Source organism: Oncorhynchus mykiss, chromosome 22, assembly GCF_013265735.2.
Source record: "Oncorhynchus mykiss isolate Arlee chromosome 22, USDA_OmykA_1.1, whole genome shotgun sequence".
NCBI classification, from domain to species: Eukaryota; Metazoa; Chordata; class Actinopteri; order Salmoniformes; family Salmonidae; genus Oncorhynchus; species Oncorhynchus mykiss.
The window spans coordinates 8,545,001-8,825,386 of NC_048586.1; the positions used below are offsets into that span (position 1 = coordinate 8,545,001).

At 42.7% G+C, this 280,386-nt stretch overlaps 9 protein-coding genes and 1 pseudogene across 24 annotated transcripts; 5 read left to right on the top strand and 5 right to left on the bottom strand.

Moving 5' to 3' along the window:
- Positions 1 to 50,155: 50,155 nt before the first annotated feature.
- On the top strand, positions 50,156 to 84,992 carry LOC110501324 (parapinopsin). Its single transcript, XM_021578803.2, has 4 exons — positions 50,156 to 51,373; positions 69,675 to 70,000; positions 73,816 to 74,049; positions 84,672 to 84,992. The coding sequence occupies exons 1-4, from the start codon at positions 51,007 to 51,009 to the stop codon at positions 84,879 to 84,881; spliced, it is 1,137 nt and encodes a 378-aa protein (XP_021434478.1). The 5' UTR covers positions 50,156 to 51,006; the 3' UTR covers positions 84,882 to 84,992.
- LOC110501323 (beta-galactoside alpha-2,6-sialyltransferase 2) lies at positions 79,815 to 139,792 on the bottom strand. 2 transcript variants are annotated; one of them, XM_021578802.2, is made up of 7 exons: positions 139,315 to 139,785; positions 97,312 to 97,368; positions 96,036 to 97,186; positions 88,994 to 89,091; positions 88,293 to 88,394; positions 86,677 to 86,851; positions 79,815 to 80,619 (listed from the first exon to the last, which is right to left on the bottom strand). In XM_021578802.2, exons 3-7 carry the CDS (start codon positions 97,099 to 97,101, stop codon positions 80,372 to 80,374), a joined length of 1,689 nt encoding a protein of 562 aa, XP_021434477.2. In that variant the 5' UTR covers positions 97,102 to 97,186; positions 97,312 to 97,368; positions 139,315 to 139,785; the 3' UTR covers positions 79,815 to 80,371. The 2 variants fall into 2 exon arrangements, with proteins under 2 accessions (XP_021434477.2, XP_036814514.1); XM_036958619.1 differs by lacking the exon at positions 79,815 to 80,619 and adding an exon at positions 86,221 to 86,361 and having other exon boundaries at positions 139,315 to 139,792.
- A 52,382-nt stretch (positions 139,793 to 192,174) lies between these two features.
- On the bottom strand, positions 192,175 to 197,339 carry LOC110501325 (junctional adhesion molecule B). The gene is made up of 10 exons (XM_021578804.2): positions 197,084 to 197,339; positions 194,594 to 194,659; positions 194,368 to 194,478; positions 193,995 to 194,144; positions 193,698 to 193,885; positions 193,464 to 193,572; positions 193,120 to 193,230; positions 193,010 to 193,028; positions 192,845 to 192,884; positions 192,175 to 192,662 (listed from the first exon to the last, which is right to left on the bottom strand). Exons 1-10 carry the CDS (start codon positions 197,130 to 197,132, stop codon positions 192,624 to 192,626), a joined length of 882 nt encoding a protein of 293 aa, XP_021434479.1. The 5' UTR covers positions 197,133 to 197,339; the 3' UTR covers positions 192,175 to 192,623.
- Positions 197,340 to 214,714: 17,375 nt separating this feature from the next.
- Positions 214,715 to 217,105, top strand: zgc:172067 (S-adenosylmethionine-dependent methyltransferase domain-containing protein). 2 transcript variants are annotated; one of them, XM_021578805.2, is made up of 5 exons: positions 214,715 to 214,756; positions 215,128 to 215,320; positions 215,689 to 215,852; positions 216,025 to 216,142; positions 216,287 to 217,105. In XM_021578805.2, the coding sequence occupies exons 2-5, from the start codon at positions 215,203 to 215,205 to the stop codon at positions 216,682 to 216,684; spliced, it is 798 nt and encodes a 265-aa protein (XP_021434480.2). In that variant the 5' UTR covers positions 214,715 to 214,756; positions 215,128 to 215,202; the 3' UTR covers positions 216,685 to 217,105. The 2 variants fall into 2 exon arrangements, with proteins under 2 accessions (XP_021434480.2, XP_021434481.2); XM_021578806.2 differs by lacking the exon at positions 214,715 to 214,756 and having other exon boundaries at positions 214,881 to 215,320.
- Positions 217,106 to 219,023: 1,918 nt separating this feature from the next.
- On the bottom strand, positions 219,024 to 222,825 carry LOC110502107 (annotated as a pseudogene).
- A 2,342-nt stretch (positions 222,826 to 225,167) lies between these two features.
- LOC110501327 (transcription factor Dp-1) lies at positions 225,168 to 238,060 on the bottom strand. 6 transcript variants are annotated; one of them, XM_021578807.2, is made up of 13 exons: positions 237,997 to 238,060; positions 237,061 to 237,137; positions 235,994 to 236,072; positions 235,792 to 235,858; positions 235,294 to 235,397; positions 231,527 to 231,648; positions 231,279 to 231,444; positions 230,517 to 230,663; positions 228,621 to 228,689; positions 227,277 to 227,428; positions 226,691 to 226,857; positions 226,398 to 226,479; positions 225,891 to 226,297 (listed from the first exon to the last, which is right to left on the bottom strand). In XM_021578807.2, the coding sequence occupies exons 2-13, from the start codon at positions 237,105 to 237,107 to the stop codon at positions 226,159 to 226,161; spliced, it is 1,341 nt and encodes a 446-aa protein (XP_021434482.2). In that variant the 5' UTR covers positions 237,108 to 237,137; positions 237,997 to 238,060; the 3' UTR covers positions 225,891 to 226,158. The 6 variants fall into 6 exon arrangements, with proteins under 6 accessions (XP_036814515.1, XP_021434482.2, XP_021434483.2 ...); XM_021578808.2 differs by having other exon boundaries at positions 237,956 to 238,019; XM_036958620.1 differs by lacking the exon at positions 237,997 to 238,060 and having other exon boundaries at positions 225,168 to 226,297; positions 237,061 to 237,990.
- Positions 238,061 to 239,781: 1,721 nt separating this feature from the next.
- On the top strand, positions 239,782 to 245,324 carry dcun1d2a (DCN1, defective in cullin neddylation 1, domain containing 2a). Of its 9 annotated transcripts, none has more exons than XM_036958624.1 (7): positions 239,782 to 239,920; positions 241,750 to 241,966; positions 242,166 to 242,334; positions 242,802 to 242,932; positions 243,114 to 243,196; positions 243,330 to 243,426; positions 243,850 to 245,324. In XM_036958624.1, exons 2-7 carry the CDS (start codon positions 241,792 to 241,794, stop codon positions 243,930 to 243,932), a joined length of 738 nt encoding a protein of 245 aa, XP_036814519.1. In that variant the 5' UTR covers positions 239,782 to 239,920; positions 241,750 to 241,791; the 3' UTR covers positions 243,933 to 245,324. The 9 variants fall into 9 exon arrangements, with proteins under 9 accessions (XP_036814519.1, XP_021434494.1, XP_021434495.1 ...); XM_021578819.2 differs by lacking the exon at positions 239,782 to 239,920 and adding an exon at positions 240,340 to 240,495; XM_021578820.2 differs by lacking the exon at positions 239,782 to 239,920 and adding an exon at positions 240,431 to 240,499.
- Positions 245,325 to 245,900: 576 nt separating this feature from the next.
- On the top strand, positions 245,901 to 253,707 carry LOC110501330 (growth hormone-regulated TBC protein 1-A). The gene is made up of 8 exons (XM_021578813.2): positions 245,901 to 246,605; positions 247,279 to 247,424; positions 249,310 to 249,474; positions 250,531 to 250,655; positions 250,941 to 251,037; positions 251,357 to 251,529; positions 251,630 to 251,815; positions 252,960 to 253,707. The coding sequence occupies exons 1-8, from the start codon at positions 246,529 to 246,531 to the stop codon at positions 253,062 to 253,064; spliced, it is 1,074 nt and encodes a 357-aa protein (XP_021434488.2). The 5' UTR covers positions 245,901 to 246,528; the 3' UTR covers positions 253,065 to 253,707.
- A 37-nt stretch (positions 253,708 to 253,744) lies between these two features.
- On the bottom strand, positions 253,745 to 262,833 carry LOC110501332 (lysosome-associated membrane glycoprotein 1). Its single transcript, XM_036958625.1, has 6 exons — positions 262,479 to 262,833; positions 257,292 to 257,494; positions 257,075 to 257,200; positions 256,437 to 256,503; positions 255,982 to 256,149; positions 253,745 to 255,796 (listed from the first exon to the last, which is right to left on the bottom strand). The coding sequence occupies exons 1-6, from the start codon at positions 262,531 to 262,533 to the stop codon at positions 255,657 to 255,659; spliced, it is 759 nt and encodes a 252-aa protein (XP_036814520.1). The 5' UTR covers positions 262,534 to 262,833; the 3' UTR covers positions 253,745 to 255,656.
- A 3,631-nt stretch (positions 262,834 to 266,464) lies between these two features.
- LOC110501333 (high affinity immunoglobulin epsilon receptor subunit gamma) lies at positions 266,465 to 276,345 on the top strand. Its single transcript, XM_036958626.1, has 7 exons — positions 266,465 to 267,429; positions 272,562 to 272,656; positions 272,857 to 272,901; positions 274,417 to 274,488; positions 274,590 to 274,625; positions 274,795 to 274,854; positions 275,185 to 276,345. The coding sequence occupies exons 1-7, from the start codon at positions 267,372 to 267,374 to the stop codon at positions 275,281 to 275,283; spliced, it is 465 nt and encodes a 154-aa protein (XP_036814521.1). The 5' UTR covers positions 266,465 to 267,371; the 3' UTR covers positions 275,284 to 276,345.
- The last annotated feature ends 4,041 nt before the right edge of the window (positions 276,346 to 280,386 follow it).

The following is a 280,386-nucleotide window of genomic DNA, read 5'->3' on the forward strand; positions in this document are numbered from 1 at the left end:
TTTCAGTTACTTGCCCTAGCTTGTAGGCTACTCTCACGATACAATACAATATACTTTATCGTCCATTTACATGGCAATTCATTTTGTGAAGTCAGCATACAAATACACAAAAAATACAGTAAGATACAAGATACACTGGTTTTCTCCCTCATCAATCTACACACAATACCCTATAACGACAAAGCAAAACCACTTTTTTAGACATTTTTGCCTTGTCCATATCATAGAGGTCCTGAAGCCCCGCAGAGCTTGGATCCCATGTTTACAGTCCTCCTTGGCTCTTGACAGCCCACCATAGAAAATCAGAATACTCTCTATATGACAGGTGTAGTAATTGGAGAGTATCTGGGTATTGCCATTCAGTTGTCTCAGTCTGCGCAGTGGGTAGATTCGTTGTTGGCATTTTCTATTGTCGTTTTGAGCCCTTTACATTTTAGTCATTTAGCATACGCTCTTATCCAGAGTGACTTAGAGTAGTGAGTGCATACATTTTCATTCGTACTGGGCCCCCGTGGGAATCGAACCCACAACCCTAGCGTTGCAAGCCACAAATAACCATTAAAAGAGAATGTGCTGCCCTTGATGGTTCCCAGATACTTATAACTCCCCAGTCGCTCTGTTCACCACACAGGACTGAGTGTCTTACTGGGTCGGCCTTTCCTCTGGAAATCAATAGGCAGGTTTCCATTGACCCAGGTGTATTCTACAAAAGCAATGTCGCAAAAAATCATTGCAACATGTGTAATGGAAACGGCAGATGTAGGAGACATTTTATAAAGATCGAAATCATTTTTATCCGTTCGCCAGGGGTGGATTTTTCTTTTTCAAATGTTCTTTATTGCAACAAAGGTTGATGTAAACAGTGTTTTTCAAATACATTATGATTGCCAGATGGTACACAGGGTTTCAGGGTGCATGTTACTCCAAGGAACGGGTCGTGGTGATAAGCGGTGGTGTAAAGTACTTAAGTAAAAATAGTTGATAGTACTTCTTAAGTAGTTTTTTGGGGTATCTGTACTTTACATTACTATTTATATTTTTGACAATTTTTACTTCACTACATTCATAAAGTAATGTACTTTTTACTCCATACATTTCCCTGATGCTAAAAGTACTTATTACGTTTTGAATGCTTAGCAGGACAGGAAAATGGTCTAATTCTCACACTTATCAAGAGAACATCACTTGAACCACAGGTGAGATCTGATCATAGCGCTCACATCCCATCAACCTATAGCCGGGATCGTGCTGTGATCACATCACTAGACCTGGTTATCTGGCTGCATGGTGACAGTTTTGTTTGGGTCATCCCTACTGCCTCTGATCTGGCGGACTCACTAAATATGTGCTTCGTTTGTAAATGATGTCTGACTATCTGTAAATTTAAAAAACAAGAAAAAGACAATATACCTAGTACTAGTACCTTTAAACAACATGAACCAATAAATATTCACGTGAGTGTGGTCTGGCATATAAATCAGTCAAGGATATTCGTATTGTAACAAACTTTGTACAGTGGTTGCAACCACTGTCAAGACTCAACATATGCAAGAACATTCATATTGGCCACACGGTGGCGCTATAACGGGCATGTTTATATTTCTTTGTCTGTTTGACTCAATTTGGCACATGCTCAGGGATACTGTATCAGTCTAGCTAACCCACTTGGGTGAATGATGCGTCTTGCCATAGAGATCCGCCATTTACAAAATTGTGGGGGACGACATGCTTACTGTTGCCTTGTTTAGTGTTGTTTCGTGCATGGTGGCCGCTGTTTAAAATGAGCCATTACTGGTGGTGATGTGAATGAGTGATCCCTGTGGCAAGCAATTCAGCTGTAACACTCTGGGTCAGTTAAACTGACCATCAAAAGAAAAAGTGCTAGCTATGAAGTCAATAAAACATTGAATAGATCTTCAGCCAAACAGAATGAGATTTCAAGAGTTTTCTGAATATCACTACTACACAGAGGGCAGTCATGTGTTACGCAAGACTCTCATATTTACAGAATAACACTTGATAATTGAGACGTAGCTGAATGAGGAGCGGGTTGGTTAGAATAGTTCAGAAGATTAATAATTCAAACCTATCCATGACTAACGTCATCCAATCTTCTAAATTAATAGACGCTCTCATTTCATTCTATATTTTCATATTTTAAACTTGACTCATGATGAGAAGAGCCACTCAGATGGATGGTTGTACATTGCTGTCATTGTTTTTGTTTTAACTTCCTATTATAATTTTGTTCAGTCATGTTTATTCACTAAATAGCTTCAGTGTTTCCCTTATATGCATTTAGCCATGGCTGCCACTGAATTTGTTTTAAATAATACTACTAATAATTGTTATTTAATGCAGGAAGAAGCCCCTCACCCCACCCCACACACACTCCATTCACTCCAAGTAAACAAATAGATGAACAACTTATTTGTTTTTCAAAGAGGTGAATTTGAGGAGGAAATCTGAAGGAACAGATTGAGAGGGATTGGCCACACCCTTTGAAAACCCCCCTCCAACATCACCAAGCAAGCTCTATCCTGGAACCCTTTAAGGTAATCGGAAACACCTTAAGCCCACGAAACACCTGGAGGCAGGAGCTTAAGGCAGACACCAAAAGATCTGGCATGGGGTGGAATGAGATTGATAAGACTGGTCAGAACAGACTCTGATGGAGAGGAGTCGTCGAGTCCCTGGGGAGCTAGTGGCCTTCATAAGTAAGTAAATACATTTGAACTTTCACTGAGGCTTTTGAATTATGACAGTTATGCTTCGACAAGAGACCAGATTCTTGAGTTCTCCAGGGGTCCTCAGTATGCCCCTAATTACCTCTGTCTGTCAAATTACTACTAGACTTCCTCTCTGATACATTTTGGGGATTCTGGCTACCATAGAGGCTAACCAGATGAAAATGGAGGTGGTGTAATAAGGGTGTTTGCTAGACCAGATACTCCTTGGCCTACATTGGGTCCACTTTTGATATGCTGTATACCCCACAGAGATCCTATATATATTCTATGATGTGCCAACTTTTTAAGATATTTATATACCAGCTGGGTTACCCACTTTTTGACCCAGGTTCTGGTTATAATGATGTCATTGCAACCAGTTTTGCCTGCTGGGTAGACCTCCTGCTGTGTAGATATTTGGGCTGCTTTCCTTGGCCTTTAAAGGCAGGACAGCTGTTCAGGATCTCACGCGAAGCTGGCACAGGTGTAGCAGCACCACAATCAGAAGATATTGGAGATGAGTCACTTTCACTGTATGACCTTGTGGGGACAAACAAAATGTCCCCAGTTGGTCAAATTTTTGTTAGTTTGCTATTCTTGTGGGGTCTTCTGGTTAACTGTATAACTGCTGCCCTCCCTACACAGTGTATACCAAAAGTGAATTTTCAAATCTGAGCCAATGATAAACCTCTGATGTTTGATGTGTGGCACATGGTAAATTGATTTCAGCCATATGGCTGAGGACGTTTCATATCCCCATCACTAAGAACAGTCCAGTGATTTGACAGAACTGGCAGGTGATAGCTGAGTTAAAATTGATGCTGACATGGTGGAATAAGTGAAGGAACTGCAGTGTGGAAATGAGTCTGACTGTTTCAATCAGTAGCGTGGGAGATCAGTGTTATAGCATGATTTAAATGTAACGGCAATTTCACCGGTTCTACAATACAGATCTTCGGCGCTACGGATTGAATACAGGGGCTAAGGTTGTATTGATAAGCAGCCTACCTGGGAAAGCTGTCTTTGAGCCTCTATGGCTGTGTTTGCACAGGCAGCCCAATTCTGATATTTTTTTCAGCACTTTTGGCAATAATTGGGCAAAAGATCAGTATAGGGCTGCATATGTAAACGTAGCCAGAGAGAGAGGATATGATTGAACGAGGGTCAGTGGTGGAAAAAGCACCCAATTTTCATACTTGAATAAAAGTGAAGAATCCTTAAATACGTCCACCGAGACACACACACACACACACCACACACACCTGTCTGTCCGATCCTATACTTCTCAGTTCAGCACCATTAATTAAAACAGATATTAGTTGTCAACATGTGGGTCTGAAAGGCAGTGAAAGGCTCATCGCTGGGTAAATCAGGCAGCAGACAGAGAGAGAGAGAGAGATATGTAAATAATGGAAAGGGAATGTAATGAGCCTTACAGGCTGCAGTGCTGTAAAGGCTATGCATTATAGCAGCCTCCATAGCCTCTGTCTGTCTGTATTTCTGCAGCTTAACCACCCAGCTACAGTACCTCAGATCTACAAGATGTCATTTATCACCTTGGTCACATATTATTATGAAGAAAAACTAGCCTGTCAGCCATGCATTCATTGTCAAAATCAGCGCCTGTTGTTTGCTATTGTTTTCAATAATTTGTACAAATTGAGCATGATGCTATTTTGATTGCGGGACAATGGGGTATTCTTTGAGCCAACAATAAAATACTTTTTTAAAGGCATTCACACATCTCTGCCAGTTCTGGCCACCTTTTGCGGAGAGACTTTTTTGAAGCAAATCAGAAATACATATATAATAGATATACACTGAGTGTACAAAACATTAAGAACACCTGCTCTTTCCATGTCATAGACTGACCAGTTGAATCCAGGTGAAAGCTATGATCCCTTATTGATGTCACTTGTTAAATCAACTTCAATCAGTGTAGATGAAGGGGAGGATATTTTTAATGCTTGAGACAGTTGAGACATGGATTGTCTGTGTGTGTCGTTCAGAGGGTGAATGGGCAAGACAAAATATTTAAGTGCCTTTGAACAGGGTATGGTAGTAGGTGCCAGGCACACCGTTTTGTGTCAAGAACTGCAACGCTGCTGGGTTTTCCATGCTCAATAGTTTCCTGTGTGTATCAAGAATGGTCCACTTCCCAAAGGACATCCAGCCAACTTGACACAACTGTGGGAAGTATTGGAGTCAACATGGGCCAGCATCCCTGTAGAACGCTTTCAAAACCTTGCAGAGTCCATTCCCCTACAAATTGAGGCTGTTCTAAGGGTGCAACTCAATATTAGGAAAGTGTTCCCTTATGTTTGGTATACTCAGTGTACACAACCCAGCTAGCACATTTGGTTCCTTGGAAGTTGTGGGAACGTACGTTTTTGGTTACAGGAAGGTTTTATTAGCTTTTTGAGAATGGGAATTATAGGTTATTTTGATTTTTTTTAATAACTTCCTTAAAACTTTCACTGAATGTTTCAATAAGACTTTTAAAAACACCATTAGATTAGTTTGGGTTAACTTGTTTGAACTCCAAGCACAGATAGGACACATAGAAAATGTATTTGCTTCGGCATTAATCATGAAAACAATTTTCTGTGATCCTCTGTTTTTATCCATGGAATTAGTCCACTGCGCCACCAGGATTGAGCTAGAATGCCATGTTTTTTTTAACATACAAAGCTGTTAATTTTTATGTATTAAAATGTACCCCATTTCAAAGGAAAAAAAGCACTCATTAAGATCAGGTGTGGTCAATTAGTAGAAAAGGCCAACACACCTGAACACACTTAACAAGATAAGAGGATAGAGAGTTTTGTTGACACTGAGAATGGACTGTTTTTTTTTGTTTTTCAATAACATTCTTAGAACATTCTTTGGACATTACACATTTTTTGTGTGTTTTTTATGGAAGGTTTTCTTAATGTTCTGAGAACATGACTTTACAGTTTTTCCCAATTGTTTACACACTAAAAATGGAACTTGAAACGCAATCACCGAAACCTGAAACTCATGTACCAAATCCCTAAACCGAGTCTGCAAAATTGCAAGCACAATTCCTGCTTTACATTCAGTTTCCAATTATATATCACACTTTTTGCAAAACACTACACCACAGTTGTCTACATTAGGCACAACATTGAAAATTACAATCTCTTTAGTCCTTTTGGAAAGGAACACCAATCACAATTCCAAGCGCTATACACCAATTGGTAACACCCACTCCTCACAGGTGCAAACACTAGTTGCTGAATTGTTCACTTAGAAATCAGAGCTTTAGAACTATAAAAGGCCACAGATGAGCTCTCCTGTTTTGGAGGAAAATGAAAGTCAATGGTGATGCAAGAGCTAGAGGAGGAGGAAGAGGAGGAAGAGGAGGAGGAGGAGGAGGAGGCGGAGGAGGAGGAGGAGGAGGCGGAGGAGGGCGGAGGCGGAGGAGGAGGGCGGCGGAGGAGGGCGGAAGAGGAGGAGGGCGGCGGAGGAGGGCGGCGGAGGGCGGCGGAGGGCGGAGGAGGAGGAGGAGGAGGAGGGCGGAGGAGGAGGGCGGAAGAGGAGGAGGAGGGCGGAGGAGGAGGGCGGCGGAGGAGGGCGGAGGAGGAGGAGGAGGGCGGCGGAGGAGGGCGGCGGAGGAGGAGGGCGGAGGAGGAGGAGGAGGAGGAGGGCGGAAGAGGAGGAGGAGGGCGGAGGAGGAGGGCGGAAGAGGAGGAGGAGGGCGGAGGAGGAGGGCGGAGGAGGAGGAGGGCGGCGGCGACGACGGATAGTTGTCTCAGATGAGATTAGGGCCACATTGGTTGACCATGTGCTCAACCATGGATTGAATATGAGGAAGGCTGGGCAGACTTCAGCCCAACCTGTGCCGCTACATGTTGCATCTATCATTCGTACATTCAGAAATGAAAACCGGTAAGTTACCTACCATCTACACTATGCTCTTTATGTATGTATACTGCAGTCCAACATATCAGTAGGCCTCTGTTACTCAGTGATTGTTGGCCAATGTTACAGTAATGTCATTTCATATTGAAAGAAAATAGATTATCTTAGCTTAGTGTACCCAATCATATTTGTGGATCTTCTGCAGAACTGAGAGAAGGCCAGGCCATGGTAGAAGACACGGGCTGTTCACTCCAGAAAATGAGATCGCTGTTGTGAACATGGTGGTGGCAAACAATACCATTAGACTATGAGAAACATATAATTGCAGACAACACAATATTCAATAACATTCACCAGGTAGGCTTGTCTACATTGGCATGTTGAAGTTCGAACATTTCAGATTAAACCTGCCTTATTCTGTTCTCCCCGTCGACAATCATTGGTGATTAGGCAAGAGGTGAGGCTGGAAGTAAGGTTTTTGCCAGCGCCCCATTGATGTGCATGGCAGTATAGATCAGCTCCTGGCCCCTCATCATAGATACTGGTCGGTCACACACACACACACACACACACACACACACACACACACACAGCAATGTTTACATTATCAATAGTGGTTATGGTGGAACCAACCTGATCGCTGCGTTCACATTTCTATTTCACTTCATGATATGTGAAGTGAAATAGAATGATAAATGCGGCAATCAGACTAGTTCAACCAGGTTAAGTTATGAAGGTGAATTGGGAGAAAACTCTAAACTGTTTTGACCTTTGACCAGGTCAAATGTCACCAACCTGAAGAGTCCTCCCTGTTCCATTTGTAGGCATGTTCACAGCGAGGGCATGTCTGCATGATGCTGAGGGGCCCCTTGATGGTATTCTCTATGCTCAGCTACAAACTGGACATCTCTCAAACATCTACAGGAGGCAATCCTCATACACAATGTAGTTCACTGTTTGAGTCAGACATAAATTAGCTACCACCATAGCTGCATCCATTATTTAGTTTTGCCCAAGACAATACAGAATACAAACAAACTTGCAAATCTGACTACCTCGCTAGCATTATCAAATGATAACGTTACATAACTAGCGGCATCTGGACGATACACAATAAAATTGCACGAGCTACGACCTAACTAAGTTGTAATGAGGTAGCTAGCTATCTTCATAGTTATCTAGCTAGGTAGTTGGCTAGCTATGCTAATGTTAGCAACATTTTTATCAAATGTCGTTAGCTAAGTTATACCAGTGAGGTCCTTCTATTCCAGTATCTCTGGTTATGATTACCACCACCGGTTATTGCACACCAAGCTAGCGTTACTGGTGCAGACTTTGGTACCGACAACCACCTATTCCACATACTAGGGTCCTTCTGCAGGGCATACAAACCCTAGTCGGCTGTGCATCCTGCTGGAAGCATGCATTGTCGAACCAGAGCCAGAGGCATGGTCAATTCCTATAATTAAATATAAAGCGAGACCTTCAAGCATTAAACGAACGTGATTCTGTGAAGCGCAGAAGCAATTTGTATGAACATCTTCATGTAATTCTGTCTGAAAACAAGGATGAAGAGATGTAAATGTGCATTCATTATGGTTATGAGTTCTACTCTGATTTAATTAGCCCTTCAGAAGATTAGGGGAATGTGTAGACTGCAGAATTGTTGGATTGTAATTTGAGATTTGGTCAAGTACACGCTTGAACACAGCTATGTTCTCCAGTGATTGCATAACTGAATTAAATTTAAATTAAACCTAACTTCATGCATTTCACGTGTGACTTTACATATAATTGAAAGAGAAAAACAAGAGTAAGTGGTGTAAAATTAAATACACAACCTTAGAACCTGTTATTTGTACATTAGCAAACATAAATGGCACTATGAGTCATACAGGAATGACACTTTACATAGTGGCATTTCTGTTAACACCAAACGCAGATGACTCCTTAAGGACATAGGACTCTTGGATCAAAGGGTTTTCAATCTGCCCCTTCCTTCCAGGAACATCATCTACCTCCAACCTCTTGACCCGTTTCAGCTTTCAGAATGGAGAGAGTGTTCTTTGAAGGACCTTTGTAATAGGTGAGGTGAGGGCGAGGAAAGGGGAGGGCCATCGACAAAATGATCTAGACGTCCAACGCTGTTTCCTGAAAGGCCAGAGACAGAAATAGATGAGAGACAGAGTGTGGTGGAAACTGCGCTGCACTACCTAACCTCGTGCCAAATGTATGGCCATATTAGTGACACATATTTCCCTCAGATCACACAGACCCACAAAGAATTCAAAAAACAAACCCAATTTTGATAAACTGCCGTATCGATTGGGTGAAATACCACAGTGTGCCATCACAGCATCAAGATTTGTGACCTGTTGCCACGAGAAAAGGGCAACCAAGTGAAGAATAAACACCATTGTAAATACAACCCATATTTATGTTAATTTATTTTCCCTTTTTGTACTTTTTGCACATAGTAGGATGTTTCAAATGTCTTTATTATTTTGGAACTTCGTGAGTGTAATGTTTACTGTTCATTGTTTATTGTTTATTATCTATTTCACTTGCTTTGGCAATGTAAACATATGTTTCCCATGCAGAGAGAGAAAGAGAGAGAAAGAGAGAGAGTGAGAGAGCGCGCCTGTTCATCAAATGAGCACAGATTTTTACTGGAAAATAGCGGATCCTGTGTGTTAGATGTTTCAGAGGGATTTTCTGCAGTTGGATAACCTCTTCCAGGGATTGTATTTAGTGCCGGGTAACATCCCCCCCATCCCATCTCACTAACCAAACATTCTGAAAATCCAACTCTCTTAGTCACTCAAGGGTCAGATTTTTTCTGTTGGATTATATTTACATCTTAATTGTTTAACAGGTGCTCTTATCCAGAGAAATTTACAGTAGAGAGTGCATCCATTTTTTTTTGTACTGGTTACCTTTGGGAATTGAATCCACAAACCTGGCATTGCAAGCTCCGTTCTCTACCAACTGAGCCACATGGGATCATTCTACTTACAGCATTAGGTAGGAGTTTCAGAGTTTGGAACACAAGTACTAGCGTCATACACACATTTTACATTCCTGTCTCTATTAGTCATTGTTCAGTACTTTAAAACACCCAAAAGGCCACCATGGTCTAAAGGCCACCTGTTCCTACTTATAACAGCTGCCAAATGTGCAGAGGAAGCAGAAATGATTTGGGACTTGTGTAGCATATATCTAGCATCTAACACATCCACACAAACACACACATGTATCTCAAATGACACTCCAACATTTGTTATGCATGTACATTTTAATACAAAATCCATGCTGAAACAACAATGAATTGACATGATGTAATCTATCTCTAATTATGTCTAATCTGAACAATCAAATTGCTGCAGGGATTACAGCATAATCCCAATCCACAGCATCCTGATAAACCACAGGCCTAGTGGTGTTAGGAGCTGTTCCATTTGTCTGAGTTATCCTTGTTGGTCCAGTGATAATTATGGTGATTGAACTCAGTGTCCGCATCACTGTCAAGCTGCGGCTGGCTAGAGCTCCGCTAACTTTGTTGATTCAGCTGCGTTCAAGCTTCCACAGGCACATCTGCCCAGAGAGGATGCTCACACACTGAATACACACACCAATTTGTCAAAAGCAGAGTTCTAGGTTTCCGTGACAACCACAGAGACAGGTAATTACAATCAACATGGACTTTGAGCGGTTCTGGACCGGTTCCGACATACATTTTGCTGTACAAAGCTCTCTGTGAACGTCACAGGGGTTCAGTGCCGTATATTGCCAAAAAGCCTAATCTGTCTGCTCTCCGCTACCACTCTGTCAGTGGAGCTGACGGGTGCATACTTTGAAAGAGTATGGTCTATGAATTGTGAATTGAGGAAGCGACTTAAAAAACCTCTTAGATGTAAAGTCCCCTGTTTATGGTTCCATCCGACATTTTCAATATAAATAGATCTGTGGACACAGTAGATCGAAATGGCTTGCATTGAGCGATAACCTTTGGTTCCTATAGACACAGTAGTATATTTGAGCCTGTGTGACTTAACATTTGACATCTGAAACCACTTGAAGTTGGGATGTCCCTCCAACCATTTAATTCACTCTTCTGAGGGTTCAGCCAGGAGTTGATGGACACTATGTCACTGCCACTGACAAAGCACATCCCTGCAATTCGTACATCGTAGCGCAGCAGGAACGAGTGGTTTAATCACTGTAGCCCATTCAGAGATCAATTTATAGCCATTAATCTAAAATAATTCATAGATTTTAAACATAAAACAATTTCTGTTTGTCATAGACGGACAAGAGTAATATCAAAACAAATGTTACTTGTCAGATGCCCCGAATACAACAAGTGTAGATCTTACTGTGAAATGCTTACTTACAAGCCCTTAACCAACAATGCAGTTCAAGAAATAGAGTTAAGAAAATATTTACTAACTGACAGTGAGTCAGCTTTAACCTTTATTTAACCAGGAAGGGCTCATTGAGATTAAAATCTATTTTTCAAGAGTGCCCTGGCCAAGATAGGCAGCACCAAGTCATTAGTCAAATCAAATCAAACTGATTTATATAGCCCTTCGTACATCAGCTGATATCTCAAAGTGCTGTAAAGCCCAGCCTAAAACCCCAAACAGCAAGCAATGCAGGTGTAGTAGCACGGTGGCTAGGAAAACTCCCTAGAAAGGCCAAAACCTATTAAATAAACGTATACCAGTGACTGAGCCTACGAGTGACTGGAGAAGGCCAGCCAACCCTGGTATACAAAGTGCAGTGGTGCGTAAGGGTTTTGCAGTTTAAAATAAACTCAAAGTGCCATGGTAAAGAGTGTCAATTGATCTCAAAGACTGAGCGGAAGCGTTCATATATAAAATATCCCCATAGTCTAGTAAAGGCATAAATGTAGCTGACACTAGCCTCCTTCTGGCTTCAAAAGAAAAACAGGCCTTATTCCTAAAATAAAATCCCAATTTCAGCTTCAAAAGTTGTTGAATATGCAATTTAAAAGAGAGGCCGTCGTCAATTAAAATGTCAATATATTTATATGAGGTTACAACCTCAATCTCCTTGCCCTGACAGGTGAAAGGTTCAGAGGTCTATCTCTTGCATTAGAAAACACCATTAGTTTAGTTTTGTCAGTATTGAGGATAAGCTTCAATTGACACAAGGTACGTTGAACAGTATAAAAAGCAGTTTGCATGTCCTGGAAAGCTTTTGTAAGAGACGAGGCACGACAGTAAATAACAGTATCATCAGCATAAAAATGAAGTTGTGCATTTTGGACATTTTTGTCTAAATAATTTATATAAATAGTGAATAAGAGAGGGTCAAGTACAGAGCCTTGGGGCACACCATTCAAGACCGACAATTTAACAGACATAAGCCCATCAAATTGAGTGCACTGAGTTCTATCACACAGATAGTTAGCAAATCATGCAACTGCAAGCTCCGAAAGACCTACACTCGACAATCTCTGCCTTAGTATAGCATAATCAACTGTATCAAAAGCCTTAGAGAGATCAATAAAAAGTGAGACACAGTGCTGTTTTTTGTCAATGGCTTCAGTGATATCATTTAAAACCTTCATGTCCTGAAGCCCGATTGGTACATTGATAAAATAGAGTTAGTAAATAAAAACTCTTTTAGCTGTTCACTTACAAGGGTTTCAAGTATTTTCACCTGGGGTGACAGCTTTGAGATTGGCCTATAATTATTTAGAAGAGTTGGATCTCCCCCTTTTAAAGTGGTAGAACAAATGCTGATTTCCAGATCTTTGGAATTTCATTACATTCCAGGGTTAGATTGAACATAGATGTAAGTGGTTCAGCTATGAAATCAGCTGCCAGATTTAAAAAGCAGGGATCCAAAAGATCAGGACCTGCAGGCTTTCTCTGATCTAAGGGTTTCAGGGCTTCATGTACCACCTGCACTGAGAATGGCAAAAAGCTACAAGTTTGACCAGATCTCACTGGTTCATCCACACAGGGTTGTACAGAGACAGAGGACACTGAATCAAACAGCCCAGCAGATGATACAAAGTGCTCATTGAAACAATTCAGCACTTCAGTTTTGTCATATATAGCAACAGAGTCCTTCAAAACACAGGACGGTAATTCATTAACATTACTGTTACCAGACATAGACTTAATAGCCTTCCAAAACTTTCTAGGGTCATTCAGGTTATCAGTGGGAACAGACATAAAATATTCAGACTTGGCCTTCCTGAGAAGAAAATAACACTTGTTTCGTAACTGCCTAAAAATAAGCCAATCAGCATCAGAACATGATTTCCTTGCTTTAGCCCAGGCTAGATTACGGTCGTGAATAATACAAGACAGCTCCGAAGAAAACCATGGATTATCCCGCCCTTTAACCCTTGTCCATAAGTGTCCATAGCATGTTCTCCATGTACCATGCACTCACAGAAACAGTCTAATGGTGAATTAAATGAAGTTTGCAGTCCGTAGGCACCAAACAAACTTTGGTTAAGTTACACATTGCATGCTTACTTGTAATAAGCATATTATACCTTGTAATAACATAGGGAAAAGTAAATAAAATCACAAACTTTACACTAATCCCAACACCAGCTGGCCGGTGTGTTTACGGACATATTCAATCAATCCCTATACCAGTCTGCTGTTCCCACATGCTTCAAGAGGGCCACCATTGTTCCTGTTCCCATGAAAGCTAAGGTAACTGAGCTAAACGACTACCGCCCCGTAGCACTCACTTCCGTCATCATGAAGTGCTTTGAGAGACTAGTCAAGGACCATATCACCTCCACCCTACCTGACACCCTAGACCCACTCCAATTTGCTTACCGCCCAAATAGGTCCACAGACGATGCAATCTCAACCACACTGCACACTGCCCTAACCCATCTGGACAAGAGGAATACCTATGTGAGAATGCTGTTCATCGACTACAGCTCGGCATTCAACACCATATTACCCTCCAAACTCATCATCAAGCTCTGTGCAACTCTGTGCACCCCGCCCTGTGCAACTGGGTACTGGACTTCCTGACGGGCCGCCCCCAGGTGGTGAGGGTAGGCAACAACATCTCCTCCCCGCTGATCCTCAACACTGGGGCCCCACAAGGGTGCGTTCTGAGCCCTCTCCTGTACTCCCTGTTCACCCACGACTGCGTGGCCACGCACGCCTCCAACTCAATCATCAAGTTTGCGGACGACACAACAGTGGTAGGCTTGATTACCAACAACGACGAGACGGCCTACAGGGAGGAGGTGAGGGCCCTCGGAGTGTGGTGTCAGGAAAATAACCTCACACTCAACGTCAACAAAACTAAGGAGATGATTGTGGACTTCAGGAAACAGCAAAGGGAACACCCCCCTATCCACATCGATGGAACAGTAGTGGAGAGGGTAGCAAGTTTTAAGTTCCTCGGCATACACATCACAGACAAACTGAATTGGTCCACTCACACAGACAGCATCGTGAAGAAGGCGCAGCAGCGCCTCTTCAACCTCAGGAGGCTGAAGAAATTCGGCTTGTCACCAAAAGCACTCACAAACTTCTACAGATGCACAATCGAGAGCATCCTGGCGGGCTGTATCACCGCCTGGTACGGCAACTGCTCCGCCCACAACCGTAAGGCTCTCCAGAGGGTAGTGAGGTCTGCACAACGCATCACCGGGGGCAAACTACCTGCCCTCCAGGACACCTACACCACCCGATGTTACAGGAAGGCCATAAATAAAGATAATCAAGGACAACAACCACCCGAGCCACTGCCTGTTCACCCCGCAATCATCCAGAAGGCAAGGTCAGTACAGGTGCATCAAAGCTGGGACCGAGAGACTGAAAAACAGCTTCTATCTCAAGGCCATCAGACTGTTAAACAGCCACCACTAACATTGAGTGGCTGCTGCCAACACACTGACTCAACTCCAGCCACTTTAATAATGGGAATTGATGGGAAATGATGTAAAATATATCACTAGCCACTTTAAACAATGCTACCTAATATAATGTTTACATACCCTACATTATTCATCTCATATGTATACGTATATACTGTACTCTATATCATCGACTGCATCCTTATGTAATACATGTATCACTAGCCACTTTAAACTATGCCACTTTGTTTACATGCTCATCTCATATGTATATACTGTACTCGATACCATCTACTGTATCTTGCCTATGTTGCTCTGTACCATCACTCATCCATATATCTTTATGTACATATTCTTTATCCCCTTACACTGTGTATAAGACAGTAGTTTTGGAATTGTTAGTTAGATTACTTGTAGGTTATTACTGCATTGTCGGAACTAGAAGCACAAGCATTTCGCTACACTCGCATTAACATCTGCTAACCATGTGCACGTGACAAATAAAATTTGATTTTTTGATTTGATTTGAACATTTGATGAGTCCTTCATGTTTGATGTGCTTTAAGAAAAGGCCTATTTTCTTAGAAGAAGGCTTTACATACACTTAGGTTGGAGTCATTAAAACTATTTTTTCAACCACTCCGCCAATTTATTGTTAACAAACAAGTCGGTTAGAACATCTACCTTGTGCATGACACATGTCATTTTTCCAACAATTGTTTACAGACAGCTTATTTAACTTATAATTCACTGTATCACAATTCCAGTGGGTCAGAAGTTGACTGTGCCCTTAAACAGCTTGGAAAATTCCAGACAATTGTCATGCCTTTAGAAGCTTCTGATAAGGCTAATTGACATAATTTGAGTCAATTGGAGATGTATCTGTGGATGAATTTCAAGGCCTACCTTCACAGTAAAATTATTTCTATATCGACATAACCTGAAAGGCCGATCAGCAAGGAAGAAGCCACTGCTCCAAAACCGCCATTAAAAAAAGCCAGATTACAGTTTCCAACTGCACATGGGGACAAAGATCATACCTTTTTGAGAAATGTCCTCTGGTCTGATGAAACAAAAATAGAACTGTTTGGCCATAATGACCATCGTTATGTTTGGAGGAAAAAGGGGGAGGCTTGCAAGCCGAAGAACACCATCCCGACCGTGAAGCACGGGGGTGGCAGCATCATGTTGTGGGGGTGCTTTGCTGCAGGAGAGACTGGTGCACTTCACAAAATAGATGTCATCATGAGGACAGAAAATGACGTGGATATATTAAAGCAACATCTCTAATTGAGTGTATGTAAACACATTCCCAGTGGGTCAGAAGTTTACATACACTCAATTAGTATTTGGTAGCATTGCCTTTAAATTGTTTAACTTGGGTCAAACTTTTCGGGAAGCCTTCCACAAGCTTCCAACCATAAGTTGGGTGAGTTTTGGCCCATTCCTCCTGACAGAGCTGGTGTAACTATGTAAATTTCTGACCCACTGGAAAAGTGATGAAAGAAATGAAAGCTGAAAAAAAATCATTCTCTCTATTATTATTCTGACATTTCACATTCTTAAATAAAGTGGTGATCCTAACTGACCTAAAACAGGGAATTTTTACTTGAAGTACTTGTCAGGAATTGTGAAAAACTGTGTTTAAATTGATTTGGCTAAAGTGTATACAAACTTCCGACTTCAACTGTATACAGTGATAGAGTGGGGATTGGAACCAGGTGTGTGGAATGATGACGAGAGAAGTCCGGGGTTGATGAGTGTTTGCCAGCAGCAGGTTAGGCAGCAGCTAGAAGGCCGGCGATGCCGAACATCTGAGCTGGACAGGTTGGGGAACCAAAGCGATGGTTGGTGTGACATGGGTTGATAGGCCCCTGTCCAGAAAAAAGGTGGTTCTTCCGATGTCATTGTTGCTCAGAGGAGGTTTGGCAGGAGGCTTCAGTTTTATGAAATGGGGTCAAATTTGTAGTCACTAAATATGATCCTATTTATTTCAGTTATATGAAAGGTTTAATCTTATATTAAGTCTATTATAATATGATTGTTAGTATATTTAGAAATAATTTCAGTAATTTCAAGCCCTGTTCCCCCACTTTTGTTGACTATAAAGCAGAAAATATTTCCACATTTTCATAAAACATAAAACTTTTTTACCAGAAAAGTAAGTTCCAGAGCTTTCTAGAATTATGCAGCATTACTAGTTATTGTTCATAGTCATCTCCTGAAAAATAATTAATTTTGGGTATGTCTATTTAGGTGGAAATCTAACATTCATTCCACCCAATCAAAAGATCAGAGAATGGGATATCCTTGTCTCATCGCGCACCAGCGACTCCTGTGGCGGGCCGGGCGCAGTGAGCGCTAACCAAGGTTGCCAGGTGCACGATGTTTCCTCCGACACATTGGTGCGGGCGGCTGGCTTCCGGATTGGAGGCGCACTGTGTTAAGAAGCAGTGCGGCTTGGTTGGGTTGACGCATGACTTTCAACCTTCGTCTCTCCCAAGCTCGTACGGGAGTTGTAGCGATGAGACAAGATAGTAGCTACTAACAATTGGATACCACGAAATTGGGGAGAAAAAGGGGGTAATTTTTTTTTTTTTTAAATCAGCCATTTCCTGCTACAGTAGTCATTTGCAACATTAACAATGTCGACACTGTATTTCTGATCAATTATGTTATTTTAATGGACAAAAATGTTTGCTTTTCTTTCGAAAACAAGGACATTTCTAAGTGACCCCAAACTTTTGAACAGTAGTGTATGTCTTTACATCAGCTGCTGAATGGACAGTACATGCCCCATCTCCAGCATTCATCACAGGACATTGATTCTGCTCTTTCCTTATTTTGAAGGCTTCTGAATACTAGTGAGTAAGGGACTGCTACTGTTCTGTTCTTAGACTGTTCTTAGAGACCCACACCCATTCAGACCAAGGTCTCTTGCATGGGAGCCCTGCATATCAACAATTACACAATCAGCAGCATACTGTAGGAGCACAGGAAATACAGTATACCCCCCAAAAATACAAAATACAAAACACGATCATGAAAAGCAATCACATAAAGAAGTCCTCAACCAACAATATGAATCGCCCAAAGTGTACTATACTATTGTTCCTACTATAAACAACTGACAAATGTGCAGTAGAAGGGAAAATAATGTGGGGCTCTGAAAAGAGCTTGATGATGAGAACAATACCGCAGCTCAGAAAGCAGACGTACAGTACCATCACCGAAAATATGAAATGAGCATCTAGTCCATCACACAGAAACACAAACAAACAGATGCACACACCCACACACACACACATTATCACACAACACACGTCGTGTTTTCACATCAGCTGTTCATTTGGACAGTACATGCGGCATTCATAACCCATCACCGGCATTCATCATAGGACATTGATTTTGCTCTTCTCTTATTTTCAGTGAAGACTTTGTGCCCCCTGCACACCCACACTCACGAGTGTGCACCTAATTAGAGACACACACACCTTTTCACCCCTACACTTCAGTACAGTATTTGATTAGGATCTGGGGAGTGCATGACAACACCCATTGTATGTGTCTCGCACTCTCTCCTAACCCTTGAGGAACGGAATTAATTTACACAGTACATTTTCCTCACACTCAATGGAAAGACATATGGTGAAAACAGAAAAGAGCTCTCAACACTTTTCAGCCACACGTGTTAGGTTCTGTAGTCTTCTACTGGGGATAGGTCATAAATAGACCTTCAGGGTCCAAGGACAAACATTCATGCTGTGCACACACTCACCTCTGCATTGTGGGAACATAATTGCAGCAACATGTTATAATTTTTTATTCATTTAACTAGGCAAGTAAGTTAAGGACAAACTCTTATTTTCAAGGACGGCCTAGGAACAGTAGGTTAACTGCCTGTTCAGGGGCAGAACGACAGATTTGTACCTTGTCAGCTCAGGGACTTGAAGTTGCAATCTTCCGGTTACTAGTCCAACACTCTAACCACTAGGCTACCCTGCCTAGGATTATTAACACAAACTTCTCCAAAAGCACTCAGGCTGGGATTTTTTTTTTACGCACATACATATGGAATGTTTGATGGGCTGTCTTCACCATCACTTAATTAATGTTGTGAAATGCTCAAATAAAAGTATATAATCAACAGCTCTATTCATGCCATTTCTATCTGCAAGGTTGCAGCCTCCTCAACACAACCAAGGATAAAACAAAAATAGCTACAAATTGAAATTGACTATATATGTGTGTGTGTGTGTGTGTGTGTGTGTGTATTTAACTACAAGAAAAAAAATTTTTTTTTGACCAACTGGGGATATTTTGTTAGTCCCCACGAGATCAAATGCTATTTCTAGGGGATTTATGGTTAAGGTTAGAATTTGTGTTTTAGGTTTAGAATTACGTTAATGGTTAGGGTTAGGAGCTAGGTTTAGGGTTAGGGCTAATGTTAGGTTTTTGGGTTAGGCTTAGGGTTAGGGTTAGGGAAAATAATATTTTGAATGGGGCTGAATTGTGTGTGCCCACAAGGTTAGCTGTTCAAGACTGTGCGTGTGCGTGTGCGTATTTGTTTATGTGATTTTTTTGGCGTGCAAGAAGGATAGATAGAGTAATCTGTGCTTGTGTGTGTGTTTAGGTAAGCGTCACCTGTTCCACCACCGGTGTTAATCAATTTGTATGCATGGTCAGGCCAGCAGACTTCTGACAGCAAAGCAATCAGCAGAGATAATCACTGTGAACAACTGAATGTCAAATGAAGCCCGTATCCCAATCTCACAGAGCAGGTATAGGGTACTGAGGGAGGCCGAGAGGGAAACAGGAGTGTTTGCCCTCCCTGCCCTGGCCTGAGGACAGAGATGTGGGGCAAGAGACGATTTTGAAATGACTTGGAAATTAAACAGGAAATAGCTCCCTGATCTGCCCACTCATCATTTCCACCTGCCAGACCTCCCTTCAGGTCACTTCAAAGCCTGGCAGCACAATCGGCTGTGGAAGCCAACTCTGTGATGAAACACACACTCAACTCAAACACTAAACTCCACTTCAACAAACTCTCCTCGAGCTAGGATTAGGGCTGTGACGGTCATGAAGTTTTGTCAGCCGGTTATTATCATGTAAAATTCTGCCTGTCTCACTGTAATTGACCGTTCGTTAACATAAACAAGTTTAGCATTTCCAGGCATACAAGACGCATTCAAGCCCTAGGAACATCTACATTTAAAAAAGTCTCATAAATCAATTGAATATACACCATCACAACATATTCATTATTCATTTTAGTCTAAATAAACATCACGACATTAAGAAAATGTATTTCGGAAGAAAAGAATATGAGTACAGCATGTTATCTGGCTATGCTCCATGCCATAGGCTGTAGGCTTGTACATTTAGCAGACAAAATATGCTTAAAAGTCCCGTGCCATTATTTATAGTAAGAAGAATATAATTGAACAACTTGAATAAAATAGAATGGATATTTTTCTCATTCCAGAGCAAGAGTGCGCATATGAAGTGGCTATGTTGACAGTAAAAGTGATCATTTGAAATGGGTCCTGTATGCTAGATTTAGAGTTATTTTGGAAACTTTAATTGTGAATGATACAACCCTTAGAATGCCTTAGGAATCAAAAGATATATGGGCTGCATGCTGCGACTATAGGCTATTGATGATTTGTTTCTAAAAAAGCTTGCGCTCTGTTCCTTGCCTCAGGCTGCACATGCTGTTCTCTCATGAAGTGATCATATTTTCACCCATCAAACTATTCTCAATGTATTCTTGTCTTTACTAATATATACAATTAGTTTTGATTTAGAATGGCCCAGTATCAAACGGGCAGGAACAAGGGCACTAAAATAGGGGGGCCACATTCCCACCGGTACTTTATTTTGCTGCAAAACGTGATATTCCGCCCAAACTCTGTATGCAATGGGCTCTCCAACCCTGTTCTTGCAGCTATCCAGTGCTTCATTTGGGAAACCAGGTGAAATCTGTTTGGGAACAGTGACATGATAGTAACATGTTTTCACAACAAAACATATTTAATTAAACGGTTGACAGCCCCTCTCTCTGCGTATGCATAAGCTGTAATATACATATGGGTGTTTTGAATTAATCATCACCTTAGAAAGCGCTGTCCGTTTCGTTGTTGAACTTCTCTTTAAATTGATCAATCACAGTGATGTGATTTTTGTTGTTGTTGTGTATTTTACCCCTCTTTATCTCCCCAATGTCATGATATCCAATTGCGATCCAGTTACAATCTTGTCTCATCGCAGCAACACCCCAACGGGCTCAGGAGAGGCAAAGGTCGAGTCATGCGTCCTACGAAACATGACCCGCCAACCCCACTTCTTAACACCCGCTTAACCCGGAAGCCAGCTGCACCAATGTGTCAGAGGAAACGCCGTTCAACTGACGACTGAAGTCAGCCTGCAGGCGCCCGGCTCGCCACAAGGAGTCGCTAGAGCGTGATGTGCCAAGTAAAGCCCCCCTGGCTAAACCCTCCCCTTACCCGAATGATGCTGGACCAAATGTGTGTCACCCTATGGGACTCCCGGTCACAGCCTGGGATCGAACCCGGTTCTGTAGTGATGTCTCAAGTACTGCGATGCAGTGCCTTAGACCACTGCGCCTCTCTGGAGGCCCTAGCTAGGATTCACGATTGGGGTGACCCGCTCTTCAAATAGGCTCTTTAGATTGACTGAGTGGACTGGTTATGATGGTGATTGGGGCCATGATATAAGTTAAGGGCTTGGGGCAGAATCTGACAGAGGAGAAACAGGACTCCTATATTTACCTTCATCACGTAGCCCAGCCTCAATCACAGTCCGTTAGGTTAAAGATGTTTGTCATTAAAGGGTTATGTCTGCATCACCACACCCATCTCAACACAGAGTACCACAGTAGATCACAGGACAGAAGTGAACTAAATGTCAGACTGAGGGAGGGGGAAAAGCATACATACACACACTCCAAAGTACTGTACTGTACATCCAAAGACGAGGACGTTTGAAGGAAAGAATAATACAACAGTCTCTCCATCGCTCTCCCCTGTTGGGATGTCTTTCTAGGGTGATACCATTAGCTCTGGAGGGAGGGGTCATTAATCATATTGGTTAATTCTGTAATGGCCCATCTGTTGGTTGGTGCGTTTGGTAATGAACCAGGTAATAGCTGCTAATGGTGGAAGAACACCAAAATGAAAAGATGGCACTGCAGTGGAAAGCGGGCATTTTACGGGCTCCCTACCAATTCTGTTACTTTGTGTTTTGTTATACTGATCTTTACTTTTTTTGTTCATAATATCTCTTCCATCATTTCCTATGACCGAAAACAGTTTCTGAACATCAGTTCTGATGAAACTACGTTGGCGTGCAAATAAACCTCACCTACCTTCCATTATTTTGGTGAATGTATAGTCACTGGGCAACAAACTGAACAAGCTTTGTTCGAGACTGTACAATCAACGGGACCTGAAGAACTATAATATCCTTGTCACGCCCTGACCTTAGAGATCCTTTTTATGTCTCTATTTTGGTTTGGTCAGGGCATGAGTTGGGGTGGGCATTCTATGTTTTTGTGTTCTATGTTTTCTAATTCTGTGTGTTTGGCTGTGTGTGGTTCTCAATCAGAGGCAGCTGTCTATTGTTGTCTCTGATTGAGAACCATACTTAAGTAGCCTTTTCCCCACTTGTGTCTTGTGGGTAGTTGTTTTCTGTTTTTGTGTCTGCACCTGACAGAGATGTTTCGTTCATGCTCTTTGTTATTTCAGTGTTCAGTTAAATAAAATCATGAACACGTACCACGCTGCACCTTGGTCCACACCTTCTTCATGCAACGATGACCGTTACAATCCCATGTTTTCTCGGAGTCGTGGCTGAACAAGGACATGGATAACAAACATCTTACTGGTTTTTCTATGCATCGTCAAGACCGTACAGCAGCGGTAGGTAAGGTTGGGGGAGGGGTGTGTCTCTTTGTTAACAACATTTTTATCAGCATGTCACCTGTGCAAGCAGAGGAGACAACTCTAGACCACCTTTAATCCACACACAGAAACGCATACAAAGTTCTCCCCCGCCCTCCATTTGGCAAATATGACGATAACTCTCCTGATTCATGCTTATCAAAAAAACTCAAACAGGAAGTACCAGTGACGCACTTAATACGGAAGTGGTCCGATGAAGCGGATGCTGAGCTACAGGACTGTTTTGCCAGCACAGACTGGAAGATGTTCTGGGATACATCTGAATAAAATGGAGGAGTTTACCATATTAATTACCAGTTTCATTAATAAGTGCCTCGATGACGTCATCCCCACAGTGACCCTACGTACATATCCCAACCAGAAGCCTTGGATTACAAGCAACATTTGCACTGAGCTAAAGACTAGAGCTGCCACTTTCAAAGAGAAAGGCATTAATCTGGATGTTTATAAGAAATCCCACTACGACCTCCGACGAGCCATCAAACATGCAAAGCCTCAATACGGGATTAAGATCAAACCCTACTACGGCGGCTCGGATGCTATATCACGGGTTACAAAGGGAAACATAGCCGCGAGCTGCCCAGTGACACAAGCCTACCAGACAAGCTTTGGAGCAAGCAACACTGAACCATGCATGAGTACCAGCTGTTCCGGACGACTGTGTGATCTCGCTATCCTTAGCCAATGTGAACAAGTCTTTAAACAGGTTAACATTCACAAGACAGATTACCAGAATGCATTCTCAGAGCATGGGCTGACCAGCAGGCACTTACATTTTCAACCTCTCCCTTACCCAGTCTGTAATACCTACATGTTTCAAGCAGACCACCATAGTCCCTGTGCCTAAGAATGCCAAGGTAACCTGTCTAAATGACTCACACCATACCACTCACATCTGTAGTCATGAAATGCATTGAAAGTCTGGTCATGGCTCACATCAACACCATCATCCCAGACACCCTGGGCCCACTCTAGTTTGCATACCATTCAAGCTCTTCGGTCCTCATCACTAAGGAATTATCATGGTCCACACACACCAACACAGTCATGAAGAAGGCATGACAACGCTTCTTCAAATCAAATCAGATGGTATTTGTCACATGCGCCAAATACAACAGGCTTTACCGTGAAGTGCTTCCTTACAAGCCCTTAACTTCTTGGTGACAGGGGGGGTGAATAAGGTGGGAATGAATAAGGTTCCCAGAGTAAACTGCCTGCTACTCTGTCCCAGATGCTAATGCATGCATATTATTATTAGTATTGGATAGAAAACACTCTGACGTTTCGAAAACTGTTTGAATGATGTCTGTGAGTATAACAGAACTCGTATGGCAGGCGAAAACCTGAGACAAATCCAACCAGGAAGTGGGAAATCTGAAGTTTGTAGTTTCATTTAAGTGTTTGCCTATCCAATATGCTGTGTCTATGGGGCCAGATTGCACTTCCCAAGGCTTCCAGCAGATGTCAACAGTCTTTAGAAAGTTGTTTGAGGTTTCTATTGTGGAAGGGTGTCGAATAAGAGCTGTTTCAACAAGTGGACTGGGCTGAGGCCAATCAGTTGTTTACTGCGCGGTCACGCAGGCACGCCGTTCCTTCTTTTTCCTCTTTAATGAATACGCTATTGTCCGGTTGGAATATCATTGAAGATTTATTATAAAAAGACCCTAAGGATTGATTGTAAACATCATTTGACATGTTTCTACAAACAGTAATGGAACTCTTTTGACTTTTCGTCTGGATTTTGCACTCTCGCATTGTGCCTTTGGAATAGTGAACTAAATGTGTGAACAAAACTGAGGTATTTGGACGTAATCGAACAAAACAAACATTTCTTGTGGGAGTCCTTGGAGTGCATTCCGACGAAGATCAGCAAAGGTAAGTGAAGATTTATAATGCTATTTATGACTTTTGTTGACTCCACAATTTGGCGGGTAACTGTATAGCTTGCTTATGTGGCTGAACACTGTTCTCAGATTATTGAATATTGTGCTTTTGCCATAAAGCTCTTTTGAAATCTGACACCGGTTGCATTAAGAACAAGTTTATCTTTAATTCTATGTAAAACGTATCTTTCATCAGTTTATGATGAGTATTTCTGTTGACGTGGCTCTCTGCAATTTCTCCAGATGTTTTGGAGGCATTTCTGAACATGGCGCCAATGTACACTGAGATTTTTGGATATAAATATGAACTTGATCGAACAAAACATCCATGTATTGTGTTACATTGAGTCCTGGGAGTGTCATCTGATGAAGATCGTCAAAGGTTAGTGATTCATTTTATCCATATCTGCTTTTTGTGACACCTCTCTTTGGTTGAAAAATGGCTGAATGCTTTCTGTGACTAGTTGCTGACCTAACAATGATATATTCTGCTTTTGCCGAAAAGCCTTTTTGAAATTGGACACTGGTTGGATTAACGAGAAGTGTATCTTTAAAATGGTGTAAAATACTTGTATGGTTGAGTAATTTTAATTAAGAGATTTCTGTTTTGAATTTGGCCCCCTGCAATTTCACTGGCTTTTGGTGAGGTGGGATGCTCACGTCCCAAACCATCCCAGAGAGGTTAATTAACCAACAATAAAGTTAAGAAAATAGAGTTGAGAAAATATTTACTAAGTAAACTAAAGTAAGAAACACAATCAAATAACAATAACGAGGCTATCTACAGTGTGTACTGGTACAGAGTCAATATTGGGGGTACAGGTTAGTCAAGGTAATCAAGGTCATTTGTACACGTAGATAGGGGTAAAGTGACTATGCATAGATAATAAACAGTGAGTAGTAGCAGCAGGGGGGGCGTCAATTGTTCAGCAGTCTTATGGCTTGGGGGTAGAAGCTGTGAAGGAGCATTTTGGACCTAGACTTGGTGCTCCGGTACTGCTTACCATGCGGTAGTAGAGAGAACAGTTTATAACTTGGGTGACTGGAGTCTTTGACAATTTTTTGGGGGCCTTCTTCTGACACAGCCTGGTATAGAGGTCCTGGATAGAGCCTTACTGTTGGATGCCGAGCAGTTGCCATACCAAGCGGCGACGCAACCGATCAGGATGCTTGTCGGATGTGGCAGTGCTTGCAAGTTATTACGAACTACAAAGGGAAAGCCATCCGCGAGCTGCCCTTGTGACACGAGCCTACCAGATGGGCTAAATGCCTTTTATGCTAGCATCGAGGGAAGCAACACTGAAGCATGCATGAGAGCACCAGCTGTTCCGGACGACTGTGGAGCTGATCGGGGACTACAAGAAAAGGAGGGTTGAACAGGCCCCCAGTCACATCGACGAGGCTGTAGTGGAGTGGGTTCGAGAGCTTCAAGTTCCTTGGTGTCCACATCACCAACAAACTATCATGGTCCAAGCACACCAAAACAGTCATGAAGAGGGCACAACAACGCCTATTCCCACTCAGGAGACTGAAAAGATTTGTCATGGGTCCACCGATCCTCAAAAGGTTCTACAGCTGCACTATTGAGAGAATCTTGACTGGCTGCATCACCTCTTGGTATGGCAACTGCTTGGTATCCAACTGCAAGGCGTTACAGAGGGTGCTGCAGACGACCCACTACATCACTGGGGCCGAACTCCATGCCATCCAGGACCTCTATACCATGCGGTGTCAGAGGAAGGCCGGAAATTATCAAGGCCCCTGCCACCCAAACCATAGACTGTTCACTCTGCTACCGCACGACAAGCGGTACAAGAGCGCCAAGTCTGGGACCAAAAGGCTCCTGAACAACTTCTAACCCCAAAGGCACAAGACTGCTGAACTAACAAAATGGCTACCTGGACTTTTACATTTACCCTTTTTTTCACACATACTTACACTGTGTGTGTACACTGACTGTACACACACACTACATACGTTTACACACACAAAACACACACATGCATATTGATGCCACACACACTTTCACACTCTTCACATACGCTGCAGCTACTCTGTTTATTATCTATCCTGTTGCTTAGACAATTTTACCCCTAACTATATTTACATGTTACCTTAAATAACTACACCTGCACATTGACTCGGTACCGGTACTCTTTGTATATTGTCTCGTTATTGGTATTGTGTTACTATTTTCTTTTTCTGCTTTCCTTACTTTTAACTCTACATTATTGGGAAAGGGCTCGTAAGTGTTTCATGGTAAAGTCTACACCTGTTGTATTGCATGTGAGAAATAAAATTTGATTTGCAGCTGATGCTCCCTCCCTGCCTCAACCCAGTGCAGGGTGATCCAGGCTGGGCTTCGACGGGCACGGCTGTCCCTTCTCTCTCCATCTCCCCATAGCTGGCCTGTAACAGGATGGAGCATCAGTTCTGCTCTCTGAACAACGGCCCAGCCATACCCACGCCATCCACGATGTCGGGCACTGGGACAACTAGCATGGTCACTCGAGACCGCCTGCCCACCACATCTGAAGGAAAACGAGCTGATTGGGGCACAATGGGGATGGGCCTGGTTAATGTGATCAAGGACGACGGAGACTGCCCAGTTTAAATCTGCTTAGGTGCCGGATGGGGTAGACACTCATTAAAACCCACTGCTAAAATTAATTGGAGGAGAAGGCAGAGGGAAAAATGTCCATTCAAAATGCATTTTTTTTATTATGTTGCAGTGTTTACACACAAACATGAGGGTTTGGATTAAATGCGGAAGACACATTTCAATTGAATGCATTCAGTTGTACAACTGACTAGGTATCCACCTTTCCCTTTTCCCTTACAAGCACAATCTTTATAGTTAGACATTCTTTCACTTTCCCTCGTTGTTTTTTCCCTTCATACTGCCAAGTAGACAAGGAGTCTCTTGATCATTGTTAATCATATTTTTTTCTGTTCCCTGCAGAATAGATGGAATGGAAAATTTCGACAACCTGATACATGACTGTCTGCTGTGACCCACGCAACGGATAAGAGGAAGGGAAGAGAGGTAGGAAAGGAGAGAATGAGAGAGGACTGGCTGACAGTTTTCATACCTCTTCTCTCCTGACAAACTAACATGTTGCTCTTATTCCTCTATGTAACTGGGCACCCTATGGAGGATCACAAGCAAACTCTAATTTATACTTGTCTAATTATAGAGTGGGGCAGGCTTAAATGGATACTTTGGGATTTTGGAAATCAGGCCCTTTTATCTACTTCCCCAGAGTCAGATGAACTAGAGGATATAATTTGTATGTCTCTGTGTCCAGTATGAAGGAAGTTTGAGCTAGTTCTGCGAACCAATGCTAACTAGCATTAGCATTAATGGAAGTCTATGGGTGTCTGCTAGCATGCTTGTTAGTATTTGAGCTAGCGCTAGTTAGTAACTTCTTTCAAACCACAAACAGAGACGTACAAATGCTATCCTCTAGTTCATCTGACTCTGGGGAGGTGGATAAAGGGCCTCATTGCCAAAATCCATAAATATTTGTATTATTTATTTCACCTATTTAACCAGGTAGGCTAGTTGAGAACAAGTTCTCATTTGCAACTGCGACCTGGCCAAGATAAAGCATAGCAGTGTGAACAGACAACAGAGTTACACATGGAGTAAACAATTAACAAGTCAATAACACAGTAGAAAAAAAAGAGTCTATATACATTGTGTGCAAAAGGCATGAGGAGGTAGGTGAATAATTACAATTTTGCAGATTAACACTGGAGTGATAAATGATCAGATGGTCATGTACAGGTAGAGATATTGATGTGCAAAAGAGCAGAAAAGTAAATAAATATAAACAGTTTGGGGATGAGGTAGGTAAAATTGGGTGGGCTATTTACCGATAGACTATGTACAGCTGCAGCGATCGGTTAGCTGCTCAGATAGCAGATGTTTGAAGTTGGTGAGGGAGATAAAAGTCTCCAACTTCAGTGATTTTTGCAATTCGTTCCAGTCACAGGCAGCGAAGAACTGGAACGAAAGGCGGCCAAATGAGGTGTTGGCTTTAGGGATGATCAGTGAGATAGACCTGCTGGAGCGCGTGCTACGGGTGGGTGTTGCCATCGTGACCAGTGAACTGAGATAAGGCGGAGCTTTACCTAGCATGGACTTGTAGATGATCTGGAGCCAGTGGGTCTGGCGACGACAGATAAAACATAAACAAACAGAATGGAGTACCGTGATTAATGGACAGTCCAGCAGGCATCAGCTATGTAGCCAAGTGATCACAGTGTCCAGGGGGCAGCGGTGGATGGGACAGGGAAGCTAGACTGGCGAGTATTATCCAGGCAAAAAAAAAACTGGCTGGCTGTGCAGAAGTTAAAAGCCACAAGCAGTGGCTAACAATGACTAAATAGCTTGTAGCTATAATAATAGCGATTCCGTATCACATTGGGTGAGGCAGGTTACCGGAAGGTATAATCGAATAAAAATCGAAAAGAGATTGAAAGTAAATATGGGTCCAGTGAGTGTTTGGGCTGGCTGGGGACGCGGCGATTCAGACAGTTAGCAGCCCTGTGCTAACAAGCTAACAGTTAGTAGGCCAGGGCTAAACAAGCTAGCAGTTAGCAGACCAGGGCTAAACAAGCTGGCAGTTAGCAGGCCGAATTAGCAAGCAAGCAGATAGCAAGGGCTAGAAAGTTAGCCTTTGGGGGACGTCGCGATGGGGTTAAGTCTGTTTATGCCTCTTCATGCGGTGACATCGATAGATCGGTCGTGGGTCCGGATGTAGCCCAGGAGTATGCTTCGGTGGTAGCACAGGAGCTCTGGCCGGGCTAGCTTCAAGCTAAGTGGCTGGAAACACTACCCAGGAGTAGTCATCCGGGGTTGCGGTTAGCTAGTTAGCTAGTTGTGAAGATCCAGATGAAAATGTTCCGTTTGCGGTGGGAATCCGGGGATAAAAATAATAGGTCCGTTATGCTCTGGTTAGAGTCGCGTTGTTCGAACTGTATCCCTTTAAGGTATCACCACACTCCAGAAGTGTAGCTTCTTTCCTTCTCTAAGGAAAGAGGGGCGCAAAGAGAAACAGAGACAATCCCTCTCCAGGGCCAAAATCTATATTGGGTATAGCATGTAGCCTTCTATAAGCGCCATTTCCCAGAAAATGTCCAAAGGTATGCCTTAAGTGAGAAAGTCAGTGGTATTTTTCCTCTATGTGAAAGTTGTCAATTTCTCTCTTTCTGTCACCTCGCTCTACAGTTTTTTTATTTAAACGTTTTGGTCGATAACTTTCAGACCTGAGGACCAAAGAGCATGAGATAAAAACTACTGGGAGATGGAGGAGAAATGTAAAAGATTGATCAGATCACACAACTGTAAATAGCTGTCTCTATTACTCATTTTCCATCACTCTCTCTCTCTTTCTCTTGCTCTATTTCCCCACTAGTGTCTTTTTCTGTTTCTCACTCCTGTTTCTTTTACTCTTTCATCTCTCTCTCTCTCTGTGTTTCTCTTTCTGTAATCCTAAAAAACAGATCTGCCATTCAGTTTTGTGTGTCTGTTTATGGGATCACCCTTCAATTGTCAATTAACCATCTGTGCGCGTCAGTGGATGAGAAATAATCTATTCTATACTTCACTCCGTGATCTGTTCCCATGCTATGTTCCGGAATAGCCCCGTTGTGTGGCGTGACCGCCACCATTAGGCCAAAGATCAAGTGATTGATTGTAAATTTGGTCGGACGTTTCATGGGGCTGTTGTGTAAGTCTTTGCTGGATCATATTATTGTAAGTCTTGCATTGATGTCAATGGGAGATTTGTATGAAAATTCAAGTTAGGATTCTGCTCTGGGTGTGCAATGTTTCCATAACACACCATTATTTTAGAAGATGGTGGCATACTGAAACAGCTTCATAGTCATTGCTGTCATTGCGCTAATACCATCTCTTCATAAGATCTGAAAGCTGATCACATGAACTAGTACAATTACTGTAGCATTCATCATCACAGAATAACTATTATAGTCTCAATAACCCAAGCTATTGTCATGATGTTGGCCTCTTTGGGTATAGCAAGCCCTGCCTCCCCCTTTCAACTAGGCTGCTGTGGTCAGATGTCGTAAATTCCTGAGGATCTCCTCATGGACACACAGTATAGAGAGAGTACATTTTCATAGAGAACAAAGCAATTCCTTCCACCTCAAAGCACTTGAGGTACGAACAAATTTCATGTTCCAGAGAAAGTATAAAAGATGGGTGAAGAATCCAGCTACGAACTTGTCCGTTTGTCACAACTTGGGGAAGCTCATGGGAGACGGTGTGGCCACATTACCATAACGCTGTTTATATAGCCTCAGACATGAGGTTTACATCTAATTGTTGTATAAGATGAATGAGTGAGTATGATACTGTTAAATTGTGTAATGTGATTTTGGACTGTTTAATGATGGAACACTCAAAAAGGGGATTGGAGTTGAACTAAATCAGAGGACCGCCCCTGAGCCCAGTTCGGGTCAGACATCCTGGGACAGCCCTTTTCTGCCATTCCGAATAAAACCCAACTTTGAGAAATTATCACCAGACCATGTTTTTCTCCATTAGGAGAGTACAAAGGTTGTAGACCATTGCTGAATTTTTTAACCATACCACGTGGTTAAACTCTTAGATTATTGATACCGACAGAATAAGAACAAGTCTTTGATATTAATTACTAGTCTGCAGCTAGGAATTCGGTATCATTGAAAGCGAAGAACAACAACCGCCGAAACATCCATTCTATAACGGAACGAATAAATGTCACTGAACCAGCCCCTCTAACCACAACCGAGAGAGCGAGAAGGAGAGAGACAGACAATTCTACAAAATAAACTAACTTTTCACCAGCGATCAAGATGACACACTGAGCGTAAATATATATATTGATTGCAATTGTTCCCGAATGAGTGAGCGTTCGTGTGCAAAGGATTAGCATTTCAATTGTTATAATTATCACTCTGTAGTGACTTCTTAGTCGACCCCCCCCACCATAATTTGCAAATAAATTCATAAAAAATCCTACAATGTGATTTTTTGATTTTTTTCTTCTCATTTTGTCTGTCATATTTAAAGTGTACCTATGATGAAGATTACAGGCCTCTCTCATCTTTTTAAGTGGGAGAACTTGCACAATTGGTGGCTGACTAAATACTTTTTTGCCCCACTGTATGTAGGATCTTAAATTGATCCTGCAGCAACAGGAAATGTTAATTATTATATGGATTATAATTAATGGTAATTTTTTTGTAAGAGCAAATCAAGCCTGACATTTTACAGTGGACATTACATACTTCAGAAGCCTTTTAATACTTTGAATACACTACAAGTTTGCCGTTTCTGCTGTACAGAAAAATTCACAGCAACAAAAGAGTGATCAAATTAAGATCCTGAAGATTGGTGCACTCACAAAGCAAGTACCCCAATGCAGTATGCCCTGTTACTGTAGATGATAATGAGGGCAGGCTGATGAGGTTTCCATGGGAAGAAAGAGACTCAATCCACTGAGGATAAACGAATGAACAGCCACAGCTGGTTGGTTCACACACCGTTTACAAGCAACTCAAAACACACACTATGAGGACATCAATAATATGTATGTCTATTACCTCTCACTATCTCTGAGCTAATGGGGAGAGATAAAGAGACACAGAGAGCAGTGCGAGAGGGGGGGGATAGAGAGCAAGAGAGAGCCCGAGAGAGCGATAAAGAATGAAAGAGAGAAAGAGAGAAAGAATGAAAGCGAGAGAGAGCGAAAGAATGAAAGCGAGAGAGAGGGGGAATGAGAGAGTGAGAGAGAGAGAAAGATTGTTAGACATAAATAGAGAGCAAGAGAGAGAATGAAATCGAGAGAGAAAGATTGTTGGACATAAATAGAGAGAGCAAGAGAGAGAGGGAGGGATAGAGAGACGGAGGGAGAGCGAGAAAGAATGAAAGCGAGAGAGAAAGAGAGATGGAGAATGAAAGCAACAGAGAGAGACAGACAGAGACAGAGAGAGAGAGGGAGAAAGAATGAAAGCAACAGAGAGAGAGAGAGAGAGACAGAGACAGACAGAGAGACAGAGAGAGAGACAGAGAGAGACAGAAAGAGAGAGAGAGAGAGAGAGAGAGAGAGAGAGAGAGCTTGTTGGACATACAGTGCCTTGCGAAAGTATTCGGACCCCCTTGAACTTTGCGACCTTTTGACACATTTCAGGCTTCAAACATGAAGATATAAAACTGTATTTTTTTGTGAAGAATCAACAACAAGTGGGACACAATCATGAAGTGGAACGACATTTATTGGATATTTCAAACTTTTTTAACAAATCAAAAACTGAAAAATTGGGCGTGCAAAATTATTCAGCCCCCTTAAGTTAATACTTTGTAGCGCCACCTTTTGCTGCGATTACAGCTGTAAGTCGCTTGGGGTATGTCTCTATCAGTTTTGCACATCGAGAGACTGATTTTTTTTCCCATTCCTCCTTGCAAAACAGCTCGAGCTCAGTGAGGTTGGATGGAGAGCATTTGTGAACAGCAGTTTTCAGTTCTTTCCACAGATTCTCGATTGGATTCAGGTCTGGACTTTGACTTGGCCATTCTAACACCTGGATATGTTTATTTTTGAACCATTCCATTGTAGATTTTGCTTTATGTTTTGGATCATTGTCTTGTTGGAAGACAAATCTCCGTCCCAGTCTCAGGTCTTTTGCAGACTCCATCAGGTTTTCTTCCAGAATGGTCCTGTATTTGGCTCCATCCATCTTCCCATCAATTTTAACCATCTTCCCTGTCCCTGCTGAAGAAAATCAGGCCCAAACCATGATGCTGCCACCACCATGTTTGACAGTGGGGATGGTGTGTTCAGCTGTGTTGCTTTTACGCCAAACATAATGTTTTGCATTGTTGCCAAAAAGTTCAATTTTGGTTTCATCTGACCAGAGCACCTTCTTCCACATGTTTGGTGTGTCTCCCAGGTGGCTTGTGGCAAACTTTAAACAACACTTTTTATGGATATCTTTAAGAAATGGCTTTCTTCTTGCCACTCTTCCATAAAGGCCAGATTTGTGCAATATACAACTGATTGTTGTCCTATGGACAGAGTCTCCCACCTCAGCTGTAGATCTCTGCAGTTCATCCAGAGTGATCATGGGCCTCTTGGCTGCATCTCTGATCAGTCTTCTCCATGTATGAGCTGAAAGTTTAGATGGACGGCCAGGTCTTGGTAGATTTGCAGTGGTCTGATACTCCTTCCATTTCAATATTATCGCTTGCACAGTGCTCCTTGGGATGTTTAAAGCTTGGGAAATCTTTTTGTATCCAAATCCAGCTTTAAACTTCTTCACAACAGTATCTCGGACCTGCCTGGTGTGTTCCTTGTTCTTTATGATGCTCTCTGCGCTTTTAACGGACCTCTGAGACTATCACAGTGCAGGTGCATTTATACGGAGACTTGATTACACACAGGTGGATTGTATTTATCATCATTAGTCATTTAGGTCAACATTGGATCATTCAGAGATCCTCACTGAACTTCTGGAGAGAGTTTGCTGCACTGAAAGTAAAGGGGCTGAATAATTTTGCACGCCCAATTTTTCAGTTTTTGATTTGTTAAAAAAGTTTGAAATATCCAATAAATGTCGTTCCACTTCATGATTGTGTCCCACTTGTTGTTGATTCTTCACAAAAAAATACAGTTTTATATCTTCATGTTTGAAGCCTGAAATGTGGCAAAAGGTCGCAAAGTTCAAGGGGGCTGAATAGTTTCGCAAGGCACTGTAAATAGAAGGAATAAAGAGAAAGACGTCTTAAAAGAGAGAGGTCTTGAAAAAGAGGTCTTGAAAAAGAGAGGGAAAAAGAGAGCGTAAGCGTGAATCATTGCATATAATATCTTGCACTTAATGTACCATTCTATCTTGCACTAAATATACCCATCTAATTTGACAGCTACGTGGTCCTTTGTGTACCGTCACCATACTGTCACGTCTGATGACACAGCCTATCATCCGTGTCATCAGAGCATGGCTCTTGTCAATGTTTCTACACCTGGTCCCCAAACACATCGCCCCTTGCCTGGGCAGGTATGGGGCCCTGACCTCTCACATAACCACTTGGCTTACTTATTACTGTTACGTAACTTTTGTCTGGTGTCTTGACTCTGTTTTGACAGAATCTATTGTTAGGGCTAGATTCAATCCGGGGCCACGGAAGATCCACATTACAGAGTGATTTACATTGAAAGGTCATTTCCGATTGAGCCGACATATGTAGAGTTTAGCGTGAATGCCGTCTCCGCAATTGCGGGAACATTGCCTTTAAATGTCAATCGCACTATAAAGCGTATCTTCTGCGGTCCAGATTGAATCTAGGCCTTAAGGTCGTTGATGGCGCCGACAGACACGGCCACCCTGTTTCTAGCTCCTAGCCAACTGCAGTATTATTTTGTCGTTTTTGGTTATTTCTTTATTTTTTTGCTCAGAATGTTTATGGTATAATTATAGATAGAACGGAGATCACTCACCTCAAATTTGACTTAAATAACTCTCTGGGAAAAGCAACAGTGGATGGGTATGTTTCATGGTTAATAACTGATGGTGTGATTGTAACAACGTTCAAAAGCTGAAGACCTTTTGCTCTCCTGATCTGGAATACCTCACCCACAAATGCCGACCACGCTACCTCCTAAGAAAATTCACATCGGTTACTGTCACGGCCGTTTATATCCCCCCTCAAGCCAACACCATGGCTGCACTCAAGGAACTTCACTGTACTATCTATCAAAGAGGCATAAATACATTACAGGGACAAAGTGGAGTCACAATTCAATAGCTCAGACACGAGACACATGTGGCAGAGATATCAAACCATCACAGATTATAAAGGGAAAACCAGACACCTAGTGGTCACCAATGCCTCACTCCCAGACGAGCCCCTATCTCTCTGGGTCTTCCTTTCCTGTGGCGGTCCTCATGAGAGCCAGTTTCATCATAGCGCTTGATGGTTTTGGTCGGCTGCACTTGAAGAAACTTTCAAAATTCTTGACATTTTACGGATTGACTGACCTTCATGTCTTAAAGTAATGATGGACTGTTCTTGCCATAGAAAGGACTTGGTCTTTTACCAAATATGGCTATATTCTGTATACCACCACTACCTTGTCATAACACAACTGATTGGCTCGCATTAAGAAGGAAAGAAATCCAACTATTTAACTTTTAACAAGGCACACCTGTTAATTGAAATGTATTCCAGGTGACTACCTCATGAAGCTGGTAGAGAGAATGCCAAGAGTGTGCAAAGCTGTCATCAGGGCAAAAGGTGGCTATTTGAAGGAAACTTGGTTTAACACCTTTTCGGTTACTACATGATTCCATATGTGTTATTCATAGGTTATGTCTTCACTATTATTTTACAATGTAGAAAATAGTGCAAATTTAAAAATAAAAAAACTTGAATGAGTATGTGTGACAAACTTTTGACTGATTCTGTATACCTCACATGCAACCCATAATGAGACTAATCAATTAAGGGACAAAGTCTATTAAAAGTATATCTGACTCCATTTAACATTATAGTAAAACCATGTGCAATCAGGTATTATGCATTTAGCTGGCTAAGATCAAGGAATGGTCATGAGAAGTGAATATCAAAGCAAGTATTATTTAATAACTTGTCAAATGAAGGGATTCACATACAAGGCATAAAGCTTAAGTTATAAGGCAATACTGATATCAACAAAGCATAATTCTAGGCATATACTGTAGATCCTAAGGTTAACTTAGAAGACAAAGCATGGACAAAGAGATGCCAACTAGGCCGGAGGCCTGGAAGCCAAGGAAATTAGAAAATATCATACAAAATGTGTCCAATGGACAGGAAATAGCATAATAGAGAGAACAACAGACTTTCATTTAATTTCTAACATCTGAATGTGTAAAACCAACCAACATTGACCAATCAAACGATACCAAGTAACCTAATCACCCAGGCCCAATCTCCATGGGGTGTCACAGCATCTACAGGCTTGTCTGAGGGATGAGACCAATGTAAATAAGACAGAATTCATGAGAGGACAATAAAACCCCTTTGCAATGAGTTGTTTCAAGTTCACCCTGTACAGATACACGTTACCACAGAGATCATACATCCATATAGATGGCATCAGAGTTCTACTCAGAGGACAAGTTACAGATAGATACCTAACATGGATAATATAGCATTGTTCTATCACACATTCAATAGTCAGTCCTCTGGATACTGTCGAGAGAGATACATTTTGGCCCCTCGGAGGGAGAAGGGCGTACTGACCCTTACTGGCCATTTGCCATGCGGCCAGAGGTGACAGAGAGCAGAAAAATGAGGGGTGAGCCAACATTATCTCCAGGCCATCAGACTGTTGAACAGCCATCGCATCCTGTAGTAAGAGACAAAGATGCGTACATGCTGTATCTGTGTGGAGTCTGCAGTCGCTAGGGCAACGGGCCTGCCTGCTCTGTCTGTGTGGAATCTGGAGTCACTAGGGCAACAGGCCTGCCTGCTCTGCTCCTCAAAGAGAGGGGAGGAGCAGACTGAGGGTCAGAGAATGGAGAGGAGAAAAAACCCAAGGAAACCAAGATAGCAGTGCCAGCTGTACAGATAACTCATCCAAAGTTCTTTGACTTTTCAAACACTGCAGAATGCTAAAACTATATGATGCACCGTCTCCTTATTAATTCAGCCACTGAGCTAACTAGCAAGTTAAACCAAATACTCACCTGGACTCACCAGCTCCCACTTTCTCCCATTGTGCTATTTACAAAAAAAACACATAACTTACTCAACTGTTCTGGGGAACTACGATAAACTTCATAATGTAACATAATGTTACAAGGTGAAATGAAGAACGCAATCTGCGTGATCTCCTAACATATTGCACAAGTTGACTGCAGGTATTTATACTGAACAAAAATATAAACGCAACATGTAAAGTGTTGGTACCAGAATTCTTCCATATGCTCAAAACGCTTATTTCTCAACAACAACAAAAAATGCACACATTTCTTTTCTTTAGGTGTGGCATATCAAGAAGCTGATTAAACAGCAGGATCATTACACAGGTACACCTTGTGGTGGGGCCAATTAAAGGCCACTAAAATGTGCAGTTTTGTCAGATAACACAATGCCACAGATGTCTCAAGTTTTGAGGGAGTATGCAATTGGCATGCTGACTGCAGGAATGTCCACCAGAGGTGTTGCCAGAGAATTTAATGTTCAGTTCTCTACCATAAGCCGCCTCCAACGTCGTTTTAGAGAATTTGGCAGTACGTCCAACCGGCCTCACAACCGCAGACCACGTGTAACCATGCTAGCCCAGGACCTCCACATCCGGCTTCTTCACCTGTGGGATGATATATACACTTGAGACCAGCCACACGGAACACAGACAGCTGATGAAACTGAGGAGTGTTTCTGTCTGTAATAAAGCCCTTTTGTGGGGAAACACTCATTCTGATTGGCTGGGCCTGGCTGCCAAATGGGTGGGCCTATGACCCATGTAAAATCCATAGATTAGGGCCTAATAAATTGATTTAAATTTATTTATTTCCTTATATGAAATTTAAGTCAGTAAAATCATTGAAATTGTTGCACGTTGCGTTTATATTTTTTGGATTAGGTCTGGAATTCGTGATTTCTTGTTTCTTGTTTTTGTTTATTATTTGTGTACTTGTTTGACATTTTTGCATAATTGTTCAGAACTAGTAAGACAAGCAGTTTGCTGCACCCGCTATAACATATGCTAAATTGTGTACATGACCACTAAACTTTGATTTGGTTTGATAATTAGCCTGTCTAAAGTTACCTGGCAGATAAGCCAGTCATGACATGGTGTGAGATGTTCAGTCAGGTGTTATCATAGAAATAGAATATTAGTACAGACTGAGATCAGTTTATGATGCCCATAAAGGTGTCCTGCATTTGGGTGTCATAAAATGATCTAATGTGATGGATCATGACACTGTCCTGTCATTATATGAGCACATGAAGGCGACTTCATGATAAGTTTTATATTGTACAATACAGATGCGAACACTGAGCTACTTTTATAACATTACAACTCCCACGTGGAACAACCCATTCAAAATCATCTCAATCACAACAGCACACCACAGGCTTTGGGCTTACATCCCACACTGTCAATTCCCCATTGCCGCATTGTAACTCATTGTAATGCAATGTCCAATTCAAATTCATTTTAAAGGAGCAGGCCTAATGAGCACTAACAAGCAAGCAGCTGAGCTTTGAAGAAAATGGTTGTGAAAACTGGACAAAACATTACTCACAGATATTCTAATGCGGAAGGCATTAAGATACACTACATGACCAAAAATATGTGGCCACTAGGGCTGTTACGGTGACAGTATTACCGCCACACCTGCAGTCACGAGCCATGACAGCAGTCAAATTCTACGTGACTGTTTAGTCACGGTAATTAGTCTTCTCTGAGCATCTCCGATGCTGCTGAGGGTCATTAATATCCTACCAAACTTTCTAACTGCCTGGTACGTTGCACTCTATCGTCCCTCTAATCACTCTGACATCAATGCAAATGTGATCAAAAATCTAATCAAACACTTAATGAGAGCCCATGAGCTCATGTTGCAGCAACATTTCTATAGGCTATGCAATTGCATGAGAAAACAATGATGGCCTCTATTAAAAAGAGGAGGATCTTCTAAGCTTTATATAGGCTAGGCCTACTATATTTATTTATCAACTTTCCTAATATGAAGCACATTGCTTCTCTTTACAACATGAGGATAGCCTACTTGGCTGGCATGAAAATGAGCCACGTGAAAAGTTCCAATCTCCATTCGCTATTTAAGTGCATAGATGACATGTATTTTTTCCCACTGCCCCTGTTTTTAATCATAGTTGCAAACCTCATGTATCCTAGCCCATGGGCCTGTATGTTTTGATAAGGTTTGTTTCACAACTGGCCAAATAAAATAAAGCACATTAATCTGCTTTACAAGGGGTGTAGAGGCTAACTGGAATACATAAGCAGCGAGTCCAGTTTGGGGAAGTTAATTTTCACCATAGAAATGCACCTTTATAATAAAAGCATTACATGCATAATCGCATTTGTGGTCACTTTTGAGAATGTTGTTTTCCTGCTAATGGAACATTAGCGCTCATAGCCTTGTCCGCCATGTGCGCATTGCTGCGCTTATAATGTGAAGAAATAGCATAATAGTTTATCAACATTTTAAGCTAAACGTTCGTTGAACATCTTATTCCAAAATCATGGCCATTAAAATGGAGTTGGTCCCCCCTTTGTTGCTATAACAGCCTCCACTCTTCTGGGAAGGCTTCCCACTAGATGTTGGAACATTGTTGCGGGGACTTGCTTCCATTCAGCCACAAGAGCATTAGTGAGGTTGGCCGATTAGGCCTGGCTCGCATTCGGCATTCCAATTAATCCCAAAGGTATTCAATGGGGTTGAGGTCAGGGCTCTGTGCAGTCCAGTCAAGTTCTTCCACACCAATCTCAACAAACAATTTCTATATTGACCTGATAAAATAATGTATAGGTTGAAAGATAATGATAAAATAATTCCACTCTGAAGTCTTATAACGGTATGAAATTGATTAGAATCATAAAATTATAATCTGATGATGTGTGTAGTTTTAGTCGGAATTAGGTTAAACAATGTATCTGTATAGTGGAAAAACACAGACTGTCTGAGCAAGGCGTAGCTTAGGATTTGAACTTGGATGTGGGTGCCTAGGAAAATACCGAAGAACAATTAAAACTGTGTTTGGACCGACCTGGCTAGGCCTCTGGGGAACCTATGATAGCATAGGGAGTATTTCTCAAGGTTTCCCTAATCTCGGGGGAATGGAAGTGTCGGCTAGGCAGTGATCCACAGTGGTGAGAACTATAGAGATAAAACTCACCTACTATTTGTGTGGAAGTATGTGGGTAGGATATCTACTGTTTGTGTGGATGTATGTGCGTAGGATATCTACTGTTTGTGTGGATGTATGTGCGTAGGATATCTACTGTTTGTGGAAGTATGTGCGTAGGATATCTACTGTTTGTGTGGAAGTATGTGCGTATGATATCTACTGTTTGTGTGGAAGTATGTGCGTATGATATCTACTGTTTGTGTGGAAGTATGTGCGTATGATATCTACTGTTTGTGTGGAAGTATGTGCGTATGATATCTACTGTTTGTGTGGAAGTATGTGCGTATGATATCTACTGTTTGTGTGGATGTATGTGTGCCGCTATAAAATGGATGTCTTTGTATAATGGACTTCAGAACGTTCTCTGAATAAACTGTACTAACCTTTTGCATAAGCTGAGTCTTTGACTAATTATTATTAAACCCATGGTCTTACAGATCTCGGGGACTGGTCAGAGCTATTGATTGTCAGTTATTATCATTGGGATTAAAAATTCTCCTGACAGGACCTCGCTTTGTGCACAGGGGCATTGTCATGATGAAACAGGAAAGGGCCTTCCCCAAACGGTTGCCACAAAGTTGGAAGCACAGAATCGTCTAGAATGTTATTGTATGCTGTAGCATTAAGATTTCCCTTCACTGGAACTAAGGGGCCTAGCCCGAACCATGAAAACAGCCACAGACCATTATTCCTTCTCCGCCATACTTTAAAGTTCACACTATGCATTGGAGCAGGTAGTGTTCTCCTGGCATCCACCAAACCCAAATTTGTCCGTCGGACTACCAGATAGTGAGGTGTGATTCATCATGCAAGAGAACGAGTTTCCACTGCTCCAGAGTCCAATGGAGGCGAGCTTTACACCACTCTAGCCGACACTTGGCATTGTGCATGGTGATCATAGGCTGTGTGCGGCTGCTCGGCCATGGAAACCCAGTTCCTGAAGCTCCTGACGAACAGTTATTGTGCTAACGTTGCTTCCAGAAGCAATTTGGAACTCAGAAGTGAGTGTTGCAACCGAGGACAGACTATTTTTACACGCTTCAGCACTCAGCGGTCCCGTTCTGTGAGCTTGTTTGGCCTACCACTTCGCGGCTTAGTCATTGTTGCTTCTAGAGGTATCCACTTTACAATAACAGCACTTACAGTTGACTGGGGCGGTTCTAGCAGAAATTTGACAAACTGCCTTGTTGGAAAGGTGGCATCCTATGACGGTGCCACGTTCAAAGTCACTGAGCTCTTCAATGTGGTCATTCTACTGCCAATGTTTGTCTATGGAGATTGCATGGCTGTGTGCTCGATTTGATATACCTGTCAGCAACAGGTATGGCTGAAAAAGCCGAATCCACTAATTTGAAGGGTTGTTCACATACTTTGGATATATAGTGTATTTCCATTTGTAGACATTACATTTTTGTTGTATTTCTAAACGCATGCAGAGCGGTGTGATTGGGGGAGAAAGGGTACCTTAGAGTACGATATTAGGTTGAGGGAGTGTTGATTCGTTTTTGTACGAGTCGTCTTTTATTATGTTGATTATGTATTTCTTATTTTGTCAGCTGTTGTTATTTCTGTTGTTTCTTATTTCTGTTATTTCTTTACAGCCATGTTCAGCCAAATTGAATTTGGAACAAATAAAGTTGATTGAATTGAACAGTATTTAAATGTGTGTGTCAGGGAGTGGTCTGGCCCTGTGGGACGATGTGGTTGTCATAGGGTAAACTGCCACAGTGCCACGGCTCTGATCCCTGCTGTGTGTCCCTGTCAGCAATGGTTATTCTGTATTATGATTATTAAGATTATAATCCACGTGGGACCTGCTCTACTGAAACGGACATTCTGGTGCTTGCACTGTAGATACAGTACACACTCATGGACAAACACATGAATACACATGGTCAGACAGATAGACAGACACAAACCCAGCTAGACAAACACAGGCAGGTGTTTGGTTTAGATGAACATGCATTTGTGCGTGGGTACATTGAGATGTAAGCGGTTTGGGTCAGTGTGTAATGTGTGTAGGTTGAGTGGTTTACTGTAACAAATGTGTCATGTAACTGTTGTGCGAACATTGATGTGGTAAATCGATCCTGCATTGTTGTATTTACGAAATAGCTCTTTTCCCCAAAGTCAAATAAAATGATAAAAATCCACTACTACCAGGTAGCCTCTGGTCACAGATAGATGTTTCCAGTTTTCAGAGTAAGAAGTGTGTGTTGTTTCAGGACACTGTCACACCCTGATCTGTTTCACCTGTCTTTGTGCTAGTCTCCACCCCCCTCCAGGTGTCGCCCAACTTCCCAATTATCCCAATTATCCCCGGTGTATTACCTGTGTTCTCTGTTTGTCTGTTGCCAGTTTGTTTTGTCCGTCAAGCCTACCAACGTTTTTCCCTTTGCCCCTGTCTTTTTCTATAGTTCCTGTTTTCTAGTTTGCCCGGTTTTGACCATTCTGCCTACCCTTACCCTAAGACTGCCTGCCGTTCTGTACCGTTTGACTCTGATCGGGATTACTGACCTCTGCCTGCCCTTGACCTGTTGCACCTGTTCTAGTAATGAACTTTTGTTACTTTGACACTGTCTGCATCTGGGTCTTCCCTAAAACGTGATAGTACGAACTGGCCATGACTGACCCAGCAGACTCGGACCAGCCCCGCAACGACATCTCCTCCCAAGGAGCCACCATCGGCTGGCACGAGGAGAAGCTTCATGGTCTTATGGAATGGTTCCAGACCTTGGCCGAACACCATGACTGAGCGTTGAACACATTGCAATTCCGCATAAACATTACAGGTTTGATTGAACTGTAGTCAAACTAAGCCTGAACCCCTATACCTCTAAGTTTTTCCTATACTTACCTTGCAGGTAAGACCTGGCAGAACAGGATAGACAGAGGTAAGAAACATAGTGGAGACTCCACTCAGCCTGCCACAGGGCTAGATTGAGTCGTTACCTATCCAGGCCTTTCATATCCTGGAGTGTGAGTCAAGATGTGCCTTGTGGGGGGGGGGGGGGGGCAAAGGGTTGATTTGATATTGGGCCAATGATACGGTACAATGTCTCCTCTCTCTCCCTCTTGCTTGTATCACTTCTTTAATTAAAGCTTACGTGTCGGCCTCGTAGCTTTCATTAGTGCCTTTGTCAAAGGCCTTCCGATTGGCTGACATGTAAGCTTTTTTTTTAAATGATACGAGCAAGAGCAGTGTGCACATTTATTTCTTATTTGAAATCCCTCTTGACCTCTACTTGACTTTTTGATGCATACTGGAGCACAATGATGTATTGAGCGTCATTCCTCCTTGTTCTCAAAGCCACCCCTCTCTCTCTCTAAAGCTTACAGCTGGGAATGGAATTCACAGCATAGCAGCATCAACACTGGCACCAAAGCCTCTGGCAAGACCAGCTCCCTGTCTTCTCACATCTGAGAGCTCACACACTGAGAACTGTGAAACCAGCAAGATGGCCTGAAGGCTTCCAAGCCAAAATGTGTCCTCAGAACATACCCAGCTAACATACCAAGCTAACACATTTGGTTCTTTGGAAGTTGTGGGAACGTTAGTTTTTGTTTTTCCATTGGTTTTGGGAACGAATGGAACGAATGGTTTCCTGACCAGTAAAACTTAACGTTTTTTAAACATTCTGAGAATGGAAGTGAAAATGTTGCCTGTTCTGGGAACATAAATGTTTTTGATTGCAGGGAGGTTCTGAGAACGTTTTACTATGGTTCCCTGAAAGTTTTCCTGGGGGGTTTTATTAACCTTCTGAGAACATGACTTTGAATAGAACCATGAGGATATCAAGCCAGTGTCAAACCAGTTTGAGGGCGGCAGGTAGTCTGGCGGGTAGGAGTGTTGGGCCAGTAACCGAAAGGTTGCTGGATCGAATCCCCAAGCCGACAAGGTAGAAATCTGTCATTCTGAGAAAGGCAGTTCCCCGGGTGTTGATTAAGGCAGCCCCCCACACCTCTCTGATTCAGGGGTTGGGTTAAATGAGGAAGACACTTTTCAGTTGAATGCATTCAGTTGTACAACAGACTAGATATCCCCTTTCCCTAGAACAGCGGTTTCCAATCTTTTTATAGTCCCGTACCCCTTCAAACATTCAACCTCCAGCTGCGTACCCCCTCTAGCACCAGGGTCAGCGCACTCTCAAATGTTGTTTTCTGCCATCATTGTAAGCTTGCCACACACACACTATACGATACTTATTAAACATAAGTAAACATTTAAATAAATATTAAACATATGTATTAAACATAAGAGTGAGTTTATGTCACAACCCGGCACGTAGGAAGTGACAAAGAGCTCTTATAGGACAAGGGTGTCATGTATTGTCATGTTGTGTCTTGTTTCTGTCCTTTCCCTTCACCCTGTCTCCCTCTGCTGGTCGTTATTAGGTTACCTTTTCTCCCCCTCTTTCCCCCAGCTGTTCCTTGTCTCCTCCTAACTACCTCGTCACCCCTTTTCCCACCTGTTCCCTTTTTCCCTCTGATTAGTCCTCTATATCTCTCTCTGTTTTTGTTCCTGTCTTTGTCGGATTCTTGTTTGTGTTTTTCATGCCTGAACCAGACTATCGTCATGTTTGCTGCAACCTTGTCCTGTCCTGTCAGAATCTGCCGGTCCATCTGAGCCTACCTATGTTTTGTTATTAAAGAAGTTCTGTTTACGTTAATTCGCTTTTGGGTCCTCATTCACGCACCGTAACAGAAGAATCCGACCAAGAATGGACCCAGCGACTTCGGATCCCCTCCACTCAGCCGTCGAGATCCAGGGAGCGATGCTAGGCAGACACGAGCAGGAATTGTCTGCTGCTCGACACGCCGTTGAGACCCTGGCCACCCAAGTCTCCAACCTCACAGAACAGGTTCACCATCTCCGCCTCGATCCACCGGCCACTTCCAGGGCTTTCGAATCTCCGGAGCCCAGAATCAATAACCCGCCGTGTTACTCTGGGGAGCCCACTGAATGCCGCTCGTTCCTCACCCAGTGTGATATTGTGTTTTCTCTCCAGCCCAACACTTACTCCAGGAGCACTGCTCGTGTCGCCTACGTCATATCTCTCCTTACTGGACGGGCTCGTGAGTGGGGCACGGCAATCTGGGAGGCAAGGGCTGAGTGTACTAACCAGTATCAGGACTTTAAGGAGGAGATGATACGGGTTTTTGATCGATCTGTTTTTGGGGAGGAGGCTTCCAGGGCCCTGTCTTCCCTATGTCAAGGTAATCGATCCACAACAGACTACTCTATTGAGTTTCGCACTCTTGCTGCCTCCAGTGGCTGGAACGAGCCGGCTTTGCTCGCTCGTTTTCTGGAGGGTCTCCGCGCAGAGGTAAAGGATGAGATTCTCTCCCGGGAGGTTCCTTCCAGCGTGGATTCCTTGATTGAACTCGCTATTCGCATTGAGCGACGGGTTGATCTTCGTCACCGAGCTCGTGGAAAGGAGCTCGCGTTCTCCGTTGCCCCCCTCTCCGCATCACTACCATCTTCCTCTGCCGGCTCGGGTGCTGAGCCTATGCAGCTGGGAGGTATCCGCATCTCGACTAAGGAGAGGGAACGGAGAATCACCAACCGCCTCTGTCTCTATTGCGGTTCTGCTGGTCATTTTGTCACTTCATGTCCAGTAAAAGCCAGAGCTCATCAGTAAGCGGAGGGCTACTGGTGAGCGCTACTACTCCTGTCTCTCCTTCAAGATCCTGCACTACCTTGTCGGTCCATCTACGCTGGACCGGTTCGTCAGCTTCCTGCAGTGCCTTAATAGACTCTGGGGCGGAGGGCTGTTTTATGGACGAGACCTGGGCTCGGGAACATGACATTCCTCTCAGACAGTTAAGGGAGTCCACGGCCTTGTTCGCCCTGGATGGTAGTCCTCTCCCCAGGATTCAGCGTGAGACGCTACCTTTAACCCTCACTGTTTCTGGTAATCATAGCGAAACCATTTATTTTTTCATTTTTCGTTCACCTTTTACACCTGTTGTTTTGGGCCATCCCTGGCTAGTTTGTCATAATCCTTCCATTAATTGGTCTAGTAATTCTATCCTCTCCTGGAACGTCTCTTGTCATGTGAAATGTTTAATGTCTGCTATCCCTCCTGTTTCCTCTGTCTCTTCTTCACAGGAGGAGCCTGGTGATTTGACAGGGGTGCCGGAGGAATATCACGATCTGCGCACGGTGTTCAGTCGGTCCAGGGCCACCTCTCTTCCCCCACACCGGTCGTATGATTGTAGTATTGATCTCCTTCCGGGAACCACTCTCGTGCGCATCAGGGAGGGGGACGAGTGGAAGACGGCGTTTAACACTCCGTTAGGGCACTTTGAATACCGGGTTCTTCCTTTCGGCCTCGCTAACGCTCCAGCTGTCTTTCAGGCATTAGTCAATGATGTCCTGAGAGACATGCTGAACATCTTTGTTTTCGTTTACCTTGACGATATCCTGATTTTTTCACCGTCACTCCAGATTCATGTTCAGCACGTTCGACGTGTCCTCCAGCGCCTTTTAGAGAATTGTCTTTTTGTGAAGGCTGAGAAGTGCTCTTTTCATGCCTCCTCCGTCACATTTCTCGGTTCTGTTATTTCCGCTGAAGGCATTAAGATGGATCCCGCTAAGGTCCAAGCTGTCATTGATTGGCCCGTCCCTAAGTCACGCGTCGAGCTGCAGCGCTTTCTCGGCTTCGCGAACTTCTATCGTCGTTTCATCCGTAATTTCGGTCAGGTGGCAGCTCCTCTCACAGCCCTTACTTCTGTCAAGACGTGCTTTAAGTGGTCCGTTTCCGCCCAGGGAGCTTTTGATCTCCTCAAGAATCGTTTTACATCCGCACCTATCCTTGTTACACCTGACGTCACTAGACAGTTCGTTGTCGAGGTTGACGCGTCAGAGGTGGGCGTGGGAGCCATTCTTTCTCAGCGCTCCCTCTCTGACGACAAGGTCCACCCTTGCGCGTATTTTTCTCATCGCCTGTCGCCGTCGGAGCGTAACTATGATGTGGGAAACCGCGAACTGCTCGCCATCCGCTTAGCCCTAGGCGAATGGCGACAGTGGTTGGAGGGGGCGACCGTTCCTTTTGTCGTTTGGACTGACCATAGGAACCTTGAGTACATCCGTTCTGCCAAACGACTTAATGCGCGTCAGGCGCGCTGGGCGCTGTTTTTCGCTCGTTTCGAGTTCGTGATTTCTTATCGTCCGGGCTCTAAGAACACCAAGCCTGATGCTTTATCTCGTCTCTTCAGTTCTTCAGTAGCCTCCACTGACCCCGAGGGGATTCTCCCTGAGGGGCGTGTTGTCGGGTTGACTGTCTGGGGAATTGAGAGGCAGGTAAAGCAAGCGCTCACTCACACTCCGTCGCCGCGCGCTTGTCCTAGGAACCTTCTTTTCGTTCCCGTTCCTACTCGTCTGGCCGTTCTTCAGTGGGCTCACTCTGCCAAGTTAGCCGGCCATCCTGGCGTTCGGGGTACGCTTGCTTCCATTCGCCAGCGTTTTTGGTGGCCCACCCGGGAGCATGACACGCGTCGCTTCGTGGCTGCTTGTTCGGTCTGCGCGCAGACTAAGTCCGGTAACTCCCCTCCTGCCGGCCGTCTCAGGCCGCTTCCCATTCCCTCTCGACCGTGGTCTCACATCGCCTTAGATTTTGTCACCGGACTGCCTTCGTCAGCGGGGAAGACTGTTATTCTTACGGTTGTCGACAGGTTCTCTAAGGCGGCTCATTTTATTCCCCTTGCTAAGCTTCCTTCTGCTAAAGAGACGGCACAAATCATCATCGAGAATGTTTTCAGAATTCATGGCCTTCCGTCAGACGTCGTTTCGGACAGAGGTCCGCAATTCACGTCTCAATTTTGGAGGGAGTTTTGCTGTTTGATTGGGGCTTCCGTCAGTCTCTCTTCCGGCTTTCACCCCCAGTCTAACGGTCAAGCAGAACGGGCCAATCAGACTATTGGTCGCATCTTACGCAGTCTTTCTTTTCGCAACCCTGCGTCTTGGTCAGAACAGCTCCCCTGGGCAGAATACGCCCACAACTCGCTTCCTTCGTCTGCGACCGGGCTATCTCCTTTTCAGAGTAGCCTCAGGTACCAGCCTCCGCTGTTCTCATCTCAGTTCGCCGAGTCCAGCGTCCCCTCCGCTCAGGCTTTTGTCCAACGTTGCGAGCGCACCTGGAAGAGGGTCAGGTCTGCACTTTGCCGTTATAGGGCGCAGACTGTGAGAGCTGCTAATAAGCGTAGAACTAAGAGTCCTAGATATTGTCGCGGTCAGAGAGTTTGGCTCTCCACTCAGAACCTTCCCCTTAAGACCGCTTCTCGCAAGCTGACCCCGCGGTTCATTGGTCCGTTCCGTATTTCTCGGATCATTAATCCTGTCGCAGTGCGACTTCTTCTTCCGCGATATCTTCGTCGCGTCCACCCGGTCTTCCATGTCTCCTGTGTCAAGCCCGTTCTTCGCGCCCCCGCTCGTCTTCCCCCCCCCCCCCATCCTTGTCGAGGGCGCACCCATCTACAGGGTCCGTAGGATTTTGGACATGCGTCCTCGGGGCCGTGGTCATCAGTACCTAGTAGATTGGGAGGGGTACGGTCCTGAGGAGAGGAGTTGGGTTCCCTCTCGGGACGTGCTGGACCGTGCGCTGATCGATGATTTCCTCCGTTGCCGCCAGGTTTCCTCCTCGAGTGCGCCAGGAGGCGCTCGGTGAGTGGGGGGGTACTGTCATGTATTGTCATGTTGTGTCTTGTTTCTGTCCTTTCCCTTCACCCTGTCTCCCTCTGCTGGTCGTTATTAGGTTACCTTTTCTCCCCCTCTTTCCCCCAGCTGTTCCTTGTCTCCTCCTAACTACCTCGTCACCCCTTTTCCCACCTGTTCCCTTTTTCCCTCTGATTAGTCCTCTATATCTCTCTCTGTTTTTGTTCCTGTCTTTGTCGGATTCTTGTTTGTGTTTTTCATGCCTGAACCAGACTATCGTCATGTTTGCTGCAACCTTGTCCTGTCCTGTCAGAATCTGCCGGTCCATCTGAGCCTACCTATGTTTTGTTATTAAAGAAGTTCTGTTTACGTTAATTCGCTTTTGGGTCCTCATTCACGCACCGTAACAAAGGGCACAATAATAATAAATCATTTGGCTCTTTATTTAAACATCTTACATATAAAACCATGTTTTTTCGTCGAAAATGTAGAATAACTCACCACAGGTTAATGAGAAGGGTGTGCTTGAAAGGATGCACATAACTCTGCAATGTTGGGTTGTGTTGGAGAAAGTCTCAGTCTTAAATAATTTTCTACACACAGTCTGTGCCTGTATTCATGCTAATGAGGGCCGAGAATCCACTCTCAAACTCTCTTAATATGATTAGTTATTTATTTGACTAGGCTACCTGTATTTGACACCAAATGTAATACCCAGTAGGAAAATATAAATGGCCTGTTTGAAAATGTGAAGAAAAACAATGTTTAAAAATATATATATTTTTTTAATGTCAATCACATTTTTATTTGGCTACCCCTGACGGCATTGCGTGTACCCCTTCATTATGTTAATGAGGAACATTCCCCTTTCCTTCAGAATTACAATAATTTTATGAAAAACCTACTGTAGAATGTAACACAATGAAAAACAAAGGAATAATGGAATGGAGGGTTTTTATTAAAATAAATAAATTCGTTGCATGTCCGGAAGTGTATCCGAACACAGAATTCAAAATGTAAAAGCCACGCTCAGACTTACAAATATAGCAAATGAGAGTGCGCAAACTGGGTTTGTTTCTTGAACTAACCACTCTCTCTCAGTCTCTCTCTCTCTCACACACACACACACACACACACACACACACACACACACACACAGATCTGGCTATAATAAGCTGCACCGAACTAGCCCAAGGAACAGAGGACTCCCAGGCTCGCGCGCAGTGACTGATCATTAAATTCAACAGTAGCAAAGGAGCACCGAACACAATAACTGACGCTTGGATTTAGATCACAAAGGCAGGCACATTTTAGAGTCGCCTGACCATTGAAGCAAAACAATTCCATTATATACTCTCTTGAACAAAACATAATACTCTAGGCAAAATAGATAATATATACACGATTGCACTCTTAGTGTATGTGGGTATGCAATAATATGATGAGCAATAATCAATAATAATGTATTTTTTAAATGTCCTAGCAAGTGGGTAAAGTGTGCACGACACGTTAAGCACCATTCGAGACTTGTGAATGAACTCCAAAGACTGCGCGTAACCGCGATGGACACCCTGGACCAGCCTCGCTGCGCACGCTGGGATTGCCTTGCGACATTGCCACGCAGTTGATATATCATATCCTCCAACCTTCACTAGACGTGTGGGACAGAATATCATCACGTATTTTGTGAGTTTGCACTTGTAACAACGTTATATAAAATAGGTTTACTCTTTTTAACGCAACTGATGCTAAAAGCTGCTCAAAACTACACTAGTACTGGAAATATATTTTTTTTTACCGTAAAAGAATATTCAACAAATGGAAAATAAGAGTGATATTGCACAGTGATTAACGGCGTAGATTAAGCAACCAGCTGTACTTGTAGGCCTTAATGGAGGCCTGGACATTCCTGTGGAGCGCTGACGCTGGTGGCGAGATAGGGAGGGACATGGCCAGGTAATGATGGCGTGAGCTCCGTGCGCACTGCCTGCCGCAATTTAGCCAAATTTCCCCCCAGCCAGAGTAATATGAAACTAGCCTTCGTGAACAGCAACCAGGATGATTTATGATCTGGCTGACCTCAACTATAGCTACAACGTGAGCGACGACCCGTTCAGCTTACTGGACAGGGAATGGAGCGACACTCCGAAAGAGACCCTCTCCAGGACTGGCTTCATCGTGCTCTCCGTGTTTCTGGGCTTGATCATGACCTTCGGCTTCCTCAACAACTTCGTGGTACTGCTCCTCTTCTGCAAGTTCAAAAAGCTGCGTACCCCGGTCAACATGCTCCTGCTCAACATCAGCGTGAGCGACATGCTGGTGTGCATGTTCGGGACCACGCTGAGTTTTACCTCCAGTATCAAGGGAAAGTGGCTCCTGGGCCGCCACGGCTGCTTGTGGTACGGTTTCATCAACTCCTGCTTCGGTGAGTCGGTCGGATGCCTTCTCGCCTATAAAGGCTCATTGCATGCGCTGTGAGTGATACGGTAGGGCTGCTGTATATTGTAGATTTATCCAATGAATGGAACTTTAAACTTGTATCTTCGTTAAATCGTTCAAGTGTAATTTCATAGTCGTAAAACAACTTTCATGGATGGTGTAGCCTACCCTATTCATAGTTTATTTGACTGACCGCGCTGTAAGAATTTGAATATCTCCGGCAACTAAATCACTGGGTAGCAGCTGCTCATCCTCGAATTAAGTTTTAAGAAAATTATTCTAATTGCCTTCAAATAAGTTATTTTCACATAAATTAATAGCTAACCAAAATGTTGTTTCCTAAATTTGTCCCCAACTTGTCACAATGTCTCAACGGAGCATTTCGAGTTTTATTTCGGGAGAGTTTGGCTCTGCATCGATGTCAATATGCGTAATGTGTGTAATAGTAACGGTACCCCACTAAGATACAAGTTGTTTCTGACGGTGAGACGTGGGTGTAGTGGTTTGAAACGCACTAACGCAGAGCAGTACTGTGTAGTGAACACAAAGCCATAGCATACAATGGCATAACGCACTGTATACCATGTGTAATACGAACATAGAAGGCAAAGGCTTTACACTAAAGATAAGAAGAAGAAGAGGCCTAATTGATTGGATTTATATATACATATTAACAAACATTTTAATATATATATTTTTATTATTCTCATTCAGCAGAGCAAAGGTTACTGTCCTCAGTAGGCCTATTGTCCCAGCGATCACAACAACACAAAAGTTCCTTGTGGACTATAGTTAGAGCTCTGACAAGCACTTAAGACTTTAGAGTTATTGTAGAGTAACTCTAAAGAGGAGGAGGGGGTGTTAGTGGTCAAGGATGGTTGAGAGGATATTGTGTTGTGTTGTGTCTAAGCCAGTGTAAGGGTGATTTCTGAGATCTGATTGGCCCAGACATTGTGACTGACGGCTCATGCTGTTTCTGGCAACCAGGTCACCCATGTATGATACAAGTCAGTATTCGAATTCAATCCATGTCTGAGGATGTCGGGAGGTGACTTGGAAACCGGCCATTAGGGGCAACAGTGAGCACTGTTACCTTCAAATAGGTTTGGGTTTTGTTAGGGTGTTGGGGTTGGCAGATAGGCATTGGCATTTGTCTCTGGTGCTGAAGGTTGCATGTTCAAGTCCAGCGATAGAAAGTTGTGTGTGTAAGCAAGCTGCTGCTAGAAACCAACTCACAGGTTCATATCGGAATTAGATGTTCCTCAATATCAAAGTGTTTCCATTTAGTTATTAACTCTGAATGGTTAAGGTTTGGGATAGGCTTAAAACAAAAATCTCAAAAACAACTTTCTTTCGCTGTATTCGAACATGCAAATTGGTAGTAAAAAAAATGTGGAATTAATACATAAACTTAACCATAAACACTTTGACGTTTGGAACAACTTCGAGACTTGACATTTGAGAAACATGGATGAATGTCTAATTCTGACCTGTGACTGAGACCTAGTCGGTTTCTGGCATAAACACATGTGCGTGCACACACACACCTGCACTGTAAAAAGAAAACAAAAGGGAAACGTTCTGGCAACAATATCCATTATTTTATGGAACTTATATCTGTATAAACATATTATTTTGAGAAGATCAGGGAGTGTTGCGACGAAGAGGTTATGGACATCACATGCCTTGCACCAAAGTCAAAGGTAGGACAGAAACAGGCTCTCCGAATATAGATTCCCTTGTTCATGTGTGGTTCGGACGGACCAGTCATCAGCACTATCTGCAGTGCCTCTATTCAAATGACTCTCTCCTTACACCCATCTAATATTTAATATTCTAATATTTATAAAAATATTTTTATCTGGACACTTTCAGTTTACCTGGAATTTTTCCTTATTCTAGGCTACTACTTTTACCACTTTTAGTCTTAATCTTTACTACACTCACTGTTTAACACATGACCTCACATGTGAATCCTTAAAGAGATGGGTGGGGCTGGCTTAAGAGGGTGTGAACAATGCTGAATGGGCCAAGACAAAGGAGAGCTCTCCAGTAGGTACCAAAACATTCAAAGGCCATTTTCTCAAAAGTGAGTTTACAAGTTTATCAACTTTCAAAGCAGAATTACTTTCCCATTGTTCCTCAAAAATGCAGTGTATGATATAACATTTTGTAGCTCTGTGTCTCTACTTTTATTCAATGTAAAAAACACTATTTTAAATTTTGCTACATGAGACCGATTTGAGCCAGTCGGTCACATATATCTGTTATAACTTTTTTTTCTCCCTTCTTTTTACGGACCTTCCCTGTAATATATTGAAGGGAATGTACATTTAAAAAAGTAAAACGTTTTTTAACAGATTTACACAGATTTATATCCGCTATATCAGCTTTAATGGACAGTCAGAAGGCAGGTTTCCATTGACTCAGGTTTATCAGACAAAATCAATGTCATATTATTATATACAGATCTCTGGACAGATACAGTTTTACGTCAGCTATGTTAGGTTAGATACAGACATACCGCAAAGACCGCATGAGAGAGGAAGCTACACAACACAACAACAAGGGACAGAGACAGTTCATGAAAGTATACCTCATCTACTTTGAAGAACTGCTAAAATTATTTTGTCAGACAGCTGTGCAGCATAGGCTACTTAGGCAGGCTAGCTAAATAGGTTGACTAAAGACAGTACAGTATTAGGAACACATGGATTACGTTAGGTCTGGCTGGCAGACTGCTTCTGCCCGAGCAAAGATGAGATGATGACTTAAAAAAGGAATTAGGAATGACAAATAATATGTCATCAAAAAAAGTAAGTAATATAGACAACTGAAATATTGTATTATATCATAGTAATTTCCTATTTTTCTACTGATGTGTAACCAATGTGGACCTGACAGAGACTATGGAATATGTTGAATGTTTTGGCAATTGAATTCTCATTATTTTGGGCTTTGGAATTTCTATTTAAAAAAAAAAACATTTAATGTATAAAAAAATGATCGAAAACCAAAATAAAAAAAAAACGTGATTTAAAAAAATAATCGAACCGAAACCGAACAGACCTCAATAAGCACTAATAGCTCAGCACTAAAAGATTTACACTAAGCAGTGTATTAATTTAACACTGAAAAGTATGGACCCGTATAGGCACTGTACCAGTGTTAAATTTAACACTTTCAGTAGATTATGAGGAGCCTCCTGTGTGCAGTTGTCACGTCCTGACCATAGAGAGTCCTTATTTTCTATGGTAGAGTAGGTCAAGGCGTGACTGGGTGGTTAGTCTAGTTTATTATTTCTATTTGGGGTTCTATGTTTGTTTTTCTATGTTGGTGATTGTTTATGATTCCCAATTAGAGGCAGCTGGTAATCGTTGTCTCTAATTGGGGATCATTTTTGCTCATTTTTGCTGAAGCCAATGTAGTGCTGCCTAGGTAGTGCAGTGTTACACAGTATGACAGAGTGCTCTGTATTTATATGCAATGCTGCATGCAGTTTTGTGAAGTATTTATTAGTATTACGTACTTTCCTGCAGTGTGACACCATATTATGTAGTTTTATGTAGTAGTATTACGCAGTATTACACACAGACTAATGATTCATCTTTTATAGAGACTCACATTCTCTGCGGTTTCCTGCATCATATCGTATGGAAATATTTTATCTTTATTTGTTTACTTTTATTCATTCATTTTCTAATCATATATAACCACTTCTTAGGTTTTGAAACCTTAGCCGATCCTCCACCACCCCCAACAGCCCTTTTTCTGAACATGGTTATCATGCAACATCCTGCATTCAAGGATAAAGGGAGCAGGATAAGCAGGATGAAAACTGGATTGTTTTGGCAAAAATCTCTACTCAAATCAAATCAAATGTTATTTGTCACATGCGCCGAAAACAACAGGTGTAGTAGACCTTACTGTGAAATTGCTTACAAGCCCTTAACCAACAATGCAGTTCAAGAAATAGAGTTAAGAAAACTAAAGTAAAACTTAAAAAAAAAGTAACATAAGAAAATGACATAACAATAACAAACCTGTATAAAAGAGGTACTGGTACTGAGTCAATGCGTGGGGTCTATATTGTCCATGTCGTCGTTCAGCCACGTCTCGGTAAAACATAAGATATTACAGTTTTTAATGTTCCCTTGGTAGGATAGTCTTAATCATAGATTGTCCAGTTTATTTTACAATAATTGCACGTTGGTCAATAGTACGGATGGTGGTGGAGGTTTACTCACTCGCCTACGAATACTCACAAGGCACCCCTCCCTCCCCCTTTTTCTACGTTTCTTTTCTTCACGTGGATGACGGGGATTTGTGCCTTTTCTTGGAAAGCAGTATATCCTTCGCGTCAGACTCATTAAAGAAAAATCTTTGTCCAGTTCGAGGTGAGTAATCGCTGTTCTGATATCCAGAAGCTCGTTTCGGTCATAAGAGACGGTAGCAGCAACATTATGTACAAAATGAGTTACAAACAATGTGAAAAAACGAACAAAATAGCAAAGTAGTTAGGAGCCCGTAAAACGGCAGACATCCCCTCTGGTGCCATTATTACATTCTACTCACTCATAGAATGTAAGAATGTGCCTGTCTGAGGCCCCCTTTTAGAATGTAGGCATTGTGGTAATGATGATGATGATGATGACGATGATGCATCTATCGGCACCTTAAATGACATTTTGGGAAAAAAAAGGCTAACTCAGCTCCATCATTCATTGAATCAGATGGCTCATTCATCACAAAACCGACTGCTATTGCCAACTACTTTAATGATTTTTTAATTGGCAAGGTTATCAAACTTAGGGATGACATGCCAGCAACAAACGCTGACTCTACACATCCAAGCATATCTGACTAAATTTTGAAATACAAGCATTGTAATTTTGAATTCCGTAAAGTGAGTATGGAAGAGGTGAAAAAATATTGTCTATCAGCAATGACAAGCCCCCGGGATCTGACAACTTGGATGGAGAATTACTGATGATAATAGCAGACGATATTGCCACTCCTATTTGCCATATTTTCAATTTAAGCCGACTATAAATAGTGTGCCCTCAGGCCTGGAGGGAAGCAAAAGTAATTCTGCTACCTAAGAATAGTAAAGCCCCCTTTACTGGCTCAAATAGCCGACCAATCAGACTGTTACCAACCCTTAGTAAAATGTTGTAAAAATCTGTGTTTGACCAGATACGGTGCTATTTTACAGTAAACAAATAGACTTTCAACACATTTATAGGGAAGGAAATTCAACAAGCACAGCACTTACACAAATGACTGATGATTGGTTGAGAGAAATTTATGATAAAAAGATTGTGGGAAGTGTTTTAGACTTCAGTGCGGCTTTTGACATTGTCGATCATAGTCTTCTGCTGGAAAAACGTATGTGTTACGGGTTTACACCCCCTGGTATATAGTGGATAAAGAGTTACCTGTCTAACAGAACACAGAGGATGTTCTTTAATGGAAGCCTCTCCAACATAATCCAGGTAGAATCAGAAATTCGCCAGGGCAGCTGTCTGGGCCCTGGCCTTTACTAACGACATGCCACTGGCTGTGAGTAAAGCCAGTGTGTCTATGTATTCGGATGACTCAACACTATACACATCAGTTACTACAGCGACTGAAATGACTGCAACACTTAAAAAAGAGCCGCGGTTAGTTTCAGAGTGGGTGGCAAGGAATAAGTTAGTCTGAAATATTTCTAAAACTAAAAGCATTGTATTTGGGACACATCATTCACTAAATCTTAAACCTCAACTAAATCTTGTAATAAATAATGTGGAAATTGAGCAAGTTGAGGTGATGAAACTGCTTGGAGTAACCCTGGATTATAAACTGTCTTGGTCCAAACATATTGATACAACAGTAGCTAAGATCGGGAAAAGTCTGTCCAGAATAAAGCTCTGCTCTACCCTCTTAACAACACTATCAACAAGGCAGGTCCTACAGGCCCTAGTTTCGTCGTACCTGGACTACTGTTCAGTCGTGTGGTCTGGTGCCACAAAAAGGGACTTAAAAAATTGCAATTGGCTCAGAACCTGGCAGCACAGCTGGCCCTTGGATGTACTTAGAGAGCTAACATTAATAATATGCATGTCAATTAATCCTGGCTCAAAGTGGAGGTGAGATTGACTTCATCACTACTTGTATTTATGGTGCGTTACAGTTGCCGTACCAGGCGGTGATACAGCCCGACAGTTGTGCCTCTGTAAATGTTTATGAGGGTTTTAGGTGCCAAGCCAAATTTCTTCAGCCTCCTGCGGTTGAAGAGGCGCTATTGAGTCTTCTTCACCACACTGTCTGTGTGGGTGGACCATTTCAGTTTGTCAGTGATGTGTATGTCGAGGAACTTGAAGCTTTCCACCTTCTCCACTGCGGTCCCGTCACTGTGGATAGAGTGGTGCTCCCTCGGCTGTTTCCTGAAGTCCACGATCAGCTCCTTTATTTTGTTGATGTTGAGTGAGAGGTTATTTTCCTGGCACCACACTCCCATGGCCCACACCTCCTCCCTTTAGGCTGTCTCATCATTGTTGGTAATCAGGCCTACTACTGTTGTGTCGTCTGCAAACTTGATGATTGAGCTGGAGGCGTGCGTGGCCACGCAGTCATGGGTGAACAGGGAGTACAGGAGAAGGCTGAGTACTTACACTTATGGGGCCCCGGTGTTGAGTATCAGTGAAGTGGAGGTGTTGTTTCTTACCTTCACCACCTGGGAATGGCCCATCAGGAAGCCAAATACCCAGGAAGCGGGGTTCAGTCCCAGGGCCTCGAGCTTAATGATGAGCTTGGAGGGTACTATGGTATTGAATTCTGAGCTGTAGTCAATGAACAGCATTCTTATATAGGTATTCCTCTTGTCCAGATGGGAAAGGGCAGTGTGCACTGCGATGGCGATTGCATCGTCTGTGGATCTATTGGGGCGGTAAACAAATTGAAGTGGGTCTAGGGTGTCAGGTAAAGTAGAAGTGATATGATCCTTGATCAGTCTATCAAGGCACTTCATGATGACAGAAGTGAGTGCTACGGGGCGATAGTAATTTAGTTCAGTAGCCTTTGCTTTCTTGGGTACAGGAACAATGGTGGCCATCTTGAAGCATGTGGGGACAGCAGACTGGGATAGGGGAGATTGAATATATCTGTAAATATTCCAGCCAGCTGGTCTGCGCATGCTCTGAGGACACGGCTATGGATGCCGTCTGGCCCGCAGCCTTGTGAGGGTTAACATGCCTAACTGTCTTACTCACGACGGCCACATAGAGGGAGAGCCCACAGTCTTTGGTAGTGGGCAACGTCAGTGGCACTGAAGCAGTTTAGCAAGATGTCGGTGTTTTGGCTGGTGGCTGGTTTTCCCATTGTAGTCCGTGATTGTCTATAGACCCTGCCACACACGTCTTGTGTCTGAGCCATTGAATTGCGACTCCACTTTGTCTCTATCCTGATGTTTTGACTGTTTGATTGCCTTACGGAGGGAATAACTACACTGTTTGTATTCGGGCATATTCCCATTCACCTTGCCATGGTTAAATGCGGTAGTTCGCACTTTCAGTTTGGCGCGAATGCTGCCATCTATCCACGGTTGCTGGTTAGTGTAGGTTTTAATAGTCACAGTGAGTACAACATCTTCCTGATAAATTCAGTCACGGTATCAGTGTATTCGTCAATGTTATTGTCAGAGGCTACCCGGAACATATCCCGGTCCGTGTGATCAAAACAATCTTGAAGCATGGATTCCGATTGGTCAGACCAGCGTTGAATAGTCCTTAGCATGGGTACCTCCTGTTTGAGTTTCTGCCTATAGGAAAGGAGGAGAAAAATGGGGTCGTGATCATATTTGCAGAAGGGAGGGTGGGGGAGGGCCTTGTCGTCATCCCGGAAGTTGGAGTAGTAGGGTTGAGTACTACAATCAATAGATAGAACAGTTGATAGAACTTTGGTTGTGTTTTCCTCAAATGTCCTTTGTTAAAATCACCATCTACAATAAATGTGGCCTCAGGATATGTGGTTTCCAGTTTGCAAAAAGTCCAGTGAAGTTCTTTGAGGGTTGTTGTGGTATCGGCTTGAGGGGGAATATACACGGCTGTGACTATAACCAAAGATAATTCTCTTGGGAGGTCATTTGGCATTTGATTGTGAGGTATTCTCGGCCGGGTGAACAAAGGACATGAGTTCATGTATGTTATCACAATCACACCATGAGTAGTTAATCATGAAATATACACCACTGCCCTTCTTCCCGGAGAGATATTTTTTCCTGTCTGTGAGATGAACTGAGAACCCGACTGGCTGTACGGACTCAGACAGTATATCCCGAGAGAGCCATATTTCCGTGAAACAGTATGTTACAATCATTTGTGATATGTAATATCACCAAAAAAAATCTGGGCTAACAATGTGAGAAGTAACACATAAAAAACGAAATACTGCAAAGTTGCCTACGAGCTAGAAGCACAGCTGCCCTATCTAATCGGCGCCATTTTCATCTGTTCTGTTGTATTGTCATTACATGTTAACCTGTCTACGATACTGGTTCCCAATTGGGAATCAACCCTCCCACGTTCAGCTGAAACGGTGGCGCATGGAACGCAAAAATATTCTTAAAAATATTTAACCTCCACACATTAACAAGTCCAATAGCTCAAATGAAAGATAAACACCTTGTTCATCTAGCCAGCAAGTCAGATTTCTAAAATGTTTTACGGCAAAAACATAGCACATATATATGTAAAACCACCACCAGACACAGCTCATTTGAATAGCCAAAACATGCAATCAACAAACGCAGGATTAAAAAATAAATCGCTCACTAACCTTTTGAAAATCTTCATCAGATGACAGTAATATGACATGTTACACAGTACATATTTTTTTTTTCAATAATATGCCATTTATATCCATAAATGTCCATTTACAGTGAGTTCACGTTCAGAAATTACTCAAAAATGCCCGCAGGAAATCTATGTAGCGCGGCAAGATAACGTAAATAGACATCATAAACTTTGACTAAATATACATGTTCTACATATAGTTAGAAAGATACACTGCTTCTTTATGCAACCGCTGTGTTAGATTTATTTTTAACGTTACAGAAATCGCACACTATTCCATATGCTGAGACAGCGCTCAGTTCCAAGCTACATTTCTACGTAATGTTGGAGTCAACAGAAACACAGATTTAAGCATAAATATTCCCTTACCTTCGATGGTCTTCGTTCAGAATGTTCTGGAAGGCTTCATACTTACCCAATACATCGTTTGGTTTCAAGTCTTGCGTCTTTGTATTAGCTACTGCTAATAACATCAGCTGAAATGCACCCAAAACGTCCTCTGGTCCGGAAAAGTTGCGCATCAAAACTTCAAAATTACATATTATATGTTGACTAAACAGGTCAAACTAAGTGCAGAAGCAAGCTTTATGATGTTTTAGACACGCAAAACAAACTTCAATTCAATCGGCCATCGTCTGCCCTTCTCCTGAGTGCTGGAACAAAGGAATGGCTGGGACCAATTCGTGCCCATACGCACAGCCTATTCTCTCGTGGCACGCACTAATTTCACTCCCATAGGGTCAATTCTCGCGCGATTTGAACGATTCAAAGCTCTACTGAAAGAGGACATCTAGCGGAAGAGATATAAAGTGTCCCCAGAATCATAACTGGTTGGGAAGGGTGGGGGCCATGACGTCAAAGTTGCTCCAACTTTCATGGCCACAAAAACTAGTTTGGAAGAATGCCTGCCCTGTGAGTTCTGCTATACTTACAGACATAATTCCAACGGTTTTAGAGTCTTTAGAGTGTTTTCTATCCAATAATACTTTTTATAATAATAATAATTTTTTATTTGCATATATTAGCAATTTTTGACAGATTTTTTTTCCAGTTTACTAGGGGTACCCAATATCTCCAAAGGGGGCGTATGTCTGCCATATCCTTTTTAAGTTGAACACTGACAGCTTTGTAACTTCAATGAGGCTGACTGAGTTGTATAAGTTCCTCAAGAGCCTATGTAAATCCCAAAGTTGGTTTAGTTACCACTTTATTACTATGTATGTACTATCTATGTAATCAGCAGTATTATTATTATTATTATGTAGGTTATATGTGAAGTGAACAAACTTAACATGATGAACAGGAGTTACATTTACACTAACAGTTGGCCAAAAATAACTATCTGTAAACCATGTCTCTAATAAGCCACACCTCCAATCTGATAGGCTGCCGTCTTGACAATATATTGAGCCCCTCCAATCACAAAAAAGGTTCCGAAATTAACCTTTACACAGGGATTCCTCAAATACCATTTTCAGAGGGGTTTCTTTTTGAACTGGAAAGGTTCTGCCAGTGTGGCAACACACAAGGTTCTTCCAGGCACCTTTACTTTTAAGAGTTTAGCATATAGGACATGAGTAATAAAGAGGAGAGACTGCCTGGAATACATGAGGCTAAATCTGCTCATCAGGATGTAGAGCCACTACTCCTGCTACCACTCTGTCTCTTCATGTCTCTTTGTTTTACCAGGCGTCCCAGCGGTTCTAAGCGGCTCGTCTGTGTTCAGAGTTATAATGAGCTTTTAGCAGACTACCTAGCGAACTATAACACCTCCTGGGATGAGTCTGAAGTCTCAACATCACATCTGTCAAAATAAATTACGGGAAGCTTTCACTTAAAATTCAGATGTTTTTTTAGATGGAGGACTGTGTGCAGTGGTGGAAAAAGTACCCACTTATCATACTTGCAAAAAAGTAAAGATATGTTAATAGAAAATGACTCAAATAAAATTGAAAGTCACCCAGTAAAATATTACTTGAGTAAAAGTATAAAAGTATTTGGTTTTAAATATTTTAAAGTATCAAAAGTAAATGTAATTGCTTAAATTTACTTAAGTATCAAAAGTAAAAGTATAAAGCATATTAAATTCCTTATATTAAGCAAACCAGACAGCACCATTTTCTTGTTTTTTTATTCACGGATAGCCAGGGGCATGCTCTGACACTCAGACATCTGTCACGACTTCTACCAAAGTCGGTCCCTCTCCTTGTTCGGGCGGCGTCGGCGGTCGACATCACCGGCCTTCTAGCCATCGGCGATCCACTTTTCATTTTCCATTTGTTTTGTCTTTGTTTTACACACCTGGTTTCAATCCCCCAATTACTTGTTCATAATTTAACCCTCTGTTCCCCCATGGTTTTTGTGAGTGATTGTTTGTATGTATACAGTCTGTTATTGTGGGCTAGTTTATTGTGTTGTATATATTTGTATTCTTGAGTAAAGAACGTTAATTACTCATATCTGCTGTCCTGCGCCTGACTCCTCCACACCAGCTACACACAGGCCGATTACAACATCATTTACAAACAAAGCATGTGTGTTGAATGAATCCTCCAGATCAGAGGCAGTAGGGATGACCAGGGATGTTCTCTTGCTAAATGTGAGAATTTGACAATTCTCCTGTCCTGCTAAGCATTCAAAATGTACTTTTGGGTGTCATGGAAAATGTACAGAGTAAAAAGTACATTATTTTCTTTAGGAATGTAGTGAAGTAAAGTCAAAGTTGTGTGTTCATTGCAAAGTCCTCTGAATTCTGTCTCAGATGGTTTGGATTACTCAATCGGACCGTTTGTGTAGGTTCCCAGAGTTGATGAAGCCTTATACATTCACCGGCCAGTTTATTAGGTAAAACCATCTAGTCCCGGGTCAGAACCCCCTTTCCCTCCAGAACAACCAGAATTCTTCTGGAAATTCTACAAGGTGTCGGAAACGGTCCACAGGGATGTTGATCCATGCTAACGCAATGGCATCATGAAGTTGCTGCAGATTGGACGGCGGTACATTCATGCTGGGAACAGCCCGTTCCATTTCATCCCAAAGATGCTCTATTGGGTTGAGGTCTGGGGACTGACCAGGCCACTCAAGTAGACTGAACTCACCTTCATGTTCCAGGCAATGTTTTTCCACTCCTCAGTTGTCCAGTGTTAGTGATGGCGTGCCCACTGAAGCCGCTTCTTCTTGTTTTTAGCTGATAGAAGTGGAACCCCATGTGGTCGTCTGCTGCAGTAGCCCATCCGTGACAATGATCGACGAGTTGTGAGTTCCGAGGTGCCGTTCTGCACACCACTGTTGTACTGCGCCATTATTTGTCTGTTTGTGGCCCGCCTATTAGCTTGCACGAATTCTTGCCATTCTCCTACGACTTCTCTCATCAACTAACTGTTTTCGCCCCCAGGACTGCCGCTGGATGTTTTTTGTTTGTCTTGGGAAACCTTAGAAACTGTTGTGCGTGAAAAGCCCAGGAGGTCGGACCTTTCTGAAATACTGGATCCGGCACCAACGATCATACCACACTCAAAGTTGGTTAGGTCACTTGTTTTGCCTATTCTAACTTTCAATCAAACAGTAACTGAATGCCTCGATGTCTGTCTGCCTGCTTTATAGAGCAAGCCACGGCCACGTGACTTACTGTCTGTAGGAGTGATCAATTTTCGTGAACGGGGTGGTGTACCTAATAAACTGTGTATTTGCAATGGGAAGTAAAAGCTGCTTTGTTAATTTCATATTGTAAATTAAATGGTTATGCTTTTGTATTGGTATGATTACATAGGGCCTGCTGGAGTGAATGGGCTGCTTATTCTTTAACAATATTTTATGCTGTGTGTGACTTGCTGTCGGCTGTCTATCAGCCATGTCTATGCGTTTGACCAAAACGGTCTCTCCTTCATCACCATGGAGTGCACATGTATGTCCTTTCAGTACCACGAGCCTGTCACCTTTGATGTGTGCCGGTTCTGTCTCTGTGTGTGCGGTAGCCCGAGGCACGGCCAGGCCTATTTTCATTCATGCATAATGTCAGCAAAAAGCATTGTTCCTTCTTCACTAGAACTAGAATGGTCTGACTACAGAATATATCATGTCAGGTGCATTAAGTGATGCTGTGTTTTATGTTATTTTCTTGATTTTTGAGTTTGCTAGAACATAGTGGAACATTTCTGGTACCTCTGAATGTCTACGTTGTCATGCCTACTCCCGCCCCCTGCACGACGTCACCGGTCGACTCACCACCAGCCCTGGCAACCATCAAATCAAATCCAACATTATTTGTCACATGCGCCGAATACAAGTGCAGACCTTACAGTGAAATGTTTACTTTACAAGCCCTTAACCAACAGTGCAGTTCAAGAAAGAGTTAAGAAAATATTTACAAAATAACGTTTTTTTTTAAAGTAACGAGGGTATATACAAAGGGGTACCGGTACCGAGTCAATGTGCAGGGATACAGGTTAGTCGAGGTAATTTGTACATATAGGTAGGGGTGAAGTGACTATGCATAGATAATAAACAGAGAGTAGCATCAGTGTACGAAACAAATGGAGGGGTATCAATGTAAATAGTCCGGTGGCCATTTGATACATTTTTCAGCAGTCTTATGATTTAGGGGTAGAAGCTGTTAAGGAGCCCTTTGGTCCTAGACTTGGTGCTCCGGTACCGCTTGCCGTGACTTGGGTGACGGGTGTCTCTGACAATTTGTTGGGCTTTCCTCTGACACCGCCTAGTAAATAGGTCCTGGATGGCAGGAAGCTTGGCCCCAGTGATGTACTGGGCCGTACGCACTACCCTCTGTAACGCCTTGCGGTCAGGTGCCCGAGCAGTTGCCATACCAGGCGGTGATGCTCTCGATGGTGCAGCTGTAGAACTTTTTGAGGATCTGGGGACCCATGTCAAATCTTTTCAGTCTCTTGAGGGGAAAAGGTGTTGTCGTGCCCTCTTAACGACTGTCTTGGTGTGTTTGGACCATGATAGTTCGTTGGTGATGTGGACACCAAGGAACTTGAAACTCTCGACCCGCTCCACTACTGCCCCGTCGATGTTAATGGGGGCCTGTTCGGCCTGCCTTTTCCTGTAGTACATGGTCAGCTCCTTTGTCTTGCTCACATTGAGGAAGAGATTGTTGTCCTGGCACCACACTGCCAGGTCTCTGACCTCCTCCCTATAGGCTGTCTCATCGTTGATCAGGCCTACCACTGTTGTGTCATCAGCAAACTTAATGATGGTGTTAGAGTTGTGTTAGGCCATGCAGTCGTAGGTGAACAGGGAGTATAGGTGGGGGCTAAGTACACACTCCTGAGGGGCCCCTGTGTTGAGGATCAGCGTGGCAGACGTGTTGTTGCCTACCCTTACCACCTGGGGGCGGCCCGTCAGGAAGTCCAGGATCCAGTTGCTGAGGGAGGTGTTTAGTCCCAGGGTCCTTAGCTTAGTGATGAGCTTCGTGGGCACTATGATGTTGAACACTGAGCAGAAGTCAATGAACAGCATTCTCATATAGGTGTTCCTTTTGTCCAGGTGAGAAAGGACAGTGTGGAGTGCGATTGAGATTGCGTTAGCTGTGGATCTGTTGGGGCGTTATGCGAATTGGAGTGGGTCTAGGGTATCTGAGATGATGCTGTTGATGTGAGATTACCAGCCTTTCAAAGCACTTCATGGCTACCAACGTAAGTGCTATAGGGCGGTAATCATTTAGGCAGGTTACCTTCTCTTCCTTGGGCACAGCGACTATGGTGGTCTGCTTGAAACATGTAGGGATTACAGACTCGGTCAGGGGGAGGTTGAAAATGTCAGTGAAGACAGTGCTGGGAAAACATCTGGCCCCGAGGCTTTGTGAACGTTGACTTGTTTAAAGGTCTTGCTCACATCTGCTACCAAGAGCGTTAACACACAGTCGTCCAGAACAGCTGGTGCTCTCATGCATGCTTCAGTGTTGCTTCAGTGTTGCTTGCCTCGAAGCGAGCATGACGCACACCTTGATTACTCTCCCTTTATTTAGCCCTCAGTAGCCATCAGTCATTAGGTAGTATTGTTTTGATTCATGTTCTGTACGCTTCTCTTATTTTGTTTATGAGTTGAGTTTATTAGATTTTTTCAGGGACAGTGCACATTAATCAACGTTTCAGTAAAAGTTCCGGTTTTATCCAGCCGCTAATTTTCATCCGCAGTCCCTGGGCAGGTTATTGAAAACAATTACAATATAGACAATCATTGAGCAGTGAGCACACGCAGAGCAACATAGGACAAGCAAGACGTAGCATACAGACAGAACAACATAGAACAAACAGCAGCAAGACAAAATTCATAAATTCAACAAAGTGTTTCCACACCTCACAAGCTACAGACAACATGGAAAGTGGCAATACACAGCTAGGGATTATGTTCACAAATCTGATTGACCTTTAGCCATGTCATCATGCATTTTGTGAAAATGTGATGTGGTGCAGTTATGTGTGTCTGATGGCAGTGTATTCCAGATGGGAAGCTGTCACAGAGAAAGCGGATTTACTAAAGGTGCTTTTCCTTAATTACGGGAACTATACAGTCACCTCTCATGGCGGACCTTGTGGATCTTCTGCCATATGTTTGGGTTTTCTGTTTAACAAAATTACTGAGTGGAGGGGGAGCCAGGCCATTTAGGATCTTGAATACAAGACATGCATCGGTGTATTGCACAAGATTTTCCCAACTCAGGAGCTCATGCTTTCTGAGGATGTAACAGTGATGATGGCTATTGGGCTTCCTATCAAGCACTTTGAGAGCCTGTTTGTAGACAGACTGAATAGGTTGTAAAGTTGTACAGCAAGCTTGGGCCCATCTAGTCAAGCAGTATGTTAAGTGGGGGAGTATCATAGATTTGAAGTACAGTTTTGCTACTTCTGTTGTCAAACAATTTCGTATAAATCGGAAATTAGCTAGGTTGAATTTGGTTATTTGAATGACCTTTTTCACATGCTTTTTAAAAGAGAGGTTGGAATCAAGTATGATGCCAAGGTACTTAAAATCAGATACCACCTGGAGCTTCTCCCATGACACATAGACATCTGGCTCAGTAGCATCTGTTGCCCTCTTTGTGAAGAACATGCAAACAGTTTTTTTTCACATTGAGATGCAAACACGAGTCACTGAGCCACTTTGTAACCTGGACCATTACAGTAGTGAGTTATTGTGCAGCTTGTTGTTTGCTTTTTGCATGCACATATATCACTGTATCATCTGCATACATTTGAACTTCAGACCCAGTACAGACAAGGCAGATCATTAATGTACAGGCCGAACAGGAGGGGCTCCAGTATTGACCCTGCCAGGCGCAACTGGGTATGGCTATGGAGGAGGTCCTCCCCATTCTCCACCGTCTCGACACCACCAGAGAAGTTCTTCATACCACTATCAGAGGGCCTCCTACCACGGCTTATCACAGTGAGCCAATCTCCAGCCTGCCCAGCATTCCGCCCAGGTCAGTGATGCCTGACTCTCCCTTCCGGAGAAGTGTGACGGTACTCCATCGTAATGCCGTGGCTTCCTACTCCAGTTCTCCCTCTATTTCGCCCATCAGACGGGAGCCCCCACCACGAGAGGTCTAAGGTTGCCACAGTAATTTCCCTGCTGACCAGACCGCTTTGGAGTGGGCTACGGCAGTCTGGGAGAGAGGAGAGGACGAGCTGAGTTCCTATGAGCGGTTCAGATACAGCCTGGATTCGAAACAGAGACTGTAGTGACACCTCTTGCACTGAGATGCAGTGCCTTAGACCACAGCACCATTCGGGAGCCCTCGAGAGACCATTAAGGACTGGCAGTGAACAGTTTTTTCCTCAACAAAGAAGCTTGCCACGAGGGGGTTCGAACCCATGGTTTAAGCACACTATCAATGTCAAAGTCATCCGCTTTAGCAATGTGTGCCTCCCAGAAGCAATGCCATTTGGCAATAATGGTACATCACTGCTATTTGACAAGTCCATAAGGTTCTTTTTTTTATGACAATGTACGATAGACTTACATGTTGTAAGGACATAATTTATATTTTTTTACATAAAAGCACATGGACGTGTGTGAAACAGATAAGCAAAATGTGGGATTTGGTCTTATATGCCATTTTTTTGTCTAATACTAGTACTAGTAGCCTAGTCAAGGACGTATCAATGCAATATTGACACACAACATTTAGTTTCAGACCAACAGAACAAAAGTTAACCTCATATTTGTAGGTTTAAATTATCCCTCTGGCGGCCAGGGTTGACCTATTTTAAGAAATACCATTGGTTGGTGGATATACTGCCTAAGATCTTTGATAGGCTGATGAGGAATTTGTTACGGGAAATAATCACTGTCAGCTGCTGAGGTTAGGGCTAACATGTAGCCTTCCAGGTCATGTGATGGGACCAACCACCATGCGAGTGGTTGAAAAAGTACCCCATTTTCATACTTGAGTAAAAGTAAAGATACCTTCGTAGAAAGTGATTCAAGTAAAAGTTACCCGGTAAAATACTACTCGAGTAAAAGTTTAAAAGTATTTGGTTGTAAATATACTTAAGCGTCAAAAGTAAATGTAATTCTAAAAATATACCTAAGCATATTAAGCAAACCAGACAGCACAATTTATGTTTGTTTTTTAAATTTACAGATAGCCAGGGGCACACTCCAACTCTCAGACTGTCACGCCCTGACCTTAGAGATCCTTTTCATGTCTCTATTTTGGTTTGGTCAGGGTGTGAGTTGGGGTGGGCATTCTATGTTTTGTGTTTTATGTTTTCTATTTCTTTGGTGTTTGGCCGGATATGGTTCTCAATTAGGGACAGCTGTCTATCGTTGTCTCTGATTGGGAACCATACTTAGGTGCCCTTTTTTCCCCACCTGTGTTTGTGGGAGGGTGACTTTGTTTAGGGCGCTTAGCCTTTGAGCGTCACGGTTTGGTTTTGTAGTGTTTATTGTTTTTGTTCGGCGTCATTTTGATCATGTACGCTCACCACGCTGCACCTTGGTCCTCTCCTTTCATCAACCGTGACAGACATAATTTACAAAAAAGCATGTGTGTTCTCTTGATAAGTGTGTGATTTGGACAATTTTCCAGTCCTGCTAAGCATTCAAAATATAAGTACTTTTGGGTGTCAGGGAAAATGTATGGAGTAAACAAAGTGAAAGTAGTCAAAAATTGAAGTAGTAAAGTAAAGTACAGATATCCCCAAAAATTACTTAAGTAAAAATACTTTAAAGTACTACTTAAGTACCTTACACCACGGTACAATGTAGCATTCTATCACGTGTAAGTAAATTTAGGATTTTAAATGGCTTTTGGATTTTAAATGCCAGTGTCTTGACATCATCATACAGTAAACTCTCCTTAGCATCATTTATGACGTCATCAACGAAGCGTTTCACATAATGATAGACTGAAACATTTCCACATGGCATGCAAATAACAGAAAGGTTAGATGTTGTAATTGTAATAATATGCCTGCCCCTCCCCAGGTATTGTGTCGTTGATCTCCCTGGTGGTCCTGTCCTACGACCGCTACAGCACCCTGACCCTGTACAACAAGCGTGGTCCTGACTACCGCAAGCCCCTGCTGGCTGTGGGGGGCTCTTGGCTCTACTCCATATTCTGGACGGTGCCCCCCCTGCTGGGCTGGAGTAGCTACGACCTGGAGGGCGCCGGCACCAGCTGCTCTGTGTCATGGACCCTGAGGACGGCTCAGTCCCATGCCTACATCATCTGTCTGTTCATCTTCTGCCTGGGTCTGCCCATCGTCATCATGGTCTACTGCTACTGTCGGCTGCTGTGGGCCGTCAAACAGGTGTGGGTGGTAGAGGGGAGTGGTGGGGGCGGTAGAGGGGAGTGGTGGGGGCGGTAGGGTTGGGTAGAGGGGAGTATGTGTGTGTGTACATGTTGGGGAGACCTTCAAATTGAATTGAATCTGGCTCCCTAGACTAGAGATCAATATCAGCACTCTGATCAAAACCCTTATTGTGTTTTAATCAAGATGTACTCCATGCATCTGCACATGCATGTTGTTTGGGGTGGTGAATTAACTCCAAGATCAGCCCTCTAGAAAACCCAGTGAGTCTGGACGAGGTGGTTTCAACCTTGTCATTTTATCCACCATTTCTTTGTGTTTATATATTTACAATCAAAATAGCAGTTTGTCTTGAGTTCACGACCCTCCAAGAACAAACCTGAGGGGTTTCATGCTGCCAAAACACATTTTCAAGTGAAGCTGCTACGGTGTGTAAGCGACGTGTGATGGTTTGTTTAGGACCTTTCTCAGTCCACTACTTTGAGGTAGTTAAATGTCTCTTCACCCTAAGTGTCTACTCCAAAAAGTGTTCACCCCTCAGATGTATAAATCAAAAGAGGACCATTGCACCCCCCCAAAAGTCTGGTTGGTGCATAAAACATGAATCCAGATAAGCAATAAAGTGTTATGGGTCCGCACTCAAAAAGATGTTGCATAAAGCTCACTTCATCAGGGAGTGAGCCCCCCCCCTTCTAATTTGTCTCTCTTTTATGTGCTTTTGTTATAATTGAACTCTGCCTTGTTGAGGAAGAGCTTGTAAGTCAGCGTTTCACTGTATGGGTTACACTTTGATATGATTTAAGCCGAAACATCTGTCTATGACCCATCACACTTTATTCCCCTTTAGATAGAATCAGGACCAGGAGGGAATGAATGAGTGTGTTAGCTGAGTGCTTGCTGGATTACCCAATGCAAATCTGTTTCGTGGGATTTCACTCCGAGTCCTGGACTCGGAGTGAAACATTCAGCAGCTTTCACAAAGCCCTAAAACACTCCGAGTGAGTGCAGGGGAATGTCCTGAGAAACATGTGAGCATGTATATGCATATATGCACACTATACAGTGGGGCAAAAAAGTATTTAGTCTGCCACCAATTGTGCAAGTTCTCCCACTTAAAAAGATGAGGCCTGTAATTTAGTGAATTTATTTGCAAATTATGGTGGAAAATAAGTATTTGGTCACCTACAAACAAGCAAGATTTCTGGCGCTCACAGACCTGTAACTTCTTCTTTAAGATGCTCCTCTGTCCTCCACTCGTTACCTGTATTAATGGCACCTGTTTGAACTTGTTATCAGTATAAAAGACCTGTCCACAACCTCAAACAGTCACACTCCAAACTCCACTACGGCCAAGACCAAAAAGCTGTCAAGGACACCAGAAACAAAATTGTAGACCTGCACCAGGCTGGGAAGACTGAATCTGCAATAGGTAAGCAGCTTGGTTTGAAGAAATCAACTGTGGGAGCAATTATTAGGAAATGGAAGACATACAAGAACACTGATAATCTCCCTCGATCTGGGGCTCCACGCAAGATCTCACCCCGTGGGGTCAAAATGATCACAAGAACGGTGAACAAAAATCCCAGAACCACACGGGGGGGCCTAGTGAATGACCTGCAGAGAGCTGGGACCAAAGTAACAAAGCCTACCATCAGTAACACACTACGCCGCCAGGGACTCAAATCCTGCAGTGCCAGACGTGTCCACCTGCTTAAGCCAGTACATGTCCAGGCCCGTCTGAAGTTTGCTAGAGAGCATTTGGATGATCCAGAAGAAGATTGGGAGAATGTCATATGGTCAGATGAAACCAAAATATAACTTTTTGGTAAAACCTCAACTCGTTGTGTTTGGAAGACAAAGAATGCTGAGTTGCATCCAAAGAACACCATACCTACTGTGAAGCATGGGGGTGGAAACATCATGCTTTGGGGCTGTTTTTCTGCAAAGGGACCAGGACGACTGATCCGTGTAAAGGAAAGAATGAATGGGGCCATGTATCGTGAGATTTTGAGTGAAAACCTCCTTCCATCAGCAAGGGCATTGAAGATGAAACGTGGCTGGGTCTTTCAGCATGACAATGATCCCAAACACACCGCCCGGGCAACGAAGGAGTGGCTTCGTAAGAAGCATTTCAAGGTCCTGGAGTGGCCTAGCCAGTCTCCAGATCTCAACCCCATAGAAAATCTTTGGGGGGAGTTGAAAGTCCGTTTTGCCCAGCATCAGCCCCAAAACATCACTGCTCTAGAGGAAATCTGCATGGAGGAATGGGACAAAATACCAGCAACAGTGTGTGAAAACCTTGAAGACTTACAGAAAACGTTTGACCTCTATCATTGCCAACAAACAATACAAAGTATTGAGATAAACTTTTGTTATTGACCAAATACTTATTTTCCACCATAATTTGCAAATAAATTCATAAAAAATCCTACAATGTGATTTTCTGGATTTTTTTTTCTCATTTTGCCTGTCATAGTTAAAGTGTACCTATGATAAATTACAGGCCTCTCATATTTTTAAGTGGGAGAACTTAAACTTTTTTCCCCCACTGTATATGCACACTTACACATACAGATTATGGGGTTATTTTGTTGTGTGTGTTAGCTACTGACGCCTCTCTAATCCCAAATCTAAATAATCCCTTTCTTCTGTTCGGACTCCCCTGATAAGGGTAAGCAGCTTTCACTAAATGTGTCTTGCAGCATCCCCATGAAGCGCCAGAGTCAGTTGCAGTGCACGGTGTCAATAACTGACCAATCAACAATGAATACAGCCCGCCACTCTTTTGCTATTAGAGCTGAAATTACGTTGCCTGACAACTCATCATACATTTAATTATGCTGCCCTGTCGATCGCTCCATACATTAGTTTGAACCTGTCATCTTTTAAGTTGTTTGTGCTTACGTCAAAATGACGTGACTCATGATTCGCATTGGCCCAACCCATCGGTTTCTGGGACCATTTAGAATGTCAGAATGTGTTCACTCTCCGGGAGGAGAGGAAATCCAGACTCATCGTGGAGAAGAAACGTTAGTGGGTGTGGTATTTGACCTGAGCGATGTGGACCGGTAGCCAGGCAAGTTTTTACGACCGAATTGGGACAGACTTATGAAGACAACCCCAGCGCCCAACCCCTCAGATCCCCACAGTAATTCAGCAATTCAGACAAGTAGGATTAGTGAGTGGTCCCGATAGCGCACTTCCATTTAAGCGTGCTAGAAGGTCCAGGTCAGGGCAACGAGAAATTCAAATTCAGCAGATGAATCTGCAAAAATGGCATGCAACTCAAGGCACAGATACATGTGATAATTAAACCTTGCCTGGGAGACCAAAATGCCTTAGGCATTAGCTCGAAAGGTTAACACACAGAGTTCAAGTGTTGGCGCAACAGGATGGAGAGAGAGGGTCAGTGCCTTAGTCCTCTAGAATGGAGGGAGGAGTATGGACTCCTTCTCCGCTGTCCCCCGATAGGGCGGGTGGGGGAGATGAATGGTGCGTCAGTTGTCTCATGGCTGAAATGGCCCAAAATGGATGGACTGATTACCACTGGCTCTCTGTGGGTTTGGAGAGAAGCCCTCAGGCAGAACAATGAACCTACACTGCAGGGATGTGAGTGAGAGAGAGACTATTCGTTCTCGAATATAAGCATTCATCAAACATCCAGAGTGTGTGTGTGATGTCCAGGGGTTTGAGAATATAAATGCAGCAAACAGGTGCATTTCTGTTTGGACAAAAGGACTATTATATTCTCTCCCCGGGGTGACGAAACACTGTCACCTCCCCTCACTCTCTCCTGTCATCTCACCTGTCTCTAGGTGGGTAAGATACGTAGGACAGCGGCACGGCGGAGAGAGTACCACATTCTGTTCATGGTGCTGACTACAGTGGTGTGCTACATCTTGTGCTGGATGCCGTACGGCGTGGTGGCCATGATGGCGACGTTTGGCCGGCCCGGCATCATCACCCCCGTGGCTGCGGTGGTGCCCTCACTCCTGGCCAAGAGCAGCACTGTCATCAACCCTCTCATCTACATCCTCATGAACAAACAGGTTAGTCGGGGGGGGGTAGTATTTTTGTGTTGGGGGTGCGTGGTAGTGTGGGTTTCTTGTTAGTAATCTGAGGTTGAGATGTCAACAATATGACTTTGAAAGGCAAATGTTCCCAATTGCATTCTTATCGCTGCACATGTCGGTTCAATCGGAAATTACCAATAAATGGTGCATTGCCGACAGCACCCCACAGATTGAATCCCGACCTAAGTATTGATTACTCTGGAGAGATCTTTTGTACACACGTACAATGCTTTTATTTACATGGTAAAAATAGAACAATAAATTAACAATTTCATTGTGTACAAACAGTCAACTTAAATACCTATTCAAATTTAATAAAGAAACCTGCAATGACAAATCAAAAGGAAAAACATAGTTCTAAAAAAACAATTGTGACAGAAGAAGAGAGTACAGAGCGACTGGAGGAGGGATCAAGTTAAGCAGTGATCTCCAAAACTACTTTCTCTGTGTTGAACACAATGCACCTGGCGTGTCCATCCTTACCACAGAGAATGATAAGAGGACTCTAGTTCCCAAAAGCCTATTTTAGCATGGGCAACACCATTGAAAAATGCCCTCGTTTTGAAGTAGTTAACTAGGTGGTTAAGGAGGATCACATACTTCCATCCAGGTCATCAGGAGGCAATCAGCCAATGAATTATACTTGTGAGCAAACATTCCATAAATGCAGGTGGATGTAAAATCGGCAACCTTGGCTTTATATCTGTTCAAACAACACACTTTAGGTGGCAGTTTGCATACCAACTCAAATGGATATGGCCTCAATGATGCCGCCCGTGTGCTCAGACACCATAATGAGATAGATACAAAGAAGCGTCCTCTATCATTCTCTATGGTCCATACAGATACGTTGGTCATCTTTATCCTATAACACCCCCCTGAAGGGAACATATAGCACCTTAAAAATACCTGCTATAAGAAACATATCCACCCACAAATTACATTTGGCACAGTATCAAGATTTCAATGCTGTTGCCAAAGGCATTGCATTTGATCAAGAAGTGCTTCTACGGAACTAATAATTGCTGCTCTCGTTTCCAGCTGGATACAATTTCCCTACGCACACAATATACACTTGCACAACGCAGGTAGAAAAATCTTATATCTTGGATGCTGTTTTTTTGTACAGGAAAGTACAGAGTAAAGCACAGTACAGACAACGTTTTAGTTGTATTGTTTGTATTCTTTTTTGTTGTACTGTTTGTCTATCATCGTTGTAATTAAAATGTGTGACTGTCCTTGTCTATTAGTGTTTTGTTACTTGTCGTGTTTTGTGGACCCCAGGAAGAGTAGCTGCTGCTTCTGCAAACGCTAATTGGGATCCAGACAAGTACACATACATGGACAGTTTAAGACTCTTATCCTTGCTCCGGATAGATTTGACTGTTCTGTGCATTGGAATAGAAACAAAGTTATTGTATCTTTTTTTTTATTTTAATTTTTTAACACTGTCAATGTGTTAATCACAAACATAACAATTATATTAAATGATTTGAACACTTCAATAATGATGCATGGGCATGAATCAGAGACGATACTTATGATAGTGGTGTGAGTCGAGACCATTCCAGACAGTTTCATCAAAGCCCCCCCTCTGTTTCCCTTTGTTAGATCTCTCAGTGAGAGGTGGGAAATCATTTGACGCAGCGGTGTGTCTGGCTCCTTCAAGCCATGTGTTAATGAGATAGCAGATGTGGCTCAAAATATTTCGCTTGCCTGGCGTGCCGGTGCAACAGTTCTTCCGAACCATGCCTGTGTGCCGAGTAACCTTGCCTAAAACCTAAAAGACCTGCGTTGGCTCCCCAAGCTAATGGTCTGTCACACCGGTTGGGAAGGGTTTGCACTGTTATTAACACTGTCATTGATCCTAGGTAGCTAAATCATATTTAAAATGCCTCCAACTCTAAATGGTATTCCTGTTCAGTCTCTCTTCACTTGATTACAACAACAATCTCTTCAGCAGACGCCTCTATATTCCAAGCAGCGTTTGACTGCCATGTTTACGACCGGATCGATTTGTTTCCTCAACCCTGGTTAAGCACTGTTCCTGGAGCAAGGGCACAGCAACACTTTCCTGAATATCACAACGCAAAACTAAACAAACAAAACACACACAAATCTCTTCTTTGAATTATGTCACTATGGCTGCCAATGTCAACCCCTCCCAGTTGTCCCTACCCAGGGAATGGTCACCATCTGGCCATTACAGAAAGGACTACAGTGGCCGTAATGGCATATCTGATTGACAACAAGTGCATGATCTGTTTGGTCTTATAGGAGACTCAGCTTGGGATAAAGGTGAAGCTTAGTAGTTGTAAGCGGATTTGTGGTTGGAAAGAACAGCCCCCGCTGTCCATTCTAGCATGGCCAGATAGTGATCCCATAGAATATAGAGCAATATAGGATGATCTATAGGATCTCTGAGTTATCCTCCTCTCCTACACACACACACACACGACAGCTAGCTGAAACGCACTGCAGGCAGGTCTGGCACAGAGTCAGTGTAAACAAGGAAGACATTAAAGCCAGACAAAGAATGAGTCTGGAGATGTTACTGCTTCAAATCCCTGCCATAATAAGAAAAGGTCTCTGGCAGCGCACCGTGGCAGCCTGCTGCAAGCCCAGGCAAAAGAGTACTTTCAGAAAGATATTGGAGGATTCAGTCAAAATGAGAACGGTAAAGACATAGGGAATGGTAGGCTTCAGTTACTAGACCATGCTCTGTTGAAGGCCTCAAACCATATTAGCATGACGTGCCTGGGAGGCAGTCCAGCTACCGAACCCTGCGGACTGAATCCCTTGACCATCTATGGCACATATCTAGGATCTTAATTTGATCACCCTGTTGAAGGAGAACTGGTCTTGAAATGCAGGACATTTAAAACTCGTAGCGTATTTGAGGTTTAAAAAAAAGCTTCTGAAGTTTGTAGTTTTCACTTTGACATGTCAACCCCTACAAAAAGTCAATTTATTATAATCCACATAATAAATTCACATTTCCCATTGTGCAGGATTATTTTCCTGCTGTAGCAAACTGGATCAAATTAAGATCCTACATCTGTAGTGTGCTCGTAGATATAACTGTCCCAGGGAGAGGTTTGGCTTTGACAGTGGGAGGTGTGGTGCGATTACATTCATTTAAAGAGGCAGGTCAATCATCGTAGTAATTACAGCTGCTTTTAAAGAGACGTCAGAGAGAGGGTGTTGGTTCAATTCCCTTTTGGCATGGGGTGGACACTGGAAAGTAAGGGAGTTTGACTAGTGACCTCTCCTACCCCAGCCCGCCACTAACAGAACACTGGACGGTTAGAGCAACACTATCAGGTGACTAACAACTTTCTGTAAATCTTAACTATTAAAACAATTAAATCAGCAATAAAAACCACAGCAATGACACTGCAGTTACATGGATAGCATACAGTATGTGTAAGATCAGTCTTTGGGTGTTTTGAAAGGCAACCCAGTGTCCGGTTGGCTACTAGGCACAGGGTTACAGCTGTTGAAAGAATGCTTTGCGAGTCCTCTCTTACCCCCTAACTCCTATCCGCTAGCCTAGCCCTGCATCCTTTGGTGTTCACAAATCTTAAAAAGGACATCGTTGTACTGGATTAGGCCAAAGAACGGGCAACCAAAGGGTTTTCCTGGGTTTGGTACCTAACTATCTGCCAGACACAGAACTGTGCATGCCCTTGAAGTGGCAACCAGCCAGCCAGTCTTAAAGACCTAAGTGGGAGTATGACAACCTCTTTATGAGTTGGCAAGTGGTCCGGTACAGCTTGGGAGATGAGAAAAGAAGAGCAAAGAGTGATTGGGCATAAAGCACAGCAGCAGCATCAACAGCAATCAAAACCCCGATGACAACAACACCATCAAATAAGACTTTGAAATAAGACTAGAGGACATTTAAGGAATGTTGAACACAGAAAAATGTGTGACTGTTGTAGATTTTTTTTTAAAACACAATGTACCATCTTGATTAGGTAATACTGAGGTGGTGAGTGTTTGGTGTAGTTCCAGCATGTCTGTATTGAGATACATGTACCTGTATGTATGAGCATGTGTATTGTCATTGAAGTGGTACTGAGGTACATTTTGAAGTAAAGTTCAAGTTTTTGTTACGGGTTGTCAGGGGTGTGTGCCGAGTTTGTACATGTTCAGAAGTGTGTGTTTGGTATGGACGTGTTTTCAGACATTCAGTGCAGACCATTGCTCATTTTCTCAAAGATTAATTTACCACCCCATGAGAGCCATTAAAAAAAAAAAAACATCCACCATTAAACTGTGGACTGTCCTTTAAGTCATTTTAAGGAAGAAGAGCAACCAGAACTCTAGAAAGACAACACTTCACAACAGCAAAACACGTTAAGTTATACAGTACCAGTAAAATGTTTGGACACACCTACTCATTCAAGGGTTTTTCTTTATAATAACCATTTTCTACATTGTAGAATAATAGTGAAAACATCAAAACTACAAAATAACACATATGGAATCATGTAGTAACCAAAAAAAGTGTTAAACAAATCAAAATATATTTTATATTTGAGAGTCAAAGTAGCCACCCTTTGTCTTAATGTCAGCTTTGCACACTGTCGGTATTCTCTCAACCAGCTTCATGGGGTAGTCACCTGGAAGTAGTAGTAGTCTTGAAGGAATTCCCATATATGCTGAGCTCTTGTTGGCTGCTTTTTCTTCACTCTGCGGTCCAATTCATCCCAAACCATCTCAATTGGGTTGAGGTCAGGTGATTGTGGAGGCCAGGTCATCTGATGCAGCACTCCATCACTCCCCTTCTTGGTCAAATAGCCCTGACACAGCCTGGAGGTGAGTTGGGTCATTGTCCTGTTGAAAAACAAATGATTAGTCCCACTAAGTGCAAGTCAGATGGGATGGTGTATTGCTGCAGAATGCTGTGGTAGCCATGCTGGTTAAGTGTGCCTAGAATTCTAAATAAATCACAGACAGTGTCACCAGCAAAGCACCCCCACACCATCACACCTCCTCCTCCATGCTTCACGGTGGGACCCACACATGCGGAGATCATCAGTTTACCTACTCCGCGTCTCACAAAGACAGTGGTTGGAACCAAAAATCTCAAATTTGGACTCCTCAAACCAAATGACAGATTTCCACCAGTCTAATGTCCATTGCTCGTGTTTCTTGGCCCAAGCAAGTCTCTTCTTATTGGTGTCCTTTAGTAGTGGTTTCTTCATCCATGAAGACCTGATTCACACAGTCTCCTCTGAACATTTGATGTGGAGATGTGTCTGTTACTTGAACTCTGAAGCTCCAATTTCTGAGGCAGGTAACTCTAATGAACTTATCCTCTGCAGCAGATGTAACTCTGGGTCTTCCTTTCCTGTGGCGGTCCTCATGAGAGCCAGTTTCATCATAGCTCTTAATGGTTTTTGCGACTGCACTTGAAGAAACTTTCAAAGTTCTTGAAATTTTACGGATTGACTGACCTTCATGTCTTAAAGTATTAATGGACTGTCGTTTCTCCTTGCTTATTTGAGCTGTTCTTGCCATAATATGGACTTGGTATTTTACCAAATAGGGCTATCTTCTGTATACCAACCCTACCTTTTCACAACACATTAAGGAGGAAAGAAATTCCACTAATTAACTTTTAACAAGGCACTCCTGTTAATTGAAATGCATTCCAGGTGACTACCTCATGATGCTGGTTGAGAGAATGACAAGAGTGTGCAAAGCTGTCATCAAGGCAAAGGGTGGCTACTTTTAAGAATCTCAAATATAAAATATACACTTTTTTGGTTACTACATGATTCCGTGTGTTATTTCATAGTTTTGATGTCTTCACTATTATTATACAATGTGGAAAATAGTAAAAATAAAGAAAACTACTCATTACAGGGGTTGAGTCCAACTTTTGACTGGTACTGTATATAAAAAAAAATAATCTAATAACACTAATCTACTGCTACACTATACAGCTCTCCTCTCTTCCGGCTCAGCAATGGCAGAGATCGGGAGATACAGTCACTTCAGGCCGTCTTGGGTCCATTATCCTCTAAGGAAGGCTGGGTTTCACCCCGTCTGGGTTCTGTTCAAAATTCCTGACATAAATGTAGTTACACTAGACCTTCACCCTCCGGTTTGATCCCATCCCACACAGAGGGGCTATGGCTTGGGTTCTCCACTGTTCTATGTGGTTCCCTCCGGGTTCCCCCAGAGGTCAGAGGGTTATTATTGCACCATTTCCCCCTTGTCCTGTGGGGTTGTGGTGGTTCCACATGTGGCTTCTTTTAAGGGTCAGAGTTCATAAGTTGATAGTTCAGAGGTCACAGTTGACGGTGCTGAAGCCAGGGAGGGTGACGCGCCCCTTCCTCTTCAGGTCTCGCTCGGGGCCTGTGTTGATGCGCTGCACCAGGCTCTTCTCGTAAAGCAGTGGGTGGTACGCCCCCAGGGTGCAGGCTGCGTCGTAGTAGCCCTCGTGGTAGTGGCACAGGTCTGTCTGTCGCAGCGAGGGGATGTACTCGTACACGTGGACCTCTTCGCACAGCGCCATCATCAGAAGGATGCCTGTCATTACAACAACAAGGTAGAGAAAAAGGGGTTAGATAGTCTAGCGTAGTGGTTCTCAACTGGTTTTTCCTCGGGACCCAAATTGAAGCGGGTTGTTTCAGTTGCAACCCAATATTCGCATCGCATTTTTTTGGGGGGCTGAAATGCAATCTGAAAACTATTTTGAATTCTCTATTGACAGTAAATGTAGCAATTATATTAAATAAGGGAACAACATTCCCACCTTTTCCCATTTTCAATAATTCCATATTGCTCATATTCCTGATGAAGAATGTTGGCAAGCTCGCTTGTTTGAGACTACAAAATCTGCCAAATAGCGCTGCTAATAGCTCGATATTGAAAATACTGTGATTAAAAGGACAATTCCACAACCATCAACAAATCATCTTTAGGTGTTTCATTTATCCATTGTTGATAATAGTCCCACAATGTTTTGCATGTCAGTAATCAAGTTAAAGAAACAGAACTACACATGATGCAAGATACTGTGGCATTTCTTTTCCTTATTATTCCTACACACTTTCTCCCGGTTAGTTGTTTACATTCAGACACTGTTTCTCATATTAAAATAAGATCTACACTGAGTGTACACAACATTATGAACACCTGTTCTTTCCATGACAGACTGACCAGGTGAAGGCTATGATCCCTTATTGATGTCACTTGTTAAATCCACTTCAAAGTGTAGATGAAGGGGAGGAGACGAGTTAAAAAGTGATTTTTAATGCTTGAGACAGTTGAGACATGGATTGTCTGTGTGTGTCGTTCAGAGGGTGTTTGGGAAAGACAAAATATTTAAGTGCCTTTGAACGCGGTATGGTAGTAGGTGCCATTCGCACCGGGTTGAGTGTGTCATGAACTGCAACATTGCTGGGTTTTCACACAACAGTTTCCCATGTGTATCAAGAATGGTCCACCACCCAAAGGACACCCAGCCAACTTGACACAACGGTGGGAAGCATTGGAGTCAACATGGGCCAGCATCGCTTTCAACACCTTGTAAAGTCCATGCCTGACGATTTGAGGCTGTTCTGAGAGAAAAAGGGGTGCAACTAAATATTAGGAACGTGTTCTTAATGTTTTGTACACTCATATACAGTGCCTTGCAAAAGTATTCGGCCCCCTTCAACTTTGCGACCTTTTGCCACATTTCAGGCTTCAAACATAAAGATATAAAACTGTATTTTTTTGTGAAGAATCAACAACAAGTGGGACACAATCATGAAGTGGAACGACATTTATTGGATATTTCAAACTTTTTTAACAAATCAAAAACTGAAAAATTGGGCGTGCAAAATTATTCAGCCCCTTTACTTTCGGTGCAGCAAACTCTCTCCAGAAGTTCAGTGAGGATCTCTGAATGATCCAATGTTGACCTAAATGACTAATGATGATAAATACAATCCACCTGTGTGTAATCAAGTCTCCGTATAAATGCACCTGCCCTGTGATAGTCTCAGAGGTCCGTTAAAAGCGCAGAGAGCATCATGAAGAACAAGGAACACACCAGGCAGGTCCGAGATACTGTTGTGAAGAAGTTTAAAGCCGGATTTGGATACAAAAAGATTTCCCAAGCTTTAAACATCCCAAGGAGCACTGTGCAAGCGATAATATTGAAATGGAAGGAGTATCAGACCACTGCAAATCTACCAAGACCTGGCCGTCCCTCTAAACTTTCAGCTCATACAAAGAGAAGACTGATCAGAGATGCAGCCAAGAGGCCCATGATCACTCTGGATGAACTTCAGAGATCTACAGCTGAGGTGGGAGACTCTGTCCATAGGACAACAATCAGTCGTATATTGCACAAATCTGGCCTTTATGGAAGAGTGGCAAGAAGAAAGCAATTTCTTAAAGATATCCATAAAAAGTGTTGTTTAAAGTTTGCCACAAGCCACCTGGGAGACACACCAAACATGTGGAAGAAGGTGCTCTGGTCAGATGAAACCAAAATTGAACCTTTTGGCAACAATGCAAAACGTTATGTTTGGCGTAAAAGCAACACAGCTGAACACACCATCCCCACTGTCAAACATGGTGGTGGCAGCATCATGGTTTGGGCCTGATTTTCTTCAGCAGGGACAGGGAAGATGGTTAAAATTGATGGGAAGATGGATGGAGCCAAATACAGGACCATTCTGGAAGAAAACCTGATGGAGTCTGCAAAAGACCTGAGACTGGGACAGAGATGTGTCTTCCAACAAGACAATGATCCAAATCATTAAGCAAAATATACAATGGAATGGTTCAAAAATAAACATATCCAGGTGTTAGAATGGCCAAGTCAAAGTCCAGACCTGAATCCAATTGAGAATCTGTGGAAAGAACTGAAAACTGCTGTTCACAAATGCTCTCCATCCAACCTCACTGAGCTCGAGCTGTTTTGCAAGGAGGAATGGGAAAAAATGTCAGTCTCTCGATGTGCAAAACTGATAGAGACATACCCCAAGCGACTTACAGCTGTAATCGCAGCAAAAGGTGGCGCTACAAAGTATTAACTTAAGGGGGCTGAATAATTTTGCACGCCAATTTTTCAGTTTTTGATTTGTTAAAAAAGTTTGAAATATCCAATAAATGTCGTTCCACTTCATGATTGTGCCCCACTTGTTGTTGATTCTTCACAAAAAAAATACAGTTTTATATCTTTATGTTTGAAGCCTGAAATGTGGCAAAAGGTCGAAAAGTTCAAGAGGGCCGAATACTTTCGCAAGGCACTGTATATATATATATTCAAAACCTCCCGTGACAAAAATTGAGAACCACTGGTCTAGTATATACATACACTCACACATTCTGCAAAACACGCAATCCTTACATTGAATTATGTGATTATGAAGTTGCCTGGTATCCAAGCTCTGTTGCACTATTGTTTCTCTTAACTATAGTAAAACAGAACATACATTCAGTTAGGATACCAACCAATTATGAACCACCCAGTACACAATGTTTACATAAATACACATCCAAACACACCTACAACATACAGAGACTAACCATGTGCCTCTCACACATAAACACCCTAAATTCACCCCCAAATCCATTCTTGTTCACACACACACACCCTGCAAAAACATCTGTTTAGTCCTGGCTGGCACAGCACAGAGAGGGTATAAACAGACAGAGCAAGTAGCAGCTTCTTTTCCCACTCTACCGCCCCTCCAAAATAATGTACAGTTATTTGGAAATGTTTCAACCACAAAAGGTTCTTCATCAAAGTTTAGAGTAAACATTGCTAAAGGAACTACAGGATCATCTAAACAGTGTACGGGTACTCCCTGATGTACACTATGTTATCTCTCAGAGGGTCAGTCAACCATGAGAAATAGGAATCCAGGAAGAGAGAGCTGAGTTGACAATGTGCATGGCTCTGGGGGCAGCTGTGTTAGTGTGATGTACTACTGTATGAAGCATGTTTAATGACCTGTGAGGTCACACTAAACATGGCAAAACCAGTTCATCAGCAGAGTAGCGTGAAGTCCTTACAGGGCCATTCCCTCTCTACCACCTCACTTCCTGTTTACCTTTGTGACATCAGAGAGAAATGTGACAGGTCAAACTCAGGGAACGGAAACATTTGTCCAACCTCTCAAAGGAGACTGAACACGAGTGTGCGTGTTGTTGTTGTTATAGACAATCAAGCGAGATGGCCACCAAATAATAAGTGCAGTTGAAGTGTTAAAACGTTATTGACCAAGAATGGAATTGACGTCATATTAGCACTCCTGAATGACCCTGTTCATACAACCCAGAGATAGCAGGCTAGAGCCTATAGAATCATCAGTTACCATGGTAACATGGAACAATACCGGCAGATAAATACATTTATGAATGCTAGTTTGCGCATGCGACCAATTAGCAAAAAGAGGACATGGATAATGATGTTTTCGCTCGTCTTTGCTGTAGCAACACCTTCCACATGCAGGTTTTTTGCTACCACCAAGCAATACTTAGACTTTTCCTCCACCTCTTCCATTCCTCACCCCATTCTTCAATTTCTGCCCTGCCATGTTTCTCCCATGTAATCTCTCCCTCCTCCTCCCTCCCTTCAGTTCTACAGGTGTTTCCTCATCCTGATCCGGTGTGAACGGCCCTCCGCGGAGAACGGCCAATCCTCCATGCCCTCCAAGACCACCGCCATCCAGCTTAGCCGCCGCGTGTACAGCAACACGGTGGCGTGCACCGCTCGGATCTCCACGGGTATCCAGAACCATGGCTGCAGCACCGAGCACACCAACCCACCCGAGGTCACTCTCTCATGAGCGGGCACGCCGGGAAGGCCTGGTGGATGTTGATGCATGGCTCAGCTAGCTAGCTACTGTACTGTGCCGACCAATAAGCTCCAAGGCCCATGCGTTCGTCTACTCCAGCCCCTTCCATTTGTTTACCGACTGCTGTGTTTATCTTTATGTAGGAGTGAAATTGTACATGCTGTGTGTGCAAGAGAAAGAAAATGTCTGTATATGTATACATGAGGAGGGGGGGGCTGTAGAGTGAGCATGTGTGCTGCATTCAAAAGGGGAGAGAAGGTGTGTGTGGTTATGAACTATGTGTACTATTTGATCTCACTCGGCCTGTTCTCTCTGGCTTGTCTCTGTGTAGGTGTAAAAAACATTGCTCGATACACTTGCTTCTTTTTTTAAACAGTTCGACTGCCCAAGTGAAAAGGAGTATCTCTGTCACATTTCACCCCCTCAACACACACACACACACACACACACACACACACACCCCCAGCCAGTGGTTACGCTACTCCCAGCCTCTGTGTTGTCCTGACTGTGAAGACAGATTAGAAGGTCTGTGGCTGTATCTCAAATCGCACCCTATTCCCCAACGTAGTGCACTACATAGGGCACGGGAAAGAAGGGTAATAGGGTGCGATGTGAGGTGCATCCACTGACTGGTGCAATAAGCTATGGGATGTCCAGTAACGAGCTGATAAAGACTATAAAAGTTCATCAAGAGAACAAATACTGAGCAGTACAGCTCTGAAGGACACTGGTACACTGGTGACTGATCTCGGACTGAAGCTCTGATCTCGGACTGAAGCTCTGATCTCGGACTGAAGCTCTGATCTTGGACTGAAGCTCTGATCTTGGACTGAAGCTCTGATCTCGGACTGAAGCTCTAATCTCGGACTGAAGCTCTGATCTCGGACTGAAGCTCTGATCTTGGACTGAAGCTCTGATCTCGGACTGAAGCTCTGATCTTGGACTTTTCTATTGTGGAACTACATGGATCTCACAGATTGAGAATGGGACTTTTGCCAGACCTGCCAGCATTTTGTTTGGGGAGAAGTGGCTTTGAACTCATGTGTGATGTTTGGGGTACCTACCACTCCCCTCCCAAACTTATTCCCCCCTGACCTCTCCCCCTTCATCAGAACCTGTATAAAGAAAGCGCTGAATTCAGTCTGACATGTCTGTGTGTTTGTGTGATTTTTAATTTCACCGGTCTACTGAGCAATTGAAATGTACTTATAATATTATAATTACGCAAACAATTTGTAATATCGCACTGCAATACACCACCACACTTTATTATTAGGGACAAGGATATTCCTTCAATAAAATATCTGTGAGACATCGTTCTCCCCAAACTGGACATATGGGGGTCTGACTCAACAAATACCTAAACACCCCAAATCCTACCGCAACACAGCCTTGTACTACTTGATGCATGACCCAGGAAGAGGTCTAGAGAAGGGGAGGATGCCAACGGCAACCCGGCGTTGAAGGTGACCTGAAGAAGAGGTGGGTTATAATAAGAATGACACTGTTCTGTTGATGACCTAGGCTAGGCTTTAATAGCCCAGTGAGTGTTGCTATAGGTCCTGTAGTGCTGTTATATTATAATAATACAATAACATGACGCAGATGCTGAGCCCAAGCACTGTAGTACACAACATGTAGGGGTCGACTGGCTGCATATCAGACTCTCTGATCTTAACATAACCACAGAGCCTGCTTTACAAAACACTTGAGTAAATGCGTGTGTGTGTGCGCTTGTACGTGTGTGTATACACATGTATGCATATGTGGGTATACACAGTCTCACCTATGAACCCTGAGGAGGGTGGGTTGGGCTGGATGGTCTCCTGGGTGTTGCCCTGGATGACGTCCCAGAGCTGCCACACATATTTGGGGTGGAGGACGTAGAAGGGCTGGGTGGGGTGGAGCCTCCGGTGCTCCACGTATGGACTGAACAGGTTATAGTCTGGACTGGCATACCACTGTCAGAGACAGAGAGAGAGAGAGAGAGAGAGAGAGAGAAGGGGGCAAGCGAGAGAAAGGGGGTTTAAGAGAGAGAGCGATAGAGGGGGTTTAAGAGAGAGAGCGATAGAGGGGGTTTAAGAGAGAGAGCGATAGAGGGGGAGGGGTAATAGTTATAGTCTACTCTAGACTGGCATACCACAGAAAAACAGTTAAACAAAGAGACAGATTGAAGGAAGTTGATTCCTGTAGTTATTCCTAGAATATATTAAGACATTTTGCAACCTGTTCCTGGACCAACTACATTGCATCATATTCTCCTATCACAGTGGTAATCACAGCTTCGTCTTTTTCCCCTGGACTTGTTACTGAGCATGCACCTCTACTCAGAGAGAGAGAGGGTGAGCGTGAGAAAGAGAGAGCGCACGCCTGCGAGAGAGAGAGTGAGCGCGAGAAAGAGAGAGCGCGAGAGAGCACGCCTGCGAGAGAGAGAGTGAGGGAGAGAGGGCGCGCGCAAGCAAAAGAGAGAGGACGGTGATAAAGTGGAACCCAGGTGAGATTAAGGACACAAAATATAAATAAAGGAAGTGGAGAGAACAGGTAGGAAGACAAGAGGGAAGAAGAGGAGAGAACAGGGAGGAAGGCCAGAGGGAAGAAGAGAGAACAGGGAGGAAGGCCAGAGGGAAGAGGGCCAGAGGGAAGAAGAGGAGAGAACAGGGAGGAAGGCCAGAGGGAAGAGGGAGGAAGAGGAGAGAACAGGAGGAAGGCCAGAGGGAAGAGGAGAGAACAGGGAGGAAGGCCAGAGGGAAAAAGAGGAGAAAAATATGTAAGTGAAGATAAAGGAAGAGATGAATAAGAAGCAGGAGAAAAAGAGGATAAGAAGTAAAACAGAATGGATAAGAAGTGGAGGTGATGAAGGAGAGAGTGTCAGAGGACTGGATAGAGAAGAAAGGAGGAGTGCAGGGTATATAAAGCTGGTATGTAATAAATCTGCGTTGATGCCGTCAGTGTGTTGGTGTATATGATGTAGCACCCTGTCCCTGAGGGCCGTGAGTTAAACAGACAAGCGAGGCTAACTTTTCCACACGGGGCCTTCCACTACGCAGGTCCTCATTAGCATTGCTAGCATAACCATGGCAACCATAGCCCATCTTCCACCAATTCAACAGGAGCCATGGGCTCTGGTGAGCAACTCTTTAAATATCCCCATTTAGGTGCCATTACTGGACCTCTCAAAGAGAGTGGGCAAGGTTTGAGTAGAGTGCAGTGTTTCCTCTATATGTGCAGTGGCACATGGTAAAACCTTTTCAGTGTAAACTTAAACGACTAAAACAAGATATAAAGTATGTAAAAAAAACTATGGAGCAATATATATTTAAATAAGATTGTTATTTTAGAACTATCACCAAAATAAAAACTAGACAGTCAAGGAGAATCTAAAATTCACACACTCCCACACACCTTGTGCAAATTGACAGCGTACGGAGCAGGGTCCCAGGCCACCAGAGTCACCTTCTTATACAGGGAGCTGGTGTTGAAGTGGTTCTTGGGATTGGCCAGGATCTGTAAAGTGGAGGGGTCAAAGGTTACACATGAAACTAGATGCAGCACTGCGGTGCCCACACGCATGAAAACAAACATACTCGCTCTCTCCCCATGGGAGCTGTGGGACCACAGTAGAATGAGCTCTGCGGTTGCTTTGACTGTTAGTGTGACAGTAGTAGAATGCGCTAGTGTGCGTGTGTCTTTACTGCATGTTGTTCTCTGTGCTGAGTGGGAGAAGATGACTTCTTCACTGGGAGAAGATGACTGAACTGGAGCTGTGGTGAAGACCCACTTACGCAAAATGGGTAAGGATAATCACTCACTGTCTACCTAGTACTGGAGGACAGCTGGTACACACACACACACACACACACACACACACACACACACACACGCGCTTTGAATGAATCACATTCTTATTTATATGCAAATCAGGCTCATGTGTTTGGATGCATGTTGTTTGTTTGAATGAGTGATGGTCTATTCAAAATGCTGAATCACTTACTCGGCCATGGCACTTGATTGCAGGCACATATTGATGCGGAGTCGTGAAGCTTGTTGTAGTGACTCTTAGCTTGTGACAGAGGACTGGAGAGAGTTAGCCTTATGACACACACCTGTGAGTTGATGATGCGAATGGTGGTCTTGTTCCCCACATCTCTCACGTAGCCCTCTGTAGGCGCAGCGTTGAACCGCAGAACTGCATCATGGGAATCTGGGGGGCGGGACAGAAAGAAAACACGTCAGAAATAGTCAGTCAAAGTGTCATTCGATGAAAAAATGTAAATGTCACTCTACGTCAATCAGCTGTTACTTAGCTAAGACAATCAAGTTGTCAGCCAAATATCAAAAGGCCACCTCAGAAACAGAAAATCAATCTCATAAACAACAAGTCCCTAGATGACATCCAATAGTCTGTCTTTTGGGCAGTGTTCACTTGGTCCAGCCACCGAGTCTGCCTACCTGCCTCTTCTTAACCTCTAGTGATACCCTGAGAGTCTGGTAGTGAAGTTCTTCACTTTTAAGTCTCCTTGACCTTTTCCACTTCACCCTGACTGCCCTCGTTCAGCCATAGTCCAAACACTTGACCTGGATGACCAATCACCGTGAATGGCCATTTGACATGGACAATCTGGTAAATGAGCAACCTAGTGCAGGATTCAGCTCTGTGCTTTGATGCAATAGTACATGAAATTATCACTACTCATAGAGAGAGAGTATTCTCTAGTGGTCAACGTGTGTAACTGAAGGGAGTTTCACAGGCACCTGCTCTACTCGGGGCGGCAGGGTAGCCTAGTGGTTAGAGCATTGGGCTAGTAACCGGAAGGTTGCAAGTTCAAATCCCCGAGCTGACAAGGTACAAATCTGTCGTTCTGCCCCTGAACAAGGCAGTTAACCCACTGTTCCTAGGCCGTCATTGAAAATAAGAATTTGTTCTTAACTGACTTGCCTAGTTAAATAAAGGTAAAATAAAATAAATAACATTTGTTCTATGATCATTATCAAACATCACCAGGAAGCCTTCAAACTGACATAAGACACAGGCAGTGTGTCCTTCTGCTGGCCTTCACACACAAAGTGTACATACACTGAGTGTACAAAACATTAGGAACACCTTAATATTAAGTTGCACCTATTTTGCCCTCAGAACAGCCTCAAATCGTCAAGGCATGGAGTCTATACACGGTGTCGAAAGCATCCAACAGGGATGTCCATCAGGGATGTCCAACAGGGATGTCCAACAGGGATGTCCATCAGGGATGTCCAACAGGGATGTTGACTCCAATGCCTCCCGCCGTTCTGTCAAGTTGGCTGGGTGTCTTTTGGCTGGTGGACCATTCTTGATACACACAGGAAACTGTTGAGTGTGAAAAACCCAGCAGTGTTGGAGTTCTTGACACACTCAAACCGGTGTGACTGGCACCTACTACCATACCCCGTTCAAAGGCACCTAAATCTTTGTCTTGTCCATTCACCCTCTGAATGGCCCACATACACAATCCATGTCTCAAGGCTTAAAAATCACTTTAACCTGTCTCCTCCCCTCTATATACACTGATTGAAGTGGATTTAACAAGTCAAAAAGGGATCCATGCTTTCACCTGGATTCACCTGGTCAGTTTGTCATGGAAAGAACATGTTCCTGATGTTTTGTACACTCAGGTGTACATGGTCTCACACACAATCTTATGATTAATGGTCTCAATCATGGACACTCTTACTGACAATTGTGGCTGCTTTGTGTGATGTATTGTTGTCTCTACCTTCTTACCCTTTGTGCTGTTGTCAGTAACCATTAATGTTTGTACCATGTTTTGTGCTGCTACCATGTTGTGTTGCTACAATGTTGCAGTCATGTGTTGCTATCATGCAATGTTGTTGTCTTAGGTCTCTTTGTGTAGTGTTGTCTCTTGTTGTGATGCGTGTTTTGTCCTATATTTTAATTTTACTCCCAGCACCTGTTCCCGCAGGAGGCCTTTTTCCTTTTGGTTGGCCGTCATTGTAAATAAGAATGTGTTCTTAACTGACTTGCCTAGTTAAATAAAAGGTTAAATAAAAAATAAAACCATTTTAAGATGGTCATGGTTAAGCTCAGACACTTAAAAATCAGTCCCTCTCCACTGGTCGATCAGTCATTTAGACTTCAGCAGGGCTACAAGACACACGGATGTATGATCCTCTATGGTTGATCTGACACTTCCACAGCTAAGCTACCCGACACGTCATCAATGACACCAGTCAACCATCAGTTTGTGTATTGGCATTCAATAGATCAACACACCGAGTTCTCACTGACATTGAAATGGTAGGTTTTTGTCCTCTTGCCACTAGCTAGTATGGCTCATGTGCAGGACCATTTATTCCTCAGATCACCAATATTGTTGAAGTACTATTACTGGATCCACAGGCAGCCCCCCCCACCCCCATCTCATTTCCCAGGTCAAAATTAACAGTCAAGTACAAGCAATATGGGCATTTCCATGAAAAGGCCACATGAGCACTAATGTGAAGTTCATAGGGACACATTACATTTGGTGACAAATGAAAGCTAACAATATGGAAGAAAGTTAAATGTACAGTGGCTTGCGAAAGTATTCACCCTCTTGGCATTTTTCCTATTTTGTTGCCTTACAACCTGGAATTAAAATATTTTTTTTTGGGGGGGGGGGGGGGTTGTCTCATTTGAGTTACACAACATGCACTACCACTTTGAGGATGCAATATATTTTTAATTCTGAAACAAACAGGAATAATACAATAATACAAAAAAATCTTTACTAAGTAAAAGCATAACTATTCACCCGCCCAAAGTCAATACTTTGTAGAGTCACCTTTTGTAGCAATTACAGCTGCAAGTCTCTTGGGGGTATGTCTCTATAGGCTTGGCACATCTAGCCACTGGGATTTTTGCCCATTATTCAAGGCAAAACTGTTCCAGCTCCTTCAAGTTGGATGGGTTCCACTGGTATACAGCAATCATTAAGTCATCCCACAGATTCTCAATTGGATTGAGGTCTGGGCTTTGACCAGGCCATTCCAAGACATTTAAATGTTTCCCCTTAAACCACTCAAGTGTTGCTTTAGCAGTATGCTTATGGTCATTATGCTGCTGGAAGGTGAATCCCCCTCCTCAGTCTCAAATCTCTGGAAGACAAACAGGTTTCCCTCAAGAATGTCCCTGTATTTAGCGCAATCCATCATTCCTTCAATTCTGACCAGTTTCCCAGTCCCTGCCGATGAAAAACATCCCCACAGCATGATGCTGCCACCACCATGCTTCACTGTGGGGATGGTGTTCTCAGTGATATGTGTTGGGTTTGCCCGACATAGGGTTTTCCTTGATGGCCAAAAAGCTACATTTTAGTCTCATCTGACCAGAGTACCTTCTTCCATATGTTTGAGGAGTCTCCCACATGCCTTTTGGCGAACACTAAACATGTTTGCTTACTTTTTCTGGCCACTCTTCCGTAAAGCCAAGCTCTGTGGAATGTAAGGCTTAAAAAGTGGTCCTATGGACAGATACTTCAATCTCCGTGGGGAGCTTTGCAGCTCCATCAGGGTTATCTTTAGTCTCGTTGTTGCCTCTCTGATTAATGCCCTCCTTGCCTGGTCCGTGAGTTTTGGTGGGCAGCCCTCTCTTGGCAGGTTAGTTGTGGTGCCATATTCTTAAAATTGTTTAATAATGGATTTAAAATGGTGCTCCGTGGGATGTTAAACATTTCTGATATTTTTTTATAACCCAACCCTGGTCTGAACTTCTCCACAACTTTGTCCCGGACCTGTTTGGAGAGCTCCTTGGTCTTCATAGTGCCGCTTGTTTAGTGGTGTTGCAGACTCTGGGGCCTTTCAGAACAGGTGTATATATACACACAGATCATGTGCCACTTAAAGTCCACCTGTGTGCAATCTATTTAACTAATTATGTGACTTCTGAAGGTAAATTGGTTACACCCGATCTTATTGAAGGGCTTCATAGCAAAAGGGGCACGCACCACTTTTCCGTTTTAAATTCTTTTGAAACAAGTCATTTTTTCATTTCACTTCACCAATTTGGACTATTGTGTATATATGTCCATTACATGAAATCCAAATAAAAATCAATTTAAATGACAGGTTATAATGCAACAAAATAGGAAAAATGCCAAGGGGGGTGAATACTTTTGCAAGGCACTGTATTCTACAAGAACCAATATCACTGACTAAAAACACAACCTTAGGGAACAATCCTAGGATAGCTTTTCAGAATAAACTTAATCCAGTCTAAACTAATGTATAGAATGTATTATATAAAAGACAAAATTCACAAATTCTACAGCAGAGTCGTGTCTTAAAAACTAATACTGACTCAATAATCCATGCTTATGTGCGGAGCTAGAAAGTTGGCTATCAGAACTATTACAATGTAAAATGTTCTTTTCATCCGTCTTTCTGCACATTTCAAGACATATGGGGGTGTAGTGAGATACCCAATGGGCTGGACAATTCTCTTCTCATCCCTCATCAAGAAAAAAATGTATACTAAAAACTTAGAAATCAATTTTCACAATGGAAACATGTATATTTTATTATTGACATGGCACGGGTGACCGAGAAAAACTAATTGGTTCAATTTAAGGCCAAGTGGCAAACAATAACGCAGGCACTAGGGATGGGGTATGCACATACGGGTCTGGTCAGATGAGATGGAGTCTGTTTGTGTGTCTGTAAGTTGTTATTTGTATGTATAAGTTTGTATCTAGACTTTAAAAAAATAAGAAATAAAAAAACTGAATAAAAATTAAAAGAAAGCTGAGCCTATATTTTTGAGAACTTAAGGCATATTTCTATATTTTTTTTTTTTCAACCATTTTCCACCCTAAAAATGAGGAATAACCAAATGCTTTGATTTCAGGTCAAACAGATGGAAAAGGGGTTTTAGAAAATGTTTAGCTGAAAAAGTCTTAAAAATACCAACTAATTTCAATATTTATATTTAGGTTTTGCCAAATCATTGACAGAATTACCACAAAATCTAACAATGTTTGCATTTACTGTCACCAACCTCCTCACCCACTGAGCACTGACCAACACAGGAAGTCCATGGATGTGGAAAAGTAGTTAACATTTCAGCAGTCCAAATATTAGGGCCCTATAAAATCCATGATGCGGGGAATGTGGACGGAATCCAGACATTAAAACGGAATTCAACAATTTTCAAAAATGTATTGAACATAGTAGGAAATCTACTAAATCTATTGAACTTATTAGAAAATGTATTCATTTTGCTCAATATTATTATAAAGACATAAACAAAATGCATCAGTGATTCGTATTTTCCTTTAACTTTATAAGGAGACACGGGAATACCCGGTCTGTGTGTGTGTCTCTACCACTTTGTCTAGTGGTTAGCGATTATCCAAACTTGTGAAACATAAGTCTATGATTGGTACAGATTTGGTCAGGTCCGGACCAACCAAATGTGGTCTTGTTTGGGGCGAGCTCATTAGAATAATAGCCAGTGTGTAGAATAAACAGCCAAACATGAAAAGGAGGATATTAGTGTGTACTTATTCAGGACCTACCACCATGAAGAGAATCAGGGACCCGTGATGTCATTCTGATACCAGCATTCTGTTACTGGGTGTTAATCCACTTCACTTACTGTAGTTCAATGACCAAAATATACTTTTTCTTCCAGCAGACATCTTTGAATCTTAATTTCAGAGTAGATATTTAAACAGAGTTTAACTGTCATTCTGTAACCCAACTTTACATCTACTCTGTTCAAGTAAATGTCTTTCTGTTAAAATGTCAGTAGAAACCGTTAAATGGTGCATAGAGTTGTACCATTTGTTTAACTTTGCAATCAATGGTTTTTGTCTGGCATACATTTTCAAGTGAAAATCGAAATCTCAGCATCATGCGGTTACCGTGGAAATGCCCATGTGGTAATAACGCCATCTTGTGCTCTGGTTAGGAAAAGGTGTAATTTTCACCATTTGGATACACCTATCAGATACCATCTTGGAGACACCTTTCTGATCTACACAAAGGCCTAAGCTAAGGTATAGCTGAGGGGTGGGGGTCTATTTGGAATTCAGAAGGAGAGTGTATGGATAGGGGGGGTGGATGTGGAGAGATATGGCGGGAGAGAGCAGTGAGACGATGAGAGGACTAAACCATAGAAGGCCGTTGAGGATGTTATTCAGCCAATTCACCACACGGTGGCAGCGAAACATTAGCCTGGTACAGATGTCCAACGACAGATTCACAAACCTCTCATCTTATTGACTAATGTCAAACATACATTCACATGCTTGTACACACACTTTGACATGAAGGAAAGGATGGGAAGACAGGAAGGTATTTCCAGAAACACCTCAGCATTGGACAGATGAGGAGTATCTAAGTGAGATCAATATGGTTTGATTTCCTGCTAATCTATACAATTAAACAAGTGAGCCATCTGTCCCCGAGTTCACACTCTCCCCATGCCCACAGAGCCGCCAACGCAGAGAACAGAAAACACACACACAAAGACAAGCTGCAATGCAGTCAACCAAAGTATTCTAGAGATACAGTATATAGAAGATCTCCAAATTAACTGCTCAAGACCCTTCGGGAAATATGACATGCCAATTCCCTTTCAACCAATCATAGAAATTGTTACTACTGGGTGATAGATGTTTCCTACTTGGTGTGTGAGACAGTTTAGAGCCCAAGACCAAATGTCACGTCACTGTGCTACAGTAAGCTAACACTAGGCTGTGGGGCGAATTGGGAAGTCGATAGCGTTACACGACAAATTTACTTCCCAATCAATACTGTGGATGTCACTTCGTAAAGAGACACATTCTCCCCTCACATAAACAGACTGGGTTGTCACGGAGAAATCTGCTCAGGATCAATGCTGTATTTCACACTCTGACTGACACACAGTCACATATAGGCAAAACCAGGGTCCTATTTATCAGGGCATTAGGTAAAACAGAAAACAAAGTTGTTTTTTTTCAATTTACTGTACCAATAAAAGCGTCAAGTTTCAGCCATCGTATCCCAGCTCTCCTTCAATCCCTTCATCCCATTTAACCTGCATACCTCCCTCCCTCCATCTCCTTTTCTTCCTTCCCTCTCCCTCCCCTGTCCACTCCCCTCTCTACCCCTCTAGCCTTCACTCACCGATCTCCTTCCCCAGGCCTGAGTGCAGAATAGCCCCAGCAGAGGTCACCACAGCACAGCTCCTGAAGCCCCTCTGGCCCCCCTGTCTGTAGAGCTGCTCCAGGGCCAGGCGTGGCACCAGATGGGCCCAGCCCAGCGAGGAGAAGGGCTGCTCGGACCCGTCCAGTGTTCTCAGCCTGGCCTGATCCTTCAGCTCACACAGCAGTCCCCTGGAGCTCTGGGCAGCCCATCTGCGTCCTTCATAGGTCACGTGGTGTTTGTTGGCACTCAGGTAGTCACGCATAGCGCGCTGCAGCCGCGGGGACAGCATTCCAGAGGAAACACTTCCCCGCCAAAGTCGCTGCACCACCGAGGCCGACTTGGAGAAGTAGTACTCCTCTAAATCCTCCTCTTTTCCCCACCCATCTCTCTTCCCCCTACGCCCCCACACTGTGGTCCTCCTCCTGTGGCTGTTATTCGTCTGAACCCCCTCCTCCTCCCCCTCTTCATCCTCACGTGAGGATCTGCGCTTGGTTCGGTTGGGCCCCCACTCAGCATCAGAGGGGGTCCAGGCGGTTCTCTCACGGCTGCGGGTCACCACCTGGTCAGAGTGGGAACCCACGTTCTCCGTGCCAAAAGAGGACCACGCAGCCAGGGTCTGGGGGTCCAGGTAGTCCTGCTGCTGTCGGCTGCCCCCCACCCCCTCCTGGCTGGTCCCGTAGGGACCGCTGTCTGAGCTCTGGCTCAGCTCCAGGCCAGGCTCTGAGGTGGTGGAAGTGGGGCTAGGCTCTGCTTCGGAGTCTGGGTAATGGTTAGAGTTAGGGTCTGGGTAGATGGTGGTAAAGGTGGTGTAGGCGGGTTCGGGTCGGGAGCCCATGACGGAGTGGTGCTGCTGGTGGGAGGCGGCTTGGATGGAGGACAAGCGCCGCGTGTCGGGATGCTGGGAGAGCGAGGAGCCGGCGGAGGTCAGGGCCTCGTTGTCCACGCGGGCATCTAGGAAGTAGGATAGCAGAACCAGGAAGAGGAGGGCCCATGCCAACATCCCCACAAACACCAGCCTCCGCCACTGACGCATACTGGACTTCATCTCCTCACACACAAACACACCTATACGAACACCAGGCCGGCTCCAATCAGCAGTCAGGTCTCAGCTGAGAGGACAGCCAGAGGGCCTGCAGGGGTGAGAGGTCAAAGGTGACAGTCTTAACCTAAAGTGGACCTGAGGGTTTTGATTTTGGTTAAAAGGATACATCCCGTCTTTTCAAAAGGTTTTTGTATTGTCTTTTCCAAGACTTACCTCGCCTGGTGCCCCTATTTCTTTTAGTCCATGTGTCTTCTAGGATAGAACGGAACCCTGGGAAATAAAAAAGGTACAAATTAGGTAGGACAACACACACACACACACACACACACACACACACAGCAAGATTAAATTAACTTGCCTGACACCTCAATGACACGGTTCTAGCAACCCTGTATTGCCTGTATTGTTGGAACAAATCTCTAAAGATGGGTGGGGGGCTCCGAGCCGAGGAGGAGCGGTCTCAGGGGAGTCCCTGTGGTTGTCCTGACCTCCAGACGTCCCACACTGGGAAGCCAAGATAAACCACTGGGCTAAACAGAGTCAGGAAAGGGGGTCAGGCTGGGTTGTGGCCCAAGGGAGGACAGAGAGAGGAAAAGGTACATGCACACCCTGGAATATGAAATCCAAGGGAAAGGATATAACACAGAGGGAGAGAAGAAACACATCCAAATCAAAAACTACTCAAAGAGCGGAAACCTATGCAAATGGCATCTTATCACAAGCTTGGGGCAGTATATGTGATAAAATTTCATTTGCATACGTTTTGATTTTGAGTGGGAATGTGTGTCTTCCCTCCCACTCTCTGAGGGTTTACAACCCTGCCCACAAGAGCTGTGAGTGCTGTGAGTCTCTGTGGTGCAGCTTAGACCTTTCAGGTTAGAGGCCAACCTGTGTAAATGTGCCATCTGACCTCCGGGGCAGTAACAACAGTGAGAAGCAGCCTTCATTGAGACTCACCAGCCAGACAAAAACAAAAAGGTTCCTCATGGCAAAGTCATCCTGTGTGCTCCACTGGGGCCCGATGTGTGGGAGTGATAAACATGAACAAATCCCTGTGTGTTTGTGTGTGTGTGTTGAAGGGGGAGCATTTCACATGGCAGCAATCAGGATCTGTGAATCAGTAACTTCAGTCAAACAACACAAATGTGTACCACAGATTGAAAGACAGGAGGGCAAGGGAAATAGAGAGACAAAGTGAATGATATAATTGTATACCGTAAAGATGGAAAAGAGAGAAATAAAAATGTATGAAGCAGATGACAGAGACAGAGAGGAAGTGAAGGGGAGAGAGGGAAACCGTGATGCATAGAAATGTAGAGAGTGAGTAAGAGACGGAGACAGGAGGCAGGGAGAGAATGAGTGGTCTTTGTCATCTTGTGGTGGAGAAGAGTAGGACTGATTGGTAAAGGAGGAGAGAGAGGAGTTGGAGGAGAAAGTGGGGGAAGAGCAGGAGGAAAAGGACAACGAGGAGACTGAGTTAAGCGTTAGCAGGCCGTTACCCCTAGGAGGTTCATTACGTGGTCGTGGTTTTACATGGCAGAGAAAACCACACACAGCGAGAGAGAGCTGTGCTAGTTATATTGTACAATGTGCCCTCTAGATACAGAGAGCTTTTGAACAATGGAAGAGGGGATGAAAAAGGAGGAATGTCAATGTGGTTTTGATTGGATTGTTGCCGGGAAGGTTGTTTATGACAATTTGCAAAGGAAGACAGAATTAATCTACCTGTTGGAGACCGATGGCTTAAACATTCACACTCAATACAATGTATACTGAACAAAAATCTAAAAACGCAAAATGCAACAATTTCAAAGATTTTACTGAGTTACAGTTCATATAAGTAAATTAGCAAATTGAAATAAATGAATTAGGCTTTGATCTATGGATTGCACATGACTGGACAGGGGTGCAGCCATGGTGGTCCTTGGAGGGCATATGCCCACCCACTGGGGAGCCAGGCCCATCCAATCAGAATGAGTTTTTCCCCCACAAAGGGCTTTATTACAGACAGAAATACTCCTCGGTTTCATCAGCTGTCTGGGTGGCTGGTCTCAGACGATCCCGCAGGTGATGAAGCTGCATGGGGAGGTCCTGAACTGGTCTGCAGATGTGAGGCCGGTTGGACATACTGCCAAATTCTCTAAAATTATGTTGGAGGCGGCTTATGGTCGAGAATTTAACTATAAATTCCCTGGCAACAGCTCTGTTGGACATTCCTGCAGTCAGCATGCCAATTGCACGCTCCCTCAAAACTTGAGACATCTGTGGCATTGTGTTGTGTGACAAAACTGCACATTTTACACTGGCCTTTTATTGTCCCTAGCACAAGATGCACCTGTGTAATGATCATACTGTTTAATCAGCTTCTTGATATGCCACACCTGTCAGGTGGATGGATTATCTTGGCAAAGGAGAAAAGATCACTAACGGGGATATAAACAAATATGCCAACAAAATTTGAGCGAAATAAACTTTTTGTGCATTTTTATTTCAGCTCATGAGGCACGGGACCAACACTTAAGATGTTGTGTTTATCTTTTTGTTCAGTATATATGCATGATATACTGTATTAGCCTATAAATTATTTCTGTATATAAACATCAATACAAGCCTCATAAAAAAGGTTGTAATTTGTTTGAAGTGGGTCCCAAATGTTGTATGCAGAAAATATTTCAAAAAGTTTAACTCGGGGCTCAAAACTGCAACCAAAACACTCATTTTTGCGACCCTTAGACTTGGCAGTGCGACACTTATTTTTCAATAAAGTCATCAGGCTTTCCAAAAAAACCTTTAAACCAATTAAACTGTTGAGTGCAAAGTAAGCCTACCTGGCAGAATATCATGATGATTTGCATCAATCGCGAGGGTATTTGTCTTGCAAAACTCTGCCATCACATGTAGTTTACACAGCACATTGTACAGTACAGGGCTAGCCAAACACAGTCTCTTGCTAGGCACGCAATTTCAATAAATTAAAAGGGTGATTTTGAGAGTGAAACCCTGAAAAAAAAAAAAAAAACTGAATTCACCAAAATATAAAACTGACTTTTAGATCCCTACAATTGTAGAGTGAATGTTAAAAATTGCTAACAATAACACCCTTTTTGAGAATCCGCAAACATCTCCCCCCCCGAAACAATCAATGTAAATAAGATAGTCAAGTTCAAATGCATTTGTGAATTAACGGTAGGCTATATGCTACTTGCACAGCCCGCAAATGAAAAATAACATTTAAGGTGAGGCACCATAGGCTGAAATTACATTTTTTCATCAATTTATCTATTGAGATTTTGGGGTATATTGTCCTCTTAATAGTAGTACAAATAAGGGGCAAAAACTGAATTTTGACCACATTCAAATGGACATAAATCCATCATTTCAAAGCTCACTACATGTAAATCATACATCATTTAAAAGCCCACAGTGGGGCAAAAAAAGTATTTAGTCAGCCACCAATTGTGCAAGTTCTCCCACGTAAAAAGATGAGAAGCCTGTAATTTTCACTTCAACTATGACAGACAAAATGAGAAAAAAAATCCAGAAAATCACATTGTAGGATTTTTAATGAATTTATTTGCAAATTATGGTGGAATATAAGTATTTGGTCACCTACAAACAAGCAAGATTTCTGGCTCTCACAGACCTTCTTTAAGAGGCTCCTCTGTCCTCCACTCGTTACCTGTATTAATGGCACCTGTTTGAACTTGATATCAATATAAAAAGACACCTGTCCACAACCTCAAACAGTCACACTCCAAACTCCACTACAGCCAAGACCAAAGAGCTGTCCAAGGACACCAGAAACAAAATTGTAGACCTGTACCAGGCTGGGAAGACTGAATCTGCAATAGGTAAGCAGCTTGGTTTGAAGAAATCAACTGTGGGAGTAATTATTAGGAAATGGAAGACATACAAGAACACTGATAATCTCCCTCGATCTGAGGCTCCACGCAAGATCTCACCCCGTGGGGTCAAAATGATCACAAGAACGGTGAGCAAAAGTCCCAGAACCACACGGGGGGACCTAGTGAATGACCTGCAGAGAGCTGGGACCAAAGTAACAAAGCCTACCATCAGTAACACACTACGTTGCCAGGGACTCAAATCCTGCAGTGCCAGACGTGTCCCCCTGCTTAAGCCAGTACATGTCCAGGCTCGTCTGAAGTTTGCTAGAGAGCATTTGGATGATCCAGAAGAAGATTGGGAGAACGTCATATGGTCAGATGAAACCAAAATATAACTTTTTGGTAAAAACTCAGCTCGTCGTGTTTGGAGGACAAAGAATGCTGAGTTGCATCCAAAGTACACTATACCTACTGTGAAGCATGGGGGTGGAAACGTCATGCTTTGAAGCTGTTTTTCTGCAAAGGGACCAGGACGACTGATCCGTGTAAAGGAAAGAATGAATGGGGCCATGTATCGTGAGATTTTGAGTGAAAACCTCCTTCCATCAGCAAGGGCATTGAAGATGAAACGTGGCTGGGTCTATCAGCATGACAATGATCCCAAATACACCGCCCGGGCAATGAAGGAGTGGCTTCGTAAGAAGCATTTCAAGGTCCTGGAGTGGCCTAGTCAGTCTCCAGATCTCAACCCCATAGAAAATCTTTGGAGGGAGTTGAAAGTCCGTGTTGCCCAGCAACAGCCTCAAAACATCACTGCTCTAGAGGAGATCTGCATGGAGTAATGGGCCAAAATACCAGCAACAGTGTGTGAAAACCTTGCGAAGACTTACAGAAAACATTTGACCTCTGTCATTGCCAAAAGGGTATATAACAAAGTATTGCGATAAACTTTTGTTATTGACCAAATACTTATTTTATTTTTCACCATAATTTGCAAATAAATTCATAAAAAATCCTACAATGTGATTTTCTAGATTTTTTTTCCCATTTTGTCTGTCATAGTTGAAGTGTACCTATGATGAAAATTACAGGCATCTCTCATCTTTTTTAAGTAGGAGAACTTGCACAATTGGTGGCTGACTTTTTGCCCCACTGTATATCCTCCAGACTTACAGTGCCTTGCGAAAGTATTCGGCCCCCTTGAACTTTGCGACCTTTTGCCACATTTCAGGCTTCAAACATAAAGATATAAAACTGTATTTTTTTGTGAAGAATCAACAACAAGTGGGACAAAATCATGAAGTGGAACGACATTTATTGGATATTTAACTTTTTTAACAAATCAAAAACTGAAAAATTGGGCGTGCAAAATTATTCAGCCCCTTTACTTTCAGTGCAGAAAACTCTCTCCAGAAGTTCAGTGAGGATCTCTGAATGATCCAATGTTGACCTAAATGACTAATGATGATAAATACAATCCACCTGTGTGTAATCAAGTCTCCGTATAAATGCACCTGCACTGTGATAGTCTCAGAGGTCTGTTAAAAGCGCAGAGAGCATCATGAAGAACAAGGAACACACCAGGCAGGTCCGAGATACTGTTGTGAAGAAGTTTAAAGCCGGATTTGGATACAAAAATATTTCCCAAGCTTTAAACATCCCAAGGAGCACTGTGCAAGAGATAATATTGAAATGGAAGGAGTATCAGGCCACTGCAAATCTACCAAGACCTGGCCGTCCCTCTAAACTTTCAGCTCATACAAGGAGAAGACTGATCAGAGATGCAGCCAAGAGGCCCATGATCACTCTGGATGAACTGCAGAGATCTACAGCTGAGGTGGGAGACTCTGTCCATAGGACAACAATCAGTCGTATATTGCACAAATCTGGCCTTTATGGAAGAGTGGCAAGAAGAAAGCCATTTCTTAAAGATATCCATCAAAAGTGTTGTTTAAAGTTTGCCACAAGCCACCTGGGAGACACACCAAACATGTGGAAGAAGGTGCTCTGGTCAGATGAAACCAAAATTGAACTTTTTGACAACAATGCAAAACGTTATGTTTGGCGTAAAAGCAACACAGCTCATCACCCTGAACACACCATGCCCACTGTCAAACATGGTGGTGGCAGCATCATGGTTTGGGCCTGCTTTTCTTCAGCAGGGACAGGGAAGATGGTTAAAATTGATGGGAAGATGGATGGAGCCAAATACAGGACCATTCTGGAAGAAAACCTGATGGAGTCTGCAAAAGACCTGAGACTGGGACGGAGATTTGTCTTCCAACAAGACAATGATCCAAAACATAAAGCAAAATATACAATGGAATGGTTCAAAAATAAACATATCCAGGTGTTAGAATGGCCAAGTCAAAGTCCAGACCTGAATCCAATCGAGAATCTGTGGAAAGAACTGAAAACTGCTGTTCACAAATGCTCTCCATCCAACCTCACTGAGCTCGAGCTGTTTTGCAAGGAGGAATGGGACAAAATTTCAGTCTCTCGATGTGCAAAACTGATAGAGACATACCCCAAGCGACTTACAGCTGTAATCGCAGCAAAAGGTGGCGCTACAAAGTATTAACTTAAGGGGGCTGAATAATTTTGCACGCCCAATTTTTCAGTTTTTGATTTGTTAAAAAAGTTTGAAATATCCAATAAATGTCGTTCCACTTCATGATTGTGTCCCACTTGTTGTTGATTCTTCACAAAAAAATACAGTTTTATATCTTTATGTTTGAAGCCTGAAATGTGGCAAAAGGTCGAAAAGTTCAAGAGGGCCGAATATTTTCGCAAGGCACTGTATATACCAGGGAATTGTTTCTTTTTTGTGAAAATATTATTCTAGATTACATTTTTTCTTGGAAAATATGCACTAAAACAGATGCAGTTTATGTACATGTCTTTAGTATTTTACAGATAGAAAGATTGTGAACAAACTGGACTATCTACTCTATACAAGTTTGATCCTGGAGTGTCTTAACAAAATGAAACCAAAATGTTTAAAGGCTAACTTCATCCAGTGCCAAGAAAAATGGAATTGGGGTATATGAAATATGTGCATATTTAATGATATATTGCCTAATTTGTATATTTTGAAACAACATTTCAAAAAAGTTGTAATACAAAAAAAGTATTATATTGGTGTCTAAAAGTTCATTGTGATTAAGGGAAAAAAAAAAAAAAAAACATTAGGGTGTGGTGCCTTGCCTTAAATGCTGCGTGCATCATCCGCTTTCCCAGGCCAGTCTTCTCATTCAGGCCAGTAGCTTTCAGTTGGCACTGGCCCGGTGTGCCACTGGCAAATTTACCTGAGTGTCAAGCCCTGCAAGTACATGCACATTTTAAAAAGATGTCTAGTCATTATTAGCCTGGTTTTATATTGAATGCAGGTACATCGGTCAGGTCATTAAATTGGTGTGACCAAATCATGTGCTGGTGCCATAAGCTGAAAAAGTTGGTAGCCCCAGTGCCACCAGTGGAAAAAGTTAGTCTAGAGCCCTGTAACATGGATTATAATATTTTCTTTGAGTGGCAATCCTCCCTCATCAGTAAGTTTATCTATCCTATGCTGAGTGGGTAGCGGGAGATGTGCGGTGATTTATAAATTAGTGAAAAAAAGAATAATTAGGTCTCAGGAGGTTCGGGTTTCTCATTAAAAACACAAACTTCAACCAGACAGGAAGGAGAGGAAGAAAGAAGTGTACAAGAGTGTAATGTATGAGTGAGTTCAGTAGTAGAGGGGTAAAGAGAGACCAACATACTTTCCTGTGGAGTATAATTCCTTCTACTATCTACAGGGATGGGCAACATTGATGGGGGACACAAAAATCTGAAATGATCATGAGGCGGACGCAGATGCCTGCGGGTCTGTGTTTTACTGCTTATTTCCTGCAATTCTACACATTTTCTCATAGGGTGGAGAGAAACGTTTGCCGTGTTTAATATGATATTTGAGTGAGCCTGACCAACAAAATCAATTGTGGCCTCCCAGGCAGTAATTAGACCATGATAACAAGTTCAGATTGCTACATTAGTTTTGCGACCAGCTATCAAAAAAATGCTAGCTGACATGGGCTAACACGAAAAACTAATGATGCCGAGGGCCTTCAAAAGGGGGGCCGCGGGCCACCAGTTGCCCATCCCTGATGTACACCAATGGGACAACCCTAAAACCTGCATGTATGTACTGTACACACAGGTAAAGCATTTTGTTCCTCAAAACTAATTAAGTGTTCCAGAGTGGTATACATGGTGTTCTGTCCAAAACATCAAGTCAACTCATCAACTCTTCTCGAAGCATGTTGTTGGATGCTCAATTCCTAATCCACTCCTAGCCCCTATCAGCTAGCCCATTCCTGTTGATCAAAGAGGATCCGGTCTGTTTAAACAATAAGGTAATTTCTTCACCTTGTCTTCTAATATGCCGGGTGAAATGTCACCATATCACTTACAATTAATATGCAATTGTTTCAAATCTACAGCAGCATTCTCACCATTCATAAAGGCCCTATAGATCTATACACTCAAGACTATCTTTTGTAGTCTATACACTATACAATCATTGAGAGAAAGAGAGCGAGAGACTGAGTTAGCCTAAGCATTAGCAGGCCCTTTAACCTGAGGAGGTTCATTATGTGGTCATGAATTTACATGGCAGAGAAAACCACATACTGAGAGAGAAAGGGGGCGGAGGAAGAGTTCTAGCTCTATTGTAAAATGTGTCCTCTAGGTACACAACACAGAGCTTTTGAACAGTGGAAGAGGCGATGAAAAGAGGAAGAATAACAGCCAGTAAGACTGGGAACAAAAAAAAGAGAGAGATAGAATGATCGGAGAAGGAGAATGGGGAGGGAGGTGTAGTGCAGAACCATGTAATACAGCGCAAATACTCTATAATTCATCATCTCTGCAGCCTAAGTCTAACACATACACGAGCTGCCCTCAGGAAGTCTGATCAAACAGAAGACAGACGGACGAGGATCTCAGTGTGCGTGCTGTTTGATAAGACTTACTGAAACCTTCCCGATCTCATATAGAGAATCATGAAATATAACTATAACTAAAGCCAGATAGAGCCCGAAGGAAAAGATATGGGAAGTCAATTACAAATAATTTAGTTTACAGTCCTACTTAAACCCCACAGCTGCTAAAGCTAAACTGTGAATAGAGATATAGCCAATCAACACATTCTCTTAATGCATTATTTGTATATACACATCAGCATATTTGTCACTTGGATAAGGCTGTCAAAACATCAATTGACTCAGTGTGCACTTCATTGAACTTTCGGAACTATCCTATTGATTCCATTATGTCAGGCGGCAAGGCTAAATAAAGCACACCTTATTAAGTATGGAAAACCAAAATACTATTTCGACCCAGGTCTGAACAGCCAGTGTCATAAGAGCTGCTACTGAAACCAAAGAGCGTTCTACAACCAATTGCGGCCTTGAACTAAAACTATTATGCGGTCTATGGCACTGCATCTCAGTGCTAGAGGCGTCACTACAGACCTGGTTCGATTCCAGGCGGTATCACAACCGGCTGTGATTGGGAGTCCCACAGGGTGGTGCACAATTGACCAGCGTCGTCCAGGTTAGGGCTTAGCCAGGGTAGGCCGTCATTGTAAATAAGAATTTGTTCTTAACTGACTTGCCTCGTTAAATACAAATCTTTCGTCTTTTCCTTCAATTCGCAAGAAATGAAGAAAGCATCCGAGCGGGCGAAACAGCCCCCCTCTGTCTCTGTAGACCATCTGATGCGGTCTGGTCCAAAAGAGTATGACATTGTTGCTGCCCGTAGCATTGAATGCAAGGGAAGAAAGCGAGCATTTGGTCTCCCGTGATCATTTTTTTCTATAAAATAATAGCCAATCAGCGTCGAGCTAAACTGTGAATGGTCCTGGTGCACCAAACAAAAGTGTTAAGGGAAGCCAGTTTGGATTTGGCTTCACTCCAATCACTTCGAGAGCATACGCCATTGACAAACTCGTAATGGATCTCAATGTAATGTTGTCCTTCAGTGGCTAGCTAATTAAAATGGTCCCTTTCCTAAATTAGCTATGGATGGAGATATGGATTTGGATTTGTGGCGATTCTGATCCAACCATAAATTCCTACATTTTTGTGCTCCTGGCCTGAGAGGATGGAAGTTCAATATGAAGAAGGCTAATGTTATCTAGCTAAAGTTGGCCATGAAATTAAGCATTTTAGCCAGGTAGGATAGCATTTCTCTACAAGTAGGGTGAGTAAACACGTTTTTTCTACTCGCTCAAATGCGCGCACACACACACAAACAATCAGAACCAGGGACCGACACATTCAGGTTAGGTTGCTTGGATTAAATTGTTTTTAGTATCTTTTAGTTGTCACTGTACCTAGACTAAACATGAATGATTTAATAATGTTGGAAAACGGTGAAATGGTGCTTGAATAGTGGAGGCAGCTCCTGTTTTCTTTGCAACTTCAATAGTTGTTTAGTAGTCCAAAAATGTCAGAAACACTAACTTGCTTGACCAGTAGGTCATGTAACTCTTTGTTACATGCAATAATGTTTTGTGGAGGTTGCTCCCCAGTGTTGTGATAAAAAGGAAGGTGTGGTTGAATTTATTCTGCCACTGTCTTCTTGTCTCGGCCTTAGTTCATATGCCTTGTGACCGTGATATATAGACCTAACAGGTTATAGAGCAAAGAAAGCAATCATCACAATACATAGGTTGTTTTATATGCCCCCCCCCCCCCCAGCTTGGCTTGCCCACTGATTTTACAGAAGCACCGCTACTGCTTTCATTAGACCAAAGGCATTTATATGAGTATCAATTCCCTCACAGTTTATGACAGTAGAGCAGACACCCGAGCCGCTCGGATATTACAAAATCACAGTGAGAAAAAAGGATGGAATAAATCCTCAGAGGAAGAGGAGAGAAATATGGTGGTGGGGAGAGAAAGGGAGTAAAGAGAGAAAGAAAAAGAGGAAAGAGAGGAAGATACACAGATAAAGGGCAAGATGCACAGGAAGAATAACAATCATTGAGCTCATATCATGCTTGCCAGACCATATGAACAGTGGATCCCTCTCCACGTTCATCCTGTGTAGACCCTGCATCCCTGCCCCTCACCTACAGGTTCACCCTGCTCCACTCGCAGGGGTCAGAGAGGTGATATTTTCAATGGAAGCAAATTAATCATAGTGGGTAGAACAAGCAAGAAGGTGGACAGAGCCAAGCGAGATCCTATTGGCAGCTTCTAGCATTTATTTGCATATTTCCGTTAGGGAAATTCACAGAGCCTACTCTGAATTGCACATGTGCAATAACTCAATTCACTCTTGCACTCCTAAACAAGGCAATTTTTACAAACATTGGCAAAGGGTCTACAAAACGTAGTCCACTGTTACAGATTCTAGTTTTGGAAACAGAAAACTGTATTGATATCAAATGTTTAAATCGAGGAACATTTTTTGCAGAATGTAGGTCAAAATCCATCTGGCTTCCTCTCTTCAAATCAAATCAAATTTTATTTGTCACATGGTTAGCAGATGTTAATGCGAGTGTAGCGAAATGCTCCACCATATTTGGTAGTGAGTGGAAACGCCAACCGGATACGTCACATTTATACATGTGGTGAAATATCTGGCTCATTGTTCCATCTGTGATATTAATCTCTAATGATACCTAATACTGTAGCTAATAACAGTTAGTCTGCAAGTGAAGGGAAAGGCTAGCTCAGAAGGTTGCTTTGCTACCCCCTAGTTTGGCCTGGAGATATTTAGGAATATTCTTGAATGAAATATAACAGAACTGAAACGTAAACACGTTAAAAGAGATTCCATCATCTCTAGGATCGAGTTTGATCTGAGTTGGCAACACTGCTAGCGCCTATTAGCATCAAAAATGAATATAGCTCCCACAGGATAGCACAGGACTAGGGCCGGGCCATCTGACCAAAGATCATATCTCCATTTATATTTACATGTTTACTTTCTCGACAGAAGCTTTGTTGCACCATTAAAAAAAGGTCAATACACTGTATTTCAAACAGTCGGGAATAATCTAATTAATTCAGGGCTTGTGAAATTATACATAGCCTAATATAAAAGTATTCCGCAACCATAAGACCAACCATAATAATAATCATTTTATTAAAATAGTTTAACCTTTTTTGCAATAATCACTGATATTGCTTTCAAGTCTGTCTATGAACATACCCATTGTTACAAATGTAACAAACGATACACATCCACTAATAATTACTAACTTCTTATAGCAGGCTTTATGGAAAATTAACATCGGTCTCATAAACAATCTCAAGCACACCAGGCCCACATGCTAGTGAGTAGCCAGCTAATCTTTAAAGTCTAACCAACTTGGATCCATTTGCTTGCTAACAAGGTCAAACAGTTGCACTGTTATGAATAGACCCTTCTGTCCGTCTCCAACTGTTTGAACTACATAAGCCGGCTCACTTTGTTTAGATGTTGAAATCAAGTGTCAAGAGGGCTCCCAAGTGGCGCAGCATCACAGTGCTAGAGCTGTCACTACAGACCCTGGTTTGATCCCGGGCTGTATCACAACCGGCCGTGATCGAGAGTCGCGTAGGGTGGCGCACAGCTGGCCAAGCGTCGTCTGGGTAAGGGGAGGGTTTGGCCGGGGTAGGCCGTCATTGTAAATAAGAATTTGTCCTTAACGACATGCCAAGTTAAATAAGAAATATTCAAAATTTAAAGTGGCCTGCCTACCTGTATAAGAAGCATACTTCTCAGAACTAGAAGGAGTTGCCAATTCCTTATATAAAATGTATTTCTATGCTCATTGCACATTTATAAAACAAAACAGACCAACAGCTAGCACATAACAATATGTGGCTAATATGCTGCTAGTAGTACGTGGTATGAAACTCACGTGCACACTCTCTCCCTGAACCCCCCCCTCCAGACTGTTCAGGCAAAAAGAGAGACCAGAAGAGAGATGGACAAGAAGAGAAAGACAGAGCGAGACTAGGGCTGTGAAGGTCAACTACCGGTAGATGGCTATATTTGCTTGCCACCTATAGTGGTGATGACAGTAGTCCAACTGACAACATCAAGCTTTTTCCAAAAGCCTAATCTCTGATGAAGCAAGCTAAATTAGACGTTTGCTTAGCTAGCTAGCTACATGCAAAATGGATCGGCTACCCTCCGAAATCTGAAAATACCTGATCAATTGATATTTACTGATCATGAAAAGCATGCAGTTACTTCTGTATAACAGAGGTAAATGTGGACTAGATCGAAAACGTGTAACTCTGACTACGCTCTTCAAAAAGGTGATGATATTACAACCAAAGAGATAACAATCCCTTGAAAATGGCACAGTTGTCAATGGTTTTAGTGGAGTTGGGGGTCTCCAAATCGAACGCTCTGCACCGTATTGTGACGTTTGATTGATAACGACCTAGGTGCCAAGCCTGTTTTATTCATTCTATTTCTGTGTGCTGCTGCATTGATGGGGGTGTTGTTGAAAGTCCATGTTACAGCAGAAACAGTTCCACAAAAAAAATTATCAAACCGTCATGACCATCTTCATCCATAACGGTTACACAGTTAATACTCATTGTGCCAGCCCTAAGATAGAGAGAGCCAGTCAGCCAGGAAAGAGACATGACGCAGAGAGAGATGAAGGTAGAAAGAGAAAGAGATAAAAGGAGGAGACGCGGGAAGAGAAAGACGTGAGGAGAAAGAAAGATAAGAGAGCTAAAGGAGGAAGAGAGGAATGCTGGGGGATGGAGAGCGGCAGATCTCTCTGATGGAGTGAGGGATATGTTGTTCCTATTTCCTCCTTTTCCTATGACCTAAAACACAGGAGGGTAAATCCTTCCCACACACTCCGCCAAAACCTTAATCCAGCAGCATTGCCAACAGTAATGTTATTTCCTTACATTCTGTCTTCCTCCCTTACCTTTTACTTCCTCGCCACCTCCCTACTTTGTGTGTAGAGATATGCCTACGAGTGTGTGTGCCAGCAGTAGGTCGTCTCCTTGTGGCTAGTACGTGGAGCTGAGCTCACACTGCAGGCCACAGACACCCACAGATCATTCCAGCCATCCCACCACCTGCCACTCAAACACAGCGCACAGCCTGGTGAACAAACAGGCCCATAATTACTGGCAAACTGGACAAAGATGAGCAAAAAAACACTAAAATAAATAACAAATACTGAACTATTGTCTCCTCAGAAAAATTTAGAAATTATATTATAATGATTAAATTGCTCAGAGAAAAATGTTTGTTTAACAAGCAATACAAGGGTAAAAGGGTCAAAATGATTGCCGCCCGTTACCACTACTCCCTCCTCCCCTCTGAGGATAACGACACGGAGGTCATTTTCATGTAAAAAAGGACCCATGAGCACCAACATGAAGTCCATAGCCACAAAATCTGAATTTTGCAATGGCCATCTCAGTCTCAGGACTTGAACCCCATTGAAAACCTGTGGTTTGAATTGAAGAGGGCAGTCCATAAGTGGAAGGATATCAAGGATCTGGAAAGACTCCAAAAAAGAGAAGTACCTGTACTGTGTCTGCCTTCTAGATGGTAGCAGGGCGAACAGACCGTGGCTCGGGTGGCCGAGGTCCTTGATGATTTTCTTAACCTTCCTGTGACACCGGGCGCTATTGATGTCGTGAAGTGCAGGCAGTGTGCCCCCAGTGATGCGTTGGAATGACCCCGCCACCCTCCGGAGAGCCCTGTGGTTTTGGACAACGCAATTGCAGCACCAGGCGGTGATACAGCCCTACAGGATGCTCTCAATTGTGCATCTCTAGAAGTTTGTTTGGGTATTAGCAACCTCCTGAGGTTGAAGAGGTGCTGTTGGGCCAACTTCACCACGCTGTGTGTGAAGGGACCATTTCAGCTTGTCAATAATGTACACGCCGAGGAACTTGAAGCTTTTGACCATCTCCACTGCGGAGAAAGATGTGGGTGAACAGGGAGTACAGGAGGGGGCTGAGCACGCACCCCTGTTGGGAACCCGTGTTGAGGATCAGCATGATGGAGGTGTTGTTGCCTACATTGACCACTTGGGGTTGGCCCATCAGGAAGTTCAGGACCCAGTTGCACAGGGAGGGGTTCAGACCCAGGGCCCCGAGCTTAGTGATGAGCTTGGAGGGTACTATGATGTTAAAGGCTGAAGTGTAGTTGATAAACAATATCATTACATTGGTATTTCCCTTGTCCAGGTGGGATAGGACAATAATGGAGATTGCATCATCTGTGGATCTGTTGAGGAGATGAATTGTAGTGGGTCTAGGGTGTCGGGTAAGGTGGAGGTGAAATGCCTCCTCAAGCACTTTATGATGACAGAAGTGAGTGCTACATGGTGATAGTGAAGGAACTGAACTAAATGACTTTCTTGGGTACAGGAACAATGGTGGACATCTTGAAGCAAGTGGGGACAACAGATTGGTATATGGAAAGATTGAATAATGTCCATGAACACTCCAGTAGGCCGGTCTGCACATGAGCCGAGGATGTGGCTTGGGTCAGACCAATGTTGGATGCTGTCTGAGTCGGCAGCCTTGCGAGCGATAACGCACCTAAAATTACTTACTCACGTTGGCCATGGAAAACGAGACCACTGAGTCCTCATGACCGTCGGGTCCCACATCGGTGGCACAATGTTGTTTTCCTCGATGTGGAAGAAGAGGGTGTTTAGCTCATCCAGAAGCGAGGTGTCGCTTTCCCTTTATAATCCATGATTGTCAAATTCCTGCCACATCGTGTCTGAGCCATTGAATTGCGACACCACTTGGAACCTGTACTGTTATTTTGCCTTCGATTGCCTTACGGAGGTCGTAGCTGGTCCTTTTGTATACGTCCATGTTCCCAGTCACTTTGCCATGGTTAAATTGAGTAGTTCATTAAGTTTTGCGCGAATGCTGCCATCTATCCAATGTTTTTGGTTTGGATAAGTTTGGATCGTCTAAGTGGGAAGAACATCCTCTATGGACTTTCTGATGAACCAGTCACAGAGTAAGTGTATACGTTGATAAAATTCTCAGAGGCAACCCGGAACATTTCCCAGTCCACGTGATCAAAACAATCTTGAAGCATAGATTCTGATTGGTCCTTACCACCGGCGCTTCCTGTTTAAGTTTCTGCCTATAGGTGGGAAGGAACAGAATGGAGGTGTGATCCATCCCAAAAGGGAGAGTAGTAATGATCCAGGGTCCATGTTACACACACACACACACACACACACACAGACAGACAGACAGACACAGTTGAAGTCGGAAGTTTACATACACTTAGGTCGGAGTCATTAAAACTCGTTTTTCAACCACTCCACAAATTTATTGTTAACAAACTATAGTTTTGGCAAGTCTGTTAGGACATCTACTTTGTGCATGACACAAGCAATTTTCCCAACAATTGTTTACAAACATATTATTTCACTGTATCACAATTCCAGTGGGTCAGAAGTTTACATACACCAAATTGACTGTGCCTTTAAACAGCTTGGAAAATTCCAGAAAATGATGTTGTGTCTTTAGAGGCTTCTGATAGGCTAATTGACATAATTTGAGTCAATTGGATGTTTACCTGTGGATGTCTTTCAAGGCCTACCTTCAAACTCAGTGCCTCTTTGCTTGACATCATGGGAAAATCCCCAAAAAAAATCAGCCAAGACATCAGAAAAAAATTGAAGACCTCCACAAGTCTGGTTCATCCTTGGGAGAAATTTCCAAATGCCTGAAGGTACCACGTTCATCTGTACAAACAATAGGTATGCAAGTATAAACACCATGGGACCACGCAGCCATCATACCACTCATGAACGTACTTTGGTGCGAAAAGTGCAAATCAATCCCAGAACAACAGCAAAGGACCTTGTGAAGATACTTTTGTACCTGTTTCCTCCAGTATCTATATCCACAGTAAAACGAGTCCTATAATCGACATAACCTGAAAGGCCGCTCAGCAAGGAAGAAGCCATTGCTCCAGAACCGCCATATAAAAAAGCCAGACTATGGTTTGCAACTGCACATGGGGACAACGATCTTACTTTTTGGAGAAATGTCCTCTGGTCTGATGAAACAAAAATAGAACTGTATGGCCTTAATGACCATTGTTATTTTTGGACGAAAAAGTCGAAGAACACCATCCCAACCGTGAAGCACGGGGGTGGCGGCATTTTGTGGGGGTGCTTTGCTGCAGGAGGGACTGGTGCACTTCACAAAATAGATGGCATCATGAGGGAGGACAATTATGTGGATATATTGAAGCACCATCTCAAGACACAAGTCAGGAAGTTAAAGCTTGGTCGCAAATGGGTCTTCCAAAATGGACTGTGACCCCAAGCATACTTCTAAAGTTGGCTTAAGGACAACAAAGTCAAGGTAGTGAGTGGCCATCACAAAGCCCTATAGAACATTTGTGGGCAGAACTGAAAAAGCATGTGCGAGCAAGGAGGCCTACAAACCTGACTCAGTTACAACAGCTCTGTCAGTAGGAATGGGCCAAAATTCACCCAACTTATTGTGGGAAGCTGGTGGAAGGCTACCCGAAACGTTTGACCCAAGTTAAACAATTTAAAGACAATGCTACCAAATACTAATTGAGTGTATGTAAACTTCTGACCCACTGGGAATGTGATGAAAGAAATTAAAGCATTCTGTCGACTATTATTCTGACATTTCACATTCTTAAAATAAAGTGGTGATCCTAACTGTCTGGAATTGTGAAAAACTGAGTTTAAATGTATTTGGCTAAGGTGCATGTAGACTTCCGACATCAACTGTATATGTCAGGGGTCAAAGAAGGGTAAAGAGGAAATAGGCGTGTGGAAAATGACAGTGAGAGAAAAGTTGAACAGAGTATATGACCCAGGTCTGTTGAATAAGGTGAACAGGAGGTCACTGATGAACAATCATGGAGAAGTGACTGCGAAGACAACAGCACAATAGTTGCACCACTACTCTTGCCCTGACAGGCAGTAAAAATCATTGTTTGATCATGGGCAAAATGTATTTGCAGCTGTATGACACAGTGGGTGAATAAACTTGGTGTGAGCTTTTTCTAGTCGTCCGTTTTAGTTTCTCTGTTCAGAACCTAACACCGCCAATATCCAGCAACTTCGCACGGCCAATGACGTGTGGGATAACATTCCACAATCAGACTATGTGAAGGATATGTCTCCCCAGACACAGACTAGTTTTCTGATCCAGTCATCCATTTTCCCAGTCATGTGAAATCCATAGATTAGGGCCTAATGAATTAATTTGATTTATTTTCTTATATGAACTGTAACTCAGTAAAATCCTTGAAATAGTTGTTTATATTTTTGTTCAGTGTAGTAATTTTAAGGGTGATAACATTTAAATGTTATAAACTATTTATCATTATAAATGACCAGAATTGTTGTTCATATTGCCCAGCTCTAGTACAGACTTCCTGTTATTATGAGTGGGGGACGTTTAATTTAGACGAAAGGAAAGGGGATATCTAGTGAGTTGCACAACTGAATGTATTCAACTGAAATGTGTCTTCTGCATTTAACACAACCCCTCAATAAAAAAATGGAGTTAGAGAGAGGAAGGGAGAGACCTTGATGCCTCCATAGTACATGACTAATGTGTCAACCATGCAGTGTGGATGATGTCTTGTTTAAAACGCACACACACACACACACACACACACACACACACACACACCCATTTATCAGTCAGCAGAGGTCCTGTTTGCCAGGTATTTTTCACTGCCAGGCTGTAGCTCTGCTGATTCACTGCATTGACTCATTGGATTGATTAAGCCTTGCTCAAGAGACGTTTCTCTCATCATGGGAAAGTACACCGTCAGAGTGCCAATACACCAGAAAAGTCTGGTGGGAGAAGCTATAGGAGTATGGGCTCATTGTAATGGCTGGATTGGAATCAAATACAGTGCATTAGGAAAGTATTCAGACCCCTGGACTTTTTCCACATTGTTACGTTACAGCCTTATTCTGAAATGAATTAAATAAAAAATGTTCCTCAATCTTGACACAATACCCCATAATGACAAAGCAAACAGGTTTTTAGAAATGTTTGCTAATGTATTAAAAATAAAAAACAGAAACAGCTTATGTACATAAGAATTCAGACCCTTCGCTATGAGACTTGAAATTGAGGTCAGAGGCATCCTGCTTCCATTGATCATCATTGAGGGGTTTCCACAACTTGGAGTCCACCTGTGGTAAATTCAAATCGATTGGACATTATTTGGAAAGGCACACAGCTGTCTATATAGGGTCCCACAGTTGATAGTGCATGTCAGAGCAAAAACCAAGCCAAGAGGTTGAAGGAATTGTCTGTAGAGCTCAGAGACAGGATTGTGTCAAGGTACATATCTGGGGAAGGGTACCAAAACATTTCTGCAGCATTGAAAGTCCCCAAGAACACAGTGGCCTTCATCATTCTTAAATGGAAGAAGATTTGAACCACCAAGACTCTTCCTAGCCTGGCGGAAGCCACTCATCAGTAAAAGGCACATGGCAGCACAGTTGGAGTTTGCCAAAAGGAACCTAAAAGACTCTCAGACCATGAGAAACATGGAGTGAACTACTTGGCCGGAATGCCAAGCGTCACATCTGGAGGAAACCTGGCACAGTTTTTCCTAGCCACCGTGCTTCTACCTAACCACCGTGCTTCTACACCTGCATTGCTTGCCGTTTGCGGTTTTAGGCTGAGTTTCTGTACAGCACTTTGTGGCATCAGCTGATGGAAGAAGGGCTAAATAAATAAATTTGATTTAGTCCGGATTGAGGGAAAGATGAACGGATTGACTCTTGATGAAGTCCTGAGCACTCTGTAGCAAAGGTTCACCTTCCAATAGGACAACGAGCCTAAGCACACAGCCAAGACAGCGCAGGAGTGGCTTCGAGACAAGTCTCTGAATGTCCTTGAGTGGCTGAGCGAGAGCATGGACTTGAAGCCGATCGAACATCTCTGGAGAGACCTGAAAATAGCTGTGCAGCGAAGCTCCCATCCAACCTGACAAACTCCCATCCAACCAAAAACAGGTGTACCAAGCTTGTAGCGTCATACCCAAGAAGACCAGAGGCTGTAACCGCTGCCAAAGTCCTTCAACAAAATAATGAGTAAAGGGTCTGAATACTTACAGTACCAGTCAAAAGTTGACACACCTACTTATTCCTGGGTTTTTCCTTTATTTTTACAATATTTTCAAAGTAGCCGCCCTTCGCCTTGATGACAGCACTCTTGGCATTCTCTCAACCAGCTTCATGAGGTAGTCACCTGGAATGCATTTCAATGAACAGGTGTGCCTTGTTAAAAGTTAGTGGAATTTCTTTCCTTCTTAATGCGTTTGAGTCAATCAGTTGTGTTGTGACAAGAAGATAGGGCTATCTGGTAAACAACCAAGTCCATATTATGGAACAGCTCAAATAAGCAAAGAGAAACAGTCCATTATTTTTTAAGACATGAAGGTCAGTCAATCCGGAAAATTTCAAGAACTTTGAAAGTTTCTTCAAGTAGTTGCAAAAACAATCAAGTGCTATGATGAAGCTGGCTGTCATGAGGAACGCCACAGGAAAGGAAGACCCAGAGTTACCTCTGCTGCAGAGGACACGTTCATTAGCCAGCCTCAGAAATTGCAGCCCAAATAAATGCTTCAGAGTTCAAGTAACAGACAAGTCTCAACATCAACTGTTCAGAGGAGACTGCGTGAACAGGCTTTCATGGTCGAATTGCTGCAAAGAAACCACTACTAAAGGACACCAATAAGAAGAAGAGACTTGCTTGGGCCAAGAAACACGAGCAATGGACATTAGACCGGTGAAAACCTGTCCTTTGGTCTGATGAGTCCAAATTTGAGATTTTGGGATCCAACTGCCGTGTCTTTATGAGACGCAGAGTAGATGAATGGATGATCTCTGCATGTTTAGTTCCCACCTTGAAGCATGCAGGAGGTGGTGTGATGGTGTTTTGCTGGTGAAACTGTCAGTGATTCATTTAGAATTCAAGGCACAGTTAACCAGCAAGCTACTACAGCATTCTGCAGCAATACACCATCCAATCTGGTTTGCACTTAGTGAGACTATAATTTGTTTTTCAACAGGACAATGACCCAAAACACACCTCCAGGCTGTGTAAGAGTTGTTCGACCAAGAAGGAGCATGATGAGTGCTGCATCAGATGATCTGGCCTCCACAATCACCCAACCTCAACCCAAATTAGATGGTTTGGGATGAGTTGGACTGCAGACTAAAGGAAAAGCAGCCAACAAGTGCTCTGCATATGTGTGAACTCCTTCAAGATGGTTGGAAAAGCATTCCAGGTTAAGCTGGTTGAGAGAATGCCAAGAGTGTGCAAGGGTGGCTACTTTGAAGAAACTAAAATCTATTTTGATTTGTTTATCACTTTTTTGGTTAATACATGATTCTGTGTGTGTAATTTCATAGTTTTGATGTCTTCACTATTATTCTGCAATACAGAAAATAGTAAAAAATAAAGAAAAACCCTTGAATGAGTAGGTCTGTCCAAAGTTTTGACTGGTATTGTATGTTAATGTGATATTTCAGTTATGTATTTTTAATAAAATACCTAAAAAACAGTTTTTACTTTGTCATTATGGGATACTGTGTGTAGATAGACGAGTAAAAAAAAAAAAAAAACATTTGATCAATTTTAGAATGAGGCTGAAACGTAACAAAATGTCGAAAAAAAAAGTCTTCCCGGACATGCATACAAACATATGGAAACTATGGTTGGGCAGTATCCAGATTTTCATATCGTCATACTGTCCTTCTCTCATCCAAGGATTTACGATATTACTGGCTTAGTACACAATGAGGCACCCAAAAATATATATATATATATATATATATATATATATATATTTTTACATTGGTCGTCTATTACCGGAATGCTAACAGAATTAGCAAAAGTAATAGGGAATTTCCATGAATTTCCTGTCGATTGTAGTAGTATAAACCAGCCTTACATCTTAATCTTTGGTTGTACACTACCATACTCACTGTTTAGCACATGGCCTCAAATGTGAATCCTTAAAGAGATGGGTGGGGCTTAAGAGGTTGTGAACAATGCTGAATGGGTGTAGAAAGAGAAGAGCTCTCCAGTCCCAAAACATTCAAGGGACATTTTCTCAAAAGTGGGGTTACGAGTTTATCAACTTTCAAAGCAGAATTACTTTCCCCATTTGTTCCTCAACTGCAGCGTATTATATACAATTTTCTAGCTCTGGGTCTCCAATTTTATAATATATAAATATAATATATATATAATATAAATATATAAAAAATATATATTTAAAATGTTGCTACATAAAACCAGATCACTCGAATCACATAACTAGCAAGTTAAACTTAGGGGTCGCGTAAATGCAGAACTAGTTTTTTTTTACGAAAACATCTAAGCTAAAACGCATAAGAAATCTCTCTACGCTTTGTAAATGCAGATCTAAAGTGCTTCTTACTGTAGATTTTGTGCTTCAGTTGCACTTCTACACTTGGATAAGAATTCACAAAACAGGCATTCTATCAGCAGACAGCACTCTGACATAGCTACTTTTCTCCTGTCCTTTTCTCAGTGTAGCCAGAATACTTTTCTCCATAAATACTAGTGGTGGTGGAAAATAAATCGATATTTACATATTGGGATATTATTTCTGACAATATATAGTAATGACAATCGCAAAATTGTTTTTGCACTAGTTGACTGTACCTGCACCAAAAACACAAGTATTTTCCTTAATAGCTTGTTCTCCATCTTCTTTTTAAATAGGGAGACAATTTTCAGATGACGCTGCCGTTTTTATGGCCTCTTAACCAACCGTGCTATTTTGTTTGTTTTTTTACGCATTTTTTAAAACTTATTTTGTACATAATGTTGCTACTACCGTCTCTTATGACCAAAAAGAGCATCTGGCCATCAGAACAGTGATTACTCACCTTGAACTGGACAAATAATTTTTCTTTAAATGAGTCGGACGAAAGGTATTTACTCCCAAACACCCAAACAGGCCCTCATCCCTGAGAGAAGGAGATCGGGGTGCCTTGTGATGATCCAGCAACGAGTGGCTAATCTGCCTTTGCCATCGGTACTATTGGCCAAAGTATAATCGCTCAATAATAAAGTGGATGAACTACAAGCACGTATATCCTACCAACAGGACATTAAAAACTGTAATACATCTTATGTTTCACCAAGTTGTGGCTGAACGGCGACACGAATAACATACAGCTGGCAGGTCATACACTGTATTGGCAGGATAGAACAACAGCCTCTGGTAAGGGGCGGCGGTCTACGGATATCTATAAAACAGCTGGTGCACGATATCTAAGAAAGTGTCAAGATTTTGCTTGCCTGAAGTAGAGTATTTCATGATAGTGTGGGCTACAGCTTATCTACCTAGAGAGTTTATCTGTATTTTTTGTAGCAGTCTACATACCATCACTAAGACCGCACTCAATGAGCTGTATCCAGCCATAAGCAAACAGGAAAACGCTCATCCAGAGGCGGCGCTCCTAGTGGCCAGGGACTTTAATGCAGGGAAACTTAAATCCGTTTTACCTCATTTCTACCAGCATGTTAAATATGCAACCAGAGAAGAAAAAAAAGGGGGGAAAAAAAGAGACTCTGGACCACCTTTACTCCACAGAGATGCGAACAAACCTCTCCCTCGCCCTCCATTTGGCAAATCTGACCATAATTTGATCCTCCTGATTCCTGCTTACAAGCAAAATTAAAGCAGGAAACACCAGTGACTGTCAATAAAAAAAAAAAGTGGTCATCTGCTTAGCAGATGCTAAGCTACAGGACTGTTTTGCTAGCACAGACTGGAATATGTTCCGGGATTCTTACGATGGCACTGAGGAGTACACAACATCAGTCACTGGATTAATCAATAAGTGCATCGATGAAGTTGTCCACACAGTGACTGTACGTACACACCCAAACCAGAAGCCATGGATTACAGGCAACATCCTCACTGAGCTAAAAGGTAGAGCTGCCTTACCACAAGGAGTGGTACTCCAACCCGGAAACTTATAAGAAATCCTACTATAACCTCTGATGAACCAAACAGGCTAAGCATCAGTACAGGACTAAGATCAAATCGTACTACACCGGCTCCGATGCTCATCGTATGTGGCAGGGCTTGCAAACTATTACAGACTACAAAGGGAAGCTGACAGCTGAGAGCTGCCCAGTGACACGAGCCTACCAGACGAGTTAAATTACTTCTATGTCCGCATCGATGCAAGTAACACTGAAACATGCATGAGAGCATCAGCTGTTCCGAACGACTCTGAGATCACGATCTCCGCAGCTGATGTGAGTAAGCCCTTTAAAACAGATCAAGATTTAGGCCACAGGCCCAGACGGATTACCAGGATGTGGACTCCGAGCATGCGCTGACCAACTGGTAAGTGTCTTCACTGATATTTTCAATCTCTCCCTGTCTGAGTCTGTAATACCAACATATTTCAAGTAGATGACCAGAGTCCCTGTTCCCAAGAACACGAAGGTAACCTACCTAAACGACTACAAACCCGTAGCACTCACGTCTGTAGACATGAAGTGCTTTGAACCTGGACAAAAGGAACACCCATGTGAGAATGCTATTCGTTGACTATAGCTCAGCGTTCAACACCATAGTGAATCGCAACACATATAGAATCATGAGAATCGCAATACATATCGTATTGGGAACTAGTATCGTGATAATATTGTATTGGGGTTAGTCCCTGGCAATTCCCAACCCTAACAAATACAGGGGCTGGATGCAGCACAGCCACTATTAGAAGAAGTGGACAGAGTCAACTCACACGGACACTTCCCCCTGACAACTATATGCCATTCTCATTGTCCTCATGAGGGCCATTTGGGAGTAATGACCACAGGAAGGAAGACCTTCCCTCGACACTGAGGGACCAGTATCTATCAGGTGACCTCACCCAGGGGGGTGGATGTGGTGGCACTACTCAATCTAAACCAATAACAGAGTTTATGGCTGATGAGGGAAAAAAGGTATAGTCGGTGAGAAATACAATTATTTTGAATGTAAAAAAATAAAAATAAAATACATGTTTCAAATAGAACGTTGTTTTGTTGATTAAGTTGAATTAATCCAATTCTGCAGCCTTCCAGGATAAGACTAATTCTTAGAAGTCTTAATACCCTGCAAGGGCAGAAACCCAGCAAACTATTTTGATGACTATGGCCCTCAATGAGTGACCACTAATCACAAGAAAACAGACAGTTAATTACATAAAAAGGGATTTAGGCTGGGGCAACCTCTGATAGTCCAAAAGGTGAAGTGCACACACACACACACACACACACACACGTTCCAGCAAGAGGTTAACAGGATTTGAGTTGATTACATCACAGTAGGAATGTGACAGATGGACAACTGTCCTAAATGTTTAAAACAGCCATTAAAAAATAAAACAATTTTAAAAAATAAAATCGGTTTTCTGTTAAAAAGATAACAAAATATTACAATTGCAGTCAATTCACAATGCAGAATAATGGCCATATAACATATGCATGCCCGCTAGGGCCAGGCAGTGAAGTTCTCTACTGCCACCCTTTACACACATAATAATGCAGTACAGTAACATGTCGATAATTGATTACAAAAAAAGTGTCCCATCAGAAGTGTCTACCTTTTTCGGCAGTAGAATTCTGCTAGGGCATATAATTATATATTGTTTCCCTGACAACAATAAACGTGTTGTTTATGCTGTTTTTTTAATGGTAGGGTAGCTAGATGTGCTTTCTTTCTACTAAATCTCTTGGTAAGTCACTATATTGAACTAACTTTAAAAAGTTAGTTAAGAGTAGACTGCGCGCAGGCAGCAGGAAGGCTAGGATCTCATGGCGCTACAGAGGGTTGTACGGACAGCCCATCACTGGGGCCGAGCTCCCTGCCATCCAGGACCTGTATATCAGGCGGTGTAAAAAGAATGCCTGGAAAATCGTGAAAGACCCCAACCACCCAAGCCATAGACTATTTTCTCTGTTGCAGCACAGCAAGAGGTACCGGTGCATCAAGTCTGACACCAACAGGATCTTGAACAGCTTCTATCCTCAAGCAATATGACTGATGATGAATAGCTAACAAAATAGCTACATGGACAGAGTTCTGCTCTGTCACTCCAACAAACACTCACTCCATCATAATTGGACATACATTTTTACTGACTCTACACACATGCAAGCTGCTGCTACTCTGTTTCTTTTATCCTGTAGCCTAGTCACCTTACACCTACCTATACATATCTACCTCCATCACTAGTATCTCTGCACATGTAAATATGGTATTGGAACTGACAGTTCAAATATTTCTTGTATATAGTATGCTTACTTTGTGTATTTCATATCTTATTCCTTGTGGGTTTTTTATATTAATAGATTGTTATTGATTATTGCATTGTAGGGTTTTGAGTTTGCAAGAAAGGCATTTCTCTGTATTTGCCATTGCCGAGGCGCTTTCAAGGGGCCACATACCAACATATCTGAAAAGGGTCATAAATACAGGCTATAGTGGTAGCCTAGTGTAATTTTATGAGACAAAAACACCCCCACCCACTCAGCAACTAAGAGTAGCCTACCTGTGCTCGCAAGACTGGCCCGAAGATACCTCTTTATCCCAGCGACATCGTCCCATTAATTGCCTATAGCCTAAACTAGAATAGTCTACACACAGCAGACCGAAGACTGCTAATGAGGAGAGTGTGTTCAAAGAGAAAGCGCAGGCAGGCCAGCGCGAGGGCGAGAGAGCAGGGGCAGGCAGAACCGTGCACATACGTCTTAATTGTCTTGCATGCCTCGCAGATTTCCCAACGGAGCCTAAAAGTTTGCCTCTCCTCTCTGGTTTTATTTCAATTACACAACTTTATAGCCATATAGTCTTGTTAGGCTACAAACACTGAAAATATGGCTTTGTGATAACTGCACTGCGATTTTAAAATTTAAAACAGTTTTTGGGTTAGGGATTTTTCTTAAGGTTAAGGATCCCAACTTCACTTAAACGTTCACACCCCTACACCACAGGCTTTCAAATGTGTTAGGTAGGGCTGGGACTATACCAGTATCACCATACTTCTTAGTATTGTGGCAAGGAAACAAAACAAAGTGGATTTAACTTCTTTAGGAAAACATATCTAACGTTGGAAAACATGTCATCCAGAGTCACATTTATTTATTTTCAAACTATAGAACACAATATTTAACAAACAGCAGGTTTTTGCTGGGCAGTATACCATATTTTATGATATACCGGTATTGATGCAGGGGACCGGTTTGGGTTTTTACTTTACCTTCTATAATGGCATTTGAATGTTTGGTTTGTTAAATGTGATACGCCATGTGTAATGTCTGTCACTCAAGAAGCGCATTTGATGTTCCTCAACTAAGAGACACTTGCGTTCAGTCTGCATGGTCAATGCAGCACCTGCAACAATGTTGTTTTCACTTTGCTTCTTAATATAAAATTCACTAGCGTTCTATAATGACACTATTAGTTTGTGTTTCTTACATCAGCAAACAGCTAGTATGTCTTTCTTAGCAAGTTGCCTTAAATTTTGTGAGATGCTAATTGTTAGCAGCTAATGCTAATAGCTAGCTAGATAGTAGATGTACTGAGTAAGAGCAAACGTAGCTAGCTAATGCAGCCTGATAATACCAGTGATGGTGTAGACCAAAATCAGCATGTTACATTTACATTTGATACATAAGTATATTTGTATATTTAAATCCAAATACTTTTAGACTTTTACTCGAGTAGTATTTTACTGGGTGACTTTCACTTTTACTTGAGTCATTTTCTATTAACATATCTTTACTTTTACTCAAGTATGACAATTGGGTACTTTTTCTACCACTGCAATTGAGTGCAGGAAATGCAGAAATTATAAAAGTGATGAAATTTGTTTTGGTTGAAGTTCAACTGAACATTCTAAAACAAATTCGAATGGAGAAAGACTCCACTTAGAATGTACGTGTTGCCACAGGAGAGGAGGGGGGGGGGGCGGTTTTATGAAACCTCACTTAGAATGTACGTGTTGCCACAGGAGGGGAGAGGGGGGGGGCTGGGCCGGTTTTATGAAACCTCACGCCAAACGTAAATTCTTATGCAGCAGAGAACCCTCTCCTGCTCTTCAGTACCAACCAAAGGAATGCCTTTGTCCTCCAGGAAACTTGTGCCTCAAACTATAACATCCAAAAAAGTTAATTGGAACAATATTTCTAAGATAGGAATGTTAAGAATGGTCAGTGGGGATCTAAAGAATAACCATGTCATATCGCTTTTCATTTTGTGATGTTATTAAAAACTCTATGAACCAAATACTGTAACTTAGGAAGGAAACCCCTTCGGCTGTTACAAGTTTCCATCCAATCAAATAAAAATGTTATTGGTCACATTCACGTGTTTAACAGATGTTATTGCGGGTGTACTGAAATGCTTGTGCTTCTAGCTCCGACAGTGCAGTAATATCAAACAAGTAATAGCTAACAGTTTCACAACGTATACCCAAAATACATGTCATCTAAGTAAGGAATGGATTAAGAATATCTATACATATATGTCACAGAGGCATTGGACTTAGATACAGTGGCATAGTATGGAGTACAGTATATACACAAGAGATGGGTGATGCAAAATTTACACACAATTAAAGTGCCTAAGACATTGTAGAATAGTATAGAGTACAGTTCACACATGAGATGAGTAATGTAAGATACAGAGACATTAAAAGTGTTTAACTTCCTGAAAACTGGCCAGAGATTCCTAATCTATGTCTATAGGCAGCAGCCTCTGATCTGCTGGAGATGGCTGTTTAACTGTCAGTGGTGTAGTATAGAATACAATATAAACATATGAAATGAGTGATGCAATATGTAAACAATTTAAAAGTGACTAAGATACTGTAGAATAGTGTGGAGTGCAGTTTATACATATGAGATGAGTAATGCTAGACACTGAACATTGTTAAAGTAGCTAGGGATCTATTTCTTAAAGTGGCCAGTGATTCCTAATCTATGTCTATAGGCAGACACCTATGATGTGCTAGTGATGGCTATTTAAACAGTCTGATGGCCTTGAGATAGAAGCTGTTTTTTAGTCTCTTCTTCACCACACTGTCTGTGTGGGTGGACCATTTCAGTTTGTCAGTCATGTGTACTCCAATGAACTTGAACTTGAACCTTCTCCACTGCGGGCGGTCCCGTCGATGTGGATAGGGGGGGGGGGGGGGGGGGGGGGGGGTGCTTCCTCTGCTGTTTCCTGAAGTCCACGTTAAATCTCCATAGTTTTGTTGACGTTGAGTGAGAGGTTATTTTCCTGGCACCACACTCCCAGAACCCTCATCTACTTCCTGTAGGCTGTCTCATCATTATTGGTAATCAAGCCTACTACTGTTGTGTCGTCTGCAAACTTGATTTAGTTTGAGGCGTGCTTGGCCACGCAGTCATGAGTGAACAGGGAGTACAGGAGGGGGCTAAGCATGCACCCTTGTAGGGCCCCAGTGTTGAGGATCAGCAAAGTGGAGGTGTTGTTTCCTACCGTCACCACCTGGGGGCAACCCATCAGAAAGTCCAGGACAGAGTTGCACAGGGCGGGGTTCAGAACCAGGGCCTCGAGCTTGAAGGGTACTATGGTGTTGAATGCTGAGCTATAGTCAATGAACAGCATTCTTACATAGCCTCTTGCCCAGATGGGAGAGGGCAGTGTGGTGGCGATTGCGTCGTCTGTGGATCTATTGGGGCAGTAAGCAAATTGAAGTGGGTCTAGGGTGGAGGTGATATGATCCTTGACTAGTCTCTCAAAGCAATTCATGATGACAGAGGTGAGTGCGTCGGGGCGATAGTCATTTGTTCAATTACCTTTACTTTTAGGTACAGGGACAATGGTGGACATCTTAAAGCATGTGAGAACAACAGACTGGGAGAGGGAGAGAATATATCGGTGAACACACAAGCCAGCTGGTCTGCGCATGCTCTGAGGACGCGACTAGGGATACCATCTGGACCGGCAGCGTTGCGAGGGTTAACACGCTTAAATGTCTTACTCACGTCGGCCACGAAGGAGAGCCCAATATGATGTTAATAGAATATAAAGAACAATGAAACTATTTTTGTTATGATAGGAATGTGATTTTAGTTAACGAGATCATAGTTTTCATGTCCCTTGCACATTAACTAAACCACACACACCGAATGAGGTCAGAAGAGCGGGTCTGTGATGGAATGCTTAAAAGTACTCGCTAAGAACTAACATGCTGTTGGGGGGGGGGGGTTCTTGGGGGTGGGAAATGGAATAAATCTGTTTTTTTTCTTGGGGGGGGGGGGGGGGGGGGGGAGTCTCAGGTGTTGAGGGAGAACTGTGGGGGGAGGGGGTGGGTTGTCTGTTGATGTGCCCTTGAGCAGGGCGTTGACCCTGGATGCTTCTGTGTGTCGCTCTGAATGGGAGTCTGTTGGATGACTGGTGTGGTGTAGTTGTTGAGTGTCTTCACTGCAAGTATATTGTATGTTTTGGATATTCAATAAAAAATGTAAAAATTAAGAATTAACATGCAGACCAGCAGATGTGAAGCATGAGCTAAACGTTACAAATGGTTGGAAACTTTGAAACTCAAGAGTTGAAGATAAACTCACTAGACCAAAACATTGACAGTCTGCAGCTGTGCCTGTAAACGGATCTACCCCAGAAAGGAAGAAGATCCCATCTCAGACAATCATTGGTGCAGCTGAAGATCTGTTCTGAAGAAACACTTCACTTCAAGCCAAAACAACTAAAAACATTGTGACCTCTGGTGGACAATCAGAGCCTTACACCCACAAGCCATTCTCCATAGAATGCTCGATTGTTTGACGTCTCTCTGTTGAAACCAAAGACATCTAACTTACACATAAATACATTGCAATTCTTACCGAAATGGGCAGCAGTTCATGAGCAATGTGTAGGATTAATTTGAGAACGGTCCTAGAATGTATCCACGATAAAATGTCCCTTTATCTCTTTCCATTGTGTATCTAGCCATCATATCTAGTCAGTTCACTAGGGACATTTGTCTCATGTAATTGTGTATTCTGTATTATTATTTAGTCAGTTATTAAATAAATAATTAGATCAGTTTGTGTAGAATTGAATAATAAGAAAAGGCTTGGGGTTCTTACGGATCCAAAAAGTCTGCGACGTTCAAAATTAGACTTATGAGGTAATGATTAATAAGGGACCTATTGATGTATAACATCTCCCGAATTAAACTCGATAACTCGTTAAACAACTTCTTCCGTGGTGCCCCCAACAATGAGTTCATCGTTACATACACACACAATATATATAAATTGGGTAACAATTAAAACAGTTTGTTGATTCGATAAATAACAGTCATCCCATTAAATCAAAGTCACGACACAGGGGATAAGAGAGGGGAGGATAATGATAGGGTACTGTATTGTGATGTGCTGTGCTGAATATCATAGTATCATGTCTTTCTGTAGTTATACAGGGAGGAAAGGGGGTGGATTGTGAGTAGCGGAGGTTCCTCAGAAGAGGAGGACCATCCTCATTGAATTTCATTTTTATTAATTTTTTCAACAAAAGTGAACTTTTTTTAATTTATTTTTTAGATTAAACCATACTAAATATATTTACAAAAACAAATGATTTATTAAAAAAAACACACTTTTGCCTCAACATTAGGTCTACAGTAGCCTCAACAGCACTCTGTAGGTTAGCACCATGCTAGCTTCTGTCCTCCTCTGGGTACATTGACTTCAATACAAAATCTAGGAGGCTCATGGTTATCACCCCCTTTCGTAGACTTACAAAGTAATTATGACAACTTCCGGAGGACATCCTCCAAGCTATCAGAGCTCTTGCAGCATGAACTGACACGATCAAATCAAAAAGATCAGAGAATGAATCTAAACTCAACAAAAAAATTAACACCTTTTTCAGGATCCTGTCTTTCAAAGATAATTCATAAAAGTCCAAATAACTTCACAGATCTTCATTGTAAAGGGTTTAAACACTGTTTCCCATGCCTGGTCAACCATAAACAATTAATGAACATGCACCAGTGGAACAGTCATTAAGACACTAACAGCTTACAGGCGGAAGGCAATAAAGGTCAGTTATGAAAACTTAGGACACTAAAGAGGCCTTCCTACTGACTCTGAAAAACACCCAAAGAAAGATGCCCAGGGTCCCTGCTCACCTGGGTGCCATAGGCATGCTGCAAGGAGACATGAGGACTGCAGATGTGGCCAGGGCAATAAATTGCAAAGTCCGTACTGTGAGACGCCTAACACAGTGCTACAGGGAGACAGGACGGACAGCTGATCGTCCTCACAGTGGCAGACCACGTGTAACAACACCTGCACAGGATTGGTACCTCCGAACATCACACCTGGGGACAGGTACAAGATGGCAACAACAACTGCCCGAGTTACACCAGGAACTCACAATCCCTCCAGTGCTCAGACTGTCGGCAATAGGTTGAGAGAGGCTGGACTGAGGGCTTGTAGACCTGTTGTAAGGCAGGTCCTCACCAGACATCAACAACGTTGCCTATGGGCACAAACCCACCGTCGCTGGGCCAGACAGGACTGGGAAAAAGGGCCCTTCACTGACGAGTTGCGGTTTTGTCTCACCGGGGTGATGGTCGGATTTGCATTTATCGTTGAAGGAATGAGTGTTACATCGAGGGCTGCACTCTGTTGCAGGATCCATTTGGAGGTGGAGGGTCCGTCATGGTCTGGGGCGGTGTGTCACAGCATCATCAGACTGAGCTTGTTGTCATTGCCTGCAATCTCAACGCTGTGCATTACAAGGAAGACATCCTCCTCCCCCATGTGGTACCCTTCCTGCAGGCTCATCCTGACCTGACCCTCCAGCATGACAATGCCACCAGCCATACTGCTCATTCGGTGCGCAATACCGGAATGTCAGTGTTCTGCCATCGCCATTGAAGAGCCCGGATCTCAATCCCATTGAGCACGTCTGGGACCTGTTGAATCGGAGGGTACGGGCTAGGGCCATTCCCCCCAGGTATGTCTGGGAACTTGCAGGTGCCTTGGTGGAAGAGTGGGGTAACATCTCACAGCAAGAACTGGCAAATCTGGTGCAGTCCATGAGGAGGAGATGCACTGCAGTGCTTAGTTTCTGGTGTGGATACCAGCTGCATTGACTTTTACTTTTGATTTTGACCCCCCTTTGTTCAGGGACACACTATTCCATTTCTGTTAGTCACATGTCTGTGGAACTTTTTCAGTTTATGTCTCAGTTGTTGGATCTTGTTATGTTCTTACATACATTTACACGTTTGCTGAAAATAAACATGGTTGACAGTGAGAGGGAGTATCTTTTTTTGCTGAGTTTAGTACTGAAAGCATAAGCTCCAGCTAGCTAGCACTGCAGTGCATAACACGTGGGGAGTAGTTGACTCAAAAGGGAGAGAAAGACAATAGTTGAAGTTTTGAACAAATTAATTTCTTCCAAAATGAAGGAGAAGCAAGAGATTGTATGTATGTATGTATGTATTGCTCACACACACACACACACACACACAATTTTACATTCAACCAGAGAGGGATGCTGTGTTAGCTAGCTGGCTATCCAACACAAACTCATACAACTCTAGGTAAGCTTTTGGTTTTATTAATTTATTGCCACCGGGGCCCAGCTGTGTAACTGCTAAACCGCTTTCTGACTGTACTGGATGATTGTAGCTAGCGGGTTTACTAACGCATTAGTTTTAGTAGCTATGATTACTATGACAACAATGGAGGATGTGTGTAGTAGTTATAGCCGTCATTATATAAAGGTTTGGCTTGGAAAGGTTTTTTCGCCTGGTCACAGACAGCTGATGTGTTGTGCACTGAAGTCCACATGCGAGCCAAAAGGTGAGAGGAGGAGACCGTGTAGATAGTTGCGGGAAGGAATTATATATACAACGAGCAAAGTGATCATGCTGTTTGTAGGTGGCTGCTTTGTTTGTGTGTGATCAGGGGTGTATTCATTCCGCCGATTCTGTGGAAAAACTTTTCTTAAAAACGAAACAGGGATAAAAACAATACCTGAATTTGTCCAATAGAAATTCACATTTGCAACTGTTAGACTAACAATTACTCCATAGAGTAGCTACATGCAGGCAAGAGTGTTCAGCGTAATTGAAAGTGTCACTGTTCTTGGTGTGTGCGGGCTTTCCACATCCCTAAAGGGAGCGTGGCCTGTTCACTAGGGATGGGGATTTGAAATTATTTCCCAATTCGAAAAGTACCATGAATTGTTGTCAGATATCTGGATATGAGAAATGTGTTTGTTTTTTAACTGAGCACTGCTGCGTGAGGGAAAGAGGCTGGCGCTCTATTGCTGCAGCTGAGGGAGGAAGAGCGAGATGCAGCCAAGGCAACTCAGCTACAGCCAAGACTGGCCAACTTGTAGCAGCCACAATGTTATTTAGCATCCCATATAATTAAGTTCTTATTATTATTGTGCCTGTTTCGAGTAGCTTAGAAAAGTCAGGGTTCCCTAACTGGTGGCCTGTGGGACGAATTTGACCGGCGGGTGATTTTATTTGGCCCTTCAAGTTATCTATATATTTTTTAATGTTTTATTGTTGGATATAAAAGACTAAAAATACCAGCAAATCAGCTCCAAGTGATTTTAAATGTTGAAAATCTGTTCCAAAGTATTTCTACACGCTTCACTTCGGTCGTCAGCTGGACGGTATTTCCTCCGACACATTGGTGTGGCTGGCTTCCGGGTTAAGCGAGGAGTGTGTGAAGAAGCAGTGCGGCTTTGCAGGATCGTGTTTCAGAGGAAGCATGGCTCTCGACCGTCGCCTCTCCCGAGTCCGTAGGGGAGTTGCAGCGATGGGAGAAGACTAACTACAAATTGGATATCAAGACAAAAGTTGAATCTAGGCTGAATCTAGTTGATGATCCCTGTTGTATGTAATTTAATTCACAAAAAAAGCCTTTTTAGTGTTAAAATAGGCCTATAATTTTGTATAGGCCTAATGCCGTTCTGATATTTTAATAACTGTGCACATCCCTTCCGTTCACCCCCATAAATAGCCAGCCGCAGAGAGAAAGAGGTGCACGCTGGCATGGTGCCATAATGAGCAAGAAATATGTGCTGAAACACTAATGCAGATGTTCTGTTGTGGAGATCACAGCCATCAGGGGAGCTGTGTGTGTGTGTGTAGCATCCATCAGCATCACGTTTGAAATGTAGATTTGTGCGAGATTGTAGGAAGAAAGAGTGGTCCTCTACCTCACCTCTCCCAGATTACAGAGAGAGAAGAGAGGGGGAGAGAGAAGAGAGAGAGACAGTGAGCAATACAGAGAAGGTAAATCTTTTTGAATTCACTCACTTTTGACCATCCACCACTCCCCTCTTCAGAGTACAAAAATAAACTTTGTTTTGTTGTTAAATGTACATTGTACACACATTACATTTTTTTTTACAGTAGTTACAAGAATAAAGTAATTTGATATAAATCGTGTTCTCAGTCATAAATATTATAGAACATGAGCTTCTAAACCCACCCCTCAGCTACTCTCAGTCCATCCCACCTATCACCTTAGCCCCACCCCTCAGCTACTCTCAGTCCATCCCACCTATCACCTTAGCCCCACCCCTCAGCTACTCTCAGTCCATCCCACCCATCACCTTAGCCCCACCCCTCAGCTACTCTCAGTCCATCCCACCTAGATGTGGCCAGAAAGTGACTTTTTGGACCTGAAGTGCTAAAAGTTTACCCATTTTGCATATCACACCATACCATAAAACATCAATGTCTTCATCACAGGAAAAGATAAGCAGTTGAGTTTGATATAATTTAAAAGCTTACAAAAACAGGGTCAAACTATTTGGTGATTTTTTGGAAAAAATATATGTTTTTTAAATCAAATGATAATTGACATTTAAGGTTAAAAATTGTGTATACACATGTGTATACTCTGATGTTCTTTGAAATGCACATGTTGCAGCTTAGATAATACTTCACATCATCTGAGGTTCAAGAGCATGTGTCTCAACTGATGGCGGGCACAACACAAAAACCTCAGATTATGTAAAATAGGGTCATAGCTATTTGCAAATAAACATTTTTAGGAGTTTGTTCATTTTAGGATAATTTAACCTTAAACGTCAATTACCATTTCATTTAAAAAAAAAAAAATTCAAGAAATCACCAAATAGTTAGACCCTGTTTGTAAGCTTTTAAATTATATAAATCCCAACCATTCATCTTTTTCAGCAATGAAGACATGGATGTTTCATGGTATGGTGGGGGGGCCTTTATCTATTGAATGTTTTGGCATTCAGGTCCAAACAGTTACTTTCTGAGCACAATGATAATGGGAAAATATGTACGGAAGGTTTTGTTCAAATCAAAAAGGGGTGCTCTCAAAAAGTGACTGAATTCAAATGGATTTACGGAGGAGGAAATGAGAAATGGTCTACTGACACGCTCTACTCCATGTACCAGATGAATGTATAGATGCACGGAAATACATACTATAAATGACTGATCCCACAGCTCCATCTCACTCACACAATCACTCACTCTCTCTGGGGGGTACTGCATAACTGTGGAGCCCACATTATAAAATACCCCCAAGAGTTTGGATGAAAAAAATACTCACACACAACCCACCAACGCACACCCCTGTTACAACTCAACAATACAAACACACATCCCTGCTATAACTCAACCCACAAATACACACACCACTGTTACAATTCCAGAAACCCACATACCACTGTTATAATTCAACAAACACACAACCATTCTAATTCATCAGCAATACACAAATTAACATACATCACACACCCCTGTAGAGCGGGCGGAGATCGGAGTGCCTTGTGAGAATTTGTTGGCGAGTGGGTAGCCTCTGCCATCTGTTCTATTGGCCAACGTGCAGTCACTGGAGAATAAACTGGATGAGCTACGTTCGAGACTATCCTACCAACGGGACATTAAAAATCTAATGTCTTATGTTTCACAGGGTCGTGGCTGAATGACGACACGGATAATATACAGTTGGCTGTGTTTTCCGTGCATCGACAGGACAGCTGCATTCGGTAAGTCTATTTGTCAATAACAGCTGGTGCGCAATGTCAAAAATTAAGGACGTCTCGAGGTAGTGCTTGCCTGAGGTAGAGTACCTCATGATAAGCTGTAGACCACACTATCTATATTTTTCATAGCCGTATATTTACCACCACAAACCGATGCTGGCACTAAGATCGCACTCAACGAGCTGTATAAGACCATAAGCAAATGCTCATCCAGAAGTGGTGCACTTTAAAGCAAGCAAACTTAAATCAGTTTTACCACATTTCTACCAGCATGGCACATGTGCAACCAGAGGGGGACAAAAATAATAATAAATCAACTCTAGACCACCTTTACTCCACACAGAGACGCATACAAAGCTCTCCCCCGCCATCCATTTGGCAAATCTGACCACAAATCCATTCTCCTGATTCCTGCTTACAAGCAAAAACTAAAGCAGGAAGTACCAGTGACTCTCTCAATACAGAAGTGTTCAAATGAAGCAGTAGCTACGATACAGGAGTGTTTTGCTAGCACAGACTAGAATATGTTCAGGGATTCATCCAATTGCATTGAGGAGTATACCACCTCAGTCACCAGCTTCATCAATAAGTAGATCGACGACGACGTCTCAACAGTGACCGTACGTACATATCACAACCAGAAGCCATGGATTACAGGCAACATCCGCACTGAGCTAAAGGCTAGAGCTGCCGCTTTCAAGGAGCGGGACACTAATCTGGACGCTTATAAGAAATCCCTCTATGCCCTCAAATGAACCATCAAACAGGCAAAGCGTAAATACAGGAATAAGATTTAATCCTACTACACCGGCTCTGACACTCGTCGGATGTGTCAGTGCTTGCAAACTATCACGGACTACAAAGGGAAACCTAGCCATGAGCTGCCCAGTGACGCAAGACTACCAGATGGGATAGATGTATTTTATGCTCACGTCGAGATAAGCAACACTGAAGCATGCATGAGAGCACCAGCTGTTCCCGAATTACTGTGTGTTAACGCTCTACGTAGCCGATGTGAGCAATACATTTAAACAGGTCAACATTCACAAGGCCACGGGGCCAGACGGATTACCAGGATGTGAACTCCAAGCATGCACGGACAAACTAGAAAGTGTCTTCACTGACATTTTCAACCTCAACCTCTCCCTGCCCGAGTCTGTTTCAAGTAGACCGCCATAGTCCCTGTGCCCAAGAAAGCGAAGGTAACCTGCCTAAACGACTACAGCCCCATTGCACTCACGTCGGTAGACATGAAGTGCTTTGAAAGGCTGGTCATGGCTCACATCAACACCATAATCCCGGAAACCCCAGACCCACTCCAATTCATATACCACCCCAACAGATGATGCAATCGCTATTGCACTCCACACTGCCCTTTCCCACCTGGACAAAAGGAACACCTATGCGAGAATGCTGTTCATTGACTACAGCTCAGCGTTGAACACCATAGTGCCCACAAAGCTCATCACTAAGCTAAGGACCTTGGGACTAAACACCTCCCTCTGCAACTGGATCCTGGACTTCCTGGCGGGCCGCCCCCAGGTGGTAAGGGTAGGCAAAAACATCTGCCACGCTGATCCTCAACACTGGGGCCCCTCAGGGGCGTATGCTTAGTCTGCTTCTGTACTCCCTATTCACCTACGACCGCATTGCCAAGCACGACTCCAACACCATCATTAAGTTTGCTGACGACACAACAGTGGTAGGCCTGATCACCAACAACGATGAGACAGCCTATAGGGAGGTGGTCAGAGAACTGGCAGTGTGGTGCCAGGACAACAAATTCTCCCTCAACATGAGCAAGACAAAGGAGCTGATCGTGGATTACAGGAAAAGGAGGGCCGAACACGCCCCCATTCACACAGACAGGGCTGTAGTGGAGCGGGTCGAAAGTTAAGCTTCTTGATGTTCACATCACCAACAAACTATCATGGTCCAAACACACCAAGACAGTCATGAAGAGGGCGCAACAACTTTTCCCACTCAGGAGACAGAAAATATATGTCATGGGTCCCCAGATCCTCAAAAAGTTCTACAGCTGCACCATCGAGAGCATCCTGACCGGTTGAATCACCTTGGTATAGCAACTGCTCGTTATCCGACCGCAAGGCGCTACAGGGGGTAGTGCCTACGGCCCAGAACGTCACTTGGGCCAAGCTTCCTGCCATCCAGGAACTATATACTAGGCGGTGTCAGAGGAAGGCCCCAAAAAAATTGTCAAATACTCCAGTCATCCAAGTCATAGACTATCCTCTCTGCTACCGCATGGCAATCGGTACCAGAGCACTAAGTCTAGGTCCAAAAGGCTCCTTAACAACTTCTATCCCCAAGCCATAAAACTAAACAATTCATCAAATGTCCACCCGGACTATATACTTAAACCCCCCTTTGTTTTTACACAGCAGCTACTCGCTGTTTATTATCAATGCAGTCTATGTACAAATTACCTCGACTAACCTGTACCCCTGCACATTGACTCGGTACTGGTACCCCCGGTATATAGCCTCATTATTCTTATTTTATTGTGTTACTTTTCTTTTATACTTTAGTTTATTTAGTAAATATGTTCTTAACCAACAATGGAGTTCAAGAAATGGAGTTAAGGGCTTGTAAGTAAGCATTTCACGGTAAGGTCTACTGTGGTATTCAGCGCATGTGATAAATTCAATTTGATTCGTTCAACCATAAACTGTCCAGCTGCACAATAACTAGGGCTGGGGATTGCAAGGGACCTTATGATGCGATATTATCATGGTACTTAAATCTAATCAACATTTATTGGTAGCGTATACAGTTTAGCAGATGTTATAACAGGTGCAACAAAATGCTTATTTTACTAGCTCCTAACAATGCAGTAAAATGTCAGACAAGTATACAAATAATTATACCTTGAAATGTCGTAATGAATCCAATTCAGCCAAATCACACTGTAACATGCAAGTTACCAAATGCAATCTATAGGTATATACACCGGATTAATTTACACAAGATATACTAAGAATGATATGTACAGCAGTAGATATATTAGAATGAGCCATGTCAAGAATCCAGTATATAAATAAATAAATATGGTGTGTACAAACAGTGTAACTAAAATACAATGCACAGTAGTATAAATAATAGAATAAGCTTTGTTGAGAATACAGCATTTAAATACACAGTACAAAACCCCATGACAAAATGGATAGAATTGCAGGAATTTAGCTATAGACATATATATGTACGTGAATGGTGTGTATAGACAGTATAGAAATAGAAAAGGTGTGTACATCGGTAGTAATATAGGATGAGCCACGGCTAGAATACAGTATATACATATATAAAGTAGGTAAAACAGTATGTAAACATTAATAAAGTTGGCTTTTTAGGTGCCAATATGATTTGTATAGCGATGATGTATTTATTACGATGCCATATGTATTGCGATCGGATAATGCGATTGATTTGTGATTCAATGTTACAAACATATAGCACATCGTTATGTCAGCTGCAGAGCGACAAGAGAGCAATGAGAAAATAAGTATCGATATATCGTCAACAATAATATTGTGATACTCAACTGTATCGATTTTTTACCCCATCACTACAAAGAACACACTACCGCCACCAGGTAGCAGAGTGTCCTCAATCAGTTGTTAAAGCCCTCTTTGGTTCACCTTCCCCGTGCTGCAAAGGGACATGATTTCATAAGTCTGTGAGAATGTGACACTTTGTTTTGGTTTGGGGGTTTTATACCACTTACTGTGATTGTATCCTTCAAACATCAGATTTGAAATGTAGTTTGTTCAGGGACTGTATGTTGATACAAATGTAAATTGGTGTACGCTGCGGAATATTTTATACAAAAGATGCATTTTGCTCTTTCCTCCCTCCCTTTCCCTCAGATGAGTCTTGGTTTTTATTTGTTAGGCAATTGAGTAAAAAGACCTCTGTTCTGAGGCAAACCTAGACCCATCTGTAGATCCCAGACAAAGCAACAAGGAATCTGACCAGTTCAAAGACTACACACTCACTCCCAACCTATCGGGCTAATTGCCAAGATTCTTCATCCTTGGCACTTGTGTTCTTTCCGTTTCTTATAATTTCTCTCAAATGGCATAATTACCGGCATTTCCGTTCAATTTGTCTAATGCAAAGGCTATTGAGATCATAACACTGTTGGGTGGGATTCAAACCGCTGCTTAAGTCAATAATGATGCGATCTAAATGGTCTTAAATCAGACATCTCCTGGCACAGACAGCGTGGTTCACAGGGCGGGCATGAGCATCCACCAACAGCCTGCCAAAGGACTGGCATGGCCGCTGTGTTTAATGTAATTGACCGAGTCACCCGTAGAGGAGATGTATTAGTTAACCAGGGCCAAATCAATTATCTTATGGTTTGTGATACTAGTACTACTACCAGTTAAGAATAAGAGGTGTGCAGGCGGAAGTATGTGAAGAAAGGGTTCTAAACTTTTCTATGGCAGGTTTGTTTGAATTGCAGCCTGACCCTGCCTCTACACCTCCTCCGTCTGTTCTATCTTATCTCCCTCTTCCTTTTAACTGTTCGTAATTGAATGGAGGCCAGGCCGCCTCAAATCTCACATGGACACAAGGTCCTCCGCAATCAAACGTTCTTCGTATGCCACAGACAGGGTTTCACAACACAAACAGAACTGCTGTTCGTTTCTGAAACTTGTGGTCTAATAGTTTAAACAGCAGATGATTGTCTCATTTCACGAGCTACTGCGTAAAACTCAAAGGAATGCGTAGAACACAGGAAGGAATAATGCAGTTGGACTGATGTGAACAAGCAAATATGTCCATTAATGATTCCCTACAAAGTAGGCTTTCGCTTACATGTGTGGCTTGGCTACAAGGTTGCCGCACGAGGTACAGCTAGGTTGTTTTATGATACCAACTATGTTGTAAGCTTCTAAATGTATCAAGGAGTAGGTAGCGATGATGATAGAATAGAATATTATATGGGTGCATGCAGTAGGCTAGGCTATGGCTTTCATCATTCTGACTGCAAAGATTAAACCATTCACGCAAACCGTTCAGGCTACTCATTTACTATGGAATATTCTTCCCTAATTGTTTTACTGATACATTCATTCCAAAAATATATAAATCGCTGGCTGAATCTCATTGTAGCCACATCTCCTTCTGCCCAGTGACTGCTCGTTGTTACACTCATTGTATGTAACCGCGGGCTATTCGCACAAAGTGCTTTGAAGCGTGAAGAGCAATTGCCTGCAAATCCAGCAGGGCGCTAACAAAGCCTTACCTAGGAAATGTGCCCGTCTTCATTGTTTTCGGGAAAGGTACTGTCCGTTTTCTCCTCCCGTTAACCGAGCTGCACGCCGCTGTTTCAAATCCGATGCATGAATACTGGACATTTGTTGCCTGGCTACCCAGACTCCTCGCTCCGGCCAAACGCCACGCCCACGGACGAGGAAAAAACTATTTAGCGAACACAGAGCAGCAGAATAGTTCAGTTTGAGTCGTCAGGCTAGCACATTCGGTCTGTTTTGTCTGTCATATTGGCCTTTTATCAATTAGATTTGCCCGCCTCCTGCGTCCTCTCTCGCCTGCTTTTGCAAAAGGTCAAAGTTAATCGAGGAGAGTCGGCAAGGAGCGTGAACTTGGATGAAAATGGCTTGCTTGAAATGAGACGGTCCTGCTCCACTCAAGCGGTCATTAGGCAAATTACGTTTACACAGGGGTGGATCCGAAAATAAATGCGTAAAGTGCTCAAAACAAATTGTTAGCTGTGCAAGACATTGTATAGATAAAATAATAAGGATCGTATTGTTTTTAAACGTGTGCATGTTTTTGTCCTCTGACAAAACAAAAGCTGATTTCAAAACTCTTTCAGTTAGGATACACATGGGACTTTAATCCTTTGATGTTTTGGGGAAACTAATAAGTGGTCGAGCATTTTTAAATCTGCCACACCCCTACGTTACTTATTGTTTTATATATGAAATGTATTGCACAACTAACTTTATTTGTTTTGAGCACTTTACACATTTATTTTGCGATCCACCCCTGTAAACGTTTGCCTAATGACATACAAGTGGAGAAGGACCATCTCGTTTCAAGCAAGTGCATTTCCATCCACGTTCACTCTCCTCAGCATATCTCCTCAATTAACTTTGACCTTTTTCAAAAGGAGGCGAGAGAGGACGCAGAAGGTGAGCAAATCTAATTGATAAAAGGCCAAGAGTATCCTCCATGAAAGGTGGCTATCGAGGAGAGGAGGACACTCTTCTGTTTGCCTAGTAACAAATTGACACATTCCTCGACCAATCAACCACATTAAAGGATATAATGTGAGCTAAACATAAAAATAAAGTACTAATGTTACTAGCCCCACTACAACAACAAAAATAATTAAATATATGTAATTTTGTCCTCTAAAATGTCTGACCGGTGGCTTCAAAGCCTCTCATTGGCCAATAGATAGCATTAGCAATCCAGGGTTTATATAGGCCTACATCATTGGTTGTTACCAGGTTGTAACCTATTTGAAATATAGTGCCTTTAAGTGTGGGGGATCATCAGCCACGAGTTGACTTGAAGCAAAGAACTGCAATTTAAAGAGGTAAATTGTAAAAAAGTAAAACGGGCTAATTTCCTATTTTAGCTACCAATAGATGGTTGGTTGCTTAGCAACAATGCACAATGAGCACTTGTGTCTCATACGTCGTTACAATTGTTGGTAAACTAGATAGCACATTTTTTGCCATATAAGCATTGACATGAAATCAGTCAAAACACCTCAAAACAAGAAAATGGTATCAAGAACAAGAAGAAACTAGCTGAAATGAGACACGATTCCCCACATGGCAGTTTCTTGTCATTGTTAGCCATCTGGCCATCCATAATCACAACAACTCGGAGACTTCTGCCCCATTAAGCCGTGCACGTTGTTTTCGTGACGTTGTCAGCTAACCCATCTATAGAGCCTACAATTATCCATTTTGATGTAAGAATGGTTCATAAGGTGAGAGACTTTACCTCATAGACCAGGGTTGATCATGTCAACTCCAAATGGAGACCTAATGAAAGACTTGCAGCCTAATGTGCTGGACTGCTAAATCCTTAAAATCCTTATGCAGAATTACAATTCCCTGATGAAGGCATGGAGTCATATTATCTCTAGGATGCTGCCTATATAGTAACATCACATCTATGTTGTCCCATGGCCGCTGCATTCGTGTGTGCGATCCGTGCGTGTGTGTGTTTGCATTTGTGTTTATCTTTATCTTACCTCATCTGGTGCCGCTTTTTCTTTTAGTCCATGTGTCTTCTAGGATAGAACGGGACCCTGGGAAAAAAGAAAGTTCCAAATTAGGTAGGAGACATAACGCGTGTACACTTGTGTTAGTTTGCATGCAGTCATGTGTGTATGTTTGTGTGCTTTGTTGTGAGTTGGCAAGTGTGTGAATGTTTGAGCTCCACGATTGGTTCGTGTGCGTTGGTCTTTCATTTGTGCTCAAGCATGTGTGCGTTTATACTGTTTGTGGAAGTGTGGGCATGTGTTTTCCTGGCCCTTTGCCTTTGTGTTTGTGCGCTGCTTTCTTAATTGTCTCATCAGTAAATGTCAAATGTCCAAATGGCTCCTCGGTCCAGATTTATTTATTCATTTGTACTCCATCAGATGCAGCCACTGCTGCGGCACGCTGCAATTACAGCAGAGCACAGAAATATGTCCATGAATAGTAAATCACTACACAACTAGAGCTGGCCAGCCGGATGGCCATGTACAGTCACAGTTGCACAGAGAGAATCAACATAAATAGAGCAATATGTTTTATTTCATTTTACCATGGCTTTAGCAGGTATACTAGATATATTTGCTGAGAGCATGTTGTCTTACAGCAATGACCTACACTTTTAAAAATGAAGGTGCAAGTTGGAACCAAATAAGGTTGTTGAGAGTGATGACATGGGGGAACCATTTTAGTGTCTTTGAAGAATCCTAAATGGGTTTGTTCTTTGACAAACCAAACAAAAATGTAAAACCCAGAATGTTTCGGCCCTCCAGGACCAGTTTTGAATAGCCCTGTTTTAGGGTTTTAAACCTTATTTGCATATTTCCCAGAGTACCTTTCAAGTTAATTTTAGAATTACCAGTACCACCAAAGAGTTTCTAAACCCAGAGGCGCAACATTGCGAGTCTTCCGGGAACGCTTGCAAAACAGAGCAAACGGACCAGGCCGGGGTTTGAGTAGTCAATGAGAGAAGTGAAAATTACTCCTTAGCTGTTAATTTTCACAAAATATAAAGGCACAACCTAGATTAGAGCCAATGTCCTAAGTAGTTGAACATGTTATTACTCCAACCTCATGAAAGTGACAAACCGATACATTTTCATTTTTGTCAAAAACTACTTTATAACAAAGGAGTGCCTTTGATTTGACGGCTTGCACATGAGCAGTTCAGCGAGAGACAACCGTTAGACCTGATGACGTGTTTCTGGGCATGAGCTTAGCTAGCCAATGTCGTCATGACAAGTGTGATCGGGGATTTCTATTGGATAAGCACTTTCTGCACATCTTCATATTGTACTGTCTTTGGTCCCATCCATGACGGTATTTTCTAGTGACAGAGAAATGGTTGTTGCATTGATTCATTTTCAGTCCTGTGGACTTCACCAAGTGAGATTCTGAATGAATATACTGTACGTTGTCATTAAAATGTCATTCTTTAAGACAATACATAATACGGTGGTCTGAAACCCATATTTTTGAGGCCACATCAGACCTGCAAGTCACATTATGCTGGTTTGCAAAGTGATGTGTAATTCCTATTGGAATCCAGGCAGAGGGGGGATATTAAACATTTAGAATTTTTATTCTCCCCAAAACCTGCATTCAGAATGACCAGGGTTGGGAAGACAAAAATGTGAAAATACCTTTAACATGGAACAACCATTTCAGTAACGAGTGGGAAAGTTCAGAATTGTTATTTTATTTATGGTTGAGTAGCATAAGATTAATTCAGCAATCAATGTACATGCAGAAACATAGATATCGAAACAAACTATTTAAAAATCACCCTGCAAGAGAGCTTGCTGGCAATTATGATATCGATGGGTGTGGTTTTGGTTCAACTCTGGTTATTAACATTAACACTGGGATTCTTTCACACCAATGTGTGTTAGTTTAACTCTTTACAGTGTTTATTAAATTCCTGAATCAACACTAGTTAACACTGGCCAATGTGCTGTGTGCTATGAAAGCGACACATCTGCATGCTTCTAAACATTTCAAGAACCTTTAGATGCAACATCAGAGGTTCTTTATAGGGCAAGAGATCTCCAAGGAACCTTACGAGCTGAGGAATAACACATTTTTTCAGTGTAGGAAAAACATGTTGCAGAAGAGAGATTTCAGTAGATAGAGCAGCAGAGATGATCAATACAGTATAGACTAACAGAGGATGTGTAGCACTGAAAGACACTCAAAGGCCTTTGCAGAGTGGACTAACATACACACAGTCACAGTGAGACACACACACACACACACACACACACACACACACACACACACACACACACACACACACACACACACACATACACACCAATACTCACAGCCTTTACACAGAAACGTCCATTCATACACATACTTACAGATCTATCTACTGCAAATGGATGAGTGATTACACCCACTCACTCAGAGACTTCTCCAGACAGTGACTGTTAACACACACACACAGACCACTCCAGAGCAGATGACTACCACACTCACAGGTGAGCTGTCAGTGTCTGAATTCTCTTCCACCTCAAGTTACATCATGTAAAAATGTTGGGTGTGTGTGTGTGTGTGTGTGTGTGTGTGTGTGTGTGTGTGAACTGTAAACAGTCTGTATGGCCTAAGTAGTTGCCAGATGTAAGTCATAGTAAGTTGCCTTAGGCCCTTGACAAATTATGACTTATATCCTCTCCACCTCACCTCTTTCTTTTCCTTCTAGTCCTACCCTCTCCTCTCCCCCAGACAAGGTGCAGTAGCTGAACACATGAGCCAGGTGCTTATCCATGTATGCCATATATGTACAGTACATAGTGTCAATCACCAACACTTTTTATCCCTGCCTTTCTCCTGGGCTTGGATTACATAGTGACTGACTGTGTGTGTGTGCATGTTTGTCAGTGTGAGAAAGAGAGAGCAGACACGTGCATGCGTGCGAGCATGCCTGCGTAGCTCACCTTTCAACATACCTCCTCTGAGCAGTCTCTTTGAACATGGCCAATGATCAGGCTTGCTGCTCTAAATACTGTAGGAACCTGCATCTGGCTTCCTGTTGGCTCTCTCTCAGCGCTATGAGTCAGGCTACTCTCAAAGACACACTCCTCCCCCTCCCCCATCTCCCCATTTTCAATGAAATCACCTCTCTCGTTAGTCGGTGAGCTCCTTCACTCTTCCACCCATAGAAGCCGTTGGTACTATAGTTAGTTAACTTCCTGTCTGTGATGTTTTGAAACCTCTACGGTTTCCCTTTTAATCTCCCACTTAATTACTCTCAACTTAATTAGTATCATCATCATCATCATGATCATTATTATCCACTGTATGTCATCACTGTTTTTGTCTTCCACTTGTTCCTACTTTCTTGTACTTGTGGTCATCATCATGGATGTCATCACTGTGACGTCCTCTATTTGCGTTTGTCCATCATCATCATCATCATCATCATCATCATCATCATCATCCTTTTCCGTTCAGTACTAGGACCATGTGATGACCATGGAGTTAGGGAGCGTATCATCTTTAGTCTCTAAGCATCCTCTGAACAGCTGGTCACCGCTCGGATCCATCCCAGAATGCTGTTTCCCGCGACAGTAATCAGGGCCGTTACCACAGCAAACGAGCGTAGCCGTTTCCATAGCAATGGAACCGTCCTATCTTGGCGGTCGTCCCGTGGTTTAAAGCTCTGCTCATTTCATCCCATCTGTTTCCACTGATTAGCGTGCAGCCACTGATTGAAAATTATATGAGTCAATACGTCACAAAGCAGTGCTGACACAACGCCCCTCTGGATCCGACTGGTTCTTAGAAGATGGGCTGAAGGCAGGGGCAACAGGAACAGCAAAGTGATGGTAGCAACTTTCTGTAGTGATCCTCGCTATATGAGCCACGTTACAATTATCACCAAGTGGGAGTTTGAATTGGGGTCACCTCCCTGCCCTGCCGTTTGCTACATTGCTGATGGAGTGGGATGGTGCCAGTGAGGCCGTCAGAGAGGGGTGCACACGTGAGGGTCTTGGTATAGAGGAGCGTGGGGACAGGCTTTCATGAAGAAATGGGGTAATGTAGCGACGTTTATACAACACCTAACAACCTCGTGAAGTGGTTCGGACCTTTTGGTGTAGCAGTTAAGGTGTTGGCGTTTACAGTCGTCGGACCCGGGTTCGAGTCACGGTCAGAGCTACCACCTGAATTCACTCCATGTCTTTACAGTGTTCATCATGTTGTTCATGGGTACCTCTGTACATTGAGAGGTTACTCCATCATTAACCTCTAAAGTTGCAGTTGTTCTTGTTCAACAGTTCTGATGATATAGCCAAGCATTCTCATTTGGCCACTGCTGGAGAGGTGTCAAGGCTTTCCAATGAAGATTGTCTCAACTGAATAAGATACCGTGAGTGATGTGGATCAGTAGACATGGTTTGTGGCACATGCAGCATGTGACTTGACTACAAACACTTTCGCATGTACAGTGCCTTCAGAAAGTATTCACACCCCTTGACTTTTTCTACATTTTGTTGTGTTACAAAGTGGGATTTAATTGTTACGATCTACACAAAATACTCTGTAATGTCCAAGTGGAAGAACAATTCTAACATTTGTATAAAAATCAAACACTAATATATCTTGATTGGAAAAGTTTTTAACCCCCTGAGTCAAGACATGTTAGAATCACCTTTGACAGTGATTACAGCTGTGTGTCTTTCAAGGTAAGTCTCTAAGAGCTTTGCAAACCTGGATTATGCAGTATTTGCACATTATTCTAAAATTCTTCAAGCTCTGTTAAGTTGGTTGTTGATCATTGCTAGACAGCCATTTTGAAGTCTTGCAAGACGATTTAAGTCAAAACACATAAAGGAACGGAGCATTGACAGTGCAGGTGGCCAGTGAGTTGAGGGAACTGTAGAGAAACCATATTTTGGTTGTATGGACTTTATGTTGTCGTCGTAGGAGATGAGAGAGAGAGAGAGAGAGAGACAGAGAGAGACAGAGAGAGACAGAGAGAGACAGAGATAGAGAGAGAGACAGAGAGAGACAGAGAGAGACAGAGATAGAGAGAGACAGTTTTTGTGTGAAGAAGCAAATTGTTTGCTGTTAATTAGACTGAAACACACATCTACCTTCAGGTCAACTGTGATTGTAAACACACCACTTCACCTCTGTGTGTGTGCATGCAGCCAGCTGTGTCTCACCTCTCTCTGAAGGCCAATTAGTAGTCCCCCCACATTGCCTTTTTTATTTTCTCTCTTATCTACAACTCCCCCTTCTTTCCCTCTTTCCCCTCTTTTTCCTCTCCTTCCTTTTTTAACTTGCTCAGAATTTTCACACAAGAAGTTTGAAATCTTTCCCAGCATCCTTCACACCATCTGTCTTTCTCGGAATCTTTTAAAGATAATCTCCTCTCAATTCCCAGAAAGACAGGGACCTTCCCCTATCACCACCTCTCATTTTCTCTGTCACCTTCTCTCTCTCATCCATGACGTTCTCTCTCTTTTCTTCACACCCTACAACACACACTGACACTGACACAAACACACACACAAACATATACTCATCTTGCCCCATCCAACAAAACAGTCTCCTACTCCATATACAATGGGAGACGATAATACAAAACTTTGACTCTGATGTCACTACGATAGCAAACACATTCTAATCTTAATGTCTTACACAAGTAATGTCTAATGTTAACACATCATTGGTGTGATATAGTGATAACTGTCGACTAACGTCATTGATGTTTTCTTTTGTGCACGCACGCACACACACACACACACACACACACACAGTGTGTCAGATCTATCACCAACACTCTGTCCCTTGCTCATACTCAGTAATCTGCTCATTATCAGGCTGGTGGTGATGTAAGCTGGATGTTAAGTCTGTAATGGTTACATGGTGTTTGACAGATTTGACAAAGGCTTCAAGCTCATTGTCAGGGCTGTCGGAATCAGTCCAATCTGTTAACAGAGACAACCAAAAAAGTAACAGGGGAAAGAAGGATATAAAATATGATAGTGAACTATGAGCATCAGATGTGTACATACTGTAAATGTACACACCTGCATAATGCAAGCATACTCAAACTGATTGCTGAAAACACATGGCAACATTCGCGAATACACACACAGGGAGCTGTCCACTTCTATCAACACAAACAAGTAATGCTCACACACAAGCATAATAAACCTATACCCAGTAATGGTGAAATGTCTATTTCTCCTCTGGTTCACTTCTAGTTGTTTCAGTCACTGATGCCTCTCTCACAGCTCCACATATGAGACCCATATGTTTATTTCTCTTGTCCTCCCCCTCACTCCTTTTAACACAACCAAACATGGAGTGGGGACGGTAATAACCACGACACCTTCCTCTGGCGGAGCTCTGTCTCCTTGTCCTCCTCCGACAGCGGCTCCCTTACGCTCGCCCGCCACTAGCTCGCTGGGAAGTAGGTTGTTGCCATGGTGACCGTGCACTTGACGGACAGGTTTGTGTATGTATACTGGCGCTCAGTGAGGAACGTCCCCATTACCTGCAATTAGCAGCTCCACTACTCTACACACACACACACACACACACACATACACATATTTACAGTTGGCTCCAAAATTACTGGCACCCCTGACTGGCAATGCACAAACAATACTTAAAAAAATATAAACAATATAATTATAGAGATAAGCTCAAAATAATAACATGTGAGAAATACTGTACTTTATTAATGTTTCAGTGGAACCAACCAAAATCATACAATTATTTAATACAACATAAATTTCACCAAAATCAAGGTTTCATAATTATTGGCACTCCTCATTTAGATTTAGATGATTTTGGACCATTCCTCTATGCAGATCCTTTCAAGATCCTTCACATTCTTGGGTTTGTGCTTATCATCTGCCCTCTTCCACTCAGCCCACAGGTTTTCCATTGGATTGAGGTCCGGCGACTGAGATGGCCATGGCAGAACATTGATTTTGTTGCCACAACTATTTCTGTGTGGATCTTGAGGTATGTTTTGGGTCATTGTCTTGTTGGAAAGTCCACCTAAGGCCAAGTCCCAGACTTCTGGCAGAGGCAACCAGATTGTCAGCCAAAATTGCCTGATACTTGGTGGAATTATGCCATCAATCTTAACCAGTGCCCCTGGACCTCTGGAATTAAAGCAGCCCCAAAACATCACTGACTCACAACCATATTTCACCGTGAGTATGAGGTGCCTCTCCTTGTATGCATCTCTGTTTCGACGGAAAAAAAGGGCGATGCTGTATCTGACCAAACATTTAATTTTGGTCTCATCTGACCAGAGCACCTTCTTCCAGTCATAATTTAAATGATGTTTGGCAAACTCCAAGCGCTTGCGTCTGTGTCTTGGAGTCAGAAAGGGCTTTCTTCTGGCAACTCTTCCAAAGAGCCTGTGGTTGTGGAGGTGGCGTCTGATGTTGCTTTTTGAAACCTGGTGATCCCAAGATGCCACCAAGGACGGCAATTCTTTCACAGTGATTCTTGGGGATTTTGTTGCTTCTCTCACCATCCTCCTCCCTATCCTGGTTGGGCAAAATGCATTTGCGTCCTCTACCAATGAGGTTTTCAAATGTTCCATATCTTTTAAATTTTTTAACAATTGTCCTGACAGTGCTCAGTGGTATATTTAATTGTTTTTGTATCTTCTTGTAGCCATTACCAGATTTATGAAGGTCTACAACCATCTGTAAATTTTGAACTGCTAGTTCTTTTGTTTTCTTCATGGTGTTGGATGACAAAGGGATACTGCATGCTTGTTACCTAATTTTTATACCCTAGTGAAACAGGAAGTGATGTAATGGCTCAATATAGTTCCTTAAGACATAGATAAACATAAATAAGTGGAATTGAATTCCTGGTTTAATTTTGGTAGATGTTATTTAAAATAATATTTAAGGGTGCCATTAATTGTGAAACCTTGATTTGGAGGACATTGATTTTTAATTAAATCAATAAATGATTTTGGTGGGTTCCATTGAAACATTAATAAAGTACAGTATTTCTCACATGTTGGTATTTTGAGTTTATCTCTATAATTATATTGTTTATATTTTTTTAAGTATTGTTTGTGCATTGCCAGTCATTTTTGATCCCACTGTATATACTGTATATATATAAAAACACCTACACACACACACACACACACACACACACACACACACACCTATATGTCAAAATACACACACACACCTACGCGCACCCACCTAGACTAAATACAAACACTTATAAAACTGCTGTACTCTCCTGAAACACATTATACTTAAGTATAACACGCACCCACTAATTTGTATAAAAGTTGTATGCATGTGTGTCATGTGATATGCACATACCATACATGCACAGAGACCAGTTGTACAAACATCAACAATGCAGTCACATACTGTACACATGCACTCCAACAATTGGAGAGGCATACAAATATACCCACACACAAAAGCAGTCAGACACACACCACATATTACATACTGTCGTCATACACTCTGTTTTCCTCAGCGTATCAGATCATTTTTCACACACACGTACAAACTCCAAACAAACAAACAAACAAACCAACAGCCAGGCCCGCTCAGATCTACACGGTACATTTACAGCAACATTTTTACAGTCAGCTACTGTAATTCTATATTACAGTACTGTACTCTAAAGAGCAATGCATTTTGGGAGCTCAATGGCATTTTGCTACACTGCTGTACAATTAGAACAATTGCTGTAATTGTACAATACAATTTTCAGCAGAACACTGAATTATGGTGTATTGTGAGAAAATGTTGTGGGTGGTGAAAGAATCTCTGGCTCATAAAAATATTTTGAGGCATGCCTTGTAAGAGGCTGTATTTGTTGCACTCATTGGTGAAAATGCTTTACCCCACAGAATACAGTTTCATGACATATATAAAAATCTGTCCTGTAAATCTATAGTAACTTACTGGCTACTGTGCTACCAGTAATTTATTACCATACCATATTTTTAAATTTTTCCTGTAAATCTACAGAAATGTACTGACTACTGTGCTGCCTGTAATTTACTGTAATTCAGTACTACACTTATAGAACACAGTACCATACTGTAATTTGGATGTACCAAAAACCTTTTGTGGGCGCATGCTATTGTTGTGGTTCATTAACACACTTTGAGGCGTATCTCGTAAGAGGCTATACTTGTTGCATCCGTTATTGCGAGTGCTGTACTAATTTAAGTAACATGTGGTAGTAGTTCCCTAACAGTTAAATGTGTCTAGGGGACAGATCAGATAAGTCTCAGACCTTTAATGGGCGTTTATCTCTTTTTGAACTGTTTTGCCCTGTCGTCACTGCCAGTTTTCTGCCAGTTTTCTGCCAGTTTTCTGCCAGTTTCCAAGCCTGGTTAAGGCCTCTACAAGTGCAAGTGATATCAAACACCAAATATTCATTTGGTGTTCTGTAATATAGAATTACATATTTACTGTTAGCAACTGCTATCATTTTATTACAAAACAATTGAACAATAAAGTACTGTATTGCTGTATATGTATATTGGGGTGGCAGGGTAGCCTAGTGGTTAGAGCGTTGGATTAGTAACTGGACTAGTTGCAAGTTCAAATCCCCGAGCTGATAAGGTACAAATCTGTCGTTCTACCCCTGAACAGGCAGTTAACCCACTGTTCTTAGGCCGTCATTGAAAATAAGAATTTGTTCTTAACTGACTTGCTTGGTTAAATACAGGTAAAATATTACCTGCACCATTCTGTGCATTGTGGAAAATATGTTGTGGGAGGGGAAAGAGTTGCTGGCTCATTAACATATTTTGAGGCATGCCCTGTGAATGGCTATATTTGTTGCACCCGTTAGTTAGTGAGAATGCTATACCAATTTAACTGATATGTGGTAGTAGTGCCCTGACAATGTAATGTATATAGAGAACAGATCAGCTTGACTGTGTTTCTTGAACCTTTCATGGTTGAATATTAAGTGCTGAGCTGTTATAATGGCCAGTTTTGAAGTCTTTGTTTTGGTCTCTAGAATTTTAAGTGATATTGAACACCAACTAGTATGTTGTAATATACAAATGCCAACCTGCTTGCACTAACTACTCCCATGTAATTACTGTAAAATACCAACATTATTACAGGAGCATTTACTTTATTAGAGTATATTTGGCAAATATTACAGTATTGTACTGTGTCATTGCTCTGCATTATCCAATTACTTACAGGAAGCTGGTTGAGAGTTACTGTGAATATTGCAGTAGCATACCTTGCATTGGCCAGAGATTGGCAATGAAACATTAGAAAATGTAACATGTTACAGATAAAGGATATTTTGAAGACCGCTGTATCCTTAACTACAACAACATTCCCAGTAACGGTTAAGGAAATGTTTTACTGGCTGGCTGTGATATGTAGGTTTTTATTAGCCTTAGATGAATGCACTGACTCTAAGTTGCTCTGGACAAGAGCGTCTGCTAAATGACCAAAATGTAAATGTTAAAAATAAACATTTGCCAAGCACACTGCTGGATATCATTCTAATGAGCTCCGCCCTTAAACTGTTTGTATTTTGATCAAATATGGCCTTGTTTGGAGGCGGTCTTCATTAGAATAATACCCAGCAGTGTGCTTTGGAAGTGTTCATTTTTACATTTACATTTTGCTCATTTAACGGAGACTCTTATCGAGAGACTTACAAACTGAGTATTAAATTAAGGTAAATAAGAATATACCACAGTTATAGCAAGTAAAAAGATGATGTTACCATTACCGAGAATGTTGTAGTTAAGCGGTTTACTTGCAAATATATCTTTCTATTAGAAAATACTAAAATACATGTATTCTAATTCAACTTTTACAAAATAGGCAACATGAATTGTAGGTCGGTCCAGCAAAATATAAACAACAAAATAGGCATTGAAGTACCTACAGTATGTCAAATACATGTGACATAAATACTGCCTGTCGTTGGTACTAGCTAACAGCACTGTACATCTGAAGCAGTCTACTAAGCACTGTGCTTCCAGTAATGCACTGTAGATTCTAGAAATACAGCATGTTACTGTAGTCAGGTGTTCCAGTAACATGCTGTAAATTTGTGTTACAGTAAAGGTCCTGTAAATCTAAGGTAATGTATTGGCTTCTTATTGGCTGCTGCCAATAATTTACTGTACATTTACAGTAACCTACATGCTACTGCGCTGCCTGTGCTACTGTTAAAATTACAGAACGTTTTTTACAGTGTATATATATAACACACTGTACTCTCTCCGCTGTTGTCACACAGTTGTCATCGCTCTGCAGGCCTAATCTTGCATGTGCAGGAAATGTTGTTTATGCATGAAGTCTGCCTTCTTATTTATAGTACAATAGTTACATCACTGGTCCACACTCAAAACAAGAGAGTTGAAATGATTCTAGTCGGCTATATATTATTCAAGAAGCTCTTACAGACAACCTTGATCTTTTGGCACAATGAGCGCTATTGCTTCAGCATTACTAAATCAGGTTTGGTTGAACCACGGTCCTGTAGTCTGGCTGCTCTCATTCTTCCTCCCCCAGAACTCCTACTGTGGCCGCAAATCAGAAGACAGCAGAACTTTCCCTCAGAGCAACACATCAAAGGGATTATAACACCATCAGCAAGAACATTAGCAGTTACACTTTACAGAGAGGGTCTATCATGAAGTAAATACGACACTGTCAAATGAATTATATAGCATCGCACATAGGGAACTTGTAACAACAACATCCTCTTATGACTAAAGGTAAAAGTTTGACCCAAGTTGCTTTCGGGTCTCATTTGTCATAACATTGCATCACCTGTCACTAGTTGTGACACAGGATGTTATTCTCATGGCAGCCTTTGTGACTTCAAATAAAGCTTTACAATTCAAAATTAGCCTTCGCGATACATTAATCTGTCTTCTCCAAGTCAGATGAAATTTTCTGCCAAGTGTAATGGTTTTCTAGATGAAAATCCGTTTCAGTGTCAGTGAGACCGCTTCCAGCTGTCTTATAATGACAAAGCTAGGACAGGCGTAAAATGATTACAATTCTCATACCTTTCTCTCTTTCTCTCTTCCATCTAAGTCTCTACCCTAATATTTCACTTATTTTTTTCATCCCTTCTTCGAGTAATTTTTTTGCTTTCCATTTTTTTCGTATCCCTCTCTTTTTCCTCTTCCTGCCTCAAACAGAAATACACAGCTGTGGGAAGACTGCGGCCCTCTCACATTTTGTCTTGCCTTACATCCATAAATACAGACAGAGAATAGAGAAGCCACCTGCAACCTCTCTTCTGTTCACTAGGTTATTATAGAATAGAAGAGCAGGCTGACCATAAAAAATGACCACGCCCCAGCTATTTCTCTTGAGGCACACATAACAGTTCATGCTGTTATTTCACATGGATTGATGGAAGTCCTAAGTGTTAGAATGTGGGGTGAGCATTTTTCGCACCCGCTCATGAAAATAAGAATTTTAATTTTGCAACTCGCTGTGCCTGGCATTCCTTCCCTTGGTGGGCGCTGTGCCACTCGTCATGCCTAGCTCCCCTCAGAGCGTATCGGCACCTGCAGGTCATAAAAACAATGGAGGCTGATTGCAGAGAAGCGGAGGGCGTGTGGAAGCCCACGCATGACAGGAAAATATACTCCTCAGAGCCAAACACACACGCCAGCTCCCAATAAACCCTCCAGGATGAAACACACCTTGGTCAGCTCCCAACACACACGCTAGAACCCAGTGTACCTGCTACAGTACCATCCAATGAGGTGGATGACACTTCTCCAAAACAACAACAACCCAGCGTCATTAAACACGTTCTCCAACACACTTCTCTTTGGAAACAAGCACACACATACTGAAGCATATAGTTGAGCTAGAGACATCCATCCAAATATTTTCACTGTATTGGTTTAGGTAACGATGGGAGGGGAAGAAGCAGCGGAGTTAAACACTTAGATGTGAGCAGAAAGCATTACGAAGATCAATTCAGAATGCAGTACGGACACATAGAAATATGACTTTCTGTCAGAAATGCTGTGTATTAGGGCATCTACCGGTATGTAAAATGCACAATGATAAGATTTACAGACATCAACAGAGGGATGGAGGATGGAGGAGAAAATCTCTTGAGAGGACAACAATTCTGCCTCAGTCGTCTGACCGTAAATTCCACACAGCTGAACGCATGTAGAGATTGGGCCAATTAAGTATACTGTTAGAGGCAGCATTCAAATTGGTGCACAGTTAATTCATTCAATACTGTTGATAACATCAACCAAGGTCAATGAAATATGCCAGATTATGACCACAATACATTTTAGACACCTTTCTGGAAATCAAGGTTAGCTTAAATATATAGCATTCAAATGCACTGCTTGGGTTAGTATAGGTAAGCTGGAAATAGTATGAATAGTTGTATTTGGAATGATAGGAGAGCGTTGTAAACCCACCATCGAGTGGTGTAAAGTACTTAAGTAAAAATACTTTAAAGTACTACTTAAGTAGTTTTTTGGGTATCTGTACTTTATTATTTAGATTTGGATTACTTTTACTTTTACTTCACTACATTCCTAAAGAAAATATTGTACTTTTAACTCCATACATTTTCCCTGACAACCCAAAGTACTTAGCAGGACAGGAAAATTGTGAAATTGACACGTGGTTATCCCTACTGCTTATGGTCTGGCAGACTCACTAAACACACATGCATCTTTGTAAATTATGTCTGAGTGTTGGAGTGTGCCCCTGGCTATTCGTACATTTTAAAAACAAGAAAATGGTTCCGTCTGCTTTGCTTAATATAAGGAATTTGAAATTATTTATGACTTCTACTTTTGATACTTAAGTATATTTAAAACCAAATACTTTTAGACTTTTACTCAAGTACTATTTTACTGAGTGACTTTCATTTTACTTGAATAACTTCCTATTAGGGTATCTATACTTTTACTCAAGTATGACAATTGGGTACTTTTTCCACCACTCTCTACCATCACCATCACAATGCTCTGCACAATTCAAGGCAACAATACACCACATGCTGTATATGAACATAAGCACACATACAGTGTATATGAGGACATTGACACCTGATACAAACCAGGATATCACTACACCTACTCAGAAAACAGCAACACCACAATACGGGGGAAAGTCTCTATAAAGATTGAGTTTATACTAAAACACAGATAATGCTCTCTGTCACAAACCACACACACACACACACACACACACACACACACACACACACACACACACACACACACACACACACACACACACACACACACACACACACACACACACGGAGACTAGGAATCTAGAAACACAAATCATAATACAGGTAGTTATCTCGTATTTTAAGCACAATGGTAGCCATGCCGATTTGTTGCTATTTATGCCATCTTGGAAAATAATGCATTTAATAATAAGGTTGTACTTCATTTTAAGGGAAATAAATTACCATGTATTTACTATGAAAATACATGGTGAGATGGTATTTACACACCAATAACCAAGAATTATCTGTAGCTAAACAGCTTCACCACAGGCTGACTATGGAGGGAATGGAGGCTGTATGCTGAATGTCCCCTACTGTCTGGACAAACACACTTGAGCTAGAGGCATAAAAAATTCATGTCCAGACCATTAGTTACGGTGGCCTTATGACTCTCTGGAGCACTTAGAGGTGTTTAGACACACACACACACACTTTTAAACACACAAACTGTACACACACGAACTCACACACACCCGTTTTATCAACACACACACACACACACACACACACAGCTTCATCACTATGCTCTCCTCCCTGCTCTGCATGTGGTTAGAAAGTGTGTGTTCAGCACAGATCCTTTTACACTGTGAGGTGCTATAGAAAGAAACTGTGTGGGCATACTGCAGTATACTAAGATAAAGACGATAGATACAACCACTATAGAATGGAAAGGATTCCCATATGAAGCACATCTCAGATCTACCTATAATCCATGTCAGTGATGATGTCATCGTTAGAAATCCCCATACATCCCTTTACAGATCTTAACCCTTTCAACTTTGTGTGTGCATGTGTGCGTGCGTATGTGCGTGCGTATGTGCATACAAGCCCTAAAACTGGGAAGGACAATGGAACCACCATTTCTCTAGATGTAGTACACACACACACACACACACACACACACACACACACACACACACACACACACACACACACACACACACACACACACACACACACACACACACACACACACACACACACACACACACACATCCAGAACATATATCCAAACCACTGAAACATGCCTTCTGCGTTGCTCCTCCACTCTTGCTCCTTTAATTCTATCTACCCATAGTGCACCTCTGTGACTTCCTGTCGAGGGCTGCCCAGGGGCTGCCATTAAGGCTGTGGAATGAGATGGTCTTTCTGTGCGTTCGCCTGAGTGTGACGGCAGGAGAATGGGGGTCAGCACAGACACATTCAGAGCTGGCAACCATGGTGTTGCCCTGGCAGCATGCCTTTAAAAGACTGGCAGACCTTGAGATAACATTTTTACAACCCACCCCACGCCTGACTGGACTACATGGTACAGATTCATGGGATGGGGAGACTGTAGGAGGATAGTGGGGGGTTACCGGGATAGCCTTACATAAGCCTAAATAGTCTCATTGATGATATATGACTTATAAAGTATGGTTACAATCCAATTTACGATCCATTTCACAATACGTTGACAAATGACATTGGAACAACGTTGATTCAACCACCTTGTGCCCAGTGGGAGGAAACCAATGTGTCATTTTGTAATTTGGTTGACCTATCCCTTTAATGATTGACAGCACGTTAGCCAATACAGGACAACAAACAGACACCAAGTTAATAAGTATGACCAGGTGTTGGTTCTTCTCCTGTCATGCGGTCCATGTGTTATGACAGGAAATAGCAAGATGTGTCACAGTCCTGCGCCTCAAGAAGACTTGAGTATTTTTTCTTTTTTCTTTTTTCTTGAACCTTTATTTAACTAGGCAAGTCAGTACTAATACACATGAATGATTCATCCTCCTGGCAGTCTGTGGTGGAATAACATGTCCACCAGAATGAGGACGCAAACTCAACTAGATGCTTCCTGTCTGCGATGTTATCTGTGTGTCTCCTCGTGTTTATCACACAGAGTCATTAATGAGACATCAACTAAATATGCAGAGACACGAGGGACTGACTGGATCAGCTCAAGTGAACTGAATGAGTTTATTGAAATGATCTGACTCCAAACTGGATTCAACTGACTCCACACTAAACTGAATTGACTCCATAATGAATTGAGTTCAAGTTCAAGTTATATTGATTATTCCAGCAGTGGGACATGTATTTGTTTATCAGGTATGCAGTTTAAAAGCACTGAAGTTAACTGATTCCCCACTGAACTGACTGAAATGACTCCTCATTGAAAAAGACATGAAACTGTGCTGACTCATCCATTAGCGTAATGGACTCATCTGTGAACTGATCTTAATTGAGTTGAATTAATTCTGTACCTAACCTAACCACACCATCAAAACCAGCTGAATCAAGATATAGAGTATTCATATTTAGGCCATTAAAAACATCAGCAGCACAAAACAATAAAAACAGGACAGGGACTCCAGGCATATTTCCCTGAACTGTCACTTCCTCGTTCTTGTCTTAATATAGGAATATTGTGAGATTCACAGAGTTCAAAGAATCATATGGGGCACGTAATCATATGGGGCCCGTAGTCATATGGGGCACGTAGTCATATGGGGCCCGTAGTCATATGGGGCCCGTAGTCATACGGGGCCCGTAGTCATATGGGGCCCGTAGTCATACGGGGCCCGTAGTCATACGGGGCCCGTAGTCATACGGGGCCCGTAGTCATACGGGGCCCGTAGTCATATGTGTTCCACACACTTTAGCATGCAAATCACAGATGCGCACACACACAATTGCTTAATCAGCATCAGTCTGTGATTTGAGTGGACTTCAAAAAGACAAGAATGAGAGCTAATGTGTTAATGTGCTCGAAGTGAGCTGAATTTGAATAAGCTTGTTGAGTAAAATTACTAATTCACGTTTGCTCAAAACCACTCAAAATCATTATCATATTTCCCAGCATGCTCTATTGCAGGTTGACTTTCAGAATTGTTTGTTTCAATAGCTGTGTTTTTGCATGTACATTGATTGGTTGATTAATCTTATCCTACACAAACATAAGTAACATACATTTTTCTAAAATAATCCAATCTGTTAGTAAAGGAACTTCATTGCCCCCCGTTACTGAGATGAGGCGACTCTAGGATGGTGGCCTTGTAGGCAGAGTTCATCAGTCCAGTGTATGTGTTATTTTGCACATCTTAATATTTTACTTTTATTTGCCAGTCTGAGATATGTTTGTTTCTTTGCAACTCTGCCTAGAAGGCCAGCATCCCGGAGTCGCCTCTTCACTGTTGACGTTGAGACTGGTGTTTTGCAGGTACTATTTAATGAAGCTGCCAGTTGAGGACTTGTGAGGCGTCTGTTTCTCAAACTAGACACTCTAATGTACTTGTCCTCTTGCTCAGTTGTGTACCGGGACCTCCCACGCCTCTTTCTATTCTGGTTAGAGACAGTTTACACTGTTATGTGAAGGGAGCAGTACACAGCCTTCATTTATCAGAACAAGAATAGACTGACAAGTTTCAGAAGAAAGCTATTTGTTTTTGGCCATTTTGAGCCTGTAATCGAACCTACGAATGCGGAAGCTCCAGATACTCAGCTAGTCTAAAGAAGGCCAGTTTTATTGCTTCTTTAATCATAATAACAGTTTTCAGCTGTGCTAATATAATTGCAAGGGTATTTTGATCAATTAGCCTTTTAAAATAATAAACTTGGATTAGCTAACACAATGTGCCATTGGAACAGGAGTGATGGATGCTGATAATGGGCCTCTGTACGCGTATGTAGATATTCCATTAAAAATCAGCCAGCTACAATAGTCATATACAACATTAACAGTGTGTACACAGTATGTCTGATCAATTTTATGTTATTTTAATGGACAAAAATGTGCTCTTTTCATTTCCAACTGACCCCAAACTTTTGAACGGTAGTGTATATGTGATGACGTTGAATCAATGTGGAAAACGGATTTGATTTGCTAAAGAGTAATCAACATAAGGGAATTATCTTTTTCATCCAACTTTTACCTAAATCCAATGACACTGACATTTTGGGTTGATTTCATGTTGCATTCACTTTAGTTGACAAATGTAAATCAAAATGTTGAACTGACGTCTGTTCTCAGGGGGTAAGCCCTAAAAGAAAGACCTTATTATATATGTAATGTATTGTCATAAACAGTTGAATTTGACAGATCACATATTCACTTAGACCCTCACTTGGTGAAGCCTACAGGCCTGAAAGCCACTAAATGCAAATAAGTTAGAATCAATTCTCAAGTTGAATTGTATGTTCGCTCAATCTAAAATTCAACTAGAGACACCAGGATGGCGCCGACAGAGATGGTCGCCTCGCTTCAGGTCCTTAGGAAACTATGCAGTAATTTGTTTTTTTATGTCTTACATTGTTTGCCCAGAAAATCTCAAGTGTTATTACACACAGCAGGGAAGAACTATTGCATATAAAAGTGACGTCAACGTACCAACATTACGACCAGGAATACAACTTTCCCGAAGCGGATCCTGCGTTCGGACCTCCACCCTGGACATGGGATCTTACCCCAGAGGCCGACGGAGCGTCCTACTGGTCAGACTTAGAAGGCGAGCACACCATCCACCGCTTCTGAGCATATTACTCGCCAATGTCCAATCTCTAGACAACAAGGAGGATGAGATTAGGGCTGGAATTGCCTTCCAGAGAGACATCAGAGACTGTAACATTCTCTGTTTCAGGGAAACATGGCTCACTCGGGATATGTTGTCAGAGTCGGTACAGCCACCTGGTTTCTTCACACATCTCGCCGACAGAAACAAACATCTCTCTGGTAAGAAGGGCGGGGGTGTATGCCTTATGATTAACGAGTCGTAGTGCGATCATAACAACATACAGGAACACAAGTCCTTTTGTTCACCTGACCTATAATTCCTTACAATCAAATGCCGACCGCATTATCTACCAAGAGAATTCTCTTCGATTATAGTCACAGCCGTGCAAATCCTTCCCAAAGCAGAAACCTCGACGGCCCTGAAAGAACTTCACTGGATTCTATGTAAACTGGAAACCATATATCCTGAGGCTGCATTTATTGAAGCTGGGGATTTTAACAAAGCTAAACTGAGAACAAGGCTTCCTAAATTCTATCAGCATATCGAATGCGCAACACGAGCTGATATTTATTTTAAAGTGTTATTTTATTTGACCTTTATTTAACTAGGAAAGTCAGTTAAGAACAAATTCTTAGGAATAGTGGGTTAACTGCTTTGTTCAGGTGCAGAACGACAGATTCTTCGTCAGCTCAGGGATTCAATCTTGCAAACTTTCGGTTACTGGTCCAACGTTCTAACCACTAGGCTACCTGTAGCATTCTGGACCATTGATACTCTAACTTCCGCGATGCATACAAAGCCCTCCCCCGCCCTCCCTTCGGCAAATCTGACCATGACTCCATTTTGTTGCTCCCAGCCTATAGACAGAAACTAAAACAGGAAATGCCAGTGCTCAGGTCTATCCAACGCTGGTCTAACCAATTGGATTCCACGCTTCAAGATCGCTTCGATCACGTGGACTGAGATATGTTCCGGGTAGCCTCAGACAATAACATTGACGTGCAAGTGCATCGGTGATGTTGTACCCACTGTGACTATTGAAACCTTCCCTAACCAGAAACCATGGATTGATGGCAGCATTCGTGCAAAACTGAAAGCGAGAACCACTGCTTTTAATCATGGCAAGGCAACTGGAAACATGACCGAGTACAAACAGTGTAGCTATTCCCTCCACAAGCCAATCAAACAAGCTAAGCATCAGTATAGAGACAAAGTAGAGTCACAATTCAACGGCTCAAACACGAGACGTATGTGGCAGGGTCTACTGTCAATCACAGATTGCAAAAATAAAACCAGCCCCGTCGTGGACATCAATGTCCTGCTCCCAGACAAATTAAACAACTTATTTTCTCACTTTGAAGACAATACAGTGCCACTGACATGGCCCACTACCAAAGCCTGTAGGGCTGTCCTTCACCGTGGTCAATGTGAGTTAAACATTTAAAAGTGTTAACCCTTGCAAGGCTTCCGGCCCAGACGCCATCCCTAGACGGCATCCCTAGCCACGTCCTCAGAGCATGAGCAGACCAGCTGGCTGGAATATTTACAGATATATTCAACCAGCCCTATACCAGTCTGCTGTCCCCACATGCTTCAAGATGTCCACCATTGTTCCTGTACCCAAGAAAGCTAAGGTAACTGAACTAAATGACTATCGCCCCGTAGCACTCACTTCTGTCATCATGAAGTGCTTTGAGAGACTAGTCAACTGCATCTTGGCTACGCCGCACGGCCATCGCTCATCCAGATATTTATATGTACATCATTCGTATTCATCCCTTCACGTTTGTGTGTATAAGGAAGTTGTTGTGAATTTATTAGATTACTTGTTTGATATTACTGCATTATCGGAACTAGAAGCACAAGCATTTCGCTACACTCGCAATAACATCTGCTAACCATGTGTATGTGATCAATACAATTTGATTTGATTTGAGAATGTATGTTGGTTCGACTAAATGCCCAAATATTGAACAAACTCAGTGCTATTGCAGCTGGTTGCCTCAACATATGTTTCATGTCATACACATATCATGCCTGCACTTACAAACTAAAACCACACCCACATACACAATAAGTCAGCAGAAACAGTAGTTGCAGTAGAAAGACCCAGCATTGCTGTGCTAGGGAGAGCTTGAGAGTTGGTCTAGGTTTTAGTAGTGTTAGCTGCTGTGACCTGAAGGAAAGCCCTCTTTTAGAAGCTTAGCTTAAACAGCTCTGCACACACACAAACACACACAATGGCAGTCACAACCACACAGACACACACACAAATGCATTCACAGACATATCACACAAACAGATACTGTACACAACCAACTGTAACCAAACTGTAGTTTTTATCAGTAGATGAAGAGGGCATGTGCCTGAGGATGATGACTGTGTACAGTGTGAGTCTGGGACAAAGGTAGATAATGATACGGTTAGAATGTCCGTCCACGAACAGCCTCTATAATCATCTCATTGACGTCACACAGAACATTGTGCACACAGGACATAAAATCTACGTGGATGTATCACACAAACACAGAACACAAAAAAACAATCATCACGTATGTGTCGTGCTCGTTGAGCCCTGACTGCACAGGGTTCCATTTCCTGTCCTTCATCATAAATGAAGATTGCATCACAGAACAGAAATGTCATTTTGATCCTGTACATAAGAATTAATTAATTTGTGGTGCCCTGGTGAAATGTACAGTTGAAGTTGGAAGTTTACATACACCTAAGGCCAATTACATTTCAACTCAGTTTGTCACAATTCCTAACATTTAATCCTAGTAAAAAATTCCCTCTCTTAGGTCAGTTAGGATCACCACTTTATGTTAAGAATGTGAAATGTCAGAATAATAGTAGAGAGAATGATTTATTTCAGCTTTTATTTCTTTCATCACATTCCCAGTGGGTCAGAAGTTTACATACACTCAATTAGTTTTCAGTAGCATTGCCTTTAAAATTGTTTAACTTGGGTCAAACGTTACGGGTAGCCTTCCACAAGCTTTCCACAATAAGTTGGGTGAATTTTGGCCCATTCTTCAAGACAGAGCTGGTGTAACTGAGTCAGGTTTGTAGTCCTCCTTGCTCGCACATGCTTTTTCAGTTCTGCCCACAAATGTTCTATAGGATTGAGGTCAGGGCTTTGTGACTTTATTGTCCTTAAGCCATTTTGCCACAACTTTGGAGGTATGCTTGGGGTCATTGTCCATTTGGAAGACCCATTTGCGACCAATCTTTAACTTCCCAACTGATGTCTTGAGATGTTGCTTCATTATATCCACAGAATTGTCCTCCCTCATGATGCCATCTATTTTGTGAAGTGCACCAGTCCCTCCTGCAGCAAAGCACCCCCACAACATGCTGCCACCCCCATGCTTCACGGTTGGGATGGTGTTCTTTGGCTTGCAAGCCTCCCCCTTTTTCCTCCAAGCATAACGATGGTCATTATGGTGAGTAGACTTTCAGGTTATGTCGATATAGGGCTCGTTTTACTGTGGATATAGATATTTTGTACCTGTTTCCTCCAGCATCTTCACAAGGTTCTTTGCTGCTGTTCTGGGATTGATTTGCACTTTTCTCACCAAAGTATGTTCATCTCTAGAAGACAGAACGCCTCTCCGTCCTGAGAGGTATGACGGCTGCGTGGTCCCATGGTGTTTATACTTGCGTACTATTGTTTGTACAGATGAACGTGGTACCTTCAGGTGTTTGGAAATTGCTCCCAAGGATGAACCAGACTTGTGGAGGTCTACAATTTTTTTACTGAGGTCTTGGCTGATTTCTTTTGATTTTCTCATAATGTCAAGCAAAGAGGCACTGCGCTTGAAGGTAGGCCTTGAAATACATCCACAAGTAAACCTCCAATTGACTCAAAGTATGTCAATTAGCCTATCAGAAGCTTCTAAAACCATGACATAATTTTAGGAATTTTCCAAGCTGTTTAAAGGCACAGTCAACTTAGTGTATGTAAACTTCTGACCGACTGGAATTGTGATACAGTGAATTATAAGTGAAATAATCTGTCTGTAAACAATTGTTGGAAAAATGACTTGTGTCATGCACAAAGTAGATATCCTAACTGACTTGCCAAAACTATAGTTTGTTGACAAGAAATTTGCTTCCGACTTCAACTGTATTTATCAAATGTCTAATTGAGATAGAGCGTCTTTTGCAAAGTCTTATTGAGATCAAGTCTCTTTTGCCAAGTGTCAATCTTGTTTGCGATACTCTCATTAATATAAAAATCTCATTTGCAATAGTCTTATTGAAATGAAATCTCTTACAATACTGTGATGTGAGTCACTGAGGCAGGTTCAGGGGTTTAGAATAACAGTGTGACGTTGTGAATGGCGCTCTCTGGGTTTCCCTCCGTAACCCACTCCTCACTCCTAAAGTCTGTGACAGATACTGGAGGGCTGAGAGAGAATAACTGTTTTCCAGATCTACCCCTGGGGTCAACCAATTTGCAGGGCTTCCCTCAGCTCGTCCTGCCTCACGTCAACTCAACACTCCTGCTATCTCTTTCTCTGTCTGTCTCTATCTTCCTCTCCTCCTCTCTCCCTTTGTATTTCTTCCCTTCTCTCTTTAGTACTCTCCCCCTATATTTGTGTCTCTCTTCTTCTTCTTTCTCTCCATCTCTGTCTCTCTTCCTCTGTTCTGTACCATATGTGTTTATGATGTCGGATGTTCTCTGCTAGAATATATTACAAGGGAGCTACTTGTTCAGGACTCATATTTTCCTTAATATTCCACATCTCTGTCCTCTCTGTAGGACCACAGCTCTGTCCTCTCTGTAGGAACACAGCTCTGTCCTCTCTGTAGGACCATAGCTCTGTACTCTCTGTAGGACCACAGCTCTGTCCTCTCTGTAGGAACACAGCTCTGTCCTCTCTGTAGGAACACAGCTCTGTCCTCTCTATAGGACCACAGCTCTGTCCTCTCTGTAGGACCACAGCTCTGTCCTCTCTATATGAACACAGCTCTGTCCTCTCTATAGGAACACAGCTCTGTCCTCTCTATAGGAACACAGCTCCTCTGTCCTCTCTGTAGGACCACAGCTCTGTCCTTTCTGCAGGACCACAGCTCTGTCCTCTCTGTAGGAACACAGTTCTGACCTCTCTGTACGAACACAGCTCTGTCCTCTCTGTAGGACCATAGCTCTGTCCTCTCTGTAGGAACACAGCTCTGGCATCTCTGTAGGAACACAGCTCTGTCCTCTCTGTAGGAACACAGCTCGGCCCTCTCTGTAGGACCACAGCTCTGACCTCTCTGTAGGACCACAGCTCGGTCCTCTCTGTGGGAGCACAGCTCTGTCCTCTCTGTAGGAACACAGCTCTGCCCCCTCTGTAGGCACACAGCTCTGACCTCTCTGCAGGACCACAGCTCTGTCCTCTCTGTAGGAGCACAGCTCTGTCCTCTCTGTAGGAACACAGCTCTGACCTCTCTGTAGCACCACAGCTCTGTCCTCTCTGTAGGACCACAGCTCTGTCCTCTCTGTAGGAGCACAGCTCTGTACTCTCTGTAGGCACACAGCTCTGTCCTCTCTGTAGGGACACAGCTCTGTCCTCTCTGTAGGACCACAGCTCTGTCCTCTCTGTAGGACCACAGCTCTGTCCTCTCTGTAGGAACACAGCTCTGTCCTCTCTGTAGGAACACAGCTCTGTCCTCTCTGTAGGAACACAACTCTGTCCTCTCTGTAGGACCACAGCTCTGTCCTCTCTGTAGGAACACAGCTCTGACCTCTCTGTAGGACCACAGCTCTGTCCTCTCTGTAGCACCACAGCTCTGTCCTCTCTGTAGGACCACAGCTCTGTCCTCTCTGTAGGACCACAGCTCTGTCCTCTCTGTAGGAACACAGCTCTGACCTCTCTGTAGGACCACAGCTCTGACCTCTCTGTAGGACCACAGCTCTGTCCTCTCTGTAGGACCACAGCTCTGTCCTCTCTGTAGGAACACAGCTCTGTCCTCTCTGTAGGACCACAGCTCTGTCCTCTCTGTAGGAACACAGCTCTGTCCTCTCTGTAGGACCACAGCTCTGTCCTCTCTGTAGGACCACAGCTCTGTCCTCTCTGTAGGAACACAGCTCTGTCCTCTCTGTAGGAACACAGCTCTGACCTCTCTGTAGGACCACAGCTCTGTCCTCTCTGTAGTCCTTATTATGCACTCTTACATCAGAGAGAGGAAGTATGTTTTTCATATCCCCAGATTTGAAACTTCCGGTTAGGGACAGAATAGTCAGCTAAATGTTTCCATGTCCCACTAGTTGGGGGAAAAACTGCTGTGTCTTGTTAGATGACATTAAAGTGAGATCAAGAGAGAGCAAGAGAGAGAGCGTGCGTGTCATCTCTGCCAATCAAAAAAACAGCCAATCTTCCCCTCAGCTGTTTGAGGTATCTGCAGAGGCATTTCCTATGTGACTTCCTGTCCGTCTGGACCAATGAGACAGGTGATAAATCTCCACAAGGGAAGAAATGTGTGTTGAGGGGGGAGCAGGAGGAAGGGAGGTTAAGACAGAAGGGCAGAGAGAGGGAGGAGTAGAAATAGGAGAAGAAATGTGTCAGAAAGAGGGGAAGAGCATGACAAGTGGTGGGGGATCAGTCAGGGTTAGGGATATGGTGGGGGGTTGAGGTCTTCAGAGGGGTGAAAGGGGTGGAGCAGAGGGGTCATTAGACAGCTTCATCCTGTGATAAATCAGAGAGCACTCTGCCTGCTTTTTTTACATCTGAATACAGACGTGACAGGAGGGCAAGAGGACACCGTTCTCAGAGTTACTACATCACACAGACTCTCCATGCATGGGAATAACAGAGCGAGAGAGGGAGAGGACAGGAAGAGGAAGAGAAAGGAGACCCTTTTCACAAAGAAAGGTAGACACACAGACACAGGGATTGAGAGAGGGACAGACAGGGAGTGACAGTAATTGAGGGATGACGGCGGATGAATCTGATGGATAGAAAGGAGAGAAAGACGGATGATATCTGTCCATCCCCAATGAAAGCAATATATCCACTGCTAGGGGAATTATTAATGACTTCCATTGATTTACGGTGTGAGACAGATACCCAGCAAACAACACATTTATCACCTGTCTCATTGGTCCAGATGGACAGGAAGTCACACAGGAAATGCCTCTGCAGAGAACCTTCAGTTAAGAGTCTCATTAGGTCATTACCTATGTTTTCATAGGAACGTTCCCGTGATGTGCAAGGAATATTTCCAAAATACCATTCCTTTAATGTCAAAGGGGCCTATTCCGACTTCACACCTGTCCAACTCACTTGTCATTATTTGGTATTCAGACTTAACTTATTCAGTCGTGTAATGCGCTCTGCAGGTGTGGCTACCTTGCGCTCTCTGAATACATTTAATTAAATCGCTGAAACCCCATCCACTTGCTGGCCAACAGATGGAGTTTTCATTCAATAGGCTTTTCAGTACATGTATCATAAACCATCCCTTTAAATACAGTGTACATTTAATTAGAATTGTGTGAACAGACTCAATAACATACAAAGAGAGAAAGGGTTCAGGATAAATGGGTCCATGGAAAGAATGCCATCTATATATCTTAGTCTCCGTTTCAGCACCAACTGGTAGATTTAAAAATACTCTGATCTTGTAGATTGTTTAGGCACATTTTAGGGCTAGGGAAGTATGTACGAATCAATAAAAAGGAGAGTTTTTAAGGAAAAAATATAATGGTGAATAAAAAATACAGTGGTTTGATTCATCCTGAAAGTTGTCAATTACATGTTCAATCCATGAAATATTGGAAGGTGGAGAAAAGTGTACAATAGGGGTTGAACAATAGTCCTATAAATCTACTCTAAACCTCACTAATCATATAAATGAATGGCAACGGTCCAGTCATCGTGAACCAGGCTCCAGGTTTAACCTGTGTTGTGCCAGGCTCCAGGTTTAACCTGTGTTGTGCCAGGCTCCATGTTTAACCCGTGTTGTGCCAGGCTCCAGGTTTAACCCGTGTTGTGCCAGGCTCCAGGTTTAACCTGTGTTGTGCCAGGCTCCAGGTTTAACCTGTGTTGTGCCAGGCTCCAGGTTTAACCTGTGTTGTGCCAGGCTCCATGTTTAACCCGTGTTGTGCCAGGCTCCAGGTTTAACCCGTGTTGTGCCAGGCTCCATGTTTAACCCGTGTTGTGCCAGGCTCCAGGTTTAACCTGTGTTGTGCCAGGCTCCAGGTTTAACCCGTGTTGTGCCAGGCTCCAGGTTTAACCCGTGTTGTGCCAGGCTCCAGGTTTAACCTGTGTTGTGCCAGGCTCCAGGTTTAACCCGTGTTGTGCCAGGCTCCAGGTTTAACCCGTGTTGTGCCAGGCTCCAGGTTTAACCTGTGTTGTGCCAGGCTCCAGGTTTAACCTGTGTTGTGTGGTCTGAGTTCCATAATCATTCAAATAGGCTACATGTCCCAAATTATTGCACAACATTAGCCTAATATGATCCACTGATGCTTGAGACCTTCATGAACACCTAAACAGATGTCACAGAGGACCGAAAGGTAAATGGAATGGAATGATGCAAAATGTAAGTTACACATTGAAGAGAACTAACACTAAAGTGACCGTTATAAATGTATGTGGGTGTTACTGATGGTGGCTCCCAATATTTAACTAATTGTAAAATAAATCAGAGAAAAGCCTGGGCATAGGCCAATTAAACAGCCTGATCTCATAGACTAGACGTAACATAGTACATGTAAATAGTTAGAGTGTTGGGCCAGTAACCAAAAGGTGGCTAGATCAAATCCCTGAGCTGACAAGGTAAAAATCTGTCATTCTGCTCCTGAGCAAGGCAGGTGTGAAGTCGGCAAGGCACTGTTCCCCGGGCACCGAAGAGGGGGGGTGCTTGGGCCAGTTGCTGCGGGGGGTGCAGAGCTGTTGGCCGGGGTTGTGGTAGCCAGGTGGAATGCATGGCCAGCCGTAGAGAAATGCTTCTTGAAATTCTCAATTATCGTTGATTTATCAGTGGTGACAGTGATTCCTAGTCTCAGTGCAGTGGGCAGATGGGAGGAGGTGCTTTTATTCTCCATGGACTTTACAGTGTCCCAAAACATTTTGGAATTAGTGCTGCAGGATACAAATTTCTGTTTGAAAAAGCTAGCCTTAGCTTTCCTATCTGACTGTGTGTATTGGTTCCTGACTTCCCTGAAAAGTTGCATATCACGGGGACTATTTGAAGCTCGTGCAGTACGCCACAGAGTCTTTTTGTGCTGGTCAAGGGCAGTCAAATCTGGAGTGAACCAAGGGCTATATCTGTTCTTAGTTCTGCATTTTTTGAAAGGTGCATGCTTATTTAAGATGGTGAGGAAAGCACTTTTAAAATAACAACCAGGCATCCTGTACTGATGGGATGAGGTCAATATCCTTCCAGGATACCCGGGCCAGGTCGATTAGAAAGGCCTGCTCGCTGAAGTGTTTTAGGGAGAGTTTGACAGTGATGAGAGGTGGTCGTTTGACCACGGACCCATAACGGACGCAGACAATGAGGCAGTGATCGCTGCGATCCTGGTTGAAAACAGCAGAGATGTATTTAGAGGGTAAGTTGGTCAGGATGATATCTATCACGGTTCCCATGTTTACGAATTTGGGGTTGTACCTGGCGGGTTCCTTGATGATTTGTGTGAGATTGAGGGCATCTAGCTTAGATTGTGGGACGGCCGGGGTGTTAAGCATATCTCAGTTTAGGTCACTAGCAGTACGAACTCTGACAATAGATGTTGGGCAATCAATTCACATATGGTGTCCAGGGCACAGCTGGGAGCTGAGAGGGGTCTATAACAAGCGGCAACAGTGATGGACTTATTTCTGGAGAGATGGAGCTTTAAAAGAATAAGCTCGAACTGTTTGGGCATAGACCTGGATAGTATGACAGAACTCTGCAGGCTATCTCTACAGTAGATTGCAATGTTATGTTTAAGGTCAGAATATGCATAGAGAAGAAAGTGCATAAAAAGGTAATTAAGTTCCATTTAAGCACGCTTAAATCGGGTCAGAATCGTGGCCAGAACGTGATTAACATGGTCTCGGATCTTAAGATATTAATGTTCTAGACAGGTTTCATGGGATCGTTGCAAGGACATTCATGTGTCCAGTTTTAAGTTGGTTTGGAGAATAATCCATCAACGTTCCACCAAACATACACAGAACATGAGAGTAAGGTGACTCCCCTAGCAGGTGTCGAACACAAGCCACCAGCACCAACGATGAACACCCTAACCTTTGTCACAATAAGGGATAGCTTGCAGCATTTCCCCAAACTCGGTCTTCGGGACCCCAAGGGGTGCATGTTTAGGTTTTTGCCCTAACACTTCACAGCTGAATCAAATTTTCAAAGCTTGATGATTAGTTGATTATTGGAATCAGCTGTGTAGTGTTAGGGCAAAAAACAAAACCTGTACCCCTTGGGGTCCAAAGGACCAAGTTTGGGAAATGCTGTTCGAGGATATGTGCTTATTCAAATCAAATCAAATTGTATTTGTCACATACACATGGTTAGCAGATGTTAATGCGAGTGTAGCGAAATGCTTGTGCTTCTAGTTCCGACAATGCAGTAATAACCAACGAGTAATCTAACCTAACAATTTCCACAAAATACTGCATAGTTTCCTGGAAAGGGCCAGTAGTTAGGCCCTTTCCAGAAGAAACTCTAACCCCACCTCCCTAGGCACAGATCTGAAATAACTCGATAGATGTAAGCAATAGGGTGAATGCACTTTGAAGTAAATCCACAGAGTATCTATTATATTGACCAGATACTCTAGTGGCCGCTTTAACCATGAAAAGTAAAGTATTCAAAATTGGAAGGCAGTCTGGACCCATCTGCAAGATCAGATGGGTCCATTCTAGCCAATAAGAGAGCAGGTACGAGTGTGAACAACAGGCACAACGATTTCCACCAGTTCCACAGCCACAAAGTCCAAATTGGCTATATCATAAAAAATGACATTTTTAAATGTTTTATTTTAATTTAAGGTTAGGGTTACGCATTAGGGTAGTAGTGTGGCTAAGGTTAGGATTATGTTCTATGGGTTATAGTAAGTAGTAAGGCCAAAAATATCACAAATACATACTTACATCCAAAATCAAATAGCTAAATAATCAATCTTAAAACAATTCCATATGCTAGCTTAAAAGACCTTTCCCTCCTCTATTCAATACTGGCCATGAAATTCTGATAAAGTAAATAAACATTCTTAGAATAGCCTAATTGACTCCTATGCAGTCAAGATCTCCCCGGAACACTGAATATTTCCCCTTACAAACATTTTAGTTATCTACCTCGCCCACCTTAGCCCAGTTGATCCCTGGTTCATTGAACTAGGGAATTATTTTATAAAGATATTTGGTTGTAATTGTAATGTGGCCAGCCTCCTCTTGGAGAGTCCAGGAGAGCTACTGAGAGTGCAGGCTTTTGCTCCAGCCCTGCTCTAACACACCACATTGTAAGAAAAAATCAGCTGCTCAACAGGACCTTGATAAGCTGTCTGGTGTGTTTGAGCAGGGTGGGATCAAAAGCCTGCACACCCAGAGGCTCTCCAAATGAAGGATTGATGGACCACATGTGTTTTATACAGTAGCCCATCAGTGCAGTATTTAACTTTGGGGGGGCATTGCTCAAGGCCACAATGGCAGGAGACATAATTCATGGGATCAGAGACCAGCAGCCTTCCATTTTGAAGTGGTTCCTTGTATCATACAATACAATTTCCAGTCACCTTTTTGGCTCATGATGTTACAAACCTTTTTTGGGGGGAGGGGCAGCTACTCTTCCAAGGGGCCTGCAAAATTAAGGCAGTTATCCAATTTTTAAAACATTACAATACATTTCAAAACAGATTTCACAACACATTAAGTGTGTGCCTTCGGTCCCCTATTGTACTACTACATATCTACAACACAAAATCCATGTGTACATGTGTGTTTGTCTCTTCACTTTAAATCTGATTCTACTGCTTGCATCAGTTACCTGATGTGGAATAGATTTCCATGTGGTCACGGCTCTATGTAGTACTATGCACCTCCCATAGTCTGTTCTGGACTTGGGGACTGTGAAGAGACCTCTGGGTGGCATCAAATCAAATCACATTTTATTAGTCACATGTGCAGAATACAACAGTGAAATGCTTACTTACGAGCCCCTAACCGACAGTGCAGTTTCAAAAAATAGGGATAAGAATAAGAGATAAAAGAGACAAGTAATTAAAGAGCAGCAGTAAAAAAAATAAGAATATATACAAGGTGGTGCCGGTACAGAGTCAATGTACGGGGACACCGGTTAATTGAGGTTGTATGTACATGTAGGTAGAGTTAATTAAAGTGACTATGCATAAATCTTTTCAGTCTCCTGAGGGGGAATAGGTTTTGTTGTGGCCGCTTCACGACTGTCATGGTGTCCTTGGACCATGTCAGCTTGTTGGTGATGTGGACACCAAGGAACTTCAAGCTCTCAACCTGCTCCACTGCAGCCCTGTCGATGAGAATGGGGGAGCGCTCGGTCCTCTTTTTCCTGTAGTCCACAATCATCTCCTTTGTCTTGATCACCTTGAGGGAGAGGCTGTTGTCCTGGCACCACACGGCCAGGTTTCTGACCTCCCTATAGGCAGTTTCCTTGTTGTCAGTGATTAGGCCTACCACTGTTGTGTCATTGGAAAATTGAATGATGGTGTTGGAGTTGAGTGAACAGGGAGTACAGGAAGGGGCTGAGCAACCACCCCTGAGGGTCCCCTCTGTTGAGGAGAAGTGTGGCATTTGTGTTGTTACCTACCCTTACCACCTGGGGGCGGCCCGTCAGGAAGTCCAGGATCCAGTTGCAGAGGGGGGTGTTTAGTCCCAGGGTTCTTAGCTTAGTGATGAGCTTGGAGGGCACAATGGTGTTGAACGCTAAGCTGTAGTCAATGAAAAGCATTTTCACATAGGGGTTCCTCTTGTCCAGGTGGGAAAGGGCAGTGTGGAGTGCAATAGAGATTGCATCATCTGTGGATCTGTTGGGGCAGTAGGCAAATTGGAGTGGGTCTAGGGTTTCTGGGATGATGGTGTGGACGTGAGCCATGACCAGCCTTTCAAAACACTTCATGGCTACAGACGTGAGTGCTACGAGTCGGTAGTCATTTAGTCAGGTTATCTTAGTGTTCTTGGGCACAGGCACTATGGTGGTTTGCTTAAAACATGTTGGTATTACAGACTCGGACAGGGTGAGGTTGAAAATGTCAGTGAAGACACTTGCTAGTTGGTCAGCGCATGCTCGCAGTACACGTCCTGGTAATCCGTCTGGCCCTGCGGCCTTGTGAGTGTTGACCTGTCTAAAGATTTGACTAACATCGCCTGCGGAGAGCGTGATCACACAGTCGTCCTGTATGTCTTGCGGGGTATGCATGGGTGTCCAAGCTGTGTGCTAGTAGTTTAAACAGACAGCTCGGTGCATTCAACATGTCAATACCTCTCACAAATACAAGTAGTAATGAAGTTAATAACACCTCTACTTTGAGTCAGGAGAGATTGACATGGATATTATTAATGTTAGCTCTCTGTGTACATTTAAGGGCCAGCCGTGCTGCCTTGTTCTTGGGCCAATTGTAATTTTCTAGTCACTTTTTGTGGCACCGGACCAGTCATGGGCTTGTAGGACCTGCCTTGTTGATAGCGTTGATAAGAAGGCAGAGCACCGCTTTATTATGGACAGACCTCTCCCCATCTTAGCTATTGTTGCTTCAATATGCTTTGACCATGATAGTTTACAATCCAGCGTTACTCCAAGCAGTTCAGTCTCCTCAACTTGCTCAATTTCCACATGATTCATTCCAATATTTCATTGAGGTTTAGGGTTTAGTGAATGAGTTGTCCCAAATACAATGCTTTTAGTTTCTGAAATATTTAGGACAAATGTATTTCTTGACACCCTTTCTGAAACTGACTGCAGCTCTATATGTTAAGTGTTACAGTGATTTCACTTGCTGTGGTAGCTGATGTGTATAGTGTGATAGAGTCATCACACGGGCTTTACTCAGAGCCAATGGCAGGTCATTAGTAAAGATTGAAGAAAGTAAGGGGCCTATATAGCAAGGGATGTAAATCTATAACACATTTTTCCAGCAGCAGATTATGATCGATAATGTCAAAAGCTGCACTGAAGTCTAACAAAACAGCTCCCACAATCTTTTATTATCAATTTCTCTCAGCCAATCATCAGTCATTTGTGTAAGGGCTGCATATGTTGAATGCCCTTTCCTAGAAGAGTGCTGAAAATCTGTTGTTAATTTGTTTACTGTGAAATAGAAATGTATCTGGTCAAACACCATTTCTTCCCACAAGTTTACTAAGGGTTGGTAACTGGCTGATTGGCCGGCTGTTTGAGCCAGTAATGGGTGCTTTGCTATTCTTGGGTAGTGGAATTACTTTAGCCTCCCTACAGGCCTGAGGGCACACATTTTCCTGTAGACATAGAAGAGGTGACAAATAGGAGTGGCAATATCGTCCGCTATCAACCTCAGTAATTTTCCATTCAAGTTGTCAGACCCAGGAGGTTTGTCATTGTTGATAGTCAACAATATTTTTTTCACAGTTTGCCTTTTTGCCCAAAATGTAATTTAAGGCGGTCCAAAGCTTTTCTCTATCATTCTTTACATCATTTATATTTGGATCATAGTACAGTTTCTTCTGCTTTTTGTTCATTTTAGTCAGATTATTTCTCAGTTTACAGTAGGTTTGCCAATCGGCTGTGCAGCCAGATTTATCTGCCATTCCTTTTGCATCATCCCTCTCAACCAAACACTTTTTCAATTCCTCATCAATCCACATCTATTTAACAGTTTTTACAGTCATTTTCTCATGAGCAATGAGCAATTTCATACATGTGTCAGCGTCGGGATGATCCTAATTACACACCACAGACCAGCAAATATTCTTTACATCTTCAACATAGCAATCACTACAAAACTAATTGTATGACATCTTGTACACTATATTAGGCTCCGCCTTTGGAACGCTGGTGTTCCTATATTTATTTTATTGTATTTTTTTAATGTAACCTTTATTTAACTAGGCAAGTCAGATAAGAACACATTCTTATTTACAATGACGGAAATGTCACGACTTCCGCCGAATTTGTTCCCTCTCCTTGTTCGGGTGGCATTTGGCGGTCGACGTCGCCGACCTTCTAGCCATCGCCGATCCACTTTTCATTTTCCATTGGTTTTGTCTTGTCTTCCATCACACCTGGTTCAAATTCCATCAATTACATGTTGTGTATTTAACCCTCTGTTCCCCCCCATGTCCTTGTCCGTAATTGTTTGTTGTAGTGGTTATGCACGGTATGCTGGTGATTACCGGGTTTCGTTTGACCCATTTCATGTATTGTTCTGTTGACGGTGGTTTATGTTTATTCAACGACACCATTGTAAATCAGTTTCCTCTCTCCTGCGCCTGACTTCTCTGCTGCCAGTACGCACCTCATTACAGGAACAGTGGGTTAACGGCCTTGTTCAGGGGCAGAACAACACATTTTTACCTTGTCAGCTCAGGAATTTGATCTAGCAACCTTTCGGTTACTAGCCCAATGCTCTAACCACTAGGCTACCTGCCGCCCCAAAGTATATATGGTTACTATATTATGATCACTACATCCAATGGATTTGGATAATGCTTTATAGCAGATTTCTGCAGCATTACTAAAGATGTGATCAATACATGTGGATGAGTTCATTCCTGTGCTGATTGTAAATACCCTGGTAGGTTGACTGGTAACCTGATCCAGGTTGCAGGTACTGGTTGGTTTGAAGCTTTTTCTTGAGTGGGCAGCTTGATTTAAGCCAGTCAGTATTTAGGTCACCAAGAAAATATACCTCTCTGTTGATATCACACACACATATCATCCAGATACTGATTGTGTGATCCTGTTTGTGTGAGTATCCCTAACCTTGCCAACAGACAAAAGGAACTGTGATTGGATCAGTGGTTCACCAATCAGGACCTCCATGGGCTTAGCAACAGTAACAAGACGTAACAAGACGTGATGTGTAATTCAACTTTTTGAGGGGATAATGTTTTTTTGAGACCATCAGGCCTGACAAATGATACACAGAAATGTTCTTGCAGCATTCTTATGAAACGTGTCTAGAACATTAATATGTTATACTCTGAGAACATGGCAGCCATGTTCTATGTATGTTTGGTGGGACGTTGATGAAATATTCTCCTAACCCTCAGAAAACTGGGCACATAAATGTTCTTGCAACGTCTCTGAAAACACGTCTGCAACATTAATGTTGTATATTCTGAGAACACTGTAACCACGTTCTAGATAAGTTCTGTTTGACATTTAAAGGAACGTTCTCCTAAACATTAATACCGAAAAAGGTTTGCAGAAGGTTTTTGCTAACATAGATAGAATGTTCCCCTAACTAACGGAAAACTGGACACTCAAACATTATGGGTAACATTACAAAAACATTCTCTCTCCCCAGAATTGTTAGCTGAGTATATTCCAGTGGTCTCTCTCTCACTCAATCACTCACTCACTCACTCACTCACTCTGTCTTCTGTTTATCGGAATGTCTATCATCTCCCGCTCTAACAATTCTCCAGAATGACATTTAAATATGCTTTATTTGAAGGTATCTCCACATATTGACAAAGAGAAGACCGAAATCACCTCACTCCCCAACCCTCTGTGTCTCTCTCATTTAAGTGAATTGCTTACAGTTTCTCAATCGCATACAAGCAATTTTGCAACCTGTGTTGAAACGTATCTATAGCAGAACAGCAATCATCAAATGCTCAAATACATTTATAGAACTTCTGATCATTTTCTTGCCTTTGTACCTGACTTGCATATCTTAGACCACCTTTTGCAAAACTTTAAATGCACATGTCATCAGTGAAAACAAAGTATTTTGTTCACAGAATATTAAAGAGATTCTCCGGTAATTTTGTAATACTTTTTAGCCAGTAGTTCTGAAAGTATTCCCAAAAATTGTCGCTTTCAAACTAGGGATTTCGTGGCCAATTGAAGTAAGACAGTAATTTTGCTCGTAGGCAATGCATGTATTTTTTAATGTTTGAACTAACACATCCAGCCCAAAGCGGAAGGTTTAAAAAATACTTAGTAGTCGCATGAGTTCTAGAGCATATCTTTAACCACTTATTAACATATTGTTTTCATCAGAAGAGAAATGTGTGCAATTGTATTCACTGTTTCCAGCAATCACTGAATACTAAATACTAGTGCACAAAAGTCTACACCTCAGTGTCATACCATGTACAATATAGCCAAAGATCTACCCACTGGGCACACAGTGGTTGAATCAACGTTTTTTCCACATAATTTCAATGAAATGACATTGAACCAACGTGAACCAACGTCTATGCCCAGTGGGTAGGCAGTGGGGATTCTCTAATTTATATGATTTTTAAAAATATTGTGGATTTGCAGAGAATGAAGTTGGGTTACTTCTAAGTAAGTTTCTGGGTTACTCCTAAGTCATCAACTCCAACATTGTGACCTTACATTATAGAGCTTTGCTTTGGTGTGGATTGAGGCCTATACATTCATATCAGTTTCCTTCTTTCAATTGTGGATTTTGTTTCTGTGTGGCTATAGAAAATCTACAAAACAATGAGCAAACCTGCACATTTATTGAATACATGAAACAGGATTCTGATGATATGAATCCTGTGCACAATGTGCTTTTTTAAAATGGTCTTTTTTACAGTTGATCTTAATTGCGTACAAGCATTTTTTGGAACAATGTTGTTGATTTTCTAAGCAAGACACATAAAACTGGCATTTTGAAAAACTGTGAATGCCTTCTCAAACTTGCCTTCTCAAAACATAAATACATTCATCAGAACTATATTATACACATGCAAACAAAAATGAGTCATTCTGATACACACACAGTGCTTTCAACTTACCTATTTGACAGATATGACTACATTGTGTATGTTTAATTACACAGTAATTATTATTCTACATGTTCTAGCCTGGGATTTGAACTCATAACCTCTTAGTTCACGACATTCCGATTCTGCTACACCACCATGTCGGTGTCAGAAACTGATTTCACCTGTATTCCTACACTTTGGACTTCAAAGTAAATCTCAGCTTTGATAAAAATACACTCAAGAAAAACGATTATTTAAAAAATCATAGATATTCAGGAGTATCATTAAAAAAAGAATAATATGCACCACCAACATTAGACAACTATACAGAAAAAACTGAAATTGCTTAAATAATTACATTAAATCAATGATGAGAGAATAATCAGAATAACTTATAACTACTGATAGCAGTGCAGATGGCACTATTTTTGTGCAGAGATGTATTATGGGTAATTCACGTGTAGGGAAACGCTACCGACCCTCTGGCATGCAGAAAGATTAGCTTACCCCATATCCAAATGTTGTGAGGTCATAATTTAGCTATGCAGATACATTTTAAAACATGTGATCATATGTGAAGTGTTTTAAAAAAAAAGATTTTCACATGTGAAATGTGAAGTGTTCCAAAAAAATGCTTTCACATGTGAAATGTCTCGTGAAGTGTTCCAAAAACACGTTTTCACATGCGCACTGTGCCCAGCCTTCGCACGCTAACCAACGCGAAGTAGGCTGCCTGTTCCCATCTTGAACATCTGCGCGGCACCTTCAGCATTCAATTGCTAAAATGACTTGCACGATTTTAGGCTTTATTAGTTGAGTGACAACCTATGTAATTTACTAGGTTATTGTTATCTATGCACTGTTGAAAATAGTGTTTTACTGGAATAAAAGTAAGCTACCAGAGACACAACTCTCATCTGGCTACACCTGCTGAACTAGGTTTACGTTGGATTTTATTTCGATTGTTCAGGTTCACCATCAGACGTAGATTTTCTTCAAACAATCAGGGTGTATGGGCATTTTTTAGATATACAGGGTAAATTGGATAATTTCATAACAAGGACAGCAATCACATTGCATGGCGCACTGCATGGCCAAAGCTGCAGGAGAAAAGTTCCCTCGAAACTTCCAAACGCTCAAAAACCATTTGATTTTGAGATGGGTGTGAAATCTGAATGTGTGCTCCATATTCATTGGCTATGTCAAAGCTAAATTGTAAACGATACATATTGATACAGTGCAGCTAAAGGTGTTTGAGCTAGTAATATGTCACTTTTTGGGCGACCTAACCAGTGGTGGAAGAGGTACAAAATGTTCATACTTGAGTAAAACTTAAGATACCTTTTATAGAAAATAACTAAAGTAAAAGTCACCCAGTAAAATATTACTTGAGTAAAAGTCAAAAAGTATTTGGTTTTAAAAATCCTTAAGTATCAAAAGTAAATGTAATTGCTAAAATATACTTAAGTATCAAATTCCTTATATTAGCCAAGCCAGACGGCACGGTTTTCGTTATTTTATTTTATTCACGGATAGCCAGGGGCGCACTACAACACTCAGACATAATTTACAAACGCTGCGTTCGTGTTTAGTGAGTCAGCCAGAGCATATGCAGCAGGGACGACCAGGGATATTTTATTGATAATTGTGTGAATTGGACAAGTTTCCTGACCTGCGTCAAAATGTAACAAGTACTTTTGGATATCAGAGAATGTAGTTTATAGATTTGTCATTCTCATTGAAAGCAAGTCTAAGAAGTGGTAGATCTGTTCTACAGTATGTGTTCTATTTCTATGCTTCCCGTTTTTAAGTTTAGTTTTTGCTCTTTTACTTTTGGTTTTGTACACCAGCTTCAAACAGCTGAAAATACCGCATTGCGATTTAGATGGTTCAATGATTCCAGTGGAGGCTGCTCATAATAATGATTGGAACGGATCAAAGGGAACGGCGTTAAACATATGGGAATCATGTGTTTTTTATGTATTTTTTACCATTTATACCTGCCCATCACCCCCAATTAAGGTGGCACCAACCTCCTGTGAATGATTCTCTACACCCTTCAAACTCAACTCTGGACCTCGAAGCCAGTTTCACTGCGTTTTGTCATTGTTCCCCTCTAACAGGGAATGATTTAGACCTGGGACACCAGGTGGGTGCAATTAATTATTATGTAGAACAGAAAGCCAGCAGGCCTCATGGGGTAAGAGTTGAATACCCCTGCTATACACTATACTTGCTTGTTCAAATCAAATTGTATTGGTCACATACAGGGTGTAGCGAAATTCTTGTGTTCCTAGCTCCAACAGTACAGTAATATCTAACAATTCACAACAATACACACAAATCTAAAAGTAAAAGAATGGAATTAAGAAAAATATAAATATTAGGAATGGCTTTGACTACAGTAGAATAGTATACAGTATATACACTACATATGAAATGAGTAAAGCAGTATGTAAACATTATTAAAGTAACTAGTGTTTTCAACCCAATGTCACACTCTCCTTCTCTCCCACTGGGCTTGAGACACAGTGGGATGTAGTGGAGGGGTTAGAGTGCCAGTGAATCATCCTCCCCCTTTCCCTCATCCATCCCCCCTCTTATCCACCCCCCCACCCCTCTCCTCACCTTCCTCCCTACACAAAGGCTGGTGGTGCAGTTCTGATCCAATCTGACCAGACAACTCTGGGGACAGAGGACACACAGCCAGGACTATCTCAACACTCAGGGCACATACACACACGTACACACGCATGCAAAGGTCACAGTGTGACTGACTGTGTAGCTGAATGAGTGACTGATAGAGAGAGAGTGCCATGGAGACAACACTTTTCACAGACACAGAGGTCACACTCAGAGTGATGGAGGGAAGAGAGGTTGGAGAGAGGGTGAGAGAGAGAGAGACCCTCCACTGGGACCACAGTCGTAATCAATGGGAAAGAGGGATGAGGAGGGGGATGGAGAGAGAGAAGAATGCAGTCAAGAGGGAGGTTACAATCAAAAGGAGAGATGGATGGAGGAGGAGAGAGAGAGAGATGAAAAAGCAAAAAGAGAAGTTTAGAGTCGAGTTGTGAATTTCTTTACTTCCTGTAATCAGGGAAAGCGCTCTCTCTCATCAGATGCCCTGAGGTAGATCCACCCTCTCCTTTAATCACAGAGTAAGACAGAGAGAGGGAGGAGAGCGAGAACGAGAGGGAGGGGGGCAGTTAGCCATCAAGGTTAGACAGAACTTCTCTCTCTTCTCCACTTCTCCTTGTGTTTCCTCCACTGTCTTTGAATGGGGCACATGGCCGTGAACTAGTGACACGTTTTAATGCCAGGTGTAGCTACGACTTGCCCAGATATGATTGTAATCTGTAGTCTTATCTGTTCATCGCAGTCAGGTATAAGCAGGATATGTTCTGACATCCTCACAGCTCTCTCCGTCGCCCAACTCCCAACCATTTGTTACCTAAAAATATATTTCTCCCAACCGAGCATTTGGAAGGATTAGGAGGGCCGTCTCCAATAATGCACCAGAATTGTGTAATCTGCCGAACACACCAAAACTTCCCTGTTTGATGTCATGGCTCTTTTAATTTCCTAAAACGGCAGATCTGTTGCTACCTCGTGATCCTTGTGCATTACATAATTGAGGTAGAACTGCTGTAGAAACTGGATATGTTAAACAATAAATTGTGTTTATCTTACTATGATATCCCTGACAGTTTTATGGATTCATCATTGTTTGGTTAAAGTACCATTATGTGGCTGGCTGAGTGTAAGCCTCTCTGTCTGTTTGTCTGTGAGACTGGCCTGTTTATTCACGTGATGAATATTCATCTGGTTTGTTGTGGAAAATTTGATCCAAAGATTAAGGCGGAGACTATTTAATTACATAATAGAAAAACATGTAATGCAAGCAGCTGCAGGGGAGATCTACCTCTCAAGTCTACAGTTAGCAGTACATGTCATAAACCCAATTCCTCAAATAGAAATACAAGTGAATGGCATGAGGCACGGACACACTGGTAGCGTTTGCCGGCCGAGAGTACTTAGCCCCTCTGAATACAGTGCCGGACGTAATTTCAGAACAGAGTGCAAACTGATTCAACATGTAGAAACAATCTAGAACATCATCAGTAAGACGCCTACCAGCGGACGGTCCCTAAAACAAACTGCGCTGAACGAACGGCAGACCCTCATTCGGTGAGATGTGTTTTCTCCTTAATGAAAGATTTGTATCCACAACTAAATGGCTGGCTTACACATCTTACAACCTATACACATCTCACAACCTATACACATCTTCTGTGTCTTTAGATATGTTTGTCAGATGTTACTATGGAATACTGAAGTATAATCACAAGCATTTCATAAGTGTCAAAGGCTTCTATTGACAATTACATGAAGTTGATGCAAAGAGTCAATATTTGCAGTGTTGACCCTTCTTTTTCAAGACCTCTGCAATCCGCCCTGGCATTCTGTCAATTAACTTCTGGGCCACATCCTGACTGATGGCAGCCCATTCTTGCAAAATCAATGCTTGGAGTTTGTCAGAATTTGTGGATTTTTGTTTGTCCACCCGCCTTGAGGATTGACCACAAGTTCTCAATGGGATTAAGGCCTGGGGAATTTCCTGGCCATGGACCCAAAATATCGATGTTATGTTCCCTGAGCCACTTAGCCACTTTTGCCTTATGGCAAGGTGCTCCGTCATGCTGGAAAAGGTATTGTTCGTCACCAAACTGTTCCTGGATGGTTGGGAGAAGTTGCTCTCGGAGGATGTGTTTTGAACGTTGTTTTCCACTCGTCCCCCTCTCTGATGCGGACCAGATGGTAGGAAGGTCGAGTTTGGTGAACACCGTGGCACCATGGAGGGGGGCAAAAGCAGAACTGATGAGTGGCAAGGGGTACTTGTTCTTCACAGTGATGTTATTCAGCCCACGGAAGTCTATGCACGACCTGAGAAGTGGAGGGGAGCGTGGCAGGAGCAGATGTAACAGCGACTTCGGGATGCTGGTCCTCTAGGCAGAGTTCCTCTGTCCAGTGTCTGTGTTATTTTGCCCATCTTAATCTTTTCTATTTATTGAGATATGGCTTTTTCTTTGCAACTCTACCTAGAAGGCCAGCATTCCAGAGTTGCCTCTTCACTGTTGACATTGAGCCTGGTGTTTTGTGAGTACTACTTAATGAAGCTGCCAGTTGAGGACTTGTGAGGCATCTGCTTCTCAAACTAGACACTGTAATGTACTTGTTCTCTTGCTCAGTTGTGCACCGAGGCCTCCCACTTTTTCTATTCTGGTTATGCGCTGTTCTGTGAAGGGAGTAGTACACAGCGTTGTAATAGATCTTCAGTTTCTTGGCAATTTCTCGCATGGAATAGCCTTCATTTCTCAGAACAAGAATAGACTGCAGAGTTTCAGTAGAAAGTTATTTGTTTCTGGCCATTTTGAGCCTGTAATCAAACCCACAAATGCTGAAGCTCCAGATACTCAACTAGTCTGAAGAAGGCCAGTTTTATTGCTTCTTTAATCAGAATAACTTTTCAGCTGTGCTAACATAATTGCAAAAGGGTTTTCTAATGATCAATTAGCCTTTTAAAATGATAAACTTGGATTAGCTAACACAATGTGCCATTGGAACACAAAAGTGATGGTTGCTGATAATGGGCCTCTATACTCCTATGTAGAAATTCCATTAAAAATCAGCCGTTTCTAGCTACAATAGTAATTTACAACATTAACAATGTCTACACTGTATTTCTGATCAATTTGATGTTATTGTAATTGTCACGTTCTGACCTTAGTTATTTTATTATGTCTTTGTTTTAGTATGGTTAGGGCATGAGTTGGGTGGGTTGTCTATGTTCCTTTTTCTATGTTTTGGGATTTCTATGTTTGGCCTGGTATGGTTCTCAGAGGCAGCTGTTTATCGTTGTCCTTGATTGAAAACCATATTTAGGTAGCCTGGTTTCACTTTTGAGTGGTGGGTGATTATTTTCCGTGTTAGTGTTTGTTACCACACGGGACCGTTTCGGTTGTTTCTCTTTGGTATTTTTGTTATTTTCCGTGTTAGTGTTTGTTACCACACGGGACCGTTTCGTTTGTTTCACTTTGTTATTTAGTATTTTTGTAGTGTTCAGTTTGTCTTATTAAAATGGACACTTACCACGCTGCGTATTGGTCCGACCTCGCTTACTCCTCATCAGAGGAAGACGACGAACGCTACAGTAATGGACGAAAAATGTGATTTTCTTTCAAAAACAAGAATTTCTAAGTGTCCCCAAACTTTTGAACGGTAGTGTATATGTATATTTTTTCATCCCCTTTATTGGATCAAGACCCCACACTACAGTACATCACCATTCAGCCCTCATTTGTCATGCTCAAATATGAGAACACATGGTAAAGAGGATTTTAAAAAACTCCAGAGCTCCCTCATCGACAGAGCACAATGCCCCCTGAAGGCCCCTTGTACCAATGACGGTTCCCCACCAGCCTCTAATAGGCATACTTAACCCTCAGCCTTGATACCAGCAACCCCTTGGGCAAGCCCACCACATCCACAGACCCCTGTCCCTGTATGCAATTTTACTTGGTCTTCCAGATAGCTAGCTTGGCTGCTCCTGATATGAAGTTGAATAGGACTACCACTCCCCTGAGCCTAAAACTATACTTGGGTCTAAAAGAGAACAGCCTGGAAGAGAAGACCTATTCCAAGGCAGAAAACCAGCTGGTTAATGGTGTAAACAGCCCCTCCACTCTGGGACATTGTACAAAAAGATGCGCTGATTTGGGACAGAATGGACAACCCTCCCCAACGCTAGGATCTAGGTGCACCAGATGTCAGTTGGTGGCTATCACCCCATGTATTATCCTCCATTGGAGGTCAGCTGTTGGTTTATCAATTGGCAGCTTATATAGAGACCGCCAGCAGCCTTTCAGGGAAGCACCTTTACTCCCATTGCCATGAACTCCCCCAGTTCTGGGGTCTTGAATGGCAGCAGCAGCCCCTCACCCTCCTGCACCGCCCCCGCAGCCGGGTGACGTCATTCAGAGTAGGGACAACGTAAGCTTGGCTCTTCTTCTATTGGTCAGCGTGTGTGTTATTGGACACTTATGCCTGATAAGTTGCTGGCAATAATTCAGAGACCTCTGTTACCAACTGCTTCAGCAGGCTAAATCTTCCACTTCTGAAGACTTGACAAGATTGGGTTTAAGCAATATGGTAATTGCTACACATTGCCTTCTGATTAGCTGGGTGGAATCTTCTCCATATTGTTTACACCTTGACACTCACAAGGTTTCATGGTTCCTTGAGGTTTCATGAGATGTTGTGGAAATTAATATTTGTGTCATTCTCAACTTTTGGCCACGACTGTAAAATATTTCCCTATCCTGGCTCTCTCTCTTTCCTATCACTTTCTTGCTCAGTCTCTTCTCTCTCTCGGGAGGATAAGTTAAAAGCACATTACTGGGGCTACCTGAGAGCTGAGGATTCTTGAGGAATGTTAAACAGTCTTATCAAATGGCACTCCGCATGACATCCCAGGGCCCTAGACACTGCTGGTCAGAGGTTGGCATAGGCATTTCTGTCATCTGTTCAACTTTATTTTCAAGATTAGCTTTTAAAATATTATTCCAAATGAAGGGGAATTCATTTTTAGCACGTTACAACACACGTGCACGCACACCGTCTCACCACATGGTTTTTCATCTCAAATCCGACTGTGTCGTAAGTCTTCATATACAGGCCCAGCCGTGGGTGAAGCTTGTAATGATTAGTTTGGGACGCCTGGATCAATATGTTAGCTGAGCTCCATATCGGCAGCTGGGGAGATGGTTTGTGTGTGTTTTCTGATCAGGCGCAACAGAGCAGGAGTTATGACTCAGAGGCACTGCAGCATTAAATACCCTGTACACACACACACACACACACACACACACACACACACACACACACACACACACACACTCCACTCCCCTGAACTGAACTCAAACATGGTCCACAGTGCTGAGTCAGAGGCCAGAATAACATTGTTCTCTTTTGAACAACAAAACACAGTTTTTCCTGGTCTTTATTCCGCCTGGTCCTATTGATAAGGTTTCAGAAAAAGGCCCCTCTCAGAAGATTATATTACAGTCATTAGAAGTAACAGACGAACTCTCTGTTCCCATTGTAACTAGCTAGCATGTATTTGTCCTTTAAAGAGCTACTGCCTTTAAAAAGCAACAAAGCAACCAATCCCTTTGAAAATAGCCTATGTTGCATCGATATGAGTCAGAAACGGTTATTCTAGTGTCAAAATTGACTACAAAGTGTAAATAGTATCATTTTGGTCATAAAGTCAGTCTCGTATAAAATGGAGTTTGGATCATCCATGCGTCACACTGGGTAAATGTGGAGGTTGGGTTTTGATTTGACAATGTTTTGCCCACTAACATGGGGTGAACAGCTGCAGTGATTGCTCTCTATTCCAGCAGCTCTGACTGTTCACATAAGACAAAGCGGTGCAACTTCTTTTACACCTTAGTTAGATGTATAATTGTGCAACTAAAACATCCTCGGCCAAAACGTCAAAATGTATTACAGATTTCTTGAGTTTTCTTAGATTCATTCTGGGGATTTTGAGGAACTGAAATAGGCTTCTCGTGGGAATAACAACATGAACTAAATCACCAAATGCGAAATCAGTCAGGAAACAGACCTCTAAGACTGAAATCTAAATTCTCGAATGAACAATAGAAAAACACGTGCCAATCAGTGTGTTCAGTGGCTCTTTCAGACTGACACTGTACAGTGGTAGCTTGGGTGGTAGAGCATGAAGCTTGCAATGCCAGGATAGTGGGTTTGATTACCCACATGTGCAAAATGTATGCATGCATAAGTTGTTTTGGATAGAAAGCGTCTGCTTTCTAAATGGTAATCGAAACCAAAGCTGAGAACAGATACTGAGAAAACATGGCCTAACAGGTTAGTGAAACGGTCAAATTGTCACCACTTCCACCGAAGTCGGCTCCTCTCCTTGTTCGGGCGTCTCCTATCCTTGTTCGAGCATCTCCTCTCCTTGTTCGGGCGTCTCCTCTCCTTGTTCGGGCGTCTCCTCTCCTTGTTCGGGCGGCGTTTGGCGTTCATATATCAATTTGTCTTGTCTTGTTTCCATACACACCTGGTTTTCATTTCCCCAATCAATCTAGTTGTATTTAGCCCTCTGTTTCCCATTGTGTTTTGTGTGTAAATGTTATTGTGGTGTTTTATTACGTGCTTTACTTTTGTTATGTTCCATGTTTTGAGCGCGTTTGATTTATGCAGTGCTCTCGTTTTGGAACTAAAATAAAAGTGTGCCTGTTTACATCACGCTACTCTCCTGCACCTGACTTCACCTCTATACACCCGCTGACACAAATGGAATCAGAAATTCTCATCAATGGCTGACTACCTAACAACCACAGACTATCTGCACTGACTCTATGCACACTCGTAAACTCTGTCCAAACACCCAGACACTGTCGGACCCACACACACTAGCATACTCACATACTGACGCTCACACGCTATCACCATGTACGTTGCTGCTACTATTTATTATATTTATTTAACCCTTATTTTACCAGGCAAGTTGACTGAGAACACGTTCTCATTTACAGCAACAAACTGGGGAATAGTTACATGGGAGATGAGCCAATTGGAAGCTGCGGAGTCACTTTAAACCCTGATTACACGCACATACAGTGCCTTCGGAAAGTATTCAGACCCCTTAACTTTTTACACATTTTGTTACGTTACAGCCTTATTCTAAAATGTATTAAATACAAAACAAACTGCGCAATCTACAAACAATACCCCATAATCACAAAGTCAAAAAATGTCTGCAGCATTGAAGGTCCCCAAGAACACAGTGGCCTCCATCATTCTTAAATGGAAGATGTTTGGAACCACCAAGACTCTTCATAGAGCTGGCCACCCTGCCAAACTGAGCAATCGGAGGAGAAGGGCCTTGGTCAGGGAGGTGGCCAAGAACCGACAGAGCTCCAGAGTTCTTTTGTGGAGATGGAAGAAATTTCCAGAAGGACAACCATCTCTGCAGCACTCCACCAATCAGGCCTTTATGGTATAGTGTCCTGACGGAAGCCATTCCTCACTAAAAGGCACATGACAGCCCGCTTGGAGTTTGCCAAAAGGCACCTTAAGACTCTCAGACCATGATAAACAAGATTCTCTGGTCTGATGAAACCAAGATTGAACTATTTGGCCTGAATGCTAAGCGTCACGTCTGGAGGAAACCTGGCATCATCCCTACGGTGAAGCATGGTGGTTGCAGCATAATACTGTGGGGGTGTTTTTTAGCAGCAGGTGCTGGGAGACTAGTCAGGATCGAGGGGAAAATGAACGCGCAAAGTACAGGGAGATCCTTGATGAAAACCTGCTCCAGAGCGCTCAGGACCTCAGACTGTGGCGAATGTTCCCCTTCCAACAGGACAACGACCCTAAGCACATAGCCAAGACCATGCAAGAGTGGCTTCGGGACAAGTCTCTGAATGTCCTTGAGTGGCCCAGCCAGAGTCCTTACTTGAACCCGATCAAACTTCTCTGGAGAGACCTGAAAATAGCTGTGCAGCAACGCTCTCCATCCGAACTGACAGAGCTTGAGAGGATCTGCAAAGAAGAATAAGAGAAACTCCCCAAATACCCAAGAAGTAAATGTGATATTTTTATTTTATAAATTAGCAAAACATCTAAAACCCTGTTTTTGCTTTGTAATTATGGGGTATTGATGATGGGGAAAAAACTATTTTAATCAATTTTAGTATAAGGCTGTAATGTAACAATATTTGGAAAAAGTCAAGGGGTCTGAATACTTTCTAAAGGCACTGCAGCTACCTCAACTTTCACCAATATCCTTGCCATTGATTTTGGGACTGATATTGACCCTGTATATAGTGCATATATTAATGTATGTATTAATCTATTGTCATGTGTGTTTAATCATCTGACCTAGCATTGTGTGAAAAAGCATTTCACTGTACTGTTTACACCGGCTGTATCCTGTTCACGTGAGAAAAAACAACGTAGATTTGATTTGACACACACAAACACACAAACGCACGCGCACACACACACCCACAGTGTAGTAGTAGGACCTCTCCTGGCAGTATGAGAGGTCCTGTTAATGCAGTTTTAATGGGGCTCTGATGGCCTGTCGTCTAGCAGGGTTTAAATGTTTTAATGTTGCTATTTCTCACTCCACTACTTTCAGCCTAGGAGGAGTGGGACCAGGGAACAGCCTTGGGGTTAAAGAGCTCTAACTGGATCTATGAGCTATTATCCATTCCTTTCCAAAATGCTTAGAAGTGGCTTAAAGGGATACTATGGGATTTTGGCAATGAGGGCCTTTACCTACAGTACTTCCCCAGAGGCAGATTAACTTGTGGATACCATTTTTATGTCTCTGTGTGCAGTTTGAAGGAAGTTGCGTAAGCGCAATGACTGGAAGTCGATGGGTATAGCATGCTAGCAGATACCCATAGACTTCCAGGCATTGCGCTAACACTAGTTCGTGAAACTACCTCTCTCTAACTTCCTTCATACTGGACACAGAGACATAAAAATGTTATCCACAAGTTCATCTGTCTCTGGGGAAGTAGATAAAGGATTGACAAAATCCCTAAGAATCACTTTAAGGCACGAGGAAGTAAAGCTGAGAGTATGGGGTAATCAAGAGATTTTACCTTTATTTAACTAGGCAAGTAAGTTAAAGAACAAACGCTTATTTTCAATGACGGTTAGTTAACTGCCTTGTTCAGGGGCAGAATGACAGATTTTTACCTTGTCAGCTTGAGGATTTGAACTTGCAACCTTTCGGTTATTAGTCCAATGCTCTAACCACTAGGCTACCCTGCCGCCCCAGATGACGATGAGGAGGTGAGGGTACAGGGTTGAGAAAGAGGTGAATGATGGGGAGGTGAGGGGACATGGGGGGGGGCAGTCATGTTTCTGAGAGGAACACAGAGGGTCTTTCATTGTACCCTCACACACAGGGGAACATTGTGTGTGTGTGAGGAGAATGACTGTGAGGTCAGGTCTGGTGACTATTTAAAAAGACATTCTACTCCAAAATGAGTGAAAATAAAATGATGCTGACATCTAGAACATCATTCCCCTGCAGAAATGAGCCCAATAACATATTGGTCCATATTATCAGGCAACTGTGCTATTTAGCAATGAGCATTATCACCTGTAGTTCCAGGTAGAATCCTTTTGGACGTTCTCCCTGGAACCAAAAGGGGTTCTCCTATGGGGACAGCCGAATAACCCTTTTGGAACCCTTTTTTCTAAGAGTGTAGGTGCCTGGTTTTGGAACTGCCGGAACACAGCATGATTGAACCCCTGCACGCATTCGTATGGACACACATGCACGTGTTTGAGGACAACCTGTGATCCCCTGCCAGTACAAACACACCTCCATTCCATCACCTCGTCTATGCCAAACTCCAGCTGCCTAGAGACTCTAGTGTGCTCTGTGGAAACATATCATGCAATACTGTAAGTGGAGAAAACTCATATTGGAAACAATTCATTGCATTGCATATGGTCATAAACCGTGTGTGTGTGTGTGTGTGTGTGTGTGTGTGTGTGTGTGTGTGTGTGTGTGTGTGTGTGTGTGTGTGTGTGTGTGTGTGTGTGTGTGTGTGTGTGTGTGTGGTGTGTGTGTGTGTGTGTGTGTGTGTGTGTGAGGCATGAAAATTAAAGGAGGAACTGTGATATTTCCCCAGAGGGGTGTGTCAGAAGTTGTGTCTTATGCCACCTGCCTGTTCAGAAGGGAGCAACGTTTTGTAGAGCAGGGCCCAGATTCACAAAACCTTCTTAAGAAGAAATTTAATCTAAACTGCCATTTTTTCCTTAACTATAGACAAGTAGAAACTTATGCAAAGTGTCTATTCCTCAAAAAAGGTTTCTCCTTAAGCAAAAAGTTGAGAAGAAATTAGATCCTTGAAAATAAAGTTATTGGAACTGTTGTTAATTCCAAGACAGCTAAACCCTTGTCTTAAACTGAGGGCAGTGAGAGATAAAGCTCATAAAAGCGATTGTTTAATTCACTCCCAAACTTCATCTGAAAGTTTCAGTATTGATGATTTTGAACCCAAGAACATGTTTTAGAACAGCAATCTCAAGAAATATGCTAACGTGATTGCCATTGCTAGCTAGATAAAACGGTTGCCTAGCAACAAACCTCTTAAGAAGATTTGTAAGAAGATATTTGAGAAGTTCGTAAGAAAATCATTAAATATTAAGATATTGTTGAGGAATTGCACTTACTATCTTATGAACTTATTTTTTCTTAAGAAGCTCCTTACATTTTTGCTTAAAAAGTGTTTTGTGAATCTGGGCCCTGATATGATATTATGTCATGCAGAATTAAACTGGGCATCATGTCAGCACTATTCATTACATTTCTAGATGCAATGCTTCACCTTGCTGAATACATTCCAGATGTGATGTCCCAGGAGCCTGGGCCCCACTCTATTGTGATGCTTCCTGTTTTTTTTCCTCAGTTAAAGTCTGTTTTCTCAGTGTGATGTGATGCATGGCTAAAGGCTAGGTGACAGAGGCAAGCACAGGGAGACAGGGCAAGGGCACATCTTTAAGGAGACTTTGTTTCAGGCTTCTGGCTGTCAGCCATCATCTTCCACACACAGTAGCAAGACCACATTCACACATTCGGTGGCAAGACCAGGCTCACACACACTGTGGCAAGACCACATTCACACACAAGTGCATGTGCACCAACAAGATTACGGCAGCGGAGACACACACAAACTATTCCAAATATTAGAATTAATGCTCAGAAAAACAGTTCAAGACCCCCACATGTAGAGGCAGCAGAACAACAATAAAATAACAAAATGAACAATAGTGCCGTAGTTTGTAGATCACTAATAGATACTGTTATACTGTATACAAGTTGACAATCTTTGCTAAGGTCTTTGTGCAGTCTGCCCCAGATAAATATCCTACACTGTACCGCCACCTGGTGGTTCAATCATGTAAAAAACAACTGGAGGAAAATCTGTGCCTGATAACGGCTTGAACATTCAAACAAATGTACATTTTTTTCAGCCGACTACTTAGTACCTATCTACCTCTTTGTTCCTTGTAAATTATACAACATTTTAAAACGGAATAGAATCTGTATGAGGTTCATGGCCAAACTTATCATTTTGTCAAATAGAAGGCATCGTGTGGTAAAATAACTTTAATTAAAAACTAGCTATCTAAAAATGGTCAGTGCATACAGACACCTGTTCAAACATCACATATCCTTCATCACACAAAGACCTTGTAGGCTACATCCAAAGCCGCAAACAAATACTTTAAAAACATAATTATAAAAGCATCTCTGTAAAACAACAATAATAATACACATCGTTGCTTCTCAATGCAGCCATAAACAGCAGAATGTTCTATAAAGCACAAAACGAGAAGAGTACATACAGCAAGTGACAGTTTTTGTGTGACAAATATATCATTGTGCATCATCCTTTGGCCACTAGGCGGTGTAAACAAGCTAAAATATGTATGTTGAACAATCTCATCCATCCACTGTGTGTGTGTGTGTGTGTGTGTGTGTGTGTGTGTGTGTGTGTTGGAGGGGGACTTTGTGTGATTTGAGTTTCACAAAGGAAACCCTCAAATCATGAAGGACTGGGTGTGCTTGTAGTTCTTGGGCTGCAGAAAGGGAAAGAGTATCCATCAGTTCACTAGACCTGTTGGTATTATCAACAACTCAGTCTTATCAACACGGTGGTGTGGTCAACAACTGCTCAAAGACCAGTCCAATGTAAAACATGACAACTTCTCTACCAAGCCTATACTGATAGTAGAAGAACTAGGGTTGGGAACACACTCACGTTTCTGGTGGGAGGAGGAGGTGGATTGTAGGAGTTGGTGCTAAAAGAAAAAATACAAACACCACTATGAATTATTATTTTTTTTTTTTTCTGTAAAGAGCTAATGAAATGAACTAATGAAAAACACAATGATAAGTTGCCAGAATGGTTGTCTGAAACACAAACCTTCTTCCTTTCTGCTCCTCTGTTGGCAAACATGAAGAACAGGACAGTTAGAACATATTGTTAATGTTATCAGTCAGTCACAAGCTCAGTCAGTAGTGGTAAGTGCTCACGTTTTTTGCAGCAGCCCCGTCGATGACAGAGGCACACACCCAGGCAGCACATGACAACGAGCAGGAAGAGACCTACAGCTCCGGCTATCAGTGTCGTCATACTCAACTGATCTGAAAGAGGGGGCACAGAGGCGAAGACGAAGAGATGGGATAGGGGCCGAGAGTGAACAGAGAAATGCAAGAAAGATAAGCATGATTGATGATTGGAAAAAAGAGAGAGGGTGAAAAAAAAGGAAGAAAAAAAGACAGAAAGGGTTCAAATTTCCACAAACATTCTAACACACACACACACACACACACACACACACACACACACACACACACACACACTGGATTGTACATACATTCTATGACCTTCATGTGATGGGCCACACAGCTCTTTGGCGCCCCCACACTGTTGGATGCCTCGCAACGATACTGGCCTGAGTCAGCCTTGGACACACTCTTGAACTTCTGCTCCGGAGACACACAGAGAGAGTAGAGAATCGGTGAGGACAGAAAGAGAGTATGCAGTGTGAGAACGTCATTAACGTGCCTTTTATCAGGCACGTGAACCACCTCCATTACATGTTACTCACCAGTGTTCCCTTGTCAGTGTCCATGCTAAAGGAGGTGTCAGTTGTGTGTGTGGTGCTCAGCGCCTTGTTGTCTTTGTACCAGATGTAGGTAGGAGGGGGTACACTGAGTTTATCCTTACAGTGGAGCTCTACCCCTGCCCCAGACAAAACTGAGCTGGGCACCTCACAGGACGGGGTGTGGGGGGGCACTGGGGGAGGAGGATAGGATTACTAACGACAGCACAAAGGCCCCTCAGCACAAATACACAGACACCCTCAATCTCTCTCTCACACACACATCCACACGCACACTCTCACCCAGTACGTTGAGGGTGACGTTAATCTCTCCCAGGTTGGTGTGGTCTGCTGGAGCACTGACCTCACAGCGGTACAGCCCAGAGTCCTTCTGGGTAACGGCGTGCAGCGTCACTGTCGCACCCTCGATGTTGGCCCGACCAGCAAAGGATCCTGGGATACCACAGGTGTCAAGGGTTACAAAGATGAGAGAAAAAGTGTAGAGAGAGGAAAGAAGAAAAAACAACAAGAGGGGGAGGAATGTAGTAAGAGATGGTGTTAGAGGGGAAGAGATAAGAGACGGAGGAGAGGTGGAGCGGTGCAGTAGAGTAGAATCAGGAAAAGGTTGAAGAAAGAGAGGCGAGGAGGAAGAGAGAGAGGGAGGTCTTGTGGTCACCGCTGAATTTGCCATCGAAATAAACAAAGGTGATGTCCTTCCCTTTCTTCTTCCACTCAATACGAGGGTTAGTCTCCTTCTCTGTCTTGAACTGACAGGACAGCACAGCGTCTGACAGAGACCGAGAAATTCAGAGAGAGAGACAAAAACAGTGAACAAACAGTTCATGAACTCTCACAATTCATCCCCTCCCCTTCTCTTCGTCATCTAACTCCTCCTCTCATACCTGTGTTCTCATGGACCACCACTTTGGCCTTACTGGTGCTCACTGTCAGAGAGAGGGAGGCAGGACCTGAGACAGTGAGACAGTGAGAGAGAGAGAGAGAGAGAGAGAGAGAGAGAGAGAGAGGTGATTCAAGAGTAAATAATACACACAGCAGCACTCAACATTAACTATTTGTAGCAATGTTTCTAACTTCTAACTTTCTTTCTTAAATAAAAAAAAACGTCATGTAAACATGAACTGAACTGAGATGTTGTACTACACAGTCCAGATTGGGCTGAGGGGGGTATTTCAGAGGGTATTTGTTTGAGAAAGAGCAGACACAAATCCAGACACAGACAGACAAAGAGACACACACACACAATGAAAACACTCATTCACTTACTATACACACTCACTAACACATGTACACACACACAGAGCGAGGCGGTGTAAACCCACAGAATAGATATGCCCTGGTGCCTGGTGTTACCAGCAGGAATGTCGTGTGTAGGAGGAATGGAGGTGATGGATGGCAGACCACTGATCTCTACATGACCTGATTAACCTGCACACACACTTTAACATGGGAATACACACATACTGAAACAACACGCAAATATCGACACAGGAAAACATTATCTGGGAGATGATTTGTTTACTCTCTCTCTTTCAGAGACACACATTTTACATTTGAGTAATTCAGCAGATGCTCTCATCCAGAGTGACTTACAGTAGTGAGTGCATACACACGCAGACAGTAGATGGAGACGGCTGCTGGTCATCCACTATCACTTCAAGGTCCCTGTCCTTAATATTTTTGACTCTGTGTTTGTGTGTGTGGGGGGTGGGGGGGGGGGGGGGGGGGGGGGGGGGGGTCCCCTCTATACAAAGCCCCTCTGTATCACAGTAACTCTACACCAACATAGGGTTTTTGACTCTCTCTCTCTACCTCACACACACACACATCAGTCATCTAACCTAACTGTAATTGCTGATATTACATCAGATTTCTTTGGACCAGTGAACAGTGATAACGATTCCCATGGCTGTTTGGAAGAACAACCTCAAACACTACAGACAGTCTGTAACCCTTCCAGATAGCAACTGATTGCATCTTTGGCCAATTAGCAGCTGGGTCATGGAGGGGCTATCGACAACATTAAACAGGACCATTGCCTGCCTACACCAGGCATCAGAGAGGTTGGCTCTCCAGAACCCTGGAGCCCCTCAGAGATCTGGCCTTTCATCAGTCTCTGGGTCTCTGGGCTTGGACAGCATCAGAGGGTCTAATGTAAATAGAAGATCTGTATGATTCCTGTCCCACTCTTCCCAACCCCAACCCACTCCCAGCCCAATCAAATCAAATCAAATGTATGTATAAAGCCATTCTTACATCAGCTGATATCTCAAAGTGCTGTACAGAAACCCAGCCTAAAACGCCAAACATGCAGGTGCAATCCCGACACATACACAAGAACATACAATGCACGCAATGCATTGATATATAGCTTACACACACATACAGCGTGAGAGGCAAAGCTATGGTAAACACTATGATGGAAAATGAAGTGGGAGGCTGTCAATGTTTTGACCCACATTTGCACCCCAGTTCCCCCAAACCCTCTTGCTGCTTAATGTGTAAACGTATGTGTTTAAACTGTAGTGCTCTGTGTTGTAAATGTGTCTGAAACTTTGTGTGTTCCTATTTTGACCAGGTCTCTCTTGTAAAAGAGACTGTTCATCTCACCTGTTAAACCTGTTAAAATAAAGGTCAAATAGATTGAAAATCATCAAACATCAATACCATATAGCCTGTATGGTATTGAATACAACTATCCTGTATTAGTCATATGTATGAAGGTTGCAGTGTGCATGACAGCTCATTGACTCCCCTTCAAATCATATTTCACAGTGGTATAAAGTACTTAAGTAAAAATATTTAAGTAGTTTTGGGGGGTCTCTGTACTTTACTTTACTATTTAAAATTTTTACAACTTTTATTTTTACTTCACTACATTCCTAAAGAAAATAATGTACATTTTACTTGTTACATTTTCCCTGACACCCAAAACTACTTGTTACATTTTGAATGCATAGTAGGACAGGAAAATGGTCTATTCACACACTTATCAAGAGAACATCTCGGTCGTCCCTACTGCCTCTGATCTGGTGGACTCACTAAACACACATGCTTCGTTTGTAAATTGTGTTGCAGTGTGCCCCTGGCTATCCATTAAAAAAATGTATTGTGCGGTCTGGTTTGCTTTATATAATGATTTATACTTTTACTTTTGATATTTAAGTATATTTAAAAACAAATACTTTTAGATTTTTACTTAAATAGTATTTTACTGGATGACTTACACTTTTACTTGAATGAATTTATATTAAGCTATCTTGACTTTTACTCAAATATGAGAATTGGGTACTTTTTCCACCACTGTATTTTCAGACAAAATATCCATTGGGCCAAGATAAAACAAATAAAAGTCTGCATCTCCATCTACTCACTCTGCAACAAGACGAGGAAGATAAGAGACAAAATCCCCATGCTGTCCATAGTTCTTCCAAACGAGTAAACAGTGTCCAGTGAATTTAAATAACCTAGAAAGATATTTGAGTGTCTGAGAACGTTCGCTCCAGACAAGACTGAAACATTTCTAGACGTTCAGAAGTTCTTGAAGTTTTCTATGTGCGCGCTCCCGATGGATACCATTTCATCGAGCGGAGATACTCAGGCGCGCGCTCACCACGACACACGCGTCTGTGATTTTGGCTATAGTAGACAAACGTTTTGTCCTCGAAGAGGATTGTACCTCTTCAGTGTGTGTAGGCAGTAAACGGTTGTGTACAACAACGTTATTAACGAATAATGGGCCAATGTATATACCGTCAAATACACCACCCAGCAAACACACAACGTTCTCTAAAAGTTGTGGGACTTAAAGATGCACTATGCAGAAATCCACCATTTCCTGGTTGCAAAAATTTCAATAGTTAGCCTAATTTCAGTTTATGTGACAAAACAAGCAAGCAAAGTGTAGAGAATCACTGTACGATCTACTAAACTGCTGTGAAATATATTTTCCACAACCAAAAATATAGTATTTTCAGCTGTTTGAAGCTGGTGTACAAAACCGACATTAAAAGATGCAAAACAAAACGTAAGAATGGAAGGTATAGAAATAGCACACAGTACAGAACTACTGCTTCTTAGACTTTCTTTCAATATGAATGCCAGAACTATAACACACATTTCTATGTGAATTTGGTTGGGTCGCCCAAAAAGTGACATATTGCAGCTTTAATGTGTCATTGCTACTATCATGTATGTTAGCCTACAGTAGCCAAAATAGTGATGATCAATTTGTAATTTTCTACCAATTTGTAGCAAACATCTTTTCTCTATAAATTTGTGACAAAGGTGTACTTTGTTGTTTGTTGAAGTAACAAGTTCTAAGTTGTGATAACATTCATATTTCTGTTTATGCTCATCGTACAATCTAGGCTACAGCACTGTTTTTGCAAATATAGATATTTTTATGTTATTTAAAAAATGTGTGGTTGTTATAAGTAGGGCCATGCTTTTTAGGTACTTTTTGAGCCACTTTTCTTTTACCGGTAGTTCCAGCATTATCCACTAGTGTTGCTGCAAGGTAGAAAATCCTAGGAAATGTTATTTTTTTGAGACAAGCTGACTCCAATCAACCAATCAATGTCTGGTTGTGCATGTGTTTGGCGGGGGAGGCCTGACCCAGGGTAGACGTAGCTCTGAGAATGTTCTTCGCACAAAAACTATTATTTGGCAGGGAATGCTATTTGTAGATCAGTAATTCTACTACACCTCACTTTACTCAAGCTGATGCTCTCCAACGGACTCGGAAGTTGTAGCTAGAAATGTCTCCATTAGGGGCAGTTAAAGGGGAGAGTCAATGAAATCAATCAAGTATATTGTAGAGAATTCAGGTGTAGCCCCGACCGGGACTTGAACCAAGATCTAGGTGGGGGGTTTGGACCTCTTGGCGTAACAGTTAAGGTGTTGGTTTGACAGTCGCTGTAATGCGATGCTACTGGCGGCAGAGAAGTCAGGCACAGCAGAGCAGAAACTGATTTACACCAGTTGTGTTTAATAACCAGAAACCACCATCAACAGAACAATAAAATAAATGGCTCAAACAAAACGCGGTACATACCAGCATACCGTGCATAACCACTACAACAAACAATTACGGACAAGGACATGGGGGGGAACAGAGGGTTAAATACACAACATGTTATTGATGGAATTGGAACCAGGTGTGATGGAAGACAAGACAAAACCAATGGAAAATTAAAAGTGGATCTGCGATGGCTAGAAGGTCGGTGACGTCAATCTCCGAACGCCGCCCGAACAAGGAGAGGGACCAACTTCGGCGGAAGTCGTGACAGTCACTGGACATTACAGGAGGCTGCTGAGTTGCAGATGGTTCTTAATAATGGCCGGAACGGCGCAAATGGAATGACATCAACCACACGGAAAACATGTGTTTGATACCATTCCACAAATTCTTCTCCAGCCAATACCACAAGCCCGTCCTCCCAAATGAACATGCCACCAACCTCCTCTGCTGGCGCATTCACACACACAGATGGAGTCAAGAAAACACACTGCCATTGTTCTGTCCTATAGACAGAGGTGGCTTTGGGGAGGTCAATAGGCTCCACACACACATACACGCACACACACACATACACGCACACGCACCTTCACACACACACACACGCACCTTCACACACACACACACACACACACACACACACACACACACACACACACACACACACACACACACACACACACACACAGGGGATCAGAGAGGGACAGCTGGATGGGCTACTGTGTCTCTGCTCCCCTAGATCATGGGTATTATGTGTCTCACCACTCACATTCACACAGACAAGTACATACAGTTATACATTTAACATGTAGGTGCATTCACACACACACACACACACTGCTGTGGCACCTGTTTCCAAGCCACTGTCTGTGCAGCTGCTGTGTTGAGAGAGGACCCTGCTGCTGTTAGCTCAACACACACACACACAAGATGGAGGGGTTGACAGGAAACCCCATTGCCATTACCCACAACCATTCCCTCTGACCACAGGGAAACATTCATCAACAGCTATACCAGTATTTTTAGCATATTTACTACCTTTTCTTGTAAGGCCACTAAAATGGATAAGAGACTGATTACAAAATGTAAAGATGCAATAAATAAAGTAGCAGATCAAAGCTCACGAAACAAAACGTGATAGATAGATTAATGACAGGCTGATAGATAAAGATATACATGCAGCATAATTCCTTGTTTTTGCTAGCAATTTCTTTAGGAGCTAAATGATCTGTAAACTAAACTAATAAACACTGAAGGGGAGGGACTACTGGGTTGTTTTAAGACTGGACCTCAGTCTCTTGTACAGTGTCCTATCAGACACTGGACAAGTGTCCGGCTGTTGTGTAGTGACCTGAATCAGGAGGTTGACCAATACTAACCAATACTGTACTTCTGTCTGACATACATTTTCATTTCAGAAAACAGGTTTGACTAAGTCCATTGTCATTAAATCTTTAATCACATTCAAAATACCAAAAGGAAATTGACAATTGCAGGATTACAAAACAATGACCAGTTTACAGTTAAATTGCCATTCTGTAGCCTGGTGTTATACATCTGCCTCTGTGACAAGCAGGATCTACATTTACTATTTCATTTTAAGTACATTTTATAGAATCATTCTGCAAGGCCCCAAACACGTGACCAAAATGCGCTGTTACAAAGAGTCTGCCAGCGACTGTTGTTGATGTATAACATGATAATTATTACATATTGATATAGGGATACTGTTTTTTTACTGTACAGTCTGGGAAACCAGGAAGCAGAGGGAGAAAAATAGAGGGCTGCTGAAGAGATACTGAGATAGAGGACAAATGTGTTTAGGAATTTACCTGCACATGATAGGAGTGGAGGGGGGATTTAGGGGAGGGTGGTAATAAAGGACCAGCTCTTTATAGTGCCAGGAGAGCTCAAAACAAGATCATACAGAGACACACATCACAAAGCAGACAATTGGAGCTGTTACCTTGACTACATTCACAGGTAAGGCAATAACAACAAATCATGAAATTATACTTTTTTTCTTCACAAAGAGCAAGGTTGTTGATTTGTTCAGTTCAGGCTGACATCAGAGTGATATGAGGGATATTATACGTATATTTATGCACCTCCAAGACATATGATGTCTAATTACTTTAGACATAAACGAATGTAGGGAGGTCGGTCGCCTAGCAATCCAAGGGTTGCATGTTTGAATCTCTTCAGGGACAACTGTAGCAGTTGAGCTAATCCTTCTTCTAACATTTTATGTAAATTCTCCTAAACTTTGTCGTTACAATGAAAAAAGCAGCCTGGCCTCAGAGAAAGACGTATAATACTATACCTCCTCCAAGATGTATGATAATGTCATGTTCTGACCTTAGTTCTTTTGTTATGTCTTTGTTTTAGTATGGTCAGGGCGTGAGTTGGGTGGGTTGTCTATGTTCCTTTTTCTATGTTTTGGGATTTCTGTGTTTGGCCTGGTATGGTTCTTAATCAGAGGCAGCTGTTTATCGTTGTTTGTGATTGAGAACCATATTTAGGTAGCCTGGTTATACTTTTGAGTTGTGGGTGATTCTTTTCCGTGTTAGTGTTTGTTACCACACGGGACCGTTTCGTTTGTTTCACTTTGGTATTTTGTATTTTTGTAGTGTTCAGTTTGTCTTATTAAAATGGACACCTACCATACTGTGTATTGGTCCGACCTCGCTTACTCCTCATCAGAGGAAGACGACGAACGTTACAGAAACACCCACCACCAACGGACCAAGCAGCGTGTTGAAGGGCAGCAGCAGCGATCTCAGGACTCCTGGACATGGGAGGAGATCCTGGACGGCAAAGGGACCCTGGGTACAGCCGGGAGAATATCACCTCCCCAAGGCAGAGCTGGAGGCAGCGAAAGCCGAGAGGTGGCGTTATGAGGAGGCAGCGCGGCAGGCAGCCCCAAAAATGTCTTGGGGGAGGCACACGGGGAGTGTGACGAAGTCAGGTAGGAGACCTGCGCTAACTCCCTGTGCTTACCGTGGAGAGAGAGGGACCGGGCAGGTACCGTGTTATGCGGTCACTTTGTTATTTAGTATTTTTGTAGTGTTCAGTTTGTCTGATTAAAATGGACACTTACCATACTGTGTATTGGTCCGACCTCTCTTACTCCTCATCAGGGGAAGACGACGAACGTTACAGAAGCTACATTATACAATTAGTATGATATTGTACAACCAGGTAAGGTGTATGATACTATAGATCCTCTAATTTATATGATCTTGTACGACCGTTATTCCATTCATAAAGTAATGTAATATATCATACTAAACTAATGGAGGGAAACAAATTTGCATACCATATCCTTCAAATGGCTTACTCTGTGTTTCTAAGTGTTATTTGTCTCCCTGTCTAGATGAATATGAAGACTCTGGTATTGCTATTGTTAAGCCTAGCAGGCAAGGCGTCTCAGAAGTTCTACATTTCTATGTTCTATAAAGTTTTCTATGTTCTCTCATACAATATTCTACAATCAGAATACTATGATAATGGTTTCCAAAGTTCTTATTCTTCTACATAGTGGTGTGCTGAATGCATGACATGAGTTAAACACCATTCTCTGTCAGATCGCTGTGGCCCCTCTGTGCTAGTACATGTTTTGTGTGCACTCTGTTTGCAACACCAGTACAGTAGTATCATATTTTGAACCAGTTTGCTACATCAGAAAAATGATCTTGCCCCAACAGGAAATGTGAATTATGTGGATTATAATTACTGGGTGTTTTTGTAGGGGTTTAAACATTTTTCACAGAGGAATGACAAACTTTAGAATCCTTTAAACTTCAATTATACAACGGATGGGTCTAATCTTGAAAGCTGATTGGTTTAAATCGCATTCCAGCCGGTGTGTCTATTCCACAAGTTACCACAGACTAAATCTATGATGTTAAAATGCCGCTTGAGCCTCTAGCACCGCATCTCGGTGGTTCAATTCCAGGCTGTATCATAACCGGCTGTGATTGGGAGTCCCATTTTTTTTTTATTATTAAAATTATTTCACCTTTATTTAACCAGGTAGGCTAGTTGAGAACAAGTTCTCATTTACAATTGCACAACGACACAGTTACACATGGAGTAAAACAAACATACAGTCAATAATCCAGTAGAAACAAGTCTATATACGATGTGAGCAAATGAGGTGAGATAAGGGAGGTAACGGCAAAAAAAAAAGGCCATGGTGGCAAAGTAAATACAATATAGCAAGTAAAACACTGGAATGGTGGATTTGCAGTGGAAGAATGTGCAAAGTAGAAATAAAAATAATGGGGTGCAAAGGAGCAAAATAAATAAATAAAATAAATACAGTAGGGAAAGAGGTAGTTGTTTGGGCTAAATTATAGGTGGGCTATGTACAGGTGCAGTAATCTGTGAGCTGCTCTGACAGCTAGTGCTTAAAGCTAGTGAGGGAGATAAGTGTTTCCAGTTTCAGAGATTTTTGTAGTTCGTTCCAGTCATTGGCAGCAGAGAACTAGAAGGAGAGGCGGCCAAATAAATAATTGGTTTTGGGGGTGACCAGAGAGATATACCTGCTGGAGTGCGTGCTACAGGTGTGTGATGCTATGGTGACCAGCGAGCTGAGATAAGGGGGACTTTACCTAGCAGGGTCTTGTAGATGACATGGAGCCAGTCGGTTTGGCGACGAGTATGAAGCGAGGGCCAGCCAACAAGAGCGTACAGGTCGCAATGGTGGGTAGTATATGGGGCTTTGATGACAAAACGGATGGCACTGTGATAGACTGCATCCAATTTGTTGAGTAGGGTATTGGAGGCTATTTTGTAAATGACATCGCCGAAGTCGAGGATTGGTAGGATGGTCAGTTTTACAAGGGTATGTTTGGCAGCATGAGTGAAGGATGCTTTGTTGCGAAATAGGAAGCCAATTCTAGATTTAACTTTGGATTGGAGATGTTTGATGTGGGTCTGGAAGGAGAGTTTACAGTCTAACCAGACACCACGTCCACGTATTCTAAGTCAGAGCTGTCCAGAGTAGTGATGTTGGACAGGCGGGGGCAGGTGCAGGCAGCGATCGATCGGTTGAAGAGCATGCATTTAGTTTTAATTGTATTTAAGAGCAATTGGAGGCCACGGAAAGAGAGTTGTATGGCATTGAAGCTTGCCTGGAGGGCAATTGTCCCAGCTTTGTCCGGGTTAGTGGGCAGTGTAAACTGTCATTGTAAATAAGAATTTGTTCTTAACTGACTTTCCATGTTAAATAAAATAAAAAATGTACTCTGTTCCATCTGACTGCGCAATCCACTGTCCCATCAGCCCAGGCAAATTATAAACTTGATCTCCACTATAAAAAGCATCGATACATTATCTCATATTTATTTTAGACTAACATTTAGTTTTCAAAAGAGGAGATTTGTATAAACCTTGCTGTCTGTCTCTCCGACATTTGCAACATTGTTTCAATATTCAAATTCAATCTCCAGCTGTCTCGTAGTAGTGAACGTGTAGGGGTCGTGAGTCAGGATGAGACAGACAGCGTTTCTCAGCCAGTCGAAATCATGAATCAGCTGGCATAATTTTTTTATGGATATATACAAAGAAAAAAGGTGAAACGAAGTGCAGCTAGTTTGCAGTCTTCACAGCTTCAGTGTTTGAAGTTATTGTGTTAACTGTGTCGTTAGCTAGCTCCTCTGAACAACAGTGTCCTGACGAGAGCACATTTTCTATGCCAGGCGAAATCACGCCTCATTAGCTCATTGTTATGGATGTGTAGAAATAAATGTCACTAGAAAACAGCTTATGCAAATGCGGCCACTGTTATTCTTTTTTTACGTTGACATGACTTTAAATTAGCCGTAGTTGGCTAGCTAGCAAGTATGGCAATGGAACATTTAGAACGTCTGTAGATACAGAACAAAAAGACTGAAGGACTGGGTCGCGTCTCTGGCAACCGAACCAATAGAACGAACGAACGACCAGCCGGCTGGGGTAGCAACCCCTGCCAATATATCCTCCAAACACCAGTGAATCAGGCATTATCACTTAAATAGTAGTACGCCAGTGCTACATTTGTAGCTGAATTTCCACGAATAGAGAATTCAGAATGAAAATATTAATTTCACCTATTCTTTACATTCTGGCAATAAAGAGCATATGTTTAACATAATAAAAACAAGTTTTCTCGTCTTAAGGGGTAAAACCCCCAAAAAGTCTATAGTAAGTGCCAGTAAAATGTCATTGAAGGAACAGGGTTGTGGTTTTTATCTTAAATCAGCCATAAATCCACTTGTGACAGGGGGGATGCAAGCTTGTGTGCAACAGGGAGGGGCAGTTGAAGATATTGTTAAAACATTTGTTAAAGAATTTCTAGCCTATAAGGGTTGTTTTGCTCTACATGATCAGTTTTCCACCATGAAACAAATCTCAAAAAAGAGTATAACCAGCCCACCTGCTTTTACTCTATGATTATTATATGTTCAATGTTTCTTTTGAAAAAATAATTTAAAAAGTTAGAGTTTCACCATATTTAAACAAGAGTTCAGTTCACATAACTGGGTTGAAGTCAGAAAAACATGAGTTTTTTTTTCTTTTCTCAATCTGATTTTATAGAGTTTTCCATGTGGTCTATATTAAAGGGCACTTCCTTTAATATAACGGCTTCTTTATTTTATTTATCCATTATTTTACCAGGTAAAGTGACTGAGAACACGTTCTGATTAGCAGCAATGACCCGGGGAATAGTTACAGGGTAAAGGAGGGGGATGAATGAGCCAATTGTAAACTGGGGATTATTAGGTGGCCATGATGGTTTGAGGGCCAAATTGGGAGTTTAGCCAGGACACCAGGGTTAACACCCCTACTCTTATGATAAGTGCCATGGGATCTTTAATGACCTCAGAGAGTCAGGACACCCATTTAACGTCACATCCGAAAGACTGCACCCTACACAGGGCAGTGTCCCCAATCACTGCCCTGGGGCATTGGGATATTTTTTTAGACCAGAGGAAAGAGTGCCTCCTACTGGCCCTCCAACACCACTTCCAGCAGCATCTGGTCTCCCATCCAGGAACTGACCAGGACCAACCCTGCTTAGCTTCAGAAGCAAGCCAGCAGTGGTATGCAGAGTTGTATGCTGCTGGCAAATACTGGTGCACAATATCGACTTAAACCATCAAAGGGACACAAAATGTTACTGATGTATTTTAGGGGCTTGACTGTGATCCCAGTGCAGGGACACGTGGTGGAGGCTGACCATTTTCCCCTAGCCAGACAAGGCCCCACTGCAGAGCGAAAACCAGCTGGCTGGAACCCTGAGGCAATTGTGAGAAGAATCCAGCTGAAACCTGCTGAACTGAACCACCCAGTGCAGGAGAAACCAGAAGAACTGAGCCTTCCAGTGCAGGAGAATCTAGGGGATCCCAGCCTGGATGTGCAGGTGATTCCAGTAAGTCATGAAAAGCCAACTGAATGGATGCCAGTGGTACAGGAGAAACCAGAGATAGAAGACTGTGGGGCTGGAGACCCAGGAGGATCTAGTGGAACTGAGCCCTGTCGAGCAGGAGAAACTAGAAGAACTGAGCCTTGTGAAACCTGATGGGCAAGAGAAACCAGAAGAACTGAGCCCTGTGAGCCTTGTCAAGCAGGATAAACCAGAATAACGTATCCCTGTGAGCCCTGTCAGCAGAGGAGGCTCAGCCTGAGCAGGAGATGGAGGCTGAGATGGACGGGGACCTACTGAGGATGGAGATGGAAGATCCAGAGATGGGGGAACTAGAGATGGAAGAAGTAGAGACGAAGAAGATACAAGATCCAGAGCAGGGGTTAGATATGAAAAACCAGAGATGGAGATGGGAAAACTAGAGAAAGATGGCAATGGAGGAGCCAGAGATGGAGAAACCAGAAGTACAGATGGATATAAGGGTATAAATGGCAGCTGAATTAGAAATGGAGCCAGAGGTGGAGATGGCACTTGCAATGGACAAGGGGCTAACACAACAAGAGAAGGGCCCTCTTATGAAGGGTGAATATGTGATGCCTGAAGAGCCAATCATGGAGTTGGAACCATTTGGGGCGGCAGGGTAGCCTAGTGGATAGAGCTGACAAGATACAAATCTGTCGTTCTGCCCCTGAACAGGCAGTTAACCCACTGTTCCTAGACCGTCATTGAAAATAAGAATTTGTCCTTAACTGACTTGCCTAGTTAAATAAAGGTAAAAAAAGATATTTAAAAAACACTACCAGAGGACGGTCTGATTTAAGAGTATGGGAGAGGAGGCAGGCCTATGGATGACAACAAGATGGCTCCAGAGATTATGTATCAGTTTGATCTGGAAGATGAGCCAATGTCAGAACTGGAGCCATTGCTAGGGGAGGGGCCTGGTTTGGAGGAAGACGATGAGTATTTAATGGCGGAACAACCAAATCATGGAGCTGGAGCCTGGGATTAGGGAGATAGCCTTTGGAGAGGATCCAATCATGACAGATTACACCATCACAGGGGAGGAGCCAGTGATGGAACTGATGCAAGACATGGGGCTTAAGATAGAGGGGGAGTACTTGCTGACTGAGAAACCCATCATGGAGCTGGAACCTGGAATGAGGGAGGTGCCTTTGACTCAGCATTATCAAGGGACAGACTAAGGCTGTGACGGTAGAATAACCAATGATGGAGATGGATCCACTAGAACAAGGGTTCTCAAACTTTTTCACCCGGGTCCCCCTTTCCAGCATTGGGGAACATCCCCCGCGTGCGCCCACGTGCCACGTCTATTTCTATAGGCAAAAGCACTGTTCATGGCACAAACTGTTCACACCTCTCTTTTTGATGGAGAGAATTTTACATGTTTAAAGCAAATTTTCTTGCAATTCTATATAATTTTGCCATGTCTAATATGTATTCATGTGATATTCAAGAGACTAAAAAATGACAATATTTATTGGCTAAAAAAACAAAATAGAAATAGCCCTCTAAGGTATGTGATGACTAACGTGGCAAGAGGAACTGATGATGCACTGCCCAATTTCGAAATTGCACCTTGTGCATTCTACTATTACAACTTGCAAGAGTAAGATTGAGTTCCTTTAAAAAATAATTAACAAAAACACTTTTTGGGGTGGGGGTGGACCCTCGCCCTACAGTTTGGGAACAACTGCTTTAGAAGGGGAGACGCCTCTTAGGGAAGAGAGTTTGCTATTGGTGGAGGGCTTTCGAGTAAGAGAGAGGCCTCTCATGGAGCAGCCAAGCATGGCGAGGGCCCCATGATGGACGGAGCAGGATATATAGTGGTGGAGCCAGAGCCCTCAGAGGCGGTCTTTAAATAGGGAAGGGGGGGGGGGCTAATGAAGAACATGGCCCGAATTGAACCCACAGGTTAGAGGGGTGGGAGGGGGGGAGGTCCACACACTACATGTAAAATCATGTTGCAATTCTGATTTCTACCATAGGGAGGAGCTCCTGCAGTGGTGTGGTCCTAGAGGGAAAATGCTACTAATTCTTTAGAGGCACAAAAAATGCTGCTGATGCAGAGGTGAGTGGAAACTCATTCCTCCTATTTCATGTTGTATTTAGTTTTCTCAATCTCTCCAGCTTGTCTCTTTTTGAATCATTCACCATCTCTAATTCAACAAACATGTAAACATTTAATCAGTGTTTTCTCTGCTCCTCTGCAGTTCTACTGCCAGGCTAACTTCCCTCGTGGCCACCTGGCATCTATCACCAGTCAGACCATCCACAGACAGGTCATGGACCTAATGCTTCAGCAGAATTGGGAATACACATACTCCTGGGTGTGAGGGCTACACTACCTGGACGTGAGTGTTTGTGCGCATCCTGTTTTTTTTCTTCATATTTCTGTAGACACTATTTTCTATTCTTTGCTCTGTCAGACTGGTGCCCACTGCCCTGAGGATTGGCTGCCTGAAGAGTCAGTGGAGGACTGTCTGGAGCTTTTGGTAGTTGGTACGTATGACTGAAAGCCAACTAATCATGCAGTGTTTTCTTGAAAATATATCCATATTGCGTATGGGGAATGGAAGGATAGCTATGGACAGTATAATGACGTATACAATTAAATAATGCTTTGTTCTTCTGCTATTATTCATTTGTTTGTTTGCTGTTCAGGAAAAGGGAAGTTCAATACTATGCCATGCTGTGATCTGCAAGTGTTCATCTGCACTTACCCTGTCTAGAAACGGAGTAGGACAAAGTTGCCCCTAGTAGACACTCATCTAAGGTCAGATTGCATTCTTCACCCCAATGTTGATGATTTGGGGAGGGTAAGCTGATCCTAGATATGTACTTAAGTTCATCCTCTATCCTGAGCTCTAGGAATACAGCGGCCTTAGTTTCTGTGACCCTTGCACTTTGAACCTGTGGCCCCTCTTGAACCTATGGCCTCTCAACTGTCAGTTCCACTCAGAATCTCAGGAAATTTGTAGTTTGAGCAACTTGGGATTCAGTTCCCTGACTTGGTGAAAGCCATTCTTAAACATGTCACTGCATTCACACTGTAAGATGTTATTTAGAAAATATTATTTATTTGTTTTACTTTTAGGGCTATGGGAAGGCACTTGTTATATTTTGAAGACGGGAGAACTATGTTCATATGTTAGTGTAAAGGTTATATAAGTGACTAATTAATTATGTAAATAGTACGACTAACTTCTCTAGTGTGGGTTTTGCTCATTAGTCTCCTTTTTGATATGACTCCATTGTAGCTGAGCTTTAGGGTCATAGCAAAGGGCAGTCTGGGGGAGCTTTGGCTGAGCACTGTTTACTGACAACATACAACCCATACACTACACAGCACATACACTGAGTGTACAAAACATTGCTCTTTCCATGACATAGACTGACCAGGTGAAAGCTATGAACCCCTATTGATGTCACCTGTTAAGTCCACTTCAATCAGTGTAGATGAAAGGAAGGGGACAGGTTAAAGAAGGAATTTGAAGCCTTGAGACATGAATTGTGTATGTGTGCCATTCAGAGGGTGAAGGGATGGGCAAGACAAAATATGTAAGTGCCTTTGAACGGGGTATGATAGTAGGTACCAGGCGCACCAGTTTGAGTGTGTCAAGAACTGCAATGCTTCTGGGTTTTTCACACTAACAGTTTCCCATGTGTATCAAGAATGGTCCACCACCCAAAGGATGGCCAGCCAACCTGACACAACTGTGGGAAGCATTGGAGTCAACATAAGCCAGCAACCCTGTGGAACACTTTCGACACCTTTTAGAGTCCATACCCCAACGAATTGAAACTGTTCTAAGAAGAAAAGGCGATAAAATTCAATATTAGGGATCTGTTCCTAATGTTTTGTACCCTCAGTGTATACAACCCATATTAGACCCATATATGACTCCCATTCAGCCCATATTAGACCCATACACTACACGGCCCATATACAGCTTTCTCTTCATCGGACTCACAATTCCAAACATTCCAGTGTTTCCTGCATGTCGTCTGTTGGATCAGGGAAGAGCCACTCTGTCCAAGCGAGTGTTAGTTCCCGGGCCAACAGTCTCCCATGGTGACGAAGGCTGCACACATCCAGCTCTAGTATTTTAACTCCGTCTCATTGTCCACTGGGATGGTAAATAGTGTATCTGTGTGTGAATATGTACCAGTGTTTTTGAGAAGTTGAGAGAATAGACTGAACTACTGTACGCCCATCCACAGATCTCCAGCAGAATTAGAGGAGCTTAGCACCCTTTCAATCACACACACACACAATAAAGCCTGCTGGGACTCCGACATAGTTGTGTATGAGTGTGACTAATTTTCCATTGGACTACAGAGGCTGTTAATGAGCTTCTGAGAAAGAGGCAGCATTAGCAGCTCTCAGGTGACAATCAACTCTGTTTAATAATTTGAATCACTAATTACCACGCACACAGAGATATCACATGCAAACTCATAATACAAATTCTCTCACCTACAAACACAAACTGAAATGGGCACCCATGCTCTCTTTCCCCCTCCATCCCTCTTTCTCTCTCTGTCTAATTCCAGCCAGTGGTTGAGAAAGGCAACCTTTCACTGTGAGACAATTGAGGCCTGTTTGGGTGATGATCAGAAACAAGGTCATTGTTCATGTACCGGGAACCGGGCCTTTGGTAGGGTTTAGGAGATCAGCCCTCACAATACAACTCCAATCTATTACTGGCGTTGAAATCTAGACCAGCTTTGCATCGCATTACATGAAAACGGCAACCTTATTCAATCATATCTGGAGATTAAACACATTCAGGACAGGTTAGTCACAGTCACTCAACAGGGTTCCTCTGAAGAATGTTATACTGTTGGACCCTTTCACCACTTGATGACTGTAATGCTGTATTTTGCAGACATAAAAACATTTACATTCAAGAGCAATTTTGACCCACAGACGTTGGATAAAAACATGAAGCCGTACTGTAGTATGTGCATTCCATCAAAGAGAGGGTTCCTCTTGATACGTTTTCTAGGATGCATGTGAAATATTTAAAATTGTCCAAATAATGCATTTCAGAAATATATATTTAATACATGTTTAATACATTCAAACATATTACAGAATGTATTTAAAATGTATACCAAACAAAAATATATAAACACGACACGCAACAAGTTCAACATTTTACAGAGTTACAGTTCACATAAGGAAATCAATCAGTCAATTTAAATAAATTAATTACATCCTAATATATGGATTTTACATGACTGGGCAGGGGCGCAGCCAAGGGTGGGCCTGGGAAGGCATAGGCCCACCCACTAAAAGACCAAGTCCTTATTATGGCAAAAACAGTCCATCATTACTTTAAGACATGAAGGTCAGTCAAACAATAGTACAAACAATAGTACGCAAGTATAAACACCATGGGGACCACGCAGCTGTCATACCGCTCCGGAGGGAGACGCGTTCTGTCTCCTAGAGATGAAAGTACTTTGGTGCGAAAAGTGCAAATCAATTCCAGAACAACAGCAAAGGATCTTGTGAAGATGCTGGAGGAAACCGGTACAAAAAGTATTTATATCCACAGTAAAATGAGTCCTATATCGACATAACCTGAAAGGCCGCTCAGCAAGGAAGAAGCCACTGCTCCAAAACCGCGATTAAAAAGACAGACTACGGTTTGCAACTGCACATGGGGACAAAGATCGTTCTTTTTTGAGAAATGTCCTCTGGTCTGATGAAACAAAAATAGAACTGTTTGGCCATAATGACCATCGTTATGTTTGGAGGAGAAAGGGGGATGCTTGCAAGCCGAAGAACACCCTCCCAACTGTGAAGCACGGGGGTGGCAGCATCATGTTGTGGGGGTGCTTTGCTAAGGGAGGGACTGGTGCACTACACAAAATAGATGGCGTCATGAGGAGGGGAAATTATGTGGATATATTGAGGCAACATCTCAAGACATCAAGAAGGGAGTTAAAGCTTGGTCATAAATGGGTCTTCCAAATGGACAATGACCCCAAGCATACTTCCAAAGTTGTGGCAAAATGGCTTAAGGACAACAAAGTCAATGTATTGGAGTGGCCATCACAAAGCCCTGACCTCAACCCTATAGACAATTTGTGGGCAGAATTGAAAAAGCGAGTGCAAACAAGGAGGCCTACAAATCTGACTCAGTTACACCAGCTCTGTCAGGAGGAATAGGACAAAATTCACCCAAATTATTGTGGGAAGCTTGATGAAGGCTATCTGAAACATTTGACCCAAGTTAAACAATTTAAAAGGCAATGCTACCAAATACTAATTGAGTGTATGTTAACTTCTGACCCACTGGAACGGGATGAAAGAAATAAAAGCTGAAATAAATCATTCTCTCTACTATTATTCTGACATTTCACATTCTTCAAATAAAGTGGTGATCCTAACTGACCTAAGACATAGAATTTTTACTATGATTAAATGTCAGGAATTGTGGAAAACTGAGTTTAAATTTATTTGGCTAAGGTGTATGTAAACGTCCGACTTCAACTGTATGTAAGAGTGATTTTTCATTTTTTTTATATATACATTTCCAAAAAATTAGAATAACTTGTTATTGCTTTGTCATTATGGGGTATTGTGTGTAGATTGATGAGGCGGGGAAATTAAATACATTTTATGTGACGTTACACATATTTAAATGTATTTATTTTTTCTCCTATTGGTAGGCTTAATCTGTGTCTGGGAAACAGTCCCTCTGTATTAAACCAGTATTTTTGTATTCCATTAAGATGAAACTTATTCTGCAGCTGTTGCTACTGTGGACGTGTGTGCACTCTTTAAGCCCAGACACACCTGTTTCTCCAGAGGCTATGAGAATGAATAAGCCTGCAGCCTGCCTGACTAACACACACACAGGCTGGATTAGACTCCACTCCATCAACGCTCAATCATAAACTACATGAGCTATAGGCCCATCCATATTTGGCATACTCTAGCCTCTCAACTGTTCACCAGACATCCATTGCCATAGTCTCACTGACCCCAAACCAACTGTTTACTGTAAGTCAAACAAGCCTGATCATAAAAAATTACAACTACATCTCCCACATAGTACAGTCCCATGATCTATTCTACTCACCTGTCTCTCTTGGATACAACTGGGAATGGTATTAACTCACATGGTATTCCAAGACTCTCCAGATCAGCTATTATCCAGCGGAGTGACAGGAAATCAGAATCCTCTGATCCATTTTTGGAGGAATCTGCTCATAAAAGAGGGAAGCCATTGAAACAGGCTGTTCTGTTCTCCTGTACATAATCACCAATCAAACAACCCTCTTATTGTCTAACATAAATCAAACTATTTGACTGATCCTGTGCTTAGACTGGTATGAGTGTTTTGATATTGAGCAATATCATTTACATGACAACGAGCCTGGCTTATAGATTTACACACTCAGAAATCCTCTCATCTGTTAGTGTCAGCTGGCTCTAGTCTGTGTGCCGTTATCCGTGCAGGCGAGAGAGAGGGATGGTGGAAGCGAGAGAATACAGGCCGGGGAGATGAATGACAGAGACAGAGAGAGAGAGAGAGTGAGTCAATTGTGGTGAGAGAAACAGGAGAGGAGAGCCAACTCATTGCCTGGTCAGTGCTGACAGGGAGGAGAGGGGGTCAAGTCCGGGTCAGTGATACTTGACCCCACAAACTAATGTCACACAGTACACTAACTTCATAAGACTTCCACAAAGTGTATAGTGTAATCTGAGCCATAGGCAGTAACCACGACAGGCATGCCTTAAGTGTGCCCTTACTCCATATCTCATATTATTGTCATACTCTCATTGGTTTCAACGGGCTGCAGATGGTCGATATGGGATCAAACCATGCTTTCCAAACTCAGTGGAGGAGGGTATTGCAATGCAGAGGCTCTAAAACATTCCGAACGGGGGTTGCAAGATACTGCTGGATTTCATTTCATTACAGCTAACCACACGCACACGCAAGCACACACACACACACAGGTGAGAACAACGAAGTCTCAACATATACATGAAGAGTGCCCTGGCCATTCCCTGGTATGGGCACTGTGTTGCCAAGTCCGCTGTTTCATTTAGACTAGCAGAAAGTTATCCTCCGCTTAGGTTCTACACTAACCTGGACACACACACACCAGTGGAGGCTGCTGAGGGAAGGACGACTCATAATAATGGCTGGAACGGTACAAATAGAATGGCATCAAACACCTGGAAACCATGTATTTGATACCAGTCCACTGATTCTGCTCCGGCCAATACCGTGAGCACGTCCTCCCCAATTAAGGTGCCATCAACCTCCTGTGGAACACACACATAAACATCTCTGAAAAGGGTGACTTCACTTGGCTCCATGTCAGTGGGATCAGTGAACAGTGGAGAGGGCTTTAGTCAAAGTGGGGGTCTGGCTTTAGGCAGCATATCTGTCTCCCGTTCTCTCTGACTGTCACTCTATCATACTAGCTTAGTCTGACGTTCCCTCCCTTCCGTAATTATAGCTCAGTGTTTTGGGGACATATTTAAAGGGATGCTGGCCAGCTATAAAACACAGGATGCAGAAGGTCAGTCACAAAGACAGAGAAAGAGACCACCACCTCACACAGGTCTGTATTACATATCATACATCATCCCATCTTATCTCACGCATTCTGTTCAATTTCATTCAGCTTTATTAATTTCTCTGGAGCATGAGTCTATGAATCTGCAAGCTTCCTGGACATTAGTATGTGGAGATTAACGTGTCTGTAAAAGCCTTGTTACATTATAACTTACTTGTATTATTGATGCTCCATTCTGATACTTACAAACACCGTCTTAGCGAACAATGTTTTGATGTGAAGTCTGGTGATTGTATGTGTGGAGAAGATAAACTGTAAGAGCATGGAGCTGAGGGAGGTCGGTGATGTATTCCCTTTCAGAGCGGGAGTGGCATGCTGCTGACGGTTGGTTATAAATAAGTATTTCTCTGGGCCAGAACCCAGACAAGCAGACCCAGGGGAGATAGGGGAGCAGCGGACTCACCATTGCCCAGTCCAAGCACAAGGTGGCGATGGAGACCTCCTCTACAGCCAAACAGTCTGACCAGGAGGTTCCCAAGAAGGAAAGGACAGATGGAGAGCCTGGTGAGAACAGGGAAGAAGAAGATACAATGGAACATGGAACAGCAGGTGAAGGCAAGCAGTGGTTTCCTAACCTTAACAGTAAGGAATGGTGACTGTGATCTAGTGTAGAAGAAAATGCAAACTAAGACTCACACTTTTGCTACTAGCACGGACTTTGCTGATGACTACTACTTCTCCCACTGCCAGCCAATTGGCTTCCTCTCATCACCAAATTTGGTGGTGTGTGGAAATGCCACCCGGATGCTTCAGATTTATACATCCTGTGAAACATCTGTCTCATTGTTCGATCTGTGGTTGTGTGTAATGGTCAGTCTTATTTTGTGACCCTGTGTACTGTAGTAGTGATTATTAAAATGTTGGCCATCCAGTGTGGAGTAGAATTCCTGGTTGTATTGTGGTCCTGTTCTCTACAGTGGTGTCTGACCGTAAGCAGATGGCCAGGGAGGCGTTGGACAGACTGAACGTCTGGGAGCCCAGTGTTTACTACACCCTGGGAAAAGAGTCCTTCTTCATCGCTGGTCATGAAATCTGCATCCGAGAGTCTCTGGACTCCTACGGCGCCCTCATCTGGCCGGGGGTGAGTTCTACAGATGCACACCAACAATGGAATATGATGATAGAAACCCATTTTTACAAGGAAAAATGTAAACGCAGTGCACTTAATTCATATTGACTGATCTGGATTTACTAACAATCATTGTGCGATAGTTGATCGTAGTGATGATGATGATGATTGTGTGTGTGTGTAGGCGGTAGCTCTAAGTCAGTTCCTGGAGAATAACCGGCAGCAGGTGAATCTCCTGGATAAAGCAGTTCTGGAGATCGGGGCAGGCACAGGCTTACTGTCTATTGTGGCGAGTCTACTGGGTGAGTCTGTCCTTCAGTCTCTTAGTCAGTCTGCCTAACTGTATAGTAGCCACTGGCCAGTCTACTGGGTGAGTCGGTCAGTTGGTAACATGGTTTGATAGACTGATTGACTGGCTGATTGTTCCCTTGTGTCCTGTTTTCCAGGAGCCTGGGTAACGGCCACCGACCTGCCCGAAATCCTTCCCAACCTGACCTTTAACCTCTCTCGTAACTCCAAGAGCCGCTGCCGCTACACGCCCCAGGTGAGGGCCCTCACCTGGGGTCAAGACCTCGAGAGAGACTTCCCCTGCACTTCCTGTCGCTACGACTATGTTCTGGCAGCCGATGTGGTGTATCACCACGACTACCTGGAGGAGCTGCTGGCGACCATGCGCCACTTCTGCAGACCAGCAAGTGGCACCACGCTCCTGTGGGCCAATAAGGTGAGGTTTCAGTCAGACCTGAGGTTCAAGGAGAGCTTTGAGAGTTGTTTTAGTACGACACTACTGACAGAGCTGAAGGAGGGGGACGTGAGGATCTATAAGGCCACTGCACGGGAGTGAGAGGGAGGAAAGGGGGGAGAGAGGATAGACATGGAGGGGATAGTGAGAAATTAAGGAGAAAGAGGGATGGAGAGACCAGGGAGGATAGGAGCTAGACTCAAGGAAAAGAGGTGAGAAATAGAAGAGATGGAAGTTGTTCTCCACCATGGATGAAACAGGAGCTCACTAGCTCACTACTGAGAACGGACTGCCTGGAGCCCATTCTGTGGTGCTAAGTCATCCTCGGGATGGGTACATTCACCTCATCAGCATATTAGACAGACAACAAAAGCTGATTCTGTGTTTCAATGACATTCCTGTGAGCTACATTATATTTACAATGTGTCATGCAGAAACTCCATGTGACTTTTCAAAAAACTGGTAGATAAGTGTTTTTTTTTCTTCATATACAGTGCCTTGCGAAAGTATTCGGCCCCCTTGAACTTTGCGACCTTTTGCCACATTTCAGGCTTCAAACATAAAGATATAAAACTGTATTTTTTTGTGAAGAATCAACAACAAGTGGGACACAATCATGAAGTGGAACGACATTTATTGGATATTTCAAACTTTAACAAATCAAAAACTGAAAAGTTGGGCGTGCAAAATTATTCAGCCCCTTTACTTTCAGTGCAGCAAACTCTCTCCAGAAGTTCAGTGAGGACCTCTGAATGATCCAATGTTGACCTAAATGACTAATGATGATAAATACAATCCACCTGTGTGTAATCAAGTCTCCGTATAAATGCACCTGCACTGTGATAGTCTCAGAGGTCCGTTAAAAGCGCAGAGAGCATCATGAAGAACAAGGAACACACCAGGCAGGTCCGAGATACTGTTGTGAAGAAGTTTAAAGCCGGATTTGGATACAAAAAGATTTCCCAAGCTTTAAACATCCCAAGGAGCACTGTGCAAGCGATAATATTGAAATGGAAGGAGTATCAGACCACTGCAAATCTACCAAGACCTGGCCGTCCCTCTAAACTTTCAGCTCATACAAGGAGAAGACTGATCAGAGATGCAGCCAAGAGGCCCATGATCACTCTGGATGAACTGCAGAGATCTACAGCTGAGGTGGGAGACTCTGTCCATAGGACAGCAATCAGTCGTATATTGCACAAATCTGGCCTTTATGGAAGAGTGGCAAGAAGAAAGCCATTGCTTAAAGATATCCATAAAAAGTGTTGTTTAAAGTTTGCCACAAGCCACCTGGGAGACACACCAAACATGTGGAAGAAGGTGCTCTGGTCAGATGAAACCAAAATAAAACTTTTTGGCAACAATGCAAAACGTAATGTTTGGCGTAAAAGCAACACAGCTGAACACACCATCCCCACTGTCAAACATGGTGGTGGCAGCATTGGGGTTTGGGCCTGCTTTTCTTCAGCAGGGACAGGGAAGATGGTTAAAATTGATGGGAAGATGGATGGAGCCAAATACAGGACCATTCTGGAAGAAAACCTGATGGAGTCTGCAAAAGACCTGAGACTGGGACGGAGATTTGTCTTCCAACAAGACAATGATCCAAAACATAAAGCAAAATCTACAATGGAATGGTTCAAAAATAAACATATCCAGGTGTTAGAATGGCCAAGTCAAAGTCCAGACCTGAATCCAATCGAGAATCTGTGGAAAGAACTGAAAACTGCTGTTCACAAATGCTCTCCATCCAACCTCACTGAGCTCGAGCTGTTTTGCAAGGAGGAATGGGAAAAAATGTCAGTCTCTCGATGTGCAAAACTGATAGACATACCCCAAGCGACTTACAGCTGTAGTCGCAGCAATAGGTGGCGCTACAAAGTATTAACTTAAGGGGGCTGAATAATTTTGCACGCCCAATTTTTCAGTTTTTGATTTGTTAAAAAAGTTTGAAATATCCAATAAATGTCGTTCCACTTCATGATTGTGTCCCACTTGTTGTTGATTCTTCACAAAAAAATACATTTTTATATCTTTATGTTTGAAGCCTGAAATGTGGCAAAAGGTTGCAAAGTTCAAGGGGGCCTTTCGCAAGGCACTGTATTTGATAGTGACAAATGTTTTGTTAATAAATTTGCTTTGCAATACAGTGTGAAAAATGTGTTCCTTTCTCCATACTCCAGGGTCTGCATTGGCATCACCACAGATACATGTATATTGAAAGTTACTGTATAAAGTTAGTGTCAAAAATCTACAAGACAGTATCACCTCCATATACGACTACGGTCAAACACTTTTCCACTAAATATGAAAACAGACTAGTTTAATAAGAAGCTAAACACTCATTTTTATATACAGTGCCCTCATTAAATATTGGCATCTTAGGTAAATATGAACAAAAATGGCTGTGAAAAATGTCATTGTTGTTTATCAGCTTGATCTTACACTTAAAATATCATATGAATCTATCCTTTGAGTTAAACATTTTCAAAGAAAATAAAATCATGAAATAATTATTTCATGAAAAAAAATTGTCACAATTATTGGCACCCCTGCACTTAGTACTTTGTGCACCCTCCCTTTGGCACGATAACAGCTCTGAGTCTCCTATAATGTTTGAGAAGACAGAATTAAGACCATTCCTCCATACAGAAACTCTTCAGATCCTTCAGAGTCCTTGGTCCTCGCTTGTGGACTCTCCTCTTCAGCTCACCACACAGGTTTTCAATAGGGTGTGCCCTGATCTCGTCACAGGCGCCGATCTTGAAGCATAGTCTCTGGTCAACCTGTTTCTCCAGCAGCCCGGAGCAGATGGACTTGCTGTTCTCACTGAATGTCTCTGGGAAGACCACCGTCCCAGTCATGATACGCTCCTTCAGCTCTTCCTTCCCACCTGACCAGAAGACGACTGCAGGTTAAAGACATTACATTAAAGTCATAAACCAACTCTGGACCAAGAGAGCTACTGGGTGTACAGGATTTTGTTCCAGCCCTGCACTAACACACCTGACTCAAATAATCATTGTCTATGAATGAAGAATGATAAACAGGTGTGATAGTGCCGAGATGGAACAAAAGCCTTCAGACTCCAGTGGCTTTACAACATGACCAGAATTGGAGACCTCTGAATTAAACGGATTAGCCTTCACACTCATCAGTTTGAAGAGTTAAGACATGAAAGGGAGGCAGGATAGAGTGGGTTACCTTCTACCCTTGTTCCCTAAACGGGTTCTTGGCGGCCATGAACTCAAACAGCGAAATAGTCTACTGAGGTGTCATACTTCTCCCCCTTCAGCAGCTCCGGGGCAATTAAACCCTTGGGGTAGAGGTCAAAGGTTAAAGGTCAGTCACAAGAGACAGAGTGGCGCTTCTTGGAGACACTAAACGTGAGACCCATTGTGAGATAATGAGGTCGGGCAGGTGAGACTGACCTGGAGTTCCAGCATAGCCTTCACTATTTGTCTGGTCCACTTTTAGTTCAACCACCAGACCCAGGTCAGAGATACGCACATTACCCAAGGACAACATCGCATCACAGAGCATCACGTCACACAAACGTGTGTGTGTGTGTGTGTACATAACTATCTCAGTGTGTAGCTTCATTATCTAGGAGGACGTTCTCAGGTTTGAGGTCTCTGTAGAGGATGCTCTTCTGGTGGAGGTGCTCCATGCCCTGGATGATCGGAGCAGAATAGAAACAGGTTCTGGGCTCCTCAAACCCTGGGTTGTTCTCATCTATCAGGTAGATGTGGTATCTGGGGCAGTACGAGAACAAACATGTTACAGATCTATTACAAGAAACAACCAATAGGATAGTTCCTGCAGTGTGTGTGGGTATGTGCTTTGTGCATGCGTTTACTTCAGGTCACCTCCATTCATGATGGTCATAACCAGACAGAGTATTCTAGGCCAGCAACACGTTGAAGTGACTGTGAACCCTGGCAAGGATCCTCTTCTCCACCATCGCCCCCTAAAGCAGAGGAGGGGGACAAACATGACAATGTATAATACAGAGGGCCAAGACAGAGGCTAAAGTGATTAAGACCATTATCTCCTCATCACTTACTGGAGAACAGGTACTGTAGCCTACATCAAAACTGCTTCCATGAACATAACCATTTCCACTCCAGATAAGGGGGTTCTAACAGTCACAGAGACACTGTAGCAGAGACACTGTAGCACTACCCTCCATGTCATTAGTCATTGTGTTTACAATCCTATTCTGATCTAGCATTAATAGTCTACAGAAGCATACTGTGCTCTAATTAACTAAGTTCCCCCTTTAGATAGTATCTTCTCTCTCACACATCAACTACAGCAGTGGTCACCGATTGACTGGACAACCTTCAAGGCACTCCTTCCTAGTCGATCACCAAACATTTCTGTAGAAAAGCCCATGATAAAAGACACAAAGGCTTGCGACCTTTTTTCCCCCGAGTTGCTGGTAGGTGCTCTTGATTCGGAAGTCCTGTGAACAGGGGAAGCAGTGTTCCCATTTTGAACCATTTATTGTGTCTGAAAAGACGAACTCAGCCTACCTGCGGGACGAGAACTGCGGCTACTGCGCTGGCCAATCAGACAGCGCAAATCACCGTACCTACAGCTTCCACGACCCTGGCCACAAAGTTTGATACTAGCCTACGTGAGATTTAATACGTTTTAAAACCATGACCAAAGAGAGACTGTCAAAAATACAGCAAAGAGCTTCTGTTTTTATGAGTGAGTTCATGTCTAAGTTCTATTCAACACTATTACAAAACGCACTTCTCTCTACTTCCACTCGCGCTGCAACTGCAAGGAATGGGTAGCCAAGCGTTTTTATTAGTATTACCAGCTCGTCGTGTCTACTTTAATATCGAGGAGTATTTCACTTGCTCAAATCGTGGGAACAACATTAATTTGTGCCTGAGGCAGATGCGGTGCAAATTGAGTTTCGCCATCAGGTGGACCCTTTCTCTGGTCAGTCTAAGAGAGAGCAGGGCCCGTGAGATGCGTAACCTCAGCTGCTCTCTCCGTTGAGACTAATGCCGTGTTCAAAACAACTGGAAACTCGGAAATCTCCAACTTCCGAGCGTTAATGACAACTGGGAACTCGGAAATAAATGAGATCCGACTGGGGGAAGTCGTTTTGAGGAGTCATCCAAATCAGAAACTCCGGCATCTTTCCAGAGCTTCGACCTGAAGTTCACTAACATCACGATTTTAACTTTTTTTTCCTGGAGTTCCCAGTTGTCTTGAACGCACCATGACCATCAGACGCAATTAGTCCAGTAAAATAAAATAACATTTGAAAATTATTTCAATTTATGCTCAGCTTTGCCTCGCAAGTGCTGCACCAACTGATCTATTTTGTCATCAAAGCTCGAGTTTTGAAATATGGTCTGTATAGAAGAAGAACAATATTGTCAGGCCAGGCATATAGCCAATATGCTGTGATAAGGTATTAGGGCTACTGCACAAACCTCATTCTTACATAACTGTTTTTATTAGTTTGTTAAAAAATTTTTTAGCTGTAGATCTCAGCTTGCTTTTTGACTGCATAAGTGATCTTGACTCAAAAGGTTGGGGACCACAACTACAGTAAACATCAGGAGACTAGACTACAGTTCAGGTGGGGCATACCAAAGACACTCACTCACACCTCATAGCCTTTCCTCTTCTTCAGCCTCTTCTTGTTGAGCTTCATGCAGGCATACATATTCCCTGTGGCCTTCATCTGACAGGCAGACACCTCTCTGAACCTCCCCTCCCTCCACTGAAGGAACCTCTTCAGGAACATGCTTTCCAGGAAAAAGGTGGAGGGAGCATCCTAGAGGTAGCCCAGTACTGAGGTCAGTGTTTGGGCAAAGAGGCCGTCCCCAGGCCCCTGCAGGGGGTTCACCGTCTCCGGTGTCAGAAAGGGACAGTAGAGCCTGCAGGTAGCGCTGGACGATACTGAACGCCTTCTGGGCCCGGTCTGAGCCTTCTGCTAAGTCGTACCAGCCACAGGCGGCAAGGACCATGAATTCGGGAGCAGCCTCAAGGAACACGCGGAAGAGGCGTTTGCCAATGGGCTGCTCCACGCAGACTGACTAGAAGGCCAGGTCCAGGGTTTCCTGGATGCCCTCACACACTGATGTGGGGCAGCTTGAGGCAGGTGGGGTACTTGTCAGACAAAGCCGCTAGGTTTGAGCCATCGAAGCTGCCACGGGCATTGATGTAGGTTGAGTTGGCAACCACCGTGGTCAGGCTGCCCAAATCCATGGCAATGGAGGGAGAGGGGCTGCCTGCAGCACTCAGAGAGCATGGTGAAGGAGAGATAGGGTGAGAAGAGTGAGATAAAGAAGTTCAAATGTGAGAGTAATAAAAGGTGTTAGAGAAAGGGAGGATTAGAAAAGGGTAAGATGAACAGAGGGAGCGACAGGAAGGAGAAAGATCAGTGCCTTCAGCAGGACAGAGGACACAAGAAGATCCTCCTCATGTCCCAAGGCATACTTCCTGAGCGCTTTATCGGTCTCTCTCACACACACACACCTGACTCAACACCCTTCAGACAGTAATGCCTTTATCCACTAACTCCCTAATACCACAGGCTGAGAGTGAGCCCAAGCTGATAATGTATTCAGTCACTGTGGCTGGAGTAGCACCTGTTATCTAAGGAACAAGAAGCAGTGGTGCAGCACAGTATAGGGGGGGACATGCACAGTCTAAAATGGAAAACTCTGGACCCTTCGGAAAGGCTCCTAGCCCTCGGAAATGAAAGGTTCAGATAGGTGACAGCAACATGGTTATGGCTCCCTCTAGCCCTCAATTCTTCCATCATATCGCTCACACATTCAAATAAAATAAAATTGTATTATTCACATGCGCCGAATACAACCTTACAGTGAAATGCTTACTTACGAGCCCCTAACCAACAACGCAGTTAAAAAAAAAAATATGTCTAAGAATAAGAAATTACAGTAATTAAAGAGCAGCAGTAAAATAACAATAGCGAGACTATATACAGGGAGGTACTGGTACAGAGTCAACGTGTGGGGCACGGGTTAGTTGAGGCAATATGTACATGTAAAGTCATTAAAGTGACTATGCATAGATGAGTAGCAGTGGTGTAAAAGGGGGAGGGGGGACAATGCAAATAGTCTGGGTAGCCATTTGATTAGGTGTTCAGGAGTCTTTAATGGCTTGAGGGTAGAAGCTGTTTAGAAACCTCTCGGACCTAGACTTGAAGCTCCGGTACCTCTTGCCGTGCGGTAGTAGAGAGAACAGTCTATGACTAGGGTGGCTGGAGTCTGACAATTTTTAGGACCCCCTGACACTGCCTGGTAGAGGTCCTAGATGGCAGGAAGCTTGGCCCCAGTGATGTACTGGGCCGTACTCACTACCCTCTGTAGTGCTCAGCGGTCGGAGGCAGAGCAATTGACAAGGCAGTGATGCAACCATGCTCTCGATGGTGCAGCTGTAGAAACTGTCGAGGATCTGAGGACCCATGCCAAATCTTTTCAGTCTCCTGAGGGGGAATAGGTGTTGTTGTTCCCTCTTCACAACTGTCTTGGGGTGCTTGGACCATGTTAGTTTGTTGGTGATATGGACACCAAGGAACTTCAAGCTCTCAACCTGCTCCACTGCAGCCCTGTCGATGAGAATGGGGGCCTGCTCAGTCCTCTTTTTCCTGTAGTCCACAATCATCTCCTTTGTCTTGATCACATTGAGGGAGAAGTTGTCTTGGCACCACACGGCCAGGTCTCTGACCTCCCTATAGGCTGTCTCGTTGTCGGTGATCAGGCCTACCACTGTTGTGTCAACTGCAAACTTAATGGTGTTGGAGTCGTGCCTGGCCGTGCAGTCATGAGTGAACATGGAGTACAGGAGGTGACTGAGCACGCACCCCTGAGGGGCCCGTGTTGAAGATCAGTGTGGCGAAGGTGTTGTTACTTACCCTTACCACCTGGGGGCGGCCCATCTGGAAGTCCAGGATCCAGTTGCAGAGGGAGGTGTTTAGTCCCAGTGTCCTTAGCTTAGTGTTGAGCTTGGAGGGCACTATGGTGTTGAGTGCTGAGCTGTAGTCAATGAATAGCACTCTCACATAGGTGTTCCTTTAGTCCAGGTGGGAAAGGGCAGTGCGGAGTGCAATAGAGACTGCATCATCTGTGGATCTGTTGGGGCAGTACGCAAATTGGAGTGGGTCTAGGGTTTCCGGGATGTTGATGTGAGCCATGACCAGCCTTTCAAAGCACTTCATGGCTAAAGACGTGAGTCCTACGGGTCGGTAGTCATTTAGGCAGGTTACCTTCGTGTTCTTGGGCACAGGCACTATGGTGGTCTGCTTAAAACATGTTGGTATTACAGACCAGGACAAGGAGAGGTTGAAAATGTCAGTGACGACACTTGCCATTTCGCTCAGGATAGTCACCCTGGGCACCATTATCATAACGCAGTCAATTAAACTGCAAGTCAATTAACACAGATTTCCCATTGGATTTAATATGTTTGACACATTTGAGGTTTTACCGTCCTAGTTCAGCTATTGAAGAAAATTTGAGAAAATACCACCCAACTGCATTTCAGATTAGAAGTTATAAAAAAGCACAAAACGCTCACTGAAGTCAACTTGTTAAAACATTCTCTATATTTAATTTTCAAACTTATATTAGATTACAGAAAAGGTATTTTGGAAGAATCAGTACATGGGTTGTTCAGTTTGAAAAAGGAGATCTTGGAAGTGAGTCCATCGAGACCTACACAACCCACATATTTGATACATCGATCATGTCCAGGCCTTCCTTCCGCCACTGACCTGTAAAGGATGCTATAAACTACAATCTTCACAGGATCCGTTTACATCTCACAAACAAAGCCTAACATTGTCCTATAGTTAGCGTGGGTAGGAGTTATTTTCTTCGCTGGTGCCAGTCATTTGTAAACACTACCACGGTGTGACAGGGTCTGAGGGATTGAGTCGCTGCTAAAACGCTCCAAAAACAAGGACCAGAAAAGCAGCTGCCTACAGAACGGTGGGGAGCAGATACAAATGCTCTGCTTGAAATCAATGCCACAAATAGCAGGGGAGGGGAGGTGTAACAAAATAGTGTCCACACTTTCAAAAGGGCAGTCTCAATCTTTCTTAGGGCGTTGTGGCAACTAAATCAGCCATTTTGGATCCAGTGAATGTCTCTGAGCCAGTGGTCTGGTGCAGTTACACTGGCAGCCATCTTGAAACAGTGGTTCACCATTGAGTCTCTCCAACGTAATCAAAACATAATAAAGATAACTATTTCACACACAAGGAACACTATACATTCTCCAACAGCAATGAGTTGGCTGGAAGATTTTTTGTTGTAGCTTTATTCTCGGGTGGGATGGCTTGCCAAGAAGAGGGTGATAATACACAGAAAGGACGCAGCAGTGCCAAAGCCATAAACTACACTTCCCAGAGAGCCATTGGCTATCATGTGATTCAGGATCCCGCTCTGAGAAGAGGGTTGCACAGCCTCCATACTCAAACATTCTTCAACGCCCTTGAGAGAAAGCGATACAGAGAGAGATGCAGAGACAGACTGCATGTTGGAGATGAGAAATGCGTGGAGTGGCAGGAGGTTAATCTTCATCGTCATTCTCATCATAGTCATCCTCCTCGTCATCATCCCCCATGTACGACACAGGGGTCTCAACACGGGAGCCGCTGTAGTGAGAGTCATTAGAGCTGGAGGCCAGGGTACCATCTGCACCACTGTCACTACAGAGAGAGAGAGATAGAGGAAGAGTTACCATATTTTTATGTGAACGTGCTATTGAACACCCTGACTAGGGCAACAGTAGAGGAGAGAGAGACTCACCTGCCCTGGCCGTGATGGCGCCCCCCGTTGGTGGAGGATCCTCCAGTGATGTAGACGTTACTGATGGGGCCCTGGGCCATCTCTGTTTGAGACAGTAGTACACACATTCACATATATACCTTAGAGAGAACCAAACAGGACCAATCTACCCCGAATTAGCAACATGTTTGAGTATTTCATGCCCAATTAATCTCACTTACTTTGTTTGATAAGGATCATGTGTAGCTCAATGACTTGACCTATGGCTGAAATTTAAGCATGCACTATGAACCCTGACCCCTATGGTCTCTGACCTGTGACGTAAGGCTCCAGGGCTTTGGGCACCAGGCTACGTGCCACCTTCAGGTCCTCCGGGGAACACTTGCCCACCTCCAGGCCACAGGCCATGCCCATACGCTTCAGCACCTCAATGTCGTCGTGGATCTCAAACATGCTGTCAAAGTTGAACAGGTACTCAAACCTGAAGAGAAGGAAAGTAAAGAGGTGAATATAATGGCATGGTTAAAACATGAATGAAAACATTCAATCCTGGAAAAACTTGAGCGGGGTGTTGCCATTGCCTCAATACGATACTTTATTGGGGGGCGGCAGGTAGCCTAGCGGTTAGGAGCATTGGCGCAGTAACCGAAAGGTAGTTGGTTCGAATCCCTGAGCTGACTAGGTGAAAAATCTGTCAATGTGCCCTTGAGTAAGGCACTTAACGCTAATTGCTCCCCTCCTCCAGTCACATTGGATAAGAGTCTGATAAATTTACATTTTAAATGGTCCATTTACATGAAAATCTATTTGGTGAAAATTCTGTGGGACAAAATAAAAATGTCTACATGAATTAAGTTGATGATCAATTTACACAGACACTCAAATATTACAGTCACTCACTTGTCGTTGGAGATGCTGCAGTCGATGACAGTCTTCTTGCTAGTGTTGACAATGATGAAGGGGAGGTGGATGAGAGAGTTGGGGGGCGGAGGTCTGTTGGTCTGCTGTTCCGTCTGTCGGTTCCGCTGCACCAGGTTCTTAAAGGCTATTTGCTGCAGGAGAGGATCATGGATAGAACATTAGAACAATGTTAAAGTGCCAATCGGCAGTTGAAACAATAAAGCATTGTCCCCACCACTGTTGTTTCGGTAGAAAGCTGAGGGATGGGGCACGAGAAAAATAACAACAAGACAAAGCTATGGATGCATGGACATATTAAAATTAGAGTTTTTTTAACCAGTAAAACAGGCTTATATTTTGGATTCTGATGGGGTACGGCAGTTCAGCTAAGCTATTGGGGCATTCCTAAGGTATATTCTTAAAGAATCAATGGGTACGTATTAATTTAAGTCTAAAAAATGTATGCAGCAACTGCTGATCTCCCCTTTAAGACAATTTGTGGTCTTGTATATGCTTGCCTTTATCAGTGATTGTATTGTTGTCGATGAGGCAAGCTAGTCCTGTAGCAGGAGGCAAGCTAGTCCTGTAGCAGGAGGCAAGCTAGTCCTGTAGCAGGAGGCAAGCTAGTCCTGTAGCAGGAGGCAAGCTAGTCCTGTAGCAGGAGGCAAGCTAGTCCTGTAGCAGGAGGCAAGCTAGTCCTGTAGCAGGAGGCAAGCTAGTCCTGTAGCAGGAGGCAAGCTAGTCCTGTAGCAGGAGGCAAGCTAGTCCTGTAGCAGGAGGCAAGCTAGTCCTGTAGCAGGAGGCAAGCTAGTCCTGTAGCAGGAGGCAAGCTAGTCCTGTAGCAGGAGGCAAGCTAGTCCTGTAGCAGGAGGCAAGCTAGTCCTGTAGCAGGAGGCAAGCTAGTCCTGTAACAGGAGGCAAGCTAGTCCTGTAACAGGAGGCAAGCTAGTCCTGTAGCAGGAGGCAAGCTAGTCCTGTAGCAGGAGGCAAGCTAGTCCTGTAGCAGGAGGCAAGCTAGTCCTGTAGCAGGAGGCAAGCTAGTCCTGTAGCAGGAGGCAAGCTAGTCCTGTAGCAGGAGGCAAGCTAGTCCTGTAGCAGGAGGCAAGCTAGTCCTGTAGCAGGAGGCAAGCTAGTCCTGTAGCAGGAGGCAAGCTAGTCCTGTAGCAGGAGGCAAGCTAGTCCTGTAGCAGGAGGCAAGCTAGTCCTGTAGCAGGAGGCAAGCTAGTCCTGTAACAGGAGGCAAGCTAGTCCTGTAACAGGAGGCAAGCTAGTCCTGTAACAGGAGGCAAGCTAGTCCTGTAACAGGAGGGAAGCTAGTCCTGTAACAGGAGGGAAGCTGATCACCTGTAATATAAGCTCTTGGAGTTGTGACTGCTTCTGCTTGATTCTCTCCAGTCGCCTTTGTCTCTCCACCTACAGAAGAGCAGAACACAGCCAGGGTGTGAGAGCGCATTAGAAAAGAGGGGGTGAGGGAGAAGAGAGTTCATGGTGTACCAGGTGTGTGTATATACACAGTGCTTTCTGAAAGTACTCAGACCCCTTGACTTATTCCACATTTGTTACGTAACAGCCATATTCTAAAGTGGATTAAATCGTTTTTTTCTCCTCAATCTACACACAATACCCCATAATGACAGAAAAAAACTGGTTTAGACATTTTTGCAAATGTCTATTAAAAGAATTAGCTGAAATATTACATTTGCATAAGTATTCAGACCCTTTACTCAGTATTTTGTTTTAGCACATTTGGCAGCGATTACAGTATTGAGTTACAGCATCGAGTCTTCCCCATCCAACCCGATAGAGCTTGAGAGGATCTGCAGAGAACTGGATAAACTACCTAAATACAGGTTTGCCAAGCTTGTAGCATCAAACCCAAGAAGAGGGGGTGGCAGGTTGCCTAGTGGTTAGAGCGTTGGGCCAGTAACTGAAAAGGTTGCTGGATTGAATCCCCGAGCTGACAATGAAATAATCTGTTGTTCTGTCCTGAACAAGGCAGTTAACTCACTGTTCCCCGGTAGGCATTCATTGTAAATAAGGCTGTTAAGTAACAAAATGTGGAAAAAGTTAACGGGTCTGAATACTTTCTGAATGCACGGTGCATTTACAATGAACAAAAATAAAAAAGCAACATGCAATTAAAAAGATTTTACTGAGTTACAGTTCATAAGGAAATCAATCCACTTAAATAAATAAATTAGACCCTAATCTATGGATTTCACATGACTGGGAATACAGATATGCATCTTTTGGTCAATTAATAAAAAGGTAGGGGAGTGGATCAGAAAATCAGTTAGTATCTGGTGTGACCACCATTTGCCTCATGCAGCGTGACACATCCTTCGCATACAGTTGATCAGGCTGCTGAGTGTGGCCTGTAAAATGTTGTCCCACTTCAATGGCTGTGCAAAGCTGCTGGATATTGACGGGAACTGGAAGTCAATCCAGAGCATTCCAAACATGCTCAACGGGTGACATGTCTGGTGAGTATGCAGGCCATAGAAGAACTGGAACATTTTCAGCTTCCAGAAATTACAGTCAGATCATTGCGACATGGAGCTGTGCATTATCATGCTGAAACATGAGGTGATGGTGGCAGGAAAATTGGCCTCAGGATCTCATCACTGTATCTTTGTGCATTCAAATTGCCATTGATAAAATGCAATTGCGTTTGTTGTCCGTAGCTTAAACTATAACCTCACCGCCACCATGGGACACTCTGTTCACAACGTTGACATCAGCAAACAGCTCTCCCACACGTCGCCATTCACGTGGTCTGCGGTTGTAAGGCCAGTTGGTCATACTGCCAAATTCTCTAAAACAACTTGAGGCTTATTGTAGAGAAACAAACATTCAATTCTCTGGCAACAGCTCTGCATATTCCTGCAGTGAGCATGCCAAATGCACGGTCTCTCAAAACTGGAGACCTCTGTGACATTGTGTTGTGTGACAACTGCACATTTAAGAGTGGGCTTTTATTGTCCCCAGCACAAGGTGCACCTGTGTAACGAGCATACTGTTTAATCAGCTTCTTGATTTGCAACAACTATCAGGTAGATGGATTATTTTGGCAAATAAGAAATACTAACAGGGATGTACAATTTGTGCACAACATTTGAGAGAAATAAACTGTGTGTGTATGGAACATTTGGGGGATATTTTATTTCCGCTCGTGAATTATGGGACCAACATTTTACATGTTTAGTTTATATTTTTGTTCAGTGTATATATTAGACTCACCTCTAGGTTCTGGCATTCCTGGGCCGAGTTGGTGGGCAGACCAATCCACTTGATCTCTTTCTTCTCTTTAGAGATGATGTTCATGGCCATAAGCACATTGAGCGCGTCGTACACACGCCGTCGGATGTTCTTCTGGTCATACACATGCTACAAGGAGAGGGGGAAGGGGTTAATCTCTGACTCCTGTGTGTGCAGAGCGCTTCCATTGGGTTTGGTGTCATAATGATCATGTGGATTTTTTCATAATGAAACCAGTGTGCTAAAGCCTAATTTACTACTTCCGTTTTAGCATGAGCGAAAACATCCGCTTCAGTCCGCACTCCGAAATCTCTTTCGGACTTTACAAGGAGGTGGATGAAGCGGAACACTGAGGATGGCAGCTGATGTTTGAAGTCCGAACACCAAAAGCAAAAGTAGCGGACATAAATTAGGCTTGAGGAAGACCTCCATGTCATAACTTCATTTCCTAAGTAGGTTTGTTGTGTCTGAAATTGTGATGTCATATAGAGATTTTCTAAGAGTAAGGCTGAAAAACGTGATGGTTGTCAGAGAGTGATGTCATAACGAGGAGTTCTGTCAGAGGAGTTTTAAGAGTGATGCAACAACGGAGAATTCTGTCTGACAGTGTGATGGCATAATTAGGAATTCAGACAATGTCTGATGTCACAGAGAATTATGTCTCAGAGAAAGTGAAGTCAAAGACTTCCCCAGGCTGTTTTGAGGAAGAGCCCTGTGCATTGTGCATACAGCTGCAAAACTCACAGAGTCGTTGGGGGAGATGTGGTTGTCTGCAGCGCTGAACTCCGCCACCAGCTCGTCTGCCACCTCATTGTACGAGGTGACACCCTTCTTTTGCACCTTCTCACACACCTTCATGGAGAAATGCCTCAGGCCCTTGCCATTCTTCTCCCCCTTCTTACCACGCTTCCTGTGGACAAAGGTGGTTAAACACAGCTATATACTTCTAGACTACACTGGCATATCACACAGAATAAATCAACTAAACTCACCCCGATGACCAAGGCGACGCGTCGGCCGGCTGGCTCTGTGTGAGGAACTGGGAGCTGGGTGTGTGAGGGCTGTTCACCAGTATGGCACTGGAAACACTGGGCCTCTGGGGCGTACCAATAACCTACAGGGGGAGGGGGTGAGAGCTCAACCAATTCAGTTTTAGAGTACTAGAAGCTTTATAATCCAAAAGAGTAATTTTTTTTTTTTACATACACCTACAACACACATCAATATAAACAGACCATCATAGTCATATATAATTGAAAAGTTTAGTGTAGGGTTGGGCGACATTACGATTGCATTGTCTATCAACGATGATCGACAGCCATCGTCAACGGTGACGACATTGTGATTAGGGCTGGCACAGTTACTCTATAACAGTGTTACCAGATGAAGATCTTAATTCGGCTTGTCACCTAAAACCCTTACACATTTGTACAGATGCACAATTAAGAGCATGCCTGGTACGGCAACGGCACTGCCCACAACCGCAGGGCTCTCCAGGGGGTGGTGCGGGTCTGCACAGCACCGGGGGCAAACCACCTTCCAACAGCACCCGATGTCACAGGAAGGCCAAAAAGATCATCAAGGACAAGAAACACCCGAGCCACTGCCTGTTCACCCCGCTACCATCCAGAAGGCGAGGTCAGTACAGGTGCATCAAAGCTGGGACCAAGAGACTGAAAAATAGCTTATATCTCAAGGCCACCAGACTGTTAAACAGCCATCACTAACAGTGAGAATACATACAGACTTGAAATCATTGGCCACTTAAATAAATGGATCACTAGTCACTTTAATAATGTTTACAAATCTTGCATTACTCATCTCATAGTACATACTGTATTTTATACTATCTATTGCATCTTGCCTACGCTGCTCATTTGCATCCATATATATATGTATATATTCCTATTCCATTCCTTTACTTAGATTTGTGTGTATTAGGTAGTTGTAAAATTGTTTGATTACTTGTTAGATATTGCTGGACTGTCGGAACTAGAAGCACAAGCATTTCGCGACACTCGCAATAACATTTGATTTGATGAAAATAAAAGCCTTAACCGTTTAAAAAAAATGACTAATGGGGACACCTGTTCTTTCAATCTATTTCTATTGCAGCACATGCTGTCAGGAGCAGAAGGAGAAAATGTGTCTTAATGTCATATATTTTCTCATTTGAATGGTCATTACAGTGATCACTGTCATTTGGCTGGCCAATAACCGTTATCCAAAAAGTCATGACCGTCACAGCCCTAATCATGATGTGAAATGCGATGGCTTAGACCAGGGATGTCAAACTCATTCCACGGAGGACCAAGTGTCTGAAGGTTGTCATTTTTTCCTTTGAATTCCTTACTAATTAGTCACCTTAAATTCATCAATCAAGTACAAGGGGAGGAGCTAAAACCTGAAGACACTCGGCCCTCCATGGAAGGAGTTTGATACCTGTGGTTCAGCCCAATTGATTTTGTTGCTCACACTGATAACATATTCAAACATTTCTCTCCACCTGATAGCAAAATGTGTAGCATAGCCAGAAATGAACTTAAATTTGTTCTCTCCACTGTCAAGATGGGGAGGATGTGGGTACGCAGACCGGCAAGCCACTGCGGCCCCTCAAACAGCAGTGTAAAGTATGTCAGTAAAAATACTTCAAACTACTACTCAAGTCATTTTTTTGGAGTATCTGTACTTAACTATTTATATTTCTGACAACTTCTACTTCAATACATACTTAATGAAAATATTTGTACTTTTTACTCCATACATTTTCCCTGAAAACCAAAAGTACTCGTTACATTTTGAATGCTCAGCAGGACAGGAAAAACTGTCAAATTCACACACTTAAAAAGAGAACACATGATGATGATCTGTACTCATACTAACTGCACTAACTATACTATTTGCGATGTAAATTGAGTATATAGTATGCTTATTGGTGATAGTATGGATACAGTTAGTGTGCCAAAAGTTCCCGGAGTGTACGAAGTGTACAAGCAGTGGACACTATTTCAGTGCTTTTAGGGCCCATAATGCAATTCTGGAAATGGGTGTGGCTTCACAACGTTTTCAGATTTGAAGAATATATGCAGCCCAAGTCCAACGAGGGCGGAAACAAATTCATTTCTTTAACTAATTACGACAAATGTTAAGCAATGTATTAAAGTAATGACTTTTCAAATGGGTTAACTTACATGTTATGTCTGACAATTTTAGAGCTATCCTTATGAACCATATAGCATATCACTACAGAATTATCTACCGGTATGTTAGCTAGCTACCTAAAGTTAGTTGGCCTACTAATACATCAAACTTGCCAGTATATTAACTATATGCTAACTAATTAACTACACAACAATAATTGACTATTATTCCCATCATTTTTAGCTTAACTAAGTGGTATAGTCGTTGGGCTTTCTCAATGGACATTCGGGTGCATTCGTAAATTCGCTCTGGCTATCTACTCTTTCAGAGCACTCTCCTCTGAGTACCAGAGCGCAGAATAAGTGATGAATTTACAAGTGCTCAACACCCATTGAATATGGCCGGTGTCAGTAAACGTCAGCAAAAACACGTAACTAAATTGTTGCCAGCAGCACAATTAGTCACCAAAGCTCCGGATAACATGAAAACTGCCTAAACAGCTCTGCTATGGCGAGTAAAACGGTCAGAGTGAGGTGTTCTCTCATTTGTGTCTGGAAGTAGCTAACCAATGTTAGCTTGGATGCTTGACTGCCGTTGTAAGCCCACAACGCTTGAATCCTCGGCCCGAGCATGCAGTGCATCCATGCATCTTTTGTAAATCATGTCTGAGAGTTGGAGTGTGCCCCTGGATATCACGGTGTCTGCTTGTATATCAATGTTTTATGGGTGGGTGTATCTCCCAAGACCATAAGAAATGGAAAGAGCATTATGCCGCTGACTCATAATATACCAAGTGCCTGTGGTGGAGTGAGTCTTCTCTGAGGTGAAGAGAACTTCCTGCTCAAATGAAGTACGGGAGGCAGGCCAGGTAAGTGATCTATTCCATTGTCTGCTGGCCGGCCATCAGGTGATACCTAAACTGATTCCCTCCATGTATATATTCTCATGTATGTAATGGGATGGTGTGTAATCCTGCTGACTGCAGAGGTTGATCAGCTTAAGCTCATCCCCGGTCACCTCACAAGGCTAATGGTTTGGGCTTAGAGACCATGAAGTATGATTGTGCTTGTCTATAAACTGATAGATTGTAGCTGTGAAGCACTTTGGCCAAGTGTACGCAAGTGGTGAGCTTGCTTTTTATTTTTTTATGTTTAAACCTTTATTTAACCAAGCAAGTCAGTTAAGAACACATTCTTATTTTCAATGACGGCCTAGGAATGGAGGGTTAACTGCCTTGTTCAGGGGCAGAACAACATTTCTTTTTACCTTGTCTGCGAGAGAAAATATTAACCTGCGATCTACCACACGGTCTCAAAATAAAATACTTTGTCATCAAGTATGTGGTTGTGATATGACTGTATTTTTTATTTATTTATTTTACCTTTATTTCACTAGGCAAGTCAGTTAAGAACACATTCTTATTTTCAATGACGGCCTAGTGGATTAACTGCCTGTTCAGGGGTAGAACGACAGCTCGGGGGTTTGAACTTGCAACCTTCCGGTTACTGGTCCAACGCTCTATCCACTAGGCTAGGCTACCCTGCCACCCCCCCCCTGCCGTATTGCAGTATATTTCGGTCCATTCGGGTAAATAGTGAAGGTAGACAGACGCACTCACCATGTGTGGAGCAATGTTGACATTGGAGAGCCCCAGTGTTTTGGGCAGTAGTTGTTTGGCCACAGGGAGGGATGCAGGATGGACAGCAACCAGAGACAAGACACCTAGGAAAGAGCGGAGTAAACACTAGGGTCAAAAGGGTCATCTGGAACCAAACAAAATGACTGCCTCTCTTCATATCCAGTTCCCCCAGGTAGATGGTTACAGCGAACAGTCAGATGGTTACAGAGAACAGGCAGGAGGCCCTATGGGATGCAAACTTACTGGCCCAAGTAAGGGAAAACATGTATTTGCGGGTACACAGATATTTAGAACACCTGCACTGTCTGACATGGAAACCAGTAATAAGACTAGCAGAAGTTGGGAGGGGAGTAAAATGAGAAACTTCTGTGTAGTCTTATTGCCCCCTGCTGTTGAGTTGAGGACATATACCGGACATAGACAAGGTTTGAATGACACTGATCTGTATTCTGGAGCACAACACTGTGCTTTGCTCACCTTTACTAGGACTCAGATTCTGGTCAATAAAAACCTTCAGTTCTCCATTGGTTTCCATCAGACCAACCTGTGGGGAAGACACCATCAACATCTACTCCAGTAAAATTTCAACAGCTGGTCTCTATTGAATCTCTCAAATGTCTAAGTCCCCCAGGACCAAGGTGGAAGAATACTGCATCTGGTTGTCTCTGATCAGACTCACATCTTTGGCCATCATCCTGTCGGAACAAAGTAAGGCTCTGTCTGAAGAAAGGGAAGCTCTGATGTCACCAACGAGTTCTCTGAAACAGAACAACCATGATACAGCAGGGGAGTGTGTAATGCAATGACTAGAGCTGGATTTTTAGCTGTCCGTGCATAAAAGTACACTGTGGAAACTACCCATTTAACCTGAATAATTCCAAGAATGCATTGGACAAAGCAGGACGACTTTGGTATGGGGAGCAATTGAGCAAAAAATGATCAACATACATGAGCATAAATAAAACATTACCCAGGAAATTCCTCCCCTCCCGAGTTGGTTAGGCCTCGGGTGCCATGAGAATGTCACACAGGTGAACTATTGCACATGTATACGAACTGCATATTGTACATGAAATGTTTGCAAAGGTAGGCAGCAGATTGCATTATTGATCAAAAATCAAGGCCGCTAGTATGCAAGCAATATATTGCACAAAAGCACTAGCCTGCTACATCGCTATAGCCTGAACAAAAACATTGCTAGCCGACTAAATTGTCTTTGGAAAGCAATTTCGATTGCATATTTCAAAGTGATGAGTTCGATCACCTGTGATATCTATCAAACGTCCTCATTTTTATATTTCTGATATCTTACCATAACTTTTATCATGCAAACTGTAAGGCCTAGTAGGTGTTGTTGACCACGTCCTAGACCCGAGATTCCCCACGAAGTTTACGAGGCAGAGCAGAAATTGCTAGCCAGCTACAACAATGCACGTTGTCTGGCTGGCTAATTACTTTTTACATGGGAATTTGTTTCTATCCAGCACTCTGCGACAGCTAACTCAAGGGGCAAACTGATGCTAACTAGCTAGCAAGCTACCTACCTAACGTTAGCGTTAGTGATATTACAGGCCAGCTAGTTTAGAGGCACATTTTGAGACTATTCCAAATGCAATTGAGATTGTGTAACTATAAGAAAACGGATTCAAATATATCCTGCGTGCATTATAATAATAAAAGCCAACACATGCATTTGCAATAAGGAATTACCAAACAATTTAAAGGTTTAATTTGATATGCACTTACGAGTGCACTCTTTTCGTCTGCTTCTTCGACGGCTGTTTTGTTGGCATCGAGGACAGAGGAAGAGGAGGTCTAAATCCCTATCGCCAAACAGGAAACAAAACTATACGTCAAATTATCTTGATTCTGAAATAATGAATTTAAGCTTCTAAGCAATTCAACACTCCACGCCTGAGGTATGCCTACATGCATAGTTTGACCTTAACGAATTAGTTAGGCAGCTTTCTGGTCCATCATGTCTCAATCTCAAAATGGATGCTTTTCCAAGTAACATCGCTAGCCACCGAGCTAATAACTATGAATTACATTAATAGCGCGCGGATGCCTCGGGCGTAAATGGTAAAAAAAAATAACGAAATGGTCTAGTTTGCTAGCTGTCGTATGTGTAGTAATTGGTCGGTAGGCAAAGACTAGAAGATTACTGTTAGCTAGCAGGCTAGGACAAAACTTTGCCTACTAACGTTATATTGTAGGAATACATCTGCAACCATCAATGACAACGAAATATTTCATAAAAATAACTTGACACTAACGCGCAAGAGAAAGTAACTAAGTTATATTAGCTATGACTGGCTAACTACAATAACGCGATTCATATTTTGATGGTCAGCTGGTGGGCTTGATAACCATAATGGATAATGGAGCTAGGTGTACCAGTCTTGCAATTCTAGCCGGTTGGGTAAATTAGCCAACGTTAGCAAACTGGCTAGCCAACGCGGTCAACGCACTAGTTAGCAGTAGCAAGTGGTTAGCTAACTTGCTAACATAACAAGTTACCTCCAAGTTACAAAGCAGATAGCCTATCTTTTGGAGGGATCGCTAGATAGACAAATATCCCTTTCGAATGTCAAATGTATAAATTCCCCCCTTTCAATCAATAAACACCCAAGTCTATTGCCTTTGATAGCCGTTAGCTCGAGATTCGTGTTCAGCTGTTACCTTCCACCGTCCTAGTCTGAAAACCAATCTTGGCGGTGTCTAACATCTGACGTTTCGGATTGGATAGCTTCAATATGACGCAGGCAATCCATGCCGCTAAAGCCACGCCTTTGGCGCGTTCTGATTGCTTCGCGCATTAGGACCTCCTATCCCGGGTTCACCCATTGGTCTCCAGCTTTTCAGCGTTTCAGAAGCCTTTTCCGGGATTTAAAACGGAGTAAAAATAGTAACAGCTAGTAACAGTGAAAAGCCATTCGAAAACATCGCAAATCAGAGGTCAATGTCATAATAAGTAATCTGTTCAGTTATATATGGGCCTATCTGGTATACATGCTCAACTGTCTTAAACACACTGATCTTGGAACTGCTCATATTCCCTGAATATGTACCTTAACCTTTGGGGGTAGTTGCAGCACTGACTTTAGATCAGTGTTCACAGAAAACCTCATCCAGCACCGTCAGTGTCCTGAACCCTTACATACCAATCCTTTTTTTTTCTTGTGACAGATGATGAACTGTGTTGATTGGGGAGTCAACTGTGAATTGTCTATTGTTTATTACAACCACAACATTCAACACATCTATTTAGAGGAGAGAATGAGACTGTTCAGCTAAAGGCTTAGTTAAAAAATAAGCATGTGGTGTTTGTGTTGAAAATAACCTATGGAACTTTCTTGGTTTTCTGTTGAGAATAACTTATGCTCAGCTCAATACATTACGTTTTTATCTGAATGCCATGTTGATACCAGTTAAATATTTTCCTGATTACATCTGAATGTGAGTGTTGTACCTATGGTCTGTATGTTGAAGTTGATTGTGAAGGTGAGGTCTCACCTTCAAAAGTCATCCTATGAGCATAACCACGTACACCACAACAACCACAGACATTTTTTTAACACACAATCTGACAACCATATTTGGCAGAATGGCAGCGCAACCAGCCTAGTGGTTAGAGCGTTGAGCCAGTAACAGAAAGATTGCTGGATTGAATCCCCGAGCTGACAATGTAAAAATCTGTCGTTCTGCCCCTGAGCAAGGCAGTTAACCCACTATTCCACCGAAGATGTGGATGTTGAGTTAAGGGAGCCTCCCGCACCTCTCTGTTTCAGAGTTGGGTTAAATGTGGAAGACACATTTCAGTTGAATGCTTTCAGTTGTACAACTGACTAGGTATCCCCCTTTCCCTTTTCCCTGATTCATTAAGCGATAGATAGAACGCCCTTCTCAACTGAGCCTCCCAGTCCCAGCTCAGTCATTCATGACCCCCTCCAACCTGTAATCATAGAGAGAAAGATATGTGAGTTGTGTCCTCCCAACCTCACCACACACACAAAGAAAAACGTACAACATGCAACACATGTAACATAGGCCCTAAACCACATTTAGTGATGCTTAATAGTATGGATGGATGTCAGTTGTGATAAAATGTTGCAGAAGAAGATTATGTGGGAGATTTCTGTTGAGAGATGCATGTAGGCTAAATTTGGACTGCTATCGCCAATCTGAATACATCTATTTTTAATTGAACCTTTATTTAACTAGGCAAGTCCGTTAAGAACAAATTATTATTACAATAACGGCCTACCCCAGGCCAATTGTGCGCCGCCCTATGGGACTCCCAATCACAGCCGGATGTGATACAACCTGCTTCTTGCACTAAGATGCGGTACCTTAGACCACTGCACCACTAGGAACCCCTGCTTTTAAACATGCAGCCAATTTCTGATATTTTTTTCCACAAATTGGTCTTTTCACCAATCACATCAGATCTTCTCACTTATCAGATTTCAAGGCATGAAGCAACTCCTTTCATGACGTCTGCTTTACTTGGATATTGGGAAATGTGTCTGGTTTGCAGCCCCACACAATTTCCCCTGACCCAAAGACCAATATTTCCCCAACCTCGACGGTAGGCCTACCTGAGGTATGTACTTTAATCGAACAGTCTGCTAATGAGCTTTGTGTACATAAAGAAGGGCTCCTTCAACTTCCAACTTTTAGATTGCTAACGTTAATCCAATAAACGACTGTAGTTCAGCTAAATTGAATGCTGACACCGAGACAAGTTTATTAATATGATAGCAATAATAGGTATTAAGGGGTCTAACATACATTTTAAATTAATAATATGTTTTTAGCACACATAAGAAAAATACTTGTTGATCTTAGACTTGCTTGCTAGCTACTTCCGAAACAAACATACGTTGCATTTCGGGATATGTAGTCTTCGTGACTGATCGGTAGCCAGATCAGTTGTCATCCTTCTCTTTTGTAGATTTTTGATTGGTACAGTGGCATCCATATCTAGGTTTGTGCATAACTCGAGTCCACTCGACAAGTGTTACTTGTCAAAGTTTCATTGTTATCCCGTGATATCTGTAGGATATTTACTCAAATGACCTCGACGTGCAACTCTACAAGGCAAGGGCTGTCAGTGCTTCCGCGCAAGCGCATAATCAGCGACTGGCTATCACATTGGTAAAAAGCCGTGTGAAAATGGTAGGTAAGGAGGGCATTAATAAACAGATTCTCAAACATAAACCGCTGCTGTGATGTTGAACCCCGGGATTATAACATGTTGCGCAAGGTAGAAATTGTTCCGTCGCGGCTCACGGACTGTCTCCTGTCTGTCTGTGTTGCCATTGTTGAGCTGTTTCACTTGACTTAACGTATTTACCAGGGAAAGGAAAGGAAGGTCAGTTGGTGGTATTTTGAGACCTAGAACCGCATTCGTCCAGCGCGCAGCTAGCTGGTTACGACTCCCTTTTTGGTAGTCTGGAAATGCGAGCTAGTCAGACGCTCCAAGTTGAGAAGTTGGTCGTGGTTGACGGCAGTGGCCAAGCCGGACCAGTGAGCGCGCAGGACGGATAGTGTTTTCTCGCACACCCGTGAAATATCCTATGGACGCCCGATCTGTTTTTGCATGTTTTTGATGATTACGTTTCCGTCCGAGGTAGTTGTTTTTTTGCTCAACAACATCATAGTTGTCGCTTTTCACGCACACGCTCAACAGAGTAGTTATAACCGAACTAAAATTCACTCTATGGTGAAGGCAGTTAAGTAGTTATCAGTCTAGAGTTATCCAACACCCGGTGATCATCGTTTACAGTTGTTGACTGTCTATTAAAATAGATGCATGTCTCGAAGTTATGGAAATATGCTTTACTTTTAACACGCAAGCAGGACTGCATTACATGTTTAATTGTGCATGCACTCAGTTTGAAATGAACACACCTGGTCACTTCATTACACAATCTGCTTAGTGCTTACTCTGCAAAGTTGGAAATAACCCCTGTATATCTGGCAGTAGCATAGTGTGTTTGGGACCATGGGACGCCCTGGAACAGTTGAGCAGTGAGGTCCCATTGATGGCATCCCCCTACTCGTGTTACACTACATTCCACTAGACGCCCCATATACTGGGGGCCTTCTGGGGTGCACGTGCTCTGAGCTTACTCAACGTTCTCCACTCTCAGAATAGTTCTAGGTCTGCCTTGCTTGTTGACTGGACGCCCAAAGCTTGTTTGCTTGTCTGTCTGTTTGTCGACTTGTATCTCATCATCATATGAAGTGACTGTCTGTCTGTAACCACCTACCCTTATGTCTGGTGTCCACATGACCTCGGCCTGAATGTCTGTGGATGTGTGTGTGCCCCTGTGTATCCTGGTGTGCGTCTCAGTGTGTGTGTGCGTCTTGCTGTCGGTGCTGCACGGTCTCTCGGTATCTGACAGCCCGTGTCCTGTCTCCGTGCAGCATAAGCTGAAGTCTTCGCAGAGGGACAAGGTCCGGCAGTTCATGTCCTTCACGCAGGCTGGGGAGAAGACTGCTGCTTACTGCCTGACCCAGAATGACTGGAAACTAGAGGTGGCCACAGACAACTACTTCCAGAACCCAGACCTCTACTACAAGGAATCAATGAAAACCCCTGTGGAGAAGAAGAAGCTGGAACAGCTCTACAACCGCTACAAAGGCAAGTGGGGGAAGTTATAGAGGAATACAGCCTGTGGAGATTGTGTGTCAAAGTTTATGTATCTGTTAAGGGTTAGTAAGTGTGTAGTATGTATTTGTGGTGTTATGCATTGTATCGGTTCTCCTGTTTCTTGAAAGAGGAAATGTGTAAGTTTCTCTCAAATCCCTAAGATGATTGTATATACATGTCATTTCCATAGATCCCCAGGATGAGAATAAGATAGGCATCGATGGCATCCAGCAGTTCTGCGATGACCTCACCCTGGACCCGGCCAGCATCAGTGTCTTGGTGGTGGCGTGGAAGTTCCGGGCCGCCACCCAGTGCGAGTTCAGCAAGAAGGAGTTCCTGGATGGCATGTCCGAACTGGGGTGAGCGAGGGGTGAAGTCCTCACTCTGCGACGCAGCTTCGTTTGGTGGCGTGACAGTGTGTTGTTGGTTAATGCCAGTACATGTTATTGTGGTGTTTGTTGTTAGTGTGTTCACATGGTGGGGAGAAGTTCTATATTTAGACTCTGAACTTTGGCATTAATACTGTGTGTCTTATGTTTTGTGTGATGCCAAGTCAGCGTAGGTTAGCTCTGGGTCTTATTTAGTAGGTACAGAACAGGAACATGTTTTTAAATGGAAATTGAAAATCAGTGTTCTTATTGGACAAGGTTTGCTACTAAAGGTTATCCTGTTTTGTGCCTACCAAACACTGCCCTGGGGAACCCAATGGATGGGTAACAGATCATAGCACAAGAACAGTTTAGGAACCACTGGATTAGAAGAGGTGTGTGTTTGTGTTTTTGATTGAGATCCATTTACCTGCCCACTGTATTTATCTTCTCACAAGGTGCGACAGCCCAGAGAAGTTGAAGGCTCTTCTTCCCAGGTTAGAACAGGAGCTTAAAGACAGTGGCAAGTTCAAGGACTTCTACCAGTTCACATTCAACTTTGCCAAGAACCCTGGACAGAAGGGTTTAGGTAAGCACAGATGAAAGTTAGTTACATTAGTGTTCACAAGAGTTATTGTAGTTACATCAGTGTTTCTTAACTCCAGTCCGGAGGACACCTGAGGGTGTGCAGGCTTTTGTTTCAACCCAGTGTGAACACATCTGATTAAACTATAGTGAGATAACAAGGTGTAACTCTGGCTGTGTTTTAGATCTAGAGATGGCTGTGGCCTACTGGAACCTGGTACTGACAGGCCGCTTTAAGTTCCTGGACCTCTGGAACAGGTTCTTATTGGTGAGTGAGTAATGTTATGCATCCCAATCTAACATTACATTTTGAGCTGGACTCCTTGCTTGCTATGTACATCCTGTGTCTTGTTTTCTGCTTGTGCACTTTTCCCACTTTTGTTTTCTCGTTTTTTATATAGGAACACCACAAACGGTCGATTCCCAAAGACACATGGAACCTACTCTTGGATTTTGGCAACATAATCGCAGACGACATGTCAAATTACGACGAGGAGGGTGAGTTTAAAACCCGTGGTTACCTGGAGTGTATTCAGTAGGGTACAGAGTAGTCATGGTTCATTGCTGTTTGCAAAAGTGCAATACACTGAATGTTGCTCTCAACTGAATATACACAATGACAGACTGCAGTAGTCATCAAACCTGGTCCTGGAAAGCTACTGAGTGGGCAGGCTTTTGTTCCAGCTCAGCACCAACACACCTGATTCAGCTAATCAAGTTTGTGATGAGCTGTAAATTAGTTGAATCAGGTGATTCAGTACTAGGCTGAAACAAAAGCCCGTAGACCCTGCAGCTCTCCTGGACCAGGTTTGGTGACCAGTGACCACTGCTTTAGATGAGACACTGATTTAAGGTCAGATTTAAGGTCAGTTTTGTTCGGTCAATAAAGTGACCGCTAATCATACGTCTCCTTCCTGTCAGGGGCGTGGCCAGTTCTCATAGACGATTTTGTGGAATTCGCCCGGCCGATCGTAACAGGATCCAAACGCAAAACCCACTACTAACAACCCAGCTCTTGAAAGGGGGGCTGAACTTTGGTTCCTCTTCATTGACTTTGTTGGATTAAAAAAATATATATACTTTTTAAGAGGAAACAGAGAAACACTTGAATCCGTGACACTGCACAACTATCAGGTAACCAACCTATGAGGGAAGAGTGAGAGGAAAACACAGGAAGCAAGGCTTTATTTCTATCCTTGTTCGATGGGTGTCGCCACGTGCACATTGCCAGCTGGCAGTACATGTCCCAGCCTGAGGGCCAGCTGGGAAGAGGCCTTGGGGATATCAGTGTTCCAGGCAACGCTCCCTTTGGAATCTCAGTATTCCAGTGAAGAGGAGAAAAGGAGAGATTCCTCCCCTGGCACAGTCTCGCTCTCTCTCTCTCGCAGCTCTGAGAATTCGGATTTACAAGTGTGAAAAAAATGTTGTGTGTTTTTGGGGTTGATCCTTGTTAGTTAGCTTTGTGTGGCACGCAGGGCTCTGAGGGGACTGTTCAGAACAGGCCTTGTTTCTAATGCAAACACTTTGGGACAGACCGAGCTGCTTGCAACGTTTGCTCACAACACCAGCGTCAACAAAACTGTTAGTTATATACTGTATATATTATACTGTCTTTTAAAACAGTATGTACAGAGAATTATATAAAGAATAATATAAATAAGTTACATTTATGAATATAAGAGATTCATCTTTTTGTGTAAATTTAAAAAAAGTAAAAGATCTGGTATATGATGCCTCAATAACATTTGATAGAATTTTAGGTCTGGTGTGTACCAAGTCATTATTTTATTTCAACGTTTGGGTTGGAAAAATTCCAACATTCTGTGTTTTAGAATCTTCTTTTGGTTCACTATGTTATATTTGTTTTAAACAAATACATTTCAGCCATTTTTTAAGTAAATGGACCATGACTCTAAATGTTTGTCCCATTCGACATCTGTATATTAGGGAAAGGCTGTTCATTCTGGCCCACAAAGACTGAAATACTGTTCTGTTCTTCCTGGTTGTTTTGGGGGTTTGGATAAAACAAATGTAATGCAGTGTCTGCAGGCCAATTAATGACACTACTTTGTCAATTAAGTGTAGGCACAAAAGACCAGCAGGACTGTGGACCTCAATGACTGTGAATTGTGCCATTCTGCATTACGTAATTTAAACACCCCAAAAACAGAACCACCAAGCAGTCACTGGGGGGCACTGTTTGTCATGCATGTGTGTGCGAGAGGGAGCGCTTTGGACAGTGCTTACGTGTGTTGAAAAGGTCCCTGCTGCCCATCCATTTTAGTATTAATGCCTTTGTGACACGCATTTATTTACACTTTGTCATTCACTAATCACACAGGTATTGTTAGTTTGGAAAGGAATATTGAATAAAGCATGTTTTTATCAGAAATTAAGAGGCTGTTCTGCTGTAATGTGATGATTCAGTCTCATGTTTTAAGTGTCTCTCTTGCTATTTGCAAAATGTTTCACCTACTGAACACATTCCTTCTGAACACATCCACCCCAGCAGACTCAAGTTACGCACCACACACACTGCATCATGAGTATTTAAGACCCAGTCCAATTAGCTGTTGCCCTCTAGTACGGTCTTCCTCCTCCACAAGCACCTGAGCTTCATTTACACATCACACAAGGGCCTTATGCAGGTTGAAAATGTCCCAGAACACTCCAATATAACCTACTGTATACTGTAGGACAAGACTAGAATTTGGACCAATGGCAGGTTACTATACTGATGGAGGGAATGATCAGATACTGTATTGTTGGCATCATTACTTGTGTAATGTTTAACCAACATATTACATTTGCTATGGATGTTATCACCATCCCAATGTTGCTCTTAGGCACATATCTATGATCTGCTTAGCCTACCTTTTACAAACCCTAAGCTTAACCATTAGGGGAAACCACAACTCTTATACACCCAGAATGCAATGTTTATTTTGTTGATCAACTGTTGAACATTAGTCTAGGCTACTGGAGAGTGGAAAGTAGGTTTGTCTTTTGTGAGTAAATAAATACACAACACTGACATAAAGGCACAAAAGTGGCATCTGTTGCTGCCATGGCTTGATAGAACCAAGGAGACCATTGAGGATGGAAAGCGAAACAAGCACTATTTGAATTTGCGGCCTGCAGTTGCACGCTATTGGACTATAAGCCAAGTGGGCTGAATGTAGAGTTTACCGAATGGATATACCTGAGGTGGGGGAAGTTTACAAAACAAGTCCCGCCTCCTGATTAATCATGGGCGAGATAGGGGAGAGGAATTGTATTCATATATGGGCTGAAGAGCGGTAGTAGATTAATGGACTTTTCCATGTTTTTTTGTTTCAACATTTTATGGCAAGATATTTAATTTCACATTAACCTGCAAGTTTTTTCGTGACATGGATTGCTCCTGATTAACCTTTGAGCATCTGTGTCGTTACAAGTCCGTCGTTTTTTTTTGGTCCCGCTGACTGGCAGCTGGCAATGGTAGTCTGACTTTCTGATGTGACTGCAACTATTGGAGTTGGTGGATCAGAAACTTAAGTTCGAGAGTGGGTGTCACGTTTTCACATTTTACCGACAATTCGGAGGAGTAGGCAACAAGCTATGGAGAGTGAAACGAGCGGTAACATCTCGATCACTTCCCAGCTTCACCTGAACAACAGCACCAATGCGAATGACAGGTAGGGGCCCTAACAGTTTTGACATTTCCTTGTGTGATTTTTGTGTTGCAATGATGAGTATCATACATTTATTTGTCTCCGACATGATCCGTGATTATTACAAGCAATGAAAAGTTATACAGCATCTGTCATAAAGTTGTGTATCAGGTGACAACGTCATGGCATGACAATAATTAACCAGGTGGGCTTTTAGTCTAGGGCCTATCATCTGGCTTTTACTTTGCTGTCTACAGTTTGTCACAAAGTTTGCATTTACCAGCTGAATTGCCATTAAGTACACAATTATGAAACCTCTACCTTTTTGTTTTATTGCATGTTATGTCTGTTTGGGATGTTTGAACTTGTCTTCATCTTCCTCCTTTTGGCTTGGTTTTTGATATGCAGTTTCAACCTCTAGGGTTGTAATTTCACACGGGTTGATTGAACAGCATGTCATCTGATCCCAGCTACCTGTCACAGTAATCCCAACCACCTAGCTCAGGTTATTGTAGCTAAAGCTTGGCCAATGTAATGTCACCTGACTGTCACTATGCTATAACAGTTCCAGGCGTTCAACCCACACTGACATCCCTCTGTGATCAATGCAGTCTACTGGGTCTAGAATGTGGGTCATATAGATCCATAGTTTTTTTTCTGTGTGTGTATTCTCAGACTGACCCTGCTTTCTCTCTAGGGTGGACTCGTATGGGTTTGAGATGCCTGAGGGTTATGAGTCCTATGAGAAGATGATGGCTGAGTATGTAGCCGTGCTCACCAGAAGGTCCATGAAGTGGTCTAAACTCCTACAGGGGAAAGTCCACGTGGAGAAGAACCTGAAGGGTGTGATGCACACACACACACACATATATATATATATATATATATACACAGTGCCTTGCGAAAGTATTCGGCCCCCTTGAACTTTGCGACCTTTTGCCACATTTCAGGCTTCAAACATAAAGATATAAAACTGTATTTTTTTGTGAAGAATCAACAACAAGTGGGACACAATCATGAAGTGGAACGACATTTATTGGATATTTCAAACTTTTTTAACCATTCAAAAACTGAAAAATTGGGCGTGCAAAATGATTCAGCCCCCTTAAGTTAATACTTTGTAGCGCCACCTTTTGCTGCGATTACAGCTGTAAGTCGCTTGAGGTATGTCTCTATCAGTTTTGCACATCGAGAGACTGACATTTTTTCCCATTCCTCCTTGCAAAACAGCTCGAGCTCAGTGAGGTTGGATGGAGAGCATTTGTGAACAGCAGTTTTCAGTTCTTTCCACAGATTCTCAATTGGATTCATGTCTGGACTTTGACTTGGCCATTCTAACACCTGGATATGTTTATTTTTGAACCATTCCATTGTAGATTTTGCTTTATGTTTTGGATCATTGTCTTGTTGGAAGACAAATCTCCGTCCCAGTCTCAGGTCTTTTGCAGACTCCATCAGGTTTTCTTCCAGAATGGTCCTGTATTTGGCTCCATCCATCTTCCCATCAATTTTAACCATCTTCCCTGTCCCTGCTGAAGAAAAGCAGGCCCAAACCATTGTGCTGCCACCCCCATGTTTGACAGTGGGGATGGTGTGTTCAGCTGTGTTGCTTTTACGCCAAACATAACGTTTTGCATTGTTGCCAAAAAGTTCAATTTTGGTTTCATCTGACCAGAGCACCTTCTTCCACATGTTTGGTGTGTCTCCCAGGTGGCTTGTGGCAAACTTTTTATGGATATCTTTAAGAAATGGCTTTCTTCTTGCCACTCTTCCATAAAGGCCAGATTTGTGCAATATACGACTGATTGTTGTCCTATGGACAGAGTCTCCCACCTCAGCTGTAGATCTCTGCAGTTCATCCAGAGTGATCATGGGCCTCTTGGCTGCATCTCTGATCAGTCTTCTCCTTGTATGAGCTGAAAGTGTAGAGGGACGGCCAGGTCTTGGTAGATTTGCGGTGGTCTGATACTCCTTCCATTTCAATATTATCGCTTGCACAGTGCTCCTTGGGATGTTTAAAGCTTGGGAAATCTTTTTGTACAGTATCAGTATCTCGGACCTGCCTGGTGTGTTCCTGGTTCTTCATGATGCTCTCTGCGCTTTTAACGGACCTCTGAGACTATCACAGTGCAGGTGCATTTATACGGAGACTTGATTACACACAGGTGGATTGTATTTATCATCATTAGTCATTTACGTCAACATTGGATCATTCAGAGATCCTCACTGAACTTCTGGAGAGAGTTTGCTGCACTGAAAGTAAAGGGGCTGAATAATTTTGCACGCCCAATTTTTCAGTTTTTGAATGGTTAAAAAAGTTTGAAATATCCAATAAATGTCGTTCCACTTCATGATTGTGTCCCACTTGTTGTTGATTCTTCACAAAAAAATACAGTTTTATATCTTTATGTTTGAAGCCTGAAATGTGGCAAAAGGTCGCAAAGTTGAAGGGGGCCGAATACTTTCGCAAGGCACTGTGTGTATATATATATATATATATATATATATATATCTGTGTGTGTGTGTGTGTGTGTGTGTGTATATGTATATATATATATATATATATATATATATATATATATATATATATATATATATATATATATATATACACACACACACACAGACAGGGGAATAAACACACAACACATACATATATTGAATAAGAATTTTCATTCTATATTTGCATTCTGAGTTTTGACTGTAGTCATGGTTTCGGTTCTCTTAGTGAAGCGGTACGTGCGTAAGGGTGTGCCCAACGAGCACCGAGCCCAGATCTGGATGGCAGCCAGCGGGGCCCAGGAGCAGCTGGAAAAGAACCCAGGGTACTACCACTCTCTGCTGGGTACCGAGCAGCAGCACGATGCCAAGCTGGAGGAGACCGTCAGGATAGGTACTGGAAGCAATATAAAATGTTTTATGGGCAGTTCCACGCCAGCAGGGAAGGAAAATATTTTTGGAATCTCAGATTGTTCTGGCAATTGTTAAATAGGAACTTCATTGGTAGAAAGCATGAGCAGCAGTGTGCTGCGTTTTCCTTTCTGTTTTCTAGGAAGGATGTTTACCATGCTTTTTACATTTGCATCACACATTTCATGATGAAATTGGGCCATTTTAGGCCCTTTTTTAGACCTATACACTCCTCCTATAAGACCCTATGTTCTGTGAACCATAAATGATACAGGCATTTATACTCCTTTATAGTGTGCTCCCAAATATGGAGTATGTCTTCATTATGAAATACACATTTTCACATTTATTCAACATGGTACTTTTAATGATATTCCCTATTTTATTCATTGCAATTGACATTATAGGTCATTAACAAAGGTCACAACCCTCCTTTAGGATTGCAATTTCAGTCACCAGCAAATGGAGTTCCCTTTGAGTCCATTTTCCCATTCACTGTGTTGGTGGCGCTCATAAAATGTATTATACCTTCAGAATTAGCAGAGCCCACTCTGGAATTGTGATGTACTTGTAGAGTATATTGTTCCAAACAATCTGTCTTAAAATGAACAAAATCAAAAATTGTAGTTTTGAGATATTAGTTTAATGTGTAAATTTACATTTCTGAATCAAGACCTACTCCATATTTCAGAGCACATTATAAGGAGTATAATGACACCAAGATGTCTATATCAAATACAGATCATAGGGTCTTACAGGAGACATGTATAGGTTAAAAAGGGCCCAAAATGGCCACTTTTATTATGATCTAAAAAATGTGATAAATGTAAAAAGCATTTCAAACATCCTTCTTCCCAATGGAGTTTCTATGTGAGAATTTCCAGAACAATCTGAGATACCGAAGATATTTTCTGCTCCTGCTGGCGTGTAATCGCTCTATAGCATCTTGCAACAGAAAACAGAATGGCTGTCTAATGAACAAGACCCTGATTGTTCCGTTACTATGATTGGCTGATGGCGGAGTGCCCTGTCTCGCCAGACATGCACAGAACGTTCCCTGACAACGTGCAGTTCCGGAACAGCTCAGAGCCCTGTCTGCAGAAGGCCCTGTACAACGTGCTGCTGGCGTATGGACACCACAACCAGGCTGTGGGATACTGCCAGGTACTGAGCCTTATATTTATTTATAGATACTATAAATCATCTGTTGGATGGATCTCACTGGTCTCCTGTGTCAGTCTTGCTTACCTTTGTTTACCTAACGTGTGTACAATACGTCCACTGTCGCCTCTTCCATGTGTACCTGTTCTGTCCCCTGTGGCTGTAATAACTGCCTATACCTCACCTGTCCTCTAAAGTGTGTGCATTGTGGGTACACACCATGTGTGCACAAGTTTCTGTTAGTGTGTGTGTGTGTGTGAAGGGAGTTATTGTTTTTCTCTACTCTAGGGTATGAACTTCATTGCAGGCTACCTCATCATCATCACTAAGGATGAAGAAAAGTCCTTCTGGCTCATGGACTCTTTGTTGGGAAGAATACTCTCTGGTTAGTCCCACACGCTCCTGTTGTGTCTGTCTGGTTGTGTGAGAGGATACGCGTGGTGAGGTTTGCATAGTCATGGTAGTAGACCCACTTGTTTGTTTGAAGGTTTTCCCTTCTGTGTATTTTGGGAGCTGCTAATGTGGAATAGCGCCATGGTCACGAGGCTTGTGGTAAGACTGTGTTGTTGGTATGTCGAGCTCTCATTACGACATGAGCAAACACAGGATGCATCTCAGGTTTCAGGATATATGCCATCTATGTACACACACACAACCTCTTGTCAAACACTGGACTGAATTAACCTGACACGTTCTTGTTGTAGACTACTACAGCCCGGCCATGCTGGGGTTGAAGACGGACCAGGAGGTGTTGGGCGAGCTGGTGAGGGTCAAAGCCCCGGCTGTGTGGCAGGCCATGGCCCAACACAACGTCATGTGGACCCTGGTGGTCTCCCGATGGTTCATCTGCCTCTACATCGATGTCCTGCCTGTAGAGGTGAATGGGATTGGAGTAGTGTGTGGATGTTTTGGTAAAGTCTGGGTCTATCGTCACCCTCTGTATGATAATTATTCTCATGTCTTTTTTCTTCTCTTAGACAGTTTTACGGATCTGGGACTGCCTGTTTTACGAGGGCTCTAAGATACTGTTCCGCGTGGCCCTGACTCTGATCCTCCACCACCAGGCTGAGATCCTGCAGGCCCGCTCCATGGTCGAGGTGTGTGAGCGCTTCAAACTGATCACCCAGGGAGCCTTCACATACGACTGCCACACCTTCATGCAGGTAAGCTACTCCAGAAGAGAGGTAACCTTAGGCAAAGGTCTAGGGTCTGTTCCTAACCTTAATGTCAAATGCAGCCGGGTGACAATTAGGTACCCTACTGTGATTGTTTTCAATTAACGTGGTCAAAAAGCTTCTTAGCGAAGACTAACTTCTCAAACAATAATTTTGCTAGGACTATCTGGGAGAGGAAAACTTAAAGCTAGCTGTTATTGGCAGAGAGGTTTGTAACTCTTTCTTATTGGTCTGTTAACTAATTTACCACCTGGTGATGTCACCAGGCATGCCAAAATGCCATCCCACCAAAACAGGCTAAACTTTCAGGCAGTCTGTTCAAACAGCTCTTGCATGAAAAGGGCATTTATAAGTTTCACAATTCCTCAGTATTATTCCAACCTCATAATGTGGAAATGTATAAATAAAACACAGGAAAAATCAATTTTTTTGACTGCACTGGACCTTTAACAAAAGGCACATCTCAATAGGGGGTCCAGGTATGACATTGCATAAGTGTGGGGGGGGGGTGAGCCTTTCCTCTTTCGACCTGTATTGCTTGTCTATTGTTCCCACGAGCAAGGGGGAGGAGTTAATGCATCAGACCAACTCCTTGAATAGCCAACTCTTGAAGTTGGTCTAAAACAGGGGTTCTCAAACATTTTCACTCGGGCCCCCTTCCAGAATTGGGGAACATCTCGTGCCCGCCACGTCTTTCTATGGGCACAAGCACTGTTCCTGACACAAACTGTTCCCGTCCCACTACAATCTATGGGCTAAAAAACCTAGCTCAAATGTTAGCTGAGATGGGCTAGTCGATCTGGACATTTCTGAAGAGTTATACATAGCTCTCTAAGGTATGCAATGACTGACATGACGAGGGAAACTGATGATGCACTATCCAATTTTGAAATTGCACCTTGTGCATTCCCAGGGAACCACTAGTCTAAAAAACACTTGCTCCAGAAAATGTTTTACCCTTAAGTCTGTGTACATTACGATTTATACTTGGGATATAATTTAACAGGAAAAGGTCAAATAGCTGAAGTGCATCTTTAACCATGAGTAAGGAAATGCGAGAGACTTTAGATCAGCATCTATTGACAACTTCACCGGTGAACTCTGGCCTTTCTCCTTTTCTTGATATTGACAGGAAATCTTCAGGGAACCAGGAAGTCTCTCCATGGCAACCATCACTAAGCTAAGGGAGACATGCAGAGAACACATATTGACTGAGATGTCCAGACTCCGCCCTTGACATCTCCTCCACCACTAATAACTTCTTGTGGTTATCAGGTCATCTTCATTGTAGTTGAGCTACAGATGATCAGATTTCACATTTGGAGAAATAACCAGGAACCACATATGATGACATGGCAATCACTCTTCATAGATGCTGAATTGAGCTGCGTGATTGTAGTACCCCCATCTAGTCAAATATTATTTGTATTGTAAAAAGCATTAAACTGTAATCTTGCACTTTTCCTGTGGTAGGATCATGGGAATGATAAGTTGTGGTTTGACAGTGGAGAAGGGTTCCCCCAAAGGGTACCATAGTCCAGTTCAACCCAGGAATCGCCTGGGGAGGAAAATGTGATAACTCTACACCATACCAATGCTTTAAAATCCATGAGGGAGAGTGAGCAAGTGCACACTTAGGCCTGAATCATAACTTGAACTGTGCATAAGTTCATACATTGAGTCAATGCAAGATTGCATGTGCAATCATACCTCAAGTTGGAATTTGACTGGTGTAATTGGACCAAAGTTGACTATTTTCAACAAAGGGCTGCTCTCTCACTGTAACCTTCAATTGGAAGTTGATTACTGTCGATTACATTTAAGCAAAACGTATTGCTTTGTTCTCCAAGCTTAGCGATTTGTGTTCCAATAGAACCGAGGGTTCTGTCAAACACCAAGACAAACTGTACATAGAGCTCATTCCTCACCTCTTATTTTATTTGCTCCGCTTTTAGAAAACAATTAAAACATTCTCTTTTAAACCTTAAAGGGCCGGATCCAATCTGTATCGCGGAACATCCGCGTTAAAATTCAGGTAATTGCTGATTGAGTTGACATGTAGCGCTTACGTTAATGCGGGAACATCTCGCTCTGATACTGATTGAATCCAGCCCTGAATCACTACATATGGATATTAACAATTCTAAATGAGGGGTGGAGTGAAAGTTCACATCCTTTTCACTTCCCCGTTTCACTACAAACAATGCATCATCTATGATCATTCAATAGGCCAGGCAAATCAACAAAGGGAATGTCCCTGACAAGGTCACATGCTGTGTAGATAGAAAGGGTATGTCCCCAATGACAATGAAGATGTGCACTACATGGGGAATAGGGTGTAATTTGAAACTATAACATTGGCATAGATCCCATCCTTCTTGTAAGTGGAGAGGCACAGATTCCATTTGGCACGGGCACTTAAGATGTAGTATTCCTCTCTAAAATGGTGTTGTACTATGGACAGTAACTCCAACTCCCTTAAATTGTTCTAACTATAATAGCCTGAATCCTAACTTGAGAAAACAACCTAGAACTATTCACTTAAATGTCCAGTTACATTTTAAACTAGTATTCGGCCTTTGTGAGCACCCCGTAATATAATCACTGGAAGTACCAACAAAGTAGCAACAAAAATCTGTCTTAATGTTACTATAATTGGTAGTACCAGTATTCATAAAACCAGGTTTAAGTCACTGCTAAGGGGAAATTGGCACATAATCAATTAGGTAGTAACATGGTAGTCATGGTACAGTGCGCTGTAATACCAATGTCTAAGTGGAGCACACGCCCCTTCATTCTAGTGTAGCGTGTGATGCTCGTTCTGTCAATTCAGTTTCACATTCCCTCTTAGAATCATTGAAAAAAAATCTGAGGCCTGGTCCAGAAACAACCTCTAGCCCCGCAAATGTATTAATCAGACAAAGTGTAGATTCCAAGTTATTTAGGGGTTATAGGGTGGTTTGTGGACTTTGATCACCATAAATTAATGAGTCCCTCTCTCTGCAGACAACTGCTTTACCATCAAATTACCTTCATCCTTGTTCCTCAATCCATTCCGAGGGGAACCCAAAGTAAACAAAATGTGCCCCTATGGATTGACAAACACTACCATTCCCAATCTGCAGCTGACCTCCGGTCCCAAGCGAAGCCCCTAACCACAGATCTAAGGTCAGATTATTCAGCTCCTAACAAACAGGATACAAAAATATCTGACCCTGGACCAGCGGTTAGAGGCAACTTCCATCAACTCCATATTCAATGATGTTGCAAACATTATGCAACAAGTTAACTTCCACTGGTTGAGAGAGGGGAGCAGCCAGCTAGTCATAATATTCCCTTCACACAAGAGTAACTGACCTATTATGTGACTGACAATGGCCACCATCAAAAACACAAAAAGCCATTGAAAACAGCAGCAGCAATGCTTGTAAACAAACAATCCCTCAGAATTCCCATGTCAGACACCAGTAAAACGTAAGCATGATAAAAATACCTTAGGCTACGCAGAGTGTGGATTATTATTCAGCATACGGTTATGAGCACGCCACCACACCATCCCCTCCAGTGTTGAGGGACTGTGTCGATCTGTTTCGTTATGTCATTACAATGTCAGCATACAAAGGAGCAGTTCAGTTCTGAAAGTGCAAATCAACCCCATGGAGACCCAACGTGGAGTAAGTGAGTACAAAGGGGAGGAGGTGGCAGCAAGGATTCTACGGTAAGACCAACTGAATGGAGTTGGGGAAGTTCAGTTGAGGGTCGGAGTGAGGTTCAGTCAATCTGGGGGAGGGAGGGGGGGGGGGGAGGGGTCAATTGACAGGAAGTAATCTCAGATAGTCTGGTACCCGGCGTGGCTCCTCTTCCTGCCAATAAGGTAGGCCACAAGAACGATGAGGACCAGACTGGCCAGCGCAGTGCCCACGATGATGGGGATCAACATGTCATCCTCATCCAGCTGACACTCCTCCGCTGGAGAGATTGAGAGAGGAGAGACCCCAATGGAGAGAGAAAGAAAAGAGCAGGTGAGAGACAGGTGGAAAAAATGGAAAGAAAAAAAGCAGGAGTTGAATTAGTGACCATCTATTACTCCAATCTCAGAACTCTGGATAACCACTTTCCTGAAATAAGTCCCATAGTAACACCCAGTATAGTACCTGCTCCAAACTGGTCCCCGGTTAGGCCGAAGGGCTGCACCTGCAGCTGGAAGGTGTTGAGAGAGAAGTTCACAGCCACAGCCAGAGTCTGCTCCTCACGACACATGTAACTACGCCCCAGGGTACCATGCAGGTAGTCCAGACTACTGTTACTGGCTGAGAAGGGCTCTGGAGAGACAACAGCGAGGTTATAGGTGGGGTGAGAAAGGGAAGAGAAAACAGGCAGAATAGAAAAGAGGGATGTGGAAAGGATGGAAGGGGGGGGAATAAGGACAAGAAGTTACAGTAGGACCAGGTGGGGGGATGGATTGTGGGAAAGGGAGGATTATAGAAGGGTTCAACACTGGGAAAAACTGCAGATGGAGGTTAAGAGGATAGATGGATCATGTATTATTCACTAAATTAAATGCTGCAGAGATGATCCATTGATTGGTGAACTATGGATCCAGACTCACCACTCATGTCCGGCCAGGCTGCAGACAGAGTAACTCCACTCAGGTGGTACTTACTGGACGTGGCATTCTGCAGACACAAGAGAACCAATGACGAGACACGCTATGTACATCAAACACATACACAGGATTACAGAGCCAAGCCCACTCCATTTAAACCAGGATGGAACAAACTAAAACAAGAGTGCCTGTTCTCTGCTTGTTCATTAGGCTCCATCTTGTGGCCGTCAGGTGTTAGTGCAGAAAGGTTTGTACTACTGATACAGAAGACTACCTTACTTAAGCATGTACTGACTGATATGAGAGAGAGTAAACAAATCATCTCCCAGATAATGTTTTCCTGTGTCGATATTTGCGTGTTGTTTCAGTATGTGTGTATTCCTATGTTAAAGTGTGTGTGCAGGTTAATCAGGTCATGTAGAGATCAGTGGTCTGCCATCCATCACCTCCATTCCTCCTACACACGACATTCCTGCTGGTAACGCCAGGCCATATCTATTCTGTGGGTTTACACCGCCTCGCTCTGTGTGTGTGTTCACGTGTTAGTGAGTGTGTGTCTGTGTCTGGTAAGAGGTGAATGGTACAGCCAAAGATGAGAAACAAAGTAAAGAGAAGCTAAAAAAAAGGTAGAGCGCTCTGACCAGGGAGAAAACGAAGGTGAGGTTGGTTTTCTCCTCAGCCATCAGCAGCAGGGTGGCACTGTCTGAGTCACATGACCCTGAGCTCTTAGTCACGTTGGGCTGGAGGTTCAACACGTCTTGCACAGTCTGCACACACAGGACAAGACACAAGTTAGTGTGAGGGTGCGAGAGAGTGCCTGGGCTGCAAGTATGTGCAAGTCTGTGTCCGCGTGTGTACATTATTGAGAGAGGCAGAGCTGAAGCGGATGTTGAGCTGCAGTCCCATGCGGGCCATCAGACAGACGGTCCCATTGCCGTTGGTTACAGTGTAGTTGCCCCTCTCAGGCCGGGCTGGGGGCGCAGGTGGCGGAGCCGTGGTTTGAGGGGCAGCAGCAGTGGGCGGGACGTCAGTGGCAGCAAAGCTCTGATGCAACGTGACCGCTGTAATGTAACAATAAGTCAATAAAGTCAAACAGCCAATGCCAGTCTAGAATCAGAGTACATGCATGGATAGAAAAAAAGATACAGCTCGGTCCGATCCTTAGCTAGCTGGTGGTTAGGTCTCACAGGGTACATCTCAATAGTCTTGAGTGTTCTCCTCTATCTGTATAGATGTGAAAGAACTAGACAAGCAACCTCTGCAGGCATTCAACGCATAATGTTGCTTTCACCTATCATGTGTTATCAGATATGAGGAGATGAAGTGAGACACTTGAGATGCACCCATTGAGTAGGTCAGTAACCTTGAGGTAATATTGTGGCTAATTCCTTTAATGGGTTGGCTTAAAACTGGGTGGTAACAAAACTGGGTGGTAACAAATTCCAAGCGCTTTAGTGCGTCACACCTAGGCTTTACAGTAAATTTCCATTGAAGTTAAGCCTGGGAATTTTGCTTAAATTCATTTTTTTATTTATTTTTAAGTTGGCTTAACAGGGATTCTAGTTCTTGTGGCATATTTTAGTAACACTATCCCCAATTCAATGCAATTGGAACCCTCTGCATGCATTCTTCCATCAGCTGATTCTCCAGATCTTGCACACTAATGAGATTCTATTGAGCCCATACTACTACACTGTCTGAGCCAAGGACTACATGCCTTCTGGTAAGTTTTGATTACAATACTGGGTGGGGTGAATAATCTTTACAGGAAAATGACACGGGCACGATCTGATGTGTGGAGACATTTCACTGCAGCTAATGTAGAAGGTAACGCTGTGTACATTTGCAAATACTGTGCCAAATCATTTGTGAAGAATGCAACAAAGATGCAAAATCATCTGGCCAAGGGCATAAAGTTTCCTCAATGCTCACAACAAGCAACCTGACAAAAGTCCCTCTACTTCTATTCAAGGTGAAAATTAGGAATCAGACACCTTATTGATAGCAACAGCTCGTGGTCCTCCTGGAATCAGAAGTTGACTCAATGGAGGAACGTAGTCAGAGAAATGCTGAGAAATGCTGGTCTTGCTCGAGCTGTGTATGCAACTGATTCACCCGATGCTCACAGGCAATGTGTATTGGAAGAGACCCCTCCATACACCCCTCCAAACAGACATGCTTTATCTAGTAATTTGCTGGATGCAGAGTTCAAGTGAGGTCAAGCAAATCAGAGAAAGCAAACTTTATTGCAATCATCTCTGATGGGTGGCCGAATGTTCTTGGGCAAGGAATAATTAACTACATAATCGCCACACCTCAACCAGTATTCTACAAGAGCACAGAGAAGGGACAACAGACACACTGGTCTCTACATTGCAGATGAGCTTTAGGACCACAGAAGGTATTTGCACTGGTGACAGACAATGCTGCGAACATGAAGGCTGCTTGGAGGAGTCCTACCCTCACATCACTCCCATTGGCTCTGCTGCTCCTGCATTGAAGGTGCTCCTAAAGGACATCATGGCACTGAAAACAATGGATACAATCTACAAGACAGCCAAGGGAATGGTTAGGTATGTGAAGGGTCAAGTTATTCCAGCAATCTACCTCACCAAGCAAAGTGAGAAGAATAAGAGCACCACATTGATGTTGCCCAGCAACCCCCCTTTTGGGTGGGGAAGGAGAAGGAGTCTCCAAGAAATGGCCATATCGCAGTCTGCCGATATGGACAGCTCCATCAAGAGGATCCTTCTGGATGATGTATTTTGGGAGAGAGTGGTAAGCAGCCTGAAACCTATAGCAGTGGCCATTGCAGCGATTGAGGGAGACAATGCCATCCTGTCTGATGTTCAGACTCTGCTTGCAGATGTAAGAGAATAAATCCATACTGCCCTGCCCACTTCACTGTTGCTCCAAGCAGAGGAAACTGCAGTTCTGAAACACATCAAAAAGCGTGAAGACTTCTGCCTGAACACGCCACAGCAGACATGTTGGACCTAGCAAGAGCATCCTTTCTGTTGCAGAGATCAACTAGGCCTATGGTGTCATCACTACCGTGTCTCGCCACCTTGGCCTGGATGAGGGCAAGGTTCTTGGCAGTCTGGCGAAGTACACTTCCAAGCAAGGGCTTTGGGATGAAGATGCAATATGGCAGTCACGCCAACATCTCATCAGTCACCTGGTGGAAGGGACTTTGTGGATCTTTCCCCTGTTGCCTCCATCATCCTCCAAATCCCACCAACATCAGCCGCTTCAGAGCACAACTGGTCCTTGTTTGGGAACACACACCAAAGCACGCAACAGGCTGACCAACACAAGGGTTGAAAAATTGGTGGCCATCCGGGCAAACTTGAGGCTTTTTGAGCCTGACAACAATCCATCCTCAAGGTTGGAAAGTGACAATGAAGATGAGACCCCAGAGTCTGATGTTCAAGAGGTGGACATTGAGGAAGTCCAGGGAGAAGCCTGAGGAAGACAACCAAAGCTTTATTTTCATTTACAGATGTATGTTAAATGTTTTTGGGAGATGCGATGGATCATTCAATATTCCTTATCTTTTGTTCAGAGAAATCATGTGAAGAGTCAACTCAATTAAAATTAAATTCATAACTAAATGTTTTTTATTTCTATTGGAAGGATTTAAATCATTTGAAATTGTTTACTTATGACAAGGTAAAAGGTTCATGTTTCTGTCGCCACATGATATTGTCTCCATATATGGTAAATATATCCTATACAAAAAACATTACATTTTAAATTCTATTCATATGCATATATTCCTGTTAATTCCCACAAAGTTTCCACCTCTGAATATTCCCCAAAATGTGAAACCCTTGACTCACAAGTGTTTTTTTTAAGAACCATTGGAATGATGAAGCATCTCTGTTCTACTTGGTTCATTTGAAAAATAATAATAATAATAATAATAATAATAATAAAAAAATATAAAAATCTACAATACGGTCACATTCATCACTATTAGCTTCATGTGGCTTCCAAGGCTACATCCTTGCTGATGTCATCGCTCACATTCTCTTTGGCCAACGTCCATCTATCTCCCTGTGCAGAGGAAAATACTAGTGAACACTCACCACTACCTCGCTTTTGTAGGAATAGAGGAGGAAACTTTAGGTTAAAATGTAAAAAATGAATAAAGATATTCCACTTTATTTGGAATGCCAAGCCAGAAAATTGAACAGGCCTATTTATGTAATGAATATGGATTTGGAGGGCAGAAAATATTAAAGCATTGGACCGCTTACTTAAGACTTCAGTCATACAAAAGCTATACTTAAATCTGAACTGGTTCTCTAGCAGATTTGTAAGAATGGCCTTTTTCCCTTCATTGTTGTTTACATCTCACTTTCGGTTACTTAAATTAAATAAATAAAAATATTGCTATATTTAAAACAAGCTGATTGCAATTTTAGTATAATCCACCAGAAAAGAAAACAAATATTACAATAAATATTAAACAAACTAATTGATAATAAAAACAAAATATATAATAAAAGACATCTTTAAATTCTGTAATAAATAGAACTGGTGGAGTTGTCACATGCGGTTAACAGAAATATATGGAAATGTCTGCTCTATCCAAAATTGCAGCATTACCGCAAAAACGGAGGCGGCAAGTGGAAGGGGTAGAAGGTAAGGAACTTGTCTGTCGGCCCTGCATTAAAGACCAAAACTAATTAAAGAAAAGTGTGATTAAAGTATACCCGTTTAATTTAAGCCCCCCAAAAAAGAGACCGCTGCACCATACAGCTTGCATTAGATCACTTGTTTTGGTCCTGCCCTTATGTAGCTCGTTTATGGATGCACATTCATGAATGGCTGAAGAATTGCAACATTTACCTGGAGTTAACGCTGCAAATATTTCTGCTGTTCGACTTCAAGCCATAATCAATCAATCAATGAAATAGCTCTTAACAAAATGTTCATCTTTAATTTAAAATATGTAGAAACTATGAGCATAGAAAGATTTAGAACTTTTGTGAAACAGTTAGAAAAATATATGGCCACTAGAAATCAAAGCTGGATGGTTTTCAGATATAGATGGGAGGGGTTGAGGGCAACTAAAAAAACAAAAAATAGTGTAAAATACACTGTCAGTAAAATGTGTACAGTATGTATCAGCTGGAAGTAGAAGCCTAAGTATTGTTGGCCATTAGTTTACTCCAATTAGGGGAGGGGTGGTAGGGAGAATAATAAATTAATAAAATATACTTAATAAAAAAATAATATAATTTAGCCTACACTTAACAAAAAAATAGGGGGGATTGGAAATGGACAATTACATTGATAGAAGCCACAAGCTGCAATATTAAAGCTGACCTACTCCCGAAGAAAAATAACTCATTTATAGTTATTATTGGTCTGTAAAATGTCCCCGATAAATCATTGGTTCGTCTGTATCGATCATTTTCCTTTTTCTGTCTCACTTATTACCTCTGTCTATTTGTCTATCAATTTCCACAATATCTTGACATGATCTTAGTTGCCTGTACCCATTTATTACATTTAGGCCCAGTTTGTCCCACAAAGAGAAGATTACAAAGGACAGGCTGTACACATGTTACTGCGATCTAATAGCATGTCCTTCTACAGCACATGACTACCAGCTTATTGCCCAAAGCACTAAATCGGTTACTTGCCAAGAAACAAGCATAGAATGTAATATACAAAACAACCGAGTGCAGTGACATCAATAATGATACAGGTCATAATGAATCCAGTTTTTTTTTTTTTTTTATCACTGTCACAGCACTTTTGGAATCACGTGAGGGGCCCATTGCCACAAAAGCGCACATGCACCGCTTTACTTTGTCATGCACGACAGCCACTAAGCAAGACAAACAATTCAGTCTGGACCCGCATCGACCTGTAACATAGGGCAATGCAAGTCAAAGGGCAAACGAAGAACCAGCTTTACACGTTTACACAAACCAGCAAACGAGGTTAAAATAGGTTAGAGGACCGAATTCTGGTGTATTCGCGTTAGATTCATTGTATTTATTGTGCCCATCTAGCATCTATACTCACCTAAAAACGTGATGAACGCCAGGAACAAGGGTTGTTTGCGGTTATGTTGTTTCATATTTTTTATTCGGTTGTTTGCCAATGCGAATCACAACAGCATGCACACAACCCAGAGACAGGAATGCAGGACGGTCTGTGAGCTAGCTTTGCTAGAAACTACGCAAACCCACTGTTCGTGCGCTCTCTTTGCTACCGCGAGCAAGAGTCCTCTGGAAACAAATCTTCGGAAATATTTCCTTTCTTTTTGCTTTACCTCGTGCAGATTAAATTGATGCTCGTTGTGTTTGGACCGTCACATACCACGGATGATTTATGCTCTGCACCAAGAAAAAATGACCACGGTCATGTAACGGAGAGTTTAAGAACCGCCCAGGATAAACACGTGACATGAGTAGTGATTCGTGTTGACGTTCGACAGCTGTGGAGTTACAGATGTGACGTTGGTTGCGATGTTGCCATGGAGATTTAATGTTGGAAGTGACGTGTTCTGTATTTTGGTCGCGGTAGTTTGCCTCGTAAATAACAATGCTACCGTTTTCTCCATACACCTTTTTTCTGAAAAGAAAATAAGGAATAAAAGAAGAGCATATTCGTTTTGAAACCAGCTCATCCAAAAATGTGTCCCAATAGACCTACACCATCACTCTCTTCACTCATTAAATGTTCATATTGAAGAGGATTTTTGCTCATCATTCAGACCAGTTGTGGTCCATCTTCCATAGTCAGATGATGCCGGGCGAGCATTTCACATAGGGATGTCAAAATGCTTTGTCATCCACTTGCTATTTAGCCCCTTCTTCACCTCAATTAGGTCTATTGACATTCAAGCTGCAACCTCCAACCTCCGTTCTGGTCTCCTTCAAGTCTCTAATGTCTTAAACAGGGATGAGTGAAATAATGATATTCTTAATAAGGCCAGGTCGAATCTTCATGCACTCATGATTCCAGTCTATGTTCTCCAAAATTCGCTGAATTTCCTAGTGAAAGCCTAATACTGTAAAATCGTATTTTATAATTTAGCTAGTCATGTTGGCAATAGAACAACCTTTCAAATGATGCCCATCTGACCCAGATTGCGATTTATAATGGACTGTTATTGGATTGCGTAAACAACAACAGTAATTGTGTAAAGCCATGTCTTAATTACTGAAAAAGGTAAATGGTTGAGGTGGCTATCATTTGAAAGCCTATAAACAGGGTTGTCAAACTATTCTATGATTTCTTGGGGGGAGGGGGGGGGGGGGGGTGTTAAATATAAAATGTTATTTAAAAAAAAAAAAACTTCAATGTCAATTATCTAAAAACGCATAGATTCCGATTTTTATAATTTTCACATGTAGCTTAGACACTATTTTACATTATCTGATGTGTCTGTGTTATGCCAGTCATCGGTTGAGACACAGCATACTCTCGAATACAGGCTAGATGTCATTTCAATAATAATATTACAAAATATGAATAGAATGAACCTTTCCCTTCAGACCACTGCAATTTAGCTGGTACACCATTCAAATGTAAATGTAATTTTTAACTGTCTAGTACTACCAGAAATATGGCTGCCGGTCCACCCAACATGGAAAGTCAACTTGAATAGGAAGGTCTATTATATTATCTATATTTATATGATTTCAATAGGTTACCTATGAAAGATTGACAGCTAAGTGTATAACAATGGATATTCCCACTCAAATCAACATTCTCTGATGTGTGGACCTCCAACCATCTTTGTGGTATCATTTGAAAGTTGAAATGTACATTTTATTCAAATTGTATTACATTCATCAGCCCAAACAAGATACCCAGTCTGTATTCAACACTATTATATGTCTCAACCGACTGCGAAAACAGAACAAACACCTCAGTACGAAAGACTATTGAGACTCCCGCCCACCGGGAGCAGAGCATGCTGGGTGATCTCTAACTGAGGAGAAAGTAGTAAGGAGAGAAAGTACAGAAGCCGTGATAAGTCAAATCAAATCAAATTTTATCAGTCACGTACACATGGTTAGCAGATGTTAATACGAGTGTAGCGAAATGCTTGTGTTGCTGGTTCCGACAGTGCAGTAATAACAAGTAATCTAACAATTAACAAGTAATCTAACAATTCTCCAACCTAATACACACATATCTAAAGGGATGGAATACGAAAATGTACATATGGATGAGCGATGGCCGAGCGGCATAGTCAAGGTGCAATAGATGGTATAAGGTACAGTATATGCATATCTTTATTTATTTTTTATTTAACTAGGCAAGTCAGTTGAGAACAAATTCTTATTTATATGAGGCAGGGTGTCGCGATAAGTTCCAGCCATCTCCCGTGATTACCTTTAGTTCGTGTTCTTTGTTTTAGCCAAGGCCAGTGTGCGTCCTTCAGAAATGTGATTTCATATTTCTTACAATTATGTGTTGTGGACGCACTCCTTTGTTATGCTAAATCGCGTTTTTACCGCGAGCTAGTAACTGTAAACTTTCTAACCCTGTTGTTTCTGTCATCTCATTTCAGACATTTAGCATTTCAGTGTCTAGTCTTATGCCCAGTGGTTATATGGATGTATACTGTATAGATTATGTGGGTTTTGTTAGCAATGAGCCTTGTGGATGCATTATACATTCAAGTTCATGCAGTTGTGTGAGGATGATGGTGCTACTCAGTAGTACTGTGTACTGTAGTTGCACACCTCTGATCATTCATTAGTGAAGTCACAGCCATGTCATTAGGTTGTATTGGCATGTGCAGCAGATATAAATAATATTGCTACAATATGTAATGTAATTGGAGGTTGTATTAAGCCTATACCTGCCATTTCCTATTGTACTTAATTTCCCCCTTTTCAGAACCGTACACACTCTTGGTTAAAACACAATTGTCAAGCAATACGCTGTGCTGTGCCGTTACTGCTCTATGTGAATCAGCGTCATTAAACAACCTCAACTGGAATCCTACCGGTCTGTCATCTGTGCCCTTACCAGCACCTGGAAGAGAACGCAGTCCTAAGTAAAACCTAACCCTAAAGAATATCCAGTCCACCAAGTCCTCAACTACAACTTCCGAAGATTTAAAATAGGGTCTAAGCTACAACATAAACTCCTCTCACTGTCAACTGCGTTTATTTGCAGCAAACTTAACATGTGTAAATATTTGTATTAACATAAGATTTAACAACTGAGACATAAACTGAACAAGTTCCACAGACATGTGACTAACAGAAATGGAATAATGTGTCGCTGAACAAAGGGGGGGTCAAAATCAAAAGTTAACAGTCAGTATCTGGCGTGGCAACCAGCTGCAGTAAGTACAGCAGTGCAGCTCCTCTTCATGGACTGCACCAGATTTGCAAGTTCTTGCTGTGAGATGTTACCCCACTCTTCCACCAAGGCACATGCAAATTCCCAGACATTTCTGGGGGAATGGCCCTAGCGCTCACCCTCCGATCCAACAGGTCCCAGAAGTGCTCAATGGCATTGAGGTCCAGGCTCTTCACTGGCCATGGCAGAACACTGACATTCCTGTCTTGCAGGAAATCACACACAAAACGAGCAGTATGGCTGATGGCATTGTCATGCTGGATGGTCATGTCAGGATGAGCCTGCGGGAAGGGTACCACATGAGGGAGGAGGATGTCTTCCCTGCAACTCACAGCGTTGAGATTGCCTGCAATGACAACAAGCTCCATCCGATGATGCTGTGACACACCGCCCCAGACCATGACGGACCCTTCACCTCCAATCCCCAATCGATCCCGCTCCAGAGTACAGGGTTCGGTGTAACACTCATTCCTTCGACGATAAACGCGAATCCGACCATCACCCCTGGTGAGACAAAACCGCAACTCGTCAGTGAAGAGCACTTTTTGCCAGTCCTGCCTGGTCTGGTGGGTCCGTGCCCATAGGCAACGTTGTTGCCGGTGATGTCTGGTGAGGACCTAACTGACCTACCGTCTGTAAGCTGTTAGTATCTTAACGACCGTTCCACAGGTGCATGCTCATTAAATGTTTATGGTTCATTGAACAAGCATGGGAAACCGTGTTTAAACCCTTTACAATGAAGATCTGTGAAGTTATTTGGATTTTTACGAAGTATCTTTGAAAAACAGTGTCCTGAAAAGGGGCCGTTTCTTTTTTTTGCTGAGCTTATATAAGCACCAAAAAATAAAAACTCACATGTTGATATCAATGGTACACCATTAGAGATCAAGTTATTCCTTACCTTAGCTTTGAAATGTTTTGATAATTTGATATCCTTGCTCGCTGTGTACAATACTAGAGCTGGCACCTTGCCATGGTGGGGTAGATTGCACGTTTTTGTGATATGTCCCTGTGGGCTGTAACAACAGCAACCGAATTTAGGCTCTTGCAGGTTTAACAATCCAGTCATGCCAATAATCACAGTAATGCTTACCCTCTTGTTTATTATTGCTTTATTTGACAGCCGGAGGAAGCACACAGTACCTTTAGAAAATGAAGTTGATTTTTACATTCATAGGCTGTCTGTTGATAAAGCATGAAATCTGTTACAAATGGAGATACTGAGGAGCTGAACTTACACTACGGAAAAACAAATGCTAAGAGAAAGGGATATGGGCGTAAAATAGAGAAAGAGTGGTGGTTAGAGAGAGGAAGAGACAGCGAGAAAACTAAGACAGAAAAAGACAAGTATATATGCTTAGGGAGGTAAAAATAAGAAGCTTAGATAGATGTAGAGAATGTAGGAGAGAGAGGGGGGGGGGGCAAATACATTGGTGTCAGTGCAGCCACTTCCTGTGATCAGAGAGAGAGAGAGAGAGAGAGAGAGAAAATGAAGAGAGCCCTCTAGAGCTAGCGCCCATCATTCAGCCCAGGACCAAAAGAGAGGGATCATCACCTGTGTCCTTGCAGAGAAATAGAGAAAAGAGGATGACCATTACATGGAGGACAGGTGTCATGCTGATGCTGATGTTTTTTTCTTCTGCAGGTAAGTGCCAACCTAGATGTATTACGGTAGTTACTAAATAGCCATGGTAGACTGCACAGAAGTGGCGATACCATCAAAACTGTTCAGCGAGTATATGAGCTGTTGGTTCTGAATTTATGTATGAGGGCTAAGGTTAGGAAAATGATACATTAAAGTTGTTTGTTTGGTTAGAAATTGACTTTAATGCTTTCTAGTGTGGCTAGATAGTACGTTTCCTGTGCTACTGTGTATATGCTCTGTCCAAAGCCCTTCGATGGCGTTCCTCTCCCACCCTCACCGCCTTCACCTCCTTACCCACCCAGAGGTGCTCTATCCTGAGTACGGAGAGTGTCCTCCCCCTGGTCAGGAGAGAGAGGCAGGCTCCAGGAGATTTAGTGCTCTGTACCCTACCTATCTGTTCATGTTTGTGATTGAGGGGCTACCTTTCTACGCGTCTATTTTTAGAGTCTGCGAAGAACATGAAAGCTTAGACGTGGCCTTGTTCGTTTCCGCATTACCAGAATGGCAAAGTCACAGACATACACATATGCGAAAGAGTAGCACCTGTTGGTGTTTGATAACTGAAAACTAGAGAGTGATTATTCTGAGACAATGTTGCTGCTGAATAAAGAGGTTGACTCAATAGTGAATTTGAAATAAAGTCCTTGATGCAAAATCAAAACTCCAAAAAGTGAATCTTTCCAATGAAGTAATCCTAACATACCATACATTCATGTGTGCAGGTCAATATCCGCAATTAGGTGTGTGTGTGTGTGTGTGTGTGTGTGTGTGTGTGTGTGTGTGTGTGTGTGTGTGTGTGTGTGTGTGTGTGTGTGTCTGCATGCGTGCACCTGTACAGATGTAGGATCTTAATTGATCACTATTTTGTTGCTGAGAATTTCCCTGCAAAGAAGGAAAATCAAACTTGTAGTGTATTTGAGTTTTAAAAAAGTGGGAATGAAACAGACTTGATTTGCCCTAACGAAAAATGAATCAACCCCTAAAAAAATGTATATTTATTATAACCCACAAAATAATTCACATTTGCTGTTGCTGCAGGATTATTTTCTTGCTGTAGCAAACTGTCTCTGATTAAGATCCTACATCTTGTAGAAATGTAGATGATCACCAGCTGGCCCCAGCTCAATGGTCTCATGCATTTCCCCCCCACACCTTTCTTACACTAATAAGTGCAAGAAATTACCCAAGCAACAGCTTCTCTAGAAACCACTGAACTACATAGTGTGGAGGCAAACCACAGAAAGATTGAGAGAGATATAGAGCTCCCCCTTTTTAGTGACAGGGAGACTGTTATCTATATTTCCGATTATATGCAGACTTTCTCTTACATTAGTGTACTGTAGTAAAATGTCTCCAAATTCCACGAATGTAAATATACAGTGCCTTGCGAATGTATTCGGCCCCCTTGAACTTTGCGACCTTTTGCCGCATTTCAGGCTTCAAACATAAAGATATAAAACTGTATTTTTTTGTGAAGAATCAACAACAAGTGGGACACAATCATGAAGTGGAACGACATTTATTGGATATTTCAAACTTTTTTAACAAATCAAAAACTGAAAAATTGGGCGTGCAAAATTATTCAGCCCCTTTAAGTTAATACTTTGTAGCGCCACCTTTTGCTGCGATTACAGCTGTAAGTCGCTTTGGGTATGTCTCTATCAGTTTTGCACATCGAGAGATGAAATTTTTTCCCATTCCTCCTTGCAAAACAGCTCGAGCTCAGTGAGGTTGGATGGAGAGCATTTGTGAATAGCAGTTTTCAGTTCTTTCCACAGATTCTCGATTGGATTCAGGTCTGGACTTTGACTTGGCCATTCTAACACCTGGATATGTTTATTTTTGAACCATTCCATTGTAGATTTTGCTTTATGTTTTGTATCATTGTCTTGTTGGAAGACAAATCTCCGTCCCAGTCTCAGGTCTTTTGCAGACTCCATCAGGTTTTCTTCCAGAATGGTCCTGTATTTGGCTCCATCCATCTTCCCATCAATTTTAACCATCTTCCCTGTCCCTGCTGAAGAAAAGCAGGCCCAAACCATGATGCTGCCACCACCATGTTTGACAGTGGGGATGGTGTGTTCAGCTGTGTTGCTTTTACGCCAAACATAACGTTTTGCATTGTTGCCAAAAAGTTTAATTTTGGTTTCATCTGACCAGAGCACCTTCTTCCACATGTTTGGTGTGTCTCCCAGGTGGCTTGTGGCAAACTTTAAACGACACTTTTTATGGATATCTTTAAGAAATGGCTTTCTTCTTGCCACTCTTCCATAAAGGCCAGATTTGTGCAATATACGACTGATTGTTGTCCTATGGACAGAGTCTCCCACCTCAGCTGTAGATCTCTGCAGTTCATCCAGAGTGATCATGGGCCTCTTGGCTGCATCTCTGATCAGTCTTCTCCTTGTATGAGCTGAAAGTTTAGAGGGACGGCTAGGTCTTGGTAGATTTGCAGTGGTCTGATACTCCTTCCATTCCAATATTGCTCCTTGGGATGTTTAAAGCTTGGGAAATCTTTTTGTATCCAAATCCGGCTTTAAACTTCTTCACAACAGTATCTCGGACCTGCCTGGTGTGTTCCTTGTTCTTCATGATGCTCTCTGCGCTTTTAACGGACCTCTGAGACTATCACAGTGCAGCTGCATTTATACGGAGACTTGATTACACACAGGTGGATTGTATTTATCATCATTAGTCATTTAGGTCAACATTGGATCATTCAGAGATCCTCACTGAACTTCTGGAGAGAGTTTGCTGCACTGAAAGTAAAGGGGCTGAATAATTTTGCACACCCAATTTTTCAGTTTTTGATTTGTTAAAAAAGTTTGAAATATCCAATAAATGTCGTTCCACTTCATGATTGTGTCCCACTTGTTGTTGATTCTTCACAAAAAAATACAGTTTTATATCTTTATGTTTGAAGCCTGAAATGTGGCAAAAGGTCGCAAAGTTCAAGGGGGCCAAATACTTTCGCAAGGCACTGTAGGTACAGCTCTGTGCTCAGTACTACCCCATTCTCCTTTCTAGTTAAGTATCCATTCACCCATTTACAGTTTTTCTCAATCGAGTACAAGCATTTTTTTTTTGTAACAATGTTGATTTTCAAAAACAGGGTCCACAAGACACACACCTCTGTGGCATTTTGCAAAACAGTAAATATGTTTTGAAAATGTAGTTGCCTTCTCAAAACATAAATACATTCGTCAGAACTATATTATACCATGCAAACACATCCATCAAAAGAACAGTACTGCAAAAGATTAACCCAAGCTCATATACTTATACTGCATCTTGAGTCCAAGCACACAAACAGAAAGTTAAACAATTCCAGAAGATCAAAACATTTTCTTTGCCGTCACTAAATCATGATGATCAAAATTGGAAGAACAACTATCCAACGGTGCAGAATTATGGGCAATTATTCAGTTTTTTAATGCAAATTTCACCCAAAAATTTCATACACATCAAATATTCCTGATGAAATAAGCACATTCACTCATCGGTACTATCATAATCTAATTCCATCTATTCAATACAATGGCTGGTTTGCTTATAGTCGGAAGTTAACATACACTTAGGTTGAAGTCATTAAAAGTCGTTCTTCAACCACTCCACAAATTTCTTGTTAACAAACTATAGTTTTGGCAAGTCAGTTAGGACATCTACTTTGTGCATGACACACGTAATCTTTCCAACAATTGTTTACAGACAGATTATTTCACTTATAATTCACTGTATCACAATTCCAGTGGGTCAGAAGTTTACATACACTAAATTGACTGTGCCTTTAAACAGCTTGGAAAATTCCAGAAAATGATGTCATGGCTTTAGAAGCTTATTATAGGCTAATTGACACAATTTGAGTCAATTGGAGGTGTACCAGTGGATGTATTTCAAGGCCCACCTTCAAACTCAGTGCCTCTTTGCTTGACATCATGGGAAAATCAAAAGAAATCAGAAAAAAAATTGTAGACCACCAGTCTGGTTCATCCTTGGGAGCAATTTCCAAACGCCTGAAGGTACCACGTTTATCTGTACAAACAATAGTACGCAAGTATAAACACCATGGGACCACGCAGCCGTCATACCGCTCAGGAAGGAGACGCGTTCTGTCTCTTAGAGATTAACGTACTTTGGTGCGAAAAATGCAAATCAATCCCAGAACAACAGCAAAGGACCTTGTGAAGATGCTGGAAGAAACGGGTACAAAAGTATCTATATCCACAGTAAAACAAGTCCTATATCGACAAAACCTGAAAGGCCGCTCATCAAGAAAGAAGCCACTGCTCCAAAATCGCCATAAAAAAGCCAGAACACGGTTTGCAACTGCACATGGGGACAAAGATCGTACTTTTTGGAGAAATGTCCTCTGGTGGCAGCATCATGTTGTGGGGGTGCTTTGCTGCAGGAGGGACTGGTGCACTTCACAAAATAGATGGCGTCATGAGGGAAGACTATTATGTGGATATATTGAAGCAGCATCTCAAGACATCAGTTAAAGCTTGGTTGCAAATGGGTCTTTCAAATGGACAATGACCCCAAGCATACTTCCAAAGTTGTGTAAAAATGGCTTAAGGACAACAAAGTCAAGGTATTGGAGTGGCCTTCACAAAGCCCTGACCTCAATCCTATAGAATATTTGTGGGCAGAAGTGAAAAAGCGTGTGCGAGCAAGGAGGCCTACAAACCTGACTCAGTTACACCAGCTCTGTCAGGAGGAATGGGCCAAAATTCACGCAACTTCTTGTGGGAAGCTTGTGGAAGGCTACCCTAAAACGTTTGACCCAAGTTAAACAATTTAAAGGCAATGCTACCAAATACTAATTGAGTGTATGTTAACTTCTGACCCACTTTGAATGTGATGAAATGAATAACAGCTGAAATAAATCATTTGCTCTACTATTATTCTGACATTTCACATTCTTAAAATAAAGTGGTGATCCTAACTGACCTAAAACAGGGAATTTTTACTAGGATTAAATGTCAGGAATTGTGAACAACTGAGTTTAAATGTATTTGGCTGAGGTGTATGTAAACTACAGTTGAAGTATTATTATACCTCCTCCTTCTCTGCGCTCGTGTGTGTGCCCTGTCTGTGTTTTAAAGACTCTTCATCTTCTGTGTGCCCTGTAGAGGCTTCATTGAATGAACCGGTCATCTGCTACATACTGGACGGAGTCCTGATTCTCTACTCCATCATCACCACCGTTCTATTCTTCAAAGTGAAGGTGAGTCACAATACAGGTGGGTAATGCCTTCCATTGTCTACCAATGATGAGGTACTAGTTATTTAAGTGTATACAGTGAGGATGAGTTAGTGCACATGTTACAGAGGCGTGTTATCGTTCAATTGAATACATAGAAGTGGATGTAGAACAGTGTTATCCACTCCTTGTTTCTGCTCCTCCCCTCTTCTCTCTGTCTACAGTGGGGCAAGTCTGTAACTGCACCTGTGGAGGACTCCACATATGCAGTGAGCTACAATGTCCCATACCGTGTCTGTGTCTGTGTCTGTGTGTGTGTGTTACAATGTCCCATACCGTGTGTGTGTGTGTGTGTGTGTGTGTGTGTGTGTGTGTGTGTGTGTGTGTGTGTGTGTGTGTGTGTGTGTGTGTGTGTGTGTGTGTGTGTGTGTATAGTGGCATCATGGACATGACATGGTACTGACATTCTGAATGTACAGTACTGGTCAAAAGTTTGGACACACCTTCTCATTCAAGGGTTTTTCTTTATTTTTACTGTTTCTACTTTGTAGATTAATAGTGAAGACATCAAAACTATGAAATAACACATATGGAATAATGTAGTAACCAAAAACGTGTTAAACAAATCAAAATATAGTTTATATTTTAGAATCTTCAAAGTAGCCACCCTTTGCCTTGATGACAGCTTTGCAGACTCTCTCCATAGTATTCTCTCAACCAGCTTCACCTGGAATGCTTTTCCAACAGTCTTGAAGGAGTTCCCACATATGCTGAGCACTTATTGACTGGATTTCCTTCACTCTGCGGCCCAACTCATCCCAAACCATCTCAATTGGGTAGAGGTCGGGTGATTGTGGAGGCCAGGTCATCTGATGCAACACTCCATCACTCTCCTCCTTGGTCAAATAGCCCTTACACAGCCTGGAGGTGTGTTTGGTTTTTATCCTGTTGAAAAACAAATTATAGTCCACTAAGCACAAACCAGATGGGATGGCGTATCGCTGTTGTAGCCATGCTGGTTAAGTGTGCCTTGAATTCTAAATAAATCACTGACAGTGTCACCAGCAAAGCACCCCCACACCACCTCCATGTTTCACGGTGGAAACCACACATGCAGAGATCATCTATTCACCTACTCTGCGTTTTACAAAGACACGGTGGTTGGAGCCAAAAATCTCAAATTTGGACTCATCAGACCAAAGGACAGATTTCCACCATTCTAATGTCCATTGCTCGTGTTTCTTGGCCCAAGCAAATCTCTTCTTATTATTGGTGTCCTTTAGTAGTTGTTTCTAATGCAGCAATTCGACCATGAAGGCCTGATTCACACAGTCTCCTCTGAACAGTTGATGTGTCTGTTACTTGAACTCTGTAAAGCATTTATTTGGCCTGCAATTTCTGAGGCTGGTACCTCTAATGAACTTATCCTCTGCAGCAGAGGTAACTCTGGGTCTTCCTTTCCTGTGGCGGTCCTCATGAGAGCCAGATTCATCAGTGCTTGATGGTTTTTGCGACTGCACTTGAGAAACTTTCGAAGTTCTTGAAATAAGAGTGTGCAAAGCTGTCATCAAGGCAAAGGGTGGCTACTTTGAAGAATCTCAAATATAAAATATATTTGGATTTGTTTAACACTTTTTTGGTTACTACATGATTCCATATGTGTTATTTCATAGTTTTGATGTCTTCCCTATTATTCTGCAATGTAGAAAATAAAAAATTAAAATTAAACCCCTGAACGAGTAGGTATGTCCAAAGTTTGACTGGTACTGTATGTTTTTGTAAAGGAACTCCTGACGGGTACTATTGCTGACGACTATGAGGATCTAAGGACTGACCAGACTGCAGCTACTAGACGGGTGAGTGAGAGGGCTATTATGACTAGCGTGTGAGAGAGGCCGTGTTATAATTCTGAGCACAGTCTTTTTAATGCGTTCATGTTTGTGGTTGTCCCTCTTAGAAGCGCAGACAGGAAGCTAGTAGCGACACATACCAGGTAAGGACTACTCCTTATATACCACAGGCTTATAACCGTGTTCCAATTCTGAGATGTTGCAGAACACTGTGATCCTAAATGCAGGTTCATCAACTTCTGCAAGCCTTCCATTCCAGGGGCGCTTTATTCATTCATTGACCAATACCATAAAACTTGTTTTGTTTTCTAGGCTCTCCAGATAAAAGATGATGGGAGTGAGGCCTACCAGGTGATCGAGTCCAAGGGGAGGGTAAGAGTCACATGTAGTGAACAAAACACATGACTCAGCCCCCTGTGCTGAGTCATGTGAACTACATATCTGCATTTACTGGTATTGTGACATAGAACATTGAAAATCTATAGGTTATGTACATTTGAGAGATGGAAAGATGAAATCTCTACTCTGCCATCCATATCCTATACTGTGGATAGTCATCAGCGTGTCATAAAACTGCTATCAAACTTACATGACAAAACTAGGGCAACACAAGTGAAATGTTGTTGTCCAACTTAATCTGTAGAAAAGCTCCTGAAGGCTATTAACCTACACATTCTTCCTGTGGGTTCTCTCTCCTCACAGACTCGCAAGAAGGACAAGAAAGCCAAGGTCCCCCAGCCTCTCAGTGCAAACACCCAGACTCAGACCCGGCCCTCCGCCCTGCCACCACCTCCAAACTGATCTGACCCAGTCAGCCCTCGGCACGGAGGCAGCTGTTTACTCCATTGGCAGATCTCCCCTGCACTGATCCCAGTCAGCCCTCGGCACGGAGGCAGCTGTTTACTCCATAGGCAGATCTCCCCTGCACTGATCCCCCAGTCAGCTTATATCTCTGAAGATAACAGCATAGAAGGTTATCTGCTTTCTAGCTATAGCAGTGTTCTACTCCTGAGCTCAACTCCCTGCTCTGTTATTGCATGTTACAAATCAGCAGAAACGTGTGCATGTCTTATCTATGTGTATTATCATGTCATTTGTTAAGTTTATTGACTGCTTTCTGTGCCCTTTATGGCTGTATGTGGTAATGTTGATATTTTGAACATAATAAAAGACAAAGTACACGTTCCAATGTTAAAACACTTGGAAAATGGTTTAATGATGTTTACAACTAAAGAGAACTGTACAGTTACAGTAAAATATTGTTTATATATATATATATATATATATAAAATATATATATATAATATATATATATAAAATATATAAAAACAAATAAAATACAGCAGACAAATGCATCAAATCTACCATGTGTCCTGATTCACATACTTTAAAATGTTCTACACAATCTTTCAGTTCTATATGCCACCACCCGCCATGTCTGGGGGGGGGGGGGGCGTTTCGTAGTCGGATCTGAGGCATGTGTCCATAGTGAGCAGTGTTCTAGTCCAAACTGGAACGGTAGAACCGCGCGTCACAACGACAGCGTGGCTCCCAGAGTTCTAGACTACAGCCTGGGACGATACAGTGGACACATTCCTTTAGTTTAGCCCAAACTGATTTTACAGAATGCATTTCTCAAAAATCCACAAACAGAAGTAATATGTACAGGTTTACCTTATTTTGTTTTTTTATATATTTTTTTAAAACCATGGTCACTTGGGCCGTGTTGACTGATATGATCACACACATTATTTGACACACCCAAAACATACAAAAATACTATATCTTTAACCTACCAAGTGTAAGACAGTTCTGCAATTAGTTCCATGCTGTGACAGAAAAAGAGCGATACACCAAACAAACGAGAAGTTTTTCATTTAGGTTTCTCAGAAATATACCAAAATATACATCTATGCTTTGGAATTACTGAGGCTAGAACTAAAGCCAGTGCTGGGGTTGTCTCTTAATACACAAGCTGCAGGGTGAGAGGAAGGGAGAGAGAGCGAGTGACAGGACAGAGAGTTATCTTTGGTATTTGCGTTTGTAAAACATTAAATATTTGGATATTTTTGCATTGGGATAATGCTTGTGAGATCCTACAACTCCCCACTTGGAATAAAGCATCAAACAAAGCTTCCCTGGGACCCCATTGGCCAAACAGTTTAGCCAATCGGACACAGGCCATGCAGAGTGAAGGACCATGATGCATAGTGTCAAAGCTGAACAGAGAGAATCGAGAAACATAATAAGAAATGAGGGAGGGAATGTAAGAAAGAAAATGGAGATGAGACAGAGAGACAGAAACAGTACCCTAGAACCAGAGAATGTGTATCCTAGAGACAATGTGTCCTGGCAACTACAATGCACTGACTTGGAGCCAAACAGACACACTGTACCCAAGAGGCAGAAACAGTGTATTTTCGTGACAGTCTTTGAACATGTGTGTCCTAGCAACAGTTCTTCAGACAGACAGACAGACAGAGACAGTGAGTCCTGAGCATAAACCGTGTGCACAGGATCAACCCTCAGTGTGTATTAACAAACATCACCCAGCCACCACGGGATTGGTTAATTGACCTGTCCATCAGAGAAGCCCACTTTGCCCCTCCACACTCAATCTATCCCCATCTATCCCCATCCACAGGCACTGCTACAGGTACCAGTTGTGTTTCCGGTGCACACACAGCTCTGCCATATAGGTGTATTGACTTTACCGGTGTGCACAGCTGAATGTGTGTCTAATGGGATAGTGAGGCAGAGGGGTGAGAGATGGTGTAGTCCATATACAATCACTTTAGAAGTCTTTGGTTAACGTTCCCACAGGAAAGAAAGAGAGTACAGCAAGACAGAGTGCCACCAGGTGAACAGACACACACACACCAACATCTACATTCAGAATCTAAATTAGAATAAAAATAGGGCAGGATTGTCAAATCATAGAAAACAGAATGGAGGGGTAAATCAAGTACATACTAGTGGTAAATATTTCAGAGGTAAAACCAAATAAAAATGTGGATAATACTTTCAGCCTTATGAGACAATTGGAGGTTGAGGTCTGAGAGGCCAGTGTGTTTAGGGAGACTGATGGTTATGCTCTTGTAAAAAAAATATTATACAAAAATAAGCAGACATTCTGGTACTGGTGCGTGTCTCCCCCCGGTGGCTGCAACTGACACTGGACACTAAAAACGGACATCTGTAGGCTTCTCTGACAGGACCTTGATGTTTATGTTTATGTTTTTTATAATATTCAGCTTTACATTTTTTTATTTCTAAAGTAGATTAAAGCAGGTTTCACTTAGTCTCGAGTTAAAAATGAGGTATACAACAGCTCCCTTAACCCAGCTAGTTACCCCAGACTTCCTGGTGCCGTTCTGCACTTTCCCTTTACACCCACCACACAGGGGGGTAGACCACATGCATCAACACAGATCCACTTCTAGAGCATCAGACGAACCAGATAGAGATCCACAACTTCACAAGTCTTATACTCAGAGGAAACACCTATTCAATATTATCATCCCCTTCTTCCCTTGAATGATTTTATCATAATCTCATCTTTCTCTTCTGTAAACTGAAAACAAACGCACCATCATGGTCTGCAGTCAGCACTCCCTTCTCTCAATCACACATGCACATGCGCACACACACACGCGCACACACACAAACACGCACGCACGCACACACGCACGCACACACACACCATTGCTGGAGTTCAGTTATTAGTAAAGCTTTTCTATAGGTATTCCGACCTGTATGAGTCACCCCTAAAATCATAGGTAGCAACATAACCGCGCCAGAACAGCACTCTCCCAAATTATGCCTAAAATACACTGTAGATTTTCAGCAAAGACCTATGCACTGAGTGAGCTAGCTAAACACAAAAACTAACGAGGAGGTAGCCTCTCTCACTAGAATACTCTCATACACTGTCGCACAAACAACAATATGCTACAATGCTTGTCTTCTAAATAACAATAAGGCATAAATGTCAATGTTAATCTTTTGTCAAACCTAGAAAGACAGTGATCTTGCCCTCTCATGCTATACAAAACAATTAAAGGCATAAGTACTAAAAAAAAAAACATTCAAATGATTGTTAAAAACAGCACATCAATTCAAATCCATAGTAAACCAAACAACCAGACAAAAAAGATGAAAGATTAAGATCAGGCGCATCAGTCTGTTTGTTCCCCTAGCAACTGTACAAGCAGGGACTGTCCGATTGAAGCACCACAGCAAGCCTCTCTCACTCAAGAGACCACACCCACACATGTAATGGGCACAGGTGTCCGCAAATCACGCACCAAGGGGGTGCGGTCAAAGTTTTTGGTCTTGACATTAATAAAAATGTTTTTTTTGTACGTTTTTTTTTGTATAAGCATGACAAAACATTACATTCAGTCTTGATAACATACTAGTTCAAATATAAAATATGAATATCTTACATAAGTTGTATATATATATTTATCTCTAATCCTTTAGTCGTTCCTCAGATAAATATTTCAGTAACTTCCCATGTTGCCGATGGCCAATGGTTCACGACTACAAACAGCACTACAAATAGGTACAAGTCCCATTCGGCCTGCCATGACCTCAAGGACAGAAAACCAGTGAAGTGAGCAGCATCGAGACATCAACCCAGCCGCAGAGAGAAAGGCTTTTGCTTTGCTTTGGCAAGGATCACAAAATAATGTCAAACCTGTTCAAACCTGGAAATACCCCATAAGTAGTAGTACTGGAAAATAGCAGTAGTAGTTTGTCCTAGTTTTAGATAACGATTACTCTTTTGTTTATTTTTAAATGGCAAAGCCATTCAGTACTTGTACCAGTGGAGGCTGGTGGGAGGAGCTATAGGAGGACGGCCTCATTGTAATGGCTGGAATGGATTCGATGGAACGGAGTCAAACGCGCTGTTTCCATATTATTTATATGTTTGATACCGTTCCATTGATTCCATTCCAGACATTACAATGAACCCATCCTCCTATAGCTCCCCCCACCAGCCTCCACTGACTTGTACATTCTACAATATTCTACGGGTGTGAGATTTCTTAAAGTGAACCTAATGTTTAAGTGATGCTGAGGTATTCCGTCAAAGTAATTCACGATTAGAAAAGGAGCACATAAAAATGTATTAGAGTAGAGAGATGTCTCTGCTTTTTCAAACTAGGCAGTCATTAATCTGGTTACGTTAGGGCCGATAGAAGAACACTACGGTTGTGTGGGGTTGTTGTTTACGAAAGGGGCAGCTCGATAAGGGCGGCACAGGGCTAACATCTTTACTGGTGCTGACAGGGGATGAGCCCCCATAGTAAAGTTAGTTGGGCGATGAGAGGAAGGAGAGAGGGCTTCAACCACGTGACCTGAGAGCTGCTAACAGGATGTGGTTAGAAAGCTAGAAGAAGAAAACGTGCAGGTCCTTGTTCCTTAGAAGTGGGTTAGAGGTGGGGGATGCCAAAAGGATTCAAATAGGTGGGTATAAGAGAAGAAAACTTGTCAGTAGTAATGTGTAGGATAGTGATCGTGTGAACAGCAACTTGCGCGAGCACACAGGCACAGCAGCTAGTGAGAAAACAACTTTGGTTCAAGCTTTTTATTTCATGGCTAAAGATTGGTAGAAAAACTAAAACGGACAGCCCCTACCCGACTACTGAATGCCTGACTACAGCCCAAACTGCTGCCAAAGCAGATACGCCAGTCTGGAAAGGATCACAACACAGTCCGCCGTATCATCATAGGGGGAAACGTAGAGAAACAGGAACGATTATTGAGGGCAAGCACCCACTGATATCATATAACCACTACCATTCAAACCTAAACACCACTCAAATATATTAACTTTATACAGGGGGACAATACCCCTGATTTTCCTTCTTCCCATCCCTTTCTATTTGGATATTT

Bases quoted from the DNA above. Each gene is read 5' to 3' on its own strand.
- LOC110501324 (XM_021578803.2), top strand. From the start codon at position 51,007: ATGATTTATGATCTGGCTGACCTCAACTATAGCTACAACGTGAGCGAC. The intron at 51,374-69,674 runs GTGAGTCGGTCG...GCCCCTCCCCAG, and splicing joins TTTCATCAACTCCTGCTTCG to GTATTGTGTCGTTGATCTCC. The intron at 74,050-84,671 runs GTTAGTCGGGGG...CCCTCCCTTCAG, and splicing joins ACATCCTCATGAACAAACAG to TTCTACAGGTGTTTCCTCAT.
- LOC110501323 (XM_021578802.2), bottom strand. From the start codon at position 97,101: ATGAAGTCCAGTATGCGTCAGTGGCGGAGGCTGGTGTTTGTGGGGATG. The intron at 88,395-88,993 runs GTGTGTGTCATA...TCCACTTTACAG, and splicing joins TTCGCATCATCAACTCACAG to ATCCTGGCCAATCCCAAGAA. The intron at 86,852-88,292 runs GTGTGTGGGAGT...TGTCTCTGACAG, and splicing joins ACGCTGTCAATTTGCACAAG to TGGTATGCCAGTCCAGACTA.
- LOC110501325 (XM_021578804.2), bottom strand. From the start codon at position 197,132: ATGGACAGCATGGGGATTTTGTCTCTTATCTTCCTCGTCTTGTTGCAG. The intron at 193,573-193,697 runs GTGAGTAACATG...TCTCCGGAGCAG, and splicing joins ACACTGACAAGGGAACACTG to AAGTTCAAGAGTGTGTCCAA. The intron at 192,663-192,844 runs GTGAGTGTGTTC...CCCTTTCTGCAG, and splicing joins CTCCTCCTCCCACCAGAAAC to CCCAAGAACTACAAGCACAC.
- zgc:172067 (XM_021578805.2), top strand. From the start codon at position 215,203: ATGGAGACCTCCTCTACAGCCAAACAGTCTGACCAGGAGGTTCCCAAG. The intron at 215,321-215,688 runs GTGAAGGCAAGC...TGTTCTCTACAG, and splicing joins AATGGAACATGGAACAGCAG to TGGTGTCTGACCGTAAGCAG. The intron at 216,143-216,286 runs GTGAGTCTGTCC...CCTGTTTTCCAG, and splicing joins TATTGTGGCGAGTCTACTGG to GAGCCTGGGTAACGGCCACC.
- LOC110501327 (XM_036958620.1), bottom strand. From the start codon at position 237,107: ATGCCAACAAAACAGCCGTCGAAGAAGCAGACGAAAAGAGTGCACTC. The intron at 226,480-226,690 runs GTCAGAGACCAT...TGTCTCAAACAG, and splicing joins CCTGGAGCCTTACGTCACAG to AGATGGCCCAGGGCCCCATC. The intron at 226,298-226,397 runs GTGAGTCTCTCT...CTCTCTCTGTAG, and splicing joins CGCCATCACGGCCAGGGCAG to TGACAGTGGTGCAGATGGTA.
- dcun1d2a (XM_021578816.2), top strand. From the start codon at position 240,920: ATGTTTTTGATGATTACGTTTCCGTCCGAGGTA. The intron at 240,953-241,749 runs GTTGTTTTTTTG...GTCTCCGTGCAG, and splicing joins TTACGTTTCCGTCCGAGGTA to CATAAGCTGAAGTCTTCGCA. The intron at 243,427-243,849 runs GTGAGTTTAAAA...CCTTCCTGTCAG, and splicing joins GTCAAATTACGACGAGGAGG to GGGCGTGGCCAGTTCTCATA.
- LOC110501330 (XM_021578813.2), top strand. From the start codon at position 246,529: ATGGAGAGTGAAACGAGCGGTAACATCTCGATCACTTCCCAGCTTCAC. The intron at 247,425-249,309 runs GTGTGATGCACA...CGGTTCTCTTAG, and splicing joins CGTGGAGAAGAACCTGAAGG to TGAAGCGGTACGTGCGTAAG. The intron at 249,475-250,530 runs GTACTGGAAGCA...CTGTCTCGCCAG, and splicing joins GGAGGAGACCGTCAGGATAG to ACATGCACAGAACGTTCCCT.
- LOC110501332 (XM_036958625.1), bottom strand. From the start codon at position 262,533: ATGAAACAACATAACCGCAAACAACCCTTGTTCCTGGCGTTCATCACG. The intron at 256,504-257,074 runs GTCAGAGCGCTC...TTGTGTCTGCAG, and splicing joins TCACCTTCGTTTTCTCCCTG to AATGCCACGTCCAGTAAGTA. The intron at 256,150-256,436 runs GTGAGTCTGGAT...TTGTCTCTCCAG, and splicing joins AGCCTGGCCGGACATGAGTG to AGCCCTTCTCAGCCAGTAAC.
- LOC110501333 (XM_036958626.1), top strand. From the start codon at position 267,372: ATGACCATTACATGGAGGACAGGTGTCATGCTGATGCTGATGTTTTTT. The intron at 272,657-272,856 runs GTGAGTCACAAT...CTCTGTCTACAG, and splicing joins TTCTATTCTTCAAAGTGAAG to TGGGGCAAGTCTGTAACTGC. The intron at 272,902-274,416 runs GTGAGCTACAAT...GTTTTTGTAAAG, and splicing joins TGGAGGACTCCACATATGCA to GAACTCCTGACGGGTACTAT.